This window comes from Catharus ustulatus, chromosome 7, assembly GCF_009819885.2.
Source record: "Catharus ustulatus isolate bCatUst1 chromosome 7, bCatUst1.pri.v2, whole genome shotgun sequence".
Classification (NCBI taxonomy): Eukaryota; Metazoa; Chordata; class Aves; order Passeriformes; family Turdidae; genus Catharus; species Catharus ustulatus.
This window is the reverse complement of record NC_046227.1, coordinates 12,662,932-12,916,407: the sequence shown is the minus strand read 5'-3', so window position 1 is coordinate 12,916,407 and position 253,476 is coordinate 12,662,932. Positions and strand designations below refer to the sequence as shown.

The window sequence follows — 253,476 nt, the reverse complement described above, 5'->3', positions numbered from 1 at the left end:
GAATTGTAGTGCTTGGGAGTGAGAACAAGAAAGAGATGATTTGACACTTGTAGACCAGAGTTGTCAAAGATCTTTAGAAATACAGCACAATCCTTTCAAGTGGGAGAGACCCTTGCTTATCTCCCATGTGGGGGGAGCACTGGCTGAATACAAAAAATCACTGGTACTCCAAAAAGCAGGATAAGCAAAGAAAAAAAAAAAAGAAACTTGTTTCAAATACAGGTTTCTACACAGAGTTGTATTGCATAGATGCAGTATATAGATCAATGTGTGGGCAAGCTCTGAGATTCTGGTCCCAGGTTACACCTAAGAGTTTATTTAATATTTTTAAAAATCTGCTTCTCCCTTCAATGTACGTATGCTCTGTGAGGAGTTCTGTGCAGACAGAGATGGAATAGGCTGGAGCACTGGAAGTTTGTGTTGTGCATGCTTCATAGCCTCTCTGAGCCCCCAAGCACTTTTCAAGCTGAGTGGCCAAGGCCACGAGCAAATGCTTGCCAGTCTGTTTGTCATGTCATACCCTCAGTAAATCATCCCAATATGATCTGGCTCAGAGCTCTTAGAAATCTGGACAACCTTGACAGAAAGTGGGCTGGGAAATCCAGCTGAAGAGTTTTGGGGAACATGAGACCACAAGATACGAGTCTTCCCTGATCCGCCACGGGACCTTAGGTCTCTGCCCGAGTGCAGCTAGAAAGCAGCCCCTTAAATGGATGCCACATCAGAGGTATTGACTTACCAGTGGCCCGGGTACAATTACCCATGAAACTTCAACCTGGGATATGAGTATCACTAAGAGACAAACAATCCCATCTGTAGCCTGCCCCTTCGAGATGTCTTCTCTGTTTATAGAAAAGAAGGGGGTGGAGAGCGTCTGTTAAAATGTATAACTTCCTGGCATCATCTTTGAGGAGTCATATCTTGTAGTGGAACTTGTCAATCAAAACTGTCTAATGGCACAGCGGTCAGTGCTCCTCACAGTGGCTGTGGCAAAGGAACAGGGATGCTAAAAATAACTTTTGTGCCCCAAAATATTTTGACTAATTTGAGGGTGTATATGTAAAGGGAACACTAATATTTCACGTAGCTGATGCCCTGCGACCAGCACCCCTCTGGGGAAGCAGAGATCTCTGGAAACCTGCAGGGAGAGTAGAGGAGGGAAACCATGACCTCAGGGAACAAAGAAAAATTTTGCAAAGCAAAAAGAGATGCTTGTGTAACCTCCTATAACTACTGGCTCTGAGGCGATTGCCAGAAGAATCACTAGTTTCAGCTTAAGCTAATGAAAAAAAAACAGGGAAGAAAGTTGTCCTTTCCAACCTGCACCCACATTTTCATTTACCTTGGGCAAAAATAAAACATGTCTAGATATGAATTCTGCACCAGAAGTAGTATTTTACACCAACTCACAGAGGGTAAATGACTTCTCATGGTATACAGCAGTGGGAATTCAGGCATGTAATGTAATAACAAGAAAGGATTTTTAGATTTGTCTCAGAAACCCTGCTAGCTCAGACATTATAAAAAAGAATGCCAAACTTTCATATCTCTGTGAACGCAAGACGAGTAAAACTTTCTTAAAAAGAGTGAAATATGTCTCCAGTTTGAGAAGAGCTGTCTGTTTTGAAAAATTGCTGCAGAAAACATGGGCAAACAGCACCTCACATCTGAACAGCACATTACTGTTCCTCTGTTCCTTACTTGTGTAATTAAATGCCACCGAGCAACTGCTTAACCAACTACTTTGCTTAGTAAACATTTCCTTAGTCATTTGCATGGGATGTGACAGCACCAGATCGAAGCCTCAATCAGGACTTCCAAGCAAAATTACAAAGCAAATGGTAAGGAAAAGTCTTCTAGTGCTGCCCCTTGGGGTGAAACAGCAACACAACAAGCAGACCAGGATGGGACATGAAAAATACAGAATGCGCTTAGAGCTGACAGCCATGGTGTAATGTGACCCCAGTCACATTGGTATTTGATTAGCGAACACGATTGGGAAACAGCCCTGCTCTTAGGAGAAAGAAATCTTTCATATCCCCTACAATCAAGCCCTCAGCTTTGCTTTATCAGGGAGATGGCATCTGAATGCTTCAGCAGAACAGGCTGTTCTACGAGGGCACGTGTGTGCCTGTGCACAGGACTTTCCCCAGCGGGGCCAGAGGAAGGAGAAGCAGCCTGCAGCAGTCCCAGGGAAGTCTGTGCCAGACTCTGGTGGCTTGGGAGCCTCCCACGAGCCCACTGTGTGCAAGGCTGAGACCATCACACTGCAGAGAGGGAGACCTTGTGAATTTGTGTGCTAGGCTTTTTAGTTCATTGATTGGGAGGTGACTGGCAGGTGACGGGGGCACAAAATCTGTGTGCTGCTGCAGGGTCACCGGCCCAAGCCACCAGTGTTGAGCTCCATCTCTCTCTGTGGGGTCTAACAGAAGGACAACCAACAAGTCCTCTTCTCCTCCACCTCCTCCTCCCAAGGCTGCAGATGGTGGGTTCATCCCACACATGAGCCTGGACATTTGCTAGCCTCTCCAGGGAGGAGCTCAGCATAGCCAGCCATCATGAAAGAATCATTTTGGGGGACAAACTTAGAGTCTCCAGCTTTCCTCTTCCCCCTCCTCACCCGCCTTCCCCCTCTGTTGCTGCACCACACATCTGTGATCTTTTATTTCAATCAGCTTTGTTTTGCTCCTGAGATCTGCCTCACTCCCTCTGTTCAGACATTTCATTTCCCTTGGAGACAGGTAAATAAGTAAATAACTGTAGTCAAAACCCAGTGTGAGTACCGAAGCCTGGAGTGCTAGGAAGCAACTGGTGTGTCTGATTTTCCAGTGAAAGTCCAGGTGCAATCTCGGCAGCACGGCTACTGTCTGCCTTTCAAGCAGATGTCTTCATCTAAAGCCCCCGCCACCACCCCACTCCCTTTGTGCATCCTCACAGGGAGGACGGGAGTGGGAGACAATATAAATTAATATCCATTGGAATGACAGCAGCTGGTGCCTTGCAGAGCTGCAAACACGTGTCTTAGAAGTAGAATGATTAGTCGTAAAACTGTAGAGCTGAATGTTTATGCTTGATCAATTACAGGAAAACAATAGATGGTGTTTTTTTCCAAGTGGGAGGAGTGAAGGGAGGGAGGCTTCAGCCATGAGATGATTTTCTTCTTTTTTTTTTGTAATGATAGCTTCAAAGAATATGGGGTCTAGTTACCAAAGTGGCTGGCAAGCAGCAGCTTCTGAGAAACCCACTGGTTGCAGGCAGCACTTTGCAATCTAAAACTCACACAGATCTCTTTTTTTCCCAAACTTCTTAACATGTATGAGGGATGGATTCAACTGCCCAAAGCAAGAAGCATGTGGGAATGAATTAGGCAAAGCTTTCTAGTGCATAAGCATGTGCGCATTATGTGTATAGGCCTTCAGGTGGAAGAAGTAATTTTTGTCTGTTTCTACACTTAAAATCTCTCCTACAGTCCCAGTTAAGCAGAAGTGCTCCTGTCAGAGCAGTGTCATGTTAGTGGCTGCAGTGTGGCACAGGAGTGTGCCTTCAGCTCCAGTTCCAATTCCTTAGCAGCACTAATAGCAAACACAGTCTGTGTCGCTCCCCACATCCGCCAAAAAAAAATTGAGTTACATTTTGCAATAATTCTAATGGAAATGCTAATGGGATGAACAGCAATATGAGGCCAGTGGATGACCCAGCAATTTCATCTGTGCTGGCAATGGATGACCATCTAAACCATGTTCGGGTAATTCTTCCTCTCATTAGCAGCACAATAACTCACACACACAAATTCATAGGCATTTGCTATAATTTTTTAACATGGCTGGAAATAGAAGTAAGCACATGCAGTATGCAAGCGTTACAGCATGTGTTGGCTGTAAATCTGTCTGGAAGTGGCCTGATTCTGTTCCTGGTTAAAGCAGTGGGAATTTTGCCATTGACTTCAATAGAAGTAGGATGGGATTTTTTTGGATTTATTTTAAAGTGGGGCTTTGTTTCTTTGGAACAAAGTTTTCAGATTCACAGCTACATTTCAATACTTGGCTTGAACTCATGTCAATTCACCTTTCATGTGTTTAACAGATGGGGCTTCTCTGCTGCTCACCTTCTGTTTGGAATCAGCACTGTGACCAGTCTCCACTGGGTGACAGCCACCTGTGGCTGTGCTGTGGGACTGAGCTGAGAGAAGGAGGGATCTCACATGGACATCTCTGGGCACCTTTGATTGAAATGTGTAAGAGCACCTGGAAGAGAAAGACACTGCTTTCATGTTTTCAGAAAGGTCAAAACGTTTCTTAGAGCACCTAAAATTGAGGTGAGTGGTAGTGAAGAGCATGGGGGCCTCTGCTCTGCCTGGAACAGGTCTAGTATTTCTATGTTGTGTCATGTAAAATGGAGTAACTGCAATCACTATGGCTTTCTCAAACTACCTGTAGCCCTTAGGGATAGCATGGTGTTGCAAGTACCTGGATATACCTATATACATTTAGTTCAGTGTATAAGGAGGAGGCTTATATATGGTATACGACCATGTGTTTCTCTGCTGCTGCCACAGCAACTTTTGAACCATTGGGCAATTTAATCAGAAATACAAATCTCCTGCAGGATTTCTAAAAACAGCTGGGGAGACAGAGGGACATGTCAGTGCCACCATATCAGAAAAGGCCTGAGCTCGACTTGTACATCCATGAATCCAACCAGATGCTAAGCACCTCCAGGAAAGCAGCATTAATTTATCCCATTGCTCACACAACTAATTGTTTCATTGATATTAATTTCTGGTGGCCACATTTTGAGGAGTTCAGCTCTTCTCGTCAAAGACTACAGCTTCATGCTGCTCTTTTCTAGCATTGTCCCTGCTCTCACCTGTCTTCCTTGCTGAGCACTTTCAGCTCCCCCTTCCCAGCTCGGCCTCTGCCCTGCTCCTTACAAAGACCCTTGGGCTCCTCTGCCAATTCTCACTTTCCAGGGAGACACTCTTCTCCTTCACACTTTGCTAGTGTGATATCTAGGCCCCCTCTCTCATTACTCAGCCAGAACATCCTCTCTCAACTGTTGATGCTTTACAGTTCAACCCTCCATTCCCCCCATCTGAAATTCCCATCACAACAAAAACACTTAGGAATGAGACAATTAATATGTAATATTTCAATAGAAACCTTAAAAACAAAAAGCTTTTGCAACAACTTCCCAGTCAGAACCACAGAGACTATAGTAAGACAGAAAAACCTAAGAAACAGCAGCTGTAAAATATATTTAAAAGCCTTTATTCTTTCCTATCACAATGTGGCAAAAGAGACTAAATACACTTTCCCATTTGTTTAACTAAAAGCTGCCATTCCTCAGTCTCTTTGATGATAGTGATACCCACAGTTAAAATCAAACTGCAGCACATACATGGAAAACTTTGAGCTCTGTACCAACTTTGCACAATGTATTATTAATAGCAAGGTTTGTGAACCCAAATGCTCTCAGGTGCTGAGAGCAAGGGGAAGCCTGACTGTGCTGAGCTCATGGCTGATGCTGATAAATGCAGCACACTGAGGAGGAAAAAGAAAAACCTGCACCTGAGGATTGATTGTATTACAGTAACCACTGGATCCACTGTGCTGGGCATGGGGAGAGACCAGTCAGGAGTGCAACATCAAGCAAAGAAGTCAGACAAGGGGTGGGAGGGGAAAGGTATCAGCCATCCCATTTTTCTGGCATGGAGAGGAAACTAAGTATGGTAAAGGTCTGGTACTACCCACAGGGTTACACTGGGGTAGGTCTTGGGTCACACATCTGGCTCAGAATGACCCTAAGACCCTACTGATCTTCCAAATCTGCAGCTGCATGGCCGCAAAACCACACCTCATTTCAGAGTGCCTGATCATAGTTGTTCTAGTGCACCTTTTCGCTTCAGCACATCCTAGGGCTAAGCCCGCGGTTTGAACTTCTGAGAAGCACAGCCTGAATCTGCAGAGGAGCCACATGCTCCCAATGTGAAGGCAGCTGACCACAAGAGTGTTTTCACTGCTTCTACTGCTGTAGAAGCCAGCCAGAAAATTATCTGTTTCCTGGTTGTTGTTCTGCAGTCCCAATTCCCTGGAGGACCATCTGGTGAAGTTCTTTGAGGCATGGGCTTCATAGCCACTCTATTGACTGTGAAGCAGCCTTAGTACCATTGATTTCCAGAAGTTACACTAAAAAATCAATAGGGTCTGTGTGCGGGATCCTGAGGAGAGAGGGGTGACCCCCTCTTGGGAGAAGAGATATACTCTGCAATGATAAGGAAGCAACCCCATCCCCAGAAGGATAGGATGATGACTGTGAGTCAAAATATTCACAGAAATGGAAGTGAAGCAGGGTAGGGCTCCTCCAAGATTATGGATTTCTTGTCTAGGAAGTGGCATAAATGGGAGGTCTGACTTGAGATGTGTGCTTATGTCAAAAGGAGGGTTATGAAGATGATCTTCAGCCTGATGCATACAGCACAGCTGTCTCCAGCAAGACCATAGTGCCACTAAGAACTTTTGAGGAGGGGAAGCATGTACGTAAGTTCTGTGCCAAACATGCTCTGAAATGTTCTCAAAACACAGAAGTGTTTGGCCGTGGTGAAAACATAGCTTAGCATGGCTTACAGCTATCAGCTGGGATTCTCAAGATCTGTTCTGATCTGTCTTTTATTAGCAGATTATGCACGGCTTTTTCTGTTGTGAGATTGCTTTTTGAGGTCACTGACATATGCTAGGTGAAGTCAAGTGAAAAGCAATGGTTCTCTTAGGAATCACTGACTTTCTGGGACATCCTCACCTAAGTGTTCTGTGTTAAAAACCATCTCCAAACAACAATTCAGCACCATCAGAAGTTCCTACTTCTGATATTGCACAGGCATAGTCAAATAGCAATCTCTCCCTCAACAGTTTACAACTTAACTAAACGCTAAAGTAATCCACAGGCTTGTCATCCATGTTGTATCTGGCTCTTGGCTTTTGTCTGCTTTGTCTCTTCAGATTGTAAACTGTTTGACGCAAGAACTGTCTCTGAGTCTGTGTTTGGACAGAAGAGAGGTCCTGGTCCTTGCACAGCCAGGTACCATAATAAATATAAGACACAATAATTTATTTTAAAATGAACATCAAAGAAAATAAGAGATTAAAAGGGAAAGAAAACCTTTCACAGCTCGAGGCTTTCCCCCATGACAGTGCTCCAGAAGAATGTGCTATCTGCTGGAGGGAGCTAACTGCTAACCCCAGTTGCTGGGAGGGCTGTGTGACGCACCACCACGGAAGTCACGCTGGAATGTGCCTGGGATGGGGAGGGAGGGGGGAGGGAGAAGAATGGTGAGGTCAAAAGCCAAACCATGATAAGAAAAAGAGAAATCCCTTTAAAATACACACATGCATTTTCTTGCCAGAATCTATCAAGCCAACAGCCAAAGCATGGTAATGGCATTTTGTTTATAAGAAAAAAGAAATAGCTTCTGTCCTAAGAATTTTTTTGCCAAGTTTCAGGCAAAAGTGGGGTCTAAGTGACTAGCTGGTTTAAGAATTTGTGTATTTTTAAGGAGGTGTTTTAGTAAGACTGGTGGTGTGGCCCTTTCTAACGCTGAGCCCACAGCTCTGTAAGTGCTTACTACAGACTGTGACACACCATGGAAGCCAGCCCAGCAAAGGCAACAGCAACACTCACAGTTAAAGACATCCTGCTGGCTTTGCAGGGCTCAGCCACTTGGGTCACATCCAGCCATCACTGAAGTTGATGGATGCACTCGCACCAGCTTCAGCAGACTTTAAATGAGGCCCTTGGTTTGTGACTCTAACTGGGTAGAGGTCCACAAATGTGTCCCTCTAATGCTGTCTGTGGAAAATTTGCTGTTGACCCTAACTGGAGTGTGGTCCAAGTGGAGCTTTTCCAGAATGAAGCTGGCCATGTGCTGCTCTATGAGTAGGACCCACAGTCAGTGGGCCATTTTGGGAGCTTTTAGCAGGTGAACATACAGAGTTTGGGTCACCTCACACCAGAAGTTTTTTTATTTTTTCAAGAGTCATAACTGCACCTAACAGTTACAGTGGGGTAAGATACTCAAGCCCCAGTCAAAGCTCACAGTAGCAAAGCCCACAGAATTTCCAGGGTCTGTTGGAGGAACAGATGGCCTTTACAGTTCCATGGTCTCCTCTTTGCAAGTGAGAAGAAGTTGTGGGAAATCAGCACCCTCCTCACAAGCTGGGGAACCAGTGGGTGTGTGGAGAAGGAGCATGCCAAAACAGAGAGGAACCAAGCAGGTTATTTGTAGAGATGGGGTCAAGAGGGATGGGTCCCTGCAGGCTTGGGGTTTTTCTGCAGTGGCTTCAGATGCCCTTAGCAAAGGGACATGCCTGCTGCTAAACTACAGCAATTCAGGATCTGTCCTTCCAACCTGGGTTGCTGTATGCCCCCCTTCCTGCCTCCATTTTCTCCTCCAGGTCCATTCACTGTGCCAAACAACAGCATGCAATCATCTTGTGGGGGTTATTTCTGCCTAATATACCCACCCAGTGGGATTTCAGTGAACATTAAAGTGGTAGATGGAGCCTTTAATGAAGTTAACCTGCTGAAACCAGGAGAGCATTTGGTTGAAGTACACCTGAAAGCCCTGGATTACACAGCAGCTGCTTCAAAAGAACCCATTGCCTCCTTTCATACCACTGCTGTATGGAGAAATAATACAGCACCTTTATATTCTGCCTAATTTAGTCAGCTTGCTGAGGTCTGAAAGCTTTCTTTATTAACTCTGAAGATGCAGGGTCTTTCCTCCCCTGTGTCAGTACCTGCAAGGAGCAGTCTCCCAGCATCACCTCTGCACCCCTCCTGCTGCTCAGCACCCCCTGAGCTGGCAGGAATCGCCCTCCTCCTCTCCACTAATCCCATGATGGATTTTAACTCCACAAGTTTTCTTCCTCCCTGTTTCCTGCCGTTTATGCTTTTTCTCCCTATCCCCCTGTTCTGTATCTTTGTTTCTTTCACCGCCCCCCTTCTCCACTCTTTTTTTACCTCTGTTTTTTTCCGTCCTTCTCATTTCTCCTTTCCAGGCTGCCTCAGCACTCCCCTCCTTCCCCCCTGCAGCAGTCAGTGCTACTCCCGTACTCTCCCCAGAGCCAGCCACTAGCTCCTGGTACCGCAGCAGGGCACTGGGAGCCCTGCATGCCAGCAGAGCTCCCCCTGTATCAAATATCTGTGTGCAGGGGGATAAAGCAGCTCCCTGCCACCAGGAAGACCGGCTAGCAGCTGGGAAAATGGGGGGACAAGTTAGAAGGAGGTGAGCAATAACAGGGTGAGTGGGCAATAACAGGGTGGGCAGGAGTGGGGTGGGCAAGCAGTGATGGGGTGGGGAAGCATTTGCCTGCTCCGGTGCCCAAGAGCTGAAGGGGCAGCCTCTGGGCTTGCTCTGTGGCTGCTGCTTAGCAGATTAGCAGACGTGGTATTCCCCATGAATAAATTAACAGGCCAGCTTGCTAATTAAGCCACCTCTAGTCTGGAAGTTTATGGACTTGAATGCAATGTGCCAAAGTACTTTGTCCAAGTTGGGGTACTGGCCTGCTTTTTGAGTATGGACAAATTCCCCAGCAAACAGTCTGGTTGAAGGCTAGGGCTAATGGGATGCTAAGGTAATTATTGGCTATTTGTGGCTATAAAATGAGATCTCGTAATCATGCACCTGATAGACTAATAAAAACATTTTATATGATGCACTTAGAGCTTTTTAGCCGAGGACCTCAAAGCACTGTCTGGAGGAGAAAAAGTGCAACAAGAAGTCTGCATTTCTGTGAGGAATTGAGAGACAACCCACACCGTCTGCCCCCATGCCCTGTGCTCCTGCTCCTTGGATACCCTACCAAAAATGTTTGAGTCCTTGCTCTCCTGCTGACTGACAATACTTATGGTTTTATCAAGGCTGGGTATCATTTTTCCCCTCTCTCATTCCTAACTCTGCTTCAGTCCTGCTGCGTTGTTTTCTCTGGAAGGTTGTCAAGATCTGCATTGGAAATAGTATGTTTTGAAATAAAACTGGGGGAGACACCCTGTTTGTCCAACTACTCTGGAGCCAAGAGAAGGTTACAGGAATACATGATGCCTTGGTTTTAATTTTATTTTCTTTTAAATCAGGATTGAGAAAGGCTCTAAGGAAAAACTTGGGGATTTCCTGCTTTACAGACACCTCCTGATGGTCAGTTCATGGAGAGAGAAGGACTCATTTAGAAAGAGGAAGCTGTGATTGAAAATAAATGAGGCTTCATGATCAATGTTTAAAAGAAGCTGCAATTAGAGGGAGGAGAAGAGCAGAGCTGCAGAGTGCCAGAGAAAACCCTAGGTACACAGGCCCTTGGGTCAGCAGCAGGGAACTAGGCAGTGTTTGAGGAGGCTTTCTGCTGGAGGGAAGGAGAGACGGGGAAATTTCACTGCATCGCAGCTCTGACTAATGCTTGGGCTGCAAAATTCCTTCAACCAAATTTAATGCAGATGGTACGTTAAATATTACAGTACCATTAAATTACATATTGTCTCATTTTCAGTGAGGTTCTGTGGATGTTTCTGACATACAGACATGGAAAAACGCTGCAGCTCCCGATGGGTTTGGCGAGTGCTTACTTGTGGGTTTTAAATACCCGCAGGAGGACTGAGCAGAGCCCTGAGCCCTTTGGCAGAAGCAGGACTTCCCAGTGTGGAGAGCTGAAGAGGTCCAGCCTCCCTTGGGGCACGGAGCAATGCCCACAGCAGCAGCAGCTGGCCCTGGAAGCAGGCAGAGGTAAGCTCATGATACATAGCATCACCTTGCGCCCAGTGCCTTCAAACCTGAGAGAGGGTCGGAGTATTAAACGCTCCCAAAAGAAGTGTTTTTGACACTCTTCTAGCTGAGCTGGAGTAATAGGTGTCACCAGCTCTATTATCATCCTGTCCTGAACACCTGCAGTGGTAGAAACTGCAGTAGCACTGCCTGGTTCTTTAGTTGTGCCTTTCCTTTCCTGACAGTGGCATGTTAGGGAGAGGAGAGTTGAGACCCGACACTAAACACAGAGCTGGATTTGTGGAGAGCAATTGAAAAGCAGCTGAGAGAAACCTCTGTGGAGCAGCAGGTAACTTCATTTCCCATCACCATTTTCTTTCCTAGGGTTATCTTCTCTTCATTCAGTAACAGATCAGAGCTGTTGTCAGTTCAAGGCTGTGTTTGCACTCTTCTATTGACCTTAACCGGGGAAAACGGAACATAATGGAAGAAAAATTGCCCCTGTGCCATATGGTACGTGAGATGGGGCTGTCTCTGATTAGGGCTTGGTAACCTCTTCCTTTTCCATGCATGTCTTAAGAAAGGAATGATTCATGCTGTGGGTTTATATTACACTCTGATATCTGTGTTATGTTTTTCAAGGGCTATTTATACACGCAAAAAATCACACTTCGCTAGCTTGATAGTAGTCTAACTACAAGCGAGTAGTAAATAATAGTTGCATAATTCCACATCAAAATACAATAAATAAGACAGTAGACTGCTGGCACTGGCTTTGCATTGACTTCAGTGGGTTTTGGAGCACATTTGAGCCACGGAAGATGCAAAATCAGGTATCAAAACACACAGAAGGAAGAGGGATGCTACAGCCCTCAGGGTAACGGCTGAAATATCAGATCTATCTGTCAGGCCAAATCTGTTGCTGTCAATGAACTTCCACTGGCCTCAGAGGAACTCTAAGCGTTTGTGTTGTGTCAAAGTGCTTAAACAGGTTGGCATCGTGATTTCATTGACGTGAGCTCGTAATGCTACTCATAACTGATAGACAGCAGAGTACAAAATAATTAGTCTCATCACCCTAAATGAATACCAGTGAAATGTTCTTACTTTCCCTCTCACCCACACAATGATGTATCTCACTTCTGCCACATGCCAGTATCTCTTCACTAATTACCAACTTCAAAAAACTGAGATAACATAGCTTTAATCGTTTTGTCTACTGTTTATTTGGAAGTTGGAATCTAAAATCTAGGGATTCATCGACAACATAAAGGAATTGTTTTAAATAGCTTTTTGGCACAGGGTTTCAGGGCTCATTTCACTTGCTTTGAAATTTCACCTCTCGAAGAGGATAGAAGTGTGAGTTAGCCCCAGTTTGCCAGATAGCAGCTTTAAAGCCGGTTGTGGTCCGTGAATATAAGCAACAAGTGAACGCACGGTCCCAGCAGTTCCAGCTCGGGCAGAGACTCCCCACCCTCACAGGGCACAGGCAAACGAACTTTTACGAGCGCTGCTAGGATGACTGTGTGAACGCTGCTCTCGGTTTGTGTTTTAAAGAGCATCTCGGAGAAAACGGGTTTGGAGCGTGGAAGCCAGCTGTGGTGCAGTCCCGGAGGGGGGTTGCATTTGTCCCTGGTAGCAGCCTTTGCACCGCAACGTGGGTGCCAGGAGCCAGGCAGCGTGTGCTTTCCGCTGCCGCTCCCCGCTCTGGCAGGCTGCTCTGGTCGAGGCTCGGCGCTCCTGGGTCTCGGCCGTCAGCGGCGGAAGCCCACGAGCAGGGACAATCCTTGTCCTGATGCTCCCCCATCCGACAATTTCTGGGTGTCTCCCTTCGCACAGCCGACTCTTTTGCCGTTATTTCCAGCGGGTTTGGTTCCTGCCTGCGCTGCGGGGCCGCCAGCGCCCAGGCGGGGACCGGCCGGCACCCGCGGCACGGCAGCGCGGCCGGGACGCGCCCGGCTCCGCGGGGCCACTCGGTCCCCGCGCTGCCCGCTCCCCGCACTGCCCGGTCCCCGCGCTGCCCGCTCTCCGAGCCGCCCGCTCTCCGCGCTGCCCGCGGGCGGGGCGGGCGGGGCGGGGCGCGGGGGCGGTGCGGTGCGCGGGCGCGGGGCGGTGCGCGGGCGGGTGGGGGGGGCGCGGGGGGCGGCGCCGGCGCTCGGCGCTGACAGCCACATGCCGCCCTGCCTGAAAAGGCTGCGAGGCGCCGGCGGGGAGGGAGAGGAGGCGCAGACGGCGCCCCAGCCCGCAGCACCGCCGCCGCGCCCCGGGGGATGCCGAGGCGCCGGCCCCGCGGGTCGCCCTAGGGGAGAGGCGCTCCGCCGGCACCGCCCGCCCCGCAGCCCCGGCGCGGGGAGCGCCGCCGCCCCTCGCTGAGCCCCGCCGGAGCTGGTCGCGAGTGGGGCGCCCACACGGGGCGCGGCGCGCCCGGAGTAGCGAGGCGAAGCCCGGCCCCGCCGTCTTGTGTTGTGGGTTTTGGGGCTTTTTTTTTTTTTTTTTTTATAATTTGTTCCGGAGGATGGATACGTTTCTTCTCGCCTGGGGATTTCTAGGGCTGTGCTTACCCGGCTCCGGAGGCACGGCGGAGACAGGTAAGGCGCCCTCAGGGATGAGACATGTCCCCGTCCGCCCAACTTTCGGGTGCCCGGGCGCGGTCCCGGTCTTACGCATAGATGCTTTGCGTGGGAATAAATTTAGGGAATGCATGAGCGATCGGTCAGGGCACGCAGCTCTCGCAGCACGGGTTTTGGAGGGGCTCATGCGTGTGGCGGGGCGGGGACGGCGCACCCCCGGCAAGGAGCGCAGCGGCTGCAGCCGCGCGGCTCCCAGCGCCCGGCGCGGAGGGGCGAGGGGATGGAGCCGCATTGGAAAGTTGCGTGCTGGTTTTTTGGGGAGCTGCGGGGAAGGGAGGGGAAGCGGTAGGGACCAGCCACATGTCAGACACCCGCATTCGAATGTCCGAGGCCTCGCGCCGGTTGCAACCTCGGGAAACTTTCGGTGAGAAATTAAAATCATCTGGCGGGAGCAGCAGCCGGGGCCGTGCAGGGCTGGGAGCGGGCGAAGCTCGGCGGCGGCAGCGGCACCCTCCGGAAAGGCTGCCCGATGTATGTGCGGGACCCGCACGCACTTTGCGAACGCTGGGCTGTCCCGGGACAAGGCGGGTTCATGGCCAGTATTGGGACGCGAGTGTGTTTTTCTGTTCCTCGCTGACGAGCTAGGCTGGACTGTCAGGAGGTGCTGCGATGAAACCCGTCTTGGCGTTGCTTCGGCATGGGGACAGGAGTGGGGATGAGGCTGGGCCGTGTGCTCCCCGGCTACTGGCTTTGAGTCTCGCTAGTGGGGGCAGCAGGGTCCCGATCCGGAATAGTCTCTGAAGGAAAAGGATACGCTGTCCAGTGCTCTCTCGGGGCCCCTCCTGCGCTCAGGAGCTGCTTGGCAGGACGGTAGTGCCAAGCCCGCAGCTGCTGAGCTGTGGGTTTGCCTTCCCGTTAGTCGGGGCCTCGGGACGTGGCTCAGGGCCCTGAGCTGCGGTCTGACCCGAGCAGCGTTAGATGATGGCAGAGTGCACTCTGCCTTTTCCTGGCCCGGAGCTGTGCGGCCACCCGGCTTCCCCTTGTAAAGGGGAAGTGAGAGAGTCTCCGCTGCCTCAGAAAATCCATCTCTTTTGCAGTGCGAAGCACAGACATTGCTGATAAACATTCAGCTGCCGGTTGGCATCACGTCCTTCCTTACGGTTATAAAGGAAAGGGAGAAAAAATCCCATCTTTTGTTCAAGCAGGAAAACGAATAGGCACTTGATGGGATGAAGAGAAAGGGCAGTGTCCTGCGAGGCCCTTGCTGAGTGCAACCGTCTTTTCAGATGATCCCTGTTGCAGAAGCAGTGTCTGATCTCCTGGAGTAGGTTTTGTGCAGTGGCAGGTCGGGCTGTAGCCTGAGGCTGGCTCCTGAGATGCACTGGCCGGTCTGGTTGTGATCCCTGTGGCCGCGGAGCTCGACTCTGTGCCTGTGTCCATGCGTTCACCTCCTTCTGTCCTGGAGTGAGTTGGGCATCAGGACTGTTAACTGGGAAGAGGTTTGTGAGCAAGCCATGTCTCTCAGGCCATTCAGGCACTGTTAGCAGTGTTTGTTTGAATGCGGGGTTTTCCCGGCTAAGCAGAGCATCACATGGTGTTGGAACCAGCAAGGAAGTTGTCTCTCTGTGGCCGACACCAGTTGTCTCTCTGTTTGCCGAGATGATGATGTGTGGCTGCAAATCCGGTCAAATGACTTTATTGCCGGCGCAGCGAGCGAAGGTACGGGGTAATGGGATAGAAGCAAACCTCGACCAGGCTACACTCAGCTCCAGTAAATTAGCCAGCCTAGTAAGGGAAACATGCCAGAGGTAGATGGATTTATGTTTCAGTCTGGTGTATCTGAAAGCCTTCCCCCATTATGGAAGTCCCTCTTTAGGTTCCCTAAGGGAGGTTAGTAGAGAGGGGAGACGTTTTTAATAGACAATAATATGATAATCCACATGGAAAAAAACCTCATGCAATATTTCTACAGTAAGAGATAAACAGTGCAGCTGCCAATTTGTATGTCGCCAAGCAAACCCTGACATAACCATGGAGGAGAGTGGGTGGGAGACCCGTGAAGATAAATCTGCAGGTTGGATGGCTGTGTGTTTTTCATTTTCCCGTAAAAAGCAATGAAGTAAGAAAGTAACAGATTTGAGTGACCCAAGTACTGAGGCGTTCGGATGATGTTTCTGCAGCTCTGAGCAAAGCTCATTCTGAAGCCTTCCGAATAGTTTGCTTAAAAGCTATTATTTTTAGCAGTGACTTAGGGGATGTAGCAAGGTGTGGAGGGGGACCAAAACAAATTGCTGCTAAGCAAGCGCACGGCCACACATACAAACATGCGCACACACACACCCACACAAGCGCTGAGTGTAGTGCCTTATGCCCGTGTGCTGTTAACTCAGCTCTTACTGGAAACAAAAGCTTTTTTAGACTAGGAATCAGATAGTTGTCAGAACATCACTGAAAGCCGCTGATACGGGCTCGGTGGGGGGGCTCTGACCCAGGCTGGGATGCTGCATTTTGTTTTCCTAGTTTTACTGCTACAGAAAATCATGGTGTGTGGTGTCTGGAGTGACAGGCATGCATGTTGGTCCCAAAGGGCTCTATGGAGGTGCTTCCCATCTCCCTGCCCTGCTCCTTCTGCCCCCCCATCCTCCTTCCTAGTATCTTCTCTGTATTTGGTAGCTTGTCTGTGGCTTTAGAAGGTTGAAAAGAGAAAGCACCCCACTTTTCTGGGCTGGAGAAAGCAGCACTTCCCGTCCCGGCAGGCGGGTGGTTTGGTTTCCTTGCAGAAACCCCAGTGCTACCCGGCACCAGGACGTGGTGGCCTTGTACTGCAGATAGCTTGAGAGGAGAAAGCATCCTTCATGGGGTTTAGGAAGCTGTCAGGTTCAGATAAGGCTGGGATCCTATCCTGTGGGACTCCCAGTTGTATTAATAAGGAAAAATTAATTTTTAAGCACTGGGATTGCTGCCAAATTATATGACCTCTGACAGACCAGCTGTGCTAGGAAAATAAATTGTCTACATCTGAGACCCGTGATCCTATCTGAAATCGAAATAGAAAAAAAGTTGTCATTTAGCCACGGTGGTGGGGGCAAATTGCAGCAGCCTGAGAGCAAACTGGAAGCTGTTAAACTTGTTGTCCATTGTGTAGTGAAGTCACCACCACCGTGCCCCCATGGGCTCTTGGGAATACAGATGTCTAATCCGGGAAATGTGGAGAGCTGATGTGCCTGCCCACACCCAATGTGGGGCTGATGGGTGTCCGCTCGGGGGTGGGGCAGAAGTGGGGTGTGAGCGTTTCCAGCTCCATCCTCACTCTGTAACAGCCCTTTGACACATTTCTAATTATAATACACACACACACAGACAAAGAGGTAGCTGGGCTATTTTCGAAGTCCCTGTCTACACCCTGGTGGAAACCGCAATACTAGCAACAACATAAATCAGGGCTGTTGCTAACAGTGTTGCACACGGCTTAGCGCTACAGTAGCATGGGTTTAATCACACTCAGAATCAAAGGGTCAGCCTGCTCCCTGCCTGAGCCAAACTGCAGTCTCAGAAGGCCAGATCCTGAGCCAGCCTCGATGCCTGTGCAGTGAAAAGACACAAACACAGACACGGAGGAGAGGTTTGTCAGCACGAGGTAAGCAGGCACGGGGCCAAACACTCGAAATCACAACTTGTATCTGTAACCCTTTCTACGTGCAAGCTGTGCCCGTGAATCAGTGAGGACAGCTAGAGAAACGCGGGGAGGCTGGGGCTCCAGCCTTGGTGAGGTGACCTGTTCCCAAGCAGTTTGGGAAAAGGGTGCAAGCAACAGGTTGGCATGCAAAACAGCCTGAAGTATAACTTGCAGGGGTGGATAGATGTAATGACTTTCTGTCCGACTGCTTCTCCCCTCTCTTTGTACTTGGTGAGTCAAAGAAAATGGGCTCCAGAGATAAAATACTGGGCTCCAGGTCTTTGAAACCTGCCCTCATTTCTCCCCATGTGTTTGAGACAAAGGCAAGACATCTGCCCAGCTGTTCTGGTGGGTCACCCGTATCTGTGAAGTGCTGTGTGTGTATAGCTTGAATGCTTGCCCTTTTCTATGTCCCCTCTAGGAAGATGGTGAAGCCAAAAGGATGCTGTCCTTTTATCCTGCTTACGTTTTGTTGAAAGCCTCCTTTGAACCCCCCTTTTTTAAAGGGACGCATGCAGGAAGAGGAAAACCCCTCGTGCATGTAGACACACACACACACTTATGATCTCCCTGGTTCCTCCTCTCTCTTCACAGGCACACAGATCTCTACCTCTCCTCTTACACACGGAGCCACACCAGTCATGGGGGACTGCCTTGCTGCTGCCAAACATGCACACTTCTGCATCCATCCCTTCCCTGTGCCATCCCTCACAAACCCAGAGCCCCTTGACAACTTCCACCCTCATGCACACCCCAAGCTTGCTGCTGCTTTCCCCTCTTTCTGTTTGACTGCTGGGCAGTGTGCACAGGGGGACCCAGGGCAGGGGTCTCTCTGAGTGGCTCAGGAGGGGCTGCTTCCCTCCCGTCCCATCTGTGGGGCTCTCTGCTGCCAAGGCACTGCATTGTGCTCTGAGGCTCCAACAGGGCCCCTGGGAGGGAGGGCCAAGCCAGGGGTGTTGTGAGATTGAGAGGCTCTGCCAGCTGCTGTGGGAAGAGGCAGGGGTAAACTGCTACTGCCTGATGGAGAAAACAGGGTTCAGTTTCAGAATGAACCCTGACAGATGAGTTCAAAAGGTGTGAGGAAGCTGAGAGGGTGTGGGGGGAGATGAGAGATGAGATAAATTCTTTTTTTCTTGTTGGAATTTTTGTAATAATAATACTAATTAGTATTTCAGAGGCATTGAACACCTTTCATCAAGTCTGAAGCTCTTTAGAGAGGAATCCTAGGGGAATATTTTTTCCATGTGTTCAACTAGAAATGTCTCTTGTCTCCATGGCCCTTGAACAAGTTTGTTATTGACAGCATTAATGGGGGTGGCTCAGCAAATTTTCACCATCATATTGTCTCCTCATGTAACCTATAGGTAGGGTGGCAGGCTGCCATGCAGGAAGGTTCATGCTTCCCCAAATCTGTTTCCCTGCCTGCACTACCGGGGAGTTTTACTCAGAAACTGCCTGACCTGCAGCTTGAGAGTCTTTTAAAGCTGCCACCTATTCCTGGGAGATGGCAGTGTGTTTCCATGAGATTTCAAGCCCTTGGGAATTTAACAGAGGCAGGAATGATTTCTCAAAGTTCAAAATGCACTTATCCCCCTCCCTTGCATGTGTGTACACACGTTCTCATGCTCTCCAGGATGATTACTGGAGCAGCCAGGAGTTACAATTCCAGACCCACAGATTACATTCACAGGCAAGCTGGGAGAATTGTGTGTACACGTATCTATAGAAAGACTAACACTATTGAGTTGGTTACCCTTTTGGAATTGCATTTCCAATATATTTCTGATATAAGATGACAAATAATAAAGTTAGTGAAGGTGGATAAGCAGGATATAAAATCTCATCAAAGATATAAAAGAGGGGTTGGGCAGGATGGACATTTAAAGGTCAAGGTTGTCACTGGCTCAAGTGGTATAAAGCGATGTCAGCCCCTGGAAGGCGGCTATCTAGAAACCCAGGGGCAGAAATCAGCTGAACTCCAGTGATTTCAAAGCAAATTACCTGGATTTGCATGCAGGATTTGGCCCTCTCATTTTCCATGGTGAAGCTTGAGTAGGTCTCTATTTCAAGGCTTCTACTTAATTCTTTTGTGGATTAACATGAGGGAAAAAAGTGCAGGTATTAGAAGTCTACAAATCTCCTTCTCTCTCTTCCTCCCTCCAACATTCCCTTCTTATTTAAAAATAATTTGAAATGATCTCTTTTTGCAAAGGCTCACAGCTAAAATGTTCCATTTGCTGAGCTTTCCGGTGTTCCCCTTTCACTGCTGTCCAGTGCTATAAAATGAATATATTGCATCCCTTCCCAGTTGCCTTAGGAAGCAGTCAAATGGCTGCATTCCTCAACTGATGGATTGGCGCGTTCCTTTCTTGCTTAAGCCCAGACAGTGTTTTATGAGCTTGTCTCATGACAAGCTTGAGACACTTTGAATTGAACAAAGTCCTGGTTTAAATCACAAAAGCAGTCTTTAAGTTCTACTTCACTGTGTCTCTACTTTTAAGCAAAATTTTAGTTAAACTGGTAAAAGTCCTCAATGAAATGTTCAGGGGACTCTCCCTGATTGTGTGAAATCTCAAGATGTGGATGTGGGTAGTGCTCTGGAATGAAATGTGCGTGTGAGAGCCTTGTGTTGTTTGGGTGCATTTGTCCATTAATTTGCTCAGGAAGCCTTTGAAGCTTTATCTTGCAATCCAAAGCAAACACGCTTCTGCTAAAATGATCTATGCTACTGGGGATAAGACATCTAATCTTGTTAGCTTCCTCTGCACTGTGTCTCTCTGCTTGGCCAATGGTTAAACTGTATGATTTAAGTCTGAGAGTTCATATTTGTGTTCCTGCCTCCTGTGGAAGTTGTGCTGTGTGGTTTGGGGTGAGAGCCCCTGCCATGTAGCTGTGCCCAGCCAGGGTCAGAGCTCAGGGAATGAGGCAGGATAAGTGCTAATGGTAATGAATCCTTGGCAGAAGAGATCTGTTTGTTTCTTCCATACCAGGGCTTGACAAAGTGCTTGGACATGCGTAGACCTTGAAAAACTTGGATCATTGAAGAGCTGTGTGACTAACAGAGAAACATGGGTTTCCTGCAAAAGGGCTCGAGCCAAGGTCAGCAGCTTTGAGAGAAGTGGGTCATGTATGCCAGCACCTCTATTTCGCTGTGCCATCAGAGGGTTGGCAGGGCAAGTCTCCTCTGCCCAGTGCTGAATCCTGGGACGTGGAAATCTTCTGCAGTGGTTGAATGAGAGTGAAGCTGGGCTGGAGGGCCTCATGCCAGGAAGAGAAGTGACAAGGCTAGGCAGTGCATCTGCCTGCTGTGGAACGCCCACATCTCTCTCCCTTGTTCCTCTGCTGTCCTCAAAGGCTGCTCTTTTCAAGCAGCACAGACAGATGCTGTTGCTGCTTCTAAGGCATCCAGAACACCCTATTTTTTGTGTGCAGCCCTGAATGACATCCCAAAAGTAAACTGAGCTCAGCAGATCAAAACACGTGGTAGTTTTGTGCTGGACACTACAAGCTCTGAGAGGCTGTAGTATGTATGTTTGTTGTGAAACGGGCCTCTCTGGTGATGATTATTTTTGTTACAGGCAGAGTTGGCTTTAGTTTCTGTGTGGAAGGTCCAACAATAACAGTGAGCCCTGCTCTCCTGGGGTGAGGGAAATCCAGAGGGGTTTACTCGGCAGGAAATTCAAGTAGGAGAATGCCCCGCTCCTGGCCTAAGGTTTCAGCATGTGCCTGATGAGCTACAGAGCTGAAAAACCCCAAGTGTGGATGAAGGTTCCTGGGGCCTGGCTGTTATTTTTGGGTCCTCTGAGCGATGATGGCTTGTGGCTTGGGAGAGGCAGGGGGAGACTTAGCCTGGGTGTCTCCAGCAGGTCAGGGCAGGGAAAGAGGTACCTGCCTCTTGTAAAGGGTGAGGAGCTCAGCTGCTGATACCCATCTCCATAGGAAACTTTGGAGTTGCACACTGTACAATGCAGCATTTGCAGGATTTTGCACCTCATGATCTTCTCCAGGTCATCTTTTCCCATCCCTGTGGCTTGGTTGTCTTCCTCTGGTGTAGCTCCCCTGTTGGGGTGGCCCTGCATGGAGGAGGTTGCAGGGATAATTTATGTCATGGTGAGCCTTGAAGAAAACAGAGGTCTGCAGATTTCCCAACCTGACCATAGTCTACTCCAACACTGCCAGGGAGTATTGACCTCCCTAGCCTCTCTTGAGGAGCCCTGCTGCTCCCCTGTGGCCTTGTTGTTGGCACAGCACTCCACTGGCCCCTCTACCACGTGGACTGGCGGGGCCCCAGCAGTTTGCTTTCAACTCCTGCATTTTGCTTACTGAGCAACGGGATGTCCCACGCACCTGGCAGACTTGGCTTGTACTTTAGAATTTAATTTTAATTTTATTAAGTGAATTCAGGACTGGCAAAAGCTGCCAAAGCCCATTAGCTATGGAACACATCTTGCTTCCAACGCATACAGACTGAGCAGTAGCCATGCCACTAACCTTTTATTTTATTTTTACTTTTGCATGGATGCAATGCATCAGTTTGTAAGAATCCATTTACATAGACACTTGAGCCTCTACTGTATACAAAACAGGCCGTATTTTATACAGAAAGACAGTGGTTGGCATGACTGCTGAATCAAACCCTCTGCCCATCAGTGGGCATGGTGATAGATTTTTTTGTTCTCATTGCAGGTGTTCACCTGTTAGATACCTGTGAGTCAAAAGAGAAAAAGCCCAACAGAACAATTATAGAGATATTAAAGTAATTTTGCCTCTTCAGATAACTCAAAGAAGCCTCGAGTGCCTGGTATGCTATAGAAATAGCCCCATGTGGGCAAGGCAGTGCTGTAGCTCCCTTCCTTTCTGTAGACCTTCTAGGGCAGGAATGAATGAGAGGACAAAATATGTTCCTCTGAGAGACACAGGTAAGCTTTCCTGCAGGTGGGGGACTTTCACTGCTCCAGGAAGATGGTGACATTTTCCTGGTGGTACCTGAACACCTGAGGGATGTGGCTGGCACTGTATTCTCGGGGGGTTCACCTGCTTGTCCTGTTTTGCTGGAGAGACCTCAGCTGCAGAGAGCTGGGCTCCAGCCCCTCTCGCTCAGGCTGTCCTCACTGACACCAGCAGTCTCATTTGTGTACCAAGCTGAAATTAGGATCAAGCCTAGGGTTTTCTTTAGCTCAGTCCCACTGAACTGCGATGCCTTGCAGGGCAAGGGAGAAGTTTCAAGGTCAGGGTAGAAGTGTGTTTCTGCTCCCGAGTTCATTTGTTGGGGAAGAGCTGGAGCAAGCTGGAGGCTGACACCTCTGTTCACCTGTCAGCTCCCCTCCAGCTGGTTGAGTTGCAATGGCTCACGGTGTTCACGGCACCCAGCACGAGTAAGGGGCTAGCAGCTCCTGAGTGGTGGGTGATGTTGGTGGTATCAGCCTAGCGGGTAGCATGTGTGTGAAAGCTGGAGAGACGGCGAGGGGATCACGAGGTGTGGAAGGATTGACTGTATTTTCATTGTTTCGAGACTTTACCCTTTCCAAGAAAAATAATCTGCAGCTTGAATATTTTTCTTTGCTGGAGGGGGTGGACATGTGTGCAAACGAGGTGTGAATTTTTATGAGAAGGTGTGAAAGTGCGTACATGAGTGAAGTGTGAATTACACGTCTATTTGTACATTGATGTCAACAAGTCGGTGAATTTCTTCTTTCCACGTGAATGTCTCCTTCTCTCCCTCCCTCCAAACCCACATAAACACATGTGTGGGCAAATATGCCTTCCTGAGAGAAGATATTTGTGCAAGAATGTAGGTTTGTAAATGTTTGTGTGTTGAGCAATCTCTCCTGTGGAACAAAACCAGATGTTTTTTGGTATTCTCAGCTCTTCATGGCAGTACTGCGTTTTTTCCCCTCGTATTTTTCAGGATACTTACAGGATTATTTTAAGAAAAAGGGAAGGCTGCAGATCTGCCTTTGGGTGTGTGCGAAGAAAGTTATTTTGAAGAATGAATGTGTTAGAGGGCATGAAAAATATGGGGGAAGCTGGTGGTTTTTCACGGCAAAGGAAGCCTCGCTGGCCCATGAAGGGCCCTCCTGTTGCCTTTGATTTTGCACAGGACACGTGCATTTTCTGCAGGCAGCGTGCAGGCAGCAGGTTGTTTATTCAAAGTGCTTTTTTTCCAGGAAGCATTACTGCTGAGGGGTCCTGCCTGACTCCTGCTGCTCGCCTTGGCTCTGCCGAGAGCGCAGTTTGAACGCAGGCTGGGGTGTCCCTACCGAGAGCTGGTGGGCCTGTGACAGCCTGGCAGGGGACACCCCTGGGACCTGGCAAACCCTATGGCAGAGGAACAGAGCCAGACCCACAGCATGGGGCTGAGGCCACACGATCTGCACTGCTTTGCTTCTCCTGGGTGGTCCTGGGGCTTTGCAGTGAGTGCTGCTGTGGAGGGAGAGGAACATCCCTCAGGACCAAGGCAGTGGGGAGCAGTGGGGAACACACCCTTCGCTCCTGGAACTGCTGGGATGTGTGGTTACCTTCCTATGGCAAGGGTGGTGTCTTGCTGTGCCTTGGCTCCCTTGAGGGTGTGGGATGTGCTGCAGCCCCCATCTCAGGGCATCAGAAAACCCACAGGCACCCCCTGCACATCCTCTGGGGCTATGGGGGTAACCTGGCAGTGGGGACGTCCCATGAGGATTCGCATCCCACATTGTACCCCACTGCTTATTGTCAGGGAGGAAGACTTCCACAGTGTGTGACCAGGGTCCCCCGCTATGCCTGCCAGCCTGCCCTTTGGAGGGACTAAGGGGTTTTTGGTGGGTTTTGCCCATTTTGTTGGGTTTTGTGTGTTTTGCTGGGTATGAAGAGGCAATGCTGTCTTCTGGGGACAGCTGTTGCAGCCTGTGGGCCCGGGTGCTGATCCAAGGGGGTGGCAGGGGAGTAGGGGAAGCAGGACACACAGTGGGGGCCCCATGGAGAAAGAACTTCAGGATTTGTAGTGCATTATCAAGTGACCCCATGATGCAGATTTTCCTACCAGCAAGTAATGCAATAATAAATTTGATTTTCAGCATTCATGAGATTAAATGTTTTTTTGATTATGAAATCACCCTCTAGGGCCTGTTCTAACCCAAAGCTGAGAGAGCTTCCTCTGATTACCACGCAGCCATTGCCAGCCATTTGTGGGCTAGTCCCACAAAACCACCACTGCTGATTATCTGTGTCTGCAGCTCCAGTCGATGGGTCAGCTTGCAAGTCTGCCAAGAAGTGTTTGCTGGGGCAGGCAGGTTGGGCGAGGGAGAGCACAGCAAATGGGCAGGGATTTTCATAGGGCTGCAGGAAGGACAGGTGCTGTCCTTAGCTCTGCCCACAGTGTGGGTGGACCTGGGCTCACCAGCATCTCTGATGTGCCTCAGTTTCCTTCCCTGGACACAGCACAGCTTTCTGCCCTCCTGCAGCTGGATTGAATTTATAGTGTCCAAATTCTGGTGTCTCCTGAGGCAGCTGTGGGAGACTGACATACAGCAGCTTGCAAAGGAGGCAGGGATAAAATGAGGCAGCTCCAGATGATCTGATATCAATCTGTCTCTTACTTTATGGCTCTGTAATTGCCTTGGCAAGAGCATTCATTTCTCTTTTCTGGTCTGTGTGAAATGTGGTATGTAAGTGTGGCAGGAGGTGGAGAGGAAAGGAGTATGTTTGCTCTGCAGAATAATTCTCCTTGCCCAGAGATTAATATCAAAATTAGAGTACCAAAGGGATGTCAATGGCCTGGAGAATGGTCTTTGTCAGACCACCCGTATCAGGGAGACCTGCTGTGCACACCTGATGCCCAGAACGTGTCTCACTGCCTTGTTCCCTTCTGTGTCTCTGCAGCTCAGCCATGCGGGGGCCGCCTGAACTCCAAGGATGCCGGGTACATCACCTCACCAGGGTACCCCAATGACTACCCCTCCCACCAGAACTGTGAATGGGTCATCTACGCCCCTGAACCCAACCAGAAGATTATCCTCAACTTCAACCCTCATTTCGAAATTGAAAAACATGACTGCAAGTAAGAGTCTTCCTCTCTAGTACATAGTTACCTCCCCTTCCTGATTTTTGCCTAGTGGTATGGGTCTTGTACTTCCTTCCACTTGAAATCAAGCATCACCCACAGTGCTGTATTTCCTTGCCTTTCCAGAGCAAGGGTTGCCTGTGAGGTTGTAAGATGCTGATTTGGACGCACAGGATGAGCCTACTCTGCAATGAACCTGTGGTTCTTAACTCTGCCTGATACCAGCTGATATCAGACCCAACTGGCTTTCAACCTGAGCTTGACTTTGGTTAAAAGGCCACTTGTTTCTCTGTGTCGAGGTAGCCTCACTGTTCTTTTAAACCATGCAGGGAGAGCAGAGCAATTTCCTGTTGTGTAACTAGGCAAGGGTATGGCAGAGAGCCCTGTGCCTGGAGACAAAAATTCGGGCCATGTGAGGCTGGAGGTGTGGTGGTCTGACCTGTTTGGGCTGGATCTGACTTCCCATAGGGCTTTTTCTGCTATGTTTGACAAACTGGGGCGATTGGAGGGGAGGTTTGTTTGCCTTTTTTTCCCCCTCCCTTTTTTCTTCTAAGAAAGGACCCAGAAACTAGATGTCTGGGAAAAACAATTAACAACTAGTAAAGAATAATTAATGGCATCAAAGGGCACCATAAAAGGCTGAGTTAATAACAGGGTCTCAGCAGACAAATAAACCTGTGGGTTTCATCTGGAATCCGCAACCAACTACAGGGATACCTGAGTGTGAAGGAGTTTGGGGTCTCCTAAAACAGGCCTGACATAGCAGTCCTGCTAGATACACTGGTCCTGTTGATTAAAAGGGGGTTGCATATGGAGAGGGAAATTCTGTTTGTAAAAAAGGACAAAGGAACAGGGGAAGCATTTATGGGGCTGCAGATTCAGTCCTGCAGAGAACAAAGAATTCAGCACGGGTTTGATGATGTACTGAAGGTTATGAAGTGCAGAGCTGAATCCTCAGCTATCATAAATCAGCATAGCTCCTCTAACTCTAATGAAGGTGTGCTGATTGATGTCATTGGGGATCTTGTCACCCCCTACAGATAAAGCCTGGGCTAATAAGGCTTTGAACACCATGAACTCTCGCTGAAGTCACTGTGTGTGCAAGGTGTTTAGTGCTTTGCAGGATCAGGCCTGTGTATGAAGAAGGGAGAAGGTACAGAGAGGCTTAAGTGGGGATAGATGAACACAACAAGGCCTTGCAGTGGATGTGAGAATGATAGTTGCTATCAGATTGTATTGCTGCTTGCATAGGCTGAACTGCATAGGCTCCTCATAGCTAATGCAATTGCCCCAAATTCACAGTAATAAAACCTGTGCAGGCCCCTATTTGCAGAGCATGCCATTTGGAAAGTATGCCTTATGTACAGGCCAGGACACTGGCCAATAGTGTGCAGGGCAGGGATCAAACTGGGCAGAGGGGACTCCAGCTTCTGCTTCTTCAAGGTCTCGGGCAAGCAAAAACAGATTGGTCCGGGAGCTGGATATCCCCATGGGCACCAGGCTTTTCCTCCATGTGTAGGAAGATATCAATTATAGCTCTGAGCATCTTGTGCAACTTTTGCCATGTTTTGCCGCCTGTGAGAGCATTGTATAGTCCCAGTCTGCAGGTGGTGTGTGCAGCAGGACTGCCTGAGCACTGGGGGTGCTGGTGATCCCTTTGCTGCTTTCTGCTTTACTGTAGCAATCTTCTGAGTGGCTGCCGTGGGGTCTCACTATCTCCCTCTCTGTGTGTATGTGCACAAGGGAGCCTTTCTTAAAGGGAAATGTGATTTATCCACTGTGCACTTGAGCTTCTGCTGGCCACAGCTGTGAGCTGAGAGCCAAGCTAACTCAGGGTGCCTGCTCCCTTGAGCCAGCACTGACTTGGAGTGGGTTTGGAGGAGCTTTGTGGACAGTGCTTGATAAGAAGCATAACAGAACAATGAAAACAGTGCATGATAAACATGACCAGAAAGAAATTGATAGGAGTGAGAATTTTTAAAGTGACTGACCAGAAGGAGGCAAATATGGACAGTGTGTAAAGCTTGAGCATTAATACATTGCATTACAGTACATTAATAATAGGTGACCATCTAGTGATAAATCTGAGAGGATTTTTTATGAAGAAGCAAAGACCTCATTGCAGCTGCAGGTGTGAACCTTAACAGGAACAGGAGATCAGCATCAAAGAGAGTCTGAGGGCAGAGCCCTCCTTTTGACATCTCATCATTGATATAGAGCACATTCACATCGAGGTGACAGGCAGATCAGCTCCATTTGGGCACTCACTCCTGGGCAGACCAAGTCTCCTGCTCTGGTGTTGCTACCTGGCAGCTATTGGAGCAACAATGGGGCTAGTCTGTGCTTCCAGCTGCCAGAGGTAAACACCATAACCCCTTCCTCTGTTGCTGCTCCTTTCAACATTTCATTTTACCTTATTAGGCTAAAGTTTCTCCCTCATAAAGCATAACATTTACATTCCTAAAACCCATTCGAAAGCCGACAAAAATGTCTCCAAAAGTCTTTTTAGTTTTACTGTGTTCCTTCTAGCCTTCCTTGTATCTGCTTTAGATTTCCCTTTGGGACAGGAGGTGTTCCCTCCTGTGTTTTGTACAGTGCCTGACACCCTGGGGACCTCTGAGGAGAGGTCAGTGATTTCCCCTTGGCCAGCAGCTGGCCAGAAGGGGCTATGAACCTGGTGCAGCCTAGATGCCAGAGCAAGAGCTGGCTGCAGAGAACAGCTTTGGCAGCCTGGAGGGGGGAAGCATCAGCCTGGGATGGGTGCCCTAGGTGGCAGCCAGAGGTGGCTGCTCAGTGCTGCCTGTTGCTATTGTTTTCTGGAGGCACATCTGGGCTTTTATTTTTCAGCTGTGTCCAGCTGCATTAAGAAGTAACTGCACTCTATCACCACCATCATGAAAGGAGCAATTTGGTGTAATTGAAGCCCCAGAACATCTCTCTGAGTGCTGTATCTGTGCTCCAAGGAAGTGTGCTGCTTTGGGAGTATGCTAGGTTAAGAAAATTGGCCACCTCCTGCTGTTGTGGCTGTTGTGCACCAGCAGGGATCCCTGTGGCAGTGGGGGTGGGCATGCTGTGACAGGGAGTACAGGCCTGGGCCATTGTTCATGCTGTCCTGCAGCTGTGGGGCCACAGAAGTAATAACAGAGCCAAAAGGGAAGTTTGGTGGTCTGATAAAAGATCTGCCAAACTATTCAGAAATCATCATCTTCGTGCCTGGCTGTTTGCTCCCCTCTGTGCTGAGAGTGCAGCTGTAGATCAGGTACTGCACCCCACATCACTGGTATCTGTTCAATGAACAGGGAAGTGGCAACCAGTGGAAAAGAGCAGGCTGCTGCTGGGGTGCAATGTTTCCACTTCTGTGTGGTGTGGGGGTTGCTGGGCAGTCTTGTGCATGCTGGGGTTTATTTGGGATCCCAGGAGTCACCTGAGCCATTTGCAATAGGTGGGCAACAGGGACAGCTGTCCCCCAGCTTTTCCAGTCACGTAGCTGAGCTGTCCACTCCTTAATTGCCATTTTGTTGTTCTGTCTGCTCTGCTTGCTTGGAAAATCCAAGTCCAAAACCTCAGCTATGCGTGAGTCACTGAATTTATGACCAACCACCTCTTCTGTTTGTGCCACCCTCCCGCTGCTGGTCTTTTCTTTGGACCACTAAAAGCTCCTTCCTGCGTTTGGCTACTGACACCCCCAGCCACACTCAGCTGGCCCTGCCAGAGCATTGGTGGGTGGTGCACACACAGCAGAGGCACACTCCCTCCAGGCTGCAGTGGACATGCTCATGCTTCCTCTGCCAGCAGAAGACCTTCCAGCTGAGTCATAACATCTGCTACAGAGCGACAGTGTTTTACAGAAGCCCGACTGGTAGCCAGACCATGCCCAGTGGATTTTTCTGCAGCCGTTTCCAACACGTTCTGTAACTGGCTTGCAGTCGGTGGGATCCCTGCCTGGAAGGAGTTAGGGGATCGCTGCCGTGGCTCGCAGCCCCCTCTGGTGGCACATGCCAAATGTTGGCGAAGGTTTCTGGAGACAGGGCCCGGGGTTTCCCAGAACAGGCTGGAGATGGCAAACTGGTAATGGAGCAGCAGTCAGGCTCTTCCTCCTGACTTGGGTCCCACTGTCAAGCCCATAAGGTTTCAAGAGACAGGAACTGGGGCCGCTATCATGAGGCAATTTATGCAGTGGTCATTGTGACCTCCTAAGTGCCCTCATGGTGCCAAGAGAGCTGAATCAAGCACAGCATCCTGATGTGTGTTGGATACAGGGCAGGCATGGCAGGAGGAGACACATCTGCTCCCAGCTTTATGGGCAGAGTGAACCAGGATCTGGCAGGGAGACAACACGCTCCTAGTGCCCATCCCACAGAGCGCGGCTGGCCAGAGGACACTGGCAGCAACATGCTGGTGTTCCCATGCCACAGCACAAAGACTGAGACATGCAACTTGGACAGCCAGTGAAGGCCTCTTCTTATGGCAGCATGGCATCTCCTGGGTGTCCAAAAAGCTGGGCACTGGAACAAAAGAGCTCTGCATTCTTCCTAGAGAGCCACAGACTCAAATTCCTTTGAGCTGAGGTGGCAGGGGGAGCTGTTTCCGGACTCAGTACCCACAGCCAGGCAGGCAGCTGGGGACTCAGCATTCAGCCTGCCTCTCTTGCCATCTCCTTCAAACAAGAGCATAATATTGTGAGAAGCCATCCTTCCATCAGTGAAGGTTAAGAGTAGACAAGGCAGCAATCATGGACAGCTAATTCGTAAATGCTTTGAAAAGTGTGCATAATTAGCTTATTAGTAAACATTTTAGAAACAATGCAGTTCATCTTGTGATTGGCAAAATGCTTAGAAAAGAGAAATACATTTTGAGCACCAGAGAATGCCAGGAGTTGGAGGGCTTCTTCACTAGGATGTGAGGGGAAGTGACTGCATCTCCTGAAGCACTGGGGGAGTTGAGGTTTAATTTTGCAGTGAGGGGAAGTCAAAGATGAGATGTTAAGGAAGGTATTTGCTTGCTCATATATTTGTGGCATGGGTAGCCAGAAGCAACGTTTCTAACGTACAGGAAATAATTCAGTCTGGGTAACATGACACTGCAGCTCAATTTGTCTTCAAATGAGCTTCTACTGGTTTTTAACTCCACCCAGCATCCGCTATATGGTTCATAATTCCCATTAAGCTCGGGTCATTTTCCAAAATGGGACATCAGTGGATGGGTTAGCTGTGACAGTGAGACCAGCCATATGAGATAACAGCTCAAGGTTGTTCACATCTCTCTTCTCTGCTTCCCACCTCTGCTTGCTCTGTGGCTGTGTTTCTCTATGCCCCAGAGCCTTTCCCTGGAGGGCCCAGCCCAGGCTCTGCAGGAGGTGGTGGCCCCAAATACGCTCTCATGGGGTCTCCTGTGACCCGCTAGCTCACTAACATCCGGTGCATAGGAGTCAGATCTCATTTTGCACCTTGTTTCCTGTTGGCATGATGACAAATTGAGGGCCAGCTGGTGACACTGGGAACAATAGGATTAGAGACAGAGACGTCTCCCCCTCCTTCCTGCTGTTGAGGAGGAACTGGTAATGGTGGTGGTGTACTCGCTTCTTAGTCAGCCTCTCTGTCCAGCAAGGGAAGGAACAGGATCCCACAGCATCTGGAGAGGGAGCAAGCACAGGGCTGGCTGTGGTGACTCCTGATTAAGTGGGTTCAGAATTCAGCTAAGAGTGTCAGATTCATGTGCCTTTTTTGAGCAAGCACTGTAAGCTACACTCCAGCTCTAAATCCTCTCCATCTTTGTAGACCCCGCTCAGCGCAGATGCTGTAGGACAGGAGTAGAGCAATCCCACTGGAATGCCTGATAACCACAGTGTTGAGGTGCTCCTGCTTTCAGCAGAGCCTGAGACCCTTGACTATCTTTGCAACAATGCTCCAGTCCACCATGTGAACCAGGTGAGCCTTCACAGAGGCTCATCCCAAGCAGATTTCAGAAGCCTAAATAAGTTCTGTGGGACTTTAAGTCTTGGTCATTTTTTGTGTTGTACAGTGGGCTTAGCAATGCTGTTCTGCATCATGGGTTTGTTGTCTGGATGCAGGAGTTAGAATGTTTGGTGAATGTAAGGGGAATGCTAGAATGATATATTAAAAATTATCAATTTTTTTGTGAAGGGCTAGATGCAAAGCCTAGTAAAAGAAAAGTGAGATTTTACCTTGATTTACATAGGAACTAGTTAAGCCTTTTAATGAGCAACTGTTTGATTTAGCTATTTTCAGCCTTTTTAATGGATATAATCCCTATTGTCAGACTCCCCAGCAAATATCAGTTCTGGGAGTTGTGAGATTTGGGTTCTTCCCTGCTATGGATTTCCTGTTCCTGCCTTGGTGAATCACTTAAAATTCCCGTGTTATACAGAAAAGAAGATCTTCAGGCATAAACCCCAGTTTAGATAGCAATAGTGCAAAGCACACTCCCCTCCAAAGGCTGCTGAGAGGCAGCACCACACAGGAGTAGGTCAGAGTGCAGCAGAAGACAACCAGTTCATTCTCAGCCTTTTCTGGCTGGGTGTGAATTCTGCAATTAAATATGAATGCAAAATAAAAAGAACAGACTGCAAAGAGCAGACTGAAAAACAGAAGAAATTTGTGGTTGCTTTTGGCCAGAACTCAGCATAGAACATATTTGAAGGAATTGGGGGAGGTTAGGTTTTAGTCTGAGGCAAGTTCTCAGTTTCCTTTAAATCAAGCGGCTGCACACCACCATTGAATGGCAATGTAATAATATGTTGCAAACCACAGTCTGGTGATCCTGGAATTCCTTATAAGTTAATAGCAGTCATGGTCCACTAATCACAGCCAGGATGTTTTAAGCAACTGTCTGATATATCAGTTCAAACACACCATAGAAAGCCTTCCTTACGCTGGCTTAGTGAGCAGCTCGGTAGATGATTAGAAAGAGTGAATAACCTAGGGTTTTTCTGTTGGTTTCTCACCCCACCCCACTGCTAATCCCAAGGAATTCTTGAGATCTGCATACACCCTTAGTGAGCAATCACAGTACAGTAGTATGGTGTGGTTTTAAAGTAACACTGGGTCAGACAGGGAGATATTGTTTAATGAATTCCTAGAAGCAGAGCCTGAAGCAGTGGGGTCTGACAGCAGAAATCCTCTGCCAAAGACTTCGTTCTGTTACAAATGGCACAGAAACTAGTAGGGTAGCTGCCTCCACCTTCTTGCAGCAGTACAGAAGACTGTGTGAGGAATCTTTTGAGGTGGAGTTCTGCTTTCCAGAGACAGGCAATACTCATCCACTGGTGGTGGGGGAGCCCCTGCTCTCAGCCCCGTGCCTGCTGAGGCCATGCTGCGTGCAGGGTGTTTGCAAGGGAAGTTCTCCACGTGTTAGAAGCCTCCAGGGAAACCTCAGAGCTGGGGCTGTTGATGGATGTCCAACAAGGAGAAGTGTTCCCCCCCCTCCACCAGCAGCACGAGAGTTTGAGGCATGTGCTCAGCTTCCTTCCTCTTCTGTGAGTCTTGGTAGGAGGTTTCATTTACATTGTTATTTTGCAGTGAAAAGGAAGGTGTAATGACTGTCGCTTTGGTAATACCGACGTTTGGCTGTTAGTCATGGGTGGAAGCAAGGTCTGGGATCTCCATCAGCAGAGGGGACTGACTCACCATTGATCTATGTTCACTGCACCTTGTTGAAGTTTTTTGACCCATTTGATTTCTTAGGTTTTCTTTTGTGAAAACCCTCTGATTTTTCTGCCATTCAGGAGCAAAACATCTCTCTGTCTTTAAATATGGCAGATGGGGATTTCTTCAAATGTCCAACAACTCAATTGATGGAGACCTCAGGAGACCTCTCCCCTTCCCTGTCCCCCTTCTCAGCCTGTCTTTTCATCTGCAATCTGGAGATGTAAGGGCTATAGTAATAGAGTGTCAGAGGAAGTAATTGATTCATCACACGCCGAGAGAGGAGTCTGTTGCCTTCAGTGTCAATGGAGCTGAACCACAGCCTGGAAGGGTGAGGGAGGCTTGTAAACACTCCATGGCTGAGCTGGCAGGACAAAGCAGACACACTGCCACGGCTGAACAGGAGGGTGACACAAAGGGTTGCTTGAAAGAAAATCTTTTGGAACAAAGCAGTGGCAGGGTCCTCGTTTGTGAGAGAAACAGGGACAGTCCCATCCCCCTGCTCCCACAGTACATTAAGGAGAAAAGGTACCTACCAGCCTCATGCAGCATCCCATTCCCTTGTCTCTGTCTCCCTCTTCTATCTCGATGTGGCTGCCTCTCTGACCTGCTATCCTGGGCTGGGCTGAGCTCACCTCAGGGGTACCAACCAGCCTCTGCCAGCAGCTAATTCCTCCCACACCCCCAGACAGTCCCTGCTGTCAAAGAGAACCATGTGGGAGGTCACTGCTGCTGCCAATGCACAGCAAGTTGTGGCACACGCATGGCACAGCCCTGGCCCTCGCTCAGGACTGACTGTGCTCAGACTTGGCACCGCATGGCTCAGATGGCCATTGAGCTGCAAGTGCCCATATTTTGAGGAGAGAAGGGGGTAGGAGATGCTGTGCAGCAAGCACGGAGGGATCAGGCAGTGGTGCACTGTTTGCCCCAGAAACAGCTCTTACTACAAGCTGGCACAGCCAAATTGTGGGAATGCCCAAATAGTGGAGGCTGCAGGCCAGTCTTGGCAGCAAAGCTTCACTCGCTTGTGCATCAGCTGAGGCAGGAGCCGGGCTGTGAACAGGCTGTGTCTGAGAAAATGCGGGGTCAGAAAGTCATCCTATGGTGGGCCAGTCCCAGGGTGACCATCCATCATTAATGAGGGATGGAGACAGCCAGGAGGGTGAGGGTGGGCTGGTCAGGGCTCTGTTCTTACAACCTCCTTTATACAATTGGTGCTTAACGAGGTGTTTATTTCAGTTTTGTGCTGAAAAAAAGCCAGTGCAAATGAGTGGAAAGATAGTGGAAAGCCCAGCTACCAAGCTCTGATCCCCATCTCATGCCAGCTTTTACTCTTTCCTTTTGCTTTTCACTGCATGTAGTGTCTAAGGCCATGACTGCTACTGCACCAGCAAGCTGTGATGGGGCACCACTCGCTCCTGTGGGAATAGGGCTGGCACAGCATGCCATGTGAGCATTCCCTGATCCTCATCAGCACCCCAGAACTTGGACAGCCTGATCTAAGCTCATCCCCATCTATTGCCTGGGTTGTCAGGCACTGGATCCCAGCAGAAAAGGGAAATCAGTCCCCCCACTGCAAAGAGATCAAAGTGAGCATTTGCCCTTGCCTTCTGCCTGCTCTGCTGCTTTCCGACAGTAAATTTTCCTTTTGTGGTTGTTATCTTTTATTATATTTATTTTTTTCTTTCTGTTAGTGATCAAGTGCCTGTGAGTGGTGACAGTAAAATGACATAGAAACCAAAGTCTAATTTTTTCCACAGATGGATTGTAGCAGAAGGAGAAAAGTGCAAATGCATTTTCTCAAGTGTCCTGCGTTTTGGGGTATGAAAGGGTTGTGAGTTGCTTCAGTTCCCTTAGAGCAGCAACAGAAGGCAGAATGCCATGGGAAGGGGGTTTATTCTGAACATGCTTTATATACGTTATTCCCTATTTCACCATGATTTTCCCCCCACCAATGAACACCACAGACATCTTGCAACAAAAGACCCCTGTAGCTAAAAATAGAAGAGCGAGGAATTTATAGAGATGGTTTTGGAAACAGAAATAAAATTAAACGGCCATGTGTAACTCCTGAACAACAGCCTGCAGAAAACCCCCAAAGTGCACATTAGCACATCTCTTTTCTTATATAATGGTCGGTTTTCCAGGCATGCCCCAGATGAGAGCACTTCTCCAGCCCTTCCGCAGCGATCTGGCAGCACAGCTTGAGGGAGGCAGCCTGGGGCTGAAGGGCGAGCCTTTGCTCTCCTGTCTCAGGGGAGGGCAGCAGCATGCCAGGAGCTGAGATTCCCTCCTGAATCAGAACTTGTCTCAGGAGCACTTTGCAGTCATGTTTTATTCGTCCCTTTGCACAAAGTATTTTGGCTACCTTCCCCCCTGCATTAAGTTAGCAGGAACTGCTGAAAGCCTCTTCCCATCAGCAGTGCTTATAACGGGGTGAAAACAACAACCCAGAGAGTAGAAATAGAGGCTCTTTATTGTTTCCATTTTTTGTCTTTGAGGCATTTTTGAAGAAGCTTTCCAATCTAACAGGGTTATTTTCTCTCATTCTCTATTTTTCTTTTTCTTTTCCTTTTTCCTTTTCTTTATTTTTTTTCTTTACCTTTAACTGGATAACTGGATTTTTTTAATTTCTCAGAAATTCTGGTCAGATTTTTTGAGGAGATAAGAAAATAATCCGAAGCACAGTAGAATGATTACAAACCCCCACAATACTGTGATTACACAATACATAATTGGATCCTACAAATTCAAAACAAACTTCCGAGAAATCCTAAGCAGTTTTGCCTGTACCATCATCCCCCCACTCCCTCCATACCAGCCTAGCTCTGTCTCTGCTGCCAGGATTTTTGTCATTTCAGTCACTGAAATCCAGTGAAATCCCTTCAGATTCAGAGCAATTATAGCCCATTTCTCTCTGTTGTTGCCAGAGTCAGTTATTTCCATAAGGGCAAAACAAGGGCAAGCTCTGTGAGCATATTTTGCCTCAGCATAGGCAAAAATGGCCCCAAAGGGTTCAGACTGAGATCAGATTCATCTCTGCATTGTTCAGACACCAAAGCCCAGGTCTAGTCAGTCAGAGTGATTTAAAGTACTTCTGTTGTCAATGCAGAAGAGCAATTAATTCCATCCCAAGCTGGGTGTGAGAAATCTGCTTCCACTGAGAGCAGAGGACGTTTTGTTGGCTAAATCTAGATGTGGTACAGGATTTTTAGTTCTGTGCACACATCCATATCAGGGCCTGTGCCTATGAGGAGTGATTCTCTTCTCACACCAGGATAAATTAGGAGTGATTACCCTTAAAATGATGAGTTACACATGTGTAAAACCAGTTCAAGTCAAAGGAGAATCCAATTCATCTGCTGTATTTATAATTAATTACTCTGATTAAGGGCTGGCAGCTAAGATCAAACTTCATTGCTCTTGTTTCATCAGTGGTGCTCGCCTCTGCTATCATGGCTGTTAAAAAAAAAAAAGTCATTTAAAAGTCCTCAGTAGCTTCTGGAACAATTTAATCTTTGAAGGGTATGTCCTCAGGATTGTGTAAACAACATGGAAAAGTGGTTTTTTGTCTTTTGCAATGTAACCACCCATGAAATAAGGATTTGGTTGGAAGGTGGCATACAAAAGAGCATGAAGATGGGTGGTGACACAGAAAAATTGACTAAGCCAGGTAGCATGTAATGGGCATTAATTCTAGTCACCTCTTGATTGCACAACAACCACAGAGATGCTGGTTCATCATTTCTTAACTATCTCTATACTGCAACTGCTATTTAATTTCTAAGAAACTGCCTGTTCTTAGAGGTTGTTCAAAAGACCTTATGCTTTTTATAACAATTTCTGAGAAACAAACCTCCCACCACCTTTTCAAAGGGGAACAATTGCATTTACTAGCTGCCATTGTGGCTAAGTACAGGTGTTCCCCAGCCTACCCCCAGAATATTAACACCTGCTGAATTTCACCAGAATTGCAGTTTTTCTTCCTCTCCTCAGCAGATGCATTCAAGACACAGTGACATACGGTTCAAGTAGATCAGCGGTCTTGAAGGCTCGAGTCAGCCCTGGGCATTCCCAAATTTAGGGTTGTTGGCATGCAGTCTGTACCTATTTGTCTCCCTGTCTATCTAGGCCAGATTTCTCCAATATAATATAATCTCTCCAGTCAAGACTGGCTTCTATTCTTGGCTGTGCTGCAAACTTCCTGTGTGACCTTGGGGCAGACACTGCTCCTCTCTGCCTTCCTACCTCCCAGGGTCTCGTGAGAATCCCATCATTACTGTTTGCCAGCTGCAGTCATGAGCCCCATGGAAACGCCTATAAATAATTGCTCCAAATTAAACATTGGGGAAGTTCAGGTTCAAGCCTTGCCTCTCTCTCTCCAGTCCTGGCAAGCACTGGAAGCTGGGCTTTGCTGAGTGCAAGTCCTCACCTACTTCAAATCATAGCTCTAGAGAGGGACAGAGAAAGCTGCCAGCTATGTCAGAGCTTGGCCAGTCCTCCTTAGGCTTTGAAGCAAGGCTTGCCCAAGTTTGTGTATTCAGAAGGCTCATGGTACAGCTGGGAACACATGAATAATTTGTTATTTGTTACTCATGTTTCTCCCCATCCTAAGCTGCTGTCCCTGCAATGTCCCTTAAGGCATGTTTCAGGGGGGAAGGACTCGGCATCTCTTGGGACCTGGGGATGAAGGTCAGTGGGGTTGTTGATTTTGTGTTCAGCAGTATGGGTCACTAAACAGGGTGTGTTGAGTGTCCCTCTGGAGAGGAGCACCCAGAGGAATGTCACAGGCTTTCTGGTGCTGCTCCCCGGATAGGTTGAAGTCTTTCAGGAGCTCAGCAGTGCCTGGGTGAGCTCCTGGGAGGTCTCTCCTGGCCCCAGGGCATCATGGAGCACAGCTCAGTGGTCAAGGAGCAGATTAGCTATTTCGGAACAGAACAGGACTGAAAAGCTGGAGGTCCTCTCATAATCACTACAGCTGGGGCTTGTTTGCTTTTGTTGCACCTCATTTGGGGAGCCAGCAGCAAAATTACTTAGGAAAAATAGAAAGGAAAGCCTGGGAAGCAGAGGCTGACTGGAGGAAAAAACAAGCAAACAAGCATAATACAGGCTGTAGAAGTGCTTTATAATTAGTTTATAAAAGCTCTCTTAACATCAGCAAAGCACCTTCTACTAAAAATCTGTAAGAAAAATGCAGCAATATGGGTAAGCATTGTACATTTTTTGTTTAATTCTGTTAAACAGCTTCAAGAAGAACATCTTGTATTTCTCTTCTTTCTCAGCCTCCATTGTCTGGGAAGTTAAAAGCACTTCAGCATTGCCTCCCAGCCTCAAAACTCCCTGGTGAAAAGCTGTTTGAGATGGTTTCAAACCAACTCACTCAAGTGGCAGCTCAGAATATCTTGCTGTTGTGCCATTGGAGGAGAAGCCACATGTGGTCACCTTCCCTGCAAAGGAAGAGTTTGTTAATCAATTGGTTATACTTGTGGGTTACAGAGGTTGCACTCTGTTTTTGCTTGGCTCTTTGGAGCAATGCCTAGGTGGGGAAAAGTGGCCATGAAATGTGCTGGAGATGGCAGCTTTCCCGGTGGAGGTAATGCCAGAGGTCAGCCCACAAGAATGTGGGTGCATGTTGAGTGGAACAATGGATTCGGTTATATGAGTGAAATGCAAATTTCTGGGCACTGTGTGAGACAGTTTGAACACATTGCAGCATAAATGTGTCCCACCCAGCTGTGCCCTGGGCCGTAGTTATCTGAAAATGAAATGGTTAGAATAGAAAGCATGGTTGGGTTTTCTTCCTTCCAGTTTTCCTTCTTGTTTTTCACAAGGGAAGAAGAAAGTCTAGAAGCCATGCTTAGGCTTAACAGGAGCAAAGATTTGGCCAAACTGGATTGTAACATGCCCAGTGACCCAGGATGAGGAGAATGGGGTTTATCATTTGAGGGCCAAGGCATGGACATGACTGAAGCGCGTGGTTCCAAAACAATCTGTGGTGGGGATTAGCTGGCATTCTTGCTGAAGTTTGGAAGTTTAACATGGATGTCTTTGGTGTTTCATCTTGAAAGCCTAAAGCTTAATTGCTGTGATGGAGAGGAAGTAGGGGCTCCTGCTCATCTGGGCAAGTGCTGTCTCCCGAGTGTAATAGTTCCCCGGTTCACACTCTGTTTATCTGACCCAAAGAAAAGGTTTTGCCTCATGCAGAGTAGAGGACTTGGACCAAGATTTTTTAACTAGGGAAGAAAACTCTTACACATTTATATTAATTTTACATTTGGCAAAAATTATTTCCTGAACTTCTCGTAAGAGCTTTTTTTCAGTTGTTTTTAACATTTGATTTATTAAGGATTAGCTCCAGTATGAGAAAGCTAAGCTAGATGCTTGAATGAAGCCAAATAGGGCTTAATTTAAAGAGGAAAATATTTCCTGATGATTTACTTACTAGATTCATTCTTTTAATTTTCCATTTGCAGATTGCCCATGAGCAGATTGCAATATTCCCTAATTGTATGTATTATTGGAAGTCTGTCACCCATTCAATAAGCAAAAATTTCTTGGTTCAGGACTTGCTTCTGAAATTCCAGGGCTCCTACTGAACTGGGTGGCTTGAGGAACCATGTGGACAGCACTAGGATATTTGTTGTGCTGGCTACAGCAGAAGCTGTGATCATTGCAGTCAAGTAGCTGAAGCCATGTACCGTGTTGGCAAGGTACAACCCCACGAGGACACAAACAGATGTGATTTCCTGGGATGCAGCTAACCTCTGTGCATGAAAATGGCAGCTTTTACAGCCCACTCCATTAACTGTGTTTTGCCAACATTCATGTTGTTGCCAAATTAATTTTTTGCCACACACTCACAATTTAACTAGTAGCCAGTAGTTCTGTGGCACAGATGTGTACTTCAGATGTGGAAGGACTGCAAGCATGCTGAAAGCAAGTAGTTATTTAGAGAACAAAATGTCCCTGCTGTTTGCTCAGTACTACTTTAAACAAATAGACAAACAAGGAGGAAAAAATTCTACTTAGAAGAAGCACTAACACTGCCTTCTATGTTTCTCCTCCCTAGAGAGATGGTAGCATGAAGCCACACATGATGGACATTAGTGGGGTCACACAGGGTGCTGCTGCCTGGTGTCAGGGTAATAAGAGGTCACGAGGTGATAGGGGCTAGGCAGGGCTGAGGAGAGAGCAGGGGCAGCAGATCTTCATTTGCACTGCTGTGATTCCACACACCAGCTAAGCCAAATGCTCTTCCTCTTCGAGTGCCACTTCTCAAGACCGCTTGGATTTCACCTTGGCCAAGCCAATTGAGTCTGTAATGAAGTTAAAGGCTGGGTGATTGCAGCTAGTTGAGTGCTCGGTCCAGCATAGACAGGATTTTATCTGCAGGCATTTTACTTTTGGCTCTCAGCCTGATTTAGTCCCAGAAAGGAGTGAAACCAAAGCCGTCTGGGCCATCTTTCTTTGTGGAGGAGCACACTAAGTCCCTGTAAGTTTGTTTTGAGGTTGTTGCTCGCCGATATGTGCTTTGAGGAACGGGAATGAGTCACATGAGGATCATTCTGTATCCAGCAAGCTACTTCTCCTTTCAACTCTCCATTCCCAAACAGAGGATCTCGTGACAAAGAAGAAAGGCAGATTCCTGGCAGCCTGGAAATGGTTTTTTCCTCCCTGGCCCCGTAAGAAGAGCTGTAGCATGTTGTTCAAACAGGTTGATACAGAGCAAATAAACAGTCCTAGAGAGATGGTCACTTTCTGTAAATAGCAGTGTGCTGGCCAGAGAGGAGAGGGGAGGGAGAGCGTGGGTGTTAGAAAGCAGCTGAAGAACAAGATGTACACGTAAAAGCTGTTTGTTTCTTCACAGCACGCACAGCCTGATACTACTACCTTGCCTACTCATGGCCTCGAAAATATAAAGGGATCTGTGGCAGTTTTGCCTTCCAGCCAAGCTTTGCAGCCAGCTTTTGTCTCTGCACTCGGAGGCAATTCTTCTAACCCTACGCATTCCTCCCCCACACCAGTCAGATATCCAGGCCAGTGGATAGGTGGAACACCTTCAAGTAGGACTTTACAAAGGCAATGTCGCAGTTACTAATCAGCAATAATGAGTGTGGGTACCCAGCTCTTAGACAAAACTTCTCATCCACAGAAAATCTTCATTAGCACTTAATAGAAGAGGATTAATATTAATATCCAAGTGCGAAGTGAGTGTACCTACCATGCTTGCTAAAGGACCAATGTGGTGTCAGTGTACAAAATAGCTACCTGCTCACATGGATTGAACATTGACAGTCTCACACTTGGTATGTGCTTGGCCAATTCCCACATGGATACTGGAATAAAGTGAACTCTGCCAAACAGCACAACGGCAATTCAGAAGAGAGGCCAGGGGAGAGCAGTCCCTGGGGAGTTGTATCTGAGCTTCTCCCCTGCCAAAGGAGTTTTGTGGAAGTGGAGGTAAAGAGTGTCCTAAATTTTGCATGTTGGCTGTGTAGGTGAAGCGGATGTATGTGCAATAAATTAATGATGTGAATGGCAGCCGAGGAAGGGACCTAAACATAGTCAGACAAAAGAGAAAAAGTGTTTTGGGGTCTGTGGTGTGGTGTGAATAAGAGAGTCTCGGGTAGTGTCTGGAAGACATTCTGTGAAATACACAGTACCAGGAAAGATTTTTGTTTGTGCCTGGCATCCCGAAACATGTCCCTGACAGATGGTTTCCCTGCCATTCCACCTGCCTCCGCAGGTACGACTACATCGAGATCCGCGATGGAGACAGTGAAGCAGCAGACCTGCTGGGAAAGCACTGTGGGAACATTGCACCTCCTACCATCATCTCTTCTGGCCCCTCTCTCTATATCAAGTTCACCTCAGACTACGCACGGCAAGGTGCCGGCTTCTCCCTGCGCTATGAGATCTACAAGACAGGTGAGTGTCTGAGTCAGTGCCTGTCTCCCAGACTGTTTGACACAATTATCTTCATCTGGACATGCCTTTGACCACCTTTTCAATGTGATTTCTAGCATATTTTCCAGAGATAAAGGACTTTTTTTTTTAAATATAAGCAAGTCTGTGCATCACATTTCCAAGAAGATGTTGGTGGCACATGACAGTGCATTTTTGGATCACAATGTCGCAATTAAAGCAGACTTCCTCCTTAAATGCTCTCTTGTATTTGAGGACTAGAAACATATATCTTTACTCCCTGGCATGTTCAGAGCTTGTTAGGGCTAAAAGGGGATTGTCCCTCTGTTAGGAGTGCATGGAGCTCCCCCTCCTGTGGAGTTGTGATTCAGGGTTGATCAGTGATGCTGTGTTTTCTCTCCATGAATGTGGGGTTTGTAACTGGGGATCTCTAGTTTTCAAGTGATTGCTGTCAGCAATGCTGTCAAGGTCTGAGGCAGCACCCTTCCAGGCTGATGTAAGAGGAACTGTTCATAATTCTGTTTAATACTATTATTGAGGAAAGAAAAATCTGCTCAAAACCCTTTTAATAGTGTTTCTGTCTAAATATTTGCCAGAATTTTGTGCCTGGGAAGAAAGAGGCTTGAAAAAACAGCCCCCGCTCTGTGTGCATGTGAGGGAGGTGTGTGTGCATGCTGAGGGAACAGGAGAGTTTTTTGCGTGGGCACGTGGGCACCTGCCCTGTGCCCACATTTCTTTGGTGATGTGCTGGAAGAAAACACTCGCGGCTTTCAGTCATCGCATCCAGCACGAAAAAACAATGTCTGTGCCATGGGAAGAACAAAAAAGGAGTACAACAGGGTTGCTTATCCAGCCTCTCCAAAATAAAGAGGGGCCCTGGGCCAGCTGTGCAGCAGGCAGAGGTGCACAGACAGCCCACAACCTGGCCATAGGTAGATGTGAATGTGGAGACTTTGCTGTGAGAGAATGAGACTCCCTAAATTCATTGTGAATACATGAGGACAGGACATGTGTGTGAAGGTTCAGATGGAGAAGGAAAGCTGGCAGTTGTCTGGACTGCATAGCTGGCCATTGAGCTGTTGTGCAGCCAGCTCACCACCACTGTTCGTTTATGGTTAGGATGCAGATTAGTCCTGAAAGTTTAGTGATTCAGCCAGATATTGGGGTTTGCTAAGGCCATTTGCCATCACAGAGGATGACAAAGAATGCAGGTGGGAAGACCCACCTCAGCCCCCCTTGCCTCTGTCTCCCTGCTCACACCTCCTGTGAGCCCAGCAGGCTATGCTGGATGGTGTCTGACCTCACACTGGGTCTGTGCCCTGACTCAGGGCAGGAGGCAGTGGGCAGTGGCCCAGTCATGCTGTGGGGAAGGGATGGCAGGCAGGAACCCTGTCGGTCTGGTTGGGAGCCAGAAAGGGAACAAATACACAAGGAAAGTGTAGAAGTTGTTACTGGGAAGAAGGGAGGAAGAGGAATCAAGGGCTGATCTGGAGAGTGGTACTGGATGGAGGCTGTAGCTGAGTTTGTCTCTCGATGTAAGTCCCTGCAGTACTGCCCTCAGGTCTGAAGTGGTGCTTGGGACTCCTTTTGCAGGCAGCCATCCTCTCCAGATACAGCCACACTTTCTTATAGCCACAGCCCACGAAATCAAGCCAGGCAAGGCAGGTTTTGGCACAGGAGTGTGGATGAGCCGTGATCCAGGAGCACTCCCAGCCCACATCTGCCCAGCCCAGTCCCAGCCAGGGCTCTGGAGAGGGCGGTGGGCAGCGCTGGCTGCAGGGCTCCTGCAGTACAAGCAAACCCTGCCTTTTGTTGGCAGGCAGGCATGGGCCAAGTTTCTGTCTGAGCTGTCACGGTAACCAGCAAGGGTGTCACTAGCTTTAAGGTCATCAGATTGTCATTGTCCACAGCAGTAAAGGCAGCAGTGGCTGCAGATTCCTTTTGTCTTAAATGTGACCTAAAAATCCAACTCTTTTCAATGGAGCATTTATTTCCCCACCTTGTGCTAAATTTCCCTTATCACAGTGTGAGAGAGGAGCAATCTGCATACAAACAACCACATACCAGTGTTTGAATCCCCTGATGGGTATCAGTCAGCAGTCTGTGGGCTGACAAGAGCCGCCTGCCCTGGCTGGTCCAGCCTCCTGCTGCTCCCTTTGTGAGTCAGCTTGGCAGGGCCAGCCTGAGCTCTCCAGCGCTGGGCATCAAAGTCTCCTCTCAGGCTGGCCTGTGCTGCCCAAGCCAGCATGACTCCCGTTGATTATCTGCAGCTTCCTTATAAAAAGCTGATCATTGTGTCTGCTGCTATTAGCCGAAATATAGACAAAGATGCCAAATGCGATAAGAGCCCCACATGAGGAAACTGTTGTCTAATGTGGTGACATAGTTACATCTTGCCATTCTCCAGAGGACAGTCCTTGACTCTGGATTTAACCTTTGATTTTCTCCCTAGCTCGGAGCTTGTGTTATTTTCACTGTTTATCTGTTTGTCTTTCAGGTTGTTTGGAATGAAGTACACCCTTATCCTATTCATGACATTATGCTATGATTTGTGTTTGGCTTTTTTTTTTTTTTTTTGCCTCTGCATTTTACCCCACAGTTCACACCAGAAAAGCTGGCTGCTTCATTAGGTAGTCAATTAAGAGCCTCTCCTGAGTAGCTCTCCAGCCAGGCACTGCATAATGCAGAGCAAGATCCTGCTATTACTGCAGGCTGCTGGCCTGACTCTGTAGGTTAATGCTGAATTGAATAACAAGTCTCCTATTAGTCCTGGGAAAACCTGTGCTGCCTGGAAGAGCCAGAGCAAAAGGGTTTGAGAGAGAAGGAAAGTGTCCCAGTAAAAATGAAGCAGAAACCTTTGCGAATGCTACTGCCAGGTTGCAGCAGTGGCCAGCAGCTTCTCTAACACCCCCTTTTCTCCTCTCATAGCTCCAGGCTGCAGATTTCTGTTGCCTATTGTCCTGGCAAGAGTTTCAAAGTCACCGTGGTATGAATATGACACAAATTCCCCTTTGCCCAAGCACCCCGAGGCACCTTGGCTGCATGAGCGGGGGCACCGAGCTGCAGCCGAGGCCAGTGCTGAGGTCAGCAATAAATAAGAGGCAACATTGTCTGTCCTCCCCACCACGCAAAGGTCTTCCTTAAGGATAGAAATAACTTGCATATCTGGTGTGGATGGCTCATTCTGTGAAAAAGAGGGCTCTGTTTCTGCTCTCAGCAGAGACCTCCCTGCCGTGGCCTCTGTTATCCCCACTCTTAATGTGGCCACGTTGTGGAGACGTATGCTGGAGCTGGCCCCTGTCCCTTATGCGGGTCCTGGGAGGGCTGCAGGCTAACTGTGCACTTCCCAAAGGTTTGCAGCAAACAGTGGAGACATTGGCACCCTCCCACAGGCCCTTTCACTGTGTAAATATTTGTGCTTCCGGATTTTCTCAAGAGGAAACTGAGGCACAGATATTTATGCTGGAAGACTGGAGTTTGCAGGAGACTGGCCCATGGGAACAGCCTTTCTAAAAAGAACACATCCCACTACTCCTCTCTGCCCCATCCCAGGCAGTTCCTTCCCCAGACAGGGCTCCTCCATCCGACCTGGGGCTGCTGCGGCGCCTTGCCCGCGTGGCTGCAGCTGGCAGCTGTGTTATGGGTACAGTGGATGGCAGCTCCCTGCGTGCTGGCCAGCCTCTCTGCAGGCTCTGGAGCAGCACACAGGTCTGCCAGGTCCGTGTTTGGGGGATGGGTTAGAGTGCAAAGGGCCAGCTGGGGGAAGACAGGCCAGCTTGGTGTGGCCTCCCTGTCCACCACCACCGGTGTGAGGGACGTGGCAGGGTGCTGGCCTGCCGAATCACAGCAATGGCTTTGGATAGGATCGCTCTTCTAGTCCTGGTTTTGGGGTAATTGTCAGGAGGATCAGCAATGATGTACAGATTATATCTGCAAAGCTCTCTAAGGGATTTCAAACCATGTTATCCACTACAGTGGCCTCATGGTCCTTGTCTCTCCACATGTGGAATGCTTTGAAAATCACCTTCTTGCTTCTTGGAGTAATTCCCACAGCTCTTGAGCTGCAGGACATTTCCAGAAGTGAATACACAACCATACCAACTCAGAATGGGGTTTCCAAAGGGTTAAGTTGTTGGCATTAAGCTTCATTGTTGCTAAGAAGGTTCTGGGTTTTTCCTGCTGCTACAGGCTCCGAGGACTGCTCCAGAAACTTCACTGCCTCCAACGGCACTATTGAGTCTCCAGGTTACCCTGACAAGTATCCACACAACCTGGACTGTGTCTTCACCATCATAGCCAAGCCAAAGACAGAAATCCTCCTCCACTTTGTGCTTTTTGACCTCGAGCATGACCCACTGCAGTCAGGGGAAGGAGACTGCAAGTATGACTGGCTAGACATCTGGGATGGCATCCCTCAGGGTAAGCCACGGCGTGCTGCACTGCTTTCCTTGGCCCTTCCTGGTGTCTCACAGAGCTCCAGAACTGTGCAGCCTGAACACCAAGGGTGCCTAACCTCAAAAGTGGCTGCAGCTTGCAACCTGCCATCAGGGCACTCCATGGCCAGCTTGCGCACAGTGTGCCTGCAGAAGGCTGCATCCATTAAACCACAAACTACTGCTCTGTTGTAACCACTGATCTGAAAAGCCCCATGGGACATTCCAAACACCAGCAGTTCTCCCTCAGGGAAGGGTAGTGGGTTCATGTAATCATGGGAGGACCTCCCTGCCTAATAGCAAAACTGATAAACAGAGCATTCTGGAGCATTTCCCAGCAATTGCAGAGCAATGCCTGCTGCAGTGGATATTTCTGCACTGCATGGCACCAGGCTGATAGATATAAAAAATAACCCAACCCCTGAAGCCTGTCTTTTTTATCCTCCTGGTGACCCAGGAGGCTGGTGGGAAAGCAGGCATTATCTTCACTGCTCTTTCTTTTGCAGTTGGCCCCTTGATAGGCAGGTATTGTGGTGCTAAGATGCCATCGGACATCCGCTCAACCACCGGCGTCCTCTCTCTCTCCTTCCACACGGACCTGGCAGTGGCCAAGGACGGCTTCTCTGCTCAGTACTACTTGATCCACCAGGAAGTCCCAGAAAGTAAGTTGGAAATGTGTGTGTATGACCTAGTTGTGTCCCCTGTGTTTCCCATCTTTCCCAGTTTGGCATATGCAAGAGTGAAGCAGGCAGAAGTGTGGCCAGGGGCTGGCTCTCCACCAGCAATGCAGACAGCAGTTTCACTTAGGTCTGTTATCTGTTTCTGATAGAAGTAAGATTTCAGTAAGAATTTCACTTTCTGACCTTTTGTTGACTTTTCACTTGCTTGTGAAGTCTTCTTCAATACCTTTTGGGTTAGAATCCTTCATGTGTGTGCTCAGCCCAAAGGATTTAGGGGAAGACTTCAGCCCAGCATGTGCAGTAGATTCATTAAAGCATGGGGGGAAATATATGCTCTCTCTCTCACTCTGGTTTTCCAGAAATTCACAGTCCCAAACCACAAATTGGAATTTCTTGGCTGTCTAATTAAAGATTGCTTAAAGCTCTAAGAATCTCAAGCCAAATTTTGTTTTATAACCCTTACTAAGGGAGGTAAATTGATGTAGAGTGAGGAAGTAAGTTGTGTGTTCTGAGAATGAAGAGCATTTTGATTCTTTGTGATAACACTTGCAGGCAAGGAAAGGTTCCATTTGTTTTCCCATGGTATTTTTGCCTCAGAGCTACTGTTCTTGACCTCTGTTCACAGTGAACCTCTCATACAACAGAAGAAGCCTTCAGGACACCCCTCAGTCCCAGAGAAAGAGACCTGCCACTGAAAGCCTGAGACAGAGAGCAGGGCAGAGTAGGGGGTGTGCAGCACCAGGGCAGCAGGGTTACAACCTCTTATTCTGTGATTGAGTAAGGGATGTTCTGCTGAGGCTGTGAGAGTTACGGACAAGCATGAGCTCTTCACCATTACCCATTGCCGCACTGAGTTGATCTGTTCTTTAATCCCTTTTCTGTTCTGGATTTGGAAATAAGATGTTGACCAAAAAGCTTGAGAAATCAAGCACAAAAGCCTTTGTTAAAGTGCCAGGTCTGTTTTCATTTATGGCGGTGTAAACTGAAACTTTAATAATAGCACTGACATCCTAACTTGGCCCATCATTTCCACCCAAACTTGACTTGGTCACATTAGAAACACAGGCAGTTTGGTGGAACCCTGTTGGTTTACAGCAGCAGCACACTTGGGCCCATGCAGTATTTTCTATCACTGTTTTCTTTGCTATTGTTTTTACAGCACAGCTGCCATAAAATAGATGAGATGTGCCATAAAACTGAGCTAATTGTGACTTTTAAAGCCTTAGAAGTGAAGAGATCCAAAGAAAAGCATAGCAGTGTGTTTCATTATCTTGTCTGGTTAATCCCTACAGGCCTGATACCACATACATATATACATGCATACAGCTATACACAGACACACATGTGCATCCCTGCTCTCACATGCACACAAAACCTTTAGAGCTGCCCATTCCAATCCTTGATGTTCCTGCTGGCAACAGTAAGCACCCTCCTAATGTGTCTAGCTGTATTCCTTGCTTTGTCAGTGCTTAGATTTCACCCACAACCTTCAGGAAGATATGAATTTTGTGGCAAGGGTACTTGGAACATCTTGGTACTTGGTGGAGGTGGAGGGAGGAAAGGGACAGAATTGTGTCAAAACTAAGTAAAGGTGAAGAAGACAGAGAAAGGGAGAAAGATCCAGAATGTATTAGTGCTCAGAGGGCCATGCAAACACAAAGCTGCCCTATCTATAATTTTTCAGTGCCATCTGTGAACACACACAACCTGCAAGATGGTACAGATCTGTTCATCTTTCCAGACAGGCAGCTTTGCTCAGGGTTAGCTGTAGAGATTAGTTCAGGGCTGCCTTTCACTTGGGGGTGAAGTACTGAGTCTGTAAACCAATCTCTGTATGTGTGTATCTGCTCTAGACTTTCAGTGCAATGTGCCTCTGGGGATGGAGTCTGGCAGGATCTCCAACACGCAGATCAGTGCCTCCTCCACCTACTCAGATGGGCGATGGACCCCTCAGCAGAGCCGGCTCAACAGCGACGACAACGGCTGGACCCCCAATGTAGACAGCAACAAAGAGTACCTCCAGGTACCTTTCCAGCCCCTCTCCTCTTCCCCCACCAAATGCAGTGTCACGCTGTTAAACTGCCCCTTGACCATAAGGCTTGTTGAATTTTTTATTGCCTCTGTGGCTCGTGGGGAGCGAGCAGCAGGGGAGCTGCAGTGCCTCGGTGGAACGCGGCAGGCTGGCTCTCCCTTTAGCTTGCCCGCACAAGGACTGACTCCATCCGCTGCCTTGCTCCCACCCCCTCCTTTCTGCCCAAGCCTTGATGGACTTTCCATCAGACTGACAGAGACTGAGAGACCTCTGCCACTTACAAGGGCCACTGACTCCGCCACTGGGCTGAGGACCAAAGTCTCCAGGGGGTGCATAGAAAAACAACTAGAATAATATTTATCTCATCAGTGATGCAGGGAGAGCGAGCGGGCTGGTGTCAGGCAGGGGGCTGACAGAGCAAAGGCTTTCCCTGGGAGCTGGTTAGAGCCACAGTGTGTCCACACACAGCTTCTGGCTGTGTCACATCGCCGGGAGACACTGCTTGCTAAAGGGCACTACGAGCAGGAGGTGCTGAATGTCATTGCCTCCAGCAGACGTCTCATTCTTCATTCATGGCAGGGCTACTAAGCCAGCTCTGCTGACCTTTCTCAACCCATGTTGTAAAACAAAAAAAACAAAAACAAAACAAAACAAAAAAACCAACAACAAAAAAAACCCCAAAACAAAAAAGAACCAAAAAAACAAACAAAAAACCAGAATAGCAATGGAAAACTAAGAGTTGCAGCACTTGCTAATTGGATATCATGCTTTTATTTTACATGGAAAAAGTCAGTCTCTGTCCTGCTTTAACGGAGGTGCACTTCTGTGCAGATCCTATTGCTTGGTCTGAGGCAAGAAGAAGGCTTTGTGGTGGTCTCATATAAACAGACATCAAGATCCTTATCTATTTGTGGCTCAGGGTTCTATTCTGCTAAAGTCAGCCCTGGGAAGGGTTTTGGCTGTTGAGCTGCGCACCCACAGATAGAGTGAGGCTGAATTTGCACCTTTTTATTTTTCAGAGACAGAGAGAGGAACTAATTAGCCACTCTGGACTCTCAGGTGGTCACCATTCTCTTTCTTGTCTCTTTTTCCCCTGGAAAGGTGGACCTCCACTTCCTGACTGTGCTCACAGCCATTGCCACACAGGGGGCCATCTCGAGAGAAACCCAGAAGGGCTACTATGTCCGTACCTACAAGCTGGAGGTCAGCACCAATGGGGAGGACTGGATGATGTACAGACACGGGAAAAACCACAAGGTAATGTCCTTTGTGTCTCTTCTGCCTGCACCTTGCTGAGTCTTGCAGCCAACAAGAGGGAAGAGAGCTGAGAGATTTTGCAGGCCCAGAGGGTTTAATCTGTGAAGGACCCTTTTTCTTGATGACAGCTAAAAGAGTGATGATGCTCTGAGCAGAAATAGTCCTTTCTCCTCTGCACAGCAATGAGGGAACACTATTCCTTGGAAAACCTGGCTGCTGCTGCATCTTTTGTGGTGGTGAGAGTATGTTCTTTGACTGCAGATGAAGGAAAAAATAACACATGCAGCCTGTGTTTTGCCATATAAGATTCATTGAGCTTTTATGGTTGTAGATCCGTCTGCATGCTGGGTTAACAATCACAAAACCACATGAAACTGTAGTTCAGGAGTTACTGAGGCCTGGAAATGAAAGGGCACAAATCCTAAGAGGCAATTGCACCGTCCCAGAGAACAAAATGAGCAATAAATTATGAGAAACAATTCAGGCAGCCAGAGCTGTGGGATCTGCACTAAGCAGGCATGGTCAGCAAGGGTGCATTGATCCCTGGGAGCTGTGCATGCTCTTGCTGTGTTTGGGGGACACCCATAGAGAAGGAGGAGGGAGGGTAAATATGGGTGTTCATTCATTTCACACCATATGTGTGCGGGTGTGTGGCCAGGAAAGGTAAACTTGGAGTGGTCTGCCTGGGAGGTTTGGTGTATGGGGTAAAGGTAGCCCTGGTGCTGGGCTGGTTTTTCTCTGTCAATGGCTTTGGTCATGGGGCTGTTCCCAGGTTAAGGGTGCCTCAAGAAAGCACTTGCCTGCTTTTCTGTGGTACCCACCAGCACTGCTGCTGCATTCAGTCCTTCCTGCCATAGTGTGTCCGTGTGAACTCTGTGGCTGGAGTCCCACACACGTCCCAGTAATTTTCAATTGCTCAGCACTTCTATCAAATTAGCTGTCCCTTCCCTTTGCTGGCACAGGCACTGCTGGCATGAAATGCAGTAGCCTGCCTTGTCCAGGATTCATCCAGACATTTCCTTCCCTTCCGGGCTGTGTGATTTCCCCTTCCCCACAAGTGTGCCTTAGGTTCAAATTCCCTCTGCTTCCCAGAATGAGTCCTCTCTGTGCAGAGGTACCTATCAGGGTCTCATACCTGCAATATTTGGAGTATTTAAGCTCCTCATGTGCCAGTGAGGGAGTGTTAGTCCTATTTTAGAAGTAGGGAAATGTAGGTACAGGGCAGCCCAGCACCACATAGGGGAGTCCTCAGCTGGACTCCCCCAGATCGCGGGTGGGCTGGCTCCAGGACAGGAGTTCATGTCAGAGCTCATGCATAGCTCTAACACAGGTGGTTGTAGGATTGTTTTGGATTGACACCAGCCAGGTTTTAGGGTCTTGCTGGAGTGTAGAGCAGTGGTGGTGTAGAGCCTCTCTGCTCTCCCAGGACCCACTGGTCACAGCAGATCTTTATGGGGGCCAGGGCCACCTCTCCTCACCCCAGGTGAGTTTGGGGTCTCATTGGGACCTTTGCTGTAATCTGAGTCAGGCAGGAGATACTCATGCTGGGCAGAGAGATGAGCTATATAAACAGCTCCTTGTTTCAAATAACCATTGGCAATAAATTTACCTTTTCAAGCCTTAACTGGAGCAGGAATCTGGCCTGGAGGGTGGTTTTATTCACAGGAGAATAAATATCCCATCTTTGCAGTCCTGGGCGTTGGACACTGTACCCTCAGCCAGGGTGGAGCAGGACAGCATGATTGATTTCAGTGCTGCTAAGCCAATTTACTCCAGCAAGACCCTAAAACCTGGCTGGTGTCAATCCAAAACAATCCTACAACCACCTGAATTGCCACCATTTCAGGATTTGGCCCTTGATTTCTGTCAGCTTTTTTCTACTCTGTTTTCTCTTTCCATTAAAAAAGTGGAAAAAATCAAACCTCTTCTTTTTTACTCCTCTATTCCAGTCTCTATTCATTCCCACATTCTGGCCTTAATTTAGCAGACACCTCCCAAGGCTGGAGGATAAGTAATTGCTTTTTGGTGGCTCGCCTACCCCTTGCATCCGAGTGACTGCTTTCCTGCCCCACCAAACAACTGGCTGCCAGCTGCTGAGCTACAGTGGGGCCAGGGCACTGGCCTGGTGCTGGGGGCTCTGGTCTCACTTTCAGTGCCCTATGTGCATTAATCCCTCTGTTCCTGTGCTAAGCAAGCTCCCAGATGCCTGTGCTCGAGGTGCAGCTCCCTCCCTGCATCAGTGCAGAGCTCCGCACAGCCCGGGCTGCAGCACTGGAGCAAACCATGCCAAAGAGATTCGTCAAGTCTGCCGCAGCTTGATTTGGTGCCATGAGGAGCAGGGAGGGAGGGGAAGCTGTGGACAGACAGGGACTCTCTATATACAGATAGATACATATATATATATGCACATACCTATATCTACACATGCATATGCACATGCACACATAGGCATATGGGGTGTACCAAACACTGCTCTAAATTTCTGCCAGCTCTGTGGGCCAAAAGCAATGCTCTGCCATGTATAGGTGGGTCAGCTAACATTCACATCTTCATCAGGGAGCTAATGCAAGAGAAAATCCAGCGAGTGCAGGAGGGGTGGGGAGGAGAGGATGCTCCCTGCAGAGGATGGGAAGCTCTCACTGCCTCTCTTTTGCCCCCTGCTTCCCCTCCCTCCGGTGTTTCAGATGACAGTGGGGCCAGGGTGTTTCCCTGCCAAATGTGATGGCTCACCTTTGAGTCCCCAGCTGCTGGCACTCAGCAGCAAGGGAAACGGGAAAGGCAGGATGGAGCAGCGGAAAATGTGATTAATACGTGCTCACAGCAGACAGGGCTGGCTGGGCTGTTTCCGTGCTGAGCACTGCTATGTTTCTGGGATGGGGAGGCAGGGCCAGCAGGAGTGGAGCTCCACACTCACTTCCTCCCCTTCCCACCCCATCCCTGCCAGGCTTTCCTCCTTCCTGGCAGCCCACTCCCCACAAAGCCTGGCCCAGACATCCCCTGTCCAGGGTGTGGTGCTCTGTCTTTCCCTCAGGTATGGAAGCAGGGGGGAAGGCTAACCCAGCAACCTGGCCAGAGGTGCTGTGCTGCCTTCCTGTGTGTCCCTGAGAGGGAAACAGAGAGGACAGTGGCCATCACCACCTGCCATCCCATACTTGCCCCTTACTATACAGCAGCATGTCCCCACCAGGGGACAGGGCCAAACCCAGCCTGCTGCAGAAAAGCTGGTCTGGCTCTTGCCCTCCCTGTTGTCCCCCTCCTGTGACCTGGGGCCAGGCCAATGGCCTCTGAGGTTCTCTTCCAGGCATTGCCCTGGTGTTCGTGCCGAGATCTTATCTGATGGTTTAAAAATGTTTTTAGAAAACAACAACTCTTCTTGAACCCAAGGAAGGAAAAGAGCACCTGGCAGGATTTGACCTTTTGTTTTTGGCCATTTTCTTCACCTGGCAGGATTTGACCTTTTATTTTTGTCCATTTTCTTTGGACAGCCTCAACTATGAGGATTTTATCACAAAACCAAGTTCTCATCCATTCTGATCTGCTTCCTTCTTTGTAGCATCTTGCGTTACAGCTCCCGTGTGATCTGAGCTGCTCCATCTTAGTAACTGCAGAGATGAGCTCACAGGAATCATCTGGTGTGGCAAGGGACTGGGGATGGGATGGATTTCAGGATTTGGAGTGGGTTGGGATGAGTGCTGCTCTCACTGCCTCCATTGCTCTGTGTGTAACATGCAACTGAAACATTTGTTTTCAGAATCTGTGGAAGTCAATGGACGAGAAATGGCAGCTAACAGGAAGATCCAGCTGATGTGCATTTTTCATTTCTTACTAATTTTGATGGTTTTGTGCTTGTTATTAGTTAACTTTCCTGGGCAGCATTTCAGGTGGTAGCTGCACGAAGGTTGAATTGCTGCAAAGAGCAGTATCTCAGCTCTGTGTTGGAGCTGGGGACATCAGAGGTTTTTGGTGCTGGCAGAGAATATTTGGGATGACTCTTTGGAGACGCTTGTGCCTTCCCTTAGGAGTGCTCCTCTGTCTTTTCAGTCCTTAATCAGATGTCCTGTATTTATTCACCTGAGGAAAGAGAGAAAAGCTTTCAATCCTGTGGCTTTTTTATCTGGAAAAATCACGAAAAGCTGGTGCAGTGAGCCAGTGTTTCTGTGCAGAGACATCATGGTGCAGAGGATTTGCCCTGAAACATCCAGGTCCCAGCCTGCTTCTGCTGCTTTTGCAGGCAGGACAAAGACATCAGGCTTTGCCAAAGGCAGCCTTGCGCATTCACCCTTGGTGCAGTACCTGGGGAGAATTACAGCCCTGGCTTTCCTAGCAAGGCTGCAGCTTTGTATTTCTGGGCCTGATATCTCCTTTGCAGGCTAACATAGCACCACTCCTCGTGTCCCTGATGACTCCCAAATCTGAGTGGAGCCTCTCAAAGACACGGAGCTGGCAAGCCCAGCCCAGCACACTGTGCCTTGCCCAGACACTGTGCTTTGTTGAGTGTTGCCAAGTATCATTTTTCTTTTAACTCCTTGTTCCTGGATTTAATAAATCCAGAACTATCCACCCTCCACTTGAGCCAGAATCCTCCCACCATCAAACATGCCCCATTTTATGCCTTCCCCGTCTGACAAGGAAAATAATCTCCCCTACTTTTCTCCTTCATGCTTCTCTGTCTAAATCCTGAAGCCCTAATCCTGTTAGCATGCTCTGTTCCAGGGCTCTGTCTCCACAGGAGTAACATAATCCTGCAGTAAATCTAGTGGGTCCAAAGAGACACATACTTACGGACGAAGGCAGGGCTGCTGCCATCCTTGGCCTTCTCTTCCTCCCTCAGCCACTCTCTTCAGCACCCCAAGAAATTGCAGAGTGGCCAAGCAGCATAATAAACAGAGCAGGAGAGAGGTTACCCCCTACCCCCTCCCTGACTCGCTGCCTCTTCAACTTCATGGGATTTTTTTGTCTCTCTGTCCTTCATCTCCTTCACTCCAAACTGCCAGTGGCACAATTCCCGTATCCACTGGAACTAATGTAGCTTCAGCAATCCCCTCATCACCCTATGATGGTTCCAACACATCAAAAGTGCAACCTGTAAATGCTGGTGTGGAGCTTGCATGTGTATGCACATGGAAAACTTTTGCAGTCCTCCTCTAGCCTAGACATCATGTCCCCTACTTTTACAGCCTCTGCCTTACCACTTGCTTACTGCAGCAAATTAATTAAGCAGGTCAGTTCTCATTGATTATCAATTTAATTTCACATGCAGACCTGCTGTCTGGACTGAAACAGAAGTAAACATACAGTGTGTATGGGGAGAAGATGGGCAGCTCTTTCATGCAGCAGTGAAAGAGAGTTCCCTTGGCTGTTTCTTGGAAGGTGCTTTTAATTTGTTAATGGTTTTCCCATTTGTCTTCTGGCTCCATCACCCTTCAGTGTGTGTTCATGTGCATGTGTGCTCTCTGCTGAGTGTATATCTATTTATCTATCTATCTCCCTAGATCACAGCCAGGTATTTTTTTTTTCTGCTGGTGTAAATTACTGTGACTTCTTATACTTCGATGGTGATATGTTGATTTACACCATTCGAAGACTTGGCTCAAAATATGTGCTGAGTGGGATGGGAAGCAGAGAGGACGGGAGGAATAGCAATGTTCTATTTTGGTAGAGAGGGAAGAAATCTTTGCTTTCTTGGCACTCCCAACTTCACACATTTTCTTGCTAGTTCTTCCTATGCTGTGAGTGCTAATTTGAGGCAGGATGTGGAGCCTGTTGAAGTCAATGGGCCTCTCTCCACAGTGTGCTGGGGCTCTGGGGTCAGCATTTTCAGTACAGGGAAACCAGATGGTCAGGGTCAGACCCTGGTCAGCAGCATCAGGACCTGCAGGGTCACAATGCATTTCACTTGGGAAGGAGGCTGAAAGAGCAGGCATGTGGGAATACCTCAGGTCTCTAACAGCACCAAGCCCATGCCCTCTGGAGTGGCCCCTTTCTGTTATGCTGAACAGGGTGCGAAGCTGTGACTTGCTGTGACCAGTTGGGGCTGTCCAGAAGCGAGGTTCAAGGGAACAGATCCTAGCAGTGCAGCTGATAGCAGAGCTGGAAGTCAGGTGCCAATTCTGCCCTCAGATGCTGGCAGTCCAGAGTGTCATGGCCCAGATTCAGAGTTCATAGCTTGTTGAATGTGATCTAGCCTGAGTAAGTTGCTGGTTTCTTAATCTAAAGCAGAATTGAAATTGCTCTTCTTGGAAACAGGTAGTTGGGATGAAGGTCATCTAAGAGGTGTTTTCAGCAATGCCTGTAGTAGTGATACAGTTTTTGGGCTCAGTCCTGCTTCTGCTTTCTGTCAAGCTTGACTGTGCAGAAGTCAGCAACAAATTATGCTGGTGTAAATTTGGATTCTGGCCCCTGATGCTTGTATGTGCGAAGTGAGCTAAAAAAGAACAAAACTTGAAATATGTTAAATCAAAAAGAGCAGCAAACCTCTTCAGTGACTGTTAAACATGCTGGTCCATATGCAACCTTTGGCTCATGGAGTCTTCACACTGCTGATAGTGGGAAGCAAATAGAGGTTGCTGGGAGAAGACTCTATTGGACTTGCTGCCCTTGGACATCTGCTGGGGCCACCATTAGGAGCCATCCTCTGGGACAGAGAGACATTTGGTCTGACTTGACATGCTGCTCCTTGTGCTAAAATAGTTGCACAGGCTCAGATAAACATTTCCTGTCCTCCGGTGTTAGGTTCAGAGGTAAGGTGTTGTGTGTCAGCTTCTGTGTTGGCATAAAGCTGAAAGCTTGCTGTGGTGTGGAAATATATCCTTTTAAATTGTGTGTGTGTCTGTGTGTCTGTGCCCATGGGTTTACAAGACACACACACATCTGCACACACACACACATGCCTGGAGAGTGTTTCACAGTAACCACTCTTCTTATAGCCCTCCTGCTGGAAAAAAGGGTATTTGGTGTCTGCTGAGCAAGGAAAAGGATGGGAAGTGAGGTCAGACAGGATAAAATAGGATATTAAAAACACATAAACCATGCTGTGTTGCTAAACGGTAGCAGCATGATATATATTCTCTAGATTAGCATTTCTGCTTAAGTTCACATCAACTCCTCATCCCAATTACCAGCCAGATTTGCAACTGATTCCCTCTGTGGGGTGGCTGCAGCCTGCCCTGAAGGAGTGGATGGTGATGTGCAGGGGCAGCCCAGAGCTGGCTGGGGTGCTGTGAACAGCCCTGTAAACATCCTCTGCATGCCCTGCTGTGCTGGATCCCGGGAGAAAGAAGCAACATGTGCCATTTGCAAGCCTAGAGCCACAGGAGGCTTACAAAATGCTTCCTAGCTGCTCTTGAAGGCAAGGGGCCAGGATACCACCTCACCCCTTCTTCTGTCCTCAGCTGTTTGACTCTTGCCTCCCACAGGAGACTGGTGCCAGAGATTACCCTCTCCTGCTTTCCTGAGATAAACTTACTGGGAGCTCCTGTGTGTAGTACACATACACATGGTGGGAGCTTGCACAAGAACTCACCAGCATCTCAGTGTGGATGTGGTTCCTGGCTGAGATGGGAGGATAGTCTAGCCCTGTCCTGAAGTGCTTGGAATGAAAGCAGGCAATGCCTGCAGCCTTGGTCAGTGAGCTCTAGTGCTTTTTGCTGGGGCAGAGAAAGGGTTGAAAATTGCCCAACCCTTGGGTATTTCCTCTTTCCCTCCCTTTTCTTTCCCACTATGGCTTTGCAGCCTAAAATAGAAACACATGTATCCAGTCCTTGTCTGTCCTGTTAGAAATATGGGCAGAAGAGGTGGATCTAACATCCATCTGGTAGTTATTGATTACACCATCTGGTAAGGCAGCAGCCTTTCCATACCATGTGGGATCATAAACTCCCGAGAAGCTGTCTCCATGTGGCATGGAGAGGCAAAGGCAAGGGGCTGGCTGAGCCAGCAGCTTGTCACCCCAGGCAGAGGTGCATCCTTCCTGCTCACACCACTGCTTGCACGTGATGTTTCCTGGTAGAGCTCAGTGTAAGGGTGTGTCAGGATGTCAGCCTGCTTGGGGGCATCTGGTCATTTGTACTGGAGCAGATCTAGGTCTGGGGGCAAGCTCGAATCAGCTGAGGCCTGATAGTCTGAGGTTCCTCGAAGTTCTGTGAGAGGCAGTCCAACAGAAGGCTCCTGGCTCTCCTGCCTGGTAGATGAATCCATCCACCATGCTGTCCCTGACAGCAGCTCACATCTCCCTGCTGGCCCCTGGTGTTTGCCCTGGTTGGAGGCTGGCCCTGACCAGAAAACCTTTCCTTGGTTTTCCCTGCTTATCTGAGGTGAGGATGTAACAGTGTGTGCAAATGTACATTTGTGCCTCCTTTCCCTTGCAGACATTTCAGGCCAATGAGGATGCCACAGAGGTGGTTCTCAACAAGATCCACAGCCCAGTGCTCACACGCTTCGTGCGCATCCGTCCCCAGACCTGGCACAACGGCATCGCGCTGAGGCTGGAGCTGTACGGCTGCCGCATCACTGGTGAGGATCCCCTCCTCCCCTTGGCCTCAGTGCTCCTCTGTCCCTCCAACAGCCTGTCCCAGGGTGCTGTCCCTTGCCACCGCCATGGCTGCTTGTGGTGGGAATGGTGGCACTGTGACTAGCACGGAGACATCCATCGCAAGGGATGCACTTGAGGGACGGGCCAGTGCTGGTGTTGGTTTGGTGTCCAGAGCTTAATGCTGTGAGGAGAACCATGAGCACTTCCCTTCAGTTACCCTGACTGTTCATGGCCTTTCCTTCCCTGCAGATTCACCCTGCTCCAACTTGCTGGGAATGCTTTCTGGCCTCATTCCTGACTCCCAGATCTCTGCCTCTTCCATCAGAGGCTATGACTGGTTTCCCAGCATGGCCCGCCTGGTGAGCAGCCGCTCGGGCTGGTTCCCCCGTGTGCCCCAAGCCCAGCCTGGGGAGGAGTGGCTGCAGGTGGACCTTGGCGTCCCGAAGAACATCAAAGGTGTCATCATCCAGGGGGCTCGTGGAGGGGACAGTGTGACCACCACTGAGTCCCGTTCCTTTGTGAAGAAGTTTAAGGTGGCCTACAGCATGAATGGAAAGGACTGGGATTTCATCCAGGACCCCAAAACAATGCAAGCCAAGGTAGGCACTGCCTGGAGCAGCTGCAAAATATGAATATGTTTCTGACTAGCTTCATTCTGCCTGATGGGGGTCTTGGGAAGTTGGCTGTCCACTCCCAAGACACCTTGGGAGTTTGGGGTTGTCACCATGAAATCCCAGGTTGCTCCAAATCTGTACTAGTGGCCATAAAGTCAACCTTTCCCCAGGGATGGCAATTTCTTTTCATTTTCTATTGTGGACCAGGCATGAGGATGTGGACATCACCTGCTGCTTCTCCCAGCTCCTGCAGGTCAGAGTCCAAAAGATGGTGTTTTGTTATGTTTTGTGTAAAACAATTATGTTTTACACAAACTAATTACATATTTTGAGGGGAAAGACGTGGCTGTTGTGACGTGCATGTCTGAAAGAGGAAGATTAATCACAACTTCTCTTCAGGAAATTTTCCACACTGGTGTGACCCTGAAATTCCCCATCTTTTTTTCCTTATCATTGGAGTTCCCCATAATCTTTCTGCTTAGTGTTATGGGAAGGGTGGGGGCTTGAGGAATAAATAAATTCTCTGCTACTGCCTGTTCTGTTTTTATGCATACTCCTCTGCTTAAAATTTGGGTAAGTTTTAATTTTTCCTGATCTTTCAAAAGAGGGCTGATGTTATATATAGCCCTCTGTTTATTCCCCACAGACTTTAGTTCGTGCATGTAAGCTGAAAAACAGCAGTACTTGGACTGTGAGGAAAACCAACTATTTACACCATCCTAGAACATGCAGTAGCTTCTTTATTTACCAAAGGACAAATCTGATCTCATTTTTATGTGAAGTTAGTGGATATTCCCCAGGCTTCCCCTGCATGGCTTGGATCAGAATCTAACCCCTGGATTCTAAGCTGAGGCCAGGAGAGATTGTGCAAGTTTCTTAGAAATAGTCTGGCTGGTCCTCTTGAAACTGAGGAGCAGCCCAATTTCTGCTCAGCTGGGCTCAATGGCCTGGAGTCGGCCAGCTAAACTTCTTCAAACTGTGGCTACATTCTGCCACACCCAACATATCGAGTCTGCTTGAGAGCATATGAAATGCACACATCTCTTGCCTTTTCTGAGTGTCTCCTTCTCTCTGTAGCTTTTTGAAGGCAACATCCACTACGACATCCCTGAGGTGCGGAGGTTTGACCCTGTTCCTGCCCAGTACATCCGAGTGCACCCGGAGAGGTGGTCCCCAGCAGGAATAGGAATGCGCCTGGAGGTGCTGGGCTGTGACTGGACAGGTAGGAACCCCTACACCTCTGCCACTGGCTGCTCTGGGGCCAGGCATTAAACCAGCAAGGTGCAAACTTAGGGTTATTTCCTGCTGGCCATGCTGCAGCAGGGAGACTGCAGCCATGAAGGCAGCACCTGTAGGGTGGCTTGGCCCCATCTTTTTATTTCCACCTTGAAAAGAACTAGCCTTGGTGCAGGATGTAGCAGCAATGTTTGGACTCCAAGCTTTCACACAAAACTCCATGCAGAATTTGTCCTCAACTCCTTTCACACTCCTTTCAGGTCTTTTACCTGGACATTGTGCAGTCTTTCACAGTCTATTACGTTAGAGGACATTTGGGCTTTTTAGTTTAGTAGGAGGAGAAGCAGAGGCTCAGTGACCAATACTTCATATCCTGAACTGCCACAACAAGGCTTTGCAGTAAAAACAACAGTCCCTCTCTCACTGAACCCAACGTGGAAACCTTTTTGCAGACAAAATTGGGGAGTTAACTCTGTGATCTCTACAAACATCCCTAAGACCCAGGAAATTTGTTCACTTTTGCCCACCTGTTTTTCACACGTGGTATGCCTTTCAGCCACCGTTTGTTTAAATACAGAGATGAAAACTGACTTCACACACTCACTGGGATCCATAGAGGTTGTGCTTCTGACCCTCTGAGGTTCAGTGGTGATTGATTTCTCCACAGTTTCATTCCCAAAAGCAAAAAATGCACCCGAAGGGTCATTGGGTCTGATGTTAACTTTGAAGTGCCAGCGGCTAGTTGTCCTCTTTTTTAATCTTTTATTTTTTAATAATCTGCTTACATATGAATCTGGAGTCCAGATGTCAGTGATAAAGAGGTATGATTTCCATTTTATAAACACATCTGTAGAAGGCATTTTCTTGTAAGAATTCCCATTCTAGGAAGTTTGAAAGACACAGAGCTTTTTTTACCCTCTTGTGCAGTCTTTACTAGCATTTCCTCCTGTACTGTGCTGCAAGATTCATTGCAAACTCTTAACAGCAAATCACACAGCACATGTACACACTCTTAATAATGAGAATTTTTCACATTTGAAGTCAATGGTAAATATCCCCCTGGACTGGCAATCCATTGTAAATTATCTAAACTTTAAATCAGATTAGATCTTAATTTAAATCTTACGACATCCTAGGATGTTGTGGGAGAAGCAGGTGCAAGAAGCAGGAGCTGAGGGCTTTGTGCAGAAGTGGTCAGGCAGCTCCCACACTGCTGCTTCCTGCAGCCCCCAGGAGTCTCCAGCTGGCAGATCTCTGCAGACTGCTGCTGGATGGTGCATCACAGCACTGCATCACTGCCATGAAGGGAGGCAGCCTCCCAGGACCTCCAGCCATGTGCATGCCAGCCCTTCCACTGCACTCCTCCAGCTTAGGGAATAAGAGGGGTTTGTCATCCTCAACTTCTCGTGCTATTTTTGGCCCAAATTTTCTTTTACATGTGTGTCCATGCTCATTTTCAATATCAGTAGCAAGAGCACATGTTCTTTCCAGGCAAGGTGCTTTATGGTTGTTTCCCAGTCTGGGTAATAATTTGCACATTGTAATGTTTAAAACTCAACTGCCAGGTCATAAATATCTGCAGCTTTGTAATCAGAGCAGGGCTTGTAATCTTGTGGATTCACCATGTTATAGAAAGCATTTATATCCCTGATGCAACCTGGGGAGCAGAGATAGCCCATGGCATTATCTGCACGTGTAATCCAGGCTGGCTACGTGCAGCAGGCCTTGACAATGCCAAGACAGGGCCCTCCTTAGCTGGGAGGACCCAGGCGTGCAACAAAAGTGGCTGTGAAAATCCAGGCAATTGCACTTGCTTGGGAATGAGATTAAGAAATGGATTTAAACAAGATAATTAAAATTATTTCCAAGTAAGGGTCTAAGCCCATGTGCAGCCTGCCCAGGTGTTTCTATTTCTTATCAGCAGCAAGCATCTTAATTGCTGAGTTAAACAGGTAACAGCCGCAACTGGGCTCACAAACTAGCTGGCTACTAACTCAAAAATTGGGAAGCAGGCAGTCAGCAATTGGCTTCTTTCAAAGACCTGCCAAAATTTTTCCTCTGAAGAGTGGAGAATGATGAATGTTCACTTGCAGCTGGGTTTCTCTCCTTTGAAGTTCCAAACATCTGGTTTCAATTGCTCAGTGACTTTGCATTTTGATTAGCAGTTACCACCAGTCGAACAGACACTTGCAGGGCCGGGGAGGAGTGAGAAAGCAAGCAAGCAAGACCTCTCTTTTACACTTTCCATTTCACACATGATGCTGTCCTGCCTGTTATTTTCATTATCTCTTGTAACCATCGTGTTGCAGCTCTGCCATGGTAACTGATTTTTCAAGATATATTTCTGCGGCTTGTCCAGGGCACTGCAACACTGTTGATTTACATCCGCTCAGCATCTGTGTCCCATATGGGACTTGGCTTTCAAGGTCCTTCCACATTGTCACATTTCAGCTATAAATCTCGATATACAGGAACAACAACCTAAAAAAATGTTCCAGCTCTAAATAAGTTCCAGGTTTTGATATGTTGCTTTCACCTGCTGCTTTTTTTTTTTTCTTTTCTTTTTTTATGACTTTTTTTGTGCCTGGCTGCTTGCAATTTGCTTCTTGGTTGCATTTGGAGTTTTATGGGGTTGTAACAAATTTGAACTTACAAATTAAAAGACTTTGAGGTTATTTGGTATTTTATCCTGAACAAAAGACAGCCACTGGGGGAAAAAAAAAAGTAAAAAAACCCCAGAGAGTTTATGTATAACATGTTTAATAACAGGAAAATAAAAGGGCATAAAGAAGCCTATGGAAAATATTCAATGTATTTAGCCATTTCCTCCTGCTTCTGGCTTTATTAAATGATATCCTGAAGGGTGCCGACAAAGAAACACAATCACACATAACTGAGCTAAGCTGCCTCTTTCTAAAAGTGGAAAGAATCAAGCCTGCTGCACTGCACTTAATGCACCCATAAAAGGAGAGTTTGCTGGAACCTAATGTCATTTATTGTTGATCTTAATATCCTTCCCTTTCTTGCTTAAATTTCCCCTGACACCTGCTTGGAGGCTGTTACACATGGGCCACGTTAGAGAAAGGGAAATTGGACAGAGACCCTTTGAAAGCGTAGTCAGGAGCCTGGAGTGTGAAACCAGATGCTTTCTGCAGTGAGCCAGAGCTCACCAGGGGATCCTCTGGGTCCGCTTGCGGTTACATCATTTGTGGGTTTGAGTGACTTGTTTTATAAATTGGCACAATTGGTGGGAATGTTGTGGTGTTTTTTCAATGTGTCATATGCCTTTGTGAAAGAAAAAGATGTTCTGCCTGTGATCTCACTTATCCAGTAATGACAGCTAAGTGGATTGCCAGCACCCGTGTAGATTGTAGATTAAAAAATTAAGAGAAAAAGTAGTGTGTATGTCTAGAGAAGAGTCTTGTTCAGTGGGAACTCCAAATCCATAGAACTCCCATATGGAAAGACAGTTCACTTGAAGTTCAAACCATGCTGACATTTGTAGCACGTGGAAATGTCATGGCATACTTGTTCTATCTCTTCCTGTCATTATAAGAACATGAGAAAAAGATTTTTTGGCCTTGTTTCTACTACCTGGGCTTCTTGTACTGTCTGTTGCAAACAGCTTCTCTACTCCATTTTTTTCAGATGTCAGGCCCACTGCAGAGACGCTGGTGCCCACTTTGAAGAGTGAAGAGACCACAACTCCCTACCCAACTGACGCAGAAGCAACCGACTGTGGTGATAGCTGTGGAGAAGAGGACGGTATGTATCAGAGCAGCACATCTTTATCTCAATAACTGATGGGTTAAGAGCAAGGAAAATACTCTTATCTTGCCATTAGCGCCAGTGCATGGGGCTGATTCCTGGAAAGCTTTGAGTAATATTATTAGTGATAGGCCAGGATTTAAAAAAAAAAAAAAAAAAAAAAACCCAAAACCAACTCATAAACAAATCTGCCAGAATCTGATAAGTTCTATCAAGGAAGGATGGAAGAGCAAGAGATAGCAACTAATTCAGTCCCTAGGGCACAAGACATGAAGAGCTGGTCTCCCAGCTTCCTTACATGACCTGGAGAAACTCATTTAGTGCCCTGTTTAGAACCATCTCCATTCCAGATCACCTCTTGGCTGGCTGTCATAAACTCAGAAGGTGATTCAGACTGCCTGGTATGTAGGGCTCCTTTTGCAGAGGTCACAACTGTGGAAGTAAATCACAACACGTATTGAAGACTGAGGTCCTGAACACTTACCAGCTTAAGGATCATCTTCCCTAATTCAGCAGCTTAAAATTTAGGACAGTCTGGGCTCCTTGTGTGGGCAGCAGAGAGAAGGGAACACTAACTCTGCACAGGATTTCATCTACCCAGTCTTAGATGGCCGTCAGATGTCCATGAAATGGTTTGGTACCTGTAGCACTTGACTACTTCTGATGATGGAAGAAGCTGAATGTTAGTTTAGACTCCATGCTGTGCTTGTTAAGAACCAGTGCTGAGTGAGGGCAAATCCTCTCTGCCTCAAATCCCTACCTGTAAAAGCAGACATCATATTCTGCTTCTTGCAAGGGGGACGTGAACAGCTAAAGGTAGTGAAAGGTTCAGATGAAAAGAAGAGAAGAGGGCTTGACAGAGCTGTGCAAAGTTAGTTGTACAGTGCAGTGTTCAGGAAATGCATTCCCCTGGGTGCAACAGCAGAGCCTGGGCCTCAGCACTGGAGCATTTACACAAGGACTTCAATAAGAATCTCACAAGGAAAAACTATCCTCTGAGATAGCTCCTAGGATTTCTGTCACTTCAGCTTTCAGTCCCAGATAAAATTAATGGGTTTAAAAATAAATAAATTAATAAAAGAACATTAATTGGTTTTTTCACACCTCCCATGGGGATTCTGCTGTACTTTAGTTCTAGAAATGTGAGTTGCAGAAGTAGCTCAAAGGAAAGGAAATTTAGGCCAGTAACAGTCTCTGCAAGAATACGATTCCTGGGTGCAATCCAGGGCAAGAGAGCAAGCAGAGTATGCTATGGAGCGTGGAACCAGCCTGCTTGTCAGCTTCCCTCAGATTTAGCAGCAATTTTCATTCTCATACTCCATAAAACAATGAGTGTGTTTCTTTGGACAATCAGATTTATGACAGCCAAACAGAAACAATGCTGCTCTCCAGGGTACAAGATTAGATTGGAATAAAAGAAACCATGATCTGCATTGTTTTATTTTGGAGTGGGAGCATGTAAAAAAAGCCCTCTGCCCCTTGCAGTGAAGTTCTCCTGATGCCTATCACTTGAGTCACTCAGCTCCTTCTGGCTATCACCCACTTAGTGGGCACTGTGATTTAAAACTTCCTCCTTGCTCAGGAAAATCCTGGCCTATAATTAGGCTCAGACATGCATGTCCTCTGAGTGCTTGGTATGGATTCAGCCGCTTTCTGCAGCCTCCATGCCACATGCCTGATTCCCTCGACCGAAGGAGCCAGCAACTGCCTCACTGCCACATGCAGCCCCTGGCAGTGCCAGCCTGCCCACAGCCCTGTCTCTGCAGGAAAGCTCTCCAGAGCTTTCAAAGCTGTTGTCACAGGGGAACTAACTCTGCTCCCTGTTTCAAGATGGAAAGCTAAAGGACTCGCCCAACAACCATGTGGTGAGTCCATAGCAGAGCTAGAAATAGGTTGGCTTCTTTCACTCAGAATCCAAAAGCTTGAGCTCATGGTGGCCCCACATTTTCCCTGGTAACATTTCCACAGGAAGGTAGGAAGCAGTGAGTGACAGCTCTCCAGGATGACAGACAGCTCCCGTCTGGTGCAAGTGGCTAGGTCTGTCACTCAGGAGCTGGGTTTCTGGAGCATTTGAGATTCTCCTTTTGGAGCCAGGCAGGAACTGCAGAGCATGGGGCACTCAGGAAGGACTCTTCCCTGACATTTAAAAGGCATTTAATATTGACCACTCTAGGGGAGGAAGAGAAGGTGCTGATTAGAGTCTGGAAGCACTTGGTTCTTGCTTTTATATTTGCTTAGTTTGGTGGATTAGCCACAGGATGTGGTGTGAACATTTTGATGATGCAGAACTTAAGGCTGATTCTTGGGGCTGAGGAAATGTGAGATAGGTTAAAAGCATCTGTGTGAGTGAGATTTCATGCTTTCTTCAGTTTTGATGGCTTGCCAGCTATTTTAGTTTTGGGTTGTTTTTTAATAGCAACCCTTCATGGGTAGGTCATTTTTTAATCCGACTTCATTTTGCTTCTATTTCCTTTTATAAGATTTCCAACTCCCTGCGAACTTCAACTGCAACTTTGATCTTCCTGAAGACCTTTGTGGCTGGTCACACGACTTGGCAACGGGTTATACGTGGTCCTTTCAGCCTACAGGCACCTGGATTGGCAACTCTGAAGCCAGCCCTGACGCTGTGCCTGGTAAGATGATTAATACCAAAGCAGGGAAGAGAGAGCTGATGGGGCTTTCTCCGTGTGAGCAGTATGAATGACTATTGCACAGCTATCATGGGTTGCAAGGGTTGTGCAGAGCTGAACTTCTTTCATGGAAACTTTCAGATGCTTTACTGTATGGTTCATGACTTATTTATAGGACTGTGACCGCTGGCACTGAATTATACTAACTGTCCTCTTGAGATAGCCTTGAATCAGACACTTTGAATCCAGTGGGACTGTGAAGGCTAGCCCAGGCTTTGTTCCACATCCCAATCCAAATGTCCTCTGTAGGATCCAGTGCTTTTTCCCCAGAATGCATTTCTTCCTCTCCCATATGTTACTCAGATTGCCTATAGTCTTCAGCTACTCTGCACTCTGGGCTTGCAGAGGCTGGATTTCAGTCTCCTCCAAGTGAAGGATGAGCTAAGCCCAAAGAATGCTGCAAATGCCAGCTTCTTGCTGTTTGACTTTTGCCTTTTTCTCTTCGTGCTTTGGAAGCAGAAGATTCACATTGCTGTGACAAAGCCTAATTTATGGAGGACCTCACTGAGATGTGCTGGCATGGGTTGCAAGGGAGCCTGCCTCTGGCAATGCAGTTGATAGATCAAGTTCTTCAGCTTCACATCCTGGAACTCAGGCCAGGACTAGTGTGCTTTCCTTATCCCTCATTGACTTTGTGGCACGGTTGGCACGAAGAACATTTGCCAGCTTCCTTACAGTGGGCTGTGTCGCAGTAGCACCACTTCACTCTCAGTCATTGCTTGTGAAAGGCAGGGCTGCTGCAGGCGAGCTGGCTGATCTGACCTGTGCTGGGCTCTGCCCTGGAGCCCGGTGATTTCAGTGTCTGTATGACCCATGCCCAGGGAGCTGTGTATCATGTGGGCCCCTCCTCGCCCTCCCTGGGTAAGGTTGAGTCTGGGAATGCAAACATTCAGGAGAACCTGTTAGCCACCTGGCAGAGTCGCTGGCCAGATTGGCAGTGCCGCCAGCCAGTTGGAAAGCCGTGCAGCCAACACCTGGTAGGCAGTGCTAAAGAGGAAAATATGTATTCCAGAAACATATGGGAAGAGGAGAATCTGCTACATCTCCACACACAAATCACCCCCACACAAATGCACACATCATTTCTCTCTTCAGCTCCTGAGGTGCTTAGCTTTTTTTTAAGAGACACGGTAATGCTGTAAGTGCAGCCCATATGGACATCTGAAAAATTCTTTGGCGTGACATAGGGACACAGTGTCTGCTATGGAGAAAAATATTTTCATATTTCAAGTGTTTATCTCTTCAGCATTTGAGTGCTTTAGAAGATTAATATCTGGAGCTCAGTGGAGCCTCAGGCAACAGGAGCGAACACTTAAAACCAGCCCCAGACTTAATAACCCTCCCCATCTCATTCACTGTAATAATGTTTAATTAATATAAGTCTCTTGCAAGTAGGATAAAAATTACTTATTTTTATAACTCAGACTCAATTTTTCATTTCATTTCCTGTCCCCTGAGTCTCCCTACAATTAGTTGGCCATAGTTTCTTAGAAGATCCTGTTGTAGCCCAGGAGAGGCTGGTGCTGCCTCAGACAGCAGCATGCAGTCCTGGTTTTTACCCTTCTTCTGCTCTTTCTCCTTTTTCTCAGTTATGAATTGCGCAGTTTCACTGTTGGGGCTGGGGAATATCGTCCTGCTGAGTTCAGTGGTCTGTTTTTGTGCCAGTGTGGAGAGCTCTCCCTTGGGGTGCTGTGCAGTCAGGCACTGAAGCACTGAGGGGTGCAGGCAGAAATTCCAGCACTGCCCTGCAAGTCATGGGCTGTGTGGGCAGGGAAGGAGGTGCTGGCTCCAGGGCGCTGCAGTGACTTACCCACAGCAGTGGGGGAAGCCAGCAGCAAACACCAGCACAGGCTGAGGATCAGCATTGGCACTGCCATGGATCTGCCTCCTGGCTGCCTCAGGCAAGGGAGTGCCATCCTGGCATCTGTGGGCATCCACTGCCTTGCCCCCACAGCACAGGGCTGCAGAGGAGTTGCAATACAAAGGCATCACTGCTGTGCCTCACTTTGGTCCTGCTCTTAGAAATTAAGAAGACATGACACAAAAAGAAGCAACTATTTGCTTTTTCCCTCCCTGAAGAGCTTTTAAAGGCAACTGGAGAAACATGAAAAAGAGGCAATGCCAGCTCCTTGGTGGTGACAGAATCAAAGCATTGTTTGGTTCACACTCCCCCATTCTTCCCCTGCCCTTCCCTCGTACTCCCTCCAGCACTTTGTTTCCAGTTAGAAAATTCACGCTCAGACTCCAGAGAGCAAGGAATGAAAAGCTGTTGTTCGGGGTGGTCTTTGCTTGTGAATTCCCCACCCTGGGGTGAGCAGTTGGGTGAAGGAGAGCAGCTGTGCTTGGTTAGAGGCCGGGCAGAAGTTGAGGGGAGCTCAAGGCTGCCAGAGCCCAATTTACTCTGATTTAAAGGTGCTGGCCCAGGCTAGAGGCCATGGCTGCTCCACAGTAGCAAGAAAGTGTGCTGTGCCTTTAAGAGCTATGTGGAATGTGTTTCTACTTCTTTTGAAAATGGCAAAACAAAAATTAAAATTAAAAAGGGAAAAATAATAATGACAGGAGGAGCCCTGGCTCAGTCTGCATAAGAGAGAGGGGGAAGGAAATGACCATGGTGAAATATCTTCTGTGAGGCACTTGATTAGAAAAGTCTGCTGAGAGACAGGCCTGAATTCCTCAGATATCTCCCAATTTCATTTTATGCGCTGCATGCAATTCCTCCTTGTCTTTGGCACGGAGAACTTCTCAAGACTGACAAGACACCCACTGCTCTCATTCCACTATTTTTATTTCCAAGATACTCTTTCAGGCAGCTCTGCATTTCTTTTTTTAGCCCTGTGTTCCTTGGGCTCTTCACACCATGGATTAACTCCACGTCCTCTCCTGCAGGCTCCCATTACATGTCTGGGGACCTCATTGGTGAAAGTGGACCCCAAGTGCCCAGCTCAGCAGAAGCCCAGCATGGTTCCAACTGCTACCTGCCCTTTGCAAGCCTAGAAAATACCATTGGCTCCCTCTTCCATGCCCCCATAAGAGATTGTCAGGATTTTTCCCTCTATGGACTTTCAGATGCTTCCCATCTGTAGAAAGATTCCCCTTAGCTGCACCTAGCAAGCTTCAAGGAGCAATGAGTTCAGGTTTCAATGAGATTTCATTCCCCCTCCTGCTGCACGCAATGGCAGCATGCCATTGGTGTCAAGAAAAGGTCTTAAGACCTGAAAATAAATCTGTGTCGATAACTTGGGCACCTCAACTTTTCAACATCTTTGCATTTCACTGGGGTCTTGATCCTGAATGGTCTAAAGATCCTGGGTTGTATCCTTAGCTGGTCGATGTGATTGTATTGCTCTCAGTGATGCTACGTTAATAACCCAGTACTGAAGAGCTGGAATCTCCACGTTTTGCCCATTTTTCCCCTTCCCTTGTCTTGCAGTGCTTAAGTAAATGTCCTGTGGTTCTAGAAGAGCACTGCAGGATCTGCAGCTTTACCATGTGCTGCTTCTCTTTCGGGTGAACACAGCATCGGGGTCAGAGCCCTGGCAGCATCGTGAGCCCTGTGTTGTTTGGATGTTGGCAGCTGTACATGCACACAGAAAAGGAAGCACTTTTAACCTTGCAGCTCTCCTGACCACACAGCTTTTGGGCTGGGCTGCAAAAACCCACTGAGAGCTTCTCTTGTGGGCCACGGCCTTGCTGGCTTTGAGGGTCAGGAATGCTGCTCATTTGGGTTGCGGGCACTGCAGGGAAAGGTTTATTTGTTTCAAAGTGTTTTCAGCAGAGGAGTGTTTATAGTGCTCTGAAGTTTCGTAAGAGCTTATTTTTTAAGAGAAACAAATGTTAAGCTGTTTTTAAGCTGATGGTGAACCCTTACCATTCCTGTGTTTTTCCCATGGGATCTTTAAAAGGGAAAGTTTCATATTTTTCCTGCAATCCATGAGAACTGCTGCCCGAAGGCCTTGATTCTAATGTGTCCAAACCAGCAGAAAGGTTTTCATGGTGTTAACAGGGCAGGGCTGAACTGGAGTGGGTCTGCACTTACTCTCATGAGAGTCTCAGGGCTTGTGCCTTGGGGACACATTTTGACCTCAAGGGTCAATCCTGTGTCCTTTGAAGTAGGAAGGAGTTTTACATGTGGGGTGGTATGAAAGTCAAGCATTTCTGTGCAATGAGTGAGCAGCTGCACGCTGTGGGAAGGAGACCACATATCCATCTCTGTCTCTCTTCGCTCCCCTCATGTGTGGTGCAGATTGCTTCTCAGCAAAGCTGTGCGTGTCTCTCCTGACTCTCATTTGCACAGTGAGGACAGCAAATGCTAAAAAGTCCTTCGTGCCCTGGCTGCCCACAGCGTGGCAGAGCTGGGACACCCCAGCACCTTGGTCACAAGAGGTTTGCTGAGCGTCAGCTGGTCTGTGTGAGTTCCCTGGCTGCAGGCTAGGGCCAGGCTCTGGCTCCATGTGCCCATACTGTCTTTGATGAGAGAAGGAGGTATGGCTATGGTCTGTTCCAGCAAAGGTCCTGCTTGCTTAGGCTGGGCTGGGCTGGAGGCAGAGGAGAAGAAACTGCTTGCCTCAGTCACTTTTTGGACCCAAACACCAATGACATTCCCACTTAAAAAGCAGGCTGGAATGTTTTCTGCAAAGCAAGACACCATTTCTCAAACCTCAGTGTTTGTGACGCCCTTTGCAGCAGGGAGTCACAGAGCAGGGCTGGGAAAAGGAGAAAGGAGTGCATGCAGGAGCAAGCAGCAGCCAGTGCAGTGCAGTGCAGTGCAGCTCCAGCCTGCTCACACCTGCAGCTGTGCAGGCACAGAGCCTGGGCTGCTGGGGCTGTGCACACCTTCCATGTAGGGGCAGGCAGGGTGCCTGCCACACTGCCAAAGGACAAGTTTTGGTGGCTGGCAGTTCACTTAGCATGAATGTCGAGCTCTAATTGGCATTTGATTTGTCAGGGACACTGTGCCCTCCCTGCACTCCTTGGGGGAGGTGGTAGGACTCACCGTGCTGTTGAGGATGTGAGGCTTAATTGAGAGGATGTAATGGCAGGTCCATTAGAAAGGCTCTGGAGAGCAGGCTGGGAGTCTGGTTCTGGGTAAGTGTGGGATTTTATGCCTTTTGACGGGCTGATTTAGAGACTGAAATGGCAAGGACTTGGCAGGCTAATTAACACATAATCAAAATTGAGGGGATTTTCCAGTAGATGCAGTGATCTAGTTAATATAAATATTAGCTTTATGGTGGATTGACTTCCCATCCTAGATGAAAGTCTGTCATGAAATTATAGTGGCAGCCTTTTGAGGTGAATTTGCATGATTTGCCAAAAAAATTAAAAAATATGATAACTATCCAATTTCAATCTGCATATTCATGCAGCTGCCATTCCCTTGCTACCAAACTACCCTGCAGTCATGAGGGCATCTGAGCTGATCTGCTTCCCAGGAATGGTAAGAGCTGATGCAGCCTCCACCTCACATGCCCCAGAAGAAAGCAGGATCATGCCTCACTGTGATGTCCCCCTGGCCATGACACAGTGTGGTTGGGATGGCATTTGGGGCTGTGCAAGCAGCAGACAGTGCCCACAGCAGTGTGGTCACCTATGGGATTTAACAGACAAGAGGTGGCTGCCACTGGGCTGCAGTGCTGCCAGCTAAAGCACGCTGTGCAGCAAAGGGAGTGCAGCGACCTTTGGAGGGACATAAGTGAAAGCAATTCACATGGTTTCTCCATAGGAGTAGTAGCTGTAACTCAACACTATCCAGTGAGGGGGAAATGCAGAAGGAATCTGAAATCTCAGTAATTGCTTGTGTACATGCTGCCCAACACGTTTTTCTGGAACACCTCCAGATGTGCTGCTGAGGGAAGGTGCTTTCCTTTTGACTGGGTGAGATGTGCAGGACCCAAGCACAGGCAGGCTGACCTTGCAGAGGGGGCAACTGCTGTGGCTTGTGCTTGCAGTCTGACCCAAACTGTGGGGCTTCATCCCCCACTGCCCCTAATGTCCTCTCAGATGGCTTCCCAGCAGGAGGGGACAGGTGTGCCAAGAGAAAACCGCGTTGCCCAGATGGTTGGTTTGCAGAGCCCAGCTGGTGATTTATCCAGGACTCACTGCCATGCACACACGAGGGCTCTGCCATCATCTGGCTGGGGTGGTTCCACGTTTACATTACTGGCTCCCTTACATCCAGATGATCCCATAAATCTTCCATGAGATTTATGCCGTAGCATTGGTTGCAAAACAGCAGTAAAATGCCTGAGTGGGTTTGTCCTGCCTTTTTTGAGCCGGTGCTTTGAACTACCAGTGCCAGTTCTGTGGGGGATGTAGCTATCGTGTTAGGAATAGAGACTGCAAAGAAAAGTTCTGGGAAAGAGATTAAAATGCATTTCTGATCCTGGAAGAATTGATCAGCTCATCGTTGCAAAGCTCCCTTCAAGTGTTTTAACAGGGGAAATCAGCCTTTCAGATGCTTTCTGTGCCAAAGGCTTCCATTTACTGTATCAATCAGAGTGACTACTGGAACCACCAGGCTTCCACGTGCTGTTCCAACAATTAGCTCCACAGTGCCCTTATTCAATCAGTCTCAGCAAATTTGTAGGGCTTTTCCAAAGGTTCAACTAGCCATTAGAGTGATCCAGCCATTTATTTCATCTTCAAATGACATAGAAAGTCATGCCTGTCTGCACTTGGCTTTCCACCCCAGAAACTGGCACTGGTACCAGAAGCAAGAGCACATGGTGCCCAAACCCACTGCTGCTTGCAGGGAGGAACTGGAATCACCACCCAGAGACTAAGCCTCCTTGCAGCCCTTGGGACTGACAGGAGGTCCTGGAGATCTCTGTGGGCCACAGCAAGGACTGGTCAGAGAGCACAGGAGATGGAGGGCTCCCAAGTTTCTGAAAGATCCTGTGTTACTGAGTGGAGCATTAATTTTGGCTGCAGTTTAGGAGTTTCTTTGATTTCACAGTTTGATCGGAATGGGAACAAACAGAAGGTCAGTGTCAATCCTGGTGGGAGGGATGTAACTCAGAGGCACACAGGCTCTTCTGCTGAAGTGGCAAGGCAACCACACTGCATATCACTGGTTCCCTGGGTGTGGGTAATGGGAGGTGTCCAGCGGCACAATTAGAATAGTCCCCTCTGGTCAGCTGTGGGCTATGGGTACATCCAAGGATGGCTCAATGCCCTGCACGCAGTCAGGCTGCTTAGATACCGGCACTAACTGTTGGTCCTAAATTTTGCGGATCTGGATTTGATCATTCTTGAGCCTGACTAGTGCTTTATTAAAGATTTCCCTGTGAGACCATTTCAGCTGTGAGATAAGTGTATGACTGCAGTCTGATTTGCTCCCTTGTTTGTTGTTGCTGTTCTTTTCTTGTTGCTGCTTTTTTATTTGAAGAGGCTTGTAGTGAATTACAAAAAGAGGATTTTAATTCAGGAGACCTTGATGACTTATTATGCCTTATCACTCCTTAGGCATGGAGTACAGCTTGTTCTTTTTTTTTTAATTCCTCCACTTGTTTATCTCCCACATCTCCTCCTCCACTACTACCACTCTGAGGTAAATCACAAGAACACTCCTCCATTAGAAAACGGCATGGTACTTTTTCAAGTGATTCACTCAAGCAGGAGTGGGCAAACACACTTTCATCTTTTTTTTCTGCTACTGTTTGTTGGCATAAAGTGCCAAGTGGCCCAGGGACATTTCATAGGTGCTGGAAAATTTTGCTAAAATATTGCTGTTTCTTTATGTGGCCAGTCGGGAACAGATTTGTCCTTCATACAGGAAAATCAGTGAAAGTTCATAGGAGTGGATATGCTTTTGAAGTACTTTGATCACACATGCTAGGAGTAGAATGATGGCAAATATTCTTGTTATCTTGTCCTAAATTTATTTTAGAAGGCTGCGTAGCTCACAGTGGTTGGTTTCTGCTCTCTGGCACTGACAATCTTGCAGCAGGGCCAGTGCCACTGATAGATCTCCTTTGGGCTGCAATGTCACCTGACTGCGGAGCAGTAGTGAGGTCAGCTGCTGTTTTCTGGGTTGGACCTGTCTTTCCATGGATTCCAAGTTCAGGTCTCTCTGGTTTAAGTGTTGGAGAGTGTTCTGAGTGCATTTTGCAAACATTCTGAGTACAGACGCTGCTCTGGCCATTGAAGCCACAGGGGGAGCAGGGCAGGCAGGGGCAAGCTGCTGCTCAGAGCAGGCTAAGATGTGGAGGAAGGAAGTAACAAACCCTTCAGTGTAGTTCTGGGGCAGAGATAATCCTCTAGCACATGCTGGCATGAAGCACCAGCGGCACTTGCCCACTGTGTAGCAAGAGCAAGCGTGCTCTGTGCATCCCTCTGTTGAGCAAAATGCAAAATTCAGAAATACTGGTAGCTGGCATGTCTGGGTCACCTTGCTCTCTGCAGCTGGAGTGACCCAAAGGACTCTGTCCTGGCATTGGTCATGATGGAGGGACAGTTAAAGATCACGACAGCTACACACTTGGCTTTCAGTCTGTGCTGAGGGATTTCAGACATCCAAGCTGCAAATGGGAAACACCTTGAGGAGGCTTTTCATCAGAGAGGGCTGGAAACCACTGATTCCAGATAACGTCAGGTGTGCCTGGGGATTTGTATCCATGGGCTTTTGCTGCTATTGGTATTCAGATCAAATATCTCCAGTTCCAGCTTCAGCCTTGAACTTCTCGTGGGATATCAAGTATATCAAATCTCTCCTCCCTGAGGACTGACAAAAAATGTGGCACAATCTAAATGTAATATTAGAGCAAATGAAACCTCTGTTGTATGTATTTCAGCTACCTTCAAGTTTGCAACCACCCAGTTGTCACCTATGCATGCTTCACATATTGGGTCCATGTCCCTCCTCTGTGTTGTGCTTTAGAGGCTGTATTGCTGCATTACAGAAAAACTGAGAGCCAGAGTTTCATTTTGTTGTGTGTATCCTCAAAACAGGACGAGTTTTCAGTGCTGACATTTAGAAAAACCCACCTCAGGCTGGTTCATTGCGGAAGCTCCCAATAGAATAAACACACATACCCCCTGCCAATGCAATTATCGTGGCATCACTTCCTCTGACAATAACTTGCTCCAGCTTTTTAACTTCTTCTAATTATGTCAGTCTTTTGCTTAACCACTTTCTGCTGTTGGTCTCCTACCCAGGGAGAGGGTGGTGGCTGGTGAGGGAAGTGTGCCCTGCCTGGGCTGCACAGGGTGCAGCAGTGGCACAGCTGGATGAGCACACAAAGGGTGCCCGTGTGAGATCCCATTTTACAGACACTGCAAAGCCACTTGGCAGGAGGTGAGACACTTGTTGCCAGTGGCTGTAGAAAATAATAGAATGGTATTTTCCTCTCTGAACAGATGTCAGGAGTTACCTGCAACTGCAAAGCAGCGGGAGGAGGGAAGGCCAGCGAGCTCGGCTCATCAGCCCCACCATCTATTTGCCCCAGAGTGCTGTCTGCATGGTTTTCCAGTACCAGGCGTGGGGCAGCAATGGGGTGATGCTGCGGGTCTGGCGGGAAGCCAGCCAGGAGCACAAGGCACTGTGGGTCATCACGGAGGACCAAGGGGAGGAGTGGAGGGAAGGCCGCATCATTTTGCCAAGCTACGACACGGAGTACCGGGTAAGACACTTGCAGAAGGTGTGCTGGACCAGGTAGACTTCTCCAGCATCTTGATTTCAGTGTTTCAGAGCCAGGCCCATTCATCATTGGGGAATGTGGCTGTTTTCATTGTGTTTCTCAAGTTGCCATAGTAACTAAGCTACACTGTTTGTTATTCTGAGAGTGCCTGTCTTCTGCACAGACTTGGGCCTTTGTTCAGCCTGTTGCCTTTCATATTCTTCAGATCTCCCATTTTGCAAATATTATCCCTTTTTATTTTCTTCTTCTTTTTTTGGGTTTTTTTTTCATTTTGTTTTTGCATTTCTTCCCCCTGTAACTGAAGGTCATCAGATAGTCTGACCAGAGGCAGATGTGCAGCTCCAGGGAGCAAACCCAGCAGCCAGGAGAAGTGGGAAGCTCGGAGGGAGCCCAGCCAGTTCTTTAGGGTGGGCAGCAAACAGCCATTCTCCAGCCTCAGCTGCAAGTGTTGACATAGGAGAAGGAAGAGGGAATGCAGGCTTGTTTTGAATCCTCTTCTCTGCTACCTTAGCCTAGATCAGAGGGCTGGGTGCAGGGCTGTGGGATCAAGGCCCTGTCCCATTGTCAGGAGATCAGTGGAAGAGAAGGGATGGGCTGGAGGGAGGAAAGGAACTGTACTGCCTTGCCACAGCCACCTGAGCCCCTCTGCACAGCTGTACCAGCACCCTGTGGAGAGGCTGCTGCTTCCAGGAGTGTCTTTAGAGTGGTTGCCCCTTTTGGGCAGTGTGCTGTTTGCCAGGGAGACAGCACTACTGTTGTCACTTGTTAATGAGCATCAGCACAGCATCCAGCACCCTCCAAGGCAGGAGGAAATATGGACTCCCAGGCTTGAGGCAGCACTTTAGTGACCACCCTGGTGGGGAGAGAGCCTTGCTCCAGCCAGCTCCCATCTCTTACCCTGACCCAGGGAACTTCTGCTGTTAAGCCACTGACCTCCAAACTGCTGCCTCCCACGTGGGTTGACAGCCCAAGCTTGGAACCCACAGCCCAGACGTTCCAGTCAGATGCCCAGCCTTTCAGGGAGGTGTCCTGGCAGGCAGGCATGGATCCCAGGCACCCTAGGTGAAAGGGGGCACCTAATGTAGGGAGAGGAGGTTTGTGAAGTACATAACTCTAAGAAATTATTTGGACCCTTGGAATCCTAGTATCACCAGGATCATCAAGTCCAGTCATTAACCCAGCATCATCAGGTGCAGCACTAAACCATATCCACAAGTGCCACATCCACATGCCCTTTGAACACTTCCAGAGATGGTATTCCATCACTTCCTTTGGCAGCCTATTCCAATGCCTTCAGAGTAGGCAGGCAGATATAAAGCAAAAGCTTTGCACTGGAGCTGTCTGACTAGTTTGTATGGGTTTGCTTTTTAATAAAATACCAGAAAACACAATATGCCTACAGATAAAAATGATGGGCAGTGGCTGACTACTTTGTGTGCTAAACGTGAATATACCAGCATTAGCTGAATAATGGCGTCATTATGTAAATATTGCAAGTGTCTCCACTCAGCAGTTCTTACAGCTAACGACTCTGCTTATTTTTGTAAATATATTTTGCCTGTGATTAAGTAGGAATAAGCTGACCCTTCTCCCCTGACATTTCAATGCTTCTTATGTAATGTTGATGGGAACAGCATTTACAGTTAATGTAGCTGTGCATTTTGTGTCCTTCCCTTCCTTTTTGTGATCATAGCTCAGTGAATACCATGGGCCAAAGCTGCTGCTGCAGTAACTCAGTTATGCTATTTGCACCATTTGTCCAAGAGCTAGGGGAGCTCACTGAGTCTTTATTTGTTATGAGAGGCATTTAACTCAACAAGTTGCAAGCCAAGTGCTGCTAGGCCAGGCAAAGATCTCTCTGTTGAACCTGTCCTTGCAGGACTGCAGTTTTCCCTGGAAAAGGGGTGGCAGAGGCAGGGCAAGGAAGCAGGACTAGTGCCAGGTGATCCACAGCTCTGCAGGGAAAGACAGAAGCAATCTCCCACCCTTTCCTTTGGGAGCAGCAGCCACTCTCTGCTTCCCAGCTTAGCATTGACATTTCTGTCCCAATTTCCCACAGATCGTGTTTGAGGGATTTATCCGCAGAGGCCACGCGGGAGAGCTGGCCCTGGATGACATCCGGCTCGGCACTGACATCCCGCTGGAGAACTGCATGGGTACGTGCTGCATCCCCCCACGGGGGCAGGGAGGGAGGGGCAGCTCGGCCTGGAGAGCCTTGGCTTGGCTCCCCCTCTCCCCTGGCTGAGTTACCAGAAGTTTCTGGATCTCAGCTGGGACTTTCATTGCCCGGGAAAGAAATGAGGGCGACTCAGCCTCTGGGGATGGGGCTCTGCCTGCGTTGGTGTGAGGAGAAGGAAGCACATGTCTCTGCCACGCAAAGCTGAAAGAGCAGCTGAGGGTTACTGAGGACTATTCTATGTGATAAGGGCATACACCAAATTTAAAAGGAAAGTGCTGAACAAAAGAAGCCAGCTGTCAGTCAGTATTAAGCACTTAGAGGGGCCCACGAGTTCAAAAGGAGTCTTCTCTAATAAGAAAAAGAAAAAAAAAAACAGCAGGTTTTACAGCAATGTTAACAGAATAACAAAAGAAATTTTTGCCCTAGAATTCAGTTTCCCAAACCAGGCCAAAAACCAGGTAAAAACAGAGAGGACTTGGGGGGAAAAAAAGGAGCAAAATAAGTGTGCTTGAGCAGTTTGCTGGTGGAGTCATTGCCCTGCACTTTTCCTCTCGCTGGCACACCCGTGCAGTCACACTGATGGCTCTGGCTGTCATCTAGCTTGGGTGTGGACTCAGAAGTATCCCAGTTGAGCTTGGGACCAGCAGTATTTCATTAGTGGGATCTGTGCTGAGAGCTGCCCAGAGCAACGAGGTCCTGCTCTTCTGCATGACCTGGGAGAAGCATGTCCCACGAGGAAGTGTCTGACCCATCCTGAAGCCATTGGAAAAAGCGCAGAAGAGCCTCTCTCCCTTTTGGGCTTTGAAAGGCCCCATTCAGTGAAACTGCTCTCCTCACCCCCCCAGTGCTCTGAACCCAAGCAGGACAACCACTCTTCCAAGGGGTGTTTCTCAGGGGAGGAAGCACCAGACAAATCGTGCTTGGGAAGAGCTGGTTACATTGCTTGGCCCCTATGCAGGCAGGTGAGGGTGAAGATGGTGCAGGAACCAGCACTGATAATAAAGCAGAGGGCTAGGACTGCCCCAGAGAGGCTCTTAAGCACTGTCAGTCCCCGTTTCTTTGATGCTTTGAACTCTGCTGGTCTCCCATCTGCTAAAGGAGCTAATACTTCAGATGTCAAATTCCCGGTATTTAAGGCTTGACAGTGGTGTTTTAATCTCTTGCCTTCTATGGCATTAAAGAGAAGCAAGAGCCATGATTAACACTAATAGTATTTCCTATCTAACTACTTTGGAGCTCAGCAATTCACCTAGCTCCAGTCTTATTGTATCTTGGGCCTCATGAACCTAAAGCTTAATATTTCAAAAACAAAAGAATTAATAAATTACAAAGTTTCAAGCATTTTCACCCCAAAAACCACACTGAACTGCTACACAAAATTATTTTACCCAGTTTAGGAATTTGAATGTGGATCTTAAAACCCGTAAGGATTGTTTGTTTCAGATCATTTCCACCCAAGGGCTCCCACTGCAAACTTTAACATAACTTAGGGGTCATTTCCAATATCACCAAAATAATAATGAAACAGTAGCAATACCATGCTGCTCTTTTTCTTTCAGAGCCATTAGAATAGCTGACTCCAGCACAGGCTACTGTTTTTTTCAAACATAATTCTTGGAAGTAATCTGATTCCTTTTTAGCATGAAAGAATGCTAATAAGTCACAATAATTTTTTCCTTTGACAAATGTGTCATTCGCATTTTGAACCCGAGTGATGATTTCATAGCACTCAGTAGAGCCAGAGTCTGCTTCTGTGACTCACAGGCATAATGCAGAAGTAATCTAAAAATAATCAGAAGTCTATTACTTCTGCAAGAAAGTAATCAGTAGTAAGTACCGATTATTGCTTTTCAGATCCAGTAATTTGTAATAGATTACATCTTCAAAGTATCTTGAAAGAAGGAAAAATATCACTTGCCTTTGTTTCTTGTCACTGTGAGACAGAGAGGAGCAGGGCACCGCTGCCCAGAACTAACAAAATTCCCATGTGAGTAACAGTGGCAGAGTTGAGCCAGAAACCAAAACCACTTCTGGAAATTTAGGGGGTTTCAGGGTTTCATCACTGGGCCAGGTGAGGCTTTTTCATTGGATGACTCAGGCCAGCCACGCTGAATCCAAATGACCCTCAACCTCAGTTTTTCTCTGAAGTTTGTTTGAGTGAAGCTTTTTGTGTCTGTTTGGCCCCAGCTGGGGCGGGTTTCTCGTGGTCCTGGCTGAGGTTGGCTGGCTCCCCGTGCTGTTCCCAGCTCCTGTGGGGCACAGCCACACGCCTGCTCCGCTTGGCCTCTGCAAATCCATGGGGACACGCACTGGAGGCTTGCTGTGTAATGCTCCCCTCTCTAATACAAGCTTTTTTTTTTCCTCTGCAGAGCCCATCACAGCTTTCCCAGGTGAGAACTCCTACTTTCCAGGTAAAACTGCACTTCTCTCGGTGGTTTTGTTCTGCTGGCATGGGCTTTTACATCGAAGGAAAGCAATGTGTGTGCTTGTACAAACAGCAAATGTTCTCAGCGCTGAAACGGCAAGTGTGTACTAAACCTCCCCCACCACAGCAGCAGGAGATGGCATCCTCTGACTTCTGCTAGGTGACAGGGAACAGGCAAGCAGGCAAGTCCCCTGCTTTGGGACTGAATAGCGTTAGGAAACCTGCCACCACGAGAAGCACTTAGCTCCTGAAAAGCAGCTAAGCCTAAAATGGGAAGGCTGAGGAGTAAAGAGTAGTTTTCAACTCACTTAAATGGAGAAAAAAAAAAGAGTAGCCAGTTAAAAGTGAAGTCTGGTGGCAGTAATTCACCTTATTGTGAGGGAAGGTGGTTCTCTAGTTCGTAGATACTCCAGCAGTGTCGGTGTTCAGTGCTGGCAAAGGAGGGTGGGGCCAGTCTGCTTGGAGGGGAAGGGAGTTGGGAGATTGTAAGTGAGAAAGCAAAGTGCCATGAGAAACTCTGAAGGTGACAGTGAATAAAAGGAAAACAAGGTGAAAATGGTGTATTTAACAGCTTAATGCTAGCCTGGAGAATAGAAACCAACATTTCTCTGATCAAACCTGCAGGGTAGGAGAAAAGGTGAGGAATTCCAAAAAAATGCCTCTCTTTTCTGAGTGGATGCTGTTTGTCTTGCTCTGGGGTGGGAGAAACTATCGACTTTTGCAGACATCAATTTAGTCTGAGGGGTTTACCTGTTTTTTAAATATGGATTTTGTTTTCTTGCCTACCTCTTCAGAAATGTGTCTGGCGGTTGTGTTCTGATAAAGAACTATCTTGGAGATCCCCTAAATTTTGAGAGTTGTTTTGTCAATTCAATCAACATGCCCTTTGCTTTCTCTGGGACATGATGTGTGTACTCTTTCCATCCCCTGCTGTGCTGGTGGGCTGTAGATATGGCTGGACTCTGCCCTAGAAGCAGCTGCATTTCTGTGTGGGCAGAGCTGTCTCTCCTGGGTGCTGCATTGGGAGCTGTGGCAGTGAAGGCAAAGGAGGTGCTGAGAATGAAGTCAAATGCACAACTCTGCCCCTGGGAATTCAGGCTGTGGAGTGTAACCAACGTGAGGGACAAGTGCAGGGTCTAACACCATGTTCTACAGTCACACCCGTACTGCAACAACCAGGAATTTAGTTCTGCTTGTTTGTAGGCTGCTTATTTATCTGATATTCAGGCTTGTGTGTTACTGAAAAGCTGCTGCAGTATTCTCAGGTGACAGTTAAAGTTTCACAACCATTCATGACTTCACCATTGCTTCTACATTCTCCTAGGCCTGGTCTGGTATCTATTTTGTAAACACCATCCTTGTCTTTTGGGCCTTGTTACAGTTTGAACCTCTTTCTGGGTCCTCACATTCTGTTCTAAAGTCTATCCTAAAGTCCTGCTAATTCATAGATTTTGTCTTCCCCTTCCCCTCAGCCCTGCTGCCTGAGTGCCTCCACTTCCCCATTGTATTCCCCAGGGCACACTGGCTGGGGGAGAAACAGTGAGGTCCTTGAGCACCACAGGCAGGTGCTGTTACAGGCACACCTCCCCTTCCCACTGGAACTTGTCAGCTTCCCAATGGCTCCTGCCCATTCCTGGATCCCTCAAGGACATCCTAGCATCCGTCTTAACAGGGGAGCAATTGCAATTGCAGCAAAAGGTTGAAAAGGTTTCCCTGACAGGAAGGAATAGATGGCACAGAGAGATGGAGTGACCTGGGAAAGAGCAAATAGAGGGAAAAGATGAAGTGAAGACTAGAGGCAATTACATGATAACAATTAAAATGGGGGAGAGACAGACATACCCAACAGAAGAAGAGGGTAAAATGAGGGAAAGAAGTCCCTAGCTGAAGAAAAAAATGTAGCTGGAGAGGAAAAACTATGCACAAATTACTGAGATGTTCTACAGCCCCCACTCCTGCAATTACATGATGAGCTGAAAAACTCAGACGCCATTAAAAATAATAGCAAATCCTTCCTCTCCTGGCTTGGGAGCAAAGCTGAAAATATGCACCTTACAGGCTTCAGGATCACAAAGCAAATAATAAGAAGAGAATTTGTGTAGGTGGAATATGTTTCACCTAGTGGGTCGGAAGCTTACAGGACCAGGAAAGTGTGCTTCAACTGTACTGCATTTGAGCATTGATGTATTCCACCCTTAAAGAAAGGATACAAGTGTCTGGAAGCAAGGAATTAGATAAATACCAGGCTAAAAATAAGAGATACTTTCCAAAGAATGCATGGAGAAAAACAATGGAGAAAAACCATGGGGAGAATTTGCCTTTGGGACTCTCTCCCTGTGGGTATCCTGAAATCAAAATAGAGATATCTCCCTGGAGCAATGACAGGTAGCTAGTTATGCAGTTGAGACTGACACTGGTTTTGTGGCATTCAGATTAGATGAGTGTAAAACTTGCTTTCATCTGTGTCATCTATGAAAAGTCCAGCTGTGTTGCTTGTCCACAGCAGTTAATGTCAGTGATTTCAGGAAGGAATATGAGCTGTGACACGGCAGTGGCAGAGCAAGGCAGGCAGCCTTCTAGGCAGCTTTCTAGAAAGGATTTTATCCTTTTTTTTCCCCAGATGACTATTGCTTTTCCTTCTTTGGGTTTTGATTCTCCTAAACTAGTCCCTATGGAGTGTTCCCTATTGAAAAGAGAATGGGGCAGTACCTGGCCAGGTTGGAGGTGTGAGCACCAGCAGCACAGCCATATATCCATCCTGTAGGGATTAAATCAGGTTTCCACTGACTGGTGTTCCAAGCTGTGCCATAAACACAGCAGCCACAAGCTTGACAGCAACAGCAGGAGGCAGTTCTTTATTAAGACGAGAGCACTAGTGAATAAATGAGGAAGGGCAAGTGTGTGTGTGGCAGAAGGCAAAGGGGAGTGGAAAAATTATTAAGTTAAGAAGATGGATTTTTTTTTTCCATCTCCCTGAGCAGTGAACTTTTCCACTGATATAACAGAAAACTTCCAGAGAGCAGCAGAGCCAGTAAAAACAGACCAGATAACATCAGCTCTGTGTGCTGAGTGGATGGGCAGCTATATTTAGTGGCTGGCAGTGTAAGGAAGAACAATCATTAATGTTGGGAATTGGCTTCGTTAGGGCTTAGAGACAACTGGGTGTGATTCCTTAATGACTTCAGTTGCTAAATGAACTCTCCAGACTTCTGCTATCTCCTCAGCAGGACCATGTGGTGCGGAAATGGGGACTGAGGAAGGGCTCTGCACCACCCCTCATGCTTGAAGCCCTGGCTGGGACATCTGGAGTGGGTCAGGGCCAAGCCAAGGCTGTTCTGAAGCTGCAGCCAGCTTGAGTTCCCCCAGGGATCTTTTCCACAAGCAGGATCATCTGCAGTACACCATACTGCTTCCCTCCACTCCCAGGCAGGCAGAGGGTAGAGGTGCATGGGGAAGAGCAGGGGCTGCAGGCTGGGCACTATGGCATATGCTCCTCTCTGGCCAGACACACCCTTTGTACACTCAGCCTTCCCTTGGGCAATGTGCAGCCATCAGGGGGAAGCCTTCCTCCCACTCTCTTGAGACTCAGGAGCTGTTGTCACCCCCGACACCTGCCCCTCTCCCCATCCCAGCTTCCACCAAGGGACCTGGTGCCTATCAGCGGTGTGAGAGGCTGTTTGTCTGTAAATCTCTCGCTGGAACAAGGTGCTATGTAAGCAGAGACTGTCACCAAGTGTAAACACAAGTGGCCTCTACACAGTGAGCACACCCCCACGATATCCCTGGGAGTCAGCCCTGCACCCCGTGCTGTCAGGCTCGGGAGAGGTGTTGCTGATCCATTGGGGATGGTGGTGGGTCACACTGGGGTCTGGGCCAGCTTGGCCAGCTGGATGTGTGCAGGGGGACAGGGGGGTGTTATCAGTGAGGCTCAAGGCAGCTGAACATGCTCAGCCTCACCAGGAGCTGGTGGCAGCCCCCATGGGATGTCCCATGCTGCCACACTCATGCAGACAGGTGAGGGGCAACAGCTGCTTGAGGAGGTGCAGGGATGTGCTGCTTTCATTCCCCTGCACCAGCATGGCCAGTGGAGTTCAGGAAGGAGGTCAGAGAGCTGCCTGCTCCCTACCTTTGCCATCCTCAACATACAGTATCCCCCTTCTGTAGGCACTGTTGGGGGGCAGGAGGGACAGGGCCACCCCCTTTCCTGACAGTGAGGGGCAGCTGGGGTGAGACAGGGTGAGAGCAGCATATCTGGCAGTTAGGCTTCTCCTGAGATGTCTGAATTTCTTGCCTACCATGACAAATATGTGGGTGGTTCCCAGCCTCCTGCTCTGTAAAAACAGGATTTGTCTTGCTTGTGTGGTTTTTTCCTAGCTTTTGAGGGGTTTGTTGTTGTTGTTGTTGTTGTAGCTATTCATCTGGGTGCAGTGTTCATTCTTGGTTTTAGTCCCAGTGCCCAGGTTTTGGGGAATGGGGGCGGGAGAAAAGCCTTGTGAGTGGCAAAGGAACCATCATTTTGCTTCATGTCCTGTGTCACTAGCAGCAAAGCTGTCGCCATCCCAAATTTCCAGCCAGTGACTCTGCTGTTAGGCAGTGTTTGTAGGGGAGGGCAGAGGCTGTGCTGCAAGATGCCCTTGCTGCTAGCAAAGCTGAGTGCATCCCGCACTGTTTTGTATTTTCCCCTTCAAGTCTGCTCAGGAAACCGAGCTGGAGTTTAGTTTTAGCATAGAGCTCAACAATGTGCTGACACCAAATGCAGGAGCCCACAAAGTTCTGCTTGCCAGCACCGAGTCAGGGGACTGCCCCCAGCAGCCAGCCAGGGGCAGGAGGAGAGGGTGAGCACAGGAGTGGGGTCAATGTGTCTCTCAGCAGAGCAAACCCTCCTGAGAGTTTCCCTGGGGACTCCAGCCCCCTCGAAGTAACCAGTAAATAAACGTGGTGCAAAAATACATCCATCCCTAGTTATTTAGAGCTCGCCCCCAGAGTGTTGCTGGGGAGGTGAGAGCAGCGAGCACAGGAGCAGCGCAGAGCGGTTCTGCCGTGGGCACGCACAGAGCCCGGGTGCGGCAGCGTAGGTGTGCACGGGCTCTGTGAGCCCGCCCGAGCAGTGCGGGTATGTGGGGCTGTCCTGGTGAGCAGTGCGGGTATGTGGGGCTGTCCTGGTGAGCAGTGCAGGTGTGCAGGGCTGTCCCTTAGCAGTGCAGGTATGTTGGGCTGTCCCTTTAGCAGCGCAGGTGTGCGGAGCTTTCCCGGTGAGCAGCACAGGTTTGTGGGGCTGTCCCGGTGTGACCCAGTCAGCACAGCAGCCCACCGGCCGTGCCCTGCAACACGACAGCTGCAAGGGTAGGAAGGGCTCACCATCGCTGGGCTGAGTCTGAGCACTGCCTGCCCATTAGTTCAGGGGAGGCAGGTGCTTTTCCAGCCCTCCCGAGGGGTGTTGTTTTATCAGCATGAATTCAGTCGTGGCTTGATGAAGCTGCAGAGAACACGAGTTTCTTGTCTGAATATTGGGTTGACTTTTGCAGCCCATGCTCTGTAAATAATTATAACCATCCCTTCTCACTTCAAGTTGTGAGAAAATCTGTGTAGGTCTGTGAATGAGGCACCTAGTGAGACTAGACCTGCGTGCAGAGCACTTTCAGACAGAGAATTTCTTCTCTGTCTTTTCAGAAAAAATGACAAATGCTTCTCCCTGTAATCTCTTTCCCAGTCTCCTGTGGTAACTTCCTCAGCCATCTGAGATTATGATTTTCTTCCAATTATGAGTGTGATGTGTTTTGTCACTGCTTGACAACATCTGCCATGTGGATACAAAACCAGGTGGCTGATCTGGAGATGACCAAAATAAATAAGGAAAAAAAAACATTTGTTGATGCCAGAAATAACAGTAATAATAGTTCATATGGAATTTGTGTTGCGATCCAGGCAGCCTGATTAATTAAATGGGAAGAGAAAGGCCCTTGAATATGCTCAGCAAATGCCAGGCTGTGCCCTCCCCTAGGAGCACACCCTGTATCTGGAGGTGGCTGTGGGACCTCGTGTTGCTCCGTGCTGTACTCTTGAAAGCATGTGTGTTTCTTTTTGTGCGTCTGCATGCCTCCCACCTAGCAACCCTGTTCTGTGTCTCCTCCCCAGGGGCAACCCTCCTGCCAGGGACCGAGCCCACAGTGGACACGGTGTCAGTGCAGCCCATCCCAGCCTACTGGTATTACGTTATTGCCGCCGGAGGTGCTGTTGTGGTGCTGGTCTCCGTCGCGCTGGCCCTTGTGCTCCACTACCACCGGTTCCGCTATGCGGCCAAGAAGAGTGATCACTCCATCACCTACAAAACCTCCCACTATGCCAACGGGGCCCCTGTGGCCGTGGAGCCCACCCTAACCATAAAACTAGAGCAAGACCCCAGCTTGCGCTGCTGAGAGCCGAACAGGAACGAGAAAGCAAACAAAACACAAAACAGACAGACAAAAACTAAGACTTCAAATACGTTGCCTCAGTTTTGCACTTTTTTCCTTACCTAGCATACGTGTGAACTCTTAGATATCTCCATCCCTTCTCTGTCCCCCAGCCCTCCCCTGAATCTTTTACAAACTCTAAACTAATGCTGCATCTTGGATCGCCAGAAGAGACACACCACCCCTTCACTTCAGAAGTGAATGCTCCCTTTCTATTACTTTTCAAGGATACTTGGGGTGTCAGGTGGGGGGTTATTTTGTTTTGTTGTGTTTGTTTGGGGAGTAATTTCTTTTTTTTTTTATTGGTCGGCTTCTTTGGGTTTTGGGGTTTTTTTTCTCCTCCCAGTAGGCAACCTGCAAGGGAACCCAATGGTGAGCCTGGAAGCTCGTGTGTGAGGCTCGTGTGCATGTGTGCTAAACCTGAGTGTGCATGGGACTGTGAGTCTGACTGACTGAATGTATATTTAGAAACAACCCCTTTTTAATTTGCTTGTTGTTGCTTCTACTTGCACAGAGAATGCTTTTATTTTTGTTTTTGTTGTTGTTGTTAATTTTCCCTCCTTCCCACCTCCTCCCTGGAAGGTCTGGGACGTGTTTATGGTGAATGCCCTGATTTGTTTACCTGGGGAAGAGAGCAATGCTTTTTTGTTGCCTTATCTAGCTTTGGCTGGGTTTCTTGTTTGATAGTGTTAATGTCTTGGGTGCAAATTGAGAAGAGGCCAGGCTGGACAGTAGGAATGTCCACCTCAGATGGCTAGAAGAATCCAGAGAGGTCCATAGATGTTAAAAATGTAAGATCTCTCAGTTTTATTCTTTCTGCAGCCAACATGATAACACAGCCATTGTTTGGAAGAGGGAGGGGAAGTCCTCCTCTTCCCCCACCTGCAAGTGAATCTATTTAAAGTTGCCTTATATCAGAGAAGCTCATAATGAATGTTTTGTTTGTATCTGTTAAAGCCAGCCTTAGGGTAACACGTAGACTTCAGCAGGTCTTAGTGGATGCTAAATACTGTAGTTTCTTGAGAATTGAAGTTTATTTATTTATAAGTATCCTCTGGGTGCTGACGGTTTTGCTTTTACATGGGGAAGGGGGAGAGGGCTCCTCCTTGTCTTTCTGCTAGAAATGTTGAAGGGACAAGTGTAGTTCCCCTTTCTGGGTTTGGTTTTTTTTCCTTCTGCTCAATCCATAGCTGCTGAATCATAAAAATTGCCCGTTGACTTTCTAGAATGTCAGTTTTGCGTTTGCTAATGTTCTGCTTCTTAGAGCGCCAGTAACATCTAGCAAGCCAAGCCCAGGCAGTGCGCCTGGGGGGCCCAGCTGTTGCTGCTGCTTTAACTGGGGAGGCGAGGAGGAGCCTCCACAGCCTCCGACTGTTGAATGGCCCAGCGTATTGTAGTGGAAATGCCTTATATAAATTACTGAATGATGACATGCAAAAGTGGTTTGAATTGTTAACCCTAATCTGTTTGCAGGCAAAAAGTACCTCCAGTGAGCAAGGTGTTCTCCATCTTGTTTGTGTCCATCTGTAATGAGTGATCAGATTCCGTCCCCCCTTCTAAACTTGCTAGTGCCCATCCCTCCTTTGCCCGTTAATATTGCATAAAATGAATCAAGATGAGCAGCTCTGTTAACTTCCCTGCCTTTTGTTCTGGGAAAAAAAGTAGGAATACAAACTGTGATGAAGTGGTATTGGCCCCTGTTGCAGCATGACCCTATCCCCACGGGATGTCTGTTGATGGGGGTGTCACTCTATCCCCCTCCTTGCCTTAATTCATGCAGCCAGTTTCAGTTCCCCATGCTGGTTTCACAGCAGATTTCAGTGGGATCCTCTCAGCTGCAGCAGCAAGTGTGTAAAACGAGCAGGGAGTGCAGAAAAGCCCAGGTTGATGTGCCATAGTGAGCACATGAGGTGTGGTGGGTGCTCAGGGCTCCACTGCACATGAGCCTGGCTCCCACAAGAGTTTTGAGAGCAGCAGGGACATACCTGTCCCACAGGACCAGAATGGACCTGGGAAGCTCCTGCCACCTGGAAGGCAGCGCCATTGAAAGGTCCCTGGAGAGGGGCTTCCAGGGCCAGGGTACTTTCACCATGAGCCTCCCCATCACACAGCACTGCTGTTGCAGTGCATCTGGTTTGGGATGTGGAATCCCATCCCCCTCAGTCAGCTGCAAATTAAAACAGATGTGAAATACTGGCACGGGCTTGCTGCATTTTCAGGTCAGCCCAAGCCATGTGTGCAGATGATATTGTCCCGTTTCCAAAGTCAGTTCAGTCTCCCTAGTTCAGATGATTCTCACTTTGACCAGGTTCACCCCACATGCTTAGCAAATGTGCATTGATGTGTCAGAGAGGAGAATGAGGCACCCTGTTTTTCAAACCAAAATCACCAAAGACAAAACAGAAGGTCACTTCAAGATTTTTACTCCCAGTTCTCCCCTGCTCCTTGAGCCCTGACATCCCCAGCGTTGCCCAGTTGCCTGTGTGTGAAAAATATCTTGTGGAAATTTGAAATTCTTTGAAGATGTATTGTGTGGAATGTAATAAAATAATGATATTTTTATACAAATATCTGGGGTTTTTCTTTCTTTCTTCTTTCTTTGCTAGTGAGAATGCTGTTGGTTGAAGCAAAGCAGAGTTTCAAAATTCTTTGGAGCATCAGGGCTATTCCTTTTAGCCAAGTGAAGCTCCAGTTCTTGCTGCGTGCAGACCCAGCTCCCAGCAGCACAGCTGCTGTGTGCTCCCTGCCTCGCTGCACTCAGGATCGAGCCATTAAGAGCAGCTTTTAGATCCATTACATTTGTAACCAGTCCTCATGGGAGTTTTGGGAGGCTGGACTGACTCTTGGGATTGTTTGGGGATTTCACCAGCGTTGCCTAAGTGCTAAATTGCTCAGTGTGATTATGCAGAATTTCTCCAGTGGGGCCCCTGGAGACAGGACATCCGACTTTCCAGGGCCCCTGGGGCTGGCCTGGCTGCCAGCTCAGCTGAGCTCACCCTGGCCCTGAGCTCAGCAAAAAACGGGTAAGCCATTACCAAAATTAATAATGAAAACAGTAATGCTTTCCTCTTCTGTGCAATCCCTCTGTGTGTCAGATTGTGCAGGGGACCTGTATGGGAGTGGCCTGGCTGCCACAGCTCTGAGTGTTTGGATAGGTGTATGTCCGCTGCTTTCCCTCCACCTGAGTCCTCCCAACTTCTTACAGGGACCTCTGCTGCAGCAGTTCTGCTTCCCAGCTTCCCTAGGTGCACCTTTCACCCCTTCAGCAGAGTCAGCAGCATCACATTTCATGTGAAATATATTTTTCTGCCAGTTTGAGAGGTTTTTCCTTCCCTCCTTCATTTATTTTCCTTCTCTCATATTCTTTACCCTGGCATATAGCTCAGCTTTGCAGTGAAACTTCCTGACTTTACTAGGAATTCAGGCCATCAACAAAAAAATAATTCAAATGTGATTCCTTCACACTGGCTATTCAAACACAAGCAAAGCTGAGGACCCATGCTGCTTTTTTGGGAGAGGGCTTTTTTTTTTTTTCTGTAATTGTACAGCAAAGCAAATTACACTTGTAATTTGCATTTTGTACACTTCAGCGACTGTTCAAGCAAAATTCAAAACAAATATGCACATGTGAAAAACAGGGAGTGAGAGATTGACTGATGGCTTCCCAACAAGGAAGAAAAAAATTCTGTTAAGTAAACAGACGAAAAAGGAGAAATCGTTCAGGATTAATTATTCTGTACGTGCGCCACAGACAGATTGGCCGGAGAGTTGGGTGCTGCTCAGGCTGCAGCACATCCTAGGGAAGAAAGCAGCTAAAATTAGCATGCTTTGTTTAAGGACATAAATACAGTTTAGTGTGATTTTGATGCAAACTCTTCTGCCAGTATCTTCAGGCATTTAAGTGTCTACTTAAAAAAAAAAAAGAGGAAAACTTTTTGGGGGAGCAGTGGGGGCTCTATTTTTCAGGGAACAGCATTGAGTCCTGTGTGTCAAGGGGAGGCTTCGGGCGTGGCTCCATGGTGGTATGTGCTGTGATGGTGTCAATCTTTTTATCTTATCTCTACAGTTGGTGTTGTGTTGAAGGAGCAGAAGGGAGCCCATGGGCACTCTCAGTGAGCACTGGGGCAAAGCCAGCGCCTAATGGGGATGTGAGAGAGGGAGCACTGACATGGCAAAGCGAAGGCACCGTGGGAAAGGCTGTGCTGTGCCTTGGCAATGTCAGCGTGCCCGAGACGGCTGATCGGGCAGGCAAGCTGCAAAGCTCATTCACAGGCGAGGGACTGGCCACACGGTCGGGTCAGCCTCCTGCCAGGGCAGGCACCTGCAGGATGACACTTGGCACAGGCACCCCAGAGCTGCCTGCCCTCGGGGCTGTGGGAGTGAGGTTGGCTTTTCCTGGCCTGGTGGAAATGCCTCTGCTGCTGCATGCAAGGGAACGAGGTAGAAACCAGGCTGTGCGTGGGGCTATGTTTGGATTTCTGCCCCTTAAGAAACCCTGTGAAAACCTACTGACTTTACCAGGCCAGCCCCCGCTCACCCCGTGCCAGGGCGGCAGAGTGAGGCGTGCAGACAGCAGGCGAGGCCCCGAGGCGAGCTTGGACAGCCGTTTGGCTTCCCGCCACAGCTCCTCCATCAGTGGCCTTGGCGGCTCCGAGCAGAGACTGCAGGCGTGACTGCCAGTTTGAGGAATCGTGTCGTTAGCCACTGCACTGTAAAAACAAACAGCAACACCGGGGAGGGTGATAAACATACCAGGCTGCCTCAGAGCTGCCAGCTTCTGCCCCAGCTCCGAGCCCTTGTGGCGGCAGCGAGGCACAGTGCCGCCCTTGCGCCGAGGAGCTGCTCGGTTTGGGGTAGGAGAGCTCGGAACAGAGCACAGAACCTGCGTGTCAGCTCCTTACCCAGGTAGTCCAGAGCTAAGAGAGGGAGAGTGAGAGGATTACTCTGTGTAATGCCACAGTCACGCCGTACACACCTATGCCACCACCTCTGCTTCCCTGGCCTGGTGCTGCTGCTGAGCAGAGGTGCAAAAGCAGGGCTGGAGAAGGGGTCAGGCTGTCAACAGGAGAAGTGTCTGCAGCAGGGAGGGCTTGGCAGGGTGCTCATTTTGGGTAGCCACCTTGGCCATCTGCCATGTGTGCAGCAGGGCCAGGTGCCACATGTTGGAGGGCAGCACCAGGGCTAGAAATAGCTGCCTGCTCACAGCCACCTCCACAGCAAGCACTCAGCTGGCTCCAAGTGCATTTGGTGGGGGGTCTTCACCTGCCCAGCCATACCTTCCCACCTTATCTTCATATGGGAACCCAAGGAGTGCAAGAGTCCATCCATGCCCCCAGTTTGACAGTGGTTCTGTGGTGGAATGAGGTGTGCACAGTTGGCCACCACCAGAGCAGCCCCAAGGCAATCTGAGAATAAGGTCCAGCGGTTCCTGCACTGCAGAGGGAGGCCGGGCCAGGGAGTGGCAGCTTGTTTGCTTTCTTTAATGCTCAACTGTAGCCAAAGCACTGTTTTAATTTGAAATTTGGCAAGGATTTATCCCTTCTGTAAACTAAATTAGTCCTGTGTTTCTGGAGGAGTGGGAAGGAGAGAAGTGAGGTGGATTTTCAGCTGGAAATAGAGCAGTGGGGGATTCAGAGGGAGTGTTTGCCTGGAGCCTGTGCTGCTGCTTTGGGAAGTGCTTCTCCACTTGCCGAGGGTGGGAGGTGTCACCCCCAGCCCCCGGGGCTCCCAGCCAGAGGAGCAGCGCTGCGCCGCCGCCAAGCAGAGCGGTGTCAAGGCGAGGCCACGGCGGCTGCTCTGCTGTGTCAAAACAAAATGATGTGTGTTGGAGTCACACTATTGCTGTGGAGAGAAAAGGACTGGGAATGAGCAAAGAGAAATGCAAGGATGAGAGCCGGAGCTCCGTCTCTCTGTGCCAAGACTGGGAAATGGCAATTTCTGACCCCATTTTCCTGGCTTTGGCTGCATTTAATGTTTCAGATCCTCATGGGCACTTGTTTGGCAGCAAAGCAGCGGTGTACCTCCCACGCTCCCTTCATTGGGCAGGATAGCACTGGCCAAGGGGGATGTTGTAGCAGCAGGAGAGAGGGGTGAGCATGTAGCTGGCTGCCCTCGAGTCCTTTCCACAGTGGGGAAACAGCCATGTGCTGCTTATTTCCCCAAAACCAGCAATTTGTTTTTCTTCCTCCTACACACTCTGGTTTTTTGTCCCAGCAGGCACAGCCACAGATATTACTGGGAATGAAAGGCTCTAGGGAGCAGAGCTTACAAAGCACCCATCTCCTGGTGCATCGCTTTCAGCCCCAGAGCTTGTGGACCCCTGCAGAAAATGGGGAGCAGCAGCACAGGGATGGTAGGAGTCTGTCCTGGGTGCTCTCCAGCCCAGGCTATCCTGTGCCAGAGTGGCTCTAGGCAGGCAGGAATAAGATCTGGAAATTGCTGCAAGTTTGATATATTGTTTGGGAAAGGCACCTCCTGCTGAGAGGCTCATTTTGTTCATCCAGAAGGACTCCAAAAGGCACCACGGATAATCTGCAAATGCCTGTGTATATAGAGGGATGCCAGGTGATAGAGCTCTGCCCCAGAGTGATTGAGCTCTCCCCAGCAACTTGGCAGGAGGAACCACCTGGTACCTGGACTTACACCTGACAAAGTCAGGCTAGAAAGAAACAGCATTTTTTTTCTTGAGAGTTGTCATTTGCCTTGGAAGAATGTGTCCAGGTTCCAGCAATCAGGGCTGGGTGTTTTCTCCAAAGCAATAGCTCCTGGCTTGATGTGGAGGTCTCTGCCAGAGGTGGTGGTGCTGCTGCAAGCCGTGCAGGAGGGCTGGCATCAGGCACCTGTGATGGTGGGAAGTACGTGCCAGGCCATAAGACATGCTGAGCTCAGCTTTGCAGAGGTGAGCTGCCTTGGGGAGGCTTGGAGAACTTTCCTGCAAGAGGCATGTGTATGTCTGTAGGACACCAGAGAACCTTGTCTGCTCTCCTGCCCCACTCATCGGCCCTGGCATAATCCCTCCCACCCCGCTACTATTTTAAAACAGATGTACACTGAAACTCTTTAATCTCTGGAAATACTAATTCTCTCCTGCTCTCCCTCCATGTGAGTTCATATAAATATGGTACTTAAATCAGCCCTTGTCTGATTAGAATTTTATCTTTCTTTTTTCAGGTCCCATAAATTAGCCTTTTAGCTGGCAGTGCTCTCAGATCCAACAGATAACAGCCTTTCTTGGCATCCGGCTGTTTCAGCATCATTGCTAATATCATCTTTTGGCCGTGACTGGCTAGGTGCTCACAGGCATCATTTGGCACACAGGCTTTTAAAATGGCCTTTCACTCAGGAGAAATCATTCCTCATATTTAATTACAGTTTCCCGCTAACTTTCTTGACTACCTTTCTCCAGAATATTTCGTCCCTTTTAAAATACAAGGCAAATTGTGCCTGAAATCTGCCCTTTAAAGGAGGCAGCTTTCCACAACATGTTTCTCCCATTCTGCCCACAAGCTTGCAAGGCTTTTCTGAGGGACTTGGCCTTCTGTGGCCTGCTCCACTTATTACAGTATTGCTGAGACTTGTCCCAAAGGAGCACAACTGATGACAAACAGCAGGCAAGATTCTGTGACGGGCTGGGTTCTAAATCATCTCCACTAGGAACTGAACTGAGACCACCAGCTTCAATCCCCACAGACACCCACAGAGCCTGAGCTGATTCAGTTAATGACTCGAGAAGCCCCAGTATGGAGAAAGAAAAGTCGAATTATATTTTTCTAAAGCTTTCTAGAGGGTGTACAGCCCTGCATGATAACTTACAATCAAATAGCAATGAAAGGGCATGTGGGGAACAGAAGAATGAGGGCCTGAGGAGGAAGGAAAATGGGCAAGTAGGAAGATATCATTTAAGCAGGACTTAAGAGTTGTATTAAATGCATGGGGAATTGAGCAAATCACTTGAAGAGTAAACAGATTCTGGACTGGGCTTTTTGTATAAATGTTCTCTCTTTTCAAGTTTTCCCAGTGCTCCTTCCTTTCAGGTTGGAAGAACTGGTGTTCTTTTGAAAGTGTTGATTAACCAATACTTTTTTATTTCTTGCTTTTCCCTCAAGGTTACCCTGGGAAATTACAAAAGGATCAAATTGCTAGCTTGTTCTCACACAAAATTTAGAGCAGTTACAATATGGAATGTGAAATTACTTCCAACAGACTTTCTCCACACATGGACTCCTTGGGCAGATTGTCATCTAATTTCGACCTCTGCTCATCTTTGAGCAACATACAGTTTCTGTAGGGTTGTGTGGATGACACGGGTGGCAAATCTCACTGCTTGTTTTCCAATGAGTGACTAGCAGTTCAGACGTCTCCACGTATGAACTGCTTTGCAAGGTATTTTTCCACATGTTTGGTTCTAAATGTTTGCAAGAGGCCCTCAGGCAGTTCTCCCAGCCCTAAGATGTTGCCATCTGGGCCTGTCAGTTCGAGAACTGTTGAGAAATCATGTGAACTCGCTGCTGAAGTGAGGATTTACTGAAGGCAGTGTGCACCTGTGTTTCTTCGACAAGGTACCAGCAGCCTTGAGTCAGCTTAACTACCTGACTCACTGAATGCAGAACTCATTGGCAGGAGGGGCAAGTGTTGGGCTGTGAGCCTTCCTGTTGCCAGGTTCACTTGCAAATTCAAAGAAATGCCTTAATTCTTTGGGTGCAGGTACAATTCTGCCTGAGGAATGAGAAGGTATCATTAATACCAGCAGAGGATCCCTGCTGTCAGGGGTCAGGTGGTGTGGGGGCAGCGTGCCTTTCGGCAGAGATCCCACTCTGGAAGTGAACCTTGAAATGTCACTGGCATGGATTGCCTGAGACAGTTGGCTGGCGTAGCAAAAAAGTATATTTGACAATTCAGGAGGCCTTTTCAAGTCCTAAATATCCATGCAAATATGCGGAAATATTATTTTATAAGGTTTTGAATAATTACTTTGCATGTGGCTTTTTAGGTACAAGTTACAATCTTTAGTTTTAGTTGTTTGTTAGTAAACTCTTTAAATCCTTCTTGCCATTTTGGCACAAGACATGAAGTAATCTTGGTTCCAGCCACAACTGCTTCCAAGGTGTGACTTCTATCACTTTCTAGTCCCTGATTTTTTGCATTCTTGATCACTTCAAGACACCTTCTCAGTTGAGTACCCCAAGTTACAGTCAGCTCTGAAAACTCTTCGCAGATTGAAATGAAAAGACATTTTCTTTTGGAAAAGTGGAAAAGAGCCATGGTAACTGTACGCAGAGAAAATGATAGGAAGACTGCACAGGAAAATAACTCACTTCTGTTCAGCTTATAATATGTGCATTTGGTTACTAGTCCTTGGTCTGAGCTGAACAATAGAAAGAAATATCACCACTAAAAGGAATTTGGATCAGGGAAATGTTAACATAAGGGCCTAGATATGGACACCCATTTGCCTCTCTCTACATTTCAACCAGCTTTTGCATTAAAACATATAATGAAGATACATAAATCCCTCAAATTGCTGTTAATTTATCTGAAACCCATAGAGGAACTGGGTCATTGAAGCTCTATATCCAGTTAGACATATGGGAAAAGATGAAAAGTAGAGTGTGTGCTAAATGGATCCAGCATTATTGGCAAGTAATGACAGGCACTAAGATCCTATTCAAAGGTGTAAGGGTAATACCCATGAGCATGTTAATAGTGAATTATGGCCATTATGCAGGCACCAGTGACAATATTTTAGTGCTATTCAAGTTGTCTGGTTTCTTTGCTTTTCACTCACTCTCTTTTCTTCTTAAAAGCTGGTGATTTGGTGGTTATGAAATGTGACATAGTGTGAAAACCCTCTTTCAAATGTGCAAGAGTCTTCATTGACTTTGGCCAAGGGAAGAAGATAAAGAGTTCCTCCTCCTTCCATGAGCAAGAGCCTTGTAGTATTTTAACAATTACTTTATTCTGGTCTTACAATGATGCCCGCAGAAGGGCTCTTTTAACAAACAGTGCTTCCCATTTTGTTGTTCTAGTGAACTTCCCAAGAATGGAGGACGACTTTCCAAGCTCTGAGCAAGACTTTGAAGACAACGATGATCCAGGTTGGTATCCAAATGCCACATGGACAATTCAGCTGTGGCAGCTTGTATTTCAGTATCAGATGTTAAGATTACTCACAAACCTCAGCTTTTGTGGTGTTAGGAGCTAGAACACACTTGAGAACATATATTCAAGTAGTGGCTTGGTGTTCAAAGGCATTGGTTTCCTTTTCCTGATTTCCTTTTTCAACAGCCAGCAACCTTGCAAAGTCAATGTATTGTATTTATGTTAGGACAGGTGAAACTGATCTTTTTAGCATTAATTGCTGCTTGCATGGCATTTTGACTTGCAGATGAATAAAATTAAGTCTGCGACCTTGACAGATTGATTCTATAGTTTTGAACCTAGTGGCACTGTAAGGGCCAGAGTTTCAGTGGATGTAAAATGCTTGCATGCTATGTCAATAGTCTGATGTTTGAAAGTGAATCAGGGTGCCTTTCTTAGTAGCGTGATGCTTTACATTATATCTAGACCTGGGTTAGTGATCCTGCTGAGATATTCCCATATATACTTTAACTCTTATAAAGCCGTCACAACTCCAAATGAGAAATGTATAAAGGTGAGGAGGGAATAAAAAGTGATCCCTGGATAATAAGTGCCCGTTCCACTGCAGATTACTTTGGATCGGATAGGAACGACACACTGTTCTCTACTAACTCTCCAGGAACCCCGAAGCTGGACAAAGAGAAAAACTGGCTATACACCCTGGATCCCATCCTGGTGACCATTATAGCAATGAGCTCCCTCGGTGTCCTCCTCGGGGCCATCTGTGCTGGTCTGCTCCTCTACTGCACATGCTCGTACGCCGGGCTGTCCTCGCGGAGCTCCACCACGCTGGAGAACTACAACTTCGAACTGTACGACGGCATCAAGCACAAGGTGAAGATGAACCACCAGAAGTGCTGCTCGGAGGCCTGATGGGTGCCTGGGGATCACCCTTGGCATTGTGCTCGGTGAGGTGGGCTGGCAGGGGGGTACTTTTTTTGCTGTTTTCTATGGGAACTGAATGCCATAACAGGGAATGAGGGGAGCAGGACTGAGGGGAGGCACTGCTCCTGCCACCAGGTCTTGCTGCCGGGTCACACTCCACCAGGACCAAGTGGCTTTCCTGCAAACCAGACTGTGCTGGACGAGGGGGGACTGAGCCCCTTGTATGTTGGTTCATCTTCATTTTCTGCTGATGTGAGTGGCTGGGATGTGGTGAGGGAGCCTGGTTTACCTTTTGGATGTGAGAAACTAAATGTTGATTGTTATTTCCCACCTCCTTTCTCTGGTAAGTTGCTGAGAAGGCTGAGGGATTTCTTTAGAAATAACACACACACACACGGAGCCCCTGTCCATTTTAGACTCCGTCCAGATATCATTGTAGGGATTTGTGCACTTCACACTAAGAACAGGAAGCTGTAGTTTGCAGTCCTGAAAACGGAAGCATGTTGTTACCTTCAACCTTCCTTCTCCTGGTAGCAGGGGAAAGGTGGGATACTGGCTTTACTGTCAACAGTAACAACAGCACTTTCTGAAATCATTAAGAAAGAAAATAGAAGGGGAACCCTATGTGTAGAAGCACCTCTTTGAGAGAAGCTGAAGAGCCTTAAAGTGATTTGTGAATAAGAGCCATTTATTAAATCCAGATCTTTGACTGCAACAGCTGAGGCCTTCGTCAGGAAGGCCTTTATTTGAATCTCCCACCCCTCTTGAGCCTGCCATTTTTCTTTTTGCTATAATGAGAAAATTGCAAGCAAACAAAAAATAAAGCCTGTCAGGATGCTGGCACTTAGACAATGGCTTTGGGAAGGGGGCTTCACTTGGGGTTTGACTTGAGGTACAGTGCTGAGGCCTCTCCACAGTGCCAGGAAGGGAAAATGAACAGGAGAGGAGGCTGGAACCATGCCCACAGCCCTGGGAAGCCTGGTCATGGTGCCCCTGGCACCCCCTCACCTTCTTGGTGCTCCCCTTCTCCCTGGAGCTGGGGGATGTGAGCTGGTGCCATCAGCACCACTGGAACAAACAGCTGCCACCACGTCCCCTTTGGAGCAAAATTGTGCTGTTCCTGATCCGTAGCAAAAACCCCAAGTTCTATCTATGAGCTGTGTTTGTTTTGGTTTTTGTTTTTTGTTTTTTTTACTTTGAACAAGTGCCTTAGAAGTATTTTCCTCCAGCTGATGATCAGTGCTGTAGCAAACAGCAAGTGAGGCCTTCATCCTTCCCCACAAAATGCTCTTCTTCACCACTCTCTGCTGATTAGAGCCCAGCAGAAATCTGGTCCTTCTACTTTCGAATAGTCTGGCTACATTGGGTGGCAGCTGGTACTTTTCCACTTACCACTGTGCTGTGGAAAAGGAGTGTTATGAAACAATGGAATGGAGAAAAAGAGTTGAAATGCTGAACCCCAAACCAATGCCTTCATTTCCAGTTCAGTACAAATGGATCACTTCTATCAGCTTGCCCATACATAAATAAGACACCTTTCTGTCACACTGGGTTTGCTTTTCCAGGGGCTCCTTGGTAATCCCTGGCATGTCCTGATTTTTACATTTTACCTGTCAAGTAGTTGGGTTGGAGATGGCATTATTTTCCTCACCAACTGCAATTGACAAAGGTGTGATGTGTTGTGAAGATCAGTTTGCCCAGCCCCACAAACACATCATGCAGGAGACCAGGTGTTTGGGGACACGAGCAACATCTGGAGAGGAGATGAGCATGGACACATGAGCAGTGCCACACTGCTCCTTGGTACTGAGGAAATAAGAACATTTGTCTACTGTTTCATGAAGAACTCCCTCAGACAATAAGATTTTAGGAAGAAAAGCCCTTCCCTGCTGTAAGAAAGGTGCACATGTGCTGGGGGAGCAGATACAGCAGCTGCGTCATCAGAACATCCACGGCTCGTACACACACGCAGAGATGCGCACACACAAAGGCCTTCATTGCTTTAATTCACACTGTGCACCCGACAAAAACTGCAGTAAATGTGTCTCTGATTCTCCTTTCCAATCACCTTATTTCTTTTGGCGTTTTTCACAGACAAATTCCACAGGGGTGTTATTTTACTGTACAAAAGAAACAGAGGCAGTGAGAGGAAATGTACCAGACCATTTGAAAGCTGGATTGCTGCTGCTCAATGATTTTATCCCCTTCAAATCACCAGAGAGGGGAAGGATGAATGGAAAAGGACCATACAGTAGAAAAGCCAACTTAGGCAAACAATAGGTGAAAATATATAATTAAAAAGGTGATGTTATGGTGTCTAGTAGGCGTACAGAGAGAAGAGTTCATATATACATATATTCAGAAATAGTGTGTTTGCACACGCACGTGAATTCTCTGTATGTATCGTGTATGTGACTTATTCCGTGGGACTGACTCGTGTTGATGTATCTCTTGATCTGGGGCAGGAGAGTACTGCTGACCTTGGCACTAAGGTGGCACGGGCCCAGCGAAGCGCCCAGCCCACGTGTCCTGCTGGCCCCTGGCAGCTGGGGCAGGGCCACGTGTGAGCTCGCCAGGCGAGAGAAGGCCGATAATGCTGCACAGCCAATACCTCACTTACCTCTGCCAGGTGCTTTACTGTTCTACGGAAAACTGTGTTTGATTGTAACTTCGACAGGGAATGGGGGAAAAGTCATCAGTGCGTTCAATTCATTGAATCTCCCTCTGCAAATAGATTAGGTTTGCTGATTGCAATTCCCTCTGTGAAATTCAGAAAAAAAAAAGAAAAAAAAAAGAAAAGGAATTGGCATTAATGCCTTTGCTTAAATGGGCTGTTGCCTCCACACACTTCCCATGGCAGGACATGTTGCTAATGGGCGGGCTGTAGTTCTGGGTGACTTCGTTTTTGGGAAGGTGCCGGAGGTGAGCATGGGAATTAAACCATTAAGAAATTATATGCAGAAATGGAAATTCTCCAAGGTTTGCAGTTCAAGGTGTTTGAACATTTACTGGCTGAGCCAGGACTTATGGACTTAAAGAGCTTTTACTGTGATTCTTCGGTGTAACAAACAAACAAAACAAAAAATAAAACTGTGTTTATATGATTTGTATAAAAACCTTTTAAAATTACTATTTAATAAACATTATGGTAGAGTATATGTTTCAGTGGCTTTTTTATTCATGAAAGAGCAGCAACAAGGAAATTAAACTGAAGAGGGCTGTGGGTTGCAAAAGCCCCAGCAAAATACAACTGGAGGCACAGAGGGCCATGCCCACTGCTCTCCTTTGCTGTGCACTGCCTGTCCCTTTGGATCACCCCAGGCTGTGTGGCACACCAAAGTGACATGGGGTTTTAACACACACCCAGTGCACACACATGGTGTCTCCTATCAGAGTTTGGGATACCTGGAAGCTGCTCTGGCCCAAAAGCAGCACCTGAGAGCAGACCCCAAATGGATGCAGGTCCTTTCCTGTCACCTTGTGCCATGGCCCAGTGCTGCCAGTGATCCCAGAGAGGAGTGCAGTTTTAGGCTACAAATCATTTAGAAAAATAATTTAGAATGAAAGTGCACTGGTGAGGGCCACCCTGTTGCAGTTTGTCCACCTCACAAGGGTTTGGGTGCTGATATCCCAGCGAATCCCTGTCCTGTTTCTATGAACCTGCCAAAGTGAGCAGTGACTGGGATGAGGTGGTGTTCTGCAGTTCAGCTTCAGCCCTGTTCTTCATCACAAAGGCAGTGTGGACTCCTGGCAAACCCCAATGCCAAGCCTGGCTCCACATACTTGTCTTCTCCACCCTCCCTCTGCTCTGTCACACTGCCCTGGTTGCAGCCCAGGCCCAGGGAAGCTTCGTGTCTCGCAGGGGTCACAGTACCCTGCAGCAGGCAGCCAGGAGCCACTGCAGGGCTGCAGAAGGGAGAAGCTGTGGGGCTGAACCTACAGCTTGGAAAACTCTTGTTTATTTATGGACACCCTGACAAATGAGAGCCAATCCATCAAGCTCTGGGCACCTTGAGAGCAAATGAGATTTTTCTGCCATCTCCAACACAGTGACCCCCTCCCAAAGCGCCTGTGTGTTAAAGAGGGTCTTTAAGCGATGAAGGGTGGCTGGCAGCTTAGATGAAGATGACAGTGTAGCTGCAACCTTGACAGCTCTCCTCTCACCTAGGAATAAAGAACTGATGTGCAGATTGATACCTGGGGGAGAGGCTGTCAGAGAGCAGGACGGAGACGGCAGATAAGCGACTCAATCAGTGTCAGACCTGTCCTGCCATAACACCGCCTGTAAATCACTGCGCTTTAAGGGGAGCCTCCGCTAACGCAGGGAGCAGAGAGCAGGTAATAGGAGCACGGCAGGCAAAGCAGATGTGTGCTCTGGCTGAGGTTAGAATCCTGTGAGCTGGGCTGAAGCTGCTGCCTGGGCACCAAGGGGAGGCAGGCATTCACTTGAGGAAATTGAAATCTTCAGGCAATTTTTTTCCCACACAAGCTGGGACTGCACTTGGACGGGGCTGCTGTGGAGCCAGCAAGATGGGGTGGGACTCGGAGTGGCCTGGTGCATTTGCCATGCACACAAGGGTACCACTGCAAGCAGAGGCCAGACTATGGGGAGCCATGGGGGGTATTTCACATGGCACAAGAGTAATCAGGGGCTAAGCAGGCTAATGAAATCGATTTCATCATTCTCGGACCGCTCCAAGATGGGATCCAGCCACTCCTGCACATCCTCTAGAGCTGATTGCAATCGTGTGTGCACCCTTGCTGTTTCTCTTGCCCCTTCTTCTTTCAAATATGCCTTTTCTTTTGGACTTAATGGGAAGTCTTTTCAGATAATGACTTGCTCTCTGGACAGCTGGGGGCTTGGCAGTAAGGGGAGCCATGGGGCTGAGCTAATGAGTGTATTCGTAATTAATTAATTGCAGGCAGGTGCAAGTAGAGCCTCCCATTGCCTCACTCTCTTCTGTCTCTCTATAAAGAGTGCCTGTCTCCTGGAGCCTGGCACTATCACCAGCCATCCAACAGGACTGAGCAAAACCTGGTGCCAGCTTTGCTGTGGACAATGACTTTGGCAGGCAGGGAGGCTGGTGCTCCACCTCCTCCCTGCAGGGACCACAGGGAGCTTTTTGCATTACAACCATAACTGCCAGGCCCCTTAAACCACCATGACAAGCACCCATAAAGGCACCTTCTCTCCATTGGGAACTTCCCAATGGCCCCTTCCCATTAAAGCTGGATGACTGTGTTCAATAGCTGCACCGAAGTAGTTCCCATCTTCCCTCTTTATGGCCCAGATAGACAAATCCACCTGGCCATGAGAGGTGTTGGTGAGCCCCCAGGTGCTGACTCCTCGTGAGCTGAGCACTGGGTGCCTGACTGCAGCCAGTGCCACCATTGGTGTATCCCTGCTGTGTCCATTCAGCCTTACTGTGGCTGCTCAGCAGAGCCCTGTGGTGTAAATACAGAGGGTGACACTGAGTTTTTGTCTGTATACATCTGTCGCAAAATTTGCATGGAATTTAATAAGTCCCCATTGTCACTCACACTGATCAGGTAAGACTAGGCTTTTCTATAAACTCCTGTTACATGCAGTGACCCATTTGAGGCAACAAACTCACCGTGTCTAAAGCAGTTTAATGGGAAAATAACTAATCCTGAATGTGTTGAGAGGGAATGACTCCTCTCTCAGCTCCTGTGTCGTAACTCAGTTGCACTACTAATATCTGAAATGGAAAGCACTGAATTAAACACTCAGCAGCTCTACCCCCGCCTTGGCCCGGGTGCCAAAAATCAAGGGAAGAAATACAGCTCTGCTTCCTTGTGCTGCAGCAGTGGGTGGAGGGCTGCAGGGTGAGCCAGCCCATGCTGATGGCTCAGGACTGTTTGCTGCAATAGACTTTGCTAACATTTCCTTGGTTAAATGTTTACAAACCTGGAGGAAATAGCTGTCCCAGATGTTGCTGATAATTTCCTATCAGGTCTCTCCTGGTGCAGTGCAGGGCTGCTTTGTCACCCTGTGGATCAGCTGCCAATCTCACGCTTAATAATGGACTTGACTTCTTTTCAAAAACTGTCAAAATTTCCAGCACTGTTTTTGCCCTCCTGGTCCCTTGGGTTTCTACAGAGTATCTCTGCCCTGGCTCCCAGCCCAGCTCTCTCTGCAGCCCTGGAAGCACACTCTCAAGCAGAGTGGCTTCAGCAGAGGCACAGGACACCTCGGTGATGGGCTGTGTTGAGCAAGGCAGCCGTTGCCAAATGCATTTCAACCTCATATTTTAAGAAGACATTCAATGTGCTTACCAAGGCTGGGGAGCCTTTTACACCACAGCAATAATCCAGCACTCGGCCATGAAATCCTCAGCACAGTGTCACATCCATCCCTTTCAGCAGAGAAGTTTTATTAACTTAGGGTGTGAAAAGTTTTGGAGAGCAAAAGTCTCTCTTCCCTCTGAGAGAAATAAGGATGATTTAAGCAGTCTGGGTGTATTTGAGATGGAGAGAGTCCCCCAGCTGACACATCAGAAGAAAAAACTGTAAGCCGAGGCTGCATTTATTAAAGAAGGAAGCTGAGGCTGTGCAAAGCCAACCTTTCTAAGCACTCCGCGAGAGCATTTTAATAAAAAGCACAACAAGCCCACAACAAATCATGTCTTGAAAGCAAAAAAAAAAAGTCAATTCCTGTCAAGGTTTGAGGAATCGTTTGAGCTTAAGGAAAAGCGAATTCCTGCTAGGCTCCCCTCCCCTGCCCTCCTCTCCTGTGCGTGGAGCAGAGCCATGGCAAACGCCGCCTGTGACACACCGCAAATCACGGCGGAGAGCAGGGGGGCCACCAGCCCTCCGCAGGAAGGCCCACAGAAGGATTGAAGCTTAGAGAAAATGGAATTTATAGTCAGAGCATTAAAATATTAAAGGGCCTTAAAGAACAGCCATGAATCTGATTTTGGAGGGGGGTGGGACACAAGTCTGTCATCAGGCAGAGACAAACGGCGGCTGGACTTGACAACCCACATAAATCTGGCAGAGGAGAAGAAATAAAGCCCAATCAGATACACCCCCCACCCCCAAAAAAAAAAAAAAAAAAGAAAAAAAGAAAAGGTGTTGAAAAGATTTTAGGGTATGAAGTGTGAAAAAGAGGGAGAAAGCTAAAGAAGATAAGGAGTTGAAAGCGGAAGAGTGATTATAAAAATAGCACCAGAAAGTAGTGATGGAGGTAGAGAAATTATTTTAAATGGCCAGAAGTGCCCTGTGGCATAGGAATTTTTGACAATCTTGCCCAAGATTGCATGATTTTCTTGCATAGCAAGAATTTCTTGGGTTGGCTTCAACAGCTCAGGTCTGCATAGACAGGAGGAGGAGCAGCCCCCACCGTGCAGAATTCTGAGTCTCCTGGCAAAGAGGGGTGGGCACGGGCAGCCCCATATGGCCCCAGTGTTTTCAAAACCCCTCCATTTCCAGAGGCAGAGCAGCACTCACCAGGCTAATCCCTGGTCCCTGCTCCCCACAAGCAGCAAACCCCATTCCTGAAGAAATCTCTAGAATCGAAAACTGGAGATTTTTTCCCCTGGGATGTGTCTCCAGGACTGATCTCAGAGTTTCCTCAAGAGCCATGGCTATTGCTCAGGGCCAGTCTGTGGACAGTCTATTGTGCAAGAAGTCAGTGGGATGAGCCTGCCCAGCCCCACACCTTTAACCACACCCCACTGGGGACCCCTCCAGGGAGTCTCCCCCAAGAAGCAGCCATGCCCCACTGAGAGTGGGACAGCTGGGAATCGGCCCCTCAGCGCCTCAGGGGCTGCTGCCACACTGTGTGAGGAGAGACCACAAATCCAGCCAGGAGCCACAGCCAGGACCCGCTCACTGTAAGCTGGGAAACAGCGTGCAGTGAGGACTGGATTTATGAAATGCTGTCTGTAAGCCAGCCCTCCCTCCGAAACACTAAACAAAAAACAACATTCAGATACATTTCGGAGGAAAACACAAAGCATCTGGTTCCCTTCGCTGGTGTACATAGCAAGAGAAAAGTTGGCAGTACATTTGCTTACCATAAAAGAGAGAGCTATGCAAAAAAAATAAGCCACATTAGAGTAACGTTGCCCAAAACAGAGTTAAATGTCTGCCTTGTTTTGAACGTGCTCGTGGTGGAAATGTGAGCAAAGGTCAGTCCAAATTAATGAGAACTGAAAATGAATTGGCTGTGCTGGGACTGGCACCCTGCCACCACATCTCGCCCAGCAGTTCTTATTTATCCATTTATTTATTTGGTTGGATGAGGAGACATTGTGCAAACACACAGAAAACCAGGCCTGGCGCTCACTATGGATGACACACGTGGTTTCAGCCAAGGGGATTGGCTTGTGGCACCCATCCCTGTGCTCACCACATCCCTCCCTTGCACCCACACAGCGGGTGATGGGAGCCTGGCCTGGAGCCTTCTGGGGGTGCTTTCCTAGGTGGTGTGACCCTGCCTAAACACCCTGAGCCTAAAGCTTATCTGAGGCCTCCCAGCCTGGACAGGGATGAGGATGGGGATAGGTAGGGAAGCTGTGCCTCCTGCCACAGGCTGTCCCTTGACACTGCCCATTGCTGCCCCTGCAAGACAATCCCAGTGCCAGGAAGGTGCCACTTCCCTGCCAACACGTGGCAGGCCAGTTGTGTCAAGGAGGGTGACAAATGTGCCACCTCAGTTTTATGAAGCACAGGGAGTTTTCCATGGCTCTTTCTGACACATGGGCAGTGATTACTTGCTGAAGCAGCTAAAAACTTCTGTTTGGTTTGGTTTAGAGGAAAGAAGGAGGAAGAAAAAGCCAATTCCAGTTCTAGTTTCCCTCCTGGAAAGGGAAAGCCATCTCAGTAACTCTTGCTTTTCTGAGCTTCAAATACACAAGTACTCAGTGCCGTTCAAGCAGTTCCAGCTGCAGCAGCAGCACACTCCAAAGGGCTGGGACAAACACAGAGGAAACATCCTGAAGTGGCCAAAGGCAAAGGTAGCAACACAGTTAACCCTTCCCCAGGCACACCCATGGGGCTGGGTGCCTTGGGGATTCAGGGAAGGGAGTGGTTAAAGCACATTAGCCCATTTCCCTGGGATGAGCATCCCCACCCTTGTCCCCACCAGCTCTCTGGAGGCCAGGTGTAGGACACAGGTATCAGCAAGGAGCATCCTAATCTGGGCCTGGTAGCATTATGGAGTGAGTCACAGAATCCCACGTGGAATCTGTTTTTCAAAAATAGTCTTTTTTTTCTTTTTTTTTTTTTTTTCCAAAGGAAGAAATTAAACTATAAGCTTGGAAACAATGTTAGCTTCAATTTAAGAGGAAGAGATGGGTAAAAGTAGACCCCTTTAAGGCATTTTCATATTTCAGCCACTGCCCATCAGTGCTGTTGGCATTGCCCCAGCCTGGGCCACAGGCAGGCACAGGGCTCTGGGCACACACTGGATTAATTATCCCCAGTGGTCATTATCAAATAGCCAGGGCTCTACTGACAATGCCATGTCCAAAGCTCACTAAAACAGAGCAGTGCCACACTTGGGAATAAGCAGTGTACTGCTCTGGGATAAAACCATTCCAACAGTGCAACGATGCCAGACCACAGCACATGAGCAGGGGGCTGTAACGGGACCTGCAGCTGAGCAGCTCTAAATCAGGATCTATTTCAAGGGCTGAGGAGGATAGTGAGTCTGGGTGGAAAGGTGGAGAGTTTGGTGGGTGATTTGGGAGGATGGAAAGGGCTGCTGTATCTTGTATTTCTGGATATCCAGCATCACAAACAGGACATTGCTCAATGACTTAAAAAATTAACACCTCTGCCTAGGGTTATCAGCCTCAGGATAATGACAAGGTTGTGAACACAGCAATGTTGCTGGAATTGAAGAGATTCAGCATTCTAACTCGGGAATAAGTTATGATTGCTTTCCTCAGATACTAAAGATGAAGGAAAGATAATGCTGATGAAATGCAGGGAGCTACACACAGCCACAGTGACTCACCACAGGTGACTTTGCAGGCTGAGGAACTATTTGCACAAGTTTTAACAAATGTTCCTCCTGATGCCAAGGGATGCCCTGATGAATTTGGATGGCAGTAATAGGGTACTGGGCTCCTCTGACCAGGCAAGGGCTCTTCTCTGAGCATACAGGGATATTCATATCCTAAAAACCTCTGTTTAGGAGACCCAACATGCATTGTAACACTGTCCCTGACAGAAACAAACACTTCTTCCTCAAACAAGGGGCCAATTACAAACTAATTACAAAACACCTCCAGTTGACATCCCCATTTATGCAGGATACACTTTGGCTCCCCCTGCAAACATGGACAATGCTGCCAGCCCTTTGCCCATACCCAGCTAGGCATCCTGCACCTCTTCCCTAAGCACAGGGAACTACAGGAGTTGGTCCACTGCAGGACAAGGGCAGTTCCTCCTGGCTGTCCCCTGTCCCACAGTTCCCACATGGAGGGGCTCCACAGACACAGCCCAAGACACCCACCTGCATCCACATGCAGAAGTTGAACCTGCAGCTGAGTATCCTCACATGGACAAGGGGGCTCCCAGCAGCTGCTGTTTCATTCATGGTGAATGGGTGGGGGGCCTGGAGCCACATCTGCTGGACACACTGCCTAATATGAGTCAGAAATATTAGCTAGAGTCTTAAAAGTAAACTTTTGTTTGCACTTTCAGAGGAAGAAGATATGCTCAGAAACCATCCAAAAAAATAAAAAAATTTTAAAAAAAGGAAAGGAAAGGATAAATACAATCCATTAGCAAATTAAATAAAATCAAGGTTGGGATTGTGTTTTGGTGGCACTGGTTTCTGCAAGAGCCCCATGCTTCAACCTCAGAGGTCACTGGCAAGGCAGGATGCTGCCTTTATACTACTCCTTTGGTGCTCTGCTTTACAGTGGAGATTAATTTAGAAAAAAGAATGAAAAAGGATTATTTTAAAAAAGCTCACCCCTCTCTCCCCTCCACCACCCTCCCCAAGCAGTGATGAGGGATAATGAACTGCTGGGACTGTCATCCAAAGAATGCTTAATGACAGTATTCACTCCGTGTGTGTAGCATTGGCTGTTCTCAGAGCTCTCATTATGAATAGTTTTCAAGCTGTTTTGACTATTTTCTGTTACAAAGAGGAACTCACTGCTGGCTGCCTATTTTCATCACTGAAGCTGGCCAACGTAATCCACATGGAGCTGTGACACCATGGCCAACGACTAAGGCTCCCATTCTCTCACCTCCCAATTTATGGCAGTGGAGAAGGGCCAGGCTCTCCTTTCCTGTCCCTTGCCTTCTCTTCACTGCTTCTTTTTGGGGCTCACACTCTGGTTTTGCAGGTGGTGCTTCTCTAAACTCTCTGACAGCAGTGTCTCGAGTCACATCCTCTTGTGGTGCTGGACCTATGAGTGTTCATGGCACTGCCAAGCCTGCACCTCCAAGTGTCCACTTTTGGGGGCTGTGAGTCCTCACTGCGGGCTTGGCAAGGGGAAGGGGACCCAGCCTGAGCTTCATCTGTGCCGCAGAAACACCATGAAGATGCGCTAAAGCAATCTGTTCTGCCATCTTTTCGCAGACCCTTTGCCGTGAGACACAATATTTCGGAGGGGCAGCTGAAATCTTGCTGGTGTTAATTTAGTTTCGGTCTGCTTGCTGTTAACTTTGGGCTCGCTGCGCTTTTTGTGGCTCCTTTTCTTTAAAGAAAGCTTATTTCTCTTAAAACAGGGCGAGAAGCAGGTTGGCACCACAGACACTTTAAAGATGTTTGAACATTTGCAAGAGGAAGCAAACACATTTTTTAAATATTATGAAAAGCACCTTGAACAACAGTTTCTCAGCAAGATCCTCTCTTGGGCTCCATCCTTTGCTGCAGGAGCCCATCACTCAGCCTGGGAGCAGCTGAGGCCCAGTGCATCCCTCCGCACTTCCGTGCTGCATCTCAGAATCCTGCTCCAGGCAGGGCATCCCCAGGGCTTGGACAGGAGCTCAAGGCACAGAGTAGGAGATAAGCTCTGCTGAATCCCAGTATTATTAAAAATGATGAGGGACACCCCACAGCAGCTCCTCTCTGCATGCATGCTCAACTGGGGAGCAGCTCATAAAAATAAAGAGGAAAATAAGTTCACGACATACTCCAGCACTGCCAAGTGAGCAGTGATTCCTGAGCTACTCCTGGGCCTCTCTGAGGTTTTCAGGTATCATTTCTTTGTACCCTACTTACATGAAATTGGGATATGACTTGTCTTTGTCTTTTCCCAAATGAGGCTTTCATATCCATGCCTTGGTTTCCTGGTCAACATAAAACTTGAGGGGTGGTTTTATTTTTAATGAATTGTGAGGAAAAATACAGGTAGCTAAACACAAAAAATGTACATGTCTGCTAATGTCCAGAGAGAACGTGTATTTTAATAAAAAGCCTTTTTCTGGCTAGAAGCCTTTCCTTTCTAGTATTTTGACTCTCCACATACACATCAGTCTTCACTTGTCTTCTTGTCCCTTCTGACACAGTGCCACGTTCCTCATGTTTCTCCACTGATTTTTCTTGGTAGAGCCGTGTCCCTGCCAGCTGCCTGGACACAGGCACACAAATCACAGCCTCCAGGCATAGGAGCACTGATGGCCAGCAGAGACCATTAGATCATCTCACCCGACCTTCCCTGAGGCAGGGCCAGGTCTGGCATTCAATTACTCCTTACCAAGCCCAGTAACTCCTGCTTGGCTCAAGTCTATGGGGCAGAAATGCGTCCTGTCTGCGTCTAAATATATCAAAGGCAAGGGAATGCACGGCTCTCCTGGGAAGTTTAATCTTTATTAACATTCGCTTTTTAAAAGGTCTGTTTGATTCACAATTTGAATTTGTCTGGCTTCAGCTTCCAGGCACGGGCTCGTGCAATGCCTTTCTCCTCTAGATTAAACAGCCTTTTAATACCTGCCTTTCTCTCCCCATGAAGGTACCTCACACAGCACAATTAAGTCACCTCTTAATCTTCTTTTTAATAAGCTAAACAAGCTGAGCTCCTCCAGTTTCGCACAGTAAGACATTCCCCCAGCCCTTCCCAAGGATCAAATCTCTAATTCTGCCTGATCCCATGCCGGGGGGGATGTGTAGTGAAGCAGCCCTGTGCAGCTGATGAAATTAAGAAGCTCGCAGGAGATGGCAGCTTCTCTCTGCTGCCTGCTCCTCCAGCCAGCTTGCATTTTTGGGGAGACTGCTTAGGGGTGTCCAGTGACTTTTCACATGCCTCTGGAGATTTCTCCCACCAAGTTCCCCAGCTGAACAATGGGGAGGCAAAACCACAGCTGGCCCCACATGTATGTAGTAGATGCCAGACAATCAACAAAATTTAAGGCTGTTTCCTAGTGTGGGGAATTTGGGATGTTCCTAGAGCCACCACCTGCTTTACACCACACTGCCATACCAAGCATCAACTTTAGCCATCTCTAAAATTCTCAACTCCCTGTGGTTTTAAGTGGCTTCCTCAAGTTTGAAGCCTTTCCTCATTCAACATTTACCTGGAGAAACAATAAAACAGCAAAACAGCAAAAAAATGAAAGCCAATGCACACGCAATGCTGCACACACATTATTGGCAAGAGTCATCATTTTGATCCGTTTTTTAATATGTTTCCTTCTGAGCTGGAGCCCAAGTGCCCCAGCCAGTGCACGCAGGGACGGGGATATTTTGGATGATGCAGCTTTACAGCCAGCCAGCCCACAAGATGGATTTTAGCCACAGGCTTCAGCAATATGATTTCACACAGCGTTATAACATTTTAGCTGGGAGAGTAGGCAGGGCCCCTCACACTCTCCACCGGGTATTTGTCCTGCCTGCGAATCAATTACAGCAGACACAGCGTGCATTAGGATTGCTGCTTGGCACCTATTTCAGCCCTGATATATGTTGCTCTGCTCGCAACAAACGACTCAGATAAACCTCCAGGAGGTCGTGTCTGTCAGCAAGGTTTTTATTAGGTGAGTCGTGCCCATTCTCACAACAGTAGGGCTACCTGGCAGAAAACTGTAAGCTGTTTCCCTTGGAGGGGGCGAGCCCTAAATGAGTTTCCTGGTCTCACTTTGGGAACACACTCAGATATTAAAGGGACCAGAGAGTATCATTACTGCCAGGTGATAAAAACAACCACTATTTGGGAAGACTGATGGCCTTTGTAAAAGCTCCCAACAGAAGCTTCATTCTGCACAGTGGATAATAACAGCCGTCTTGGGCTGAAATCCCAAAGCAGCTGCATTTTCCAAGGCTACAAAAGTGACTTCAGGATTCCTGGCGCCACATTGCTCAAGCATCACTTTTTGGCAGTCAGAAAGCCCAAGAGCAGTTAATATTCTTCAATGATCACAGCTTAAAGATGTCATCTGCTCTCCCCCCACTTGCAGCTCTGCTTTTGGGATTGCCTCTTTGTCTCAGCAAGGGTGAGATGTCAGCAAGAGCAGAGGCTACCTGGGGAAGGAAAGCCAGCAAACACATCTCCCCCCTTGCAATGGGAAGTGGAAGGTTTAAGTCTAGTTATCTGCCACTAAAATAGCTGCCAGCTTGCATTATGGTATCATTAGGACATCATTGCATCACACTATGGACATGACCTTGCACAACATCTTGTACTCTGGGAGCAGGCTGCACCTTTTGGTACCATCTCCAGCACATTTTCACTATCTGCAGTCCCTGACCACTGGTCTGGGCAAGGCACAGGCTGGGACATCTCATTTTCCTGCCACTCTCTTGGCCACACTGAGCAAACTGTCCCAGCTGAGAAATAGCCACCCTACTCAGGAGCTACTGGAATCTTTGCCAGTCCTTGGACCAGGGCTCCTCAACAAGCACAGAGCTGCCCCCAGCTCACCCGGGTGCCGACCAGATCCCCACTGGTCCACCTACCAGCTTAACATGCAGTTAACTCTGTGGCCATTTCCTGCACCCCTTTCCTGGCCCCACAAGTGACCCTGTGAGAGCGCAGAGGGAAGGTAGAGCAGCATGGGGATGTGGTGAGGCCATGGTGTGCCATCACCCCTCCCATGGGACTGTCCACTGTGGCAGATCCAGCAGCCTGGAGAAGGGTGTGACAGAGATGCCTCCCACCAGTGTCCCTGCCTCAGGATAGAGGCCAAAATGGGGGCAACATTCACCAGAGGGCAAATAAAAAAGCCACAACACATTTCTGCTCTGCCCCATTCGTGCCCCTCCTTGTCAGCACAGGGGTGTGGGGTGCAAGGGTAGGGGTGCTGGCCAGCCACTTGCTGGGCTGGGGGCTGTGCACAGCAGACACAGGCTGGCTCCTGCAGCAGAGCTGCCCTACACAGGGGACTAACTTCAACTTACTTTTGCAACAAGGTGCCCCATTGACAGTGTCACTTGCATTCATCTCTGGCATCTATTCATCCAGCTCAAGTGCTTTCTTCTACGTGGGTTTTCTTGGCTGTTTTCTCTAGATGAAGATTTTCTGAAGACTGCTGGTTCCCTTTGTAACCTTTCAAGAATCCTCTCTGTATGAAGTTCTCTTCACATCATCTCCAACACATGCAGGCAATAAAGTCGCAGCAGATTTACGAGTTTGAGAATCTCATTATATCTATCTACCCATCAGGAAAAGGAGCTGTCTTTAAAAGAGGATTTTGCCATTACCTATTGTTTAAAAGGATTAAGAAACCTTCTTCAATCCTTCCCAGCTACAACTGTGTAAAAATATCCTCTGAATTCACCAAGCACAATGCCAGCCTATGCCAACATCAGAACACAGTGCCACAGCTCTTTGGAAAGGTGAGAGCACTCAGCTCCGCGTCTGTGCATCTCAGCCAAGTGCCTCAGCTGGCTCCAACTTCAGGCCCAGTCATAATGCTGCTGTGGATGACAATCATTCCAGGCAGACTGTGCTCTTGGAGCCCTGTTAGAGACAAGTTAGAACAGCTTGTGAAGGACAATGGCAGCTCACTGTCTGCCTATGGAGGTGAACATTCTCAGCAAACTGCAGGGTGGGACAGGGAGCTCCTCACACAGTTCCCATACCCTTAAGGGTCCCCAGAACCATGACACCATGCCCATAAAGCATAGAGAATTTACTATGGAGCCCAAATACCATCCTACCTCCATCCATCCCATCACAGACCGCACACCAGAGCCATCCACCCTGGCAACAGCTTGCCATGAAGGACAAAGGCTGCAAGTGAACAAGGCAGAAGAAAGAGAACTAGGAGAGTGACAGTTTTCAGAAGTCGTCAGGTGTCAGGAAAGGGGTGAGAATGCCCTGTCCCACCCTACACAGCATTGAAGCCACTGCCCTGATGAGCCCTCACAGCAAGCACTCACTCCCAGGCTCCGTGGGAGCAGTGCAGCCAGCTCCTTGCCTGTTCCCATGCTCTCCACTGCTGCTTTCCCAGCAGCCAGGCCAGCTCTCCTCCAGGGAGCTCCCATCTGCCTGTGCCTGTGGGGATGGGGGTTTGCACCAGGAAGGGCTGACACTGGAGACACTCGGAGGCAGAAGCTTCTGGGTAGTGCTGGAGAGGGTTAAACAAGCACATTAGCAGGATCCAGCCTGGCGGATCATGGTAATGGGTCATGTGTTTGCCATGTTCCTTGACCACATCAGTCAGGGATTTGTAATGGCTGAAGTCCCCACTTGGGAAATACATTTTCCAGGCATGGTTCCAGTCAAAAGGCAGCTCTGCAGCCCTATTGTGAGCATGATTTTGCAGCTTATTTGTGAACGGTCAGAGACCTGTCTAGCGTTTCTCCCAGCCCAGCTCATTCCTAAACCACTCAGCAGCCCCTGCTGTGCTCAGCCTTGGAGACACAGAAGCCCTTGGGCTCATCCCCAAGTCTGTGCTGAGTTACATTGTTCAGGGCAGGTTGGGAGGGGGGCACCAGGATGTGACAGACATCTGAGATGAAATCGTGGCTTCAGCAAGGTCAGCAGGGCTTTGGTCACCAGTTAAAGCTGCAATTTCAGCTTGAAAATGCTGGTGTCTGGGGCCTTCAGTCACTCCCTGCTCTGTTTCACAGATCTGGAGCCTCTTTCTCTGCAAACAAAACAAATCAGTTTTGATCTTTCCCATCAGCCTCTTTTGCAAACACACATCCCGTGCGACATCTCTGCTCATACATCAAAACACTTGGAGAAACAAAGCAGAAACCTGTCAATAAAAAATTAATTAGGATAGAACCCTGATTCTGAACAAATACGTAAAAACCCCACCTCCCTCCGGCCCTTTAAGCAAAAATCTCCATGCAAGGATTAACTGCCAGTGAGCAGTAACAGCCATTTCATTTGAAAGGTGACTGGTCTGTAGCTGAAATGTCAGAGTTTACTTTGCAAACACTTTCTGGTTTTTTTACAAAAGAAGAGGGAAAAAGCCCACCCTTGGCCATTGCAAATCCTGTTACATGAAGCAAAACAGCACGTCTCATCTGAAAATATTCATTTGTGGTGATATTTTGTCTCATGCTGATCTAATTTGTGAGCCATGGTGAGGCCTGTGTTTGAAGAATCACTGTATGTGCAGCACTAAATCCAGGCCCCGATGGAATGGGATCCCCATCTGCAGTGCCCCTGGCCTTGGTTGGCTGGACCCTGTGCTGGGGTTGCAGCCGTGCTTTAGCACCACGCGGACCCTGCAGCTCAGAGCACCCACCTTGCTCTTGGGCTGAGTGTGCAGCCAGTGAGGGCTGGCCATTCACAGGAACCTTCACCCCTCCAAACCTCTTGACAGCAGCAGCTGACGTAAGCAGCACTTCCACAAGCCGTGCAGGAGGAGGAAGGCTTTGGAGGGGAGCAGTTTTTGGGCACTGGCTGAGTGGCAGCTGACAGCAGAGGTGCGCTGCAAGAGCAGTGCTCTGCACCACAGCCCAGGTGCTGCCAGGCCACCATGCCAGCAAATGGCCCAATTACCGGAGTGTGGGACTCCACAATGTCCCCATGCTCCCAGTGATGGGGCAGCAGTGACATCGATGGAGTATCTCACTGGTTCGGAGCTGGAGGGAGACATGGAGCTGCAGCCCCACAGTAGGCTGGCAGTGACCACTAGCAGTGCACCAGCTTCTGCCTCTTCCCTTAGCACAGCATAAAATACAGCTGATAGAGGAGTTTGGGTGCAATCTACAGACAGATTTCAGTGCAAGAGTCAGCAAAAATGTCTTCTGCTTGAAAAAAAGAAAAAAAGCCAATCAGAAACAGAGACAAAGTCTGATTTAGAAGAAGGGGGGGAAACCAATCTGCAAAGAAAAGAGACAACAGTTTTGGCCAACACATCGAGGCATCCATTAAATAAAACAACCTGTCATTTGCATTCGCTTGGCAAGTGACTAGACCTGAACTTGGCTGCACACTTGATGATCCACCATTACTTTCCAGGGAGGAGGTTGAAATATTCTTATTCCTATTCATTAGGCCAAAGTAATTCTCTTAATGCCACTGAACCAGCCATGGACAAGATGCTGCACATAATGTCATTGGCAGTGTTGCTAAATGAAATCCCTCTGCAAGATGTCAGGAGAATCAATACTCACAGTAATTTGTCCTTCCAAGTTTTCCTCCCACGCCATCTTATTTGTGGTGTCAGCCTGTGCCAGCTCCATCTACCTCAGCCATGTGTGGGGCTGGGTGGGTGCCCCAGCTAGGTGCTCTGCCTCTTCTACTCTCCTCCATTTGGGAGCCACCTCCCACACTCAGCACCTCTGTATGGCCCAACATGTTGTTGTGAGGCAGGCAGGCTTTGTTGTAGGACTGATCAGGAGCCAAAAGAGAGATACGAAGTGCTCTCCCCTGGCTCTTTCCAGTACGAAGGGCTAATTTTATAACACATATCAGAATAGGATCATGGCTTTTTCCAGTAATTGGAAATACAGCAAAGCCTTCATTAAATTATTAGCCAGAAATTCAGCTTCTGTTAGACAATGCTGCCACACCACAGCAAACGTCAGGCCATCAGTGAGCGCAGGGCCCAGGGACATCCCAGCCCTCACACATTAGCTGGACTAAATCTTTATTGCTTCCTGAGCCCTTGCTTTGGAACACATTAAACATCAATATCGCAGCACTCAATGTCGCCCAATATTGTATCAAATCATTAGCAGAAGGTTAATCATTACAAAAAGAAGAGGTCTCAGATGACAAAACACTCATTTCCTATGTGAAAGCACTACCATTACCACAGCAGCACAAAGGTTCCGGCTCGGTGGCAACAGCTCGCTACCTGAATGTGCCACCGTGACTGGTTCGTGTAGGTAGAAGGGCCCTGTCTGTCCACAGGCAGAAGAAGAGACATGCCCAAGAGACGCTCCCAGACAAGTGCCATCCAAATCCCCATCTTCCCCAGCCAGCGTGGGAGCCAGCTCAGTGGCAGAAACCTCCCTCAGGATTAGGCCTGAAATGGGATTCCAGTTGATGCCGTCACCCCACACTGTAGTCAGCCAGGAGCCCTGCAAACCCAGGGAGGTCTGCACAGCAGGAGGGCCCTTTAGAGTTCTGTCCTGTCATAAAAAAATATATATTACCAAGTTCAAACCCTTGTGTTTCTTTTCTGCTGGCATAATAACTTTGAAATGTATTATTGTTGAGACACTCGCCTCTCTCTCTCTGCCAACAACTCCCTGGAGAAAAGCACTAGCAGAAGAAAAAAAACTTTTTACAGCTTCTTCATAAAAGAAGTCAGCAATCCACTGGACCTAATCAACTTTTCCTAGATATGATGGGAACAGAGCTTCAGCTGCAGTACACCGCTAGAACCTCATTGGTATGTCACAGAGAAGGCTCCAAATGTGCTCTCTGTCTCTTAGCTGCCATGGAAGCAAAATTTGTGTTGCTGCCTCCTCTGCCAGCTGTGCTAGGAAAGGGTGGAGGACCAGTACTGCAGTCTCGGAAGAACTAATAGGAAAAGAGAAGCACTTAAGTAAAACCACTCACTATCACTATAGATCTTATCAGTTCAGCCTGCCAATGCATCAGCACAGCTGGATGGTGTGTGTGAAGAGAACCCACAGCTGATTTAGGATAACAGCCTAAATCAGGTGGGTTTAGGCTGCTCTTTTCACTCAACCACAAAACACTGGTGCCAGAAATCTCAGCAAGAGCCACATTAGTGGCTGGTCTTTCCACCACCAGGAGCTGTGCCGTCTGCAGGAGAAGACTTCCATTTCAGAAAGCACCTGATGGCCTCTGAGCTAATTTTCCCTGCTCCCAGAGATAAAGGCAGCCACAGATGTGGTTAGAACTTTGATTATTTTTTTTTTAAATCATTTGAGAAATCATCTTGCCAGAGAACAGTTGGAAATGATAGTCCTAAGCAGCTCAGAGGCAGCTCAGCTGGCAGACTTCAAAATAAGGCCATTGTATTAAGCATTTAAACTGGAAAAATTAATGGCTTGGCAGTGAGACACTAGATCAAAAACTGATGCTGTCCTGGGGTTTTGCAAGTAGGCAAGGACCAAGGGCATGAGGTGGGGCTGAGCTGGCTCAGCATGCTGCTCAGCTCTGCAGAACGAGGGCTGAGCCAGGTAGGGTGTCCCTGCCATGGGCAGCTTGGACCTCAGCCAGCAGCACCCCATGTCACTTTTCCTTGTTGCATCCTGGCTCCTGTCACCAGGGACACCAGCACGCTCTCACCTAGTTCACTCATCACATTCAGAGATGGAGTGGGAGAGCATTCTGCCCAGTAGGTCAGGGATCTCAATCCATGCTGCAAAAATCTGGATCCCGATGGTATTTCTGGGGTGTGTGCTGGCTGCAGCAGCAGCAGCAGCGGGCAGCTACAGGCACCTAAAAATCCAAGCATGTGAGGCAGTGGTTTGGGACAGACCACAGGGGACTACTTCTTTTCTTCAATTCCTAGTGGAGAAATAGAAAGGCAAGTGTAATCAATTTGGCATGTATCTATTTACTATGAGCACATACAAAAGACTCATAACAGATCTCCTCCCCCCACCTTTGGCAGCCAGCCTACATGTTGGCAAGCAAAAGATGTTATCTTAAAAGATTCACTGCAATATCCTGAGTCATGCTGGAAGTTTGAATCCACGAGGAAGCCTGCTGAAGTCACAGTCCTAGTGCAGGGACTCTGCCTTCCTTTGTATTGCTCATAGCGACGTTCACCGGTCGAATGATTTGCACCACCAGCACCGAGGGGGCTCACGGAGAGCAACACTTGACCTGCCTGTTCCAAAAAGTGGGAGATATGAGCATCCAGTCCTGGCCCTGGGACCAAGATTACAACAGCACCGCTCCACTGAAGTTCTGCTTCAGGCAACTGGGCTTTAATTGGAACTCTAGCTAAACCTCACCTTACTTTGCACAGCCCCTGGGGGCAAGTGAGGTTGCTGAGGTGGCTGCCTTGGGGCACCAGGCTGTGGGAGATGCTGTAAGCTGGAGTATGTGACAGAGGAGCAAAGGCAGTGGAGCTAGACTGATTTACATCAGCCGAGAAACTACCGCACGGTTGAGCAACAGAGCATAGCCATTCAAGAGAGGAATAGCAAATTCAAAGCCCAGCATTAACACAACGCTCAGCTGAGCAACTCAAGGACTCCCGAGGAGAAGAAATTCAAACCATGCAGCTGCCTTAAATCAGGTGGATTTGGAAGCTGAGAGCTTTTTCATGTCCCTATCACACAAATTCGGACTTAGGCAGCAGAAACCGGAACTTTTCTGGGGGAAGAGGACTCCTCCCAAACTGTAACACTTTCTGTAAAAGCAGGTATTTGTTCCCACTATTTCAGTGACAGCCACTTTTCAGAGTAGCCAGAGCTCAGCAGAAATAAAGTCCTATGGCGTCTGCAGATGATGGGATACTGCATACCTTAGTACTCCTCAGTAAACAGCAGAGCCTGGACCACAAACATGTTTTAACCAGACTGTGCAGCAACAAGTTTTCAGCCATCCCTGGACAGAAAACCAGCACAGCAAAATGCTGCATCACTGAAATCCGTGTGAGGTAAAAGGGGCTCAATGGGGCTGTGCAGTCTGCAATGGCACAGAGGCCCCGGATGTACATCAGAACCACATTTTGGGGAGAGGCGGACACAAAATGTATCGCATTATGGTAATCTGCAAACTATCAGATGGAATTAGCACATTTGTGGTATCTGTTAGTTATTGCAGCGAGATGTATAGATATGAAGGCTAAAGGATCAGATAAAATCATTTCATATGAACTCCTGCAAGACACAGGCCACAGAAACACAAGCTCGTAATTTCTGTCTGACCCCAGGCTTGTCTCTTAGAGAAATCTTCAGTCTGGATTTGAAGTTACCAAAGGATGGAAACTCTTCCATCCTTCCAAATACATTAGTAGGGAATCTTAAGCATTAACAAGGGAGATATCCCGTTTTCACCTGTCTTCATCTTTCAAGCATTGTATATTGTTATGCTTTTGTCCTCCAAATTAAATGGCCTTCTCTTCCCAGCAGGCTTATTTCTAAATAAGTACTTAGAGATGATGATCCAGCCACCTCTTAACCTTTCCTTTGTTATTCTAAATTAGTTTAAACTTCCTTCATAGCTCCCTTCAGAGAGTTTTCCAGCCTTTGAACCTTCTTCTTTCCCAAGGCAACCCCTGGCGACCCCTCCGGCCCCGGTGCCCCACCAAAGGAGCTGCTTGATTGAGCAGGAAGCCAAGGCTGATTAAGCAAATCACTCTGGCAGGTAAGGAAATACACTGCTGGACACACCCCAGGTATCCTGAGGCTTCCTTATCCCAGACTGGATACGCTGATACCCGACCATCATCCCTCCATGAGTGCCCTGCCAATGGCACCCTGCCATCACCCCAGCCCCACCGCCCTGGCTTTCCAGCACCAAGGGCACCGGGAGATGCTGTGCACAGCCGAACCTGTTAAGAAATTAATTAACAGCGATCATTAACTTCTTCGATTACTTTTATGCCTTCCCAACAAAACTCTGGGGTGCTTTTGTTTACTTGCTGTGTGGCAACTGCTTGATGGATTTATATGAAGTAAATTAATAAATAGAAGTACCCGTGGAAAGAAATAATTGGAAGGACTTAATGTCAGTGATTAAATTATCCATTCAAAAAGCAAGCGTTTCAGCAAAGCTTTTTTCTTCTCCCCTACATCTGCACATCAGGAGCTCTCAGTGCCTGCCAGGCCACCTCTCCCTGCGCCGACGCATCTCCCCTCACAGCCCATCTCTGCCACAGCGCTTCAAAGGAACGTGGCGGTGGCTGACAGCGAGGATGACATTTGTCACGCTGACCTTCACCACCGCATCATTCCCCCCGCTGTCCCAACACCCGTCGTCTGCCCACGCCTCGTGGCTGCCCCCAAGAGCCCCACACCGACATTTCCAGCTCCCCAGAGCAGGGACTGTCCGGCTTCAGCAGGAGAGCGCCGGGCGCAGCCTGGGTCCGGTCCTGGCCGGGCCGCGGGGCGGGCAGGGCCCCTCAGGCTGCGGGGCTGGCACCGGCGGGGCTCCTCAGGCCGCGGGGGTGGCACCAGAGGGACCCCTCAGGATCCGGGGCTGGCACCAGAGGGACCCCTCAGGCTGTAGTGCTGGCACGGCCGGGCACAGCGCGGGGCCCGCTCGGTGCGTGAGCCCCGAGCTCCACCTAGCGGGGCCGGCAGGGGCCGGGCCGGGCCGGGCCCGTCTGCAGAGCCCCGCTGCAGGGGACACCGCTGCCTCCCGGGACACCGCTGCCTCCGGGGGACACCGCTGCCTCCCGGGGGCTGCCAGCTCTCGTCCCCGCCGCCGCTCTGCCCACAAGGCCCAGAGCCAGCAGAAGGCTCGGGGGTTAATCTCTAAGATGAGCCCCTAATGACAGGCAAAGAGAGGCCGTGCTGCCGAAGGGAGCAGGGAATTCGGCCGGGGAGAGTGGTTTGCCGTGGCAAGGGGCTGTCCCGCACACACGGCCGCAGAAGGAATTTATATAACTCTTTGCATCTCTTCTCTCTGGTCCTTTCTCTCAAAGATTCCTTCCTAAAACATCCATGGAAAAGTTCACAGGTTGCTTTTATGAGTAAATAACTTACAATCTGCTGGCTGTTCAAGTACTGTTCCTTAGACTTTTTAGGGTTTTTTTCTCTGTAAAATTGGAGAAGGGATGCAGACAGCTTCAAGGCCTAGGTGACATTTTCAGATACTGCTCTGATCCAAAGCAGTGCTTTGCACCTCATTCTCCATGGAGAATTAACACGTCCCTCCTATCAAAGAGAGAAGGTTAGACAGTCACTTCTAGCATTACTTTGTGCCTAAAGAGTGCAGTATTTGGCGTTTCTGTGGAGTCCTGAGAGCGCACTTGGCATGGGATGAGAGGAGATAGCTACTGCCCAAATCTAATGTCCAGGTGGTGTTCGAAGCCCATACTCCAGATGAGAGGGAGGTGGATCAGCCCTCCTTCTGGCTGGGTCTCCTTCCCACATCAGCGCTTGAAGAAAACAAGGTTGCAGCACAGAACGTAATGAGACTTGCCTTAAAAAAAAATTAAAGAAAGCAAAAAAGTTTACTTACCCTCTTTATTTAAGTCAATGGGGCAAGAGTTCAGGTTTTTTCTCTGCAGCATTGAGAGCAGCCACCTTTCTCTTTTCTAAGGAAGAGCAGAGTTTGTCACTGAGGCTTTAGGGGAAGTTCAGCTCCTAGGACTGGTAACAGAGAGGTTCTGCTTCCTGCAGGAGGGAGAAGAGCTGCAAACACCCTCTGTGTTTCTCCAGTTTTGTGTTGACATTTTTATTTTGCATTACTCCTTATCAGCTCAGGGCCAGTCTGGCCCACAGGCAGCTGATGACATTTCCAGTCATCGGCATTTTTCCAGTTGAGCTGAGATTAAGCCAGTGTCTTCTGTAAGGACTTGTACATTAAAGGACTGAAAGAGCGCTAACAGCCTCATCAACAACCCAGGCTTTCCCGTGGTCTGCCATGGTGCCTGCTGTGTTTCAGAGCTGGTGCCACCTGCACCTGGAAAGGTTCAGGGAGGGCCGATGGCCGAGCCAGCAGGGCGCTGTGCTGTGCTGGCACACAGACCTCAGGCACTGCCGACACCACAGCTGGCTGCTTCCACCTGGCGAGTCAAATGAGTCCTGACACCACCCACCTCTTCTGCCAGAAAAAACAGAATAAATTGTAAATCAGGGTCTGCAAAAGCTTTGCCAGCAATGCTCCTGCCTGTGCCCTGGCTGCCCACCTGTTGACTCTGACCCTCTCTAGGAATAGAGTCGGGCACCTGATTTCCAAATTGCATTCAATGCTCTGGGGCAGAAGTCCATACAGAGGATACCAAACAGTCTTAGTCAGCTGTTCTGCACCTGAAAACATCACCATTTAAAGTCTTTTAGTTCTGACTTTCCCAGGATGTATCAAGAACTTGACTCAAAAGAACACAGCCTGTGAGACACCAAGACTTGGGCATACAAAACTGTATGGACAAACACATTTCTCCATGTATTGAAGCTTGATTTTGTGTGGTCTGGACATTGCCCTATGGAGGAAAGGGCAAGACATGTAGATGATAGTGTCTTTTATGGATGTTCACACACACACCTGACAACACACCTGGCTCAGTTCATTCAGAGAAATCCCCTGTGAAGGCCCCCATGTTGGCACTCTGGCAGGGGAAGCTGTGGCTTGCTCAAATATGTGTCCACAGATAACAAACTAGGTACTGGCACTTTGAAAGGCAGAAAAAATGGCATGTGTGTCTTGGCAGGTGTCTGTAATAACAAACAACAGTAATCATAATAACAAAAATTACAATAATCATAAGAAACAGTAATAAAGGACCCTGCATGCTGCCAGCTGGACTGAATTGCCTGTGCAGAGCAGTCCACGAGCTCTCCCTGCTCAGAAAGCAGAGATGCCACATTATCAAACAGTTCCTTATCTGGAGAGAGCCAATGAGCGTGGGCTGCTTCCCCTGGTCGCCTTAGCCCCGACAAAATCTTCCACCAGCAGTGAACAAATCACTTAGATCACAGGCACTCACCAGAAATCAAAGCCCTGGCAAGTTATTATTGCCCTGACACTCTTCCCAAGAGGAGGTTAATGCTGAGTTCTTTATCCCTTCTATATTCCTGCTTTCTCTGACAACCTTGATTTTTTTGCATTTGCAGGCAGTTCTGCTCTATTTGACACAGCTCACTCGCCTGTCTAATGACTTCACATCATCTGTCTGTCCTGTGGAGCACAGCTCGCTCTGCCTGTCCCACCTGCATGCTCAACCTGGTGTTTCCTCAGCAATTCCACTTTGGAAACACATTTCCTTCTTATCCAGTGCAAGGGATGAGCTGAAGCTGTCAATGCCAGCCTTGCACAGCACTGCCCACAGCTGGACTGTGAGGAGGTGGCAGCCTCAGCCCTTCTGGAGAGGCATTCCCTGGCCAGGCACAGGGCTGATCTGCTCAGGAGCCAGCCAGCCTCAGATGCAGGAGGAACTGCAGGCATTCTTCGGCTGTTCCCCTGAGGGATGGAGGGCAGAGGAGTTTTGGGGCTCAGGCAGCTGCTCCTGCAATCGAATGTTAGAATTAAAATTAGGATTTGCCATGTGTTGTACTCCATGTGTCCCTAGGTTTCTGGCTCCTGGCTGGGCAGCAGAGAGCTCAACAGATAGGTCAGTACCATGAGCCTTGCCACCCATCCACGAAGCAACCTGAAAGCTGGGGTTTCCTAACAATAATGTTTCTATTTCCCCAAGAAGGCCCCTGGGCCCCACTCCAGCAGCCCCAGGACTGCCACGGTCAAGGTTTCAACAACCTGCTGCTTTGGCCAGCCATGCACCCCTGCCCCAACCTGCTGCTGAAGCTCCTGTTATCATTCCTGTCTCTGAGGGGCACAGAGGTCCAGGGAGCAAACTCCAGCCATATTCCCCCAGTGTGACATCCCACTGGGTGGGCTGTGAGGGTGTTGGAGCTGCCTGAGCTCCTGCCAGCCTGGGAGCACTGTAGGAGAGCTCTGCCTGCTGACCCAAGCCGCAGGACATGACAGAAAGCTGTGTGTGCTGACAGAGAGCACAGCAATGGCCTTCCTGTGTGCTGTCAGGATGAGGGTTTGGAGCTGTTGTGTTTTCTGTGTACAGTGAGATCAAAATATGAGCTCTCAAAATGACTTGAGATTAGCTGGAGGGAAACAACAGAAAGGGAGTGCACAGCACATCCCTGCTTGATTTAGTGGCTTGCACACCACGCACACACTGCCCTTCTGCAGAGCCCAGGCCATGCAGCCCTGGTGGGCTCCAGAAAATTGCACCCTTGGCTGAGGGCAGATGGGTCCTCTTCATAAATGACCAAGGCTGTTCTGGGCTCAGTGAGGGCCAGGCAGGTCCCCTGGGCCTAAATCTCCCCTTCTGGCTCTGGTTCAGGGTCTCAGCTGGGCTAGGGTACCCTGGAGCAAGGTTCAAGGTGATCTTGAGTTCTCAGCAATAATGAGGTGTGCTGAACGAACCACAGAGAGCTGTCAGGGATCACCAACATCACATGCACACCACTGGTCACGCTGAGGAGCCATCCCCACCACGCTGTGCACAACCACACCAGCCTGCCTGCCTGCCTGCCAGCCACGCAGGGCTGCAGAGCAAATTCCAGCTGTTTACATGCTTAAGATATGCAGATACATGAGGCACAGGCCTCAGACACCAAAATACCTCATTGTACTTGCAAATGAAGCATCTCAGTATTTAAGTGCACAGAATTTGCAGGTGCCATTAATTTCCCCCACAGTCTGGTGTTAACTGAAGGCAAGAGAGTCGTCAACAGGAGAGCACACCTGCAGTTTTGAGGCTGCCTTAAAATCAGTGACAAAACAGCTACAAAACCCAGAATCAAGCTCAGGCAAGTTGACAAAGCCTGCAGAAGAGCCATCCCAGCAGGACAGGGCAGCTGTTGTCCCCTGTGGAGCCAGGCAGGCACAGTTGCTGTGTCCCTAAAAGGACCAGGAGACTCACTTACCTGACAGCCTGTTAGTGCTGAAGCTGCTGCCAGCCAGTCTGTTCTCTCTCGAAGAAGAGCCCAGGTGATAAATACCCAACAGGAGCTTTTTCATCACAAAAGAGGAAAAAAATAATCAGCAAGTGGTACACTCTTCTAGTAAAGCTTCTTTCCCATCAGACTGTCACGGGTAACTGCCAAAAATGTTCAGAGTGGAAGATGAGACAAGGAAAAGCTTAGAGAGGTTCATTACACCTGAAAATGAGATACATGTTCAGAGCAGCGGCTAGGAAAGGAGTAGCATCAACATTGTCTGCAGGTCTCCAGCAAATCAATGCATCTTACCCAGTGTCACCAGCAAAGGGCTGGTTAAGGAAGTGGAAACTTTACTGTAAAACATGCAATTCTTGGTGGGATATGGTGAAAAGAAAGAGACAGGAGCCTCTTACTTCCCAAGGGGGACTGGGGGGAGTCATGTGCTGGCATTCACCTAGAGCCGATGGAAACTGAAAACAAGGAGGATCACTCGGCTTGCAAGTGGGATTTCTGCAGCAGACAGATGACTGGCTGCATCAAGACAGCCCCTAGGAGAGGTGGGATGGATGGTAGTCATGACTTTTGTGCAGGTCAAGTGAAGCAGTTTTGGGAAAAAAATTGGTTTAGTGAGGTCTAGGATTCAAATGCACAATTTTCATTAAGTATAAATAGTCCCTTGTGTTGGTATAGGATTTTCTTCTTACAAACTGATCTGGATTTCAATCTTTGCTGCCTCCTCCATCGCATGGTGTGACAGCACCCCACGGTCACGTGCTTCCTCTTCAAGATATTCCCAAGAGTTAGGAAGGTATAATTAGCAGCCTACAGAATCAAGAAGCATATGCAGGAACATGGGACATTTCTAGTTTAGCCATGGGATGACCAAGTGTCTCAGTATGGGGCCACTTTCCCCCTGGACCTGAGCCTCACAAGAAACCTTCAGAGGACACCACGAAGCACTGGGGAAACGTTTCTGAGCAAACCAGCACAGCGAGGGCTGTGCAGGCTCCTGCAGCTGCTAACATGGAGGAGGCTCCGGGAGCATAAGGGGTGGGAAAGGGAAAGCCCATCTTCCTACATGCACAAAAATAGTGCAGAGGAAGAAGGAAAACAGTGTTCAGACACTGAAGTTTGATCTCATCTGTATCTGGTCATGAGTGAAAGCTCTCCTAACAGCTCTCTGCAAGACAATCTGTGGGTTTTCCTGCAGATAGGTTAAGTGACTCTCAAATTAGAAAGTGCTGAGCAGTGCTCCTGGTAGTTTATCTTTGCTAATGCTTCCTTTAAGATCCTGTTCCAGACAATGCAAGTGATGACTCTTTTTATAAAACTTGGCCATAGAAGTTACATTAGCGTGGGACACGTGGTACAAGCCCACCTGTGGAGCCTGCAAAGCCACGCGCTACCTTGCAGAGAGAGGCCTGTAAACCAGGTGTGTTTTAAAACCTCATGATCAGTGTTGTAAGTTGTGTGCTGACACCCAGCCTCCAGTGGGAAACATAAGAAAAGCCCCAAATAAAAAGTCCCCCCTAGGAAGGACATAATAGATGATAGAGAAGTCTCAAGGAAAAAAGGTATTTGAAGAGATGCAGGAGCTTCGCCCAGAGAGTCTGGAACTTTCAAAATCCAGGTGGTCAGGATAATTGAAGAAAAACAATTTCTTAAAGAGTAATGAGCTAAAATGAAGGAAATGTATTTCCTAGCTCTGGAAACGGGATATACTGTTTCACATAGTGAGACATTTTGACATACATACTCTGACATTGAAGAGCTGCAGCCTCTTTAGGAAATTAAGTAATGAGAGTGAATAGGAAAAAAGGAAAGTGCCTCTTTGGAGCAGATGAAAGGACTCCAGATGTGTACACGGCTGTGACTGCTTCATATTGTTTGGGATTTTCATCCTGAAAACAAAAGAGACAATCCTGATGAAATATGTAAGTCTTCACCTGAATGCTATAAAGACAGAATCAAATCTAATGTTAAAGCTCAAAAACAGAAAGGAAATGCAAGAGGAGATGAAAAGTGAAAAATAATCTCCCCTTGAAAGAAGTAATAAAGACATTCCACTTCCCCATGGTCTCCCTTATCTCCCATCACTTGGGGTGCATTGAGTCTGCTCACATGTGAGCTTCTGCACAGACTATGCCACACATTGCAGGATGTAATTTCTTGGTTTGAAAAGAACAATTGGAACTGAGAGCCCTGTTGTGCTTGTCAGAATCCCCAGCTGTACAGGTCCCACACATCCTGTCACTGTCATTGCCAGTGTCGTTGCACCAGGTGCTCCTTGGCAGCTCTGTCATGGCCACTCTGGAATAAACCCAGCACAGGAAAGGAACTACCTTGGGTTGATTATTGAAAACTCAGGCTACACTTGTATTTCAAAAACCTCTGACAATAGTCTGCTGCTCCTTACAGAGTTTGGGCAATGTAATTAAATCAGGAATGCAAAACTAAAGATGATGGACCCAACAGGTCTAGTCCCCCTCTGTGGCAAACTGCAGCACCTTTGCCCAGCCCATGGCCATCCACCTGGGTTCTCATTATTTGCTTCTTCCAGGGCCCAGCACCATGTGCAGCAGTACCCACACACTTGCTGGGAGGACACTTCTGAGGCTCCTCCAAACAGCACTGTCAGACTGGCACAGGTCTGGTCTGGTCTGGAGGACACAGCTCCATTTGGATGTAGTTCAGGCATGGAAGGACTAAGCAGGAGAGCCCCTGCCAATAAGGCTCATTCAGCCTGAATCTCAAACAAGAATATCCTACAGTCCTGCCTTAGCTGTACCCACGTCTGTGATGACAGCACTCTGCACTCTTCCATCACTGCACTTTTTGTGGTCATAAGCAAGCTGATCCCACCTGGAGAGCAACTCAGCAGGCACTGATCCCCCAGGCCCTGCCCTGAAGCTGGGGCAAACACACCTCTGCAGATAACACTGCTAATATCAGATTACATCCTTTGAGACACCAGGGCTCTGCTCCAGCCCGTGCAGTTGGGGTGACTGCACAGGAGAGCACCACGGCCTTCATTCTGCACCTCCACCAGAAAACAGCATTTCTCTCCTGCACAGATTGTGACAGTAGGATTATTAGAGGGATGCCGTGCACTCAGATAGGCCATTAGCAAGGAACAATCCCTAGGTAAATAATTAGCAAATTACATGTTTGAAAACAAATAGAGAAAACTTAATTCTTGATTGTTAACAGTCTGGCATCTTTCACATTAAAATTACAGCCAATAAGTAATTTCACATTGTGGGCATTGCACAGTAATATTTTCCTCTGCCAAGCTATTTTCCCAAAGTAAACAAAAACCTCTGAGAATGCTTATCTTAGTATAAAGCCTTGCAAGAAAAATAAACAGAATTATGTCCAAAATGAAAAATAAAATAGCATGTGCTGGTTTTACAGCACTGGGAAAGCCATAAAATTTAATACTCCAAGTGCGAGAGGTTGAAGCTGTTTACAGTCATTAGTGTATCCTTTCTATTAAACACCATCTTCTACTGCAAATCAAGTCCCAAATAGCTGGTGGGAAAACAGGAGGCAGAAGGGATACAGGGCTGAACTGTGAAGTATATGGATGATTTGTTCTTAAGGCATTAGAGATGACCAAAGTAAAAAAGAGGAGTTTCTTTAATAGTTCTGATGTATTTTAAGAATTTTGCACCACAGGCTGCATTTAAATTACAGGATCAGAGTGTCACAATAGATGGGACATGATGCTTAAAACCCACCAGTTTTCCAGACAGGAAGTCTCACACCAGGATGGCCATCCATATAGGACAGGGTAAGTAATGTGGGCTGGGGGCCTTGTAAGGCAGCAAGAGAATTAAAAATAACTCTGTCACAGCTGCATGGACTGCAAACTGGAGCTTTGGACAACACAGAACTGCAAGCAAGAATTGGATCCACTGGGATAAGCTGGGACCTAAGACAGTAAAATCTGCAGTTTGTCCACCAGAAACAGTCACTGAGCAGCACAAAGACAGAACACAGACAAGGAGGCAGATGTGAAGCAGAGAGTATACAAGCTGATGGTGAAGCCAGCTGTGCTGCCAGGTGTCCCAGGGATGCTGAGGTGCAGGGGACAATGGGCAGCCTGTGAGATGGACTTCCAAAGTGCATGCAGACACCAGAACAGAAAGATAACTGAAAGAGAGGCTTTTTGTGCCACTCACTGATTCTGAACAGATTGAGTTACATTGAGTCACTGGCTCTTTTCTGCCTATATCCCCCATCATTTCCTGTACAGTTTAGATTATATTTAGAGTCACCAGAAGATCTATGCATTGTTTGTCTCATTCATACTCAGCTTAGAGCAGCCTGATGGGGATTTTGGCATTGGTTAAGAGCACCATCATAAAATCCAGCAAGAAGCAGGAAGAGACAGTCAGAAAACTTGTGGATAAATATCCCGTGTTACTGCAGGGAAATAAAGGAAAAGAGTGCCTGCAAGTATTCAGTTAATTGAGAGTTAAGCTGCCACTCAGCAGCCCTCCCTGTTCTCTGTCACCTGGCAAAGGCAGATGGCATCAGTGCTGCCTGTGGGCAAAGTGTGCCCAAAGCCAGGGATATACTCAAAGAGGCACAGCATGATCTCTGTGAAACACTTTGCTCCCCATAGCACAGGGCTGTGTGAAAGTAGCCAACATCACAGCAAACCAGGACGAGCAGGACTGGTAGCTTTTAAAGCATTTTAATGGGAAATGGTGTCTGATAAAGACATCATCTTTTTGGCATGTCATCACAGAAAAATTGCTACAGGCAGCCAGCTTGCCCGGACAAGCAAAATATCACAGAAACTCACTGAATTTTTCTAAGATTGTTTGTCAACATCCTCATCCCCATCATCTTTGAAAGGGCCAGCTGAGACCTCGCCTGATTCTAATTTTGTAATTAGGGATATTAGGAATAGCTATGCCAAGCAAGGTCTCATACCTGGGCAGAGCTAGTAGAGATAAAAGAGACAAGTGAAGAGGATAAGGTTTGACAGGGAACAATTCTGGGTTCTAGGAATCTAATTTTGCTTACCAGAATCTCTTCAGCAACAATTTTAGTTGCAGAATGAGGTGAAAGGAGATGGAGAGAACAAGACAGAAACATTGTATAGAATGAGCAAAACACTGGGGGAAAAATGAGGAGAAAAAAAACAACCTAAAAGCTATATTAAACGGTAGGACCCAAGGGAAAACAGGGGGAAAAATATTATTAACAGAGGAAACTGGCTGGCTCCACTGAGCAAGCATTGGTAAACAGAAAAATTAAATTCTGCAGGATTAAACAAGGCATTAAACTGGTTGGGGAAAAAAAAACCAAAAACAAACAACAAACCCAAACCAAACAAAAACCCAATAATCACATGCTCTCAGAAATAAGTCAAGTGGCTTTACTGACTTGAACACTCAACTGGACTAAAAAAGCTCTTTACTAAAGCAACCATAGCAAATGTATGCAAATTGCTGAGAGCACAAATTATAGAAGAATGCACATTTAAGGAGGTATCCTCTGCTGTTTCTTGATTCAGGCAGCAAGTTTAAAGAGTAAAATGCAGAGAAGAACTCCACATGTCTTGGATTTCACCCATCCATATCCCTCTGGGCACTTACAAAATCACCCCTTAAACCCCTCTAGCCATCCAGCTGGGTTCTTCCTAATGGGGTGATGGCAAAGAACATTTTCCCCAAGCAAATGGAAAATAAAATCCAACAAAGATTATCTTTAAGATCTGCCCAAAACTGGTTGAAAGAACTTTAATGCCTCTGGAACTCAGGCAGCTCTCCTAACCCTGAAAGGGATTGGCACCACCATGGAGGGGTACAGGGAAGCTGTAACCAAGTACCACATGTCCCATGTGGAAATGGCAAAAACAGTCACTTTGGGAAATTCTGTGAACAATTCCAGGGTCTGGTTCTGCACAAATTCCACTGGCACAAACGTGGACCAGCTCTGCCAATGTGGCAGTATTATAACTGAGACTCACAGCTTGAAATCAAACCTTGGCAGAGTACTGGCCCAGATCTGACATAAATCAGCCTCTCTGTTCTTGCGGATGCTTTGGCACAAGTTGGCTGAGGAAGAGTTGTTGCTACCCCTTCAGCTGCAGTTTGGACCCAATGCATTCCTTCTCGAGTGCTGCCACTCTCAGCACATGCAAAGCCTTGGTGCAAGAAAGCCACAGCTTGATGAGAAAGGTTTCAACACACTTAAAACCCTAGAAAAAACAGGGTTTTTTTTTCCTCTGTGAAGTTCTTTTTGGCATGAGCTGCATGCTGATATTCTGTAGATGCTCTGACGCAGGACCAGGCAGACAGGGTAGGGTGCCATATCAGATGCCAGCTGTGCTCCTGACACAAGCCTTTGCCCTCCCTGGGGTCACAGCACAGGCTGATGGCACTGATCTGCAGCTGGGAAGACCCTCTCCCTTCCCTGTCACCAGAGCACTTTATCTTCTGCTGCAAAGGGTTATCACTGCATCCAGCACAGTTGCAATGGGCAAGCTGGAAGAGTTTGAAGTCCATGACACCCTCCTGGGAAACATGGGCTTGCTGAACACAAGGGAGCTGTGAAAAGCAGTGCTCAATGTGACAGCATTTAGGGCTGTATCAGCTGCCGAGCCAGCGCCAGCTGCCTGGCAGGCACCACAGTAGGGCCCCACAAATCAGATTTGCAGGAGTGCCCTGGGGCTGGCTGATTACAAGGGGGTTTTGCCAGCAGAGCTGCACAGTATGAAAGTAAACACTTTGAACAGGCAGGAACCTGAAGCTGGTGCACAAGCTGAGGACAAACAAGAGCCAGACTGAGTTTACTTTGCAGGACTTTGCAGGACTCTTCTCCACGCTGTGGAGATGTTGGCCATCGCAAACGAGATGTGGGCGGTGAACAAGACCTGAATCTCTTGCTCCTGAGGACATCTGTCAAGGAGGTACTGGATGTAGACACAGAACTTCTGTACCACTGTTCCCCTATAGCAGCACAAGAATTCACCTGAATATCAAAGCTACTTCGCTTTCAGGGACATTTCTAGCACAATACTTCAATTTTTTCCCTACATTCAGTGGTACTCTTCACTAATTTATAAATTAGCAATAACAATAAAACAAGGCAGCCATTCCTGGGCTGAACCTCATGCCAGCAAACATGGCAATCACCTCTTAGCCTCTTAAAACTAGCATCCTGTATCTCTAGTTCAGACCTGAAAGCTGCAGAGTGCCAGCCCTGTGCTAGGGGTATAGGCTCCAGGGGATACTGTGGAAGATGGTCCCCATTATTTCCTGCAGATGGGACAATTGCCTTTAACTACGGTGGGAGAGAGGTTGTCTTCACCTCTGCAGAAAGCCAGCTCCCAAATTTAATGAAGGTTTGTCCTTCCAATTGCTTCACCAAATATCAGAGCAACATTTGCTCTTGTAACAAAATGTCACTTGCTTTTCAAGTACAAACCAAATGAGCTTCCCTGAGAAAATAATTGCCAGCTATTAAAAAGCTACTGTTGGAGCTTGAGAGGACTATTAAAATTCAAAGAGAAATGTACTACATTCTTCCTGAAATGATACTTCAAACAAAACCTATTTTTGTTTTGAAATGTGGCACTAGAACAATGACCAGTTGCTTTTGTAAAGTTTCAGACTGAGAGCCATGTAATCATTTTCTAAGAGCAGCATTTCTGTGTTCTTCATGAAAACAGTGGGGAAAAAAACCCACAGGTCAGTCTCTGCCTTAGTCAGCAGAAGAGTCTCAATCCATCTCTCACAAAGTCCACACTGGAGAATGTCCCACTCAGGACCCGAGAGGACACATCTCCTTCTGCCAGGGAGTCATCCCCATTTTCCTAACTTCCACCTTCTTAGTCCTCATTACAGCCTCAAATCTTACACCAAACAGCAACTTACTATTGCTGTTTTCTTAAAAGCAAATCTTAAACAAGTATTTCCTCCACAAGAATCAAATCCACCTCTTGCAATTTTGAGTGCTACTTGAGATGGATCACTTTGAAGGATCAGCTTTATAATACCCATAATACCCACAATACCCACATGCACAGCCAGAATTGCATCAGTAACAGCCCAGAACTGTCTCATCTCTCTTACCCCTAGTGTCCAATTGCCTCAGGCCCATAACCTTGAAAATTCCCTAGAAAGGACAAGCTTGGGGTAGATTTTCTCGAGCTATATTGCACTGAACTCACACTGGTGCACTGTCCTTTTGTTGACTTTAAGCATCTGTTCTTTTCTGTCATCGCTCCGTCTTGATAAAGGTCTGGATGCGACACTTTCAGTGCACTCCCATCTCCCGGGAACATGAGGTATTAAAGCACAGTTTCATCTTTGCCACAAAACCATCAGCACAAGTTGGCATGAAAGACTACACCATTCACTGACACTACTTACCCCTCGGCCTGAATTACAACCAGGTACTGTGAAATGCTGCCCTAATTACGCTGTCTAGAATAGCTGGGCCAGAGTTCATTAAAAGGGAAGTCAAATTACTGAATCTCTCTCATCAATCTCTGCTGGTTGTTATTCCAACGACCAGGTCAGCATTGAGACTGCTAATGAAAAACAGAACCTGGGAGATGGCCTCACCAGGACACAACTGCTCCCCCACAACTCTCAACCTCAAACACACTGTAGTTGGAGACAAGCAAAGCAAGCACCACTGGAAGCACAAACCCTCATGTCAGAGAGCAGAGGCAAAAGACATCACAAAACAAATGGTGAGAGGGAGATGCAGCAGCCATCTACTTACTGTGAAGTGTCCAAGGGGTAGTTGTGTCTAGAGGACATCCTTCAAGCAGCTGTGGAGAAGCCAGCCAAGGCAGTCCTGTTGGCACCAGCTGCAGCAGGGTGCACAAACAGCAGCTGTGCCTGAACAAGGTGGCAACGATTCCCAGTGCCTGACAACCATCAGCCTCTTCCATGCCTTAGCCTGGCAAGCCTGCCTGAGAGCTGACCACAGCCCCACAGCACCATCATTTCTCACCCGCATGCTAATCACCAAAAAAATGCCAAACTCCAACTTCACCAGTTTTGTTGCTGAAGCAGGTATGTATTTTTTAAATCTCAGAAAACATAATATACATGAGAAAATTCTATTCTATACCCCTTAAATTAGCCTTCCTCAAACTGGAAAACAAGCTGAAGAGGATCTGGTCTCCAGACCAGTGATCCAGAGCTAGAAAGCACTATAATTAGAACCAGGACTGAGACAGAAGACCCCGGGTTGTTTGCAAAACTAATTAGCTAATGTCATTTAGAAAACAACAGAGAATAAGGAAGAGCCAACTCAGACTCTACAGCAATCTAAGCAAAGGACAGTTTAATAACTGTACTTACGATATGTTTTAAACAAAATCACTTCATGGAGTAGATTTCATCCTGGGCAATATCCATACATCTTGGACTTGGCAAAATGGCTTGGAGAAGAGGGTTTCATCATAGTAAACACAGCTACTTCACAGCAAGATTTATTAATACATCCAAAAGAAAGAAAGAAAATCATTTTGTCACACTATATACAGATAATACATACAGTGTTTTATACACATATTACATCAGTTTTTACACAAGAAAAATATACATAAAAATGTAAACTTTTGTATACAAAAACCCTTAAACAAATTAAACAAGGACCAGATAACAAAAGGAGACCAATCTATTATCATTTAATTGATTTTTTTTTTTAAATGGTAATACAGTACATTCATTGAGAAGTATGAGGAACATGTGAGCCAACCTTTCCTATTTAAAGGGAAAGTACAAACACAAGCTTTCCTCCCCGCCCCTGGAATGCTGTCCGTGAGCCTCCAGCACTAGAAGCAGTGGTGCGAGGTGCCATTGCTGCCAGGGACCCTGAAGGAAGGAACCCTTCTTGGGCACCTGCATGCACCACACTCTCCCAAAGTGACACATCCACAGAAGCAAGCTGGGCTGGGCTGTTTGTGCGTATTAGCCAGGCTTCCAGCTAATACCATGAGACGGGACGCGGCAGTGCCCGTTTGTATGTTCCCTTTAAGCAGTCATTAAGTGGATTAGCATTGCTGGAGAAGTTGCTTATTTTTCCCAATGTATGGTATGCTGAACACGTGTCAGGGATGAGAGGGAAGAAGGAAGGGGTGTAAGAGACTGCTAATCCTTGCTACCATGCAGTTACTTCAAAATCAGGTACCTTTGCAAGCTACAATTCACTGGTTCAAAATACACTGCCTCACCTTTGCTTTCCCACTGCAACTTGTTTACATTTTAAACTCTAGTGACCGAACAACTGTATGAGGCTCTTTGTTACAAGGCTGTTTCTGATATCAAAGCATGATCAAGCTACCTTTAAAATGACACCAAACACAAACTTCTCGGAGACAGCCTTAAAAACAGAAAGCATTCTCTCTAAGCACTTCAGATTGTCCATCTGCCACCTTCTTTTATTAAGTCTAGGATAAATACATTTACCCTTAGCTGCAAAAAGGATATTGGTTGAGCTTCTGACATCTGTTTTGCTCCACTTGCAGATAAACATTTTTGGGAATTGGAGGCGGAAAACCCAAAAAACAAACCCAAATTTTAAAACCTCAGGCATAAAATAAGAAGGGAAGTATTTAACATGTTGGTGAAAAAACAGTTGCAGAAACTTGGAACTTGTTGGAAACAAACAGACGATAGATTCCAATGAAGGCTTCTCACATTAAATAAGTTAGACGGGTTACAGACATCTTCAATAAAAACATCCATCCTCCACAAAGTATGTTAAAATGAAACACAATAGTGATGCACTGGTATTTCTCCTAAAAAGGACAGAAGGACATGAAATCTCCTTAGTGATATCAGTACTATTGAATGTAGCAGGTGAACAATGATTTACGAAAGTAATGAGGGAAAAAGAAAATCATGAATCATTAATTATAATTGGACAAAAGGGGGATGGGGCAGAATGCAATTATTGTATGCCTCAGAAACACCTGAAGGAAATAAATACTTAGAAACTTGTTTCCATTTCTTTCACCTAAATGATGGTGGGAATAAGGGCTTGTCTGCTTGCTTTTGTTTTATTTTGTTTCCTTTCTTTTCTTTTCCTTTTTAAAATAAAAATCCTTCTAGTAAAAATTCAAAAGAAAATTACAAATGGCTTTAGATAATTAAAAGTCTCCTTTTTCAAATAAAACTTTGATAACACATTTCTCCATTTCTTCTATATAATGCAGCTTCAGTGAAAATAAGTAATAAGGGACAGCAATTTGCAAATTAAAAGTGTGGAAAAAATCGCCAACCAAGTTTCATAACATATACATATGTATATGCAAGACATCTACACTCTATATACATATTGAATATAGGTATGCATGAGTATACATCAGGAGATAACCAACAGGTACATTCTCCACATACATAAACTGAAATAGCATAATAGGCGTGTGCGTATCAGTCTATATTATCCACACGCAGCACACAGACATACCCATACACACGCCCCAACATATGTATCATAGAAGTTGTGTGTGACTGCATGAAAGCTCAGGTGGAACAGTACACCAGTTACCTTCTTCTAACAGAAATGCAAGGAAGACAAAATTTCATGGCTGAATTGTGACCGAGAAAAATTGTGTCACAGCCATATTGAAAACATGGAATCCAGTATGGCCTGATGACAGAACTGGAGCAGCATTCTCCTCTGAAACTGAAGCCTAAGTTACACAGCACTTCAATGTGACTGAGCAGGTTACTGACAGCTGCTTTCTGCTAAAAGGATATAGAAGCTCCATTTAGCCAGAAAACAGAAAATAAAACACTTAAGCCCATAATTTACTTGCATAAGCAAGATCACCCAGTACACAATTAGATGCAAAGTGCTAGCATGTTAATGGTCAACTCTGCACTCCATTTTAAAATCTGTTTTATGGTAAAGTGTAACGAACTGTTTCTTTTGATATATTTGATGACAACCCCATTGCTCAGAACAGAGCACAGGGCTGCCTTCTGCTTACTGCCTGTGTTAAAGGAAACACAAATCAAACTTCTTTTTTTTCCCTAGGGTTGAAAATTGGAAGGTAGTATTTGGTGGGTGCAGTTTTCTCATTTTGACCACTTAAATATAAAGCTGGGTTAACCATTTAATATGCTAGGAAGCTTTGCATCAGGTTCCATGAAAAGTTTGTATTAATCTGTAAATCAATCACAGTCCTACTGAATCACAATTGAAGCTGGGGAAGTTTGCATGAGTTCAAGCAGGTGTTCAGGGCCCAATTCAGCTACCACTCCAGTCACCAAGAGAATTTCCCTCATGCATAAGCAGAGCTGGATTGGGCCATTAAAGCTGATTGCTGCTAGCAAGAGAAACTGCAGAGATACAGGGACAAGGAGGAGCTGGAATGGAGGTAATGGAGCAGAGAAGCAGAAGTAGTTGGCATTTTGCAAAAGGCCTCAACAAGACTAAATATAAAACAAAAGCAGAGACATAGCAAGGAAACTCCAGTTTGAGGGCTGAGGTAACACAAACCAATGGTGGCCAAGCTCAGATCAGTCTCTGAGTCATCCAGAGCCCTCAGAAGAATTTAAAACAACTTGTCTGGCACAAGTGCTTACCTGTTACACATATGTGGACAGTCCCTCTCTTTAGCTCACACACTCATTCATGTTACACCTAACGTACAGGTGTGTGATACAAGGTATATTCCACCCATCAATCTGTAGCATGTGTGTATAGATTTAGATGGATTGCATTCATACATATTTATTGTCCATCACAAGGGCAAGTCCACATTCAGCAAAATGCTGCTGTTATCTCATACACAGAAATATCTCTCTGTACAGGTGTACACAAAAATGGGTCTACTCTCCTACATAAAAGTATAAAGATTTATGCTTCTAATTCCCATTACCACCAGGTAAGAAGAAAAGCCATATGACAACTTCCACCTCCCTACCCTTTTGCCTGTATGCATATGTGCCAGAAACAAATTGTGGGGAAAAGGAAAGGGTGAGGGATGCCTGGGGGAATATGAACATCATGATATGGAGGGAAATATAAAAAAAATGCAAAAATTTTCAAATTTCTGTCCAATACTAGAAGTTCTGTTTTTCTAAAAAGGTTTTTTAAGTCACCAGGATCATCACAGTTAAAAGTGATACTGTATGAATAAATAACAATTAGATTACTTTCTCCAGCCTAAACAGAACAGTAGGAAGAGTAAGTCAATCTTCAAGAATGTTTCTGACTTCTTACAATTCCAAGTGAGAGCTTCCATAAAGAAATCTTCCTTCTCCAATTATGAAAAAAGGTAAGTGGTCACAATCAAATTCAGAATTTCACACCCAAATGAAATCCCCTTGACTGGATGCATATTTTGTTCTGCAATCCCACAACAGCAATTTTGGGGCAAAACTGATATACACAAATATCGTCAGAAGAGAAAAAAAAAATCTACTTTGAAGACAAGATCCTTTTAAGGAATGGAGATCACTGCACAAACAGTACCCCTTACAATCTAACTGGGAGAACACAAGTACACTGATTGACAATATTTTCCAAGTCAGACCATAGGAGACTCGGGTATTAATTGGCAAAGATACAGCAATTCTCATGCCTCTCCATCCCACTGAATGCAAACCTTCCCATTCAGTTTGTCCTGAAAAACTTGTTTCTTCCATCACTCCTCCTCCCCCATTTGTTTTATTTAAAGGCTGTCTTTGGGAGCTTGGTATTTTCATGGCATTTTAAACAGGGCTCAAAGCAACTCATTTGAAAAACAGTAAAATTGACATGATATCAGAGTTAGCCTTATAACAGAAGATTATATAGTAGAGAGTTTCAGTTATTTATACAACAGTGAGGACATAACAACCCCCTACTAAATAATCACATTTCTACAATACATTCCATCACCTCTTGACTACTTTTCTCTTTACAAAACTATGACCTACATACAATATACACATTCATATCGCACATACATCCCCCCCAATGCATATTTTTTGTGTGTATATATAATACATACATGCACACAAGCAGTCTAATTCTATTTATAAGTCACAGTGGGAATTCCTTTGTGAGGAAAGGAGGGGAAAATTCCTGAATAAGACACTGTAGATTCCTAATGTTCCAACTTTTCAAATTCCAACTCACAGAGCTAACTGGAAATAAATACATTAAAAAAAAGAAAAGGTCTTACAAACTTGGTTCACAACTCCCAGCTACAGTAGTTGGATTTTTAAATTTGCTCTATTTACCCTGTAACTAAATTTCTAATCATAGGTACAAACCACGGATAAATTATTGCAGAATGTAACACTCAAAATTTAAAAAGAGTTATAGGAACAGTAATATAAGGGTTAAAAAGAGTTCTATACTTGTTGATACAGGATACCATTTTATTTTATTTATATATATATCTATATATAGATATAGATATCTGCAAGGTAGCAAAGAATAGCTGTACACCTTGACACGGCAAAGATCCAGTGTAAAAAGGTGCTTCACTAGTTTGTTTTTCCAAAAAAGCTTGTATATAATTTTATAGCTATTAAAAACACATATGCAACATAATTCATTACACTCAATACAGCTTTAGTATAAAACTTATAATTTATGAGGTGATGTTAATAGCATAAATTAATATACCATTTCTCTTAAAATCTACAATAAGTATTCTGAAAGCTCATTGGGGAAGGGTATCTTTAAATAAAAAGTTTAAAGCTGAGCGTGATGAAAAAGATTCTGCATGTTGAACTTGAGATGAGAGCCCCGAGAAGAGAAAGAGTCCATAAGCCAGACACCACTGACTATAAAACTGAACAAAGATTTCTCCTTCTTGCGCTCTCACTTAGGTGACGCTCTACCTTAAATTATTATTTACTTTTAAAACTATTTACTTTTTTTCTTTTTTTTTTTCCTTTTTTTTTCTTTTTTTTTTCTTTTTTTTTAAATTTTTTGTTAACTGCCCTTATTTCCACAAGGAATCCCTGAGACATACCCAAAACTGTACAGTGATGGTCATCACTGTTCAGAGAAACTGGTTCAACCCCTTCTGGTAGGATGTAGTATTTTGCATGAGAATCAAAATGTCCATCACTTCAGAATGAATCTATTTGCAACAGAACCAACTACACTGTTTAAGACGCAGGTTAGAGAGTCATTTCAGGGTAAATCAGTCCACTCCAAGGTAGAAGCCAATGCCATCGCAGTTAGCTACATCAGAGCAATCTGCACCAAAGTTAAAGTTTTCCAGAGGATATCTGGGAACGTTACCTATCCAGAGTTCATCTCCGTGGGCACCAGCTGACAAGGACAGAAAGCAGGTTAAACATTAGCATTTCTGGACCAAGTTCAACATGCCTATGTGGTCGACACACGGGTAGCTCTGGACATCTCACTGTGTGTGTGTTTGGGGGACTAGCAAGAGGAAGAGTAGGAAGAATGCATTTTTCTACAGCAAGTAAATACAGTTTTATGGTCAAAACCCCAAGTTTCATCCTATTCACTTCCAGACCAAATCCTATGACCTAGAGTAGACTGAAAAGGTGCCAACACTCACTTCAAGGAGACAGATAAAGAAAGTCTTCTCCAACTATTGCTGTCAACTTACAGCCGTGCTCACTTTGTCCTTTCATGCTTCCATTACATCACCTCATTCCATAGTAGCTAGAGAAAGAGCAGAGTAGAACAGGGGAAAGGAAAGAATTCAACAACCATAAGAAGCACCAGGCAGCAAAGGGAAAATAGTCACTACTATCTGGGTTTTTTTAAAAAAGATGCTGAAGACACAAGTGAGAAAATTGTTTCAAGACGCATCTTAAAACTCCTTCTCCTCCCACAAGCTTTTCTTTCCCAACAATAGTGGTTTTGTCTAGTTTTAAAGACAAGAGTGAAATTTTAACTGATCAGAACTAAGATCTCTTATGACCAGACCTCTCCTGAAGTCCAAGTTTAAGTTTAGTGAACACAAATATAGATTTCTGTCACCAACCCTCCTTACCTTTATTTGGGCTTGAGTGTATTAAGAAAGAGTAATTTAAATTCTAATTCATTACTTTCTACTGATACACATCTCAAAAGAGGAACATCTGAGAAGGTAAATTCTTGCTAAAAATCCTGCATATTCACTGCTAGCATGTGCACTCCCATGATCAATGTTGTACCCTCAGCATCTAGTTCATGACATATTAGCATGCTGTGAAACATCTCCCTACTCACTGATCTGAAAAATACTTTGATCTATTGCACTGTCATTCTAGAATCCAAATGTATGTTATGAATTGCTAAAACCTCTCCTCCTTTCCCTTTAAGTCAGATTTGCTCAGAACCACAGAAGACTTACTAGCTGGCATAACTTACATTGGAAAAGTGTCTGAGAATGGGAAAATAGAAGCAAGAATGATGAAGAATCTAGAGTGGAAGGAAATAAAGGAGGTACAAGAAGTAGTCCAAAAATCCCCATCATTAAATGTTACCCAAAAGATCAGAAGGACCTTGTGATCAGAAGATGAGAATGACTTAGAGATTCAGCCAGCACACTAGCCCCAAACTATTCCTTCAGTTACTATTTCTGCCACCACTGGACCTTGCAAGAGGTCTGCACAGGAGACTCCTTCACATGTAAAAATACAAAAGAAAAAATACCCCAGTTCCACCAGGGAAGCTGCCTGGGCAGCCACACAAATGTCCCTCTGCTGAAGATCACTGCAGGTAACTTCTCTATTGTTTGTCAGCTGAAAGCACCTCCTGCCACCGTCCTGTGCCTGCAAGTCATGAAAGGTTAACTGCAGGTAGCTGGCTCTTCTAAAACTTTTTCCCTCCTCTCTGCGCAAAGGGCTCATACTGTTGGGAGAATTCATGACTGGATTTAGCTCACTGCAGCACAAAGAAAGGGAGAAATACCCTTGGAGGCCTGACAATGCCTACAGGGATAGGCAGCAGCAAGGAGGCTGCAGGAGCTCGGGGAGCAGCTGGAGCTCAGCAGCAGCATAGGTAGCCACCAGGGCCAGCTTCTCAGGGAAGAGAACTGACCAGTGTTTATTGTAGACCTTTGCAGGACTCTCTTGGCAAGCAGAATCAATCCCAGACTGCACTTAGATGTGGTTACAGAAGATGAAGCTTCATACTGAGTTTGGCTACTGGTTTGCAGGTTCAGTCCCAGGTCTTTTGCCTTGGCCATGGCCCTGGCCCTAAAGCCAGTGGCAGCTCACAAAAGAATATCCTAATTTTTCAATACTTATCTTCCTTTTATTAAAAAAAAAATTAAAAGCCACTTCCCTTGGCTTCTATTTGCTATTAGGTACAATTCCTCTTTGACAATTTCTTTCCTCTGATTTTTGCCTAGCAGGTGAAAAGCTTCTCAGGGTTTTCAGTGCTTTCCAAAAGAGAACTGCAAATCCCCATTTCCAGCTGGAAATCTAGCTGGTGCCATTTTCTCCACAGTGCCTGAGGCAGACCTGCAACTGTGCTACCTCTCAGCATTATCAAATTAAAGCCTTTATGCTCAGCCATAGAGAGAAGCATGCTACTAACGAGAAGGGATCTAAGCAAGAACCTGGAGGAACTGGAGGGCAGGAGGAGACAAAGTTCTTGATTCATAATTATGAAGCCAAAGAACAAATCAACTTTGAGGTATCTAAGTGCATATGGTTCCCCTCAAAGCTGGTGTAAGGTATTCCTAAGTGAAAGGAAATGCCAAAGTATGTCTTAAAGCATGTATTATGCACCAGGAGAGCACGAAGCTATTCATGGAAAGCCTCTGTACACTGCCAAAAATCATCTTGTGTTAAACACTTTTGTACAGAGACTAATTGAGGTGCTATTATTGCCAAAATTATGTAAATTATGTTCTATTCTATGTCTAATTTTTTTTCATTCTTTAAAACTCCAACCTTATGTAAAGAAATTAACTTTTAGGTTCAAGTAACCTTACTCCATTTGTCAAAGGGCACAACAGGTATTGAGCATCGAAATTGCTACACTGGCTCTTTGGTGAAGGGGTGACAAGAATGCTAATTGCTGTAAGAGCTGATACTCAAAAACATTTGTGAGGGAGTATGGATTCTACTCGGGAACTACATAATAACAGCCTCAAGGACCACCTTAACCAGGCCAGCAGGATTTCCCAGAGGAAGAGGTGTGAAATATCTCTGACTACATGTACCTCTCAATTAGATCTCTCTCATCCAACAGTAAGATACTGATGCACTGAAGTCAACAGGTTGTGTGGGTGTAGAAACCCACTTGGAATGGTCCACCTTGTAAAGCTAAGATCAAGACCCGTAACTGCTTGGTAGCCATGTAACCATGGAATTGGTGATAAGTGAAACAATGAGGTGAACCAGGAAAAGGCAAGAGTGGTGGCCCGTTTCAGAACACTGTGGCAGACAGGACAGAGGGATTCCTATTTCAATTGTATACAAACTGAAATTTATTTCTGAAAGTGCAGCTTTATTGCAAACTTAGTTTGCGCATGGAAAAATGTTACGCAGTCAGTTTTCAGGGAAGAGCCATCAAGTGATATACAAAAATTGAAATCTAAGTGGGGGAAGAGACTTGATGTCCTAAACTACTTTAAAGAAACGCAGGTACATGAAGGCCATTGATTTCAAATGGTAATCATGGACCTGCCTAGCTCTGACTGCTTTTGAAATTCCCTGTCTAAATCGATGCACAGACTAGGAGGTGGGTTCTGTTCTGAGTTAGACCAGTACAAACTCACCGTGACCTTAGACTGGAAAGCTCCTCTGTAATTTACACCAACGCAACCAAGCAGAACCTGGCTCTCAGTTCCTATACTCTCTTCCCCCCCAGCATTTGCTAAGAAAGAGAAGTATGATGTGGGGCAAATATACTCTGCACTAGCTGCAGCTTCATTACTTCATTAGAAGTTTGATGGGCACAAGAACCATTTCAAGACCAAAGTCCTGAAACCAATACATAGAAATTAACACCCTCTAAAATTACATGAATACACAAGCAGATTAAAGAATTAACCATTTGGTATACTAGTTCTCCACTCTTTGTCAGTCAGACATGTCAGCACATTGAAGAATGTATATGAACACAACAAAAATCATCTGCAAATCAAACAGTTGTCTCCTCAACAAAACATGGGTAACATAATATAAAAATAAATAAAAGCCTTGTCAGATTTGCCTCATTCACAATATCATTGGGCATTCCTCAATCAGCAGGACAATCACAAGCAGGATTTCATAGGCTTCAATTAAACTTTTTATGTGATTTAAAAACATTTAAGTGTTACAAACATATTTAAATCACCACTCAAAATATTCGGTTTATATTAGGATCTATTTTACCAAGTATGAAATAATGACTTCATAACAACAGAAGCATGAAAATAATTTTTGTTTCTTCCACCCACATACACCTGCAATTTCAGAAAAGGACATATGCATCATCCATACTCTTTTATATTTAAAGAGGACAGATCATTCAAGAAAAGAGGGATAGTATGATTGCTACAATAGTAAGAAGACACAAGACCTATCCCATTTAAACTCTGTTCCTTAGGAAGATGGAAGGAGAGGTTTGGGTCAGATATTTTGGTATGTGCCTGACTGCTAATGAAATGAATTTCTATAGCAACTAAATTCTTTCAGTGATCCTTAGCTCAGAAAGTTTTTTAGGCCTCCCTATTACATGTGCTTGGTTCTCTTAATTTCCTGAAATAGACTAGAATACATACAGGTAGAATAAAACCTATCATCTACAGTACAAGACTGAAATGTAGACTTTTCTATTTTCTCTCATCTGCATCTCTGAAACAAACCAAGAAGAGTAGACACTTGTGTTAAACAGGAGCTACTTTTACAGTCAAAGTCAGAGCACAGTAGCAAGTTTGAGCCCTATAGAGTCATAAGCAAATTCCTTCTTGATAAGAAGATGCAAGTAAACAGCCCAGAAATTCTGCTGCTTTTACCTCTTGGTTTAAAAAACAAAATTAAAAAATAGCAATTATTTTTTAAAAATCTAAAACCCAGCTGATTCCTTTCTTTAGGAACTGTAATTACTACCCAAGAGTGAATACTGTCATTTGCAGGTGATCAGTACAAACAAAACCATCCTGCAGACAGAAGGAATTGTTACCTATTTTGCTTTAGTGATTTCTCTTTTGGTTAGCCATGACTGCTGATAGGTACCTGCTAGTTCCTTACATACATTCAGCTTCTCAAACAGAGCATCAAATCCTCCAAGTGTTGGAAAAACTATATGGCTCTCAGGGGATTATAAACTGTCTCACTAGTTAGACATATTGTGAGAAATGCATCCATTCGAAACTTAGAACGGGTCTGACCTAGACTTGTGTGGATGGGCAGAAAACCAACCTAATTCTTCCTGTTTCAGTCGGGAAATTCCTGTCAGCCTGTCAGGCGAAGAGTTCTGGACAAAGACACACTTGAAAAGGCAAATCATCAATGCTACAAGGCCACAGTAATTCAACAAGGAAGGGAATATCTCACAGGAATCATCTCTAATCCATGATCTATATTTCAATCCTTCTGTTTATTTTTTTTATTCCTGGGCTAACTTCGTATCAGCCTTCAAATTTATGGGCAACCAGTCAACTGATCCCTTTGCTACTCAACGAATTACAAATCATGATAATAAAAAAAAACCCAAAATCAGCATGCAGTACAAACAGTGACCAGTTCTGGAAGGGGACAACTCCTACTTCTTCACCAAAAGAAGAAAAGGAATCCCTGCTCCCTGCACCCAAACACACACATACACATACACACACACACAGGAGATCAAGAGACTATTTCAAGAAACTGCCAAACTCATCCTTGAATCATGATCTTGATTTAGGACTTAGTGCACCACTCTCAAACCAATGTGTGCAGCCAAGTTTTCCATGCCAGATGCTACCTTTGGAAAAAGAGCAAATAGAAAAAAAAATAATCAAGAGACTTCTGCCCACTGGAAAACTTTCTACCAAATGCTAATGGGATGGCAAGCACTGATCCAAACCCTAGGGAACAGTAACATGCATCAGTAATCTGAGGTATCTTCCCATTTCCAGGTCTTACTGCTAAGATCAATTACATCCAGTAACTGTGCTGTATCCTTGAGGAATTACTGGGGAACAGTGAACCTGCCTGCAATAAATGAGCACCGGTGCCTAACAAGCACATGTGAATGCTACAGCAAGGTTCACAGAGGGCTAACCCTGGTCAGTACTGAAGCAGGGGTTTTCTTCTCAACCCCCTCTCAAAAAAAAGGGAAGAGAAGACAGACAAAATAAAGAGAAAGGAAAAGAGGAAAGATAGAAAATATAGGTCCCCCATCTACCTGCAGGGAGCCAGGCAGACAAGCTCAGTTGGAGGTGGTGAAGGGCGCGGATGCGTTATTGGTACTGGTAGCGGTGGCACCGGTCACTGCGAAGCCCGTGGGAGGAGCTATGGAGCTGTGGCTGGGCTGCAGGTCCTTGGGAATGCCACTGTGGGAGCTCAGCTGGTGCCCAAAGGCTGCGCTGAACTGAGGGAGCTGTTGTTTAGGGGAGGTGGAGCCCATGAGTTCAGCGGAGGCAGGACCCATGCCACTGAAACTGGTCTGCGGTAACCCCGGAAGCACACTGGAGCTGTTGGGGGTCACAGTGGCGAAGGCAGGCTGTGTGGTCTCTGAGTGCGAGGTGGTAGGTGGTGTGGACAGGGAGGTGGACAGGAGGTGTCCATCTGCACCAAGAAGGTTGCTAAACGGAGAGGGGTCCCCAAGATTGACAGGAAGATTTCCCCAGTGAGTTCTGGGGTTGACCACCCCGCTAAGTGGCACATCCAGCTGAGTTGGGAGCAAGTGCTGTGCCATCATGGGCATCTCTGCTGAGAAGGTAGCTGCCAAGTTATCACCAGAAAAGGATGTGGTGTGAGGGGATGTGATATGGTCACTGTAGGGAGACGGCACATGCTCACTATCATAATGGCTTCCATGGGGTGAGGAGTGTGAATGGTCACTGCTGTATTGCTGTCGTGAGGTGATCAGGTCATCTGCCTTGCTCAGCAGCTGGGCAGGGTGGGGCCTCTGGGAGGCATGGCTGCCATCATGAAGTCCATGAAACTGTCCCGGGAAGGCTCTCTCCCCAAGGCCACTCTGGCTTATCAGAGTGGCAGAAGTAAGGCCAACGTTGGCTGGGGCTGAGAACTGCCCCTGGATCTGCCCTGCCAGGGGCGTAGGTGGGTTGGACAAGGTAGCAGAACGGAGCAAGTTCTCATCCAGCTCCAGACCGGAGAAATTATCATGTACTATACGCCCATTCAACAGCTCCCCCAGATCCGTGTTAACCTCTCGACTCAAGGACTGCATTCCTGGAGCTCCAGCACCTGTAGAGAACACCCCTATCGCTCTATCTGACAGCTCCTGAACTGGCACACCATCTGTCTGTGTAAGTACTCCAATGGTACTCAGGCACTCAAGGGAAGTTACAGCCTGTAGGGCCCGTTCCAGTTCTTCGGCCTCTTCTGTGGTTGGAAGAAGATCTCCATTTTTACCTGCAGAAACAGGGACACCACCAGTTAGTGCACTGCTCTCAGGTGAGCCTGGTTACACCTTCCTCTTCAATGGAAATGCCCCTCTCCTCCTTCCTTCCACATACTACAATAGGAGATTAAACTTCCTAGACTTAAAGTAAAAATGCTTAAGTAAGATCTTCAAATCTGCAATAACACACGGTCCACAATCCCCCTTTCTACTTACCACAGTACAGCCTGCATCTAAAATTTACACAGGCACTATAATTTAGGTTAATTTCAATTCAAACGCAGTCTGATGTCATGTTATGTCAGAAAATGACCAAAGAAATCACATACTCAACTCCAGGCTGTTCTCATTTCTTTGTAATATGTTATAGCTTTAGAATGCAGATATTCAAGCACATTCTGATCAAAAGCTAGTTTCAAAAATGTATTTAAAGATTTTATTCTCACTTTCTTCTCTTTTTATCAAAGGCCAATATTGACTGTGATTCCAGCCCCACTCAATGGCAGAAAGATGCCATTACTGAGAACACTCTTGATTAAACTGTAACACTGACAGGCAGTAAAAATGTAAAATGAATTATTAAAACACTAAACCAATCATCATTTTCAGAGCAGCAATTATATGAGCAAGCAGAGAACTATGCACACAGCCTTCTTAAAGTCGGCTTTACTTCAGCGCTCACAAACAATACAGCAAATGCACACGTCCTCCTCTAGAATTTATTGCCTCTGTAGGAAAGCAAGGAACTCCTGAAAATCCAGTTTAGAAACACTCACTTCTTCAGTTCACTGACTGTGTTCACGCTAGCATAAAATAAAATGGTACCTTCAAAGAAATCAAAATCTTGCAAGTCATCGGGCAGCCGCGGCAGGACATCAGAGAAGTCCTCCTGATTCAATTCCAAGTCATGTGGAATGTCTGTGATTTCATTGGCGATATCATCAGGCAGCTCATCGGCACTGAGCTCTGGTGTGGAGGGGCTCCTGAACAGAAAGGAACATTAGTCCCTGGTGTTCAACTCTGTTTGCTCCAAAGGACAACTAGCAGTGCATATCCATCTACAATGGATGCTTCCCTACACATTTTTTTCTCCATTATGTAGGAAAAAAATACTTTTTGGTAGTTTCTTTAGGAAGCTTACACTTAGGCTACTCATTAATTACGTTAGAGGCAACATCAGGAACAAGATATTTCACCCATCAAACCCAATCCTTGCTCAAATCTGAAACAACCCACTTTAAAGGTCTTTTTCGACAGTCATATGGAGATGGAATTTTTAGCCATGCTCCAGATGCTGCTTGGGCAGCTTTGTACAGTGCTCACTGGCAATGCTCAGGCCAGCAGTGGGAAAGTGGGCGGGAGCAGCACTGACCGTATGTGGGGTATCTCTACTGGCAGTGAGACACTGGCAGGCATGGTGAGGTTCCCTTGGGGCACTGCAGGAGGAATGGGTTTCTGGGGCCGGCGCGGGCCTCGCCTCCTCTTCTTCTTGTGTTTTTTGGTAAGTGCAGGTGGCTTCGTTTTTTTCCTGGGTTTCCTCTGCTGCTGGTGCTGAACTTTACGGGAGCTGTCCCCTCTCAAGAAATTATCCTTTGGGAGCAAAACAATACCAATGGGAGCATATTAAGAACAAGTATTACCTTCCTATTTTTTTCATCCTAGTCATTCCACAGACATGTGAAATGTAATATAAAAGGGACTGTTAGCTTACATCCAGACACAGTTTCAAAAATCGAGCTGTTTCCTTCTTCCTCATTGACCTCAATGGCAAAAGTAATATAGACCAAATTATGAGGTATTGTAAACAGCAGATTGTGTAGTGACACTTTAGAAATTATCATAGCAAACCCTAACTAAATAGTGCAAAACCCAAACCTTTAGCAGCACTCCTGCTCAGTATTAGAGACAAAATGCTGTTGTGAGGTGGTGGTAATGTGGATAATGTGCAGCAGCTGAAGCCAGAATCCTCAAGTGCCTGCTGACATAAGAGGGACAGCACTGAGGAGACAAAATTAATATTGCTGGACAAGGATAAGGATGTGGGTAAACAATTAAGGCCTCATTGCTTCTGAACAGCAATCACTGACATTAAAAAATAAATCAAACCATCATCAGTCTTCAGTTGCCATCATATGGGAATGGCAGAGGATTATATTTGCTACAGAAGTAAACCTTGAAGGACATACTGAAGATTGCCTAGAAGAGGGGGAAACCCCATACAGATCTGTGTAGCACAAACCCTCACATTTTAATCCAAAAAACTCTATAATTCACAACTATTGGAGATGCTGAACAAAAACAGTAACAAAAAACTTTCAATAACCCAATGAAACAAAACAAAACGAAAAAGGCAGTTTTACACTGAATTGAAGGTAGGACAAGAAACCTTGAAAGAGGGACAGGATAGAAGTGGGTTTGTGAATTATCCTAGAGGTTTTATCTGGAAGACTGGTGTCATAAAAAGAGAGCAGAGGACATTAACTTCTTTTCTCCACTCTCTCAACTGGAGGTAGGCCACTGCTTTTTCTCTGGGATCCATGGATCCCTGAAGGAGGTTAAAGAAATTCTAGTAGTTACTAAAAGGTAAATAAAGTAGCAAACCCATTATTTTCATCCTTGTAGTTGCTACATCTATATTTTCTTTAGAAAGTACTTTGGTGCCCCAGTACTGAGACTGCTTAAGATGCAGTGTTCTTAATATCACACTCATATTATATTCAGATCCAAGGACCAGGAGTGAGCCCAAATAAAATGACCACAGGATCTCTCACAATGATCTTCTATTTCTCAATTCAAGACAATAATTACATTTTCTCCAGTGAAGAATATTCCCATACTTTATTATATCCTTAAAACTACATAAAATATTTTCACAACATATTTTTTACTAATTGGAAATGTTTGGCAAGTTTTAGCCTTTTAGGAAAATTAACAGCAAACAAGTTCTTAAGTTCATAAGTTGTCAAGAAGGAAAGCTTCACAGGAGGACTGATCCTGATCAGTCAAGATCCTGACCTGATCATCCCAATACACAAATAAATACAATGATGGCTTTGTACTTACCATTTTTTTGGCATGTTCTTCGCACAGAGGTGTCTGATGTGTAATGTCAAAAACTGGCACAGAGCACTGTTGACCATCTGCAAACTTGGCTGTGCAACTCGAGAAGAGCTGCTGAGAACGGTTCAATAAGATATCTGTGCATTTCTGCATCAGGAATAACACAAGACAATGGTGGAGGAACGCCCTTTGATTTATCAATCTGATAAAGATCAGAGCCTTCAACTCTATCTGTCCATAGATACTATTTTTAATGAGTGCTTTAAGTTTGCTATTCAAGTTCAAAGCTAGGTAAGGCTCAAACCCAACTTTTAACGTGAAAAAACTGCATTCATGCAGAATCTCTAATGATTTTATTATATACTGAGATAGTTTTATAAAAGCAGCCATTTCGCTAATGAGTTCTTAGCAAAAAGAAGCCTTTTCCTGGAGTCTTAATCAATAGATCAATAGTAGCAGTTGGAACAGTGTAGTCAACAGGACTATTTCCTTACAGACTAATGACAATCTATACTGAAACATTAAAGAAAAAGTATTTCTTAATTCAATCTTTTAAGGTACATTCTTGGCATTTATCTTTAGAGCACAGACAAAGAAGTTTCAAGATCCTTCCTGCTCCTCTGAAAAAAAGATGTGCAAGCAGACAGAAAGGTCAAGTAAATCCACATGTAAACTTGCAGAGATTTCCTTCAGAAAAATCCTTAGCAGGAGTAAAAATGTCTCCACACTTACAGCAAATCAAACAGATTTTTCATTGTGTCTTTTTTCCAAACAACATTAGAAGCACTCCTTCCATCTTGAACAATTCTCAGACCTCAACATCACTATGTATGTTTATAAAACGGTTAAAAAAAACCAAAGGGACAAAGAAAATGAAAAACCTGCAGAACAATCCAGGTAGCAGACCTGGATGGATGGGTCAGAACCAAGGACTCATTCTTTTTCTGGAGAAAATGCCAGAGATAAAAAATGGGCATACATGCAAAATCACTACTCTTGACTACCCTGCTCTACACACTGCAACAAGCGAGACCACTTAAAATTTTAAAAATACTCAAACAAATCCCATCAGAATCATGAGGCAAATCCCAAACACAGCTATGGTGATCTCTCATAGAGGTTTTGAACTGTTCTGCAGACTGCTTTTAAGTGGTCTGTAAAAAATCAAGCAATAAAAACAAGAAGATTGGAAAGGTGCTGCAGTCTGATAGTAGCTGAACACATCAGCACTAGTCACTTCTAATATCAAAACTAAAAACCCCAACAAAGGGAGTCATCCCAACAAAACACCAACAATTATTCAGCTAAAAACAAAAAAGACAAAGTCTGCAGAATTTTTAAGTATTGCAGATCATAAGTCTGCCTTCTTACACTTTTCAGAACCAAAACTCGCATCTAATGTGTTCTCTTCTTTCTGCAATCTTCAGCCATTGACTTTTAACATCTTTTCCAGGATTTGTTTGAAATTCCAAGCACAGGGAACCCTTCCTAACCCTTCCTCATTTGGACTATGAGGTCCTGTGACTCCTTCTATTCTGCTTCCTTAAACAATGCAAAGTATGATTTCCATTTTTCTAGTCAGTGTAAGCCATCTTTTTATACTATGTATAAAAACCTTTTTCCATAAAACTGTCACGGGAAGGTGGTCTACTGGAACCTACCAAGAGCTGTATGAAAGCCAAGAGGCTGAAAGTCACATGGTTTGTACCAAGTCATTGTGAAGGATGATCATTTTGTAAAGGTTTCTTGCACATTTTAAATACAGCTCACAAAGTAAAATTATGTTCCTTTTACAGATACCAGTAGCAGACTACTTATCCTCACTGTCTACAGACTGAAATCACACAGCCAAATTAAAAGCAAAGGAGTTGATGACACACTAACGAATAGGTATTTCTTTGTGAAAACTTAGTTATCATGCAAAAATCTAACAAACAAAACACCTCCTAAAACAGAACAGCTTCCACGCCTGAATGCAACTCCCAAACAGAGTTAAGAGGATACGTTGAAAACAGTGCCTGGTGAATGGTAGGGCCTTGTTAGTGCACTGCTCTCCCTTCGAAGTCCCACTGCAGGTTGTTGGCTCTGCATCTCTCTGCCTTGCTTGGCTTGTGCTGAAAAGAAAGCAAGAAAGAGTTTACAGACAACCCCCAGCCTCAGGTTCAATTCAACGCAATTATTATACCGCATGTGGCACAGTAGGATGAAAAATTGTAACACACGTGTCTGTGTGTATCATGGTCCAGATGGGTGCACACTACTACCAGGCTCTACACATGGACACAGAAGAGATGTCAATGACAGGTGAAGGTGTGACTGTAGTAACAGGATTATTTCTTATTTCACAGGGCCTTAATTGTAATGAGAGGTGCTATGTGCTATACCATGTAAATATTACAACACCTTGCAACAGAAAGGGCAGCAGCAGGTGAGTGTCAACACAGGTGACCCTCAAAATGAGGTCAGTCTTTAGAACTCAATGTACTGGGTACACCTAGATGGGAGTCAAGTGCACTTCCAAGCCTGCTCATAAATCCAAACATGCCGAGCATCCCCAGAGCTTACATGCAAACATGTGCTCAGACAAACTCAGACTGAGCTCTGGAGTGGCAGAGCCTGAGCGTGCTCAACATGGATAAAAGCTCTCCTCCATCAATGTGCCACAGCCCAATCCACCAGCAGGTGCCCAGAGCTGGGCGCTTCCCCAGCACAGCCTCTGTGCTCTGAGCCGGAGCTGCAAGCAGCGACCAGACAGCAGTGTGGACGAGTACTCAAGCGTTACACAGCTCGCTTGGGGTCAGCCTGCTCTCCAGGCACGTGTCACCTTCATGGAGATAAAGCTGGCGATTCCAGGGCTGACTTGCACCTCTGGACACGCTGTTTTCTAGGTTGACAAAAAGCTGTCTGTAGCCTGACTGTTTTCCTTCAGCCATTTCTGTCATCAACTGTACTTTGACTGAGCAAAGTTTTAGTTAGCAGTATTACTCCTGTGAAAAATTTTGTATCTGAAAAGACTCTGTGGTTACTTAAATTGACCAGAGCGGTGATGACAGGCATACCTGGGTTTGCTGGTCTATCCAAAACAATGTGAAGTTTTTTTGCTTAATAAAAGGCAAAAATAATAGGGGGGAAAAACCAGCAAGAGCTTGTCAATTCTGGTGAGCTTTCGCTGCCTTTTTTTTTTAGTTTGGAGAAATTTATACTCAACTTTGTAAACTAGTAATGGACTTCTACATTACAGCTTAGAGCAGCTCTTCAGAATCAGTCCACCTCCCCAACAATGAACCCTCCAACTGTCATGAACCACATCCCACCGTCCAGGAACAAAAGCATCCCATTCAGCAGAACATACTCTCAGTACCTAGCTCCAATCTGCATCTCCTACTATCCACTGCATCCCCCCAGTCACACATCCTGTAAAGCAAAACCACAACAGCAAAAGGATGCTTCTGATACCCCAATGCAACACCAGGGTTCAGACTTAGTCTGTTCCTGCACGAATATGAATAAATCAACTCTCCATATGCTGAGAGCTGGAGGGATGTTGACATTAGCTAGAAAGAATTCCCACAGAAGATAACCTTCAAAGTTGTTAGAAATTATGTACTATGTTGCCAAGTTTTATTTAATGTTAGATTGAGTTAAATCTAACAAAAAGCATGAGCTTAAATTTGGTTTGCTGGGAAGATAATTAAGAGGAGTTACAGACTTTTCAAAAAAAGCTGTCTGAAAAACAAAACCTGAATTGAAGCAGTGAACTACCAACCAGACAGCACACCTACTGGCATAGTAAAGGACCAGATGTTTGGGCTGAACAAACCATCCACATCTTAAAACATAAAGCTGGAAAATGCCTATCTTAGGGAAAACTGTATGTGACGTTTATTTTACTCCTCTGACAAGCAGTTATGCGTCACATTTTTTCTGCCATGTGCATGACTTCCAATTTCAGAGTTCATCACTTCAGCTGCTGGATGCTCAGCCCATCTCCACCCTGGCCCAGCCCCAGGCTGCTGCAGTCCCAGGGCAGGTCTAACCTGGTACAAGCACACGTAGCTCTCCGGAGTTCCTGCAGGAGCTGCCCCGCGCGCTCCGGCTCTCTGCTGGCCGCCTGCAGCAAGGCTTTCCGGAGCGTGTGCCGGCATTTCTTCTGGCGAGATTCTGCCCGCTCCAGGCGGCAGAGGTGCTTGTATTTCTGCTGAAAGTAAGTGCAAAGTCTGGTCACCCTGGAACTCCTGTCATCTGCATTGTCATCATCGGACCTGAAGAAGGGAAAATAAAAACAAATATCCTTTAAGTAACTATTTTTTCCCCCCCACTAAGCTAATTCGTCATTCTAATAGAATTGTTAAGTCAGCATCCATCTTCTAGCCACACAAACATCCAAATGTTGAATCAGGCAGTGTTACTTGAGAAATAGCAAGAGCAGGATCCTTTTTAAATTCTAAAGGTATCTGCCCTTCTTATTATGTCATTATTAGAGATTACATCAATTTATCAAGTCTGACACATTTAAATGTCTAGAGTCTGCTGTTCAAAAAGAAATCTATACCGTTAACCTTTGTTTACTGTAAATGTCTCAGCAAATGAGACCAATGCTTAAATCAAAGTGCAATTAATGGAGAAGACAAGGGTGAGGAATTGTGTGGAAATTTACTGAGGAACGATCATGCTGGAGAAGATGGTCAAATTCTAACAAGCACCTAAATTGCTGACTTCTTCCAATTCCATTTACTCTGCCAGGCAGTGTATTCCCTTTTAAACCAAAGCACACACAGCTAACAGCTGATACTGATTTCCCCTTGCTGCAGAGTTGCAGTTGAGTTACAGTACAATTACAGACAAGAAATTCACATTTAACTCAAAGTTACTGAGGTAAAGATCAGACCAGGGCTAAGCAATGACTGGATGAAGGACTAATCCAACTCTTTGTTGGCTTAAGAAAGCCCTTCTCCATTTATCTTTGCTCTCTGAATGTCCAGGCACATATCAACAAGACCATCAAACCATATCAACACATTCAATTAGATGAAGTAAAAGTCATGAAACAGAAAATCATCACTAGAACTTGTTAAAACAAGGCCCATGAACCTACCTAGAAGTTCTCCACAACAAGCACTAGTTTGCTGAATGAGTTTTTTGCTCATAGAACAACAAAATACATATACTGAATCTAAGTAGTCTCTGTTCAGTTTTCCCTCTAACTTTTTTTCTTATAAAACAGAGAAGCTTTTTGCCAACTTCCCTATCTGTAGCACAAAGAAAGGGCAGGGGGGAGATGAGAAATCTAAACAAATGAAGTAAACCAAAAGCTGGCAATGTTCAGAGCCCATGGGACTGAACGAGCTGACACCCAAACCTGCACACAGCAAAGGAGGCCACCACAGATGCAAGGGATGTGAAACACCAGCCATGATATTTACTAAATAAAGTAAGATCCAGAAACACAGACAGATCTGTCCCTGAAAGGCAATATGGTGAAGACCTACTTTCTTTTCTGGAAACTCTGACTCTATTTACACACAGGCCAAATGGAAGAGAATGCAGCCATCTCCACTAAGGTTTTAATGAAAACTCCGCAGCAGCAAGCACTGCCTTTGACACAAATGTATTTGTGTTTGTGAAGTTTTATGTAAACTCAACCATACTATTGTTTTGTCTGCTAAAACAGATTACAGTTTATTTTCTAGAAGCATAAATTCAAAGTAATTAACCTGTGCAATTACATGCTTACCAGTAAATATAACCTGTGAAAACTATTAATATATGTAACGTTTAGAATATTTTTACATTGAAAATTAAAAGAAAATACACTTTTAAGATCTCTTAGGAAAGAAAACTTACTGGGGAAAACTATCTGTTTAGAAAAAATTGACTGTGGGCTATTTAATATAGATTTTCCTTTTCCAACATATTACTAAAAGAGGAAAACAGCATATATTTATTGGTGCATTTAATATCGTAGATATCTCATCACTGCTCTGGGCCAAGACTTTTAAACACAGTTACTGATTTAATTTTAAATATAGTTAAAAATTTACTTTAAGAATAACAAGAGTATTCCTTAGGGGAAAGAAGTTTCTTTTGTGTGGAAAGAGTGGTTTTTAATGTACATTTCTCTGTATTTGAGACTTTTTACTTCTCTCACATTGAAAGATCCAGAAAAAATGTCATCATATGCTAAAATATTTTTAATCTTCCCTTTATGAGATCTTTTTTTAAAAATAGATGAAGACATATATCAAAGGTATAGAAAGAAATCATGCCTGCAGTGGACAAGGGCTTATTTTGAGCCAAAATTTCTAAAAGCCAGTTTCTAAAAGCCTGTTCAGAACTTTGTTCCCAGGCCAGTAAGATTAGCCAAAACATTTATATGTTCAAAGAAACCTAAAAATATCAAAACAAAACCTTTTTTCTTCAGTAGGCATGAAAATGAAAGATACTTTTATTGTTGCTCTTTCATAAACAAGTTTGCCAAACTCTATTTAGTTTATTCTCCTAAGCTGCAGATAGAACTTCTGATGTTCAACTTAACATGTGGCATTCCATTTTTACAAAGATTTCTGAAAGTGCACATGAGCCATTTGATAATCCAAAATGCTTTCTCCCAGCCCTTTCCTTTCAGACTGTCATGTGGAAACATCAGGGGGATTATTGCTGAGTGTTCAGGAAGAAAACAAATACAGCACAAAGCAGCAGAAAGGAAGAGCAAAAGGGTAGCACAAGCAGCCAGACACCACCAGGGAATGAGGAGAACATGCTCTCTATTCTGAGACACCCCAGCAACTATACTTCAAATCCCTCCTTACAGAGCATTTTGAAGAACCTTCTCTTCTTTCTTCTCTCTTTTAGTTACCCTAGTTATTGGGAGTTATTAAATCCAACTTTTGACAGTGTTGATATTTAATCCTTTGAGTGAGTTGATATGAGGAGGGACTTACACTCCTTTTTCAAACTTGATACTTGAAACGTTTGTTTTATCTATACCTCAGTGTGGGAAGTGAAAAAATATTTTGTTATAAAGTCATTTGTTTTCCAGCACTTTCAAAGATACCAGACTCAGTAATCAAATAATCTAGGGGGAAGCTTCAGTAATCTACAGCAGGGAACAGCCCCTGCTTTCTCTCCAAACTGCTGCTCCCACAAAGGATTCCTCCCACCCCAGCAACCTTCTCTGCCAGCACCCAGCCTGCACTATGCCCACTGCCAACTCCTGCATTATTTGAACTCAAACATTCATGCCTGCCTCGAAGCACTGCGTCCCAAAATCCTGGGAGCATCAGAACACAATTTTTCAAAATTAAAGCACAGAATAATAAAAGCAAACATTTGGCCTGTGTTTCCACAGATGATTGCAACAATATGAATTTTACGGATTAAAAGGCCAGAAGGCAAGTGAACCGAAAAAACGTATTATTGTTGTCATGGTTTAACCCCATCCAGCAACTAAGTACCACAGTGCTACATGCTCCTTCTCCCTGCTCCACCAGTGGGATCAGAAAAAAAACACCTCATGGACTGACCGAAGAATAGCTTATTAATGGAAACAAAGTCAAATCTATTACTATTACTTATTGTAATAATAAAAAAAAAAAAGAAAAACAAATCCTAAGAAAAACAAATGATGCCCTATAGAGTTGCCCACCACCCACTGACTGGTATTCAAGCCCACCTCAAGCAGCGATTGGCTCCCCCAGTTTATGTCCCGGCTGTGATGTTCTAGGCTGGGGAGTATCCCCTTGGCCAGCTGGGGTCAGCTGTTCCAGCTGTGCTCCCTGATGGTTTCTGGTGCATGCTCTCTGTGGCAAAGCACAGGCAATGAAGTGGCCTTGACTTAGGGCTAGCACTACTTAGCAAGAGCCAAACCATCAGAGCATTATCAACCTTGTACTCATATCAAACCCAAACCACAGCACTATGCCAGCTGCTCAGAAGAAAATGAGCACTATCCCAGTCAAAACCAGGACACTGTTAAGACATTAATTTTAAACAAATCTGGTGAGTTTTTGAGAGTTTAAGAGCAGTTAGAGTATCACACAAGAAGTTCAACAGAGCAGAACAAGCAGAAATGCTGAGAACCAGCTGTCCAGTAAAGCAGAAATTAACTGCTCACTTTCTTTCAATAGCCCATTCTGAGAAGCATTCCTCCCACTGTCTTCCACATAGTCAAAAGGAAAATGACAGAATGCAGTTAGCTGGTGGGGACCGCAAGCTCAGATACAAATGGACAGAGAAAAAAGGGCTTTATTTTTACTATGAAAACCAGCAAGTAAATCCTCTAAGTTTCAGTATTTTCAAAAACTGAAAATTTTGGGAAACAATCTGCATTGGTTTTCTGGTAAAATAAGTCTCCAGAATTCAGAATTGTAACAAGTCACTGGCTGCCTTTAGGAGTCACCAGTCCCACCAGATAAGCAGAACAGAGTCATTTTGACAAATCAAATCTCCCCAGAAGCAGCCTGAACTAATTCAGCAACAGGTAGACCACACTGCAGACATGTCAAAGTGAAATCTTTCAGGTAACAAAAACCTCTCCAGAAGTTTGCAGAATAGGAACTGAAGCTTAAGAAGGCTGACATAAAGTGAATGCTTATCCATGATCATAATTAGTAAGGTTGTTGAAGAACTAACACTGAGCAGAGTGCTGGAAGTACAAAAGCCACCAGTTGCATTCAAAAGTTTATCCATCATGGATAGTTAAGACAGCATTTAACTGAGGTGCACAGAATGCTAGAATGGAACAGAAATTGTCAGGAAAAGGTATTATTTTCTCTCCATATGTGAAAAGAGTAGGAAGAATCCAAAGGAAGTTAAGACAAACAGAAGGCAAAACATACAGAGATGACATTTATAAGTTGACAAAAAGATAGGGATCTATGGAAGAATCAAATCAAATGTCAGAGAGAAGAGTGCAAAGGAAGTTATTTAATAGATATATCTGCTGTGAAAAATTATGTATGATTTAGAAGTCTGAAAGTCTGTTCACATTTTTCCAAAACATTTTACTTAAAAGTTGCCTTTTAAGTTAGAAGCAATGTTTGTAAAAACTCACTCTAAAACTGCTGATACCCTAAAAAACAACAGTCATTCATAACAAAAAGAGACCTCTTTATTTTAAAAAAAAGAAGTCTTCACTGTACTTAATATTTTTGATTCACTGAAGGCTCTTAATATTTAGCATCCTGGTGTGTGTGTGTCCTAGTGACAGAAATACAACTTCGTTGTTCACCTGGAGGACAATCTTTAGAGATGGCAGGAAATTCTAGTAAGTTTCAGAATTTTCAGAATGTAACTATAAACTAAGGTTTCATTAACACCACTATTCTAAGTGTGATAGTTAAATGTTAAAAAATAGGGGAAAGCCGTAGTATCAAAAAGTCCAGTTGCACAGAGTCATGTTACAGAAACTATAATCAAATTCTAGTGAGACCCCAGTTTCTTTGTTAATAACATACAACAGCTTTGATACAATACTACACCTGGAATGCTTTGTTTTAATTGTGCACCTTCAAATTTACATTAATAGACCTATATTATCATACCCTGCTGCAAGTTTAGATTTGTGGCTTAGCATTATATAGAAAACATCATAAGCCTTTCTGCACCAGCAGCTAATTCCTGCTCTGCTTATCCTTTTGGTCCCATGACTTCCTTCCAATGGTCATAAGTATTGACAGAAGTTTATTCAACACTTAATTATGAAAATAAATACCATGGCACTTTAAAAAGCACATTAAAACAATAACCTGCATAATTATTGCAAGAATTTATGAGAAAAATGTAGCAAGTTTACTGACAAAGTTATTCACAACTAGTAGGAAAGACAAGAAACCAATAGCAACCCCATTTGATTCCAATTCAGGACCTCCAATCATCACAAGTTCATTAATAAATCCCACTAAACTCAATTAAATTCAGACAAACAAGCTTAAATCCCTTCCTGATGCATCCTTCTGACAGCAGACTGCACAAAGGTCTCTAAGTTAGCTGGAAACTGGGACAGAAGGTGACAAGCTGTTCCATAGTTCTTACAAACAAATGAGTTCAAACAATCCTTTGTTTCAGCAAAACACTTGAACAAGTGCTCAGGTTCCACTGACTCCACTTGAAGTGAAGCTCACATTTACATGGTTTGTTCCATCAAGGTCAGCATGAATACTGAATCATACTCACTCAGGTCTCTCATAGCCGAGGCTTTCTCGGATAGACCACGCAACCTGGTAAGGGGAGGTTTGCTCAGAATCCTCCAACTCTTCTCCACTGTCTTCAGACCAATCCAGCCCTGAGGGAATTGAAAACATGGAAACTGGATGAAAAGAGCATCCACCTTATATAAGCCTCTGAGCAGCCTTTGGCACAAAAGATGAATGTATAGCATACTTGCAAGCATAATTGCATTTGATTAAATCATGCAGTTTTTTCAATTCTACAGGAAAAGCTACAGTAACAGTTCCATTACAGTGTGCAAATAGCATGCACTGATTTCTGTCACAACTGAGTTTTCCTTTTAAAATCCTAACTGGCTTTCTTATCCATAAAGAGTGGAAGAAAAATCATCAACTATCTTACCCACAGAGAAATACTGGTTTTCATAACCAAGTACAAGTTAAGAGAGAAGCCCCTGTCATGAAGAACTGACTACTGTATTATCTAAATAGGCCAATTTCATTTCTCTTTATATTCTGACCCCTTTTCTGTGCCAAAACACAGAAGAATATGAACACTGTAAGACATGGCAGCATGGACAGAGATAGATACACAGCTACCCAGGATGTTCCTCTGCTCAGTCTCTGTAATTGCCTGCCAAATGCACATATTAGCATGAAGAATGAACTAAAGGGAGAGGGATACAAACTCCTGCCCTTTCACCAAGCAGCAAGTTTTCACTTAATGATGATGCAGTATGATCAACTTACAGTGTGCTCCAGCAGCCTCAGTGAGCCAACCTACACAGAGCTGTTGAACAGGACAGCCAGAAAGGGGCCAGTAAGTTCTCAGATGGAACATTTTATCTGGAACTTAATCTTTTGTAGTTTTTCCTACTCTGTCTCCCACATCCAGTGAAATTCTTGCCACTTTCTTGCAGCAGGTGGGACAAAATCCCATTGCTGCATTTACAAGGTAGCATTTTTCCCTTTTTAATCTTCTTGTGTGCTCATTAAAAACTAGTAAGAGTTAAGGAGCACTTCATTTTTGCTAAAACTAAACAAATATATCTGAGCTGATTCTGAAGTTAGATGCTTTGAATCTGGGAAATGCATCAGTATTTGGTCAAGCACTTTCAGAGTTAGAGACACACACATATGCTTGGAATACAATCATCAGGTAACTTCATCACATAGAACCAGCACTTTAACATGAACTACACATAACAGAAACCCACATTTTCAGAAACTTCAGCATCCTAAAAATTTGTTTTTTGCTTTTATTTTTTAAGACATACATTTAAACTAAATTAAAATACCTTAAGACATTTGATAAAATGACAGAATTATACTTTCAAGTTGAATGTTTATTTTTCCAGTTGTCTCTTCCACAAAGGAATTTAATAAACAACTTAATCATTCCATAAGGATGTCCACAATTGACAACCACATAACAAACTGTTTACCCAAAGTTTAAAAACAAAATCAGGAATTGAGCTGTTTTGCTTCTCCTGGGCACTGCAGAAAGGAAGGAATAAAATCTAATCCAGATTCAGCTATACTGACACTGAAGACTGCAGTTACATTCATATCCAACTACATGGCTCTGATGTTGGTACACATGAAACTGGCTTAATCTTTTGAAAGATTCTGTGCAGTCATCTCTAGTGCTGCTCAAACATAGAAAAGAAATCCTGAAATTCTCTAACTGGCATACCTAGTCTTTAATATTAAGGCTTATAATGACTAAATAACAAATAAATTTTCCACTCTCCCATAATTAATATGTAAATTCCTTTACTTGGCAAATATAAACTGTTCTAAATGCATCCACATAGTTATGCATCTGCCTAACGGTACATGTGTAGGTCTAACTACTTTATTTTTACTATACCTCTTCTTTTGGAAAACATTCTCTTTTCACCACTTGAGAGTGTAGAACATTAAGCACAGAAAGGGATTTTTCTACAGTCTTTCAAAACACAGGTCACTTTCTAAGCTATTGGGGTCTGTGACACTCAGAAATGCCTCTGGAGTTGCGATTCCTCTAAAGACCTGCACTATATATAGGACCATCAAAGCTGCTTTCTGAAGAACATTTCCTTTGGAGACATGCTATGGGATGCTAATTATCTCCTGAACAAATAGTCAAGCTATCCCATGAGTGCCAAAGGGCAGATGTTAACAGCAAATTAAGAAGAAGTTAATTGACATAGCAAAAATTACAGATGTTTGCAATTAAATAAGACATATAGGGAATGTCCAGATTTATCTGAAGCCTTTTTTTTTATTTTAAACATCTTAAATGGTATTCTTACTTATATCACACAGATTCATATTTCCTTTTCCCTGACAGTATTTCACTTGTTAGAAATGTACAATCTAAAACTGAGAAGAAAAGTAACTTGGGAGGGTGAGGAAGATAAAAAGGACGGATAAGTGTGCCTAGGTCTGTATTCACAAACAGATAAATCAGCCACAAGGTCAGCTGCCTTTTCAAAGCTTACAGAGCACTACTATCATAGCACCAACTTGGTTAGATTTGCTTATATTTTCACAAGCAGCTACTGATTATTATGTGTAAGGGGAAGACTATTTCTGCACAGTATGCAGACAAGACTTCACCTATCCAACTAGCTTCTCTAACAACGCTGCTCTCCTTAAGTGGTCTTTTCCTTTTGCTCATCCATATTCTATACATAAATAAGGCCCAGTCAATAAAAATTCTCATGTCTTCCAATTTTCCAATTAGAAAAGTCAACTGGAATTTCTAATTTGCAGAGACTGATGGGCTAAATTGCCAAACTTTTACTTATATCCACCATGTCATGTGTCCTTTTCACACACCTAATGTTTCAGTCTAACTTTGTCCGCTCATGTAGGTATCGCTAGTGTCACCTTTACTACTTGAGTTGCAAACACTCTACATGAGGTCTCTATAATCCAATCAATGTCTTCTACACCTCAGTTTGATTTCTCAAATGGTTAAAAGAACATTAAGAAGAATAAACAACCAAAATGCCATAAACCATTTGTGATGGGTCCAGGCACTTCCTTCACAGACAGCAGGGCTAAAGAAAATGCCAAGAGATTACCTAGCTGAGGCTTATTTTGGAAGGACCACACAGGAATGCAGGACAGGGCTAGGAAGACATTGCCCTTTAGTCTTTTGGTTTCAGGTCTAAAAATACAGCTGCAGTGCACCTATTATGTACTCACCTAAGTGAGGAAACAGATCAGTGTCCAGCTGCTGTTTTCGAGTGCACAGTTTCACCAGTCTCTGGAGCCGGCTCATGCAGGACGAGTGCGGAGAGAAGGCTGTGGCTTTCATGAGGACCCGGTCAGTCCTTGGCGGGTCCGTGACAGGAGCCCTGGCGGGTGGCAGGAGAGGCAGAGGTCTTTTGTTAGACAACTGCCGTGCTTGTGCTATAGTGTGTGTGGTGGGTGCCACTCCCTGCATTGGTAGGCTGGTGTTCAGAGGTTGAGGTGACTTGCAGACTATGCCCTGCGGTAGCCCTGTCGGCTTTAACGAAGCTGATGAAGGTGGCAGATGGGAGTGCTGCTGCTGCAGAGGCTGCTGCTGCAAAGGTGCAGGAATGGGGCTAAAGTGCTCTTGGCGAACTTTTAAAATCTCTGTCTCTCTCTGGCGCTGCCGGTTTTGAGCCAACTTGCTCTGCAACTTTTTCTTCACTGTTGCCCCTTTCTTTAGGTCATCATCCTCCTCATTGAAAGCAAAGGGGTCTTCTAATTCTGCCTCCAGGTAGTGGAGAGGAAGCCTTGCCCCTGGAGGGGAGAGGGACATCCCATCCAGTCCATTGGGCATCTTCAAGGCCAGGGTGGGCACTGTCAGACTGAAGGCCATAGCATCCATCTGATGCCTGACCTTTACCTCCTCTATGGGATCATTCTTTTTCTTCCTCTCCTTTTTCGGTATAAAGCCAAGTACCTGCAGGTGGCTGTTGCAGTACCTTTGAAAAGTAAAAGCAGTCAGTTATTAACTAAACTTTGCAAGTAAAATCTGAAGATGAGACAACACTTAGGAGAAACTTGCACACACATGTCAAGCAAATACAAACTGAAACACAAAAGGTTTTATTTTAAACATCATAAATGGTGTACAACAAGAATTGTACACAACTGCTTCTAATACAACATGTAACTGTGGTGCTCCCAAACCAGCAGGAAAAAAATTGCAAGCGACTATTTCTAATGTTAAGATACAAGATTCTTCATTCATTATTCATAGGAGAATCACATACAATCATTCAAAATCGTAACTCTCTAACAGGGTAAACAGTCAAAATTCAAATTGAACAAAACAAATGGACAGTCTGATAAATAAAGCAGCAAGAATATAAGCCATTAACTGAGCAGTTCAAAAGCTCCTAAGAAAAATTACACTAAAGACTACTTCCTTTCATTTGCCTGTTCTTTCTGTAGAAGTAGCTTACATTTTCATCAATGCACACATTACTATTATTATTATTATTATTAATAAGAATTCCACTATAGTAGGGAGGAGTTTCTTGTAAGGACAATCTCAGTAGATATCTACCTGCAATGAAAGAGCACTATTTCCACTAACTGAACAAGTAGCATAAATACTTAAATTCTGTTTTCAGTAGTTTAACAAGATGAATTTTGAACCCAGAGGATTAGCTGAAAATTCTTAAATAAAAATCTAGTTTAAAACAAATTCTCTGCTGCTAGAAAGCATTTACACAATGCCAGATATATGTATACATAAAATTCACAAGCATGGACTTTAAGTTCTTGTAGCATGAAAAACTTTCAAAGTCATGCTATTAAAAAAAAAAGAAAGCAAAAAGGTCTTTGAAAATCTGTCATGAAAGTAAAAATAATTACAATTTATGCCACAGATAACACACTAAAAAGTAAGCAATTAACTTTTGTATGATTGGAACCAGCATGTGACAGAAATTTAGGAACCATGATGTGATCCTTTTCCTGTATGCCACAGGCAGGCACTCCTGCCTCTGTAGAACCCACCAACAATCAAAATTTTCCCTTGCAGAATCCCACCTATAACCTACAACTTACAGATGACAAATGATACAAGGAAAGAGTGATGTCTGCATCAAGGTAGTCATGGGCAAGATAATTAAATATGCATGAAGTTATTCTTTAAAATCTGATCAGTATGAATCTGAGAACAGTAAGTTTTGCTGAAAATATAGGTTAAAATTATATTATTTCTGGTCTTCATGGAGCAAAAAATGGCAGCCCAAAAGTCCAAAAACAATTCCACAGAAATATTTAGCACTTCAGTTTAGTCACCTTCAACTTGTCAACCCATTTCTAAAGAAACAATGTGTGAACAGCTCTAAAGAGTCCTTAAAAGGGAAAAAAGAGAAAGCAAATTCATACATGCTTTCTCTTTTTTAATGGTCTCCATATATGTAGCTTCTTGAGAGACCCACACTCCTAAGGTTTCACAAATCAGAAAAGGCTGAAAAGCACTGCTACTTATTGTTGCCTAAATAATTTCTTCATTACATTATGTTGAAAGTAATAAATAAGCCTAGATGAGGGCAAGCTGAAAGCCAACAACTTGTGCAGTCCTTATTAGAACACACTGTTATACTGTAAATTCATACGGAGAGATGCACTTCTAAAAATAAAATTATATAATGAGGGCTCAATAAAGCTTCCCTTAAAGTCAACAAGCACTGTTTCCATATTTAAAATTAAGCACTTTTTAAATATTTTGTTTGAACAGTTACGACAGCACTTTTAGTATGACAGAAGAAAAAATCCAATAAACAAACTAAACAAATACAAGGGAATTCTCTTTTATGCCAATAAGAAAAGTATTTTGCCCAACACAAATACTTCCCTTATATTGTTCAGAACTTAAATTGTCATCCTATGCTTGCGCTGATGTGAGGAGGTAGAACTGCATAGTCTGTTTTCATTGCAAAAACAGTAAGAAAAGAAATAGAAAAGGTAAATAAGTCTGGAAAGGTAATAAGCTTGTTAAAATTCTCTGAGTTTTAGGCTATTAAGGGTTTGTCTTGTTCATTTAACTCTAACAGAATAATTTCTATATGGCAGAGAATAAAGCTTTGGCTCTTACAGCTGACCATACTCTCTCACTGAGAGCCAGCTGGCTCCTCTGGACACAAACCCACGGATGCCAGGCTACAACATTTGGATTCCAGTACACACTGACTTGGCTCTGTGCTTCAGGCTCTGTCAACTCCCTGTCTTTCAGTATAACCAAGGCTGTTACACCTTGGAGTAACAGCAGCAAGAAACCAGGAAGAGCAGTTCAGTCTTCTCTGGACAAAGAAGACTGCACACAAGTAGTTTTGGCTAGGCATAGCTCTCATCAGTACCACTTCAGCCTTGACCTTGTCAGGCTCTTGCTAGCCCAGGCACAGCCAGGGAGACATGCACCTAGACTGGCTCTGACTCCACAGAGTGCTGCAGTCTGCATTAGTAGTTCAAGCTCCATGGCAGTCAGATTACGGGGAAGACAGTAACTGAACCTGCAAGTAGCACAGTGCTTCTCACAAAGCTCTGAGCATGAAACCCATTAGGGTTAAGCTGTCCCTACAAAAGTCAATTCTGACGAGCCTGTCTTAGAGGCTCAGTTTGCCACTTCTGTAACCTGTCTGTGAGTTTTATGCTCAGCTGACATTATCACAGTAAGTATCTAACACAGGGTTTTTCCTCTTCCTATCCAATGCCAAAGGCACTTATTCTCTGCAGGTAAGGTCGCATGAAGTCCACACATATGGTGGGTTGATATCCATTAAAATTATCATAACATGAAGCACACAAAATGTGATGCACTCTGAAGACTTCAGCTGGACAGTTTCACACATCTGCTGGGAAGGCAAGAATTCAGAGAGTGAGGTCTTCTATCTATAAATGCATTCTGCTTCTTAGTACACCCCAGTTTGGTATCAATTTCCATCACATATTTAAAAGAAGATCCAAATAAACTGAGGAAGAGCTTGTACATTAACAAAGTATTTAAAGATTCTCTAAAGTGAGGAGAATTAGAGACAAAATAGTGATTAAGCCACCAAATTGTAGTAAACCTATATTTAGAAATCAAGTTGCATTTCATTATCTTTGTGTGTATCTGGTTAAGAAAGAAGTAGGAGATGTATTCAGAGAAAACAGATATAAAACCCATGTGTGTATCATCCCACATATATATATTCTTTAAAATAACAAGATAGTGAATAGAAAAATTAGACATCAAATAAGGCAGTGAAGTCACACACTATTAGTAGATTTAATTTGTAGACTGTTGATGGTTAATAAGAAATCTAATAATATGGCATCATATTAACTATCTTTGTGGCTGGTAGCATCTCATTTGTCTGAGGTCAAGTGATAATTCTTCTTAATTACCTGTGGACACACTATGAAGCTTTCAGCAAATAACACATGCAGCTTCTTGAAATACTTTTTTTAAACTATCTCTAAAAGTATAAAAGAAGATAGCTGTCAGAGCATCATATAGCCTGCTTCTGATCATGTACAGTTACGTGTCTAAAACTGTGACAAAATGACCATCTGACAGTAATTCTGCACACAGAAAAGGAAAAGCTATGAGTGAAGAACTCAGATACTGCAAACGTCTTTATATTGAATGAAGTGTGAAAAAAGTCTTCTAAGAAATAGATACAGGTTTGCCTGCCAAAAAAAAGAAGTTTAACAGCCACAGTCTTATCACTAGCATTCATTAAATGTTATTGTTAAAATTAAACTCCACCCTGAGAAACAGTCTTTTAAAATATTCTTTCAAAATATCACATCCTCTCATTTGAAATTAAAAGTTTATTTTCTTTCAGACACCTGCTGTCCTCTTCAAGTACTGTAATGTGACACTCGACATGCAATTGAATTATTCTAATATAACATACACCAGATGTCATGACCACACTTCACTTTAACTTGAGAAAAATCAAAAAGAACAAAGTGTGAACTCAATTCAAGGTGTAAAGAAAAATCACAAATTCCATGGGAACATGAGACGTAAAAACGTGTCATTAAGTACTATTACTTCTATTGTTTTTCAGTATGACCTCTGGTAAACAGGAACTTTCTCAGTCAGCTCTTGCATCTGAAATTACAGCATACCATTTGTGCTAACAATTTCTATGATCATTTCTGTGAGCTTATTTCCAAAGAGCCTCAATTGTACAGTAGCAAAGAAACACTCACTGACTGTCAAATTACAGCTTCAAGTTATTCATCTTGTGCCATTTGAGCATTTGCCCTACAGCTTTTGACAAACATTCATGTTTTTTTCTCACTTCATCAGTCTCCTCAGCTGAAATGGCAGGTGAAGTGTAAGTTAATTTAGAGCACAGTCCAACTGTTGTTTCAGACAAGAGAGGGAGCTGTGAGCTGAGAAGGAAGTTATATGTAGGGCACAGTGGGAACACTGCTAATAATGCAAAAGGTTAGTGAATGGCATCTAATAATGTGAAAGGTCAGTGAATAGTGGCTTGAGTTTTTTGGCATATTTTGTTCATATTTTAGGTTTTAAAAAGCATTTCTAAGAGAACAAGCCTCAGATAGTTAACACATTAATTAAACACTGTGTTACTGGCAAAACCTGCAATGACGGCTCTGAAAAATAAAGTCATACATAGACAGCAGACAAGATTAGACAAATCCTGCTATTTCAGCCCAAGCAGTACCAATGAGACCAGTGTTCAGGAAGTCTTAAAAAGCAAGGAAGAATGCCCTTGTGGTTACAGTATGGGCTGAAATTCAGGAAATTTGCTTTTAATTCCCAGTTCTCAATAACTTCGAGGACTATATTTTGCAAGGAATTTAATACCTGGGCAGTCTGGGCATCTTCATTTGGGTAGGGAAGGGGAAAGAAATAAGGCAAGCAAAGAAAAAAAGGGAGTATGTGGCACTTTCCCAGCTGACTCATCTGTTAGCAGGTAATATTTATTTTATTCCAGTAAAACAACACTACAGATCAGTACCAAATCACCAACACTGCATTGTAACTCTGGATTTGTCCCTATGTGTCACTGCTCTCTGTGTCCAGAAGATAAGCATTTTCAACTGCTTGTCCTGAAAAAGCAGATGGAAGTGTGCTTTTGGCACTGCTGGCTAAACAAGCAGGCCTTTCTAAGAGCATGTACTGTGAGTGACAAAGCAAATGAGTTAGAACAGCTGATATTATGTAGCAGATTTGATCCACAGTTTACGGTGAATTTGAGAAAAGTGGTGAACTCGTCGCCTAAACTTCCTTGGGATTAAGTTCCTGCCTTCTTGCTGACTACTTGACGCCCACAAAAAATAAAATAAAGTTTACTGGTCTTACAACAAAATCCACAAAGGAACATCCTGGAATACAATTCACTCAGGCCAGTTCCTCCCTCACCCTGAAACCAGGCAGCAACTTAAATACAACGTCCCAGCCACTTCCCACTTTGCAGAGAGGAAACCACAACTCACCTACGGTCCTCAGACTTGGGGATGGGGTTGGTGCAGCGTTGGCTGTTGTACTTGGCCACATATTCACATTGCTTGAAGGGGGCAGTCTTGTCCTCCAGAACGTGTCTGATACAGAAGGCGTAGCCGTTAAGTCGCCTCTGCTTGCACAGTTTGGGGCTATATGAGCACAAGGGCTTATTGTCAACCTCAGAGAAGTGTATGTGTTTGCCTTCATACATCACGTGACTCTATTCCTTGTGAACATCAGCTGAAAGAACCAAAATATTGAGACAAGTCACATAAGGGAAGAAAAACTGCATTCAGTTCTAGGTTGTATGTTTCATTTTGGGCAGAAAGAAGGACCCAAAACAATACCTGATTTTAAATCTTCTGTACCATGTCAGTGTTAAGAGAGAGCCCCAAGGACACCACTATCCTGGAATGATGATGAACCAAGATGATGCAGATTGTCTAAGGAAAATATCAAAAGGGTCAATGTCAGTCAGAATAAAACAGATATTACTACAGTAAGTCAATGGGCACATGTAGTCACCAAGCAGTGGCTCAGCTAGCATCCAGTAAAACAATAGCACAATAGTTTTCCATTAGTAGTCACAGATCTGTGGAAAACATGAAAAACATGAAAGAAATTAGCGGGGGAAAGAAAATTCTACTGCCACCACACTTAAATCTCTTAAACAGAACCTCACTCATCTACCAGAAAGTGATTAGAAGCTACAAGTTGAAAAAGGTTAAGTGTCAGATAAGATCACTTGCTTTCATAAATCAAAGGTGTTTTTTCTCCCTAAAGCAGGTTCCTACAGTGCAAATCCACACAGTCATAAGGTACTTTTTAAGTTCCCAACATTATGAAGGTCTTTAACAATCATATTTAAAAAAAGAAATAAACAAAACTCCCAAACCATCCCAAAGTAGTTTTAAAAAACCCCTAACGATACATACATTCTGCAGCTACTGTGATACATTAAGTTTAACCTGCAAAAGGTAGCTTTTGTTCAGAAAGGTCATCCTGAAGCACTGCAATGAACTCTTTTGAACACTGTGTATTCATTCAGTACTCAGTTCAGTTTCATATGTGTTATATGCCAAGGAAAGGAATATTCATAGAGGTGATATTCCGGAAATATGTAATAAATTAGAGGCATGTGACAAATGTAAAGATTACCACCTCAATGAAATTACTTGTTCCCGAGGCCAAAATGGCAAGAGCAGAATTGCAAGGAGGAAACCTATACAGACTTTGCAGGAAAGGATTTCCTCTTGTAAAGGTACAAGCCTCCACTTTCTGCTGTAGAAAGAGTACCAGGAGAAAATGACAAAGCACTATGGCACTGGGGGATCTAAAAAAACAATTTTAAGTCACTAGGGCAAAACAAAACACCCTATCCCACAGAGTAAACAGCATAAATCTGGCCTTCATTAGCATATATCTAGCTGTAGAAGCAGAAAGACAGAAGAGTACTAAAAGATTTAAAAACACACTTAAAATTCTCAGAACAGCTGTATATGCACATATACAGCATACAGATTGTATTAATGGAGACAGGTGCTACAGACTGTGCTACTGCATGCAACCTGAACAATCATTTGAAAATAATGGTAACTTTGTATTTCCTCTTGATACACATTTTCTTTTTCCATGTACACAGGGAAGCAGCCACCCCCAGAGGCAGGGGTCTCACACTTCGCTTATACCAGAGAGCCACAACATAAGCACAGACACCTAGCTCAGTTCCAAGAGTTTCCCAACTCTTCTCAAGGCACAGAAGCACATACACTACATATATATATATATATGTATACACACACACACAAAATTAACCAATGACTGGAGTATGACTTTCCACAACACATCAGTCTCAGGAACAAGAAAGTGCATTTTTGACTGTGCCCTTCAAAAAGAGAGAATGGGAAGAGGGAACAGTCTCTTCTTTAGCATATTAAGGACCAAATATTCCTTTCAGTCACCTTGGCTCAGGCAGATACTGACAACACCCTTTAGTATTATTCAGCAACAACATGAAGGAAAAACATAAATCCCATGTGAACACGACCCATACAGGAGTTGTGGTCAGTATTTGTATCCCACACGTTTGAGAGAGGGACTCTTCTATTACTATGGCAGCAAAAGTAATCAAATGAGTCTTTACTTGCATCTCACACACACAAAGCTGACAGAAAGCCTTTGCTGGAGAGTCTGCTTCTCGGTTTATCAAAGCTTGTATTAGGTGGCATACTGGACTGGACATAAAACTTGAAAGACCAAGTGTATCTTGCTGCTGGAGTGACCCACATGTTGCTCTCTATTTTCATCTGGTCTATTTATCACCTTCTTTTAAACTACTACTATCATGCTTTGCAGAGTTTCTGATGGATCACTAACTTTCTCCTCTTTTGTACAACTTAACTGTATTTCTTTTATGAAGGTTAGCAAGCAACAGACCAAAGGACAAGGGTTCCTCAGGATGGTTCCAAAGTAAACAGTGAGAAATGCATACCTTGTGTGCCTCCGTTAAGCTTCTGTAAAGAAACTGCTCCACAGTTCCCAGCTACTATAATCCTAGATTTATTCTTGTGGCCACAGTCTTATTTTTGGATTTAACTCATAATTAAGTCTTATTTTTGCATTTAACTTGACTGTCAAGGCAGGCATAGTATTTCATTTCTCACTTGCCTAAGAGATACAGGGCACAAGGACAATGCCATATGAAACATTCACACAAAAATACTGACAATAATCTCCAGGGAAACCAACGAGCATGAATGTGGGGTTTTGGGTATATATACTATAAGAGAAGCTCAGGTAAATATAACCATGTTAAAAATCCTGACAGTAATCAATTAGTGCAACTACAGTGCAAGGAACAAGAAAGCCAATGAACATAGTAGCCAACCAATGTTATATTAGAAAAAAAACAACACAGCAATCTTCTCAATCTTGCAATTATATCTTTATTGATAGATTCTTAAACAGACTCCCCAAAAGACATGACACTACGTGGTACACTGCCAGGATCAGAGACTGAAGTTGGACTTCATCTAAAAAAAAAAGCTTCTTTTTTTTTTTAACTTCCATGGCATAAGAGAGTGTGTGTGTGTATAAATATACACATAAAAATAGCAAAGACATTTAAATCTCTTCATTTTGATTTAATCTGATGCAGTGTTTTATTTCTAACAATTTACAGGAGGTCTTAACAGAGCTTTTTGCTGCTACGCAAAAAGTAGCACAAGCATGGAATAGGCACATGTCACTTAACTGAACAGAACTGAAACTACACTTAGCTAAATAGTGGGTGGGGGAGAAATTATTTTTGTCCCACAGGATTCAGTAAGAGATGACGGAAACATGGACTTCCCCTGGAAAAAGCAAATGCTTAAGCAGCTGTACTTCACTATAAAAATATCAGAATACAAAACTTTCCGGAAGCTGTTTTCAGTTTTGCATTTATACTCTACATTGAAGATGTAGGAAGGTTCAAGAGAAAAAAAATTTATGTCTACATGCGCTCAAGCTAACTTTAGCCACAATCTGTGAATGAGAAACCAGAAGTTGTTTCTTGAGGAACCTAGATTTTCCTTAAACAACTGATTCTAAATAAAAGATTTTGAGCTAGTCAGAAACAACAGGGCAAAGAATAGAAGAGAATCCAAAAATGCGTGCCCTTGCCAAATGATGTAATACATGACTGAGGTTTAAAAAATAATGGTAGCGAATAAGGTAAATACAGAGCAGTCATACCAGATAACACAATATTGCAACTAGGGGTACCTGATGAAGTTACTAAGAGATTGACTCAAAACATATCAAAGAAGTATTTCTTCATTTTCACTACTCACAGGTAGTGAACTGCTGGAGCCTGCTGTCACATGAGACAGTAGAAGCAGACAGTATCATCAGGTCCAAAAAGACAACAGAGAAGATCACAATAGAGAAGAGAATGGGGACATAAGTGATGCACCCGCTAGCATGACAAATTTAACAAATATGGGTGGTGGAGGAGTAAGAGAAGAAAGCACAAAAAAAGCGCCTAAGCTTTCATGCCCTTCCTAAGCAGCACCACTTATTCTAACTGCCCGAGACAGAACATTAGGTTGGATCCAAGCTAATCTGACCCAGCAGGGTATTTTTCACATTCTTACGAGGTTATCACTAATATTTGTAACTTCATAACATAACACATTCATTTCTCCCCTTGTCCCACTTTTTATTCTTGAGCGGCTGACTGGAAGAAAATCTCCTCCCTCTGGCTAAAGTCCTATCTGGACATGTGAAGAAGAGTAACAAACTTAGCACCCCAGCAAGGCTTTATAGCAAGGACAGGCAGGACACAGAGCAAAGTCATACTCTGAGACATCAGCACTTAAGAGCAGAACTATTTGCCCTGCTGTGTGTAGCCACTGGTAGTCTGTAAGACAACTGAAGGTGGTTTGCACAGTAACTGCAAAAAGAGAAATTAAAGATTTCAGTACACACAGGTACACACCTGTCCAACTGCCAATACCTACTATCACCCTCTGGAAGACGCCAGCTCCCAACTGTTTTTAGTACTAGCTTTGCAGTACAGGCACAATCAGCTCCCTTGCAGCGCACATCAGCTCCAAAGACAAGACAGTTGTAGCTCTCACTCCACATATCCTCTTCCAAAAGTTAAAAAGTCCTTCAGAGAGGCTGGAAAACAGTGCAGCAGCAAACTTTGGAGGATGATCTTTACTGTAACCATACCCAAGTACCAGCATTATGTCATACAGAAATCTGGTACCTGACTTTGTGAGTAGTCTACAGGGAAGTTAATGGCTTACTCACTAACAGAAAGCCCAAAGCGCTCCAGCCTCAAAACTCAGATCGGCAATTTTGCGCAAATGCTGTGCTGAAAATATTAGAGTATTTTAAATCATGTGGGTTGATACATTCTTAAACATATGCTCAGAAGTTGACATTCAATGTACGTAAGACCCTTTTAGGCAATGGAATCCCCAAATGCATTGCAAATTGCGAGGCAATTATATGCTGGTGGTTAAAAGATGTATAATTAAGAGGACTGAGCTCAGAGCTTCACACACTGCATCCAAACAAAATCCACAACTGCAGAGGTCTTTACCGTGTTGTTTGCATTTGCTAATACTAGCCTAAATTTCATGTTAAATTACTTGGTATGTTCATGACATCTCACAGACAAGGTACAATCATCTCTGTACATTCCCAAAACCGTCAGCTTGGGGCCAGAAGTAGAACATGGATCTACAAGAATCTCAGCTTCTCCACAAGCACAAACAACAAAAACCGTAGTTTTGTCATTTCCTCTTGACCAAGAAAGAACAAGAACCTGCCACTGTCAGACCCATCTCCTGAAATGAAGCAAATACGTGGAGTGCAAGATGTTTGGAAACATGGAATTTCATCAACTCCACGACAAACAGAAGACACAAAATTATTGACAAAAAGACATGCACTTAAAAGTTATTTTATAGCAACCACTATTAGTAAAAAGTATACTTCCAAGTATGAACCTAAAATATTTTTTTCTATTTTATAGCAACTAATACCCCTCTTTGAAATGTTTTATTCTATCAAGAGAAGTTGTACCACATCTAAGTGTGATCAACACCAACACCACAAAGTTGTAACTTCTGTCTCTATGCTGTGATCTAACCATAACTTTGGCTTAGTTCTAGACTTTTAACAGCTCAATTGTCTACAACTCTCAGCTACCAAACTAATTGTGAAAACAATAGTCAATAGAAGTACTCAAACTGAGACAGAGAACACTGGAAGCAACCAAAGTCAACTACACGAGTTCCTGCACAGAGCACTTCTATTAACTAGAGTACAGTCCTTACTCAGGAAGGTCTCTGAAGTGCAGGAACTGCAACACACATGGAAGTAACCTGACAGATCAAGGCATTCAACATGTTAAGATCTTACAAGGTATTTTTAGTTAGCACCTGGAATCGTATTTTGGACTACTTTTTTTCATATGTTAAGATCTACCTAGGAAGAAAGAAGCAATATTGCCCTCATTCTGCCTTTTTAGAAAGCTTATTACTTCAGCTCTGGCAAAAGGCATTTACATTGCATAAGGACATCCAATATATTAACAGAAAAGCAGCAGAATGTTTTAGGCAACACTGGTAAAACAGATTATGTCTCAGAATATAACACAATAAATACAGAATTAAACTTATATGATTCCTAATAATAGCAACAGCTAGAGAACTTACAGACTTGTTAACTAGTTACAATCAAGAGCAGAAAACAACTATGAAGATGAAAAATAGAACTCTTTGCTCACAAACTGAGGTTTATGCAGGTTCTTTTTGTTTTCCTATGCCAAATGAACCTAAGCAGGAATTTTCATTTCAGCTGATTCACTGATCTGTATCTCACAGTACCTTAGAGAAAACCTGACAAAGATAGCCAAAACCCTAAAAAACAACAAACATTTAAGACTCTGAATTTTAGAAACTTCAGAGGATTTCCAAAGAAAAAAGAACTTAGGTAGGAAAATCTTTAAGTACAGCCAAGAGAACATTGAACATTCCTACAGATTTCAAAAAAGTAATTTACTAAACATGGCTATTCCTGACCTAAGGTTCAAGATAGGCTCTGAATCTTGAAAGTCTTTTGAGCAAGGATTTCTCTATTAGAGAAGAAGGTCTCAAGCCCCAGTCCTGCTATCACATCCTCACACGGAGGTTGTCATGCATGCTTATTTCAGTGTAGTTATAAACAGGCCTGGGTTTTGCCAGGATGAACAGGGCTGCAAAGAGGTGGTCTTCAAACACAGCAACAAATGGTCCCTTTAGGACATTGCAACATGGCAGAAATGTACTTTAAAAATATTATCTCAAAATATGTAAAGTACGACTCCAAGAAAATATAGAGATTAAAGATACCACAACACACCTTGCTGCATCTGTACTTGAGGGGGAAAAAAAGTCCAAGTCTTTGATTTATTCAAATAACAGATAACCTACCCTTCCATATGAGGTTAAACAAAATACCCTTGTCTTATTTTTAGTCCCAATACTACAAAGAAAAATAAGCTTATTTTCTCACAATACACTGTCATTCTTGCTTCAGTAGGAATACTCAATATATAAACCAATAGAGTTTCTCACAGAGGAGCCTTTCAGCAGGTATAAGCTACTGGAGTTTCAGTGTGGTCTTACAATAAAACTTGTACCTCCTGATGATTTACCATACCATGGGAACACGGCACAGGCAGTTCTGTAAGACCAGACCCTACACACAAATTCAATCACAAAATATTGAACATCAAAATAAACCCCAGTACATAAATTTTGTGCTGCTTTCTGTAAATAATTTAGCTTTACAATTAATGAAACTCGTGTGAACTTTGTATATATTACAAACAATTCATATTGTAAGTGACAGCTTCATACAAAACTCGAGTGCTCCAGCTCGGCCATCAGCAGTGGTACCCAGTGGGCATGGCCTGAGCATGAAACACTGTCAGTACAGGTGAGCCCAAAGGGGAGGGCACCAGCCTACAGGGGAACAATGTATTGCCCTAATTTTGTCAATTTTATTTTTAAGTCTCCCAATCCTCAAAAACTAAAAGGTCTTAAAATAAACCTGCTTTGTATGCTGTTGAGTAACAAAGTTAGAACTAACTCTGTGTACTTTAATCAGATGGTATAATATAAGACTTCAAGGCAAGTATCACTGTAACTTCCAAAATTCATTTGAGGTTACTTGTACAAAGCCATTATCACTTTGACCTAAGAGACACACTAACGAATATTTGACCAAAACGCGCCACCTCCCACATTAGAAACCAGAGCTATTTCACCTGTGCGGGGTGAAGCGCCTTGGTGGGTCTTCCAGTGCACTCACTTCACAACTACCAGACGTTCTTTTCCCTGAAAAAAAGGATCCTTTCACTTGCAGTCCTGGGGGGCAGCAGCACCCCACACAGACCCCACCCCAGCGGGACCCCAGCCCACAGGGACATCTCGGTGCCCGCTGGGACATGAGAGGGGCCAGACACAGCCCTCGCCGGGTAGGGGCTACCGAGGGTACCTCCCCTGGCTGAGGTGCCAGCGGGCTGCGGCTCCCGTCCCGGTAACGGGTCCTGGGACAGTGGGGTGGCCGAGGGCCCCAGCCCGGCCCCGGCAGGGCTCAGACAGCCGCCAGCCCCGGCATGAGCCGGGGAGCGAAGGTGCAGCCAGGGCAGCCCCTCGCCCCTGCCCCTCGTTCCCTGCCCCGGGGACCGGCCCGGCGCCCCACGTGCCGGCAGCTTAGGGGGCGGGGGGGGGACACTCCGAGGGCTTCCCCGCACCCCCAAAACCACCCCCCACTCCCTCCCAAAAAGTTGTGCGGCGAACCCACCCGCCACCGGCCCGGCCGAAGGGGGTCACCCACGGGGGGAAAAGGGGGTACGGGACGGGCCGGGGGGAACCTGCGGCCGCATTCCGAGGTGCCCCGGCCCCGCCGGCACCTTCCCCACGGCCGCGGGCGCAGGGTGGGCGGCGGCGGCGGTGGGGGGGTAAAGCACCCCAAAATCGCCGCGAAACTTTCCAGGCCGCGGCCGGCGCAGCCCCGCGGGACCGGCACCGCCTCCGCCGCGGCGGCCCCGCACCGGGCTGGGGGAGGGGGTGCCCCCCCACCCCGCCACCGCTCATTAAAAGTCATTTTGGCAAATTAATGCCGCCCCCGACCCTCCGTCCCGCGGCCCCCTCGCCCCGCGCGGGGGGCGGGGGGGCTTGGGGGGGGGAAGAGCGGCCCCAGCCGCGGCGCCCCCACTGCCTCCCCCCAGCCGCCCGGCCCCGGCAGCGGCGGGGCTCGGCCCGCTCTGGGCCCGGGGCCCGGCGCGGGGCACCCGGCGGGGCGGGGAGCGGAGCGGTCGGGCCGCGCCGCGCCGAGGCCTAGCGCCCCCCCGCCCCTGTTCTCCCCCGCCGCCCTTCACCTCCCGGGCAGAGGCGCCGCGCCCCGACCCTCCCGCTGGGCCCCGGCAGCCGTCTCACCCCCCTCCGGCGCTCCTCCCGGCGCTCGAAAGCTTGAAAAACCCCCCTGGCTCCCCGCACCCCCTACTGCGGCCTACGCCGCTCCGGCCGAGCCCCGGCCTCGCGTAGCCCGCCTCCCCGCCCGCCCTGCACCCTCCGCACCGCCTGCCGCGCTACGCGAGCCCGGGGATGCAGGCCGGGCCTGGCTTACCTTTCCAGCTGCTTTTTTTTCCCTCCTCTCTCTCCTCTCCCCCCTTTCCCTCTGTTGGGCTGACAGATCAGAGTTTCCTCCCCAGCAGAGGGACTGGGAATGTGCTCGGGCTCTGTGCTGAGGAGCTGCTGCCCCCCTGTCTCTGAGAAGATCCTGCTTTTTGTGGGGAGGAAGCTTTGGGGGCTCTTTATTATTTTAAAACTACAAAGTGCTCAGAGGGTAGGTGATTATTAAGGGGAATCCCTGAATATATTCTCCAGCAAAGAAGGCAGGGCTGCTGGGGCTGCTCAAGAAGAGAGCCAGCAGCCTCCTATAGCACCACTACAGGCACCGAGAGGACATAACATCAGAGAGCGGCTCCTCTGCCCTCCAAAACAACAACTTTCCTACCATCTTGGAGGTAGTAGAGAGGGAGAGAGGGAGGGGGAAAAAAGTACAGAAGGTTTTTATAAAGTGTCCATTTGGAGGAGGCAGCCAAATGGCCAAAACAAAATATTTTATAATTTTTGTGACTTTTTATTTTAAATAAAAATAAAATACAAAGGCTCGTGGCTGAAGAAATATATATTTTTGAATAACCTGTAAAGATCAACTCTCTGGGAAAAAAAAATTAAAGGAGGTACGGTAAAAAATGTATTTTTAGTAACTTCGTTATTCTTAAAACCATGTATTTTTTTCTGTATTTATAAAGTTGATAACTTTTTTGTCATTGTATGATGGTTCTAAAAATTTGTGTAATTGTGAAAGTTCGTGTAACTTTTTTTTTGGTACTCATAGTCTTAGTAAACAGCCGAGATTAATGTTGGATATTTTGGTGTAACTGTACCATAACATCTTTCTCTCTCTTAAGGTATTGTAAATAGAATTGGATGTACAGGTAGGAAAAAGAAATATTATTTTAATTTTTACCTTTTTATTTCTTTCTAGAGTAGACTGTGTAGAGAAACAATGGGGGATTTAATGTGGGTGAGAGGAACCTATGGTAGATATCTGAGAAATTGTGCTGTCATGAATTTAGCATTGTCTGCTCTTCAGGATAGCATGTGAAAAAACAGAACTCATAGCAAGAAATTTGGGGGCAACAGTTGAGTTTTGTTTTTAATGTTTTCAAAGCACTTTTGAGCACTCTAAAAATCTGTTTTGATTCTTTTTAAGTTACTATTTTGATTTGGGGGTTTTGTTCTTGATATTTATGAATGTTATTCCTAACTTACAGAGTTGAGAAATGCTATAAATTTATACCACAGTGTTTTGTAATATAAATTAATAGTATTTTTCTTTGCTGGAGATTCTTCTATTAGATTGCAAAAAATACATTAAATGTTCTCAAAACAACATCAGATGCTGTGGTGTACCTATGGGTGAAGACTCTGATCACTATATCCAGCAGATAATGTGGTAGTGTTTCATGAAGCAGTATTATGCACAGCCCTATTCAGAGATGAACTGCAAAGATGCCTTTTTATTTGTCCCAAAGGAAGAGGAAATAATTAGGAAACTAATGAGCTATACATTATGTTTTTTCCATTGTAAAAATTATTCAGGTGGTATAGACTAATTGAACTGCAGTCAGACTAAGGTCATATGGATGAAGATACTGAATTACTTATCAACCTCTTCCTCTCCTCTGCCAAATCTGAAATATATTGGTTTAGTTCAGTTCCTGTAATTTTAAAACCAAAAAATCGTATTTTAGGTACATCCGCTTTTCAAAACATACTTTGAGTTTTCCCAGTCTGCGTGGTGAGCATAGTTTCTGTTTTCATGGTGGGTTTTTCATTTAAATAGGTTTTAATTAAAGTATAATTAAAAGTCAGCTGCTCTTTGTGTCAAATTGTTTTTGTTTAGCAGCAGGTTTTTTAGATTATTGTTAGTCTACCTAGCTCATTTTAATGATCCAGAGTGTTGCGTTCAATGGAATTATTACATGAGGGTGTTTTTCCGTTATTTGAAATTTTTTTCTGCTTTTCAGTTATTAATCTGGTAAATGTGTTGTTATGCTGATGCTAGAAAATAAGAAAAAAAACCCTAAATATGTTGCCCTTATAGTGTATTTCAAAAGAGTTTGCATTTTGTATAGAAGTAATGCAATAATTAGGGTCCTTCATAATTTTACCAGTCACTATTGTGTGCTTCAGAGCATGAAAGATGACTATTCTTTTGGTAAGCTGTTTCAACAAAAACTACTTTTATATCCTATACCTAAAATTCGTTACAGGAATGACAGGGATTACAAATGTTGGTCAGGTATGGGTTGATTGAAAAACCACAAACCCTTTGAAATATTGCAAATAAATTATCTCAGTTGATTTAGGAATTGAACCAATGCAGCATAAACTAGTATTTCCTTTTCTTATATTCTAAATACATAGATAAAGGATCAAATTCTCACACCCCAGACCCCACTTTGCAAATGCCTGCAGGCCTTACCAACACTAATTCAGAAGGGCTTGAAGGATCACTCTGTAATTCCTTGCGTAAAACTCATAACAAGTCAGTAGGATTTTACTAGAGTACCAAATTCAAGTTTCTGTACACAGTGATTTCTTGTATCAATCATTGTGCTAAACAAGAGAATTGCTACTTTCAACTTAATTCAGTAGTTCAGTATAATTCAACTTCAGTTGAAGTTCTCTTCATTGGGCTGTATCTATGCTGCATCTCTCTGTGGTAGTCCAAGAATATCTGTACAGCACACGTAGTATCTTGGAATTGTGTTTTTTAAATGGAATGCAGATGATTCAACATTTTAGAGAAATGGTTGTGAATGCACTTGAGAATCTGAGCACAGAAACAACATTAAACCTTTTATTTGACTTATGTGCTTGACTTTACAGATACTGACTTTAATCAGATTACTTGCCTGCCTAAATTTAAACATGCATCATAGTAGCATTACACATTTTGGTGACATCCTGAGATCTATTTGATGTGTTTTAATTGTGAAGCCAGAATTTTAATGCCAAGCAAAAGGAGAAACATTTTGAATCTGGAAGTTTGGAATAGAAAAACTTGAAATGGGATACTTTTATTATCTTGTACCAAAAAAAAAAATAGTCTTTTTAAGGAGGAGAAAGTAAAGAGGAAAAATTTGCCATATCTTGGTGATGTGGACTATTGTGTAATCATTCAACAGAGAAATTAAAATTTGTTCTTTATGGATAGATAAATTTATTTAACAAAACTTTACTTACCTGAGAGTAATTTTCTTTTCACTAACTTACTAAGAGATGCAAATATTATTTTAACTGTTTTGCTGAAAATAAACTGTTACACGGTAACAACCTAAAGGAGCAGTCTGCTAGCTTTAGTAATTAGAAGTAAATTATTTTTCTAAAAATATTTGCTTATCTTTATGGACTAGACTCTTAAGTTGGGACATAAATTATTTTGATGGGTAGAGAGAGCAGTGCTCTGAAATTACAGTGGAGAGCAAATTGGATCCTGAAACTTCTGTACAAGGACAATGTGTAAAACCCAAAGCATGAGAGATCCCCTGTACAACATTCAGAATTGTATTTTGGATCTTCCATTTCTTCAGAATGGGTCTGTCTGCCTTGATTTAAATCAGCCTCATCCCTGGGCCAACTGCTCCACGCAGTAAACTTATTGTACGCTTGAGCACAGCGTGGTCAGAGAACATTAATGTTCTGTAAATCACAGGTTCTGGCTAATGAGGCATTCTGTGCTCATGTGTCTCACTTGTGTTAGTAGTGAGACAGAGGGCAGTGACGCAGTGAATAAGCTTTGTGAGTCTAATAAAGCCATGAAATAGGTGCTTTAGGTTGTACACCAGTTACTGGAGGAGCTGCATTAAGAAATGAACCTTGACTCTCTCCCAAGGTCGTACGCACCCCGAGTGCAGACCTCAAAAATTCGTGGAGCATGACTTAGACTCTGTGCATGTGATGGAGACTCTCAGGTTCTCCACAAATAGTGTTATAATGTCAGCATCTTGGTATTATTTCTTGAGAGACACATACTGAGGAAACAGTTCCAATGTCTTCAAATGCTTGCGAAAGGGATTAGCAATTTATTTAATCATGAATAGCAATTTATAAAATGCAGGTGAATGTTGTGAAGGGGAACAAGAACAACTCTAAGTGTATAGATGTTAATTCAGGATTTTCGTATCTGAAGAGCCGCATTTGTATAGAAGATTTTGTCCTTAGGCATTTAAAGACTAAAAAGGGTGAGAAATTAAATAAAACCCAAAGTTATGATACATTCTTCTAAGCAATGTCTTGAGCACTTGTCATGTGGTATTAGTTTGTGTAACAGTGGCAATTTCTGGGGTAAAATTAACCATTAAATCCCAGCATATTAGTATTATAGGAAAATGTTTATTTTCCAACAATTCTTTAACATGGAAATTTTATAGCAATGGTTGTCTCCTGCGTATCTGGGTTTCAGTTACTCTGCTGCAGTTGTATGTATTTGATAACCAGTGTTCTTTTTACCACTTTTCCAAACCACAGAGTCCTTATGTTAAAAACACTGTCTACCATGTGAGGATTTTTCTCTAGGAAATAGACCCAAGTTATGGCATAAATTGAGCTGCTTAATTCAGCTGCTAAACTCTCTCAAACCTGTGCTTTAGTGCACTCCTGTGTGGCAGATAGCACAGATGAGAAACTATAGGACAAGGCATATGTACAACAGAGTAACTTTGCTTGACTTTAAAGCCCCAAATGCTAGCAAAGCTGCACAAAGGATACATGACCAGCATTGTTTTCCTGAGTTTTAGGGGCTTCATTAATGCTTTTTTCAGCAATGGGAATTTTGCTGTGGGTTTTAGTAGGAGTATAGCTGCAGAAGTATTTAACCAATTGGGAGCAGATGTATGCTAGCTATTACATGATAATATAATTAATTGATAGTGAACTGTACTGAAAATAGTAATTAACTAAGACTTCACTAATCTGTTCTTCATTATCAATGTGTATTTTAATCTGCATTAAATAAATGGTATTGTCTTCCTAAAGCTCAGCAAAGACAAAACAGTAAGACTCTTAATTGTGGGAAGGTTGTCCAGAGTATGCTGGGCATCTGTGGAGACTCTTTAAATAGAGGACAAATGAATGGAATAAGCTGTCCCAGCAGAATGCTCTAATACCATCCCGTTTTACTGGGAAGCCTTCTGTTAATCCAAAGTATACTATTGTATTTTTACTATCTGCTTCTATTGATATTGCATTAGCTGTAATTGTAGTGGTTAAGAAGCTCCACACTTTCTCACCAGTCCTCTCTGCTATTAGTCCAGTTATTAATTTTCATTCAGGTTGCAGCAGGTCTTGGTCACCACTGCAAGTTGGAAAGAGGAGAATTCCCACTCTGGACCAAATCAACGGTCTCTTAAGTCTTCTGAGAGTAGGTTCCAACAAAGGTGTGGAATATCCTGTGATGGATAATTGAGAAATAAAGAGCATGCAGGACAGGATTTTTCTAAAACAGCTGGAGCTGAGCTAACATCAAAGCATAAGGCTTAATTAGTGTCTAGGATCATAGGATTCCAGTGGATTTTGAAAGTTATTTGTTACACATGAAGTTTTTTGCTCTTAGTATGTTTCTTTTTGATACATGGTTCTCATCTCTGATCCATTTCAAACATAAACACAGGTGTATAGATGATGACAAGAAGAAATATAACTATTTCAATGAAATATTAGTTAATTATATTCAAAATTCAGTATTGGCTAAGCTATGGAGATGTCTCCACTACCTCTTATGCCTCTAAATCTCAGTAGGTTTCTCAGCGTTAGGCACTGTGAATAGATGTGTACATGTAGCTGGAGGAAAATATAATTATTAACAGTGTTTAACATAGCAGGCTTTGCTGATTATAGAATCACTCATTTTCTTTGAATTACAAGGCTTAATGTATGTTATTTATGTCTCTCTCTGCTATTTCTCTGGGGGGCTGAGCTATGGAGGGTTGGAGTAACCTCGGTACTTTTGGACACTGCTGACATCATTACATCAGCTGATATGTGTTACTGTAGTGTCTTTTGGATAAAACCTTACAAAATAGAAAGGACCATGACTTGTATAAGCCCACACACCCAGTGAAGGATTTGGTGTTCATTTCTAAACTGAGTTGTCCTTGTGACTCTCTGAACTCCCATGTTTTGTTTGCAAAGGTATTTGTGCCCATTTGGCATTTTATGAATAATAATAATCTATTAATGTCTGTTAATAAATTGAAAATGGTGTGTTGTGATTGGCTTTTTTTGTTGTTGTTTTCAAATAGGAATTTTAAAGCTTCTCAGGTAATTCTGGGAGAACTTACACATTTTGATGTTCTGTGGGGTTCTTGTACTCCTAAAAAGCTTACTGCAGTTGTCAGGGAAGTCCTTAGTTTTTACCACTCTCCAGGATTCACCATTTACTTATTACTTTTTTTCCATGTTGGTAGTCACCTCTTCTATCCCTTTGCTTGCCAACACTTTCTCTGTTTGTCCTGTCAGTGCCTTGAAAGTGTCATCTTCCAACCCTTAAGCACTAAAGGTGATTCCATCTTACCGCATATTTGAAGGACAACACAACAAATTATTCGGAAACTGTCTTGTTTTGGGAGAGGATGTTTTGGCTTAGCCATTGTTTGGAGTATTTGATAAGGAGCAGGATTGTGGAGACAGAGATGAAGTTATATTATCTTTTCCCTTTGGATTAAGGCTGATGGCAGTCTGCCACCCCGCTTTTCCTTTAGAGCTATGACCCTGAGCTATTTTTCTGTTGGTTTCAACATTAAAATGCAGCACATGGCCCAATCAAGCATGTAGCAGATTGTCTTGCAAAAATCTTATCAGCCTCAGAAGAGGCACTGATCCAAAATCTTGTACTTCTTTTGGGGAAATGCTACAGACACCTTTTTTTCTGCCTTGAGCTGTGCATCAAAATACATTAAAAATAAGTCAGTTCCAACTATTTTTATGACTGGCCTAATTTTGCTGGACGTTTCAGAGTCTTGCTGAGGACATACCTGTTTGACTTGAATTCTGTTAAGTTTCTTTTTATTGAAGCAGCTTACTACACTGCCCAGGGTTTTAAGCACTCTCCCACCGGAACTACAGGGATGCACCTATGGGATGCTGGTTGGTGCTCTCAGTAAAGTAGCTATTGAACAGGGTTTTTTTGTTTGGTTGGGTTTTGTTTTGTTCGGTTTGAAAGCACAGCTTTTGACTTGGATGCTTAAATCTGCTTGCAGTTATAGTTTGTCTTTAATCTGAACACACCTGACCTAAACTTGCTGCAAAGTCTAACTGCATAGAATGGTTTTACCTTGACTTAACACACCTTTTGCCTTCTCTACTCCCCACAAGCACCTGCTGAAAACAAGACTACAGAAAGGCAAGGTTTAATCTAAGTCACGTTTGGGGTTAATAGTTTGCACACAAGAGCTGTGTTTACACAGGGCTGTGCTCAGAGAGAAGGACACTTAATGACCAACCCCATCCATCTCTCCCCACACACATTCCTGTTCCTTGGCAGGCTGGCACAGGAGCAGCAAGATGAAGGTTACTGCACCTGAAGGTAACTGGCGATGCACCTGTTCTAAGTTCTGCCAGTTGGCCACCAGGTGGAACCAGGGCTGCACTCGGGGCATTGCAGCAGTTCCATCTCCTCCGGGGCTGCACTCAGCTCCAAAACAAAGCGTAACAAAGCCCCTGCCCACCCCAGCAGAACTGGCATAAAGGCACCCACCAGCCTTGCATGTGAGTGAGCTGCATCAGCACACTGACGGCTCAGGCAGTGCTATCACCTGGCTGGTCAGCCCTTGCCATAACCACCAGGAACAATACTCAGAACATTGCTTATCTCCCACCATCCCAGCTCTTCATCACCACTCTTTCATAATTCTTTAACCTTGTGGTTGCAGCTTCAGAACCAGCAAGTAGTAGCACTAACTGTAAACTTTTTCTCTTAAATAAACAGAGGTAAGTTGTGTGAATAGCCTTGTCTCTGTAATTTTTGTTCCAATATTTTGCCAAGCCTATGTGACTTCCCTGCCTTTGCAGACCTCTATTATCCTTTAGTCACTAGCTGGGTAAAAGTCCTCAGGTGCACCAACTGTCCAGCCACCAGAGCAAACAAAAAAGATAAGGGATGGGCTAAGCTCTAAACTCAGTGGATAAGAATGCTGATTAAGATTTCTTTTTCCTATCTAGTTTCCAACAGTCAAATTTAGAGAGAGTCTCCTTACTATTACCAAGTTTGGCTGGAAAATTCTGTACTTGACTAGTTAGGTGGGAAAGAGAATAGAAACAGGACACACAGCACAACATGTACTTCTTCCCCTCTTTGCCTTTCTCGATAAAGGCTGGACAGCTTTTGAACACAGACAAGAATCTACTCTACATACAAATTGAAGGATGTAGAGCTATCAAAAAATAAAAAGCATGCCAGAGCTCCCAAACATTTAAGGAAAAAAAATCTAAAGCTTTTGAACCTTTATAAATTCTGAAGTGATAACTGACTTGTTGCACAGCTGAAGTTACTCCTCTGTGTTTGTACAACATGGGAGCAAGGGTGGGGGGGTGAAAAAAAGAGTTTTCATCTTAGGAGCCTGAGAAACAAATGTTTTCCTGAATACAGGATTCAGCTATACCCTTTCTTCCTAAACATTTTGGCTATGTCACACACATTTTTCTTTTGCTATGTGCCAATAAACCCCTGTTCCTCCTAAAGAAGTAACATTCCACAAGGACAGCAGGAATGTTTCATGCTGTACTTGCTCCTGTGAACTGCCACATTAAAACCAGACTGCAGTCTCCCTTGCTGCCCCACCAACATGCACAGCAGTATCTGAATAAAATGAACAGTTACCCTTTTCTGTACCACACGAGAACTGACCCTGTCCCTGTTGGTAACTGGAGATGGCAAGCTGAGTAAAATCATATCCAACATTTAAGACTTAGCTCATGTGAGGACACTGTGATATACCAGGAAGAGTCTTCTTCCTGGGTGAAAGGAAAACAATTTTTTGAAAAGTTACGTGTTTGTTACTGAAAAATTTTAAGCATGGAAGAAAAAAGGAATTTCATAAAACTAAGATTTCTATAGCAGCACCCCCATTCATTCATCATTATTCCACACTGAAAAGTGTAGCTTTTCCCCATGCAAAATTAACACCTTTTTTAAAAAATAATACAGTTGGAAATGATTGCTTGATGATACTGTTCCCGTTTTTACAATTCCTGAAAGAATTACACTGAACTTTAGCAGCCAGTTGAAAAGCAAGTTATCCTTCTTCCAAACTTACATTAATCAGCATAATACAGAGGAGAGAGTCACTGTTCTGAAGTTATTCTAAAGCATAAAAAAACCCCAACCACCCAACCAAAAAATACCACACAAAACCCCTTCACCCACTTTGCTATATAAAGATCAATAAACAGAGAAACTATTCTGAGATTTTTCCCTGTATTTGAACTGGTATAAAGGCCTTCAGTCTTTCTGCTAATTTTTAAAGCAGTTTAGTACGAGGAAGTTGTGTGAAGCCTGCTTTTCTTCCCCACAACATCAAAATTATTTGTATTTCCTCCAAGAGTAGTCTCAATTGAAACTAAATGAAGAAACATGCAAGTATCCAGAGCAGAGATACATCTGAACTTTGGCATAAACCAGGTATGAGGGACAACTTGCTTTAAAAGTATATAACAAAAATAGCATGTTCACATTCTGACTGGGGTTTAATATTAACGTACCTAGATACTCTGGAAGGAAGTTACAATCTAGTATTTTTGCCATGTAAACCCCTTCCTAGAAAATCAGGATTTACCGAGTCTGAGTTGCTTACTGAATTCTTTTTGTGGAAAAGGATGAGCTACATTAATTACACAGGTAATGGGTGGCTTGGTATTTATAATTTATTTGTATACAATCATCATGTACCCTGCCTCTGGGTACAGTAAGTTGAGTGCTGCATGTTCCCTCAGGCACAACAACAGTCCTACAGTATGATGGGGCTACTTAAAGCGATGAAAATGTGAATGAAGGAAGAAAAAAAATACAACAGCCTGTCAAATAGATTTTGAAAAAAATGTATCAGTCACAGCAGTTAACTGCAACAAAAACCCAGAAGAAGGTGGTGGCAGTCTGATTAGTCTCTAGCAGATGGATGGCTCTTCTACTGCATGGGCACCTTCAACAACAGCTTTCACACATTTGGCCATTGTCTGGGATGCTCTACTGATGGAATCTGTAAAAAAAAAATCCAAATATGTCAGTGCACAGACACAATACAAAATAAATATAGTATGAGACATGATACAAAGAGGTTAAATAAAATCGCTTAGTTGAAAATACAGTCTGTGCTTTATGTAAATTCCCAATAATTTTACTGAAAAAGACTTTGTTTCTTCAAAAGTCTCAAATCCTATGTATCAGCAGAAAGCTTTAAATGAATCACAAGAACCTCACTATAAAGCTAAGTAAAATGTTCTCATCTCAGCATGGAAAGAACACACTATACATACCTGTCATATAAAAGTCCTTTATTGTGAGCTGAGGTGGAACAAGAGGATCAGCAAGAAGCTGTTGCTTCACTAACTGTGGTAAGAAAGGAAAAGAAAGTCACCTGTATGATAGGACAAGCACTTGTTTAGTGAATTCTACATTCAGTGCAGGTCAAAAAAATGATTCTCGTACATATGAAGATTTTTCAAAAAAGCATTATGCTATATAACAGCACAAAATCATGCCAAGATGCTTCAGTTTTGCTTACCTTTGCTAATTCATTTGCCTGAATGAAGTAGTTTGCTTCTTCCACATCATCGTATCGAACCAGATTGGGTGATACTTCTTCTAAACGCTTCCGTATTTCATCAAGGTTCTCATAAGGCAAGGTCAAACCAGCCAACTAAGAGAGTCACAGAAAGAAATACCATCAAGTCCAGGGATTTAACTCATAGTGGTTTAGATTACCAATCCACTAACATCCCTACAGTAAAATGAGGAAAAGTCTACACTCCTGAAAATATAGGCAGTTAGAACATACAAACTGAAGCAAAGTCAGTTTTATGTTGGATCTCTGATACCTACATAGCCAACACTTCCCCATGTTAAAAAACAGGCTGTCCTGTTTGTTATACAAAGGCTAAAAAGAAAGGAAGTATTTTTCTCCTTCCATACTTGCATTTTCCTTAGCTTACCACCAAATGAGATAAAAGTTGATGCAATTATCAATGCTTCTTGTTCCCTCTGAGTAGTGAGCATATATTTGACCTCATCTAATGATACCAGATCCTGGCCTCAGAGTCTATGCTATTTTCATTCTAAAAGGCGAGAGACTGCATGTTCCCACCAGCTTCTTCTAAAGCACGTCACAAAGACCTGCAAAATTTGCAAAGCTTCACCCATTACGCACTTCAACAGCATACAGCAGCTACAATATTAGAGCTGTCCTCAAAAGGGAAACAATATGATTTAACTCACAGAATTAACATAGGACTCAATACAGAACATTACTTCTTTAAACTACGTGTTTCCCTGAAAATCTACCTTTTTTTACATTGGAAAGTGTTTACAAAAAGGAGCTTAGCCTCTCTGTATACTTTTACTAGAAGCAACTTAACAACAATACCTCAGAGACAGCTCTAATAATTTTCCAGTCTTCCCTTGCCATCCCAGGAGGTGTTACTGCTACTCTTGTCTGCTGGGCCCGACCTTCAGTATTCACATATGTGGCTGCCTTTTCTGTATATGCTGCTCCTGGGAGAATAATATCAGCCATGGGAGCTCCCACATCCCCATGATGCCCTAAATACCGGGAAAGAGGAAACAGTACACAACCATATGAGACAGAAGAAAGTCAAAATAAAAATAAATGCTTCAATAAGATAGAATTTCTGTGTTCCCAGAAAAAAAAGGATTTTCTAAGTTTTGCTTAGCCAATAATCCAAAGCCCATGAGGCTGGCTGCTCTGAGGTCTTACTTAGCTAATACTGTGGGGAGAATGAACGCAATACAAGCAGGAGTAAATGGTACTTCAGTCTCTATAGTCACTCACATTTGGGAGGTTCTTGGAACAAGGATGCTTAGATTAAGATAAGATCATGTTTTGGTATGATACAACAGCTGGAAACTAATGCTGTTTTGTCTGCCAGGTCTGAAGCTATGTTTCAGAAGCTCTGTACTGGTTTATATTCCCTTATTACTCATCAACAGTTTCCCATCTTTACCTAAGAAATAGTTAACCAGTATCTCAGTTATCCATTAGAAGTTCCCATTTCTAGCAGAAAACAAGAGGCTAATACTTCCCAAAGGGTTTTTCACCACTTTTTATGCTTTTTCTCCAACTAATAAGATAGCAACATTTCTGGATTTACATCTAATTACCTTGATAGATGATAAAACAGTCCTTTGGCAAGTCTTTACGTGTTATACAACCCGAATCTGCTCCCAAAAGATACAATACTTTGGGAGGATTTTTCCTAATTGCCTCCACTCCTGGTTTGAAACCCAGGTCCAAAGCAGCAACTTGGCTTGCAACCCTGTAGGAACAAATGTAGGAACAAATACATCATGACTTTAAGTAATTTCAGAATTCTCCCTCTCCCATCAGAATAGACCTAACTTCTTTCTCTGACTAAATATTTTGAAGGGATGTAAAAGGTTCCTAATAGTAACAAGACAAACATGAGGCTCAAAGACAGCTGAAATTTTTGACAGAGTATCAAGCTAGTTTTGAATTTTGACAACCTGACACCATTTAAAGTTTTCACAGGCAATCTCATCTATTTAAGATGGGATAGCAAAAATAAAGGCAGACACTGAAAGTCAAGACCTGGTGGCAGGCAGCTCACTGATGAAGCTTGATGCTCCAGACATTTCAGCTATGAATGAACTCATGAGGTCTTTAATTTAGGGCACTCACGTGGAAGATGAAAGACCAACTCTGGGGCCATCAGCTACTCCAAATCAAAGATTTCAGACTACTATTTCATCACAATTTATTTATTCACACATAAAATTACTTTTAAAAAAATTAAATTATAATTCCTATTTTCTGGCAGTCTTCCTTTTCCAAAGCAACAGTTTTGCATAATCCTCCATAATCAGATGCCAGTCTTATTTAAAAGAAAAAAGATTCCCTCTACACAAATCTTCCAATGCAACTCATTTTGTCTGACACAGTCAAATATAAAGGTTTCAATAAGTTAAGTTGCTTTTTACACTTAAGGTAGAACGGATGGTGCACCATAAGTATGGAAGTCAATATGAAAGACTGCCAAACCACACTTGTATCATGAGTGTTCTTTAACTCTTCAGTATTTTGGTACTAAATATTTCAGTTTCAGCAGCAGAATGTTATATTTGAATTTCCTTCAGAAGACCAAGCCCTGCTCTAACTATACAATTTTTACATCAATTAAGCTGCTTTTGGCAGAAGAAATTTGTTGAGTCTCCAGAATTGAGAGCCATTACATTTGGTTAAATAATTTCTTCTTTACAGAGATGTTCAATTTGAGAGTCAGAATTTTAGAAAGGGAGTGGTGAAGGACTGCCCAAAGAGAAGCTTGTCTATTAAAGGGAGTAATATCCTGACAAACTGAATAGCTACGATCAATAGCTCTCAAATGAAAATCTTTGAAGCCTTTCTATTAACTATTGAGAAGCTGCACAGTAAAAGGAATATTAAAAAACCCAAACGAAGAAAATGCATTATTTAAACTCTTGCCATTTGTTTTTCTTCCTCTAGATAAAATGCAGTCATTTAACAAGTGACAGTGGTCTGCTGTGCATCCTAATGAGCATTGTGGTAGATGTTATTAAGCTCTCTTGTATTCTATGTCTAAATCAAAACCTTAAATTCCACATTTGAATATCATAAATTAATAAAAGCTCACGGAGAGCCAGGTCAAGGAACCCATTTTTATTAAGAAGGTTTTGCTAGCCCAATGTGCAAGCAAGCTGCTCCCAAAAAGATTTTAAAGCAAACCTGTGTAAGATGTTCATGACTTTCCAATCAGCACCAGTACCACTCCTGGCCCTGGCATTCTGTGCAATGGTGGAAACTGCAGCATGGATGGCAGCTCCGTCATCGCGCTGCAGGGCTGCGCTGCCCACCACCACCATTGGCTTTTTGGCATGGTTGAGCACCTGTGCAAGCCAAGAATCAGAAATTCACTCCACAGCTACAAAGACAATTCTTGGTTCAGATAACACAGTAAATCCCCTAATTTCTCCATAAGTCTTCCATGCAAACCTACAGTTCCAAAATGGTCATTGTTTCATTTAGAGATAAAGCCAAGAGAAACTGCTGTAAGCAGGAAATTACCTTGCCAGTACAGAACAGTACACTTGACAACCACACATTTAAGTGGAAACAGCAGTACCTGAAACACCCTGTTTTACGTCAGGAAATATCCCAGCAGTTTCCTGCACTGCAAAGTTTTACACACCTGAATATATTACACAGTCTATACATGCTGGTGCACACTAATCATTACCTCATTTTTGCATTTGATTAAAAGCAAATAACCCCATCTAGAACACAGATTTTTCTTCAAATCTGTCTCTGGGGAATTCAGAATATTACTCAATACCTGTGGAATTTAACAGTCACACTCTTAAGTTGTGTGTACCTCGGAGAAGGGATGTTTGCCAGAAGCAATGTCCTGAAGTATCTGTGGGGACTCTCCCAGATGTTCATATGTATAGGTCAAATTCACAGGAGAGCCAACAAGGGCCACTTTCAAGTCATTGTGAAGCCAGCTGGAAATACAACAAACATTTTATAAAAATTAAAGAAATACAGAGTTTTACCCAACCAAAGCCACTAATTTTAATTTCAGCAGTAGCTTAAAATAGAATTGCAAAGGAATTTAAAAGGCATTCATTATTTTGGTAAGATGAAATTTAGCTTTATTCTGAATGTTAAGCAAGCCTCTAGGTTTTTTAGAAGGATTATTTCTCTAGATATATTCCAGAAATTCCAGTACAGCAACACACCTTACAAGGTTGTTACTTAATTCCCTCCTCCCCTCTCAAGCTTCTGGCAATTCAATTTTAAAAATCCACTTACTTCTTAGATAAACACAGAAAAATTTAGACGGTTAGAAATTTTTTCTTTTTTGCAGCTTCTCATGGCACAGACTTATAAAAATAAATGAAAATATATATTCAAAAGTCTCACTGTATTTTCTTCTTTCAAAATTTCAATTGCATTACTGTTTAAAATTTTGTATTTTCAAAGATTAAGGACAGGGCTTTTATAGACTTCATTTGCCTCATACTGACATATCTTACTAAAATTGAATTGGTTACGTTCAGAAGTTTGGGAAAGCCACACACTACTTGGCAAAGAAAATGTTAAACTGGAATGACTGCTTCTGAACTCAGCACATCTGATTTGTTACAATATAAAAAGCTGATGCTGAAAATAAATCTTTAAGGAATATGCTTTAACAGACTTCTATAAAACAGAAAATCTGAGGTGGCTGTGTAACGTAACAAAGGAATAAATGTCTAAGTAGATGAACTTAATGTAAAATGTCAAAGTGAGAATGAACTAGCTCTACACTACAGGCTACTACCCTTTTTCCACACATAAATCACCATTCCCTTTACTAAAAGGTGAACTAAATCCAATGATCCCATCTGAATGAATGCTCTCAAGTTACTGCCTGCAGCTCCAACCGAGCACGTTCTCAAATCCAGATGGACTCACATGCTTATTATCACCAAGGAATACAAACCTCTTTCGAATTCTAGCATTAAAAAGCGGTGCCTCAAAGCGTGGATTGGTGCCAACCAGAAGGAGGACATCTGCCTCCTCCACCCCAGCAATCTTAGTATTCAGCAGGTAGTTAGAACGTAAATCTGTGCTACAACAAAAAGATGTAAGAAAGAGGATGAGAATTCAATAGAGGGAAGGAATGAAGCTATGGTAAAGACTGTAGATCCTCAAAATACTTTTTAATCCCAGGAAAAGGAAGAGAAAGAAGAGACTTCTCAATCCAAATTACTAATCATAACTGTACTAAAGTTTTCACACCACAAATAGCAATAGACTAACTTATCCAGCTCACAGCAGAATGTAACTGGCTTTCTGTGACTGACTGTTAAACTGCAGCAGCTGTACATTCAGTACAACATGGGTAAGTGTGCAACCTTAGCTGGAGTAGAGACTACGAATCAACTCGCAGTCCATAAATACTCTCTATATGTGAGTATTGTAAATTCAAATAAATCCTGCTGATACATCAGCAGTTGTTATCTCTGCTAATTTCAGAATATTGCCATGAGATGATCTGCAGACTGGAAAGCTTATTAACATATTAATTACAGAGAGACATTGCCTGTCCTCTTACCCAGCTCCAGCAGTAGGAAAGATCTCTTCAGTGCAGAGCGTGTCACAATTCACTCTATTCAGTAGGTCTTTCAGAGCTATTAGTGCTTCTGCATCCACCAGCCCTCCTACAATTGCTGCTATTGCCTTACCTTCCACTGCCTGGAGCTGGAGAGAAAGGAAGTATAAACATACACAAAAGAAACCACTGAAATAAATTCTCATTTAGCCCAGGTAAGTATTTGTTATATTAGGGTGTGCCAAAGCCAGCAGTGCAACCACTGGCCTGGAGTAACACAAAAAGATCAGCAACTCCAGAACTCATGATAAGCAAAGAGCTTTCTGTATTCTATGCAAGCCTCTCCCACTTGAGCTATCACTCAGATGTAGCTAATTCTCATTTGGTGTGGTGAGAGAGGAAGGTTGATGAATGCTTTTATTTTAACAAAGCCACAGTGCAGACAGAATACAAACTCCCATAACACAAGCTCTGGTAGTAAACTTAACTCAAAGGTATTATCTGAGAGGCAATAGCTTTTGTAACTAACCATGCCACTGTACCATGAGCAAAAACATCCTTGAGGAAAGTTCAATTACAGTTATTCAATTCTACTTCACCCACATAAAATTTTTAATCAAAATCCAGAGCAGTCATGCAGCACTTCATTTGAGCTGCAGAATCAATCACCACACAGAGAAAGCACTGAGGAAAGCACAATTCAGATATAAGTAATACAGACTTAATGTCTTTGATAGCAAAAGTGGTGATAGCACAGTTTAAATAAATTTAAAGACGCCTTTAGATAGGTCAGAGTATTCAGGAAAATTGCTTCCTCCTAAAATTCTGAAGAAACAGTTTACTTTCCTATTTAAATAAAAGTAATTTCTCTCACAAAGCTTCAAATGAAATCATGATAAGAAAAAGTTCTTTAAAAGGTCCAATCAATGAAACAGTAAATATTAGTCAAAATAAGAAACTTAAGTGGAAACACAATGAATTAGAAGTCAAATGTTCCCTGCTAAACTTAAAGAAAAAAGCCTTTTTAATATAACTAATTTTCTAATAGTATTTGTAATACATCCAGCTTGGGAAATTAATTTTAGACTACTTATATTGAAAATTGTTCTTACCACACCAGCAACACGAGCTAATACATCCTCCCATGAGGCATAAACAAATACTCCTTTCTCATTTTTGATCATTGGCTGAGTAAGCCTCTGACGTTTCAGACCATCATAGGCAAACCTGAGGGAACACCAAGAATATTATAAAAGACCAAAGACAAAGATAATTGTGTATAATTCTGTGAGTGAGTTTTCTAATTGCAGGCTTTTAGAAAAGAGAAAACCAAGAAATATTTTCCCTGAAAGTTCAAAAACTCACAAAACAATCAGTAACAGAAATAAAAGCTACTGTGAATAAATGTTACAAAAATCAGAACACTAGAAAACTCAGTAGCTTCAATTATAGAATTAAAAAACATATTTTACAATTATTCTTCACTGTAGCTTTACAATACTAACAGCTGAATACCAAAGTCAGTGCTGCTGTGCACATTTCTGGTTCTGCAAAGTTTGCCTTTAATGCATGCATAAACACATGTGGGTTCAAGCACATCCACACACCTGGTTTTGTCAGATATCCACTCCTCGTTGATATCTTCATGCAGCCTTGGCAAAATTCTCATCACTTCCCCAGTTCTCGTGCTCACTACGATGTTGCTTCCAACTGCATCAAGAACATCAATTGACTCTACCTTCCTGTTTAGAAGAACAAATAAACCACTTGCAGTCTTCCATATATAAGCAGCAAGTGTCTTTATTTTTGGCCCGAATAGAGAAAATTTTCTTCCTAGTAACTGGTATAGAGATGTATTTTGGATTTAGGGTGAGAATAGTGTGATAACACAGGGATATTCTAGTTGTTGCTAAGCAACATTTACACCACATCAAGGACTTTTCAGCTTCTCACCCAATCCCATCAGCAAGGAGGCTGGGGGCACACAGGCAGGACAGCTGACCCCAGTGGGCCAAAGGGATGTTCTGCACCACACAGCAGCAAGCTCAGCATGTGAACGAGGGGGGAAGATGCCTGGGGCTGCTGCTCAGGGACTGGCTGGGCAATTGCAGTGTGCATCACTTGCTTTGTACATTCTAATTCTTTTATAATTATTGTAATTTTCTTCTTCTGTCCGATTAAACTGTATTTCAGCCCACAGATTTTACATTTCCCCCCCCCAACTTCCTCTTCTATTCTCCATGGGGGGCTGAAATGAGCAACTGGTTATGTGGTATTTAGCTGCCTTTTGAGTTAAATCACAACAGTCTTTTAAAGCATCCAGTGTGGAGCACGAAGAGTTGAGGTAACAACGGATCTGACCAGAGCACGTGGAAACAAATTTTTTATAAGCACTTGTATTAGTTTAAAAGCTGCTGGTCTCGGAGTTGCTGCACACGTTCTCAGAGCTGTGTTATGGAACACCTTGCTGCCTGGATGTGTTCCTTGTTTGCTGTTTATCATCCTGAAGGTGGGTTAGGGATGTCATTCTGTCACAGTGTGCCACTGGTTTATGACAGGACAAAATTGCTGGTGGAGAGCAGAGCTTGCACCCAGCACCGCTGTTGGCTCTGTGCTTTGGGAGCCTTCCAGTGGACACGGTTGGGAATTACAGCCTCCACCTTCCCGGAGAACCCATCTGCGGGGAGGCACCTTCCTCCCCCTGCCCCTGCTCCTCCAGACTAATTACAGCAGCTCCTGGGGATTTTGAATATCCTTGGGATGGTTAAAACCAGCATGTTCCTATGTTCGAGGCCAATCTTGAGTAACCTGATCTAGAGAGAGGCATCCATGCCCATGGCAGGGGCTGTTGTGACTCGATCATCTTCAAGGTCCTCTCCAAGCCTTAATGTTCTGTGATTCTGTCTCCTGAATGTGTTTCAGGTCTTGTTTAAGCAACTACTTAAGAAAATCACACAGAGATCTGCTCTGAGGCTGAACAGCTTAGTTTCACAAGATATTTTAAATAATATCACCAACAATTAGTGAGTTAATGAATTTGTATTTTCCTTCATACGCGTCTTTTACAAAGCAATCAGCACAACCCACAAGTCCAAACATTGTAGGGTAAAAACAAGGGCAGAACAGTCTACAAGCTATAACATTCTTCCTTTCCTTAAATAAGCTCTAAGGAACAAAATTTTTGTTAAATTCAGTCTATGGAAAAGTCTACAACAAAAATGCAGAAAATAAAAATCAGAAAACCCTTGGTATCAGAGATGGACATATTCTAAGGTAAAGTGTACCACAAACAGAGAAAGCTGTGTGTTCAGTAGGAGTTAAGACACCTACCTTGTCTCCCATGGGCGTGCAGTAAAGGCATATGGCTTGGAGGTAAGAGCACCAACTGGGCAGATGTCAATAATATTTCCTGATAACTCAGACATAAACATTTTCTCAACATAAGTACCAACTTGCATATCATTTCCTCTTCCAGTTGTTCCCAAGTCATCCACCCCTGCAACCTCACTAGCAAACCTGGTAGGTGCACAAAGAAGGAGAAACACATCTGGCATGTACAACTGCAACACAGAGCATTTTTCAGCCCTCATCTCATTTTCTTAAGATAAAACATTATTTCATACACCTGAAAGAAGGAAACAATTGTTTGGATGCATTAGCCAGCACCATCACATGCAGGACCATCCACAGAATTTCATTCAGAAAGGGCTACAAAAACTATAGGGAGTTATATCAAAACACAGCAGCTCAGTACTCACTGTATTACACAAACTGAGTCCAAGACTAGTCCTAACTGACAAGCTCTTTCTAGAACTAGTTGGGTACATTGTATTCTGTTCCATCAGCCTGGCCAGTGCAGCATCTCAGGGCTACAGAACAACATAAATATAGCTACCAGAGGCTATAAAAAATAAATAAATCTTACAACTGTGGCTGAGGAAGTCACATATCCATTCTGGCACCAACACCATGGGACCAGTTCTACCCTGCAGAACTCTGATTCCACTTTCATTCATTGGCCATCTTTCTCTATTTCCTGTCTGGTAGTTCCAGGAAACCAGCTATCAGTCACTAACAGAAATAAAATTTTTAAGTACAATCAGAAAATAATTTTTTTAAAAAACTGACTACCCCCCCTCATAGGGTTTCCTTCACTAGTAACAAAATGACACATACATGCCTGCATAGTACCCTCCTCAGTGAAAGTAAAGGACTTTACCTGATGCATCGGGTGCACTGTATACACCGAGTCATGATGGTTTTGACTAATGGGCCAATGTTCTTGTCCTCCACAGCACGTTTGCTCTCTCTGAATCTGCTCCTATCACTGCCAAACATCATTGACTGGTCCTACAACAGACAACACAACACACACATATCCACACTGCTGGAAGGCACAATTTCACCTAAGATGAGAGCATTAAACATAAGTCTACATAGTTTAATTGGATGTTGTACCTGTAGATCACATTCTCCACCCTGATCACAGATAGGACAGTCCAGTGGGTGATTTGCCAGCAGAAACTCCATTACACCCTCTCTGTTGGGTTCAGAGAATGAAGTTAACGTCAACTTAACATCATTTGGCAGACAGTCAAAGCAGGCTAAAAGAAAGGTACCTTGCTTTCCTGGACTTCTCAGAGTTTGTCAGTATATTCCAGCCCTTCATAACTGGCATGGCACAAGCAGCAACGGGCTGTAATCACCACAAAAAGCATGCATGAACACAATATATTTCTTCTCAGCATGGGCACAAACCCCTACCTCCCCCCTCAATTCTAACACAGGTTTCTGTTACAGAAAAATAGAAATAAAGGAAAATAAGCAAGGTCTGCAAGGAAAAACAAATAAGCTAACTGATAAAGAAGCCATATTTATTAACAATCTGCTATATAAAAAGGCTAAATCAATTATGATTTATTTAAAGTTGAAAATTCTACAATTCCCGGTCCCAATTCAAGCAGTTACAGCATTAAGAATGTCAGGTGTAATCAAAGACAAATGAAAGACCTTCTGCAGACATACAGAAAACCTCTACAACTAAAATTCAGAGTATGAATCCTTTAAAGACATTTATTTGCACACAGCCTGTATAAAGTCTTGGAATAAAATTCTTCTCAAGATTATTGCAAGATTAACAAAAACTCCTGCTCCATAAACAAATCCCTCTTACTTTTTAATCATGACTTCCACCTTTAGTGATAACCCAATATACCCAGAGACACAAACTATGGAATTGAAGTTAGGATGAGCTAAAAAATTTCATGTGTGAGTATAAATGGGTAATCCAAGACTGAACTCCTAAACAATGTGCACAGATTTCTTAGTACTGCTGAAGACAGTGTTCACTTCAGAAATTAACTATTTCACAACAGATATCAATGCATTACAATATAAATGACTAGCTAACTGCAATCTCTACTTAAAATAAACCTTCAGGTACTAATCCTACTAAATTCATACAGTATCTGAAGTTTGTTATTTATGTAGGATCAGCTGAAAATGTGTGGCTGAAGCTTGAACTACACAAAGCATAAAATGCATCTAACAGCAAACACACAGCTATCAAATACTCATGTCCAAGAGGAAAATAGTCCATAATAATCTGAGAACTGGGAACTGATTCTGACTCATAGGCAATAACTGCAGTCCAATGGGGAAATGAGAAAAAACTACTTGGAGCAGCTGAATGACAACAAGTATTTACAAGATGCAAACCTAGGTCCAAGCACAGCAAAAAATTCCTACTGAATTCCATACTGCAATTTCTATGAAACACAAACAATACCTTTGGAGCTTTCTCTATTTCCACAAGACACATCCTACAGTTGCCAGCAACAGAGAGACGATCATGGTAACAAAAACGAGGTATCTGAACTCCAGCCTTTTCACAGGCCTATAAGAAAAAATAAGAAACAAAGGAAAATTAAATCTTAAGAGTTTTCAGTCCCACCTCAGAAAACACTATGCAGCTTTTCAAAGAGTAACACTGTCAATGTTCAAGAAAAGACTGCACTTGACCTTTCATCTTAAGAAGTGACCATAAATAAAAAATGTGAGGAAGCAAAAAAAAAAGTCAGGATTAAAAATATAGCTTTTCTAATCTTTGTAAGTGATTGAGGAAATGAGAACTGACCTTTCTTTCATCCTTTCCTCCAATAATAGACAGAATTCTCTGCAACAGGGCACTAGCAATACAAACAACTTTTTAAAGAACTTATACACTCTTTACAGAAAAGTGCATCAAAATAAAAACTGAAAACCATAAAAAGAGCAAGCGTTATGATTTCTGATAATCCAACAACACAGATACTCTGTCTAAAGGTACTCCAGCACAATCTTCAATTTCAGCAGACCCCAAATTCAAAGACAACATGACAGAAGGAGACACAGGAGGACAGAGCCAACAGATTTCCAAAGAACAGATAAGACAGCCTTTCCTGCATAAAACCTCCACAGCTTATGGGATCTGTGATACAGTATTATAGCTATGCCTGCCAGAAGAAATGCCACCCAATTTAATAAAAAAACTTTAACAAGATCTAGTTTTTCTGACAATTTCTACCAAGAATAATCACATTGGCTAAACTGAAAAGCTAATTTTTAAAAAAAATAGCATTGAAGAAAATTTACACTAAGTTCCTCCTGGGACATTCTAACACCTAAATAAATTAGGAACTTGTATCCAAAGATCAAGGGCCGTATCTTGAAATAAATTGTGTATTTTAATGTTGTAACTCATTATACCACATCTTCATTTAAAGGCTTCTTTAAAAAATGTTTTACTTGAAATTTTAGCCTGAAAAGCTACAATGCTCAGTACAGGCTGGGAGATCCAGGTTCCCCTTCTTAAATAAAAGCAGCTAAGGATGAGCACTCTGAATCCTAGTAAGTAATAACTAAAAGGAGACAATCCCTCATTTACCCAAGAAACACTGTAATAAGATACAAAATGCACAGGGTCTGAGAGACTACAAGGTCATGTCATGTTCAGAGACAGAAGTTCAACCAGAATTTATCGACATCTGTTATTGCATTGCATAAAGTTTTGCAGCTGGGAATGATGCTGCACGCATCTTCTTTCAGGCATCTATGGCATATTTTTATTTTTCAAACACTGAACTCCCCCAAGGATTTCTGTCAAATGAAATTGCATCACAGTCAGTTAAAACACCCCTAAAGAATTGCAAGAAACAACTTAAAGGCAGGTGGCTTTTTGCTGTATGGAACAGAACATGCTGCCAAGAAGTGAGATGGAAAGTCCCCAGAAAATTGAGAATGCTACTCCTCACACCTGCAGTACTGTGGTTCCGGGGTTCACCAACACAGGATGGCCATCCACAAACACCTCTATTTGGTTGCTGGCTGCTGTTGCAGTTGTACGCCCTGAAGGACATGGAAGAAGAAAACAAACACAACTTTCACTTACTGCTAGATGGAAACATCAGACCCCCCACTCCTCATTTTAGTTAGAGAGTGCAACACAAAATCTGTGTGCCTGCAAACCCAGTATGTGTGTGTCCCCTTCGATAAATGCACTGCACGTACATTTATCATCAGAGACGAAGATATAAACTACAGACACTTACCACATACTCTGGAGGACTGGGTGACACCAGCCAAGGTCCTGGGGACAGCAAGCAGTCGAAGCATGGTGCTTTGGTAAGAGAGAAAACAGCACTGTTGTTATCAGCTCAAATGCTTGCCGGCCAAGTTTTAAACGGGCAGAAAAAAAGCTTCTTCACCGGTTACAAAGGAGCACGTATGCACACCTATGCGTACACTTATGGGAGAGCGAGTTACCTCCTTCAAACGCAAGACACGATTCTCTAACAATCTACACATCACACACAGGAATGTCACCGAGCGGCCTGCCCGCCTGCAGCGCAGCGCCAGCCCCGTTCCCCCACGGACCGGACACCGGACGGCGCAGCTCGGCGGCGGCGGGCACAGCTCTGCGGCGGCGGGCGCGGTGTCGCCGTCCCCGGGGCCGAGGGCACGGCCGGCGACAGCGCTCCCCGGCGCGGGGGTCACCTTGGAGGCGCCGCAGCCCGCCATGCAGCCCCCGGCCCGCCGCCCGGCCCGTCAAGGACACCGGGAGCGGCGGCAGCGCAGGCGCCCGGAGCAGCGGCTCCCGCGCCCACCGAGCCCGCCCGCAGCGGCACCGCCGTTACCTGGCGCGGGACTGGCGGCGGCGCCGCGGGACGGCTGCGCTCCGCCTCGGCCTCTATGGCGGCGGCCTCGGGCCTTTCCGCCGCTGCCCTCAGCCTCCTTCGGCTGTCTCCGGAGCCTCCTTCGGCAATCTCCGGAGAGGGCAGTCCGCGCTCGGCAACCTCCGGAACGAACCGCTTCGGGTATTTCCGGCAAGCTATCGGAGAACGATGACACGGGCAATTTCCGCCGCTAGCCCACAGCCTTTTCGGCCACCGTCACACGCACTGCCCTTCCCTCGGCAATTTCCGTCCCTTTCCGCCTCTTTCTTCGCCAAACTCCGGCAACTTCCGCTGTGCCAGCGGGGCGGGGTGTGGCGACAGTGCAATGTTACAAAACCCCTGTAACGCCGCAAACCTTCTTAGGACTTATAGTCAATCTCACTTTTATTACTTCGACGCTTTCCCGCACCTCTGGTGTCCCGTCCGCTGCGCGCCCTGCGCTGCAGCAGCCGACCCGTGAGGAGCTACCTGGCGGCTCGCTCTCGCGGAGGAATACACTTGCGTGCAGTGCCGCGGAGGGATACCCACACTATATAAGGCCGGCGCAGGCGCGTGGAGCCCCTTTCCCGCGGCGGTGGCGGTCGGGGCGGGCGCAGCCGCCATGGGCTTCGGGGACCTGAAGTCCGCCGCGGGCCTCCGCGTCCTCAATGACTTCCTGGCCGACAAGAGCTACATCGAGGGGTGAGGGGCGGCGGGGGGGTCCCGGGGTGCGGGGGAGGTGAGTCGGACCTGGGGGAGATAAGCGCTGGGGGCGCGGGAGGCCCTGAGTCACCCCGGCAGCGGCACGGGCGGCGCTGCCCGGCGGCCGCCGCCGCTCCACGTGCTGCTGCGTGCCCGAGCGAGGGCGGTCACTGGGCTTGTTCTCCGCAGGTACGTCCCTTCGCAGGCTGACATTGCAGTCTTCGAAGCGATCGCTGCCCCGCCGCCTGCAGACTTGTTCCATGCTCTCCGGTGGTACAATCATATTAAGTCGTACGAAAAGCAAAAGGCAAGGTATGGTTAAACTCTGAAGCTGCAGTATTTGCCCGAACTAGCCTGCAAATTGTTGCGTGCGTTCGAGTCTGAACAAAACTGGTTTCCAGTGGCACCACGTGGCATTTTGCGTTGTTGGGGCAGAAACACGGCAGACTGTCTTCTGCCAGTACAGGAGATAAAATTAATGATTTGCAGTACTAAATGATATGGAAAGAAAAGGAGATCTGGAAGGAAATAGTATGTGTTTTCTTTTTTAGTGGTTTTAAGTGTTCGTGAAAGGTGCTGTATTGTCATCCATGGAGACTGCAGGCCTCTCTGAAAAGGTACAGCATAGGTAGGGTCAGTATTGCTGCACTGCTTCCTCTGAGCCCCAGTCCTCTTTGGAGGAAACTCTTCAGTCTCCTGTCCATTTCTGAAGCTTTTGTCATGCTAAAGGGCACTGAGATTCTGAAGTGGTTTGATAAAGTACCTGGAAACTGCTTACAGTTCCTGCAATCAAGCCAGTTTTATGGCTTCAGTAACAGCTGTTCACATCAGCAATACAGCTATGAGCTGATTCTAAGGTAACAGGACTATATGAGCTGCAAGAGAAGGTGAATTCAGGGAGTTCTGGTGCCTTGTCCTGTTGAGAGTGAGGGTTTAGAGTAAAGTGTTCACTTAAATGTGGGACAGCAGCACTTTGCAGTAACGTATTTTCAGTAACTTACTAGTTTTTGAACCAATGAAAGTAGTTCTAAGGAAATGTGAACAAGAAGTTGGTAATTCTTCCTAGACAGAATATAGTGCAGGTAAAGGATTCCAATAATAAAGCTTTTCCTATCCATCTACTTAGTTGGGCAGGATCATACCAGCTTTGATGAGCTACAGCAAATGCATGTTCAGATTACTCTGCTGGCATGTCAGGAACATTGAGGGCTGTTTTTCATGAGGTTCTGATTTCAAGTAGCAGAATTGGTTTTTTTATTCTCTTTAGCACAAATTTTTCATTATAAATGCAGTTGTAGGTGCATTCATAAACTGGCAGGGATTGTTTTGATGTTTGAGTAGGTTCCTAATTATCTGCATTTTTCTTTCAGCTTGCCAGGAGTAAAGAAGGCTTTGGGAAAATATGGTCCTGCTGATGTTGAGGACACAACAGGTGCAGCCACGGATAGCAAAGATGATGATGACATTGACCTTTTTGGATCTGATGATGAGGAGGTACTTGTTACCTTTTTGTATTATTTTTATTGCTTTTTAGAAATTAACACAGGTTTGCAGATTTTCACCTTGATCTAGTCGAAGTTACTTAGCACCTTGATAACAGATCCTACTTGAAATTCTCAAGTGTAGCTATCTTTGTAGAGTAGGAAAGCTTGGAAGGTAAAAACCTGAAAGTTAGAAAATAATGTATTGGAATGGGGTGAACCATCCAACTTTGACTGGTTACATGATGAGTAAAACAAAAAATCACCATCTTTCGGCTGACAACCGTGATGATTTGTTTTTATCTGAGTAGATACCAGTCAGTTTGGTAGTGCTTTGGAGATGCTGAGGTTTGGAGCTTTTCTGTAACTCAAATTTCCCTTTCAGGAAAGTGAAGAAGCAAAGAAACTGAGGGAAGAACGTCTGGCCCAGTATGAATCAAAGAAGTCCAAAAGTATGTGTGCTGAGAACTTCCTCATCTTTTATGCTTGAGTTAATTTTCATGCATTTGAACAGGATGGCTAGAAACACTAATTAACTGTAATAATAGATTGGCTTGACTGGAATAAGAGAGGAGTAATTAGTTTCACTTGAATTGCCCATGAGCTCAGCCTTCCCATAGCAAATAGGAATGTTAACATGCTTTTTGTTCTGGTTCGTACACTCCTGCTTGTTCTTTCCAGAGGTTGAGCTTTCTACATAAACACAGATAATATGAAAATTTTCTTTCACAGTTCAGAGAAACTGCTGCCATACACAAGTTGCTCCACAGTTACTGGTCTGTAACTGTTCAGAACTGTAGCAGTTGCAGTATTCCCTCTGTGGAAAATAAACTGTTACACAGCCATTAGGTTCCTTCTCAGATGTTCTGAAAAGGGCTTCCTATGTAACAAACATTGTCAGCTGCTTAAATTTGTGTCTACATAATGTATCTACATACTGAATGTTGGGATGTACACAGCTGCAGTAATTGAGAAATGTACACGGATACCAAAAGCCTGTCACAGCAATGTGAGCAGGTTCTGGTTCATGAAACTGGAGAAGTTGCTCTCATAAAACCAGTTCACAAGTATATTAATGAGTTTTTAAAGGATTCCTACCTTTTCATGGTGATTTTCTTCCCCCAGAACCAGCTGTTGTTGCCAAGTCATCAATCTTGCTTGATGTGAAACCTTGGGATGATGAGACAGACATGGCCAAACTAGAGGAGTGTGTTCGAAGCATTCAGGCAGATGGCTTGGTCTGGGGATCTTGTAAGTATGGGGAAATGCCAGAGCAGGGAGAGAGGGAGTGCAGGCCCTTGGGACAGTGTGTGAGTGGTTGGACTTGTGCTCACTGTTTGCTGATCTCTGCAGTGTACAGATGCAAATGCAGTGGCCTGGTTAAGATTCAAATACAGGTTTTAAAAGCTATAAAACTTATGCTCTGCTATGCTGCATCTCCCTGTACAATTCCTGATGCAACAAACACCCTGACCCACCTGCGTCACTGGTTTGGGAAAGGGGCGGAGGTCCGCAGAAAGAAACTTTTTCTATCAGTTGTAATGGATGCTGGGTTGTTAAACAGATAGTCCATAATGTGTACCAAAGGCTGTTTTTATATATTCCTGCAAATTGTTTTGGTCAGTTTATTTTTAGATAGGTGTTTTTAAAAGATTCCACCGATAAAGGAGTACTAAATGATTGTTTTATTTTGCAGCCAAGCTTGTACCTGTTGGCTATGGTATCAAAAAGCTTCAGATCCAGTGTGTTGTTGAAGATGATAAAGTTGGAACAGATATGCTGGAAGAGAGAATAACAGCTTTTGAAGATTATGTACAATCAATGGATGTAGCTGCTTTCAATAAGATTTAAGTCTTGATATATCTAGAATAAATGTTGTTGCAAAAAACGTGTGGTGTCTGTGTTTGTTTCAGAATCTTTGAGTAATCCAGCTCACAAATGTAAGCTTTTCTTAGTGGGTAAAGTAGAAGTTGATACTGAATTTCAAGGTTGCCCTGACACACCTCCCTGTAGTACCCAGGAGCTTGAGCAGAGCATCACTTCACAGTTAACATTACCATGGCTTTAAAACATTGAAATGGTCTTTCTTCCATCTGCAGAGGAGATTGCTTCTTTGGAAGTCTCTGGAATTCCTCTGGGAGGAGGGATGGTTTTAAGGGAAAGGAGCAGGGCTCAGTCAAAGTGCAAGTGGGTAAACCAGTATAAATTCCTTGTGGGTCAATAAGGGTGGTGACTAACCAAATACACCACGGCCTTTGTTGATAGCTTTGTTTCCCTCACTGGAGTTTTAGCTAAGTTCAAAGTGGCTTGCAGTGCTCCGGAGCTAAGGGCTGAGATTACCCTGATACTTTTTCACCTATTCCATGACTTGAAACTTTTTCCTCTGAGGCTTGGAAACATTTGCGCTGAAACAGCGTCGAGTTTTGTGTCATAATTAAAGAGTAAATGATGTCTGGAGCAGAGGAGGCGCTCCCCTGCGGGGCGCGGGCGCTGCCTCTGGGGGGCGCTGCGAGCCCGGCGGTGCCCGGGGCAGGGCAGGAATCGGGAATTGCCCACGGGAATTAGCCGGGGGCTGCAGCCACGGCAGGGCTCTGTCCCACCAACTGCACCATAAACAACAGCAATGGAAAAACAGCTGGAAATGCAAGCACGTAAAGGATAGAGAAAGTAGTGAAATTCACAGCAATTTGAGCTGTTTACTCAGCTCCAGATTGGTTTCTGGATGGATTTTGACATTTCTTTTAGTGAGTGAGGAACCTATCAGGAATAAATCCCAAAAGCTGTCTATGTGAACGATACAAATGTAGAAGCTGTCAAACTTGTGAAGCTCCTAAACAAATTCCTAATTCTAGGCCTTGCATTGGACTGACAGGATTTACTGAGACCATGAAGTGGAATCCTTTTATGTGCTGCATTGATCACTCCGAGATGCAGATGCTCAGTGTCAAAGTCTGACAGCAGCAGCTTAAGTAATTCTTTGTTGTATTTTTCACAGGGCATCTGTGTGGTTACCTGGCACAGCAGGCCCTCTTGCTCCTTGTTTAAAGGTCTGCCAAATTCAGATTATGCATGAGCTTTGTTTATAATTTGTCTTAGAAAAAAATCTGCTTGCCAGAGGCTTAAAGCACGGCTAAAGATCTGAAAGTGAGTATTGTTACAGGCTTACTTGCCACCTTCCATAAACCTGTCTCCTGAACAGTACCCTTTCTGTGGCAGTTCTTTAGCTGTTGTTTCTGCTAAAATCATGTAGCTTAGTTTCACCATGTCATGGTGCTGTTAAAAGCAATAAATTGGCAAATACCATATCAGAAAAACAAATGATTAAAAATTCTGCCTCAAAAATACAGATTTTATTATCTTGGCCATCACTGTTTCTGACCTCCCATTCATTGTGCTGCTTACCTTGACACTCTTTTCTTGGCTTTCAAATTAAAGCCCTGACCTTTGTTAAAATACAGCACTGAATCATTCATGTGACCTGCCAGACTGGATTTGTGTGTATTACATTTATGCTAAGCATGCATGCACTCACTGGCTCTTTGGTTCTTGAGATTTCTTGTGTGTGTTGGATTTTGGCAGGGTTGGTTTTTTTTCCTGATATTAAGAAGAAAGTGCACAGAAAAAAGACCAACAACCTAGAGAGCACAGTGTTCCCAGTGAAAAAATAGGTAGGTATGTGGGCAAGAGTATTCTACTCAATCCACGTATGTCTGTGTTAGGTGGTTCTGGGTAGTGTTTGGATACGTGCTGGTATGTTACTGTGTCACTGTGCTTGAAAAATCAGCACCCTGGAATAAATGAGACAGGTATCCCAAGTGCACCGTGTAACAGAAAGATCAGTAAAAACTTCTGTAACTTCAATATGTTCTATGCAGGAATACTGGGTAAACAGTTTTAACAAAAACAAATCTACATAAAAACCTTCAGAAACACAAACTGTCCGGGAAGAAGATAAAAGTAACTACAACCTGTCCATTATTAAATGTGTCAATAGCTATTTCTACAGTATCTCTCTGCATGATGACACAGATTCCTTTCCTTTTTCTGGCCCCTTTTTTCCATTGTGGTGACTCGAATGAGTGTTCCTCAGTCCAAGCAGCATAGAATTGTTGGTATTGTTTTGAAGATTCTTTGGAAAGAGAAACTTAGAGCATTATCTGTTTTGTTTAGATATCTTGCATTACTCTTGAAGAAATGATGTAGCTAATTCTGTAACTGATCTTGGTGTGAGTGGTAGCAGTTACATCGCACTATTGTTAAGACACTTAATGCCATAGATCAAGGCTGATTTTGGCCTCATTCAATTCTCTCCTCTCTTTCTCCTGGCTGCTTCAGGCCACACTTTCTGATCCTTTCTGCAAGATATATGCTCCCCCATTTGAAAATCAGTCTCTGTGCTGTACATAGGAACATGTGTGTGCACACAGCTGAAGAAAGCTGGCATGAACCTTAAATCCCATCGTAGAAACGGCCAGGGGTTGATTTCACCTGCCAAAATCTTTGGGAAGGAGCTGTTATAAGAAAAGCCAGTCACCACACATTGCTGCTAAGAAAAGCAAATGAACATGCTCTTTGGAAACAACAAAATTTTATTACCTCACTTGGACTACAGCCAGGAGAGTACATCATTCTTAGAAAGATGTCAGGGAACATGTGAAGAAAAACTGCAAAATGCTTGATTTAGGCACATACAGCAGCATGGTGCCAAAATATTATGATGAGCAACTATGTACCAGGCAGCAAATGACTGAAAGGAAGAATGCTGCTTACCAGCTTTCCAGCCCCAAGGGAAATACACTGAAATTCCACTGATCCTGCCTGACTCTCTCAGGCTCTGAAATCAGAGCCCAAAGAAGTAGTTACAGACCACAGTCAGGCTTTCTATTTGTGCAGCTACCAGTATTGGGTGTGCTCATGCATACATATGTATTTTATACAAAAGCAAATCTATTTACATATAAGGCCTCAATTACAGCATAAATGCTACCAATGTGTTGGCAGGCCATATAAACTAGGTATATTATTTGAAAGGCAGTTTTATTCTATATGCCTAGGCCAATAACTAGGAAAAAAAAACAGTTCAAATTTGCCCAAAGCTCTATGCTTTTACTTTCAGTGGAGTTTTGTCCCACATTCAACTTTTTAATTAAGTGGTATTGCATCAGAAATTGGTTCACTCCACATAGCATATGTATATTTGCATTGGTGCATGTGATTCTGCAGCAAGCAACAAGTTGGAACAGAATACAGCATAATTGGAACTACTTCATCTTTCTTATGGGAGTGGACTCCATTTCCTGGATGAACTGTCTTGCCTGGTATTTGGAAAAGAAGTCCAAATTTGGCTACAGACTTGTAACAGAATACTGATTAATTCACTCCACCCATTTTTTATAAGCTTGACATTAAGGCAAACAAAATATTGTATTATTTCTTTACCTTTGCTTGAAAGAGTAATAAAGAGCAATCAAGAGTAATAAATCTCTGTAGGACTAAAATTTTAAAGATAGAAAAAGAAGTGTGGCACAGAAGGTGTAAAAAATATTTATCACTAATTCTTTGCACACTTTGAATGAGCCCAATACTTGTATGAAACATCTGCTCAGTATTTTGCAGACAGTTGGTGTTAAAAATACAGCAAGTGACCAGAAAACATAGGGTCTCATGCTTTAGTTTTGTATATAGGACAAAGAGCACTGGGAGAAAACAGGTTTTATTGCCATATATTTTTTTCTTTGACAATAGAAGGCAGCAATTCAGAGTTCTCCACCTTGAGATTCTTCTCCAGCTGCAGAGTGGAGCCACTGATGGCTTCTTTTAGGTGGGATGTAGCCAGGGAATTCCTCCTTGGGGCAGCAGTAGGCAATCAGGAGACTCACGACCCTGTGATGTACAGCCACAGTCTCTTGGATGATAATGCCTCAATTAAGAGTGGTATCAGCAATGGCAAGGAGGAATATTTTTATTATGTGTTCTTCTGATATCAGTGAGGTATGGAACCACAGCAAACCAACGGGATTAAAACAACATTCCTCATCAAAAGCCCAGCTGGAGTAATTCCACCTATGCTGATAACTTTCAGTTCAGGCTGCATGTGCATTGCAAGGGCAACACATCCAAACCATGCGTGCCTTAAAAACCTTTCCATCAAAGCAGCAAGTGCAATTAAGCCAGCTGTTCACAGAAATCTGTATATGCAAAGATGCACATCTGACTGGCAGGTGTGAAGTCAAGAGCACCTCCAGCTCTCTTGGAGAGAGCTGGTGGCAGGAGCAGTCACTGGGCAGTCTCGCAGCAGTGCACGGGCACAGCGTTGTCCGAGCTCCAGAGCTGCTCGCTGACCGTCCCCGAGCGGCTCACCTCCCACAGGGCCAGCTTCAGCACCTCTGACACCGTGGTCTTCACCTGGGCTTGGAACTTCTTGCTAATCAGAACGTAGAGGATTGGGTTGAGGCAACTGTTGATGAAGCCAAGGCCAGTGGAGAGGGGAATGCCATCCTGTAGTAAGTCATGCAAGTTTTCGTCGTGGTGAGCAGACAGCTCCACAATGCTGAATATATGGTATGGTGTCCAGCAGACAAAAAAAGCTACAACCACAGCAGTGATGGTCCAGAAAAGCCTGCTAGAAGTCAATACAGTTCTCCTCTTCACTTTGACAATCAGCAGTGAGTAGCAAATAACCATGGTCACTAAAGGAAAGAGGTAACCAAATGCAAGCCTCACCCAAATGAGAATGTGATGTGTCAGCAAAATAAGTTCTCTGTCATGCACATGGAAGTTGTTGTAGCAAATGGTGACATTGTTGAGAACTGTAGCTGTGTCTCTGAAGTATAAGGAAGGGCCACCAATAATTGCAGCCGACATCCAAATGACCCCACTGAGAACGAGGGTGTTCTTTACAGTCCTGTATTTGTAGGAAAAGACCGGGTGGACGAGGCGGATGTAGCGGTCAAGGCTGATGAATGTCAGGAAGAAAACGCTGGCAAACATATTAAGTAGTGCAATGAATGAGTTCATTTTGCAGAGCCACTTCCCAAAAGGCCAGTGGAAACCCAATGCCACGTATGTAATATAGAGGGGCAGGAAGAGAACAAAAATGAAATCCGCAATGGCCAGATTCAGGAACCATAGTGTGGAAACAGATTTATCCCACTTAAAGCCCATAAACCAGATGACAATGGCATTGCCTGGCACTCCCAGCAGAAATGCCACACTGTAAAAGAAAAGGGATATAATATGGGCAATGCTGAGGGAAGACTGGGGTGACTCATCTTCCTCAGACAGATCGTAGAAATAAGAGTAGTTCTCAAAATCTTCAAATGTCATGTTGCAGGGTGGCTTTCTGGGGAAGAAAAGAAACGAAGTGGTCAAAGAAGAAATATTTTACTGCACTGTAAATAGTAAACTGCAATTCTTTCAAGTTCTTGGTCATAAACCAAAAACATTTCCTTAGTTTGGCATATCTGTCACCTTTTATTTGTCAGTTGCTAGCACAAAACTCCTGAAGAAATCTGGTCACAGGCATTTCAAGAAATGTTTAAATCAAAACAGAACTTGTAATCTTCAAGAACTGTTCTCCTTCCATTAATTTCTTAACAGACAGCACTGAGCACAGTATCACTGATACATTTCTAGGAGACCAGATGCAAAGTTTTACAGAAATATGAGTGTGCAATTATTTTCTGGTCAGGTTTCATACTTTCTTTCTGTTCCTACATGAAGCAAGTTTTATGGATTACATCTGTCTGAAATCAGAGGAGCATTAGACATCTTTGTAGGAAAAAAATTCACTTAAAATGTCAGGAAATCATCTTCTATAAAATTTCACCCACTAACCCCTGCCTCAAATTATAGTTCACAAAATGACAAACAGCAATTTCTCCAGCAACTAAAAGTTCATGGGTTTATTAATCTCTTTCATGTCTGTCTTTGTATCAAGAAAAGATGATTTTCAGGCCATTAAACATATTGCATTTCCTTAACCCAGCAAAGAATGTAGAGAAGGAAATATATAGACCATAGTGCAGGGATAATAGACACTGTGGTGTCCTTCCACTAGTGAGCTGAGAAACAGGTAATAGATGAAAGAAATAAAGCTTCCATTAACAAAAAACACACTGTAAGAGCTATAAATGAAAACATTTGTGTGTTGTTTTTTTTTTTAAAGACAGAATTACAGAACTTTCTCGGTTTTCTTCTTACAAAAGCTTCTGGAATTTGCGAGTACAAAATGATTTTTCACATAGAAATTCTTTCTGTGGGTGGGAGGGAAGGTGAGGGGGAGGGGAAAGTGGAATATAAACCAAAACTGAGGGGGAAGAAAGAAATTAATGGGAAAACAGTAAGGAAACAGAGTTTGAACAACAGAAAGAAAAGCAGTCAGAAGTTATTTCACAGTGTTTAGTTTGCTATATAGACAAAGCTGCAGCACATCACAGGTGGCCACAGTCAGATAAAAGTCTCTGCAATGATCAAAACAATTATTCTGTCGAACTCTGTCATTATTTAAAGCTGAATTGTTTGGCTGGACTCAGCTGCACTGAAGACCTGTGCCTGAGAGCAGTCAATTAGCTGTCCTATGATTTATCTTACCTCTAAATTTCTGAGTGCTATCTCCATTCCGAAACCAAAGTTCAGCCCGCGCTTTTGGAACTCAGCCCTGCATTCCTGTAATTCCATTAATTATAGCACGGTAAGAACAAGAGGAGAGGGGTCTCCAGAGCACACTGCCTGCAGAACCACATCTGCAAACTCGTATTCATGCACTCACCTTTCCCCCAAAAAGCAGTGCACTCAGTTTGAGAGGATTGCTCACACCACTGAAGCTACGCATGTGCACACGCATTAGCAAGATTAGACTTCTCATTTGTAGATGGATGGACAGGGAAGGAAAAAAAGGTTGTGTAATTTTATATCTCTTGATTAAAAAAATATGTAGTAAGAGTCAGCACAGCCTGTTCTGTCAAGAGGCTATGATAGCATTTGTGATTTACATCAGGCTGAAAGAATGTTATTTGGTTTGCTGTCCTGATAAATGATACTTATTGGGCTGCATTTATGTAATTGCATGCCCCTTGGGGGTGGATTCTGCATCAAATACCACTACCACCCATCTGAGTAATTTTTTCAAATAGCTTAACAGCTGCTGAGAGAAAAGTATAAACATGGAGCAGTACCATTAACATCTGGAACATTATATTTGGACAGTTCCAGAGGACAGTCAAGTTAATAACTAGATTTTTAAGTGGATTTGCCTTTATAAAAAACTATACCTTCAAATCAAAGTTATGCAACTAAACAAAAAAAAATTTCCAACTATTCTGACAAGCATTTGCCTACTGCCCAACAATGTCAATTTTATATTTAGCATTTTAAAGATGATGTATTGCAGGACAAAATACACATACCCAAATAAAAGCCAAGTATTTCCTGAGCCTCCTGTAGTTTAAAACTCCAATGAAAGAGCACACCTTTAAAATGCAATTATTTTTCCAGGCTTATATTTTTCCTTCACTCTAATTCTAGTCTTCAATGCAGGGAGTCTTCAGCAGTAGGAGTGAAAAAGCAGAAGGAACATTGTTTACCACTGCTCCCAGTGCACAAATGCTGAAATTAGACACTATGGCTAGGGCTCAGCAAAGACTGCAATTATATTTGCAAAGCCCAGAAAGTTTTACTTCTGACATTGACATATATGAAGCACTTCTACAGCAGGACTCATGGTGTTATGCCCTGTCCTGAAAAAGATAAGCAGTAGGTGATTGTCAGTGGAGTTATACTGGTTTCCATCACTGAGGACACAGATTTTTTCCATTAACCATAATTCAGTAGGGATGGTTCTCTGTGGTCTTGAAAAAAATTTTCTCTTAATACATGACTCTGAAATTTCCAGGGTCAAAACTGTCTTGCAGTTCAGGTCTAGGCCTTGTGAAGAAATCTAATTGTATTCCTTATTCTCTCACTGATTTCCTGCATGGTCTTTGACAAATGGCTTACTTTCCAAGCTGGAAAAATTCTCATTAATGTGCTTGCAAACTGAGGCTCAGTAGAGAAAACAATACTTTCAGACAGCAGTTTCTGCTTGGCTTTGAGGCAGCTGCTAGAAAGGGTAAGGGAGGTTTGGTGCAGTTCACTGTCTCAGTGTCTGCCAGTCTGGGGAGCCAGTGCATGGGAAACATTTCTCAATAAACAGGAAAGTGTGGTTAGAGGCCTGCCAATAAGCCTTGGGAGCAGCCACAGGTTACAGAACAGTGTTCCATTGCATATGGATTAATATAACCAAGTTTAGATTTCATCCTATCCTTTTTTATAAAATTGTATTTTAAATAGTAAACACCCTGAGTAAAGTGTACGCTCAGCAGTTGTTTGACGAGTCCGTTCCTGTCTGCTGAGCCACAAGCAGCTCTGAAAACTGAGCCTCCTTGATTCAGTTGCTTAATTATGAAAATAGTTGACCAGGAGGTTTCATTTCCTGTCCTCTTCTGTAAAACAGAAGTTAATTTAACTTCTAAATGGCTTTATAGGAATATAACAGAATGGCTCTTGGCACTTTTAGATCTTGTGACAGAAAGCAGAATTACCAAGAAATACAGATCATCAGGAAATATTTCTAAAATACAAAGCCACAGAACTGCTGGGAAGAGACTTCACCACATGTTACATGAACAGTCTTTCTCTGAACTTCAGCAGGGAATTACAGACTTGGATCTCAGTTGGCATATTCACAGCTTTCTACTAAAAGTACCTAGAGTTCGTGTCCTTTACCACTATTATGGCTAAGCCACAATGACAACTTGGACAAATGATTGGATCTGCCTAAAATAGAACAGCTCTTGTTGCACTAAGAATGGCCTTGCAGTTATGACATGGGACCAGTACTTTGGAATCTATTCATGGCTATGCCACATGTATCCTGTTTGACCAGGGGAAGTCGTTTGACCTCTCCACACCTCAGCCCCGAGGTCGGCAGAACTTTGGAATTCAATTACATTGGGCTTTCAGTCTAAAATAGAAGAAAACAAACAAAAAAGTTGCAATTTCCGTCCACTCCACTTGAAGCAAAGTCCTCCTGGGGGTCCAGAGTTCCCTGGGCACCACACAAGTTAGGACCCAACTGAATTACACTGGCAGTCTTTACCACAGATTTGGGCTCAGCTCACACAACCCCTCTCTCTCACATTTGATCCTCATTACTTTTGAATTTTACAGAAAGGTCGAAGGGACGAGTTTATTCATTGTCTATGTTAGTTAGAAGTTAACACAAATATTTGAATGGTAGTCCCCCAAATCTATTTTTCCAGTGTGACAAACAGTGCTAGAGCCTCTGGTTAGCTAAATTGGTTTCAGAGGTCACAGTAATGAGTCCTGACTTACTGGGAAAATTATGGTTTGGAGGGTTGGCTATCTCAACTGTTCATAGAGGGAAGCTATTACACAAACCTTCCTATCAATGTATTTTTAAACGACTGTGAGTACATCACATTCCATGTGTATTATCTGTGGCTAAAGGAAAGCTTATTTGATTGCATCACTTCAGCTTCTGTCATTTGCAAGAGTCAAAAGCTGGAGAGCAACTAGTTTCACAAAAGGTCACCTAAAGCCTGCTTGTAATACTGTGTGTCAGCAAGTTTATTCACATATGGAATTCAGTTGAAAGCCCTCATAATTTTTTCTTGGAACTTTTGAGGCAACAAATTTTGAATTTATCTAGCCTCAAAAACATAAACGTGAATTTCACCTGGTAGTTTATCTATAAAGCTCAAACCTCAGAAGGCTGAGCAAATTCATTAGAGGTACACATGTATTCCTGGCAAGCATTTTACAAAGACACAAGGAATACTGATGAAATTACAGACTGCCATAGACTCGTATTTCTCCCTCAAAAAGACAAAGTCAAGATAACTCCTTGCCTCTGCAGAAACATTCCTATAGCAGGAGGCGCCTGATACTCTCACACTACAAAATTAAATCATATTACAAAATTAAATCATGAAGATTTTGCCTAAAGTTGGCCCTGCAGACAAAGCTACTAGGTAAGGAGCATTTTAAGCTGGTGTACACAAAGGCAGAGCCAAAGCTTGTGTCTGTGTTTTCTCTTTCATAGACACATACACAAACAATTGTCTTTTGGCTATCCTTTTATGGTGATTAGATATATGGTAACCTAATAACTTCAATGTCATCCTGAATTCAGTAACTAGAACGGGTCACAACAGATACAACATGTGACTGGAAATGTTTTTGAGCCACAATATAGATGTATTTGTTCTAGCAGATAAGAAAGGAATGCAAATAACAATCATTGTCCATTATGACTCTCATGAAGCAGTGTTAGAAAGGCATTTGCAATGTACTAGCTAGACATGTCCTAGAACTTAGGCCAAAACTAACTTTCTTCAAGCAAGGCTAAACACCACCCTGTTAGTCATAACACACCACCTCATCTGTGGAATTGGAGCCCTTCGACCAGATAATAGCCTGACAACTTTTCCCACAAACTGAGTGTTTCAGGATTAACAAATTTGTATAGCACAGTTAATTTAATTTAAATCTACAGTTTCAGACCAGCAGTTTTGCCGACCCAGAAATGTTAAACTAAACATGGAAAATCCAACTTTATATCTAAATAAGGCTGCTGTAGTAGGAAAAGTATCACAGTAGTTCTGACCTGAATATAAAATACCTTCCAGACAAGGGCTGCAATTGAGCAGTGTACCATTTCCACAATCAGGGACCTGATAAATGTCTGCAACTGTGTATCATCAAAATAGATTTATTTTCATGCTGATCCCAAGTCTTCCATTCCCAAAGATGACAAAGAAACCCAGACATCCCGCGGACATGCACAGGCAAAGGGGAGGGCAGTTGATAACTCCGTAGCTAGCTCTTGTTTTTTGCTCTTATTCCCTTCTGTTAATACAGCTAAAAGTAAGAATATAATTTTTAATATTTCTTTGGAACGCAAGGAGTTGATGTAGCCACTGCAAATCATGTAACCACAAAAATCATCCATCAGAGTCAGGAAAATGACTGGTCAAATCTGTGAAACTTAAAAGTAGCACCATTTTAGAGAAAAAAAATCTGATATTCTTACCAAAATATACAGACATTTAGCTAAACAGTGACACTTGAGATTTAAAATTTGCTTAATGTATTGTATGTATCAGCAGTGCCAAAGTATTTACATAACCAGTCATAATGCTTCAGTATTCACAATCCTTGCTGAAATGAGGTTCCAGTGAGAATTATCATCACTCTGGTTTGCTGAAGAATGCTGAGAATGACCTACAGGAAGTCTCTGATCAAACCAAGTGCTAAATCTAGAGTCCCTGCCTAGTGGTTCAGCCACAGCCCTATCCTTCTTTCTTAAACTTAGCACTGTCCCTTCTCTCATGGTGAAGAAACCACAGCTTCACCTCTGGGAGACCTTTCCCTTCCTGAAGGGAGGCTCCTTTCTGTGCCATCATGCTCATTGTGGTGGAGGACAGCACTTACCTGGGCAGCCCTTACTGCTCCTGGTCTTTCTCTGCATGGAGGAGAACTGCAACCTGGATTTCCACCATCCGGCATCCCCACTGCCCTGTGCCAGCAGTCCCAGGACATCCCTCAGAGCTGCTACAGATGACAGAGCCCAGCAGGTACACCAGGTATCCCATGGGCTGTGAGCTAACACCCAATCAAGTATTGTCCCATGGAAGCTTCACGAGTTTTCTGTTCCTCCACAAACACCAGCAGTATTTCCTTTGGCTATAAGCCACCACAGTAACTACACACCTAGAGCAGCAGAGATGTTTGATTAAAAACATTTAAGTGCCTCAGCTTTGCAGGGGCTGGACTGATGGGATAATGAATGCTTGTGTTTCTAATTAATTACGGCTTTTTAAGGTTTTGGTGCAAAAATTACCCAGAATTTTTACTTTGCAACTGTTTCATGTATTTGTGATGAAAGAATATTTTGACTAGCATTCATGTGGTCATTACATGATCATGCAGCTCTGAGCATGTTTTTTAAATGGTGGTACTGTTTCAACAAACACATGCTTTAACCACAACTCCCTCCTAACAAAAAATAGTAAAGTGAGAGTAGAGGATACGGAGTAAATGCAGAGATTTTTTTCTGCAGCTGACTCAGCAGACTAATTAAGGCAAATTAAACACATTAGACAACAGCTATTCCAAAGCTATTGCAGGGTAACAACAGGTCATTACAGAAAAAATACAAAGCAACACTCTCTCCAGCAAGATACAAAATATCTATTGAATAACAGGTAAAAAAATACGTTACAATCTGTTATATTTACAGGTTTTTTAACTAGCACCGCAACTCATTCCTCTAATATGCCTTCTTTTACCCTAATCTCTTCCCCAGATTAACTTCCTAATCACTTTTTACAGTATGTTTGCTTGTGTACTGCCCTCTAAATCGATCTCTGTTTTCCTAGGTCTATCTACCCCTCATTTATATAACTCAGCAGTTTCTTCTAGCATAAATGTAATATTGTTTATATTACTCTTGACACATACTCTTGCATGGTATATCAGAACATCCAATTCCAACACACTGCTGGTACTTATCAGCTGGAATGTTTTGGATAACATAATTTATTATGTCCTCACAGTTAATATACCAGGATCACTGTGTACAGTAGATTAAGTGTGTCTACTCCTGTATCAATGTTATTCTAATATTCCAACTCATACAAAGCCAACTATTTTCTTTACTTTAAGACCAAATCTGTAATAAATACTGGCTTTATTCCTGCAAAACTGAAAAATTCATATTGTTAAGTTTCAGGACCAGATATTTGTCTAGGTCCCTAACATGGTGCTGGGAACACTCCCCAGTACTGATAGGAATAGATGGCACCTATGATTAAGGTGTTAAATAGGAGCTTGGAAATACTGGTTTTACAGGCTTCCCATATTACCTTTACAAATCACTTCCCACTTGACTCTGCCAGATATGGTCCAGCACCCTGAGTTAACATTACTCAGGTTTCTTAAACGGGCAATGCTTCTTAACATTTCCACAACATCTCATTAAAATAATGTGGGGCTGAAGCTCATTGAAAGAGCACCACTAGAAAGAAGAAATGGGAGTGTAGAAAGTGAAATTACATAGACTGTATGGGACTTACTACACATCACTTTCTCCTCTAGAAGGCCTCAGAAGGGAATAAAACTTGTGTGTCAGGCTCACACTTGCTGAAAGTAGCAATTATTTTATGTTGGGAAAGTACCCCAAGGCCCTAGTCCTTGAGATCAAAGCTTCACTGGATCTAGGTACTGTAAGAACATAGTGAAAGACAATTCCTGCTTTGTTTATAATTAAACAGAATAAACACATACAAGAAGAGTAGGGAGAGACATATCATGCCCAAAGCCAAACAGTAAATTTGAAGGTAAAGTTGGAAGAAAAATAAAAGAATAAAAAGGTAAATATCTTTAGTGGATAGAGGGAAAGGATGCTGATTCTTCATACTTGTGCTTTTTGATTATTCAAATACACCCTTCAAGAAGTATCAAAAAGGGATAAGAGAGCCTGGGTAGGGGAAGAGAAGTAGGAGAATGCTACAGGTTTTGCTAGCTAATGTCCCTGGCAAGAACTGGAAAATTCTACAGTGCTGACCTTAACAGATAATCCTTGCAAGCAAACCTAACTTGCAGCAATGGGTTTTGGCTTCGCTCTGAGCTCAGTAATGAAAAATTACTGTGTCTGCAGTAGGTGTGCTCAGCTCATCCGGGGAATTGCAGCAACGTGGTGGGCCAGGTATAACAGAGCTGGAAAAGCCAGCAGAAATTCCTTGTGGAAAAAAGCAACAATGGGCTAATATACAGATTTTTGCTCCTGCTTTAAGGTCCTTAGCCTGTGGAACATACTGAAGATACAAAGAAGTAGCTGAGCTCCCTTTATATATGCTATATGCTACCTTCTCAGGAGCCTCAAGCACACTGTAAAGGTAAAAGCAATTGTGAAAGAGCTCATTCCCACATAATGGCATCTCCCCTTCTAGAAGCAATGTCTCTTGGACACTGCCTACCCCAGTCACAGCAATCCCTTACTTCCTCTAACAGCCAGAGAAACTGCTCCTCACAGGCAGCTCTCACACAGCCAGCCACAACAGAGCCCAGCACTGTTGTGAAACTGCTAGCTTCAGACTGCATGAACACAAATTAAACCATTATCAGAAATAATGAGTGCAAATTAGCCAGACAGCCAGCCACCACAGTAAGAGAGACAGCTGAACTGCTGGCACATTCCAAAAGACAAAATAAATAAATAAGAAAATAATAAGACCATTCAATAGATCATAAACCCCCGGAAACAAAGCTGTTGCCTAGTGCTTGGAATAGCAGAATTATTAATACAAAATTAGTATAGAATAACAGAGCACAAACTTCAAGTGTCTGTTAAAAAACACAAGGAGAAGAAAATTCTTTATGGCAACTGGTTTTTTGGAAACAGATATAAATTTTCCTCTTGAATCAATCTATCCAAAATAAAAATCAAAGCATTTCAGAAGTTGCTCACTTGGTTGTCAGTAGAAAAAGAAATTCTTATAATTAAAAGAAAGAATGTGTAATGTACAGTGCATAGAAATTACATTATTTTGATCAACAGTTTTCCTCTGCCCTCACCATGCAGTTGAAATCTGTAATCAGATCCTGCCTAGGAATCCTTAGACAGAGCTTCCCTGACTTACGGTCCTTTTCCACAAAGTCAGTTAGAGATTCCAAACCATAAATTCATTCTCCAGAGTCAAATAACTTCCACTGTGCCATAATCAAAGATACTCTCCGTTCAACAGAAGTGGACTCTGGTGTCATTCATGGCACATAAAAAATCCCTAGGATTGAAGTAAAGCTGGTAGGACCTCTATCCTGTCTGCCTGGCATAAGTTGCTGATAACACTTTAAATTTGGCCAGAAATTGCAATGACATTAAACAAAAGTAAATTGGGTTATCAAAATACTTGCTTTTCCCAGCTCTGAGGTAGAACAACAACATTATGATAGTGAAAGTAAGCTATCCTGTCATAAGTAAGCTAATCCTGAAATCAGTTTCTGCAAATCTGCTCTGACAAACTACTTTACCTTGACATACCCTTAGTCACTCTCTTCTCCCTAGGTATCAATTAGTAAGCATTTTATATTATTCAGTGATACATTTTTATTCAGCTAGAAAGCAGATGTGTTTTAATTCACAGACAATGTACAATGTATACATGTTTTCTAAGTCCACAAAACCAGGTCTGGGATATTGTTTGGCTTGCAAGATCACATCTAGAAAGGTAACAGGTGACAATGACACTGTTATCACGGAGTGTGAATAGGAGGTGGGATCAATTCCTGTCTCATTGTGTGGTAGCATACAAGGCTTCAAATCTTATTGTCACTTCCAATAACTTAATGACAGCTAGAGCCACATCCTACCTTATTCCACAATTAGGTTAGGGAAAACATACACACTTTCCAGCTGAGATCACAGAAGCCTTATTTAATTCTGCAGAACTATAATTCTTCAGAAGTATTTTCTTAATCTGCTATCTAAGTTGAAATAATTTCCAGTTTCTGTTCTAGAATCTCTTCAGATCAAAAACGACATATTGTTAACTAATTATACTGGAAATTGCTATAACTATAGAAGACACACTATGCCTGAGCAAATAAAAAAATTAAAACCGATACACTAGGGGACACAGAGGGGAGGGAGAGAGATTTAAGTTAAGGTCACTTACCATTCCCAGACAGGAAAAGCTCCTTGAAGTGTGTACTAACATATTCAAAAGTAATTAAAAATTAATTTCACACACATTTTCATACCTTTTCCTGGTGCTGGGGTGGTTCAAAGTAATCTTTGATGTAAATGAGTATCACATTCTTTCTTCCAAGAAGCTCTTTTAGGCAGTATATGCCAGACCACCTTACAACATTTGCCTGCAAGTGTTGTTGCAGCTGTAGAGACTTGCTGTTTGAAAGGGAAGGGAGAGAAAGAACTTAAATATGAGAGTTTGACCTACCTTGCTTAGCTCTTTGAAACAAAAGGCACTGTAAATCAGGGATGTGAGTTCTGTAGCAGAAGGAAGAATGAAATGATCTGCAGAGCTCAGAGTCACTTCAGTGTGATTCCAGCTGCTTCACTTGGCTACTGCCTTCCTTCTAATAAAGCTGCAGAATGATATAACGCCGTGTTTGTTTTCAGCTGAGGAAGTTGTTTCCAACTTCCCTTGGTTTTCTAGACCCATTTTTGAAATACTGCCACGCTGTATAAGCCCAGTATTTCACCAAAAATAAATGTTAGACATTTGAATGAATCATTTTGGTCAGTGTCCAAGCAAGCAACAGATGTGGTGGCTGATGAATGGAAAGAGACCTTACAGTTGTGGGCTGCTTTTTGTTCTGCAGAGAAGAGGGTGAACAGTATTTCTTTGTAAGCATTCTGGTTTATAGAAAATAATGTTGAATGAGCTGAAAGATGCTTAAAAAGTCTCACTGAAAGCATAATTTTTAACTGTACAGTGTGATACATTCATTTGGTATTTCGGATTAGTAGCTTAATCTCTTTTTGTGTGTAAGGGAGAAGTAAGCTCCTCAAAACACTAATGAGTGACTCTCTGTCAGATAGTGTAACACTGGTCAGGAATTTGAACTGAATTTTAGGTGACTGGGCCTGACTCCCAGTTCTGTAAAGAGCTGATGAGGTTTGTGGCCAGGCCTCATGATCTCCATGTCACTCAATTTCTCAGCCAGTAAAATGGAAATATTATTCCACTACCATATGGTATTGCTACCACAGCTTACCTGACTCCGATGGCACCACACTAATCTCACCATTTTAAATCAGCTAAGCATCTGTCAGTCTACCCTGACAGTGGAAACAGTAATTTAACAGTGGTACTCTGCTGTCACTAATGCAAAACATGTAACATGTTCAACCAGTTGATTCTAGTCAAGGCCAAATTTTCCATATCAAATCTCTTGATTCCAGTGAAAAATTAGAAAGAAAAGTCTCCAACCAATCAACCAAGTGTAAAAAAAAAAAAAGAAAATAACAAACAAACAAAAAAACCCCACAGAAGGGTGAAGTTCTTAGCGAAATCAGCTAAAATGAGATTTCAGCATCTAAAATTTTAGCAAGGCTGTCAGTTCTTAAACAACTCTCTTTAGGTTCACAGACCACAGATTCTCTTAACAGGAACCAAAATCTCCTTCCAGCAAAACTAGTCTTCCTTGTCTCCCCTCCATGACAGTTCTTTTTGTTCTGCCAATATAACTTTAAACACTGAAAGTTATACATGTATACACAAAGTTTTACATCTACACCAAAGTCTTAGATGTACTTTGTACATGAGTAGGAAAGCCTCTAATTCCATGAAAGGGGGATGAGGATTATGCACAGAGCCCCTGGACCATAAGGAAAGGAGAGAGGAGCAGGATTCCTGTGAATATATGGGGACAAACAGAGGGGCTTACCTGAGGAAAGCATCTCATTTGTTTATTTCTTGTATTTTAAAGATTTCCTGTTTTCTCTAGGTAAGTGATTGGTGAATCTTCACTAAAAAAAGCAATTATCTTCCTTTGTAGATACTGGGATAGGGTAAACACAGGCACTGTTTAACAGCAGACCTGCTGAGGGTTTTTTCTAATGGCACATGAGAGTGTCTCTCCAGGTATTTTGCCTAATCTAGTTATTGTAAGGCAGTTAATTCAAAGGTGTGCTCAGTAGTATTTCAGCAAGACAAAAGAGGAAATTAAGAAATACATAACTACCAGACATGATCCACAAAAAAGATAAAATCCCCAGCATACAGTCACAATTTGTCAAATGCTTGTCACCTTCTAGGTGAAGGGAGAATTCAGGAGAGTGCAAAAGATTCTTGCAGTTCGGGGTGGTGAGAAATTGTCCTTAAGGGGCTGTTCCTTTCAACATAAACTAAAACAGGTTTGTGACTACTCTAACCTATACTTCTGTTGATACCTCAGCTCTTCCATCCTTCAGAACCAAGGCAGGATTAAACCCCACGTAGCAATTTTCCTCACCCTTCCTTACCACTGCACCAAATATGAAACACCAAATGCTAAGGGCCCAGAAGTAATTTTGCAGAGGAAATTTTTCATAGGAAATGAGATTATTTTTTTCAAGAATAGCAGATTACAGCATTTAAAATAATTTTCTACCTCTCTGTCCTGCCTACATTTTCTCCTTTTCCATTGAAAAGGACTTTGATGAGCAACTACCCAACTTGCACAGTATAACCAGCATAGTAACATACCTGGGAGAAAAAGAAAAAAAGGGAAACACTTTTTTACAGACAAAATTGCATTCAATCTGAAAGGGTTTAGCACTGGTTGTTTTCTGTTTAGATCTAAATATAACATTTTAGTCATACATAGTTTTGATTAACCAGAGTGGAAATCTTAAATCCCTGAAGAATGTAAGGTTAGGCTCTAAACCTTTCATTGTTTTAGCTCTTTATATGCTGAGACACAGTGAAACTGGAATGGTGAGTCACAAATTACATGGCTTTTTAATATACACTTTTGTGCCACCTGTTAACCACTGACATCATTTGAGTGTGATCTTTTCAGATAATTTGTGAAAGTTATATGCTTGGAAGAGAATTAGAAAATAATTTTTAAAAAAACCCTTGTTTTCTTTCATGTCTTCTCCTTTCTCTGTCTGGAAGTTATATTGTATTTTACTGTACTATTTGTGTTTTTTAACTGGGTAAGTTTACAAAGCCCTGGAATTTTTACTCTACATTAAGTGTGTCAATATGCCAGAGAACTCTGACAAGGCACATGCATTCATGTGCATACAGTGCACGTGGAGCTTGCAAAGCAGGGAAATACTACTTTATACCTGATGGGAAAAGAACAAAGGAGAGGATTTACATGCAGATAAAAGACATTGGGTCGTCTAGCAGCAAATAAACTGGGTCTATTGAAAAACAAGTTAATTTTAAAAGCACTTCTTATTCTTTGGGGGGCTTTTTAACCCTATAAAACAAAACAAAAGCACAAGATGTATGGAAAAAAATGTACACGGGAAAGGTCTCAGAAATGTTTTACTGCTATTAACCAAAACACAAATTACAAAGTAATTAAAAAACCCAAAAATTAACTTTTGATTTACCTGGATTGCCAACAATTGGCTGATAGTTCTGACAATCATACCCCACTGTGGGGACCAGTGGATCTTATCACGTTGCCTATTAGTATGTGCAGATAACATCAGCACTAATCAACATTCCATCAATGGTCCTTAATTCAGCTAAATTGTAAAAACCAGGAATTCACAAATTAGATGAAACAAAAGATATTTGGCTTTCCCAGGGTTAATTTAACCTGAACAACACAAGAAAGCAACTACTTACTGTTGTTTACAGTTCGGTCTTTTTTTTTAGAATAGTAATTCTTCACTGCTCCTTTGTCCTCACTGTTTGAATACCTCATCGACTAAAATCCACTCTGGAAAAACCACATTTAAATACATGACAATCAGGAAAAGCGTAATTTCCTCCCTTCCTGTGAAACTAATGGCTATTCACGCCTATCCTTTAGGTAAAGTTGTAATGTTTACTTGTGGCTTAACTGCCCACTACATACCAGAGTCAGCAACTGTGACAAAATTCTCCAGGGACACTTTTGAATAAACCACCCGATGAAGGAAGGTTTGGCTCATTTAGGCAGGTCCACACCTCCTTCTATGCTGCTATCAACGATCTGAAAGATTTTCACTATAACAGACTAAAGAAATTCAGTAATTCTGCAGAAGGCAAAATCCTTTCTCGTTACTTTAGTCAGGTCAGAACACATAAGCATATATTGCTATACATGTATATATGAATGTATGCAGATACTAGTTCGAGCTGCAGCACTTCATGAAACTCCTGCAGACACAGTCAGCAGTGTTACATTCTGTGAAATAATTAATATTAGAGAATAATTTATTACAGTATATATTTATGTGACGTATGTATTATATGTTATTACATGATTTATGTAAAGTGTTATTATGTAATATATTTTTATATGATACCTGGGAAAAAAATACCATAAGAAATAGAATTTTTCCTCCATGGATTTTTCTTTCATATGTGCATTTTTTCTCATTTTCCACAAGTAGGAGTTATTTTCTACATAACTTTCAGAACACAGGTATTCAATTCTATATTCGTATGACAATGAGATTATACCTGCCACTCAAATAACACTTGAAATCCATAGAGTTTTCAGAGTGTGTCTTGACAACCAAACTTCTGATATGTATCACTGGGTGCTAAAGATTATATTAATTGAATAGCTAACCAGCCAACTCAACAACAGTATTTTTCCATTTTAGCCAAAGTGCTGTCTCCTCCCATAAAAAGGAATGTCAGTGTTTGGAAAAATTGTTTCAGAGAGATCTACAGAGATTAGAGACACAAAAATAAGGCTGTGCAAACTAGAGTTGTTTCACGACGTATTCCACAAAATATTTTCATATCTTCATTTCTGGTTGGATTAATCAAATCGCTCTTTTTCACCTCACAGAAATTACGTGGAACTACAGAGTTACCTCTGTAGACAGGTCTGAGGACTGAAGCCAGAATTTACTGCACCTTGGATTGAGCCAGATGTCTCAAAATCTGCCCAAAGCAAAGCCAGTCTAGGTTCCAAGAAACCCAAAGCACAGGGACGAACTTTAACCACACCTCTTCAGGATTTAGGTTGGCTCCACCCACTCGAGGTGCAAGTTACAGCACAATTGCTTACACTTATGCTTACAGGAAACTGGTTTTATTTTCCATTTAAAGTGCAAAGACTCAGTCTCTACCTTTTATATCATGTGTCTTTGCATTAAACCCCCAAGTCCACAGTTCAAATAGCATCACGTTATGATGCTACAATGGGCAAAACTCCTGACCCAAGAGGTGCTTCTGTTTCACTTTCTGCAGCCAGCTATTAACAATTCACAGCCAAGGTGCAGAAAACTGTTATGATGAATAGCAATCCATAAAGCAAGCAGATTTGCATGAAGGAAACAATCACCAGTTCCTGTCCCTCACTATTCTACAATTAGACTATTTCTCTTGGCTACTGTGATCACTGAGGCACAGCTGGTCTTAAACAAACAAAATGGAGACAGGGAAACTGAAAAGGATTCAATTTCCCTGCAAAAGACACAGAGCAAAACTGAGTGTTGATACAAAATTTGGGCAGTTCCCTGAAAATATATGCTAACAGTCAGGATGACTATACAGGACTCACATGTGATCAAGCAGGGTTGTTGCTTTGCATCATTAATGCTCAAAACCTTAACTAAGAGAAACAAACACCTGTGCACATGTGGAATTCCACATGCTGGTTACTCTACAATAATTGATCAGCCATTGACATCCCTCAGGAATTATGAACGTGCTAAGATTTTAAATCGGACAGTAGTTCCTTGCCATGAGGAATGGTTCCTGAACACCACGTGCAAAGCTGATGCAAATCAAATCTAAATCAAACTCAATCACCTATAGATCTTCTGAGCATGTTCTGAGATCCTCCTAAGTTGTGGTTTCAATACATATTCATTTGTATTTTTTAAGTTGTTTTTTATAGTCAGCTACATTTGTCAGGCTATTTTTCTGTTTAGTGGATGTAAACATGTTTTGTGAAACACAAGACATTGACTCCACAAGGATTTAAGTTATTTATCCATAGAAATGAATGTGAGACAGGGAGAACCAATGCAAGTTTCTGTCTACTGCTCTGCATTTGTCCTCTCTGATAATAATTTTGCTTCTAAATCCTACCTTCTCAGCCTCGAATGAGTTGGGAGCTGATAAATCCCTATAAACCTGCTACTTGTGATAGAGGCAAAGCAAATTATTAGATGCTCTGAAAAACACTTTGCTAGTTAAGGGCTCAGTTATAAGCCAACCCAAACTCTTTCATTGCCTTCAATAAAAGCAAAACCACCACCATCTCTAATAAATTGGCAGCGGGCTCAGGGGATGAGGCATAAGACACCAGTCTAAGCAAAAGACAGCTAAACCCCCCAATATTTATTTGTCCATTCCAGTTCTGATTATTAAGCTCTATCATGACATATAAAGGTTAATTTAAAATCCTCCTTCCTTTGCAATTTACTTTTTAAGAAGACTATATTACCCAAATTCAGCCTTTAGCATGAACTTCAATATGGAATTTACATGAATATAGAGATTGGACTTAGCCTGCTATGTAAGGAATACTGAAGTTGCTACTTGTCTTTTCAAGACAAATAGGCTCCCTTGTTTTAAGAGAAGAGAAGGGAAACTTGTGGAGAAGGGAACAGCCACTTCTCCATTTCAGGCTGAGAGACTAGGCAAAGGGAAATTACATTAATTGTACGTACCTTGGGTGCAAACCAGAAATGGAACTCCAATTACTTCAGTATTAGAAACATAGGCAATCTAACAACATAGAACAGGTCAGAAAAAGAGAGGCCAAACTCTGGTCCAAAGTAATAGTATGTCAAATGCTGAAGAAACACAAATCAAATGAAAGGCTTTTTGTTTAAAAGTTCTTTTTTCTCCCTTTTAAAATTTTTCAATGAAAACTATAACAGAAAGAGACTTTTTTCAAAGGCTGATGTTTTTGCTTACCAGCATTCCTAGCCTAAAATTAAGTTTTGTCCATGGGAAAAAAAAAACCCAGAACTTCCCTTGTTTAACTTTCTGCTTGCTTCCTCCATAGGATAAAGAAATCTTTCTTTAAATTATCCCCATGGTAACGCAAAGTAGAGAGTCCACTTCTTCACAGATGTAAGAAAATATCTTACGTGGTTTATTGCGGAAACATAAAAAATTTTTTACATGATTTAGAGCAGCCAGAGCAGAGAAAAATAACACTTACTTAACTACCTTGGGAATACATTTTGACCCCACCTTAAACTGACTGCAGAACATCCAGTGACCCAACATAATAGTATATATATTTGGAACTCCTCAACTCCTATAACTCCCATAAATGACACTACAGACAAGGAAGCTGCGGAGGCATTTTACATGAAAATCAGAAAAGTTCCATTAAAATGGATGTATAAAAACATTTAATTCAGAATATTACAAGGGGCAAAAGCGGGTTCAAAACTTCTGCGAACTTGAAAATTCTCAATAAACAGAATTAACCTTCCAAGCAGCTTTTAGAAAATGATCTCTTTGTATCAGAAAAACATTATTGCCTGCTGCAGTAAAGGGAATTAATATTTACTTATGCAAAAATGCTTTGAGTTCCTGCTATGTGAGGTAGGCTATAAGGGAGTATTAGCCATCTATTATACTTATTTTAAATATTTCATGACACTCACATTGGCATCTGAATAAAAAGCCACGTTCATTTGTTACCTTATCTGTTACTAAAAAGGATGGTTTAAAACAGGTTAAAGAAAACATGATGCTAGGTAGGCAAGGTTAATAAGTGTATTTCAGTCAGGTTCTCTGACTTTGGTTAACACAAGAACCTACTGATATTTCTGTTCCTTTCATAGCTGAAGGCTCTCAGGCTGCAGAGTCCCCTCCAGCATGGAGGAAATGGAGTCATTTTATGACTTTCCATTGCATCTTCCAGCACATACATGTCCGAAATGATCATATATTTACAAGTAATTTGGTAATCAACAATTACACTTGAAAATCTTGCAATTTTCAATCTGACTATATCAATCACACAATTTTAAAATTGGCATTATATTTGAAAGTAAATATGAAACAATGGAAAAACAGAATAGAGAAATTCTAAGAAACTGCTAGTTTTGCAGCTATAAAAAAAACTCTTTGTACAACGTGAAGGTCAAAGAATATCCTGCAATTCATAAGCAGTCACCTACAGGCAACCATAAGTCTAATTACTGACCTAGTCCCTTCCTTTATGTCACCACCCTAAAAAAACAGGCAGAGTTATTTTGGAGAGATTAACTGACTGAACAATCATTTACTGAAAACAGAAATTACTGTAACAGTAAATATCCAGCATTTTGTGAGGAAAACCTGTTCTCTGAAAGCAGACTGCCCTTTAGTATACCAGCTTGTCAACTGCTGATTTATTTTCATTGCATTTTCTTTCAGAACAGAACAGAACACCCTAAAAACAAGTTAATTCAAGCTAATGGAGAGATTAAAAAAAATTGCAGCAAAGCTAGGGCATGGTTTTGAAATCTAACGTAAGATGATTAGAAGCCCATCATACAGAGACTTTCTGAAAACACTGGATTGGGACATATTTTGTAGTCATACTGTTTAAAGTGATCCATTCACAGTTGTCTCCTCAGCTGCTCCTTCTGGACGACCTGCCAGGAAATAAACAGCAACAGCAGTCCTAACAGCAGTAATAAAACCCCCTGGGATCAGTGCATCCCATTTCTCAGCACTATTATAATAAAAATCTCTATATTCTGTAGATGTATACAGAAATAAAATATAGAGAGCAATTTTAGTGGAAAAAAACACATAGAACCCACAAATTGACAATGTAAGCCTATGAAAGCAGCAGCATAGCCTCCAAATAACAATAAAAAATAGATTAGGGGAGGATTTTCTTCTAATAAGATATTGGAAGAAGAGTCATACTGTGTAGAATTTCAAATCATCTTTTAAAAATTTAAGACCTGATTACAAGAGAATAAAATACTATTTTTTAGGAGACAATGCTCAGCCCATGCATTTCAAAAGCAATTTTTTAAAGCTCTCTTTTAAAACTTCTAAATCATATTTCAAACTTTTTTATTGGTCACTACACAATCATGTTTCAATTATAACACAGCTGCCAAGCTATTTGGTTGATTTAAAAATTCAGCAATTAAAAAGAAAATTTAAATTTCAAACTTTTAATCTTAAGAAGGTTGTTCTGACAAGAAAATAAGAAGCAAAACCAACAACCTTTACAGTATCTTTGAGTTTTGGGGTTAAGCTAATATCCTGCATATTAAGAATGTTTTTATTATTAGTTCGGGTAAAGCTCTTATGCTAAAATTAAAAAAAATATATAACTTTGAACACAGAGCAAAAAGCAAAGTTCAGTTTTAGATAATGAGAAAGCAAGCAAAATGCCCATAATAAATTTGCCTCTTTCAAAAACAGAGAAAAAAAATGGTTTGTGTTTTCATTTAATTTCAGTGCCATATCAAAGTAAATAAAAGACCATTTTTTAGAAAAAAATATGTTTTTCATTCAAAAATGAGAAAAATGCTTATAATAAAGAAGAATCAATGTGTAATAGTAATCTGTCAACCCCAGCAAACTGAGTAAAGCAGAGCAAAGAAAACAAGAAACTCTGTTTTGTGAAGAGATTATCCTTGCCTTTTACACTCGTGAGGAATTATTTTCTTTTACTTTGAAAAAAAGCTTATTAAATATCACAGAATTCATATTAAGGTGGAAAACTGGAATACCATAATAATTGTTCCATAAATCTCATACCTGATATTGGCCAGTGGCCAACATCAGACTTTTCAGAGAAATACAATTACTTCTTAGGAATTAAAGGTTTTAATATAGTGCCAGGCACTATGGAACACCCACTCATCTGTAAATTTGAAAAGATACTTCTTCCCCAAGGTTGCTAAGAATGTAAAGTTCTCTAAACTCTAAGCATGTAGTCACACTGCCTTGCTACAATCCAGGCTAAAACTAGCAGCCCATCTTTGGGAACATTTGGCAGAAGTACGTAATCTCTGCATGGCTCAAGCCCCAGACCTTCAACTGCTGTCAGTCATTCAACACTTAGCTCAGATCCTTTGAAGAACTTTACCAAAGCAACGATTTAAGGATAAATTAGGCTTGTAACATCAGAATATATAAAGCACATATGCAACAAACTAAAAATCTAGCCAAGAGTTTCTTGACAGCTAGTTTTACCAACCCTGACTTCCTTTCATCACATTCTCTCTTTTCCAATCTGAATGCAGCTGTCAGAAGAAATCTGAGACTCTTTAGGAAAGAGTCAGTCTTTGTTAATTTGTCTCAATGATTTCATAGGTATAACTTTGACTCACATTTGGATAACAGAAGTGAATACCACAACAAAGCAAAGTAGAAAGCAAAGCAGTGAAAAGTAAGGGGCAGTTTAAAAAATCTGAATACATGAGGAAAGATATCAACAAAGAGAAAAAAAGTCTGATGCTTAGATCAGAAGAAAGCGCAATTTTTTAAGGGGAAGTTTGTCAGCCTACTCAATATTCATGCACATATATGAGGAGTAGTTTCCTAGTGGGAAAGAGAAGACTGAAGGGAAGTAATCTCTCACAGTACCTCACTTGATTTTGAATCAAGGTGCAACCTCAAGCTCATACATACAGAAAGAGTTGAAAGCTAAGAAATACTTTGCAACACAAGTTTAAGTTCTGCTATCTCTGAGTGACAGTCCAAGAGAGAAGGTTACATTCTATCCTGCAAAAATATTCAGGAATATTCGGAGGACAAGTTGTATGGCATTTTAAGACAGACTGCATAGATTTCTCATTGCTAAAAAGGGCTTTTGTTTCACATGAGCCATTCTGGAAAAGAAACTTCAGTGCCTCAGCTATGTAACCAAGCTTCCTTTGTTTCAACAAGCTATGGAGCTAGCTGAGCCACAGTAACTCACTAATCCTGCCATAAACCACCATAAAAGTAAACTATTTTAGCCTAAGATAACATGTCTATGTATGTGTTCGCCACATGTTCGAACAATGAAGCTCTGCTGACGTGTGATAATTTGGGCACGTGCCTGAGCCTTCCATGCGTGCCAATGCTCCCGGCTGAAAGTTCCAGTTTCCCCAAGCTGTGTATTGTAACAGGCAACAAAATACCATCAGACAACTTTAGTTTTGTAGTAAGTATTTATTTTTCAGTAAGAAAGATATATTAATAGGTATGCATGTATCAAAAGAATCCAACAGCATTAAATTCAGCCCTCGTAAAGAGGGCGGTCTCCTACTCTTCTGTCATCTGAAATTTGTGTTGAATTACTGGCTCAGCGTGGGTGGACATTGCTAAGCCATGGTTTCATAATCACATAGCCACACAGCAGAGCCTTTTCACAGCAACCTTTTTAAATTTTCCGTATTACAGTGCATTCAAGATTGCTTTCCCTCCGTTGCACAATCCAAGCCTGTATCTGCACCTGTCTTCACACATAAGGGTGTTGTGTTGACTTTTGTGTCTGCCTGGATTGCATAAAACACCCTGCTGCTTCAGCATAATGAGAGAAATATGCGATGGCTGGGTTCCCACAGCAGACCAGATAAATGTTCAGAACCCTGTAACTCAAAACAGAACCTGAGGTAAGGTCACATTCCTAAGCTCACTTATAAGAGAAGCAGCTCTAGCATTAACTCTGATAAAGTCAGACTTCAAAATTCTGATAAAACCTGTTCGAACAAGTCACAGCACGTACTTCTAACAGCCGGAAGGAAAAAAAAAAAAAAAAAAAAAAAAAGTTAAACCTTTTAGCCTGCTCTCAAGCACATGAAATAATGTGTTTTGAAGGAGCAAATGACTGGTACAGCTGTTGAAATGAGACGTAGCTAAGCGGTCACTTTTCCGCAAGCAGAAACACGCGGGCGGGCTGGCAGAGACGCCCCCCCGAGGTGCCGCGGAGCACTGTTCGGCCGCCCGGGCTGCAGGAAGCGCGGCTCTGCGGCCCCGAGCCCGCTCGCTGCGCAGCTGCGGGCAGCCCGGCCGCATGGCGGGCGCGGACGGCGCCGCGGGCGGGCGGAGCGCGGCGCTCAGGGAAGGACGGGCCCGGAGCGGCGGCCCGGGAACCGCAGCTCCCGCCATTCCCTTCGCGGGGCGCGGCCCGCCGACCCGGAGCAGGAAGCAGAGGATGGCGTCCCTTGACCCCAGCGCGGCACTGAAGAGCGAACGGGGAATGATGGAGGTGAGACGGCGCCGGCAGCGGGGAATCGGGAGCGGGCGGACGAGCGCGCGGCCGCCTCAGCGTCCCCTCAGCGCCCGGCGGCGGTGCCGGCTCCCGGCGGGGCGGGCGGAGCTCCCGGGGCACGGCCGGCCCTGGTCCCTCGGCTGCCGGCCGGCCCTGCGGCTCCTGCGGCTCCGCCCCGGGCGGCGGGGCCCGGCGGGAGATGGGGCGAGGCGAGGCGGGCACGGCGCGCTCGGTGCCGCCGGGACGGAGCCGCACCTGGCGGAGGCCGCGGGGCAGGGGCCGCTCCTGAGGGGAGCTGCCGCCTCCGTGCCTGTGGTAGCGCTGTGGGAAGGCAAGTCCCTCTGTTTTGGGCAGTTTCCCCCCTTGTTCTCCCTCTGCTGGCCCAGCACAGTTGCTCTCAGGTGAAGGGATCGCAGAGTTGTTTGAGGTGTATTTCGTGGAGCAGTTTTTATTTCCTTTTCACTCTTTTTGTTTTTACGTGTTGCGGTGCACGAGTGACACTGTCTGGAGAGTTTATCTGATGCCTTTGACACCCAGATACTATCAGAATGCACCACTGGTTGGTTGTTTTTGGTTGCCTTTTGGTTGCGTTGTTAACTATGATTGAAGTTTTTAATTCTCTACCCACTGTACACAGAGTAATTCAATGAAGCCAAAACGAAGCATTGGTTTTAGAGACAGCTGCTGAAATAGCTTGGTTAGAATTTTACAAAAATGAAGAGAATAGATTTTCCTCTAAGAAATTCCCCCTAAGGCAATAGGTCTTCCTCCATATTCCGCTGCTTTGCATCTTTGAGACGAAACTGAACCTGGTGTGTCAAGGTGCTTTAATCTCCTTTTGGGGCGTGAATGGGGAGGGATGAACGGCTGTGGTGTCCCCTGCTGGCTGTGGAACCGCCGGCTGCCTCCCCTGTGGTTGCTGCACTCTTGCCACGCTTTCAGCTTTATCATAAGGTTGTATGTGTACAGTAAGACTTAAAGTAGCAGGAAGCTGACTTCAAGCAGGTGGAACAAGTTCTTATGCATAAAGGATCACTCATGAGGGAGAGTTTTCTGTGTTTTTCCTTCACTTTCTTTTTGGTCTGGCAGTATATAGGAAATAGAACAGGACGACTGAGATCAGTTTATCTATCAAAAAAACTTTTCTCAGCTGCCAGATGAAAAGGTTTATAGGAACAGCTGTGGTTTCTTGTTTATTTTGTTTTTTAATAATTTGGGAAGTAGAAGGAGTTTGGTGTTTTGGTGGATTGTTTTGTTTTGGGGGTGAGGAGGGTGTTTAAAGTTGAGCTCTTAACTTATTTTCCTCAGCATACCTGCTATAACAGCCCAGATATTTTATCATGAGCAGTCCGTAGTCTGGGGAATGACAACAATGTTTAGTTCACAGGGCCCGTGAGGAAGAAAGAAGAAAAAAAGTTATTCCAGAAGGAATGGTTAACATTTATTTAGAAAAGACTGTCAGAATTACTTTCATATTAAAAAAGATGTGCCGCTTCAAAAAGATTTATCCATTTGTTCAAGTGTTTGCAAAATGGTACAGAAAAATTTACTTGCCTTAGGGCATGGAAATCGTGCATTATTAATGCGATTTTAAAAGGCTCTTTAACTTCCATGTTGCCAGATGGGATGAGAGAAGTGTCCTGCACTGCAAATGGCCTCCTGTTCGACATTCGTTGCTTGCTAGTCTGGAGTCAGCTTTGGTGGATGAGGAAGGTTGGTGATTCTAAGGTAGGTACTAGAGAGCTGGTTTAATGCTTGTGCTCCATAATGTAAAAGACCTGTGTGACACCTGGAAGTCCTTTGTGTTTGGACACTCTAAAGCACGTAACTGCTTGTTACTGCGGTCAAATTTTATTAAAAATTGTGAGATGCAAAATTGATTTGCAGATCTTTTGAGTAATATGGATTACTTTTCCAGCCTAGATAATTACTTTATGTTGTGTAGGTCTCATGTGGGTTTTCTTACACATATCTCCTGTCTTAATCGTTAAGGCAGCTTAGGAAATTAAGTAATTAAATTAATTTGACAAGATTATTGCTTAGTAACCTAACAGAGTGTGGGCTGTGCTCATAAGTATAGTATTTGATTTCATTAATTAAAAGTTAGCCCCTTCTGTCAAAGCTAAAATGTATTGTTAAATGTAGTATTAGGGTAACCTAGTAAAGCAGAAGTTTCTTTTTAGAATGCAGCTTCAAGTTTAGAGCTTCTAAAGAGCTTGTAGCTTGGACTGAAGAAGGAGCTTCAGGATACAGTGAGTATGAAGACGGACTGACTGTAAAAATTTTTTACTTACAGATGTTTGAGAGACTCAAACAATCTGATGAAGCTTCTGCTTCTTCAGCACAAGGTAAGAAGTTGAAAAAAGTTCGAAGTGGTTTTTGTTACACTTACATTTAAAAATGTAATAACTATCAATAGAAGCATTACTTTACCTTGTAGTTCAATTGCATACTTTGATTTCTTAAATTTCATTATGGAACTGAGATGGAAGGAGTGACTTCTAAATCATCCACAAAGTTTCCATGTAGATGTAATTTTCTTGTCCAGTTGTAAGCTGTTTGAGATGCTTCACATTTTATCTCAGTGATCATGGATGTTGCAGTACCAATGTAGATTGCCTAGCCTTGAACGCAGATGAATCAGTAGAAAAACTCACTCACCTCAGCTATGAAAGAGTGAAGCTGATTTTATTAACTTGTTGGATGAACTTTGCAGACAAAAGGATCTCTTAATACTTTTTTGAACTTACTAGATGTTTTATCTTCCTTTAAAGTAGTAGTTTTGACGAATACTATATAAGAGAAGTAGCTAGCTGCAGGTAAAACTCTCCAGCTCCGTACTCTGTTGGGTTTTGTGTTTTGTACATGTGTGTTTGGTTGGTTTATTTCTTGGTGGTTGTTTTTGTTTTTCTATAGGAATCCAAAGACATGGTGTTGAGGGCTCTCCACGACAGGACAGCAGTAGCAGGTAAGTTAGGTGATGATCTGACTGGCATCCAACTTACTGCTTACCAAAGTAAAGTGGGAGGAATCTGCTTTTCAGCCTTGTCTCTTACCTGGTGTAATAGTGTTTTTGTGATACAAAATGGGTTAAGTGTATGATTGGAGGTCCTTTTTGTCTTACACTCATGTACTGTTAAAAACTGTAGGAAAGGCACGTTGTAGTGCCCCAAACTACTGTGTGGATGCCAAGTGGTTTTTAGTCTTTTTTTCTTTTATTTCAAAATGCTAACAAACAGACAAATGAAAAAACCACTCTGCCTTTTCTTTAGAGGTAGTTATTTTCAGATTTCAGCTAACTGTGCCTTCAAACTTTTATCCTTTGTTCTGCATATAAGGAAAGTTTTTTAGTGAACTTTGCTTGAGAATACTTTAAAATGCGCAGTCCCATTTACCATTACAAATCTAAAATAGAAACATGTATCTTGAAAGTTTTTCCCAAATCTGTAAGTAAAATAGATAGTTAGAATTTCCATGCTAAGGACATGGATTAATCAACCCAACATGTCTTGATAATATTACCTACTTCTTCCAGTTTACACAGAAGAGGACAAGAACATCCTCAGCCTGGAACATCCGCTGTGCAAAATAGACAGGGATACTGCAACTGTTGCCATGTACACTACAGTAATCTGGAACAGGTGAGACAGCTTCTGCATAATTTGGCAGCAGATAGCAAGGAGTACCTCAAGGCTTTATCAGCTTATAAGTATCAGTTTCTGTGCTGAACAACTAACACTGAGTGGAAAATGAGCAGTTTGTGAATTGCGCAGTACATACCCTGAGGAAAATACCTTGCTTACTTGTTACCTGTTGTAAAAGATGCCAGAGGAGTGGCACAGCTGCTGCAGTCTGCTTTTCTGAAGTGCCACACAGCTCTGCATTATGGTTTTTCCTATGACTTTAATCTTGAGATCTCTATATATTTTGAAGTATTAGGGTTATAGTAATATGTTAGATATCAAGGCTGGAGATGTTTGATCAACTGTTTTCAGTTCTTTTGTCAGTCTCCTCTCTTTCAGACTTCTTAAATTAGAAAGCAGAGGCCTGTTTAATCTTCTACACTTAAATTCTTGTTAATTAAAGTGAATTATAGAATGTCTGCTCATATGAAGTTCAAGATTATTATAAGTACAGTAATTTCACGAATACAAGCCGCAGCAATTTGACAAAAATTTTGGTGGAAACCCGGAAGTGCGGCTAATAGTCGGGTGCGGCTAATATATTAATAATTTTCTGACATTTACAACCCCAGACGTGCCAGCCAGAGTGCCGAGCCAAGCACCGACCAGTAAAAGCCGGCATTTCGCAATTGTTACAGTGTTACCGTGTTGCCCTGGCTCCCTGCAGGCAGCACGGGGGGCGGGGAGAGAGGCGGGAGAGCTCTCTTTCGTCCTCTGCTGCAGCCCGGGGGAGGGGTGCGCCGCCATTGCCGCGGCCCGGGGAGGAGAGGTGGGTGGGGGGGGGGGGCGGGGGGCGCCGCCATTGCCGCGGCCCGGGGAGGAGAGGTGGGGGGGGGGGGGGGCGGGGGGCGCCGCCATTGCCGCGGCCCGGGGAGCCGACGGGAGCCCTGCGCAGCCATTGCCGCGGCCCAGGGAGGCGGGGGGAAGTGCGCGCCGCCATTGCCGCGGCCCGGGGGGGGAGGCGGGAAGTGCGCGCCGCCATTGCCGCGGCTCGGGGAGGAGGCGGGGTGCTTTGTCCGCGCCCGCCGCCGGCGCCACGGGCGCGGGAAAGCTCCGTCCCCGCCCGCCGCCGCTGCCGTAGGAGCGGGGGAAGCTCCATCCCTGCCTGCCACCGCGGGGCAGCGCCGACCCGGGGTGACCGAGCCCAGTGGCAGCAGCGGCCGGCCCCGAGCGGCAGCACCGGGCTGGGCCACCTGGCCCCGTCAGCGGCCCCTAGCGGGCCGAGCCTGCACAGCCTTAGCTCAGCCAGTAAACCCCGCCCTCCCGCGGTTCTGTTACTAATTGCACGCGGGTCCTCGCTGCGAACGACAGAGCGGCTTATATTCGTGTGCGGCTTATCTATGGACAAAAACCGAAATATTTGCCAACACCCAGAGATGCGGCTTATACTCAGTGCGGCTTGTATTCGTGAATTTACTGTAATTTGTAGATACATTCAGAGTATTTGTTCTGGTTAAGAGACTTGTGAGCAACTGTGAGATTTGTGAGAGTATTTGTAATAGAAGAGCTTTGTCAGCAGCTACCAGAACCACTAATTTAAGTTCCGACTCAGAAAGATGTTTCAATACATTTTAATATTATTTGAGACTGCCTAAGCATACTTAAAATCTCAATTAAGATTTTAAAATAATAAAAAAGGTTTTTTTCAAGATTTTCATAGCAATGATGTAATGTTTAACCTGGGAAGGAATTTCTGGGAATAGGCCTGTGTGTTAGCAGTAGTATTAGACTAATCATCTGCTGTATCTTTCACCAGCATATATTCAGCTCCCAGCACAGACATTTTACAACATACTGTAGGAATCGTATGGGTACCAGTAGCTTGATGGAACGTTTCCTGCAAGATGTTTTACAGCATCATCCCCACAGATACCATGACAGCAGGTATAATACAGAAGGCTTTTTTCTTAATATGTGTTAGTGGAATGCATGTGTTATGAATTCCTGTTTTTGTTCTACTGCTGAGCAGTAAATTTGAGGTAAAACTTGCTCAAAGAAGACATATAGACTTCGCTACTTATGGATTTGAAACAACACCACTGATAGCATTTATGTGTGAAGACCTGAAAAGAGAAGGAATATATAGGTCAGCACTTACAATGGCAGACTGCACAATCCCACATGCATTTACAAATTCTTTAAATTTGAACTTGATATATTTCATGCTAAATATTATAATTCTGGGCTTTGTATATATATTTATCAGTATATTTTATGGTATGTTTTGAAAGAGTTCATAATTTTGGTTTGTTGTTTGTTACTTTTGCCAGGTAAGATTTATATGTTTATTTTTTCATTATACTTACATTTCACATGTTCAATTAATACTTGAATTACATTAATTGGCTAATTTGTAATTAGATTTTGAAAAGTGTTTATTTATCATGTGCATATTTCAAGAGTGATAAGAGGATCAGTGTGTTAAATTTTTTCTCTGTAGATGAAGGAAAATCAATTAAACCTCATTTGTTATGTTTTGAAAGGCAGACAAAAATATCGTGGTTTGATCTCAGTGCGGTGCCATGTTTCTCAATATACAACTCTGCTATGTGTATGACAAACAAGCAGAAGGCTATTCTATCTGAAAGCACTCACTGTTATTCTCAGGGATGTCACAGAATACGCTAATATGCACATCTGTGCCAAACTAGCCCAGGACATGATGTACACATCACTACAAGTAAATAAATTGTCCACCTATCTTAAATAATTAGATTTAATTGCACTATCTTGAGAACATTCACCATTTTTTGCCATGGAAATACAGGATTTACTTTAAGAAAGCCTTCTCTTGAGGTGTCACTAGTACAAGGTTGTTACTTTGGTGAACAAAACCTATTAACAAGGAAAAACAATATACTCATGTTCCTCTAAGCTGTTGGAAGAAGGAATAGAATGAGAAAAATAAAGTACGAAATCTAGATTTAAGTTGGAGGAAGAAGGGGGAAGAGTAACTCCAAATCTAGACAGAGTTTGGAGGTAAAAAAGCAAAGATGGAAAAGAAAGCATGAGTAGATTTATGTTGTGGTCCTGCTCTGAAAAAAAAGTTATGATTTTAACTGACATGTGAGGTAAGATGTTGATTCTCTTCTTTCGCATGTTAAAACACTTGGGATACATGGTTTCACTTAGTACTTTAAGTACCTGTTTTTACTATTTAGCTGAATTCACACCAGAGATCTTCATGTGTCATTTTAAAAGATTATGGAAATATTTGTAAGACTTGATTTGTTTTACAGAACCAGTATATCTAGTAGTTACGTGGAAAAAGGAAAAATTCATCAGAGCTTTGCCTTATACTGAATTTTAAAGGATATTGTTGTTCTCCCCCAGTAAAAAAAACAAAACAAAACCAGACACCCACAAACCACCAAATCATTCCTTCCTCCAAACTCTTGGTATGTAAGTTTTTTACCTAAAGAAATAGTATTGAGCATTTTAGAAAGTAAATCTTCATTCTGCTTAGGGGGGTAATTTGTAGCAAAACAGTCAGAAGATCCTAACTATGTAAAACTGTAGTTCTGTTCTCTTCCACCCAGGGACATTTGCTTAATAGTAATTTTTGAGAACTGCTTGTAGCTGTTAACTGAGCTAGAGACCTAGGAGTTTGCTATAGTTTCTCCATATGAAAATCTGTTTAGTTTTATATTCAGTCTTTCAGCAGTGTCCAGATGCCAGGATGCAAAGATGTTTCACACAAAGATGGAAGAACTCTGAAGTTAGGAGGGTAAAAGATTATTTCTGTTGCATCTGGCATTCCCTTTAGGTCCTATTTCAGAGCTTAAGTGACCAAAAATTCATGCAAGGGCAAAGCTGTATTTCACCTGACAGGCATTGTTTGATCATCTGATGTATCTGATTACTTTGTATTCATGTAGTAATAGAAATAATCCTGTTATTTTTAGATGTTTCATTATATGAGGTTTCCCTTGTTTAATCAGTCGTATATCCCTTAGCTGAATATATCTTAGTTATATAAACAAGTATATAGTTGTGTGTGTATATATATATAAAAATATATATTCTTAGTTATATAACCAAGGAAAGTACTGTATTATAATTTTTTTTCACAGTACTTCTTTTAGCTGATGTCTGCCATGTATTAAAGTAAGCATCCATTTGGGTCTCACAACCTCTGGTTATAGTTTTTGAGTGAAACTCAATATTCTCTTCTTCAGTTATGTTTCCATTTTTTTAAGATAGCTTTTGTTGGATTTGCCTTGCTGCTACACATTGAAGCCTTATGGGTTCCTGTATTGCATAGGAAACATAGTCCATATCTGTCAGCTGTGTTAATTCTGCAAGGCACAAGCCCTTGTGTTTGAGGTAGTCCTAAAGATAGAACTGCCAGTTAAAAATCTGTTATATAAATATAAAAATCTGTTGTCACAGCAAGGCTGAACAATCCTAACTTGGCTTCTTCCAGGAGTGAGTCAGAAGCTGTGGTATGTCTGTGAGAAACAGTAAACATGGAATTCCTTGGCCACATGTGAGAGTTCCTATCAGGCAGCCATGTTTTGTGGGGAAAAGGGCATTTATACTAAACAATGGGTTTATACTGTGTCATATTATTATGTTCCATTTTTCTACAAAAGCTCGATTTTAAGTAATGATAGTATGATTAATAGGTTTACCACTCAAACAAAGGAAGTGTCTTTACTTTTCCTGCTTTGCTGTATTTATAAAATTATTGTAATCTATGTTTGGCTGTTCTTAATTGATGATTGCATAGAGAGGGTGATAGACTAATGCCCAAATTGTTATCTTCAGCTTTGTGGAGCATTTCCCCCTCTATAATTAAAAGAAATTGAATATCTCTGCTAGAGTAGCAGAAACAGTAATTTCAGTTTGTTGACTAGAAGAGATGCAGTCTGGGTAATGACTCTTTAAAAACCCCCACACTGCTGTTTTTGAAAAATTTTAAGCATATTTACAGTGTTTATATAAGCTGTTTTTTCTCTCCTCCCCTTTAGACCAACCTATGATGACATGCCACTACCTGTCACTCTGGAGGCTCCTAGGATTTCTTCCATGTCCTCGGAAGAGATGCAGAAAAAGAGGAATAGTGAGAAACAGGAGATTTCCAGAAAAGACCAGGAGTCCATTAGTGAAATAGGCTCTTCTGTTCCATGCCTGTCTCATGAGGGCACAAAGAAAACTTTTGTTACACAAGAAGGTTTTCAAAAACTTCAAAGAGGCCAGGAACGTGTTCCAGGAATATCCCAGCAGTCTGTTGGCATTTGTAGTGATAAGAAATGGGTAACTCTGAAAAATGTTCGAATTGCAAATCGTAGCCATGAAGGTCAGTTTACAACTGTGAGCCCTGTACCTCAACAGTTTTCTCTCAGTCCTACAAGCCACAGTTCCTCTTTTAATCCTAAAACAGGAAAAAATGTTAGGGATTTGGCAGCATCAAATCTGCTTCTGCGTAGCAGGTGTGATGAAAGAGCAATGGAGGTGTGCAATAGTGATTTGTTATTGAACCCACGCCTGAATCCTGCTCCAACACGGGTTCACCCAAAACGCCCTTTAGTTCCTCATCAGAATCCTACACACAGCCACAGCAATTCTTCCTTTATTACCTCAGGTCAATCTCTCTCAAAGCGAGATAGTTTACGAACTCAGGATGAAACTTTGGTGTCTGATCTCCATCTCAGGGATACTGTGGGTATCAGCAGCTCCCTAGATCTTGGGATATCCCCACAACTAGCAAGATGCAAAAACATGAAGACAAACAGAGGTGATGAAAGTTCAGTGGATGAAACTATTGAAGATGTAATTTTGAAATACTGCCATGAAACTACACCTGAAGAAATTGATTTCAAAGAAGATAATAATCCCAGTGTACCTTTTTCATCACTTCTTGACCATACTAATTTAGAGGGCTCTGAAATGAGTTTTGACTGTGATGCACCAATACAGGTAGGAACAGATTTACCCAAGGCAGCTATAAAAGAGATAGAATTCCTGAAAGAAGTCCAAGTATGTTTGCGAGATAAAACCTATGGAACACAGCTTTCTTCTGTTTTAAAAACTGAATCGTTAGAGAAAATAGAAGCAGTGAAAAAAGAAGAACCAGTTCTTCCAGCCCTGCCTCATGTGCCTCCTTCTTTTGTGGGAAAAACTTGGTCTCAGATAATGTACGAAGATGATATAAAAATTGAAGAACTTGTGCGTGATTTCAGGGAAGGTCGTTTTCGCTGCTACTTTAACAGTGAATCCTCAGCCAACTGTGCAGGGAAGAGAATGAAGAAAAAAAAGCAGAAGGATGAACAAAGGATCAATATTGTTGAGGGTAATAGAACAGAAAGTGCACCAGTTAAAACATTGCCAGAATTTAATGATCCTTTAAGTGGTGGCTCTGATTTTGATAACCCGTCTTTAGCCTCAGATACACTATGCAACCCACAAATTGTGAAAATGCCTAGGAAAAGGACATGGCGCCTGGCTTCAAGGTGTCAGGTGGTTAAAGTTAGCCATGGCACCCAAACAAGTCTGCTGAACTACCCTGTAGCAAAAAGGAAAACGTCTAGAAGACAATCTGATCCAGCTGATCAGAAGGCAAGCATTGCATGGCTGGAGAATGAAAAAACTCCAAATGTGAAAACTAGACTATGTGCCCTTAAACTTCCAGAGTCCTACAGCAAGATCATGAGTCCTGTGCAGCCCAAGACAGTGGTGTATGTACTCTCATGCCCAGAGGTAAAACAGTGCAAAGGTAAACCTATAGATATTGCCAAAATGAGGAAAAGTCATCACTCCACAGATAGCAAGTACTCTGTAAGGTATAAGTACAAACAGTGTTCTCTCAAATATTATGACCCACTGACAAATAGAATTCTGAAAACACCTCCCAAGAGTACAGTTGGAGAAAAGGCCAAAAAACCCTCTCATGTTCGACAGCTTTTCAGAAGTCTCAGCTTAGATGCAAACATGAAGAAACTAGCTGATACACAGAGAGAAAGCATGCAATCAAAGTCTCTCGATTGGTCAGACTTCTGTAGTTCTTCTCCAGCATCTTTCCTGCCAGATCAAGATAAAGGGAATGATGCAGCCTCAAGTCAAAAGGCAGATGGACCTTCTGTTTGCACGGAAAGAACAGATTGTCTTGTTTCGGAGAACTCTTTTAAACACCTAATCATTTCACCTTTGAACTCTGTGATAGAAGGAGACTACAGATTAATTCCATTTAATAAAATCACCAAAACTCCTCTGACCTCCATCAGGAGTGAGTGGTTAGAGAGGGAGACTCCAAAACCAATGTGGACAAGAAAAGAAGGCACTAATAAAGAACCAGTTTTTTCCAGAAAGGCTGCAGGATCTAAGTCTGTCAGATGCACTATTGGGAGGAGAGGAAACAGAGTAACCACAGGCAAACAAACATCCAGAACTAAAAAACAGCAGAAAGAGGGGATGAAAAGACAACTTCAGCCTTGTGCCCAGAAGTCTGATTTCTCCATCCATAGGTACCAGACAAGGAGAACTACAGTGGGAAAGCACCCTAAGAAAGAAAAGCCTGATGCTAAAAAATTAAAGGTGAGGAGGAAACCAAAAAGGGCCTTTCTTAACTCAGCGGTTGTAACAGGGATTCCTGAAAAAAGGCAGAAAGTCACATCAGAATCTTTTCCCAAGAAACCAGAGCAAGCTTCCTCCAAAGTCAGGAACTGGAAAGTAAGTGGAGATTGGGGTCATCCTGACACTGCAAGCCGACCCTCTGGAAGAACTTCTGCTGTACCATTACTTCGAAACTGTCTTGTTCTACCAGGTGAGAGCTAGCTACCAAAAGAACATTTTTTTCTTTTTTTTTTATAGCCAACCTGGAAGAAGGAAGGGGGGAAAAAAAGGAGGTCATAGACAACGCAGTTGAAGTGCTAGAGCTCCAGAAAGTGCAAAGCCGGTCTCATGTGAAACACATACAACTATAAACTCAGCTCTTTTTCCTGGAATGTGGGGACACAATATATTGCACTGTTCTACTGTGTAAAGCTGCAGAAGTTGTGAATTTTATTTAAAAGCACTTAGAATCATATTTACTATTCTTCACTTGTACATCAGCAAAATGACCTTGAATGGTATCATATTGTTATTAAGGTATTATCAGTGCATAACAGTGCACACTAATAAGGTAATTTAGAAGCTGTGTTAATTAATTGTGCCTATTTTAATTTTTTCACATAATTCTAAACTGCAGAAGATGACTCAGTTGCTATGGTAGAAATTTAATGAAGATACATCAGTCGGGACTGAACTCTATATATATTTTGTGTTAGTGTATATGTGCACCTTCTTCAACACATAATATATACTTGCCTGTGGAATGGCATTAAAATTAATACAGTATGATACAATTCAGATCAATCCAGTGCTTTCTTGAAATGAAAGACAATGTTACACATTTTATATTGACTTCTTTGTTCCTGAGACCATGTCTAAAGCTTTTTTTTTACTAAAAGTCACTGTGGGCTCTCATCAAGCAATAATGGACCTTGTTGGTAAGGAAATATGTCTCCTTAGGGGACTGTTCAAATGGTGGTGGCTGAAGTGAAATCTCAAATTCTAAAAGAAATATGGAGTTAGATTTGGGGTTTTTTGTTTGTTTTCAATAGCTTATTGATTAAGCTTGTGGGTGAATCTCACATTCCTTAATGACAGGGATGGAAAATTATAATGCGAACAAATAGCAGTAAGTTGTTTTAGAATGTCAGCCTTGAGTTTGGGATTCTGTGCTTTTCTGGCTTTATTTGGTGTAGTGCTGGTTAAATTTTTATGTACTAGATTTCAGACTTCCTAAATTTTCAGTAAAATATTTAAATAAACCTAACACAGCATCCATCTTAATGTATTAAGAGTTTAGATATTTGGTTAAAAAACCTGGTTGAATTAAAATTATACTCCATAGAGATTCACATTTGGCCACTGATGTTCCATCTACTATGGTTTTATGGCAAAAAAACCCCCAACCTCATGGGGTTTTAGCTTAGTTTTCTTTCTTTTTTTAATAGTTGGTATGATGACAGTTTACTTAATGTGGTTAGGAGACATAAAGCCAGTCTTACAGATGTTTCTGTGCTTTAAAACCCAAGATTAATGGTTAATTTATAGTAAATTAAGCACGTAGTTACACATCATCATAATCCAGCCTTTGGTTTTCAATTCTTCAGTTTGAGCTATATTATAATCTATTTTACCTTGAAGGTCTTCATAAATTCTCTAGAGGTGCAATATGTTTTTCAGAAAACACAAGAAAATCATGGAAAAGAATGGACTCTGCTGTGTCTGGCATTGAAAATATCTGTGCGTTTTCCCCTCAGAAAACAAAACCATTCTTGATTCTTCATTCACTTCTTTCTGGAGTGTCAAGGGTCACAGATTTGGACTGAGATAAAGGTGGACTTGGAAATGGTTTTTTTTAATATACAGTATCTGAAGGAAATATAAAAGCTGTCTTCATAAACCACATGTTCAGAGAATGTTTTGGGAATCTTTTTTATGTATGTGCATGTTTCCCAAGATAAATAAAAGATGGGCATATGTCAGCTGCAGAGTTCCTTTATAAGTCAAATATGGTCTGACAGATTTTTTGTTTGGTTTTAATTTATTTTATTTTTTTATATGAAAGTTGATTTCTATGGATGAATTTTCTTCTGGTTGTCAGTAGACACAGAATCTTATGACTGTATTGCAAGTCACTGGAAAATGAAGGGCTATAATATAAATTCTTATAGCCCTCAGCTAATTGTGCCTGTATAATTTAATATTTTGTCTAATATAAAACTGATGTTTTTAAAGCAAAGTTTTAAAGGAATGGTTTTTATAGAAAGGCTAATTTTTAGATAAGCAAAAGAAGATTTTTAAATAAAATTTGTTTTAAAGCAAAGCTTTAACTATAGAGAAGTCCCATTCTAACATATTTTTATGATACAGGAATGTTTTCCTATCTAACTTCACCCATCTTGTTTTTCACAGTATTTCACATGTGAAGAGCATGAATTATTTTGTGTGTAAATTTTAATGCACATTGTACTTTAAGAACACTAGTGTGTATTTGTTTATAGTCAAAATACTGTTCTCCATACTCACTCATTGTACATTTGTCTTACTCCAGTGCACAACTTTTCCTTGAAATCTTGAGTAATAAAAATGTGTTGAGGACTGTAAAATGTCTAATATTTGTAGACTTTAATGTGGGTTTTTTTTCAGTTTTGATAATAGACTCTCTTATCAGGGTGGGTTTTTTAGAAGGAAATTGTTATATTTAAATAAAAGTGTAAGTAGCTATATATTTTCCTTTAAAAAAAAAGAAAAATGAAAAAAAAAAAGTATAAGAATTTATTAGAAGAGTAAGACTTGAGGTACAAGTCTGGAAACATTTCTGTGGTTGACATTGTCAAAATGAGTTTTACTGTAGGCTTGGATGTTAATCTGAGCCTCGCTTCTGAGTGTTCAGAAACCTCTTCTGTGCATGCTCAATGACCACTAGGAAAAAGAGGAAGGACTGTGATGTGAGAAGTAAATGCTGAAACTGCTTTGGAAAGAGAATTAAGAACATATTTGCAAATACTGCAAAGATATTCAATATAATGTGAAAGAAGAAGAAAATTCTTGAGAAATAGGCAAGCACTTTCCTGTTAGATAAGTAATACAGTTTCTGCCCTTTGTTTCATTAGCAGCGTGGCCGATACTTCAAAACATGATTGAGAAGTCTGCACAAATGGCAAACTTGAGAACTGAAATACTTTCTCTCCGAAATTGGTGGGTTGGTTGTTTTTGGGTGGTACTTCTTGTTTCTATTTTTGTTTGTGTTTCTTTTTTCCATTGGTGTTTTTTTGTGAGAGAGAACTGGTTCTTTTAATATGAGTGGACAAAGATGTTTTCTCAGTATATTTGCGTGTCTTAATATTGAGAAGCAAGAAAAGAGCTAGAGAGGAATAAAGTCATACTTTCTGAATTAAATTGGCAGCAGTTAGAACCAGTATCTTCTTTAATAGTTTTCTTCAATATATACACAGTTTTGATCTGTAAGTTCGTCGTTTTTATTATACATTTCATAATTTTTAAAAAAGTCTCTCACTTCATAAAGTACTCATTCAACCTTTCAAAACAATCTTATTCTAAGCAGGTAGATTTTTATTATTCACTAGTGTTGTGAACCATGAGTGTGACCCAGTCATGTGCCAGGAGCTAACCAAACATAAAATAGCACTCCCCCAAAACTTTAGATACCTGACACTTGCACCTTGCAGCTCTTCAGTTAATTTTCTGATGGGCTTTTTTGCTCTCTTGTTATTTCTGAAGGTTTGTATCCAATGCTTTTGTAATTGTTTAATGAAAGTACCCCTCTCTGGGACTCAGATAAATGAGATATTTCTGTTTATAATGAACCTATGGCTTCATCTGAAGTTGTGTTTAAGTTTCATGCTAAATTTGTGCCCAAATGAGACTGTGTTTTGTGGTTTTTATGTTCTCGTTATTGATAACATATTTTGCAATAATTTTGCTTGATATTGTAATTTTTATCTGCTTCTCTGTCTCTTCTGTCTATGCTCATTTGACACAATGTGGTTTTGTAAGGATGCAGTGATACTATAGACTCATCCAGTGTTGTTGCTGGATGTTCTTCCTCTGTATCTTCTGCTCATTTTATTTCAGATTTGTAGTTTCTATTGGTTTTTCTCAGTCATGTGTTTCTTTTTTTATCTTGTAAAGAGCTAAATTTCAGGGCAGTATGTTCTGTTTGGAAGTAAATCGGTGACAGAAGAGAATGTCGTCCCAGTGTGAAGTGCAGAGGGCAGGTTGGCACAGGTGTTCCTGTGCTTGGGTGTCTGCTTTACTTCACTGAAGAGTGTGAAACAGGAGTGGGATGATGATTCCTTTGGTGGTCTTTTTTTTTTTCCCCTTAGGGTCACTCTGCCTGAAAACAAAGTAATCTGAATTCATACTGGAAATAAAGGTTTTTCAGCTATTGGTGTTTTGGGGACAGATAGGAAAAGTAAAATGTATCTCTCTCACTAATGTAACTAAAATCACTGAATTTTTGCATTTAATGTTCTATTTGCTGAATTACAGCATTCCTGATAATATTTTTCAGAACAAAAATTGTAATAGTGTAGTCCTGAGCATGTCCAGAAGCAAAGGTTTTGTTCCTTGTTTGTTTTGCAGTTATAAACTCATTCATTCCTTCAGCAGAACAAATCTTGTTTTAATAAAATAAAGACTGAATATATGCTTTTGGAGTTTCTTTGTTCTTGAAGTAGAATTTACCTTGAAGCTATTTGCAATACTTTGTTGTGGAAAGAACATCACAGAATGCTATGGAATAAGCTACTACTATGAAGGCAGACAGTTGTAATTGAAACAGCTGTTCACAATGGTGTGATATCTTGACTCAGTGAAGCCAAGATTCATGCTATTCTGTGCCAGCTGAAGCAATGACACCCTAGGATGGTATTGA

The 253,476-nt window shown here is 44.2% G+C and overlaps 6 protein-coding genes and 2 non-coding genes across 20 annotated transcripts; 5 read left to right on the top strand and 3 right to left on the bottom strand.

Moving 5' to 3' along the window:
- Positions 1 to 13,121: 13,121 nt before the first annotated feature.
- NRP2 (neuropilin 2) lies at positions 13,122 to 101,734 on the top strand. 5 transcript variants are annotated; one of them, XM_033064385.2, is made up of 17 exons: positions 13,122 to 13,335; positions 24,851 to 25,028; positions 41,442 to 41,623; positions 45,809 to 46,039; positions 46,560 to 46,715; positions 48,587 to 48,756; positions 49,867 to 50,022; positions 58,389 to 58,533; positions 58,802 to 59,151; positions 60,244 to 60,388; positions 64,051 to 64,167; positions 66,651 to 66,803; positions 76,218 to 76,480; positions 78,558 to 78,654; positions 81,047 to 81,067; positions 97,580 to 97,648; positions 98,311 to 101,734. In XM_033064385.2, the coding sequence occupies exons 1-17, from the start codon at positions 13,263 to 13,265 to the stop codon at positions 98,562 to 98,564; spliced, it is 2,760 nt and encodes a 919-aa protein (XP_032920276.1). In that variant the 5' UTR covers positions 13,122 to 13,262; the 3' UTR covers positions 98,565 to 101,734. The 5 variants fall into 5 exon arrangements, with proteins under 5 accessions (XP_032920276.1, XP_032920273.1, XP_032920278.1 ...); XM_033064382.2 differs by having other exon boundaries at positions 98,260 to 101,734; XM_033064383.2 differs by lacking the exon at positions 13,122 to 13,335 and adding an exon at positions 13,636 to 13,741 and having other exon boundaries at positions 98,260 to 101,734.
- Positions 101,735 to 135,774: 34,040 nt separating this feature from the next.
- On the bottom strand, positions 135,775 to 181,322 carry INO80D (INO80 complex subunit D). 5 transcript variants are annotated; one of them, XM_033064581.2, is made up of 13 exons: positions 180,781 to 181,322; positions 179,417 to 179,486; positions 171,954 to 172,049; positions 171,600 to 171,846; positions 165,357 to 166,105; positions 162,166 to 162,274; positions 156,030 to 156,254; positions 153,997 to 154,106; positions 151,996 to 152,129; positions 150,305 to 150,522; positions 149,758 to 149,915; positions 147,751 to 148,943; positions 135,775 to 141,735 (listed from the first exon to the last, which is right to left on the bottom strand). In XM_033064581.2, exons 4-12 carry the CDS (start codon positions 171,815 to 171,817, stop codon positions 147,775 to 147,777), a joined length of 3,090 nt encoding a protein of 1,029 aa, XP_032920472.1. In that variant the 5' UTR covers positions 171,818 to 171,846; positions 171,954 to 172,049; positions 179,417 to 179,486; positions 180,781 to 181,322; the 3' UTR covers positions 135,775 to 141,735; positions 147,751 to 147,774. The 5 variants fall into 5 exon arrangements, with proteins under 5 accessions (XP_032920472.1, XP_032920476.1, XP_032920474.1 ...); XM_033064585.2 differs by having other exon boundaries at positions 135,775 to 137,248; XM_033064583.2 differs by lacking the exon at positions 180,781 to 181,322 and adding an exon at positions 180,732 to 180,750.
- Positions 181,323 to 190,627: 9,305 nt separating this feature from the next.
- NDUFS1 (NADH:ubiquinone oxidoreductase core subunit S1) lies at positions 190,628 to 205,353 on the bottom strand. Of its 2 annotated transcripts, none has more exons than XM_033065156.1 (19): positions 205,268 to 205,353; positions 204,683 to 204,750; positions 204,388 to 204,479; positions 202,882 to 202,989; positions 201,713 to 201,789; positions 201,552 to 201,633; positions 201,313 to 201,443; positions 200,424 to 200,609; positions 198,701 to 198,835; positions 198,206 to 198,320; positions 197,097 to 197,242; positions 196,482 to 196,610; positions 195,369 to 195,498; positions 194,723 to 194,883; positions 193,120 to 193,274; positions 192,365 to 192,540; positions 191,507 to 191,641; positions 191,259 to 191,331; positions 190,628 to 190,981 (listed from the first exon to the last, which is right to left on the bottom strand). In XM_033065156.1, exons 2-19 carry the CDS (start codon positions 204,744 to 204,746, stop codon positions 190,890 to 190,892), a joined length of 2,187 nt encoding a protein of 728 aa, XP_032921047.1. In that variant the 5' UTR covers positions 204,747 to 204,750; positions 205,268 to 205,353; the 3' UTR covers positions 190,628 to 190,889. The 2 variants fall into 2 exon arrangements, with proteins under 2 accessions (XP_032921047.1, XP_032921048.1); XM_033065157.2 differs by lacking the exon at positions 205,268 to 205,353 and adding an exon at positions 204,897 to 204,987.
- Positions 205,354 to 205,852: 499 nt separating this feature from the next.
- Positions 205,853 to 209,433, top strand: EEF1B2 (eukaryotic translation elongation factor 1 beta 2). The gene is made up of 6 exons (XM_033065158.2): positions 205,853 to 205,987; positions 206,177 to 206,299; positions 207,358 to 207,481; positions 207,854 to 207,920; positions 208,594 to 208,719; positions 209,165 to 209,433. The coding sequence occupies exons 1-6, from the start codon at positions 205,908 to 205,910 to the stop codon at positions 209,317 to 209,319; spliced, it is 675 nt and encodes a 224-aa protein (XP_032921049.1). The 5' UTR covers positions 205,853 to 205,907; the 3' UTR covers positions 209,320 to 209,433.
- Positions 207,703 to 207,786, top strand: LOC116999105. Its single transcript, XR_004418519.1, has one exon. It is a non-coding gene; the product is annotated as a small nucleolar RNA SNORD51 (small nucleolar RNA).
- On the top strand, positions 208,231 to 208,365 carry LOC116999108. The gene has a single exon (XR_004418522.1). It is a non-coding gene; the product is annotated as a small nucleolar RNA SNORA41 (small nucleolar RNA).
- Positions 209,434 to 212,036: 2,603 nt separating the features above from the next.
- On the bottom strand, positions 212,037 to 225,619 carry CMKLR2 (chemerin chemokine-like receptor 2). Of its 3 annotated transcripts, none has more exons than XM_033065154.1 (2): positions 225,489 to 225,619; positions 212,037 to 214,810 (listed from the first exon to the last, which is right to left on the bottom strand). In XM_033065154.1, exon 2 carries the CDS (start codon positions 214,792 to 214,794, stop codon positions 213,745 to 213,747), a length of 1,050 nt encoding a protein of 349 aa, XP_032921045.1. In that variant the 5' UTR covers positions 214,795 to 214,810; positions 225,489 to 225,619; the 3' UTR covers positions 212,037 to 213,744. The 3 variants fall into 3 exon arrangements, with proteins under 3 accessions (XP_032921045.1, XP_032921044.1, XP_032921046.1); XM_033065153.1 differs by lacking the exon at positions 225,489 to 225,619 and adding an exon at positions 225,282 to 225,451; XM_033065155.1 differs by lacking the exon at positions 225,489 to 225,619 and adding an exon at positions 225,292 to 225,451.
- Positions 225,620 to 237,259: 11,640 nt separating this feature from the next.
- Positions 237,260 to 253,252, top strand: ZDBF2 (zinc finger DBF-type containing 2). 2 transcript variants are annotated; one of them, XM_033065087.1, is made up of 8 exons: positions 237,260 to 237,339; positions 238,964 to 239,070; positions 239,639 to 239,690; positions 240,259 to 240,310; positions 240,878 to 240,983; positions 242,782 to 242,909; positions 245,999 to 248,790; positions 250,260 to 253,252. In XM_033065087.1, the coding sequence occupies exons 2-8, from the start codon at positions 238,969 to 238,971 to the stop codon at positions 250,403 to 250,405; spliced, it is 3,378 nt and encodes a 1,125-aa protein (XP_032920978.1). In that variant the 5' UTR covers positions 237,260 to 237,339; positions 238,964 to 238,968; the 3' UTR covers positions 250,406 to 253,252. The 2 variants fall into 2 exon arrangements, with proteins under 2 accessions (XP_032920978.1, XP_032920979.1); XM_033065088.1 differs by having other exon boundaries at positions 245,999 to 248,561; positions 248,838 to 250,352.
- The last annotated feature ends 224 nt before the right edge of the window (positions 253,253 to 253,476 follow it).

Bases quoted from the DNA above. Each gene is read 5' to 3' on its own strand.
- NRP2 (XM_033064382.2), top strand. From the start codon at position 13,263: ATGGATACGTTTCTTCTCGCCTGGGGATTTCTAGGGCTGTGCTTACCC. The intron at 13,336-24,850 runs GTAAGGCGCCCT...GTGTCTCTGCAG, and splicing joins CGGAGGCACGGCGGAGACAG to CTCAGCCATGCGGGGGCCGC. The intron at 64,168-66,650 runs GTATGTATCAGA...TCCTTTTATAAG, and splicing joins TAGCTGTGGAGAAGAGGACG to ATTTCCAACTCCCTGCGAAC.
- INO80D (XM_033064581.2), bottom strand. From the start codon at position 171,817: ATGTATGAAGGCAAACACATACACTTCTCTGAGGTTGACAATAAGCCC. The intron at 166,106-171,599 runs GTGAGTTGTGGT...TACTTTTCAAAG, and splicing joins CCCAAGTCTGAGGACCGTAG to GTACTGCAACAGCCACCTGC. The intron at 152,130-153,996 runs GTATCCTCTTAA...AGAAATGCACAG, and splicing joins CACCAGGCACTGTTTTCAAC to ATATCTTATTGAACCGTTCT.
- NDUFS1 (XM_033065156.1), bottom strand. From the start codon at position 204,746: ATGCTTCGACTGCTTGCTGTCCCCAGGACCTTGGCTGGTGTCACCCAG. The intron at 198,321-198,700 runs GTGTGTGGATGT...GTGTTCCCTCAG, and splicing joins TGGATATCTGACAAAACCAG to GTTTGCCTATGATGGTCTGA. The intron at 193,275-194,722 runs GTTTGCTTTAAA...TTGTTCCTACAG, and splicing joins GTCATGAACATCTTACACAG to GGTTGCAAGCCAAGTTGCTG.
- EEF1B2 (XM_033065158.2), top strand. From the start codon at position 205,908: ATGGGCTTCGGGGACCTGAAGTCCGCCGCGGGCCTCCGCGTCCTCAAT. The intron at 207,482-207,853 runs GTACTTGTTACC...TTTCCCTTTCAG, and splicing joins TTGGATCTGATGATGAGGAG to GAAAGTGAAGAAGCAAAGAA. The intron at 208,720-209,164 runs GTAAGTATGGGG...TTTATTTTGCAG, and splicing joins TGGCTTGGTCTGGGGATCTT to CCAAGCTTGTACCTGTTGGC.
- ZDBF2 (XM_033065087.1), top strand. From the start codon at position 238,969: ATGAGAGAAGTGTCCTGCACTGCAAATGGCCTCCTGTTCGACATTCGT. The intron at 240,984-242,781 runs GTGAGACAGCTT...ATCTTTCACCAG, and splicing joins ACTACAGTAATCTGGAACAG to CATATATTCAGCTCCCAGCA. The intron at 242,910-245,998 runs GTATAATACAGA...CCTCCCCTTTAG, and splicing joins CACAGATACCATGACAGCAG to ACCAACCTATGATGACATGC.